The sequence below is a fragment of the Hevea brasiliensis genome, chromosome 5, assembly GCF_030052815.1.
Source record: "Hevea brasiliensis isolate MT/VB/25A 57/8 chromosome 5, ASM3005281v1, whole genome shotgun sequence".
Lineage (NCBI taxonomy): Eukaryota > Viridiplantae > Streptophyta > Magnoliopsida > Malpighiales > Euphorbiaceae > Hevea > Hevea brasiliensis.
In genome coordinates, this window is record NC_079497.1 from 35,396,930 (window position 1) to 35,685,287 (window position 288,358).

The window sequence follows — 288,358 nt, forward strand, 5'->3', positions numbered from 1 at the left end:
TAATTAACTCAAATATTAATAAGAAAAATTTAGTAAAAATTTTAGAAATAAAACACAACCAAGTTAAGCAGTAGGTGCCCAGCGATGGGTAACGAGAGGAAGTTGCGGTTCTATAACGAGGAGCCCTAGACCCGGGGAAAAATTCATAAAATAATTATTGGGACTCCAGAGAAGGGTCATTAAGGTTCCTATGGCATTAGAATGCCAAGAAAATATTTAGAAAATTTTTTCAATCGGTACAGACAATTTTAACCCGTTAAGCCAAACGGAGGGCATTTTGGTCTTTTCGCCTTCAGAGACGATTTTTGGCCGACTTGTCCAGTTGAGTAAATAATTATTATGGTCTAAAATATGAATAAATATTACTAAAAATTAAAGTGAAAATGAGTAGTGATGAAAAGAAAAGAAAAATGAAATAAAAAGCAAATTATGACATGATGATGTCATTTAAAAAGCTACCACCAATCACATTTAAACAAACATTTAATTAACAAATAAAAAGAGATAAATATGGCCAAAAAAATTAAAGAAAGCAGCAGCCCCTTCATTTCATTCCCGCACCAAAGAAAACAAAAAGAGGAAAACCACCATTAAAGCTCCAAATGAGCTTGATTCCATAGCCAACTACACCAAAACCTCACCCTCTCTTCACAAAAAATTTTCCTTATCACTAGAGCTAAATTTGGGCAGCCATTAGAAGAGAAGAAAGTGAAAGAAAGTGAAGTCAAGCTTGGGAAAATTCTGCTCTACAAGAGGTTAGTGCCTATTATGCATACATCTTTCTCTTTCCATGATTAGAGACCTAAAATAAGCAAGAATTTGTGAATTAAATGAATGGAATTTATGCGTATGTATACAAAGAATTTTGGCAGCCCTAGGGAGGAACAAGATTAAGTGTTTTTGATGGACTTAGAGTGGACTAAAGATGATGTTTAAGGTATATATATATATATGTATGATGAGTTGGTGTGCTAACTAAGGTAATTGGTGTAATCCTTGAAAATGAGCTAGGGCTTGGGAGTGAAACTTGGATTTAGCTTATGAAATTGTGAAAGAACATTTTAATGGTCAATTAGTAGCCATTTGAGGCAAGTTCACCATAATTTGAAGAGATTTAGAGTGATGCAAACTGAATTGGTGGGCTGCCTAATGAGTGCAGCAGGGTGGCTATGATTCCAGCCCACTTGGACTGCCATATCTTTGGTTGTGTTGGTCCAATTGGTATTTGGCCAATTGGACATGAAACTAGGCTTATAATGGCACATTTTTCTGAAGAAACCATGCCCAAAAGACTAAAGTGAGAGGACCAAAAGTTGGCCCCAATCCGGATACCCTGCAACAGCACCTGCAGAAATGACCAAATGAACAGTAACTGTTCATTTGGCCATAACTCATTGTAGATATGGTCAATTGACCTAAAAGTTTTACAGCAACAAGATATGATATAGACAAACAACTTTCATGAAGAACATCACCCCAAATTATGCCATTAACCCATTCAAATTATTGAGCAAAGTTAAGTTATCAAACCTACAACTCTGCAGATTTTCACTTGAGCAGTCATGTTTGGATGCTATAACTCTCTCTAGAAAACTCGGATTTAGGCGATTCTTAAACCGATGGAAATCTAAGGTATAGTAGAACATTTCATATAAAGAAAGTTAGACCAAATTATGAACTTAACGTGGTCAAGTTACTGACCAAAGTTGAACCAAAATCTGCCAGAACCCAAAATCTCAGCATGAACAGTGCACGTGAACAGTAAACTTATTTTGCCTATAACTTGAGCTACAAAACTCCGATTGAGGTGATCCGAAAATGAGAATACACTTAAGACAATAAGGAACATTTTCTATGAAGGAAGTTTTGTCAAATTCCAACAGTAAATCGACCAATGGAACAGTGCAACTTCGGAGCACTAAAACCGCAAATTGGCAATTTTGCCAAAATGACCTAAGCTTTGAGAAAGTGACCAAAACCAACAAGTTTTAAATGCAAAATGTGATACATTGGGAGTGTTAAAACCAATGCACCTATTGTCTATGCAAAAGTCAACATTTTAGTTGACTAAGGAAGTGAATAGTGACATGAAAACTTGAAATTCAAAAATGTGAAACTTAAAAATGCAAAATGCCTTAGTAGGCCTAATGTGATTGGTTTGGATAGTTTGGCATGCCAATAGGGTATTGTTTTAGCAGTACTGCGAAAGGCTTTATGCCTGTATTCATGGCTTTATGCCCGTATTCATGGCTTTTATGCCCGATTATGTGATATCATGGCTTTTTAGCCATATTGACTGCATACATGGTTGACGTCCTACGTCCCATGGTATAATGACGAGGCACGCGATGTCGGTGCCAACGACCCGTTATCCAGTCCAGTCGTCTAGTATAGGTTACTTGGGCATGGAAAAGTATAACTATGATTGAACTGATTATTAAAGAAAATACGAAAATTAAGAATCAGGAATGATTACAAAAATACAAAGAAGCTCAAGATCATGAAGAAAATAATTAACAAAATGCATGAAGAAGTTAATATCATAAAACATGATTAGCCCTCGACTAAACAATAAGTTAGTAATTATTCATTTCTTATGAACACAATAGCAAGGAAATTATTATTTTTATTTGCATATTATATTTTCTTGTATTATTTGCACCACTAAGCTTTATGCTTAGCGCGTCGCTTTTGCAACGCGTAGGTACTGAAGATTTGGACAAAGGGCCCGGTAGACCACAGATTGGGTAAGGCCATTCACAGTTCTGCATAGTGTCCGTGTCACCTCACAGACTACAGTGCATTGGTAGGACACTAGGTCCCATTTTGTATTTTGAGATTTTTGTAAATTTGGTAATTAAACTCTTATTTTATCATATGTATTTGAAACAAATGTAATATAATTTTGTATTAATGTAAGTACTTGTAATTTGTGAATTTAAATCACATGTGAGAATTTATTTATGATTTGAGTCTAATGATGATGTGAAATGACAAATAGAGGAATCGTTAAGAAATTGTTGTAACTTGATGTGATACAAAATGTGAATTGTATATGAGTACCATGAGATGAATGATTGAGAAATAAATGAAATTGCTGAAATTATTTTGAGACTTTGTTGATAATTGGAGTTGGGATTGATTGAATATGATCATAGGAAGTGTTTTTCACAGGTTCCGAAGAACTGTTTTCTCCATTTTTAGCCGGTACTCTGCCGGATTTTCTATAAAATTTTCGGAACCTCAAATAAATTACAATTTCAATAAATGAATTATATTTCACAAGTTATTTTCAAAACTATGATAAAAATGAATTAAGATAAAATAGAGTGCTCCAGCACACTGAGTGGCATAACTTGCTCGGCTACACTGTAGTCGGGTAAGGGGTGTCACATAATCAACACTTGATCTTGAATTCCTCCCACTGGTCCCACCAATGCTCTTTACCTCCTTGGCATAGTAATCCTTGGCATACAAAGGCGAATTTACAAGAACCAAATAAATGAAATTACAACAAAAAAAAAAAAAAATATATATATATATATATATATATATATATATATATATATATATATATTACAACCTTTATAACACATGCCACCAAAATAAATTAAAATAAATTAATTAATTTACAACCCAAAGAACATAAAAGAAATAAATCCAATCATATTGGTCTTTTTTTGTCCATGATTATCCATCATGCATATCAGTATTTTACAATTAAATAAAACATACATACTTAAATTAAATTGAATATCTCATATTCAATTTAAAAATTCAGATTTGAATATGATTCAAACAAATTTAAAAATTCAGATTTGAATCATATTCAAGAAAATTTAAAAATTCAGATTTGAATCACATTCATGTTAGTAGTATGCCCTAGAGCATGTCATTTAGTATGTATCTTGTACATATTTTATTAATAAAAGGCATTTCCACTTTTCCGTTTACATAATATATTTATGTGTAATAGAAAAGGTCCATTGATACTTTATTAGAAATATTATTCTTAAGTTGTTAAGAATATGAGTGACAATATTTCTAGCACAAAGTATCATAAATAGGTTCACAATCGAGGATACTTCATAATAAGGGCATGACTTATCCAGAAAGATTGAATTCATATTTGTTCCCAAGTTATTTATATGAGATATAAATAAGATGGAATAGTGAGTCTCATGCCATATAACAAATATGATAGGCACTTATAAATGATAAGTAGGCCGAACCAGTGACACTTATGACAAGCACATGGAGTTTACTCTTGTCCATGTTTTGTCATAAATCATATCAGTGCATATAATCTTTAGACCTGAGATAGCACAGTTATCTTGTATATAGATAGTTTGAGTTTGATACTGCTTTCATACTTGTACTATGTATGGGTATATGGGCATGTGTTGGCTCCTACTAGTTATATGGGGAGGTAGGTGTTGATCAAGATGGAATCTGTTCCTCTAAGTAAATAGAGATAAAATCCTATGTTCATTTAATTGTTCTTGATATTTCAAGTTCCTGGCCAAGACAGATAGATTTATTCAGAAAAGTGTTTCTGATGAGAAAATCTTTTAATCAAGAACTGGAATTAAAAGAGGACATAATATTCATAGCAAATAGAGTTTGACATAAACAATGACTCCAGCTTGAGTTGGGATTTTGTAACAAAGAGATTCTAGTGCATGGTAACATATGATTATAGGTTCATTTAAGGTAAACCTTATTACTAATTGGGTGGCCATGGTATGCTATGCTAGGTGTTAACCATGGTCTATGAGGTGCATAAAATGATTTAGAGAAATCATTTATGGTAAGAAAGAGTTCTGATGATATTAAGTGTTGATATCATGTCTCATTGCCAATTAGTGATGAGCCTAGTAAGTCACACACATACACAAGTTATCACCTATTTAAATATGATTTAATTAATTAATTAAAGAGTTTAATTGATTAATTAAATAGGTTTGGTTTGCAATTAAATTGAAAAGTCCCTAGCATGACTTGAAACCAAATCTAGATTATTGGATGTGTAGTATAAATTAAATTTATATTTAAAGTGTTTAAATATGAATTTAATTAATGAGAAATTAATTAATAGAGTTTAATTAATTAATTTATATTTGATATAAATTAATTAGAAGAAGAAAAATAATTATTTTGGGTTAAGAACTCAAAATTAAGACATAGGGGCATTTTGGTCATTTCACAGTGTGACACGTGGCACCATGAGATGGTGACACATGGGATTACACATAAACTTGCCAAATGTTTTTTTTTAATCATGTAAGATGATTAAAATCAAGATTAAATATAGGTTTGACACTTGGCACAATGTGATTGGGTCACTTAAACCTAGAGCTAATCAAAGGGTGACATGTGGCAAGGGTTTAATGTGTTAACCTAGCTATTTAAGTGTGGTTATGAAAAGAAAAATAACCAGCAGCCACTCCTCTCCTTTGTCACGCCACTTTGAGGCTTTTCATCTATTCTTCTTCATCTCTCATCAATTCAAAGAGATTATCCATCAATCTCTTGAATTAAGAACTCTAGAAATTATTTCTAGTGTCCTGTTTACATCTCTAATCTCTTAAAAGGCAGAACGTGAATTTCTAATTAATAGAAAAAGCTTTAGAAGCTGTTCAAGGGTTGCCATAGGTGTTCTTGGTGTGGACAAGCTAGAGGCACAACATCTGGTGTCCTGAAGACGAATCTCAAAGGCGCAGACATTGCGATTGCATCAAGAGGTTAGTGTAATCGTTCTTGATTTAATCTAGGGTTCTAAAATTAATCTGATTAATTTTAAAATCTTAAATGGCAAATACAGATCCAAAAACATATTAAAAGAGTTTTAATATATTGTTTATCATTGAAATCAAATAGTTAAAGATAAATCTTGCATGATGCGTGTGACTCTAGGTGAAAATTTTTGAATTCAATGGTATAAACTTGTGTTCTTTACGCTTCCGTTCCTTCAATTCAAGCAAATTTAAAAATTCAGATTTGAATCAAAATTTAATTGTGTGATTAAAACTCCTAATTAAACACTTTTATTAGCCATGGGCCTAATTATGGGCCTTGAAACAAAGCCCACATTCAAGCCCAAACAGCCATCCGCACCCTAGGTTTGCACAACCATGGAAGCTGCCACCTATGGTGACTCCAAACAAGCATGCCGCCACCTTTTTTGGTCCAACCAGCAATGAAACAATCATCTCATGATCAAATCACACAATTAAATAATATAATCAACAATCTAAATGGCAAATATAGTGGCTCTGATACCAATTGAAAGAGCGGAAGCATGAAAAACATAAGTTTAAATCATTGAATTCAAAATTTTTCTTCTAGGGTGTCATGCATCATGCAAGATTCATTGTTTATCTATTTGATTTCAATGTTAAACAGCATATTAAAACTCTTTTAATATGTTTTTGGATCTATATTTTCCATTTAAGATTTTAAAATTAACAGATTAATTCATTAGAACCCTAGATTAAATCAAGAACAAGTGCACTAACCTTTTGTTGCATTGTAGTTGTGTTTGGTACCTTTGGGATGAACCTAGGACACCAGATGTTGCCCCTTTAGCTTGTCCACGCCAAGATCACCAATGGCAGCCTCTTGAACAGCTTCTTAAGCCTTTTTAATCAATTAGAAATTCAGGTTTTGCCTTTAGAGAGATTACAGATATATATAGCACACCAGAAACGATTTCTAGTAATCTTAATTCAAGAGAATATTGGAAATTCTCTTTGAATTGATGAGAGATGAAGAAGAAGAGAGGGGAGAGGCTCTTTGGGTGGGGGCTCAAAAGAAAGAGCAGCAGCTTGTTCTTTTGTTCTTTCATCCTTTCCCTTATATAGCTAGGTCATCAATTAAAACTCTTGTCACATGTCACTTTCAGATTGGCTCTTAGTTTAATTGACCCAATCACATTGTGCCAAGTGTCAAACTTAGATTTAATCTTGACTTTGATCATTTTACATGATTAAAAGACAAATGGCAAGCTTATGTATAGTACCACATGTCACTATCTCATGGCACCACATGTCACCCTGTGAAATGACCAAAATACTCTTGTGTCTTAATTTTGAGTTCTCAACCCAAAATAATTATTTCTTTTCTTCTAATCAATTTATATCAAATATAAATTAATTAATTAATCTTTATTAATTAATTTCTCATAATTAAATTCATATTTAAATACTTTAAATATAAATTTAACTTATACTATATATCCAATAACCTAGATTTGGTTTCAAGCCATGCTAGAGACTTTGCAATCTAATTGCAAATCAAACCTATTTAATTAATCAATTTAACTCTTTGATTAATTAATTAAATTATATTTGTAACATCCTCATTTTAGCTAGTCTGTACAGTCTACTGTTCCGGTGACCAGTGTCGGTCCGGACAGCTAGAACGTTCAGAAAAAAATATTTAAACTAAAGTAAGGAACCAAAAAAAAATTAACTCAAATATTAATAAGAAACAAATTTAGAAAAAATTATAAAATAACTTTTGGGACTCCATAGAGGTTCTTATGGCATTAGAATGCCAAGAAAATACTTAGAAAATTTTTTTAATCGGTACAGACAATTTTGGCCTGTTAAGCCAAACGGAGGGCATTTTGGTCATTTTGTCTTCAGAGATGATTTTTAGGCCAACTTGTCCAGTTAAATAAATAATATATAACATAAAATATAAATAAATATTGTCAAAAATTTAATTGCAATTAAATAGATAAGAAATGAAGAGAATAAGGATAGAAAATGGATTTATGACATCACCATGATGTCATTTAAAATTCTCCCAACAAATCTAATGTTGACACATGGCATAAACATATATAAAAGAGACTAAATGGGCTGGAAAAGGAAATAAGAATCAGACCTCCTCTCTCTTCTTCTCCTTAACGTAAAACACTCCCACCATGGCCACCATGAACAAGCTTTCAAAGCTTGATTTTCCCCGACTTTTACCCAACTAAATCCTAACCTAGCAACACAAAAACTTGCTCTTACACCTTGGTGATTATTTTGGGAGCAAAAAGAAGAGGAAAACAAGAGTTTTAGCAAGTGGGAAAATCTCACTCCTTTGAGGTTAGTGACCCAACCATGAATTTTTCTTTAAATTCATGTTAAGAACATTGAATATGTGTAAATTGCAAAGAAAAATTGTTGAATACCATTTGGATGGAAACCCTAGATTTTGGGCAGCCATGGTTAGGGTTTCTTTGTGGTGAATGAATTTAAAAGACCATCATGGCAACTCACAATATATACCCACTAAGTGGATTGATGTAATGCATGATTTGAGATGTTAGGGTTAGGGTTTGGGTATAAAATGGAGACTTTAATCATGTAATGATAAAATTGAGTTTTAATGGTCAATTAGTGACCATTTGGTTATGTGTAAACAAGAAATGAGGTGGTTTGATTAGTGGGAATTGCAGTTGGTGCGGCTGCCCATGGTGACCTGCAAAATTGGACACTAGTCCAGCAGGTTTGGGCAGCCATAACTTGAATTGTAGAGGTTCAATTGGTGCAAGGCCAATTGGACATGAAACTAGACACATAATGGCACAATTTTGGTGAAGAAACTATGCCCATAAAACCAAACCAAGTGGACCAAAAGCTTGCCCTAATTCGGGTGACCTGCAGTCTATTTCTGCAGAATGACTAAATAAACAGTATTTGTTCATTTGGACATAACTAAATTTAGAAAGGTCCAATTGGCCTGAAATTTTACCAACAATAAGCTGAGATATAGGCCAACAACTTTCATGAAGAAACCTAACCCAAATTGTGACCAGAACCTATCCAACAAGTGAGTTGCAGTCACTATTCACTGTACTGTAGATATGGTCAGTCCAGAAAAATTCCAATCCGGCCAGTTGTGGTTTTTGGACCATAACATGAGCTACAAAACTCCAAATGGAGTGAACCAAAAAGAGAAATTCAATTAGACAAAATAAGGAACAACTTTCATGTTGATTATTTTTCCAAATTCCCACTGCAAAATTTACCAATGGAAAAGTAAAAATAAGGTATAAAAATTGAAAATTCTGCTCAATTAACATTAAGCTTATAAATGGTTTTGGCAACCAAAACCAACAAGTTTAAAATGCAAAATGTGGTATGTTGGTGATATTAGAACCAATGTACCTATTGCCTATACAAAAGTCAACATTTTGGTTGACTAATGAAGTGAATAGTAATACCAAAACTTGAAATTAAAAATTGTGAAACTTAAAAGTGTAAAATGGCCTAGTATACCTAACAAGATTGGTTTGGATAGCTTGGCCTGGCAATAGGGTTCTGTTAGCAGTACTGCATATGGCTTCATGCCATTCTGTGTTTCATGGCTTCCCATGCCATTCTGTGACATAATAGCCTTTCGCTACGTTATTTGAATTATTACACTTGGATTTTAACCCCGATAATTATTACAGCTTATTAGCTGTTCTGTTGCACACCGGGAGACACAATATGACCGATGGTGTGATGATCTGAGGTACTTAGTACCCAGTGCCAGTTTACCCGTTTATCCAGTCCAGTCAATTAGTATGGGTTACTCGGGCAATGATAATAAATCTTACCAAATTTTAATCGAATAATAATGCTAATAATATCAGAAGTTAAGTCTACTAAAAAAAATGTAAACATACATTCCGCATACTTTATTTTACTTTATTTTATTTTATTTTATTTTATTTTATATTGTCACCACTAAGCAGAATTGCTTAGCACGTCCTTTTGCCACGCGCAGATATTGAAGACCTAGCTGGGGAGCCCAGCAAACATCAGACAGGGTGAGCCTTCAGAGCTGTATCCGGGGTCCAGAGTCACCTCACATCTGCACAGTATATGGTAGGACATTAGGACTATGGGTGGCCCTTTTGTATTTTGCATTTTGTATTAGTTTGGATTGTAACTATAAACTCCTGTAATTATGTATTAATGTAAATTTATGAAATTTCATATTGTTGAGATTTTCTGCATAATGTATGTTGATAACTGAAATGTTGAGAATTATTTTATGAATATGCTTCAAGTGATGAAGTGAACAGAAAAGTTTTGAAAAAAGTATTGTGATTTGAGATTGAGATTTTGAGATTGACTTGAAATGTGTATAATGGAGTTTAGATTTGGAAATTATATTGGAAGTGTTTTTAAATAGGTTCAGAAGAACTGTTTTTCCAATTGATAGCCGGCACTCTGCCGGATTTTTTATAAAATTTGCGGAAAAATTCAGATTTATCAAAAATTGAAAATAAATTAATTAAAATGGATAAATTGTAATAGAAACATGAATTGGTGCTCCGGCACACTGAGTGGCATAACTTGCTCTGCTACACTGTAGATGGGTAAGGGGTGTCACAATATTTAACTTGGTGATTACTTGTGTATATGTGTGACTTACTAGGCTCATCACTAATTGGCAATGAGATATGTTATCAACTCTTAATATCATCAGAACTCTTTCTTACCATAAATGATTTCTCTAAATCATTTTATGCACCTCATAGACCATAGTTAAAACCTATCATAGCATGCCATGGCTACCTAATCAATAATAAGGTTTAACTTAAATGAACCTATAATCATATGTTAACATGCACTAAAATCTCTTTGTTACAAAATCCCAATTCAAGCTAGAGTCATGGTTTATGTCAAACCCCATTTTCTATGAATATTATGTTCTCTTTTAATTCTAGTTCTTAATTAAAAAGATTTTCTTATCAGAAACTCTTTTCTGATTAAATCTATCTGTCATAGCCAAGAACTTGAAACATGAAGAACAATTAAATAAACATAAGATTTTATCCCTGTTTACTTAGGGTAACAGATTCCATCTTGATCAACACCTACCTCTATATATAACTAGTAGGAGCCAACACATGCCCATATACCCATACTTAATATAAGTATGAAAGCAGTATCAAACTCAAACCACCTATATACAAGATAATTGTGCTATCTCAGGTCTAAAGTGTGACATCTCTTACTTGTCTACAGTGTAGTCGAGCAAGATATGCCACACAGTGTACCGGAACACCATAACTTATCTCATTGATATTTATCAGTTCTTAATTTATTTATTATAGTTATTAAGTGAAATTTATGAAATTTATCTCATTTAGATCATTTATTGAAATTATAAATTAATTTGCGGCTCTGAAAATTTTATAGAAAATACGGCAGAGTGCCGACTAAAAATGGAGAAAACAGTTCTTCAGAACCTGTGAAAAACACTTCCAATAATTTCCAATCATTCTTAAACTCCATTTGTATCACATCAATTTACAACAATTTCTCAACAATTGCTCCATTTGTCATTCATTCATTTCACATCATCATCAGGCTCACATCATATGTGACACCCCTTACCCGTCTATAGTGTAGCCGAGCAAGATATGCCACTCAGTGTGCCAGAGCACCAATTCATGTTTCTATTACAATTTATCACTTTTAATTCATTTATTTTCAATTTTTGACAAATCTGAATTTTTTCACAAATTTTATAAAAAATCCGGCAGAGTGCCGGCTATAAATTTGAAAAACAGTTCTTCTGAACCTGCTTAAAAACACTTCCAATATAATTTCCAAATCCAAACTCCATTATTCATACATATCTCAACTCAATCTCAAAATCTCAATACTATTTTCAGAAATTTTTCTTTTCTATTCACATCATCATTGAAAGTACATTCATATTTCTCAACATTTTATTTATCTATATACATTATACAGAAAATTTCAAAAACATGAAACTTCATATATTTACATTATTACATAATTACAAGAGTTTATAGTTATAATCCAAAACTAATACAAAATGCAAAATACAAAATGCTACCCAAAATCCTAATGTCCTACCATATGCAGTGCAGATGTGAGGTGACTCTGTACCTCGGATGCAGCTCTGAAGGCTCACCCTGTCTGATGTCTGCTGGGCTCCCCAGCTAGATCTCCAGTACCTGCACGTGGAAAAAGCGACGTGCTAAGCAATTCTGCTTAGTGGTGACAATATAAAATAAAATAAAACAAAGTATGCAGAATGTATGTTTACATTTTTTAGTAGACTTAATTTTTGATATTATTTGCAGTATTATTCAATTAAAATTTAGTAAGGTTTATTATCATTGCATGAGTAAACCATACTAGTTGACTGGACTGGATAAACGGGTAAACTGGCCTGGATAAACGGGTAAACTGGCACTGGGTACTAAGTACCTTGGACCATCACACCATCGGTCATATTGTGTCTCTTGTTGTGAAACAGAACAGCTAATAAGCTGTAATAACATTAGGCACAAGGCCAAGTCTCAACACAATGTCAGAATGGCTAAAAGCCATGAAATCACAGAATCACATAATGCCATGTGCAGTATGCTAACAGAACCCTATTGGCATGCCAACCTATCCAAACCAATCTTGCTAGGTATACTAGGGCATTTTACACTTTTAAGTTTCACATTTTTTGCAATTCAAGTTTTGGTGTTACTATTCCATTCATTTGTCAACAAAAATGTTGACTTTTGCATAGGCAATAGGTACATTGGTTTAAATACTCCCAACATACCACATTTTGCATTTTAAACTTATTGGTATTGGTTGCCAATACCATTTCTAAGCTTAATGTTAATTGGACAAAATTTTTAGTTTTCATGCTTTGTCTTTACTGTTTCATTAGTCATTTGTTGCAGTGGGAATTTGGCAGAATAATCAACATGAAAGTTGTTCCTTATTTTGTCTAGTTGCATTTCCTTTTTTGAATCACTCCATTTGGAGTTTTGTAGCCCAAGTTATGGTCCAAAAACCACAGTGTTAGGAATAGTGACTGCAACTCACTTTTTGAATATGTTCTGGTCATAATTTGGGTTAGGTTTCATCATGAAAGTTGTTGGTATATATCTCAGCTTGTTTTTGGTAAAATTTCAGGTCAATTGGACCTTTCTACACTGAGTTATGGCTAAATGACCAAATACTATTCATTTGGTCATTTTGCCCAAGCAGACTGCAGATCACCCGGATTAGGGAAAACTTTTGGTCCACTTGGTTTGGTTTTCTGGGCATGATTTCTTCACCAAAGTTGTGCCATTATGTGTCTAGTTTCATGTACAATTGGCGTTACACCAATTGAACCTCTAAAATGCATGTTATTGCTGCCCAAACCTGTTGGACTCATGTCCAATCTAGCAGGTCACCAAGGGCAGCCACACCAAACCCAAATCCCACTACACAATTCACTTCATTTTTTATTCAAACCAAACCAAATGGTCACTAATTGACCATTAAAACCTACTTCAATCATCACATGGTCAAAGTCTCATTTTCCACCCCAAACCCTAACTCACACATTACAAATCATGCATTATCATTGCATTTCTTCAATCCACTTACAAGATGCTTATTAAGGGCAGCCATAATAACCTTTTAACTTCATTGAACTCATCACAATCAAACCCTAACCATGGTTGCTGAAAATAAGGGATGGCATATGTAACACCCCTATTTGTATAGCCTGGTATATTTCACTGTTCCGGTGACCGGTGTCGGTCCGGACAATTAAGGGGATTAGAACCATATTTAAGTCAATTAGAGAAGCCATAAACACAAATAATTAGTAATGTTCAATTAGTTAAGCATAAATAAGAAAAATAGAACATAAGAGGTTAAACGAGCCGAGAGTCACAGCGATGGGTGACCTCTTCGGGAACGACTGCAAAGTCGTTTTAAACTAAAATTTTGAACCGTAAAATGTGACGCCGCGGTCCTTAGGATCCTTATGAACACAGTGGAAAAGAGACAATCACGAAAAAGAACTGTTAAGCCAGTCAAATAATTAGGTCAGGGAGCCGAAAGAAATATAGAATTATTTGCAAACCGGGATGAACCGACGAGGGGCAATTTGGTCAATTGACACCGAGAGCTGACTCCTGACCTAACTGTCAAATAAAATCGGAGAAAAGAAAATTTCGGAATCGAGAATTAAATTAAAGAACTAGTAAAGAAAAGAAAAGAAACAAAAAAAATTATTTGGTCATCTTCCATCTCCCTTGCCGCCTCACTCTCTCCTTCATTTAACCATTTTTAATCTTCCATTAAAGCTTGCACTCAAGCTTTAATTTGTTCACTTACCCTTCATAAATCCCATAAAAACCTTACTAAAGCTTGTAATCTCAACTTAAGAAGAAGATTGAAAGAAGAAAGGAGAACAAAAGATTGAGATTTGAGGATCTAAGCAAAGTTTAGTCTCTTAACTATTAATTAGTTAATTAAATGCGTCATTAGTTGTTGACATGAGCTTAGAAATTAATGAAATGAAATAAAAATATGGGGTGAGGACCATTACTAAAATTTCGGCCTGTTGAAGGGGAGCATGATTTTGTATGGTTTGATGCATTTGAATGAGTTTAAAAACCTCATTTAGTTGAATGGTTAAGGTTGAAATTCTTAAATGTGATTGAATGCAACAATTTAGTGTGATTAGGGTTTAGAGGCCTAGGGTTTTGAGGCATAATTTTGAGAAATGAGTAAATGATGCGTTTGACCTATTGTGAAGTGAAAAATGGTCAATTGTTACCAAATGAGTTGTGTTTGAATTGTTGGAATTGAAGCTTAATTCGGAGGTTGTATGGTCATGCTGCTGGCAGCATGACCAAGTCAAATTTGAAGGACCAAATCTGAAATTTTACAAGTCCAATTTATATGGCACCAATTGGGGATGAAAATAGACATAAAATGACACAATTTTCATTTAGGAACCATGCCCCAAAACTGAACAAAACCTAGTGAACAAATTAACCAAAGTTGGATAAGTGCACTGCCACTGTACAAACTGACCAAATGAACAGTGTTTGTTCATTTGGTCATAACTCGAGCTAGACAGGTCAAATTGACCTGAAATTTACCAGTGGTTAGATGAGATATAGACCTAAAACTTTCATGGACAACACAAGTCCAAATTCTGCCAGCAACCAAGCCATTTGGCCTCCCCAAGTTGGTGACCCAAATCTGCTAGCACCAAAATTTGCCCAGAAAATCTATGTTGTTTCCAATCCGGCAGTCCTGGTTCAAATGGCCATAACTTGAGCTAAAAAACTCCAATTGGGGTGATCCAAAAATTAGAATAAACTTAAGACAATAAGGAACATTTTCTATGAAGGAAGGTTTGCCAAATTCTAACAGTAGATTGACCAATGAAACAACGAAACTAAGAGCACCAAAACTGAAAATTTGACAATTTTGCTTGAAGGACTTAAGCTTTGAGAAAATGACCAAAACTAACAAATTTAAAGACAAAAATGTGGTATGTGGGTGAAGTTGGAGTCCCCATACCTATTAAGCCTCAAAAAGTCAACAATTTGACTTGAATAGTGTAGTGAATAGTAACCCAAAACACAAAAACTTCGAGAACGTCGAAATTAGCTCATTAAAGCTAGGTAAAAATTGAGTGAAATTTATTTTTGGATTTCTGCTAAGTTATGGTACTGAAACACTGTGAAATTGTGTGTTTCAGCTGAAAAAGACTTGGAAACTCGGAGATACTGAGTCAAGGCCTAGAGGCGACTCACGTCAGGTCTGTGCACAATAATTCTTGTTTAAATATTTTATTCTCAAAAATTTGACTTCTGAGATTAATTATGTTCTGTGTTGCCATTTATGATTGTGAATATGACTTTGAAAATTTACCAGATTTTCAATAAATTATTTGAATAAATTGTTTTGAATTAATTTTGTGTTCACACTTAGCATGACAGTATCACACTATTCCTCCTCCATTTATGGGGTTGAGATCGTTTATTTTCCTCCCTCTCAGGCTTGCCAGTTGAGGTTGAGATCGGATGAGTATTCATTAGCTAGCTAGCCACCTCCCTCATTGATTTCGATTAATGGGGTTGTAGATTGCTTTGTCGTAGTGTACAACACGGCATTGATCAGAAATTTTGTGTCATGGCTTAAGTGTATATGATTTTGGCAACACTGTGTTTAATAAATTATTTGACTAAATGGTGTTATTATGAACTTTGATATTTGTGAAATGTGATTGAGAAGTATTCAAATTGTGTTTCATTAATGAACAATTTATGTATTGCATTTTAAATTTTTATTGTGCACCACTGAGTATTTTTATGCTCAGCGATAGCTTATTTTGCTGTCGCAGATAAGAGCAAGGAGAAAGCAGCAGAGTGAGCTGCTATCGAATTGTGGACCACATCGATCATTTTGTACGGGTATTGTTTTATACCCTTGTAGATAACTTTGATGTAAATATAAAAATGTTGTATGTATCAATGTAAGTTGAGCAGTTGTAAATAAATTGTAATAATATTATTTTGGATTTCCTTCCGTAAATTTAATATTTGTACATATGAATTTCATGTTTTATGCCTTGTGAATGAAGTATTAAATATTTTGAGATGATGAATTTTGGTTTGTATTGTCGAAATTACTTTGAAGTGATTGAATTGAGTTGATTGAGATTTATTGGAGGTTGGGAGATGTAAAAAATTTTTGGAAGTGTTTTTCTCAGGTATTTGAAGAATTGTTTTCTCTAATTACAAACGGAACTCTGTCAAAATTTTTATAAAATTTGCGGTAAAATTAAAATGGACAAAAATTTTTACTAGTATTTAAACTTTGAATAAATGGTTTTAATTCCTACCAAAATGCTCACCACTTCCAAAATGTAAGAAAATTGTTTTAAAATCCCTTGTAGTGTACTTAATGAGTTATCGGTAGGTGAAGTTCGGTAGTTCATTAAGTATTCTACGGGATCATGTTATGCCTTGCAGAGGGGTAAGGTGTGATAGCATACAAGTGCTATTTAATAAATTTCCTTTGTAATTTACACTCATTCAAGTCCTTAAACATGTATTCAAGGTAAAAATTAAGGTTAGGTCACTAACCTTTAGGGAGTGAAGTTTCTCCACTTACTAGATTTCTTTCTTTTCTTTTCTTTTCGCTCCCAAAGGAATCTCCAAGGTGTAAGAACACTTTTTGTGTTGCTAGGTTAGGGTTTGTGGTATGGAAGCTAGGGAAATTCAAGCTTTGAAAAGTTTGCAAATGGGTAACTATGGTGGAGGTTCACGGCAAGGAAGAGATGAGGAAGAAGAGTTCTGACTTTTTTTTTTTGTTTTCCAGCCCATTTGGTCATTTTTAAACAAATTTATGCCATGTGTCAACTTTGGATTGGGTGGGAGAACTTTAATAACATCATTATGATGTCATAAGTCCATTTTCCTTTATTTTCTCTTAATTTTTTGTCTATTTAATTGCAATTAAATTTTTAACAATATTTGTTCATATTTTATGTTATATAAATTATTTATTTAACTGAACAAGTTGGCTAAAAATCATCTTTAAAGACGAAATGACCAAAATGCCCTCCGTTTGGCTTAACGGGCCAAAATTGTCTGTACTGATTGAAAATTTTTTCTAAGCATTTCCTTGGCATTCTAATGCCATAAGAACCTCAATGACCCTTCTCTGGAGTCCCAAAAATTATTTCATAATTTTTTCCCCCTAGTCTAGGGCTCCTAGTTGCGAGAACCGCAACTTCTCACTAGGTTACTGTAACACCCCTCACTCGACTACAGTGTAGCTGAGCAAAGCGTGCTACATTCGGTGCCGGAGCACCCTAACTTATCTTACTTTATTTCTTTAAAAATTTTGTTCTCGTTATATTTAATATCGATTATTTTTCAATGGAGAAACTAACGGAGTTTCCCCTATTTTATTTTCGTTTGATGTGTTTTACTATTCACCTGTTTGAAAATTCACCAATATTTTCTAAGTATAATCTCATCCATACTCATATCATCATTTGAAAAAATCATTATGTAATTCAAATCTATACTCATTTGTACAAATTCATTCATGCTCCATTCTTATAGCAAAATTCCCAAATTTGCATTAATTTATATGATTTGCAATAATTACATAAATCCTTAATTTACATGATATACAAATTAATTACATTTTGCTAATTTACATTACAATATAAGAAATAAATAACATACACAAAAATGCTTAATGTGAGCCCTATCTACATGCATTGTTGAGGAGGTGACAACCTTGAATACTTCAGACACTTCTGCAGATCAGGACTCCAAAATCTTTGTTTAATATTTTTATCTGGGCTTTACCTTCAGTACCTGCACGAGGAAACAATTCCATCGCACTAAGCATTGCTGCTTAGTGGTGCAATAATATAACAAGGAAATAATATACAAATAAAGATAGAAATAAAACATAATTCAAATAATTAATATTTATTTATACTTCACATGCAGTTTCTAAAATTTAATATGTTTTATCCTAATTTAGTCTTATTTGGAAGTGTTTATTTCGCCAATGTGCAGTAATAATGTACATAGAAAAATTATCTAAAAATAATAAATTTATGCTTATACTATTATGTAAGTCACATTTGCAATATTTACGTATGTTATAATTTTCTTTGCTAATCTTTTAGCATTTTCTCAATACTTTCTAGGTTGTCTCAGATTATTTCATAATAAGTAAATTTTAATATCTATCCAATTCATTTCGATTCTTTCTAATAAATAACTATTCTAATTTATTTTAGGTCATCTTACTCATTTATTTAATTTCTAATATTTTTAATTACTAATATTCTTAACATATTTCAATAAATTTCACTGCCCAAGTAACCTATGACAGGCTGACTAAACTGGATAACGAGTCGTTGGCACTGGACGCCGCGGTGCCTCGAGCCGTCATACCATGGGACGCGAAACGTCAACCATGTATGCAGTCAGTATGGCTAAAAAGCCATGAGTGTGGGCATAAAGCCATGAATGCGGGCATAAAGCCATGAATACGGGCATAAAGCCATGAATACGGGCATAAAGCCTTTCGTAGTACTGCTAAAACAATACCCTATTGGCATGCTAATCTATTCAATCTGACACACATGTCTAGGCAATACAAGGGCACATAATACCATTAAGAGTTTATATGTTTCATCATTTTATTATATTTTTCGTTTATATTTTTATAGTATTCTAATTTTATTTATAATGGAAACATAATTTCCAAATTCACATTTCTAGGTAATTTATGCATTCATCGTAATATTCGTACTAATTACAATTCACATTCATTTAATCTCATGTAGCATTCACATTCAAAACATCTTTCCTTTCTCTATTGATGGGAACCTAAATCCCAAATGACACTTTTATCACATTTATTCATTCAACAATCTATTCATGTAATGTAAATTTCATACTTCAAGTTGTATTGCTTATATATTATGAACTCCATTGGTGTTGGGAGTATAAGTCTCCACAATCCATCTAGGTTAATTTCATTTCCTATTCAAGTGGTATCACTCATGTTTTATTAGACCTACTAGTAATGGGAATATAAATCTTAATTTTTATATTCCCACAACTTAAATGTTCATTAAGTCATTTAGGTAAATTACTATTTTTATTCCAAGTAATCCATGAACATTTCATCGATTTCAAATTTATGGCCTTAATTTCCTTTTAATAATTTTGTCTAGGATGCATAGTCCACATTTGTCATAAAATTCTAAGCATTTAAGCTTAGAATTGGTTCTAGGTCTTCATCTTAGTTTGCTGATCATTTTGATTATTATTCACCTTACTAGTCAACCAAAATGTTGACTTTTTCATACTTAATGGATATATTAATTTTAATTATACCAAGATCCCACATTTTGAGTTTTACATTTGCTAGTGTTAATTGCCAAATGCAATTTAAAGTCCCCTAGATGCATTTCTAAATTTTCAATTTTGATTACCCAAGTTTACTGTTCCTTTGGACAATTTTGTAGTGGAAACTGGGCTAACTTTTCTTCATCAAAGTTATTCCTTATTGTGTCTTTTTTAATTCCCTTTTTGAATCACTCCATTTGGAGTTTTGTAGCTCAAGTTATGGTCATTTTACCATAACTGGCCGGAGTGACCTGTACCCAGATTTTCTGGGCAATTTGGTTCTGCCAGATTTGGTGACCTAAGTTTGGTTGGCAATTTGACTAGGTTATGGTCAGAATTTGGATTTGTGTTCTTCTATGTCTATGTCTATGTCTCAGCTCTTGGCTGGTAAAATTTCAAATCAATTGAACTTGCCTACGCTGAGTTATGACCATTTGAACAAATACTGTTCATTTGGTCATTTTCTAGGGACAGCCTATTGGTCACTCAGATTAGGGTAATTTTTAGGTCAACTTTTTTTGGTTTTCTAGGCAGGATTTCTTCACCAAAGTTGTGCCATTATGCCTTGTAAAACTTTTTCCATTGGTTTCATTGCATTTGGATTTTTATAGACCAAGTTATGGCCATTTTGCCAAAACTGGTCGGGTGAGCTTTAGCCCAGGAAATTCTGGGCAGAATGGTTTTGGTCAGTTTGGTGACCTCACTTGGGCCAGTAATTTCATTTGGTTAGAGGCATTTCTTAGCTTGGTGTTCTAAATGAAAGTTGTAGTTCTATTTCTAATCTTTCCAATGACCAAAAATCAGGTCATTTGGACCTGTCTAGAGGAAGTTATGGCCAAATGAACTGGTACCATTTGGTCAATTTTCTGGATTCAGTGTTTGGATTTCCGGATTGGGACAGTAATTTGGTGAAGATTTTGACAGAATTTGAGTATGGTTTCTTCATGAAAAATGGGGCATTTTGTCCTAGATTTCATCTCCAATTAGCCTCATACCAATTGGAGCAACACAACTCCAGTTATAGCTCAAAAAATACATTGGACTCAAAGGTCTGAATTTCCTTCATAAGAATCAACACTCCCAAATTCAATTCTCCCAACTCCACAAACTTCATTTGACATATTTGACACTTCTAATGGTCATTAAATCATTCTCAATTTCGTCAATTTCAAGCAATTTCACCAAATCCCCTAATAGTTAGGTCAAAACCCTAACTCAACATATCCCAAATCATGTAACTCACTTCTAAACATTATGACTATCAAGTATACCTATCAATCATCATCCATAGGCATATTTATCATCAATTAAACTCATTATTTCCTCATGTCTTAAGGCTGCTGAAATTTTGATCACCTCACACATCCACTTTTGTTCTTAAATTTTCATGCAAAAACTACTCATTTTAACTTCAATTCAATGTTTAATGAATGGAGAAAGGAAGAATAAGCACTAACCCTTTTTTAGCAGAATTTTCCCAAACTTAAACTTCACTTTCTCTTCAATTCTTGGTAGCCAAACACTTGTACAAGGTGTGTAACACCCTAGGCAAATCCTACATCGACAAAACACAGGAGAGATGCTGGGTTTATAAGTTGATGGTTCGTAACCCCTATTGACGCGTTTTAAAACCATGAGGGCTTCGACCCAGAGCGGACAATATCACTAGTGGGCCGGGCCATTATATTTGTGGTATCAGAGCCACTCCGCGTGCAACCTTGAACGATGGTGGGGCAAACCTCAGCGAGGACGCTGAGTCCCATAAGGGGGGTGGATTGTAACACCCTAGGCAAATCCCACATCGACAAAACACGGGAGAGATGCTGGGTTTATAAGTTGATGGTTCGTAACCCCTACTGATGCGTTTTAAAACCATGAGGGCTTCGACACAGAGCGGACAATGTCACTAGTGGGCCGGGCCATTACAAGGTGTGGGTGTAATTTTTAGTGAAGGGACCAAAGGGTTTTGGGGTAAGAATAGAGAGAAATTCAAGCTAGAAGGAAAGAAGAAATGGAGAAGTTTCATGGCCATGGTGGTGCGGCTGGTTTTATGGGAGAAGATGGCAGATTGTTGTTTCATTTAATCCCATTTTATCTCTTTTTAATAACTTTAAATATGCTTGTTGTGTTGTGATTGGTGGAGGGCTAGCTAATGACATCATGTGGTGTCATATTTCTCATTTAATTTATTTTCTTTTTCTTTTCTTTTCTACTCATTTTCAATTTAATTTTTAGCAATATTTATTCATATTTTATGTCATAATAATTATTTACTTAACTGGACAAATCGGCCAAAAATCATCTTTGAAGACGAAATGACTAAAATGCCCTCCATTTGGCTTAACAGACAAAAATTGTCGGTACCGATTGAAAAATTTTTCTAAACCTTTTCTTGGCATTCTAATGCCATAGAAACCTCAACAACTCTTCTCTGGAGTCCCAAAAACTATTTTATAAATTTTGCTCCGGGTTTAGGGCTCCTAGTTGCGAGAACTATAACTTTCTATGGGGTTACCCATCGCTAGGGCCCCGGCTCATGTAACTTGGTTGTATTTTATTTCTAAATTTTTTTCTTAAATTTTCTAACACTTATTTGAGTTATTTATGACTCCTCACTCTAGTCTAAATATTTTTTCCAGACGTTCTTACTGTCCAGACAGACACCGGTCACTGGAATAGTAGAATGTGCGGAATTACTATAGCGAGGGTGTTACAGTTACCCATTGCTAGGGCACCGGCTCATTTAACTTGGTTGTATTTTATTTCTAAAATTTTTTCTAAATTTTTCTTATCAATATTTGAGTTAATTATGGTTCCTCACTTTAGTTTAAATTTTTTTCCAGACGTTCTAGCTGTCCGGACCGACATTGGTCACCAGAACAGTAGACTGTATGGACTAGCTAAAGTGAGGATGTTACATCATAAATAAATTCTCATATGTTATTTATAAATTCAAAGTTACAAATACTTACATTAATATGAAATTATATTACATAGGTTTCAAATATACATGATAAAATAAGAGTCTAATTACAAAACTTACAAAAATCACAAAATACAAAATGGGACCTAGTGTCCTACCAATGAACTGTAGTCTGTGAGGTGACATGGACACTATGTAGAACTGTGAATCGCTTTACGCAATCTGTGGTCTACTGGGCTCTCTGTCCAAATCTTTAGTACCTACGCGTTGTAAAAGCGATGCACCAAGCATAAAGCTTTGTAGTGCCAATAATGCAAGAAAATATAATGTGCAAATAAAAGGAAAAAATTTTGTAGTTATTGTTCTTATAAGAAATGAATAATTACTAACTTATTATTTAGTCGAAGGCTAATTATATTTTATGATATTAACTCTTTCTTGCATTTTATTGATCGTTTTCTTGATGATTTTGAGCTTCTTTATTTTATTGTAATCATTTTTCATCTTTATCTTAATATTTAATTTCCGTATTTTCTTTAATAATCAGTTCAATTACAATTATATTTTTCCATGCCCAAGCAACCTATACAAATTGACCGGACTGGATAAACAGATAAACTAGCACTGGGTACTAGGTACCTCGGGCTGTCATACCATTAGTCACAATGTGTCTCCCTGTGTGCAAACAGAATGGCTAATAAGCCATAAAAGCAATAAGGCATAAAGTCATGTTAACGTCATAATCAGTATAGCCATAGGCTATCACATCACAGAATGGCATGAAGCCATAAATCATATGGAGTACTGCTATCAGAACCCTATTGGCATGCCAACCTATCCAAACCAATCACATTAGGCCTACTAGAGCATATTACAAAGTCATTTCGTGAATATTTGTACTTTATATGTAAGGTTACTATTCATTTCATTAGTCAACTAAAATATTGACTTTTTCATAGATAATAGGTATATTGGTTCAAATATCACCAACATACCACATTTTGCATTCCAAATTTGTTGGCATTTGTTGCCAATTCCATTTCAAAGCTTAGTGTTTGTTATTCACAATTTTTAGATTTCAAGTAGTAAGTTTACTGTTCCATTGGTCATTTGTACAGTAGGAATTTGACAAATTTGTCTTCATGAAAGTTGTTCCTTATTGTGTCTAGTTACATTTATTTTTTCGAATCACTCCATTTGGAGTTTTGCACCTCAAGTTATGGCCTAAACACCATAACTGGCCGGATTGCAATTTTTCAGATTTTTCTAGGCAGAACCAATTCTGCAGGTTTTGTGCATTGATTGTAGGTCACTTTTTGAACATGTTATAGTTAAAATTTGGGTTAGATTTCTTCATGAAAGTTGTAGGTCTATATCTCAAATTTCTATTGGCAAAAGTTCAAGTCAATTGGACCTTTCTACACTGAGTTATGACCAAATAAATAGACAATGTTCATTTGGTCATTTTGCCCAGGCCGAATGCAAGTCACCTGGATTAGGGTAATTTTTAGGTCAACTTTGTTTGATTTTCTGGGCAGGATTTCTATACTAAAGTTGTGCCATTATGTATCTAGTTTCATGCCCAATTAGCCTTGCACCAATTGAACCTCTACAACTCCATTTTTAACAGCCCAAACCTGCTGGACTCATACTCAGTCCTGCAGGTCAGCCAAGGCAGCTCACCCATACACAAATGCCAAGCCTCAACTCACTTCATTTCCTCATCATACACATTCAAATGGTCACTAATTAACCATTACAAGGTTAATGAACCATCACATGAACAAACCCTAATGTTGTTCAAGTGTCCACATTTTCAAGGTTCATTCATGCATCACACTTGCATTTCACTTACTCTTACATGTTCAATCACTCATCTCATGCTATGGGAAGCTCATAAACACTTTACTTCAAGTAAATTCATCAAACCCTAACCATCCCTAGGCTGCCCAAATTGTAGGGATGAATATACATTAGTTTTATTTTATTTTTCTTACACTTTCCATTTATTTCATCTTAATAAAAATGCATTAAACAAGAATAGAAGGAGATTGGTCACTAACCTTGTTGGAGCTACTCCCAAGCTTGCCAAAACCTTTCTTTTTCCTCTTCAAATTGCTTTCCAAGACTTGTTCTAGTGGTAAGGGAAATTTTTTGTGAAGAGAGTGAGGTTTTATGGTGATTTTTCAAGAGAATTTCTAGTGAGGAGTTTGGAATAACAATGGTGAAAGGAGAGAAAAGGGAGAAACGACTGAAGAAGAAGATGAATGGCAGAATTTGTTTTCATTTTTTTCTAATTTTATCTCTTTTTAATTGGCTTGTTGAGTTGTGATTGGTGGAGGCCTTCTTAATGACATCATGTGATGTCATATTTCCCATTTGATTCATTTTCTTTTTCTTTTCTTTTCTACTCATTTTCAACTCAATTTTTAACAATATTTATTCATATTTTATGCCATAATAATTATTTACTTAATTGGACAAGTCGGTCAAAAATCATCTCTGAAGACGAAATGACCAAAATGCCCTTCGTTTGGCTTAACAGACAAATATTGTCTGTACCGATTGAAAAACTTTTTTAAACCTTTTCTTGGCATTTTAATGCCACAGAAACCTCAATGACTCTTCTCTGGAGTCTCAAAAATTATTTTATGAATTTTCTCCTAGGTCTAGGGCTCCTAGTTGCGAGGACTGCAACTTCTCACTAGGTTACCCATCGCTGGGGCACTAGCTCATTTAACTTGGTTGTATTTTATTTTTAAAATTTTTCCTACATTTTCTTGTTAATATTTGAGTTAATTATAGTTTCTCACTTTAGTTTAAATATTTTTCCAGACGTTCTAGCTGTCAGGACAGACACCGGTTACTGGAACAGTAGAATGTATGGAATGGATACAGTGAGGGTGTTACATAAAGATTATATGCACTGATATGATTTATGACAATACAATGGCAAGAGTAAACTCTATGTGCTTGTCATTAATGTCACTGGTTCGACCTACTTATCATGCATAAGTGCCTATCATGTATGTTATATGGCATGAGACTCACCATTCCATCTTATTTACATCTCATATATATAACTTGGGAACAAACATAATTGCAATCTTTCTGGATAAGTCGTGTCCTTATTGTGAACCAATTTATGATACTTTGTACTAGAAATACTGTCACTCATATTCTTGACAACTTAAGAATAGAATTTCTAATAAAATATCAATGTACCTTTTCTATTACACATAACTATATTATGTAAACGAAAAAGTGAAAATGCCTTTTATTAATAAAACATGTATAATACATACTAAATGATATGCTCTAGGGCATACTGCTAATATAAAATACCAAGTATACTAAGTTTATTTTATTGATTTTATATGGAGAAGAAGCGCTTTTAGATTTTTTTTATAGTGTCAAGCATGCTTCCATGATACTTATCTTGGGACTTCTTCTTCTCTTTTTTTTTTTTTTTTTTTTTTTTATTTATGTCCCTTTTGTCGTCTCCCCTAAACTCATTGCTTTTGCTGGGTTAGAAACAAAAATTTTTCTTGATTTTAATTGCACACTTGCACTCTTTATTGAGTTCTACATCCTCTCTCCAATTTTTTTTTTTTTTTTGCACTTAATATACTTTTTACTTACACATTTAACCTCCTCAAAATGGTAGGAGGTAGGATAGGTGTTTAGGCTAGGAGCTAGGTAAATAATATGGGTAAGGAATAAATTCTAAGGGATATATATAGGTTTCAAATTGGCTACAAGGGATATATATTTTAATTAAGGGTGGCTAAGGTTTAGTGAGGTTATATCAAAGAATGCCTTAATCATCTCTTCATCAAGCATATTCTAGGATTTCGCCTTGATAGGTCCAAGAGACATGTTCTAGAGTTGGTGAGGCATTTTTAGGTTTGTTTGTATTTTAAAAATTTTCTCCTGATTTTGCATGTTCAATGTGATAGATTAATGGCTATGAAGGATTAACTCCACTTAGGTGATTTAGCTTTTCACAAACAACATATTGAAGCCTTTTTGCCTATCCAGTTACATTCATTCCACTTTCCCAGAGAGTCTAATCATTAGCTCATTAAGGTTTTAGTTACAATTCTAAGTTAAAAACCTTTTGAAAATGTCCAGAATTTTAAAAATTTGCAAAAATTTTCTGGATTTTTGACACATAAATATAACATAGACATAATAAGGTGATAAAATACAATATATGAATGCAATGCATGAAATGCACTCCCAAACTCAAATTTGACATTGTCCTCATTGTTATCAAGATATCATAATCAGGTCAAGAGCAACATCATAAATGTAATAACAAGGAAAAGCTAATGGATATGGAATACTCCCCTTGAAGCGTGCCTTCCCTTGAAGATTTGTGAGTTTGATCTCCATTGCTCCTTTCAAGTGCTTATTGAACCTACAAAGTGAACAAACATTGAAATTGTCACACCCTACTCCTCGTAAGATGTAACATGTTCCTGTAGTACACCTAATGAATTACCGTACTTCACCTACCGGTAACCCATTAAATATACTACAAGGGATTTTAAAACAATTTTTGTTCATTATGGAATTGGTGGGTAAATTTTTTTTTTTCAATTATTAAAAACCTTTATTTAAAGTCCAAACACAAATCAAATTTTTGGATATTTAAAATCTCCGTAATTTTTACAAAAATTTCGGCAGAGTACCGTCTGTATTTTGAGAAAACAGTTTTTCAAAACCTGAAAATAAAAACACTTCCAATATATTACTCAATCACAACTTCATTTGCAATCACCAAACTTCAAATCAACAACCCTGGCAACACTTCAACTCAAAATCCAAATTTCAAATAAAAAATTAATTACTCAAAACATCTCATAAAATCATGCACATTGCATTTTAAATATTTAATTTACATTCACTATTTAATTTACAAACACAAAATCTCAAAAATAATATTATTACAATTTTATCTGTACAACTGCTCAAACTACAGAGATACATATGCATACTATCATATTTACATCAAACTAAACTACCAGGGTATAGACAATACCCATACAGAATTTCTTCAACCGTGCTCCTCTCAGAAAGTGTACTCACTCTTTGCTATGTCCTTTTCTCTCTCTGCGACAGCAAGTTAAAGCTATCGCTGAGTATAAAGATACTCAGTGGTGCACAATAAAACGTAAAATGTATAATTTAAAACATTCATGAACAATTCATAATTCAAATATCTCACAATCATATTTCAAATTTTCAAATCACATTTATAACAAATCGTAATTTTCAAAGCTTAACACAACACAACTTTGATCAAATAATTCAATAAAGATAGTGTTGCCAATCAATAACACAACTTAGACCATGACACAAAATTTCCGAACATGCCGTGTGTACATCACGACAAGGAAAACGCCCTCACTAATCGAAATCAATGAGGGAGGTGGCTAGCTAGCTAATGAGTACTCATCCAAACTCGCCCCTCAGACTGGGAAGCCAGAGAGAGAGGAAACTGATCAAATATCAAACTCACCCCACAAGTGGATGAGGAACATATTAATATTACCATGCCAAGTGTGAATTAAAACAATTTAAATCAAGTTATTCAAATATTTTATGCGAAATACAATTAATTTCTAAAGTCAAATTTTCATTCACAAGTGGCAACACCGTAGTACTTAAAACCCATAATTAACACAAAAATTTCACAATGCAGAAAATTAAACAAGCTTCATTTCAAATCTCCATTGTAAAATAGGTATCACAACATTCTCGAAATTCATAATAAAATAAACATATTCACAATGTATAAGAAATCAATTTTCATTGTGAAAACTATAATTTATAAATTTTTGTGCACAAACCTGATGCGAGTCGCCTATCAGCTTTGACTCAATTCCTCGGGTTCTTTCCCGGTGTTCTTTTCCACTGAAACACACAGTTTCACAGTGTTTCAGTATCATAACTTAGCATAAATCTAATAATTAATTCATAAATACTTAATTCTAGCCCAAATATGCTTAAACTAACGTTCTTGGAAATTTTCATTTCGCAGTTACTATTCATTACACTATTCAAGTAAAATTGTTGACTTTCTAAGGCTTAATAGGTAGGGGAATTCCAACTTCACCCACATGCCACATTTTAGTCACCAAACTTGTTGGTTTTGGTTGTTTACTCAAATTCTAAGTCTTTTAGGCAAATTTGGTAAATTTGAGTTTTGGAGTCCTAAGTTGCACTGTTCCATTGGTCACTTTATTGTTGAAATTTGGCAAAACTTTCTCCATAGAAAATGTTCCTCATTATCTTAAGTTTATTTTCCTTTTTGAATCACCCCAATTGGAGTTTGTAGCTCAAGTTATACCCAAAATACTGTTACTGTTCATGTGTACTATTCATGCTGCAGATTTTGGTTATGGCAGATTATCGACCCAATTTTGTTTCGCAATTTGATCAACTTACGTCCATAATTTGGTCTAATTTTCTTCATACAAAATGTTCTAATATGTCTTAGGTTTCCATCGGTTCAAGAATCACCTAAATCAGAGTTTTCTAGAGAGAGTTATAGCCATTGAAACTTTACTGTTCATATGGCAAATCTGCAGTTCTGCAGATTCAGTGACCCAACTTTGCTCAGTAATTTGATTAGGTTAATGTTATAATTTGGGTTTGTGTCCTTCATGAAAGTTTTAGATCTATATCTCATCTAACAACTGGTAAAAGTTCAGGTCATTTTGACCTGCCTAGCTCGAGTTATGACTAAATGAACAAATACTGTTCATTTGGTCAGTTTATACAGGGACAGACTGAGATTTTCAAACTTTGGTCAATTTGTTCACTAGGTTTCAGTCACTTTTTGGGCATGCTTCCTAAATGAAAATTGTGTCATTTAGTGCCTATTTTCATTCCTAATTGGTCCCATATTAATTGGACTTGTAAAATTTCATTTTTGGTCCCTCAAAGTTGACTTTTGGTCATGCTTCATACCTAATCCGAATTTGGCTTTGATTTAAACACTTCTAACACACTTAATTAGATCACAAATTACCATTTTCACTTCACATTAGGTCAAAGACACCATTTACAAGTTTTTCACATTTTTGGTCTCTAACCCTAATGTCCAAAACCCTAATTCATGTCATTTATTGCATTTAGCTACTTTCAAGGTCTTTAATAATAACCACTCACTAATTTAAGTTTCTAAACCCATTTAAACCATTCAAATCATGCAAATCACCCTCCCCCTTCATGCTGGCCGAATTTCAGTTTAGTCCCTCAATAAATTTTCTTTCCATTTTAAGTTTATTTACAAGTTAATCAAGCTAAAAATGCAACAATTAAACTAACTTCACATCTTAAATCACTAACCTTGTTAGGTGTCTTTGAGCTTTCCTTTTTTCCTCTTTCTTTGATGACCAATCTCCTTCCCAAGTGACTAGAACAAGTTTTTATGAAGTTTCTATGGAAGCTATTGAGGTTTAATGAAGGATTGTAAGCTTTAGTGCAAGCTTTAATGGAGGATATCCATGGGGAAATGAGGGAGAGTGAGGGTGGCAAGGGAAAAAGGAAGAAGAAGACTTTTGGTTTTTTTGTTTTTCTTTTCTTTATTTTGTTTTAATCCTTATGAAAGATCCAAAAATCTAAATAAGTAAATAAATTAATTTTATTCTTTATGGCATCATGCATGAGGTCATGCATGATGTCATCATCTTTTTACTTTTCCATTTTCTTGTTTTTTTTATTTATTTTTCTATTAGTTCTTTAATTTAATTTTTGATTCTAAAATTTTCCTTTCTCCAATTTTATTTGAAAATTAGGTCAGGAGTCAGCTATCGGGGTCAATTGACCAAATTGCCCCTCGCCGGTTCATCCTGGTTTATAAATAATTCAGTATTTCTTCCGGCTTCCTGACCTAATTATTTGACTAGCTTAATAGTTCTTTTTCGTGATTTTCTCTTTTCCATTGGGTTTATAAGGGTCCTAAGGACTACGGCGTCACATTTTACGGTTCTAAATTTGAGTTTAAATCGACTTCGCAGTCATTCCTGAGAAGGTCACCCATCGCTGTGACTCTCGGCTCGTTTAACTTCTTATGTTCAGTTTTTCTTGTTTATACTTAACTAATTGGACATTACTAATTATTTGTGTTTATGGTTTATCTAGTTGTCTTAAGTATGGTTCTAATCCCCTTAATTGTCTGGACCGACTCCGGTCACTGGAATAGTGAAATATACCAGGCTATGCAAATAGGGGTGTTACAAAAATCAAGTTTGGGAGGGTGATAAACAAAAGAAACAAATAAAAAAAAATGCAAAGATTAAATTTAAAACTTGGGTTGCCTCCCAAGAAGCGCTAATTTAAGGTCATTAGCTTGACCCCTTTTAGAATTGATGATCAAAAAGCAGTTTTTGCCCATAGTAGTCGTCATGTAACACCACATATGGGTCTTAATTTGTGGTACCCTCAAGATTGGCAATATTTGGAATAAGATTGCACATAGCATGAGCAACACATGGTTTAGAGTTATATGCTTAGGAAGAGGACTGCTTTAGCTCATGGAGGACATGTGATGATGTAGAAAGTGTACATGATAGAAAAGGGTCTTCTAGTGGTGTATGTGTAAACATCGTTAATGAGCTCAAGTTGATAGTCTTGTCAATTTCTTCATCTACCACCTTCACCTCTGATCTATCTTCATGTAATCACTCTTCTAATGACCCTCCAACAATAAAGGAGTTGTTTTCTTAAACTTCAGGTACAATTTCTTCTTCAAGTAACTCCTGCTCTTGTGGTAACTTTACTGGTAAGTCATCTTCAAAGGAATTTTGTTCTTCAGGCTCAACTTCTTCTATAGGTACAAATTCCCATGAAGCTTCTTCATTTTCCCAACTTTGTTCATTTGTTTCCTCCTTATAGAGTAATAGCTCATTATTCATCATAAGGTTGTCAACATTTCCCAATGGAGCTACCGCCTCTTCAAGTTCCACTCCTTTCTCTAATTGCAGCTCAAATGGTTGGTATGAAATATTAGGTTGATAGATGTCTATAGGGTATCGGTGACTCCAACCCTGCAGTGAAGGATCCCAATGCCAATGGTAATCAAAATCTGCCATGTCATTCAATAAGTGAATTGCATCCCTATGGTTTCTTTGAAGAACATGATCACCGGTAACCCAAGCTCCATAATCTACCCAATTCCTTGTCACTTCATTCAGACCATTGTAGAAATTGAGAGTGAGTTCATAATTTGAAAGGCTATGATTGGCGAATTGCTTTACCAATTCATTGAACCTTCTCCAAGCATTATAAAATGGTTTATTGTGTTGTAATAAAACTTGTGAAGACTTGTTGATGAAACATCTCAATGTACCTCACAAGAAAAACAAGCAAAAATAAAATTAGACAAGAAATAAACTATATATAAAAAAATAAGAATGCCTAAAGTAACCAATCACTAACCATTCAATATCAAGCACTAGTCCCCAACAACGGCGCCGAAAACTTGTTTCGCTAGTTTTACAACCACCGCAAGTGCATAAATCGCTAACAAGTAATAAAGTGATGAGTAGAGTATCGTTCCCACGAGGATCATATTGAGTACCAAACTATAGTGATTTTAATTATCTAGATGATCGAATTGTAGAGAAATAATGATTATATCTAAATTGAAAGAAATAAAATCTACATAATTAGCTAAAATAAAATACTAATGGACAAAGGCATTCTAGAGCTAGGGGTTCACACTTCAATCAATTATAAAATCAATCTAATTCATTCAATAAATGTGAGATTATTACTTTGATGGAAATTAATCCTAAGTCATCTTAAGTCCTCTCTCAAGGCACTCAAGGTGTATTTTAATTAACATAAACCGTACTTTTCGTGGTGATTAAATTAATTAAAACCCTTTAAGATATTTGATTAATTTTGGAACTCCAAAAAGGTCATCAGCCTATCTCTAGGTCAGATTTTCTAGGTTCAAAATCCTAATTTTCTAATATTAATCTTCACCTTTCAGTCCTTCAATTAATATCTGTAATCAATACTTAGTGGGTACCAACACATAGCATGCATTAAGATCACAAGAGATTGAATCAAAGAATAAAATACCCAATGTGTTAAATAAAATCAAACCAGATCCATAATGAAATTGAGTGCTATACCCTGACCCTAGAATAAAGAACCTACTCACCCATGGTGAGTTTTACCATCAAGTTTATAAAAAGGTAAAGAGAAAAAAATGAGAACAAAATAGAGTGAAAGAACCCAGAATGAGAGTTACAGCCTTGGACTTTTGGAACTTCGGCTGAAAATCCCTCCTAGCAATCTTGTAGATCTTGTTTCTCCTTAGCCTCCCTTGAAGTTGATGTGCCTCCTTGAATGTAAATCGGCTCTTGAATGTTAATTATCCTCTTTGGATGTAAAGTCTCTCTTTTTCCCTCAATTCCTGACTTGTTCAATTTATATCTAGTGTAAAAACCCTAATTTTAGAGTCCTAGAAGCATTAGGAGTCCATCCGGGTCGAGTTGGAGCGAAGAAAAGTTGCATCATAATTGCTGTCAAGGGACTTTACACGGGCTGTGTAGTGATACACGCCCTATGTAAATTTCTACATTTTTTTCACTTTAGAGAGTTACACGGGGTCCTGGAAGTTACATGGGGCAAGTTACACGGCCCGTGTAATGTTTTTGGCACTGTATTCTTCATGTTTTGACCTCCAAATCTCTTCCAAACTTATCTTCGATTTTAGACCACATAAAAACACCTGATAAAATATAAAAATCAATGAATTGAGTTGGATTAACGTGTTTTCTAAAATAATAATGAAAACATATAAAAATAAACATAAAAGGATACTAAATGCTAACAAAATGCAATGCATGTTAATATTAAATGTCTATATAATTTGATGCAATCAACATCTCTTGGACCATGGTTGACACTTAGCATAGCATGCCATGACCACCCAATCAGTAACAAGAAATACCTTAAATGAACTTTTAATCATATGTTACCATGCACTAGAATCTCTCTGTTACAAAATCCCAATTCGAGCTGGAGTCATGGTTTATGTCAAATCCCATTTGCTATGAATATTATGTTCTCTTTTAATTGCAGTTCTTGATTAATTAGATTTTCTTGTCAGAAACTCTTTTCTGACTAAATCTATCTTTCCTAGCCAGGAACTTGAAACATTAAGAACAATTAAATGAACATAGGACTTTATCCCTATTTACTTAGAGTAACAGATTCCATCTTAATCGACGCCTACCTCCATATATAACTAGTAGGAGCCAACACATGCCCATATACCCATGCATAGTACAAGTATGAAAGCAGTATCAAACTCAAACAACCTATATACAAGATAATTGTGTTATCTCAGTTCTAAAGATTATATGCGCTGATATGATATATAACAATGCATTGACAAGAGTAAACTCCATGTGCTTGTCATATGCGTCACTGGTTCGGCCTACTTATCATATATAAGTGCCTTTTATGTTTGTTATATGGCATGAGACTCACCATTCCATCTTATTTATATCTCATATAAATACCTTGGGAACAAACATGATTACAATCTTTTTGGATAAGTCATGTCCTTATTATGAAGTATCCTCGATTGTGAACCAATTTATGATACTTTGTGCTAAAAATACTGTCACTCATATTCTTAACAACTTAAGAATAGAATTTCTAACAAAATATTAGTGGACCTTTTCTATTACACATAAATACATTATGTAAACGGAAAAGTGAAATTGCCTTTTATTAATAAAATTTGTACAAGATACATACTAATGATATGCTCTAGGGCATATTACTAACAATCTTCCACTAGCGCTAGAGCCATTCATTACAATATCTTAGACCCATCTTCTCAAGATATCAATCTAACTGAGCTTGTAACATAGGCTTCGTGAATGGATTAGATGGATTTTTAGCTGATGTTATTTTATGCATGGCTACATCAGCTCGCCCAACTATATCTCTGATAATGTGGTAGTACCTTTCTATATGTTTGGATTTCTGGTGAGACTGAGGTTCCTTAGCCTGTATGACTACTCCATTGTTGTCATAATAGAGTGGAACTGCTGACTCAATGGAAGAAACTGCTGATGTAGTAATATACTCAGCTTCTATAGTGGAATCAGCAGTCGAACTCAGTTTAGAACTCTCCCAACTGACTGCACCTCCATTACAAATGAACACAAACCCAGAGGTAGACTTTCTATCATCGATATCTGATTGGAAATCAGAATCAGTATAACCATCCAATTATAAGTCACCACCTCCATAAATCAAGAATAAATCCTTAGTTTTTCTCAAGTACTAAAGGATATTCTTGACAGCTATCCAGTATTCCAAACTTGGATTGGATTGAAACCTGCTAGTCAAACTAACAGCATGTGTGATATCTGGCTTAGTACACATCATTGCATACATTAAACTTCCAATAGCTGAAGCATATGGAATCCTGGCCATTTTATCTCTTTCTTTAGGTGTCTTTGGAGACATCTCTTTAGAAAGGTGGATACCATGTCTCACTGGTAACAATCCTCTCTTAGAATCAAGTATGTTAAACCTCTTTAACACCTTTTCCAAGTATAGACTTTGGGATAAACCAATTATTCTTTTCACTCTATCTCTATAAATGTGAATTCTAAGAATATAGGTTGCCTCCCCTAAGTCTTTCATGGAGAATGTATTTGACAACCATACCTTTACAGCTGTCAACATACCTATGTCATTACCTATCAATAGAATATTATCCACATATAAGACAAGGAAAGTGATAGCACTATCACTAATCTTTTTATATACACATGGCTCATCCACATTTTTATAAAACCAAATGACTTAATGGCTTCATCAAAACGGATGTTCTAACTCCTCGAATAATGTTTCAACCCATAAATGGATCGCTTTAGCTTGTGTACCTTGGAACCATCTTGGGATTCAAAACCCCTAGGTTGTTCCATGAAAATGTTTTCTTCATTGTATCCATTGAGAAAAGCTTTTTTGACATCCAACTGTCAAATCTCATAATCATAGTATGCAGCTATTGCTAATAGAATCCTAATTGATTTAAGCATGGCAACAGGCGAGAAAGTCTCCTTACAGTCGATTCCTTGCCTTTGGTAAAATCCTTTCACTAGTAGCCTTGCTTTATAGGTCTCTACCTTTCTATCATAACCAATTTTCTTCTTGAAAAGCCATTTTTTCCCTATAGGTACAATACCTTCAAGTGGGTCAACAAGATCCAAAACTTGATTCTTATACATGGAATCAATTTCGGATTTCATAGCTTCAATCTATTTTGAAGAGTCTATATCTTATATAGATTCTTCATAGGTAAGTGGATCATCTCCATGATTTACTTCTTCATGAGTAAATAACTCTTATTCATCTTCATGAAGGAAACCATATCTCACTGGTGGGTGAGATATCCTGGTCGATCTGCGAGGAATTACTGTAGATTTTTCATCAATAGGTGTAGGTTGACTAGATGGATCTATATCTATTTGATCTGTTAGTTGGTTAGAATTCTCCAATTCTAATTCTATTTGCCTTCCTTTGCCTCCTTCTTGAATAAATTGTTGTTTAAGAAAAATGGCATCTCTGCTTACCACAACCTTTTGTGATGTAGGCAAATAAAAATAATATCCAAAACTCTCTTTCGGATATCCAACAAATCGAACCTTTTTCTAATCTGGTTTCCAATTTATCGGTGTTCAGCTTTTTGATATAAGCTGGATAATCCAAAATCTTAACATGCTCAAGACTTGGTTTTCTTCCATGCCACATCTCATAAGGTGTGGAAGAAACTAATTTTAATGGAATCCTATTCAGAATATGCAAAGCTGATTCTAATGCAAATCCCAAAGGAGATTGGCATATCAGTATAGCTCATCATACTACGTACCATATCTAATAGGGTACGATTTCTCCTTTCATATACACCGTTCAGCTGTGGCATTCCTAGAGTAGTTAGCTGGGATACACTTCCATGTTCTTTTAAGTATTCATCAAATTCAGTACTTAAGTATTCACCTCCACGATCTGATCGAAGAGTTTTAATACTTTTTCCTATTTGATTTTCTACTTCAGATTTCAATTCTTTGAACTTTTCAAAGGATTCATGTTTGTATTTCATCAAATACAAATACCCAAACCTTAATTTATCATCAGTAAAGGTAATAAAGTAATGAAAACCACCTCTAGCCATTTCCTTAAATGGACCACATATATCACTGTTAGTAGTATGCCCTAGAGCATATCATTTAGTATGTATCTTTTGCATATTTTATTAATAAAAGGAATTTTCTCTTTTTCGTTTACATAATATATTTATGTGTAATAGAAAAGGTCCATTGATATTTTGTTAGAAATTCTATTCCCAAGTTGTTAAGAATATGAGTGGCAGTATTTCTAGCATAAATTATCATCAATAGGTTCACAGTCGAGGATACTTCCCAATAATACATGACTTATCCAGAAAGATTGTAATCATGTTTGTTCCCAGGTTATTTATATGAGACGTAAATAAGATGGAATGGTGAGCCTCATACCATATAACAAACCTGATAGGCACTTATACATGATAAGTAGGCCAAACCAGTGACACTTATGACAAGCACATGGAGTTTATTCTTGTCAATGCATTGTCATAAATTATATCAGTGCATATAATCTTTAGACCTGAGATAGCACAATTATCTTGTATATAGGTGGTTTGAGTTTGATACCGCTTTTATACTTATACTGTGTATGGGTATATGGGCATGTGTTGGCTCCTACTAGTTATATATGGAGGTAGGTGTTGATCAAGATGGAATCTGTTCCTCTAAGTAAATATGGATAAAATCCTATGTTCATTTAATTGTTCTTGATGTTTCAAGTTCCTAGCCAAGACAGATAGATTTATTCAGAAAAGAGTTTCTAATGAGAAAATCTTTTTAATCAAGAACTGGAATTAAAAGAGAACATAATATTCATAGCAAATAGGGTTTGACATAAACCATGACTCCAGCTCGAATTGGGATTTTGTAATAGAGAGATTCTAGTGCATGATAACATATGATTATAGGTTCAATTAAGGTAAATCTTATTACTAATTGGGTGGCAATGGCATGCTATGCTAGGTGTTAACCGTGGTCTATGAAGTGCATAAAATGATTTAGAGAAATCATTTATGGTAAGAAAGAGTTCTGATGATATTAAGAGTTGATATCATGTCTCATTGTCAATTAGTGATGAGCCTATTAACTCACACACATACACAAGTAATCACTAAATTAAATATGATTTAATTAATTAATTAAAAAGTTTAATTGATTAATTAAATAGGTTTGGTTTGCAATATAATTGCAAAGTCCCTGGCATGGCTTGAAACCAAATCTAGGTTATTGGATGTATAGTAAAAGTTAAATTTATATTTAAAGTGTTTAAATGTAAATTTAATTAATGAGAAATTAATTAATAAAGATTAATTAATTAATTTATATTTGATATAAATTGATTAAAAGAAGAGAAATAATTATTTTGGGTTGAGAACTCAAAATTAAGACACAGGGGTATTTTGGTCATTTCACAGGGTGACATGTGGCACCATGAGATGGTGACATATGGCACTAGACATAAGCTTGCCAAATGTCTTTTAATCATATAAAATGATCAAAGTTAATATTAAATATAGGTTTGACACTTGGCACAATGTGATTGGGTCAATTAAACCTAGAACTAATCAAAAGGTGACATGTGGTAAGAGTTTTAAGTGGTGACCTAGCTATTTATGGAACACTCCTCACCCGTCTACAGTATAGCCAAGCAAGGCGTGCTACACGGCATGCCGGAGCACTTAATCTGTGATTATCTCATTTCCTGAACTCAATTTGATTTTAAGAAGTCCTTTATGTAAAATTCATATTACGCTGGTTCTATTTTCATACTTTAATAAAATCAGTGTTTCAAAATTGGTAATAAAAATCCGGTAAGGTGCGGTCTGTATTTCGGACAAACTGTCCTTCCAAACCTGTTAAAAACAATTCAATATGATAATATCAACCTTCCAAAAAATTTTTCAGTCTCAAAATTTCTTAGTTTTAAAATACAATCCATCATAATTTACATTTATCCAAACACTCTCCATAAGCGTTTAATATGTACAAATTATTACAAACCTTAAAGTTTTAGAATATACAAAATTACATAACAAAATGTCAAAATATAACTGATAATCATTACACAAGATCCTAAGTCCTACCATGTATGCAGTGTAGTGTAGATGACTCTAGACTTCTGTGCAGATCTAATGTCTCACACGGTTGTAGGTCTACTGGGCTCCCTAGCTGTGTCTCCAATATCTACGCGTAGCAAAAGCAACGCGCTAAGCAATTCTGCTTAGCGGTGCCAAATATAAAGAAATATACACTAAAATAAAATAAATGAATTATTTATGAATTTATGACATCGACATTCTTTGCAGTTGCTGTTTTTACTTTTATTTGCTAACATTTCAATTTTTTTTTTTTTTAAATTTTGGTAGTGCTGTATGTTAGTAGACTGAATTTAGCTATTTGAATTTAGTAGTACTTAAATTAACGGCCCGTGTAGCCCATACACTGACCAGACTGGATAAATTGTATACTAGCATTGGGTACCTAATATCTTGGGCTATCACACCATGGGTCACAAAGTGTCTCCCGGTGTGCAAACAGTGTGGCTAAAAAGCCATATAATCAATCTGGCGATAAGTCAAGTATAATAATACAATACGTATAGCTGTAGGCTATTATAGTCACAATGCGACATAATATGTCCTAAAAACACATTAAGCCGTAAAGCCATTTACAGAACATCTATCAGAATCCTATTGGCATACCAACCTATCCAAACTAGTCGACTAGGCAAACTAGGGCACATTACAAATTAATTGTTTAATTCTTTATTTTTTTAAGTTTACTAGTTATCATGTAATTCACAAGTCAATGTAAATGTTGACCTTTTTAGGTGCTATGGATAAGTTGATTCTAGCATCAACATGTCATAATTTGTAATTCAATATGCTACCAATATAGTGCAATTTACCATTTTTTACAAGTTGGCATTCATTGCCAAATTACTTCAAGCATCATTGTATGTAAATGTCAAATTTTCAATTTTAATGTGCTAGATTGGTTTAGCTTAATGTCCTATTTCTCTTGGTTGTTAGTTTGTGGTCAAAGAAGTAAAATTGTAGCTCTATGTCTTATTGACTTCTGACATAAATTTCAGATCATTCTGAGTTGTATAGACCAAGATATGGTCAATTTGCTAATGTTGGACAGATTGCACCTTTAGTGAAAAATTTGGTCAATTTTTGGTCACATTTAGTTATGGCAGTTTTGGTACCCGAACTTGTGTAAGAAATTTGACTTGGTTCTGGCCATTTTGGCCTTGGTGTCTTCATAATAATTGTAGCTTTATGTCTAAGTTATCCATGTCAAAAATTTCAGGTCATTTGGACCTATTTTGAGTGAGTTATGGTCATCCTAATGACTACTTTTCATATGGTCAAAAATCTGGGTTTGCAAGGTTGCAATTCCGGATTTGGTCATTTTTAAGGTCAGTTTCTAAGTAGAATCTTGGCAACATTTCTACATAAAAGTTGGCCTATTTTGCGTCTAGTTTCACCTCCCATTGGTCTCATACCAATTGGGTTCACAATTTTGCACTTAAAACTTATTTTAGGTACTGCCAACAACACGCAACCTGCACATTAAAATTTCAATTCCATTTTGATAATCCTCCTCCTCCCAACACTTCAATATTCAATCATGGCACTTCTACATATATTGAACACAATTCCAGCAAAGCATTTTGGGTAGAACACTCAAGTGCTCAATGCACATAATACACCATTTAAGTTCAACCTTTACTTCCACCGAAATTCAATATACCTCAACACCTATATTACACATACACTTCTATGGCAACTACACATGCTGCCCACAATTCAACACCATCATATTTCATCAATAAATTTCATAAACTCACACACAAATTCATGAGATTTAAGGCTGCCAAACATGGCAGTTTACTAAAGCATCAAAGTCCCATTTTTAAACCCTTAATTTAAGCACTAACATACGCATACTTGGACATTAACTTACTACAACTTCCATTTGAGTTAATCAATCTTAATTCCAATCCATTAGAGGTAAGGAAAACTCAAACACATCAAGCTTTCATGGCTGTCGAAAGTGAATAAATTCATAACTCAATATTTTCTTCCATTTTCTTCACAAATTTACTCACCTCAACCTAAACATAAAGTTTATTAAAGCAAGGGAGAGGATTTGGACACTTACCTCTTGGGAGCTTCCTTTAAACTTCACCAAATCTTCTTTTTCTTATTGCCTATTGCTTTCCCAAGTTGAGTATGCAAGGTTTAATGAAGAAACCAAGTGGAAAGGAGCCTTGGAATGGGAGTGCATAGAGCTTGGACAAATTCGGCTATGGGAGCTTCAATAGTGTTTTCCATTCAGCTAGTTCTTATTTTTGAGGTTGAAGATGGCAGTTTCTGTCCACTAAAGCTCAATATAGGTCCCTTAAGATGTCACTAGTGAAGCACTAACTTGAATTAAATAATTCATTAATATTAATTTCCTTAATTTGCTCATTTGCCACTAATCTTTTACTATTTATATTGTGTACCACATTTTTATTTTTCATGATATTTTCAAAGTGTAATACCTTTATTTTTAATGTACATTGAGGTCAAAAGGCAACTCTAGGTGTCAAATTACCAAAATGCCCCTCTTCGGGTTATATTCCCGATTTTTGTCTGTTTCTCGATTTTTTATTTTTCTTTATTCTAATTTATTAATTTTTCTTTGATATTTTTAGTGTCAATTATTTTTCAATAAACCTTTAATTATGTCCCAAAATTTAATTCCGAGGGTTGCCCACAGTCTTGGGGTTGGCAATTGCCTTCACTGTAACTTTCCAGTGCGGTTACCCATTGCTATGGTGTCGGCTCGTTTAACTTAGTTTCATTTTCTCTCTTTTATTTTTCTTTAATTTTTTTTTGTATTTTCTTTTTATTTATTTTATTATTATATGTCTGTTTACTATTACCAAAGTGTAGTTCTAGACATCCTGACTTGCCCGGACTGACATTAGGTCACCGGAGCAACAGAACATACAGAACACATACAGGGAGGATGTTACAATATAAGTGTAAGGATGAAAGAACAAAAACACAAGCTGCTTATTCTCCTTATGCCACCACCCTTGGCTACCATTCCCTTCTCTTCTTCTTCTTCTCTCATCAATTCAAAGAGATTAGCAAATAATCTCTTGAATTAAAAATACTAAAAATTATTTCTAGTGTCCTATTTACATCTGTAATCTCTTAAATGGCAAAACTTGATTTTCTAATTCATAGAAAAAGCTTTAGAAGCTGTTCAAGGGCTGCCATAGGTGATCTTGGAGTGGACAAGCTAGAGGGACAACATCCCAAAGGTGTCAAATACACTGTAGTGCATCAAGAGGTTAGTGCACTTGTTCTTGATCTAATATAGGATTCTAATAATTAATCTGATTAGTTCTAAAATCTTAAATGGCAAATGTAGATCCAAAAATATATTAAAAGATTTTTAATATGCTATTTATCATTGAAATCAAATAGACAAAAATGAATCTTGCATGATGCATATGACCCTAGATGAAAGATTTTGAATTTCAATGATGAAAACCTGTGTTTTTCATGCTTCCGTTCCTTCAATTGGTATCAGAGCCACTATATTTGCCGTTTAGATTGTTGATTATATGATTTAATTGTATGGTTTGATCATGAGATGATTGATTCATTGCAGGTTGGACCAACAAAGGTGGTAGCTTGATGAACTACACCACCATGCGCATGGTTTGATTCATTCAACATGCGCATGGCTATTTGGGTATGTTTGTGGGCTTTGTTCCAAGGCCCATAATTAGGCCTATGACTAATTAAAGTGTTTAATTAGGTGTTTTAATCACACAATTAAATTTTGATTCAGATCTGAATTTTAAAAATTGTTTGAATGTGATTTAAATCTGAATTTTAAAAGTTATTGGAATGTGATTCAAATCTGAATTTTTCAAGTAGTTTAAATTATATTCAAATATGAATTTTTAAAGTTGTTTGAATGTAATTAAAATATGAATTTTAAAAGTTGTTTGAATATGATTCAAATCTGAATTTTTAAATTTGTTTGAATCATATTCCAATCTAGATTTTTAAGTTGAATATGAGATATTCAATTTAATTTAAGTATGTATATTTTATTTAATTGTGAAATAGTGATATGCATGATGGATGATCATGGACTATAAAAGACCAATGAGATTGGATTTATTTCTTTTATGTTTTCTTTGGGTTGTAAATTAATTAATTTATTTTAATTTATTTTTGGGCATGTATTATTAAGGTTGTAATAATTTTTGGTTGTAATTTCATTTATTTAGTTCTTGTAAATTCGCCTTGGTATGCCAAGAATTATTATGTAATTGGATTACAAGAAGATCAAGGAGGTCAAGAGCATTGGTGGGACTAGTGGGAGGAATTCAAGATCAAGTGTTGATTATGTACTCCTACAGTAACTCTTGTAATATGAATGAATGAAATGCACCTAGGAATGCCCTGATTCAATTCTTGGTGGCCCAGAATTGAATCCCTTAGAAAGTCCATGACCATACCATATTTACTATTTATCCATGAATGCATGAGATGTATGGGAATGTATGCAATTATATGATATATGCATGCTAATTGGATAATATGCAAAGTGAGACCATAATAGTAATTAGGACGACCACAAAATCTTCCAAACAAATGATTAAGTTGGATATTCTATAATTAAAGTAATTATAATATGGGCCCTCCATTGGGGCAATTATTTTAAGAAATTTTAAATAGTTGCATATGATGCAATTAATTTAAGAGATTTTCTTAAGAATAATTGTTAAGCATGAGATGTTGTAAATATGTAAATGGTTTGGTGGCTAATAATGGTTGTGCCTGAGGGCATTAAAATTATTTGCATGTTTACTTGCTCAATGGGATCAACTTAACTAATGTAAGATAAGTCAATAATGGATGTGCCTGAGATTTTGAGCATTAGAGGCTAGGTAAAGGATTGAACCTCACATGAGATATGATGGGCAAGGAGTTGCTCACTTATAAGTTATTGTTATTCCAATAATGGATGTGCAAGAGGATGATCAATAGGATTATAAGAATTTAATTACCCACTAGAAATCCATCCAACTAGGATTTTCGTTTTCTATTTTGGACTTCCAAACAAATGATTAAGTTAGTGAGAGGACCAATTTGATTAAAAGACCATAATCATTTTGGTTAATTACATGATACATTTACTAATTAATCTAGTTATTTTCTGCAGATAATTTTCTGATAATAATGAGCATAGAATAACCACCACCATCTAATATCCTTGCAAGCATACTTGATCGTAATAGGTTGACAGGACCTAATTTACCTGATTAGTTAAGAAATTTAAAACTTGTCCTAAACCTTGAACATATAGGATATGTTATAGACTCAAATGTTCCTGGTCCCATACCTCTAGAGGCCACTCAAGAGGAACATGAAACTTTGGATAAGTGGAAGGAGCATGATATGAGAGCTAAATGTTACATGTTTGCTTCCATGAGTAATGAGTTACAGAAGCAGCATGAGAACATGCATAGTGCGAGTGAGATCCTCCTTCACCTACAAGAGTTGTATGGTGAGCATAGCAGGAATGCTAGGTATGAGATATCTAGACAGCTATTCTGCATGAAGATGTCTGAGGGACAGAATGTTAGGGATCATGTCCATAAGATGATTCGGCTGATTGAGCAGCTGGAACATCTTGACTTTAACATGGATTTCCAACTGCAAACGGATTTGATCCTTCAGTCCCTTCCTGAGTCATTTGGTAATTTTGTGACAAATTTTCATATGACGAAACAGGAATGCACCTGGTTTACTCAACATGCTAGTTATTTCCCAAAAGAATATGTCGGATAATAAAGGAAAAGAGGTAGCTCTGATTGCATCTTCTTCTGCTGGAAAGTCCAACAAGAAGGGCAATAAGAAAAAGAAATCTCAGATTCCTGGTCCTTCCAAGAAAATAGCTAAACAGAAAGGGAAGACCAAAGCTGATGGAGGCAAAGGAAAGTGTTTCCACTGCCAGAAGGATGGGCACAGGAATATGAATTGCCCAGAGTATAGCAATCTAAAAGAATGCAATGCCATGATGAAAATCAACTCAAGTTCAAAATATATTTGGCACTTAAAGTTAGGTCATGTTGTAGAAGATAGGATTGTAAAGTTAGGGAAAATGAGGATTTTATCCTCATTAGGTTTTGGACCTACTCCTACTTTTGAATCCTGCCTTCAGGGTAAAATGACTTGATTACCTTCTGTTGGAAAAGGACTAAGAGTTGAAATATTTTGGAGCTTATACATAGTGATGTATGTGGTCCATTTAAAGAAATGGATAGAGGCGGTTTTCATCATTTTATTACCTTTACTAATGATAAATCCAGGTTTGGGTATTTGTATTTGATGAAATACAAATATGAATCCTTTGAAAAGTTCAAAGAATTTAAATCTGAAGTAGAAAATCAAACAGGAAAAAGTATTAAAGCTCTTCGATCAGATCGTGGAGGTGAATACTTGAGTACTAAATTTGATGAATACTTAAGAGAGCATGGCATTGTTTCCAGTTGACTCCTCCAGGAACACCACAGCTGAATGGTGTATCTGAAAGGAGAAATCGTACCCTATTGGATATGGTACGTAGTATGATGAGTTATTATAATACCCCTATTTGTATAGCCTGGTATATTTCAATGTTTCGGTGACTAGTTTTGGTTCGAATAATTAAGGGGATTAGAACCACAACTAAGACAACTAGATAAGCCCTGAAAACATATAATTAGTAATTGTCAAATAGTTAAGTATAAATAAGAAAAATAGAACACAAGAAGTTAAATGAGCCGAGTGTCACAATGATGGGTGACCTTTTCGGGAAGGACTGCGAGGCCAATTTAAACTCAAATTTCAAACCATAAAATGTGACGTCGCGGTCCTTAGTACTATTGGGAACACAACGGAAAAGAGAAAATCATAAAAAAAGAATTGTTAAGCATGTTAAATAATTAGGTCAGGGATCCGGAAGAACTATTGAATTATTTGCAAACCAGATCGAATTAGCGAGGGGCAAATCAGTCAATTTACCCCAACTGACTCCTGACCTAATTGTCCAATAAAATTGGAGAAAATAAAATTTTGGGATCAAGAATTAAATTAAAGAACTAAAGAAAAATAAACGAAAAAAAAGGAGAAAGAGAAAAAAGTTGAAAAAGTTTATTACATCATGCATGACATCATGCATGATGCAATAAACCTAATAATTAAATATTGAAATTTTGTGGGACAATTATATATTAATTAAACTAAAATTCAAAAGAAAAGAAAAAAAAAAAAAACACTCTTCTTCCTCACCATTCAGCCGGCTCACCTCTCATCTCTCTCTCTACACATTTCTTTATCTTTTCACTAGATTTCCCCCAAGTCTTCACCTTAAAACACTTAGTAGTCTTCATAAAAATTCTCCTAACCTCTCGAAGAATCACTTGGAAGCATAAAGAAAAAAGGAATTGGAAGTAACAAGCTTGAAGATTTTCCCTAAGAGAGGTTAGCGCCCATTAATCTATTATTTTCATGTATTCCTTGCAAACTAGCTTAAAGATGATCAAATAAGTAAGAAATTGAAGGAAATTATGGGTGAATTTGAGAAGTATAATTTTTGGCCATCAAGTAGTGAACTAGGGTTTGCTTGAGTTTGATTGAATTAAAGGTGAACATGAGCTTTAATGAGTTGAGTGATTATGTTTATATGTTTTGATTTAGTAAAATGTAACAATTAGTGAGTTAGGGTTTTGGCACCTAGGGTTTTGTGAGAAGTAGCCAAATGATGTGTTCGACCTTGCTTGAGTTCAAAAATGGTCATGTATGACCAATTGTGGTGTGTAGGAAGTGTTGGAATTAAGTTTGAATTCAGATTGGTTATGGTCATTCTGCAGGTAGCATGACTAAGGTCCCTTTCAGGGACCAAAACTGAAAATTTACCAACCCAATTGGTGTGAGACCAATTGAGAATGAAACTAGACACAAAATGGCACATTTTTCACTTATTAATCATGCCCAGAAAGTGACCATAACTTAGTGAACAAATTGCCCAAATCCGGATTAGGCAAACTGACCTGTACAAAAATGATCAAATGAATAGTGTTTGTTCATTTGGCCATAACTTGGGCTAGGCAGGTCCAAATGACCTGAAATTTTACCAATAGAAAGCTGACACATAGACCTACAACTTTCATGAAGAATATAAGTCCAAATTATGCTCTTAACTAAGTCATTTAGCCACCTAAAGTTAGTGACCTAAAACTGCCAGAACCAAATTAAGTGCCCAAAAAATCTGGGTTAGACTAATCCGGCTAGCCATGTTCAAATGCCTATAACTTGGGCTACAAAACTCCAAATATAGTGATTCAAAAAGAGAAATAACATGTGGTATGTGGGTGAAATTAGAATTCCCATACCTATTAAGCATTAGAAAGTCAATAAATTGACTTGAATAGTATCGTGAATAGTAACCCCAAAATACAAATTTTAAAGAATGCCAAGTTTAACATATTAAAGCTAGGTATAAGTAGATTTGAATTTATTTTTAGATTTATGATAAGTTGTGATACTGAAACATTGTGAAACTGTGTGTTTTAGTGGAAAAGAATACCGAAAAAGAACTCGAGGCATCAAGTCAAGGCCAAGAGGAGACTCATATAACGTTTGTGCACAACATCAATATTCTTTAAAATTCATTTACAAAATGCATGTAATGAATTATTTATATTGCAATATGTGTATTATGCTTTTGACTTAAATTGTTGAAAGTTTATTTTTTTGTGTTTGAAATGGCAATAAATGTTTAGTAAATTGTTAAGACAGTTTTTAAACCACAATGTCATGACCATATATTTGAATGCCTCACTAGCATGACTAGTGGGGGAAATCATTTTCAAATTTTGATTCCTTCTCTGGCTAAAGTGTTGAGGTGTGTGCCAGTAGATGAAGAAAATAAATGGGTACCCATATATTTAAGCTAGCTAGCCTTGTGATGTGACTTCTCATAAGCCTCTGGCTATTGAGATGATTATTGTTTCGAATTTCATGATATAACTGTGTGTTTTTATGAAATTTGTTTTGAGATTTTCGAAATGAAATTGTTTGGATTATAAGCTTGTAAATCATGTTTTGTATTTATTTCTCATATTCAGTTCAGTTTTTGAATAAATATGATTCAAATTCTGCATAAATGTTATTTTTGTATGTTGTGCACCACTGAGTCATAGTACTTAGCAATGGCTGTTATTGCTGTTGCAGATATAGAGACTAGAGGAGCAGCAGAGTGAGCTGCTGAGGATTGTGGAGCCACCTTCCCTGAAGTTCTATCGAGTATATTTTATACCCTGATTGTAATAATTATTTTGATGTATGTAAATGTATGTACAAGTAGAACTGGTTATGAGCAGTAGTATAAAGTTTGTAATAATATTAGTTTGGATTTTTCCAATGTAAATTCTGGTTGGATGAATGTAATTTGTTTTAACTTTAGTGAGAAATGAATGAAAGTATTTTGTTTTAATTTGAATGAAATTACTTAGTATTATTTTGGATGATATTGAATTGGAAATTATTGATTTGAATTTTGGAATTTGAGAAATGATGTTGAAATTTGTTGTGGTGCATGTTGAAGTTGTTGAGTTGATGAGATAAATCATTGGAAGTGTCTTTTTCAGGTATTTGAAGAACTATTTTATCAAAATACATACCGAACTCTGCCAGAATTTTTCTAAAATTTGCGAAAAAATAAAAAGGAACAAAAATTTTAACTAGTTTTCAAACTCTAATTAAATGTTTTAATACCTATTAGAAAATGCTCACCACTTCTAAAAAGTAAGAAAATGACTTTAAAATCCCTTGTAGGGTACTTAATGAGTTATCGGTAGGTGAAGTTTGGTAGTTCATTAGGTGTTTTATGGGATCATATTATGCCTTACAGAGGGATAAGGTGTGATATGTTTTAGTGGTATCAGAGCAAATTTTTAAGTATGTTTTAACTTGTGAATTTGTGTCTTTTCTTTGCTAAGTAGAACTGCTCAATGTCCTTATTTGTTACATGCAGTGCATTACATAATAAATATAAACTACTGGAGGTAAATCTCCTTGTGTTATTTATTTAGGAGATATCCTACTCCAGACTGTTATGGAAGAAGGGGATCACTCTGTTGAGCAATCTATTGAAGCTGAGGCACAAGGGGAAGCCCCAGCTCTACAGAATGTCAGTGTGTCAGTAACACCAGTCCTGCAAATGCCACAGTTTCATGTATAGTTCGCACAGCAGGTGGCGACAATGTTTCAACAGATGGCTGGGTGAATGCTTGCTCAAGCTCCACCCCAGACTTCTGTGGTGCAACCTCAAGCTTCAATCAGACAGTATGACAAGCTGTTGAAGTATGGGACTACAAAATTTAAGGGTATAGTAGACCCACTAGAGGCAGAGCAATGGTTGGAAAGAATGGATAGAGTATTCAAGAAATTGCACTGCCAAGATGAATTGAAATTTGAATATTCAGTATCTTTGCTACAAGGGGATGCTTATGATTGGTGGAAGACCATCCCCCACAGCTTGGCTGAACCACCAGTACTGACCTGGGGTGACTTCATCAGAGAGTTCAGACAGAAATACATCCCAGATGCATATGTGGATCAGAAGCTACAAGAATTTTTGAGTTTGAAGCAAGGCAACAGAACAGTGGCAGAATATGAGAGGGAGTTCTCCTACTTAAGCCACTATGCTGGGAGTCTCCTTTCAACTAGCAAAAAAAGGTGCAAGAGATTTGAGATTGGTTTGAAGCCCAGTTTGAGGATGCAAGTAGTGGGATTCAGACACAGTAACTTCACAGAGCTCATCTCTCAAGCACTTGAGTTGGAAAGAATTAAATCAGAAGTGACCCCAGCAAAAGAAAAATCAGAGAAGGCTGAAAAATCAGAGAATGATAAAGGGGAAAAATCGGTAGAGCAAAGTCCAAGTGGCACCTCTAGAAAGAAGAAGAAATTTGGGGGACCTAGTAGAGGTCGAGGTGGAAGGTTTGGAAGGGGCAGATTCTCTCGAAAGAGACCCCCTAGATCTAGTCAGTAGTCAACCAGGGGTTCACAGCCTCCTTGCCCCTGTAAAACTTGCAGCAAGATTTATGGGGGAGAATGCTATTGGGCAACAGAAGCCTGCTTTAACTATGGAGTCAAGGGCCATCTTGCTAAAGACTGCACTAGTGTCCCTAGATTTTGTCCAGCTCCTACTATTGTAGAAGGATCCATTAAGAGTCCTACCCCCAGAGGTTCACAACCAGTTGGCAGAGGAAGAGGCAGAGTTAGAGGCAATGCTTCGGGTAGTCAGGGTACTGTTGGTTAGTAAACACAAAGAAGTGCTTTAGCCAGGGTTTATACAATGAGACAACGAGAAGAGGCTGAGACTTCCGATGTTATAACTGGTACATTCTGTATCTCTAATCAAGATGTATTTATGCTGTTTGATCCAAGTTCAATCCACTCATATGTTAGTGCTAGCATAGTCAGTTCACTTGCTATTCCATATGCTAAAATGGGTTTTAAAGTGCTAGTAACTAGTCCATTAGGACAAGAGGTTCGGGTCAACAGAATCTATAAAGATTGTCCTTTGGTGATCCAAGGACATGTTTTTCTATCAAATTTGATTGAAATGCCCTTCAGAGATTATAATATTATATTGGGCGTGGATTGATTAGCCAGACATCATGCCATGATTTATTGTAGACTGAAGACAGTCACTTTTGGTCTCCCTTTGTATGAAGATGTGGTAATACATGGGGAGAGGCATTTACTACCATCAAACATCATTTCGGCTACACTAACTAGAAGGATGATCAGAAACGAGTGTGAAGCATACTTGGCACATGTGATAGACACCCAAGTGGGGAGTCCAGTACTGAGGGACATCCCTACAGTATGTGACTTTTCGGATGTGTTTCCTGATCAATTGTCAGGATTACCTCTAGAAAGAGAGGTGCAGTTTGAGATTGATATTATGCCTGGTGTGGACCCAATCTCCATAACACCATATAGAATGGCTCTAGCAGATTTGAAAGAGTTGAAAGTGTAGTTGCAAGAGCTGCTTGACAAGGGCTTTATCTGCCCTAATGTGTCACCTTGGGGAGTGTCAGTGTTGTTTGTTAAGAAGAAAGATGGCACTCTTCGTTTATGTATTGACTACCGACAGTTGAATAAGGTGACAATAAAGAATAGATATCCATTACCCCGCATTGATAACTTGTTTCACCAGTTAAGGGGTGCAGCTGTGTTCTCCGAAATTGGCCAGATCATGTTATTATCAGCTGAAAGTACAAGAGCAGAGTATTCCTAAAACTGCCTTTAGAACCCGCTATGGCCATTATGATTTCTTGGTCATGCCATTCGGGTTAACTAATGCTTCAGCTGCTTTTATGGATCTGATGAATACTATCTTCAGACCATACCTCGACCAGTTTGTTGTGGTATTCATAAATGATATATTGGTCTATTCGAAGAGTGCAGAAGAGCATGATAGACATTTACAGATTATACTGCAGACTTTGAGGGAGAACAGCTATATGCTAAATTATCGAAGTGTGAATTTTAGCTGAAGGAAATATCCTTCTTGGGGCACGTAGTATCAGTAGAGGGAATCAAGGTAGATCCAAGTAAGATAGAAGCTGTCCTTAATTGGAGGCCACTCAGAAATATCACGGAGTTTCACAATTTTCTGGGTTTAGTTGGATACTACCATCGATTTGTGAAGGGATTTTCCATGGCAGCATCTCCATTAACCAAATTACTTCGAAAAGATGTGAAATTTTAGTGGATGAATAAATGCCAACAAAGTTTTGATGAATTGAAAAAATATTTGACTAAGGCTCCAGTCCTGACTTTACCTACCCCAGGTAAAGAATACATAGTGTACAGTGATGCTTCTCATAATGGGTTAGCTTGTGTACTGATTCAAGATCGAAATGTCATTGACTATGCATCATGCCAGCTGAAATCGCATGAGAGGAACTATCCGACATATGATTTGGAGCTTCCAGCTATTGTGTTCGCTCTTAAGATCTGGAGACACTATTTGTATGGGGAGAAGTGCTACATCTATACAGATCATAAGAGTTTGAAGTATCTGGGCACTCAGAAGGAGTTGAATTTGAGACAAAGGAGATGGTTAGAGTTAATAAAAGACTATGATTATCTGATAGACTATCAGCCAGGGAAAGCTAATGTTGTGGCTAATGCCTTAAGTCGCAAGACTATGGCAAGTCTACGGGTTACTCCTTTGTCTATGGTACATGAGTTGAGATCATTACATGCTAGCTTAGAGATTAATTATGAGGGGCAGACAGCAGTTGCATAGTATGTACAACCAGTGTTGATTAATCAGATCAGAATGGCTGCTCAGAATGATCAGAAGTATCAAAAGCTGTTGAAAGAAGTCCGGCAGGGCAAGAAGCCAAAATTCTCGATAAGAGATGATGGTCTATTGCTACATGAGGGCAAAATATGTGTTCCTAATGATGTTGATTTGAGGCAGATCATTTTGAAGGAAGCACATGAGTCTCCTTTTGCTATGCACCCTGATGGCACAAAAATGTATAGAGCGCTAGAGGAGCATTACTAGTGGATGGGTATAAAAAGAGATGTGGCAGAATTTGTTTCCAAATGCCTAACTTGTCAGCAAGTGAAGGCAGAGCATCAAGTACCAGCTGATTTGTTACATCCACTACCAGTACCGGAATGGAAATGGGAGAGAATAACTATGGATTTTGTGATGGGACTTCTGAGGACACAGAAGAGTCATGATGCAGTATGGGTCATTGTTGACAGACTAACCAAGTCTGCTCATTTTTTACCAGTACGGATGGACTACAGTTTAGAAAGATTGGCCAAGTTGTACGTTGATGAGATAGTTGAAGGAGCAGAAGCATGAAAAACATAAGTTTATACAATTAAATTCAAAAATTTTCACCTAGGGTCACATGCATCGTGCAAGATTGATTTTTATCTATTTGATTTCAATGATAAATAACATATTGAAACACTTTTAATATGTTTTTGGATCTGTATTTTCCATTTAAGATTTTAAAATTAATCAGATTAATTTTAGAACCCTAGATTAGATGAAGAACAAATACACTAACCTCTTGATGCACTGCAGTGTATTTGTACCTTTCGAATGCGTCTTCAGGACACCAGATGTTGTCCCTCTAGCTTGTCCACACCAAGAACACCTATAGCAGCCCTTGAACAGCTTCTAAAGCTTTTTCTATTAATTAGAAAATCAAGTGTTGCCTTTTAAGAGATTAAAGATGTAAATAGGACACTAGAAACAATTTTTAGTATTTTTAATTCAAGAGATTGTTTGCTAATCTCTTGGAATTGGTGAGAGATAAAGAAGAAGAGAAGGGGAACTTCAAGGTGGTGGCACAAAGGAGGATAACTGCTGGTTATGTTATTTTCTTTTCATAACAACACTTATATAGCTAGGTGAACACATTAAACCCTTGCCACATGTCACCCTCTGATTGGTTCTAGGTTTAATTGACCCAGTCACATTGTGCCAAGTGTCAAACCTATATTTAATCTTAATTTTAATCATCTTACATGATTAAAAGACATTTGGTAAGAATATGTGTAGTGCCATGTGTGACCATCTCATGGTGCCACATGTCACCCTGTGAAATGACCAAAATGCCCCTGTGTCTTAATTTTGAGTTCTCAACCCAAAATAATTATTTCTCTTCTTCTAATCAATTTATATCAAATATAAATCAATTAATTAATCTTTAATAATTAATTTCTCATTAATTAAATTCATATTTAAACACCTTAAATATAAATTTAACTTATATTATACATCCAATAATCTAGATTTGGTTTCAAGCCATGCTAGGGACTTTGCAATCTAATTACAAACCAAACTTATTTAATTAATCAATCAAAATCTTTAATTAATAATTAAATCATATTTAATTAGGTGATAACTTGTGTATGTGTGTGACTTGCTAGGCTCATCACTAATTGGCAATGAGATATGATATCAACTCTTAATGTCATTAGAACTCTTTCTTACCATAAATGATTTCTCTAAATTATTTTACACACCTCATAGACCATGGTTAACACCTAGCATAGCATGCCATGGCCACCCAATCAGTAATAATGTTTACCGTAAATGAACCTATAATCATATGTTACCATGCACTAGAATCTCTCTGTTACAAAATCCCAACTCAAGCTAGAGTCATGGTTTATGTCAAACTCCATTTGCTACGAAAATTATGTTCTCTTTTAATTCCAGTTCTTGATTAAAAAGATTTTATCATCAGAAACTCTTTTTGAATAAATCTATCTGTCCTGGCCAGGAACTTGAAAAATCAAGAACAATTAAATGAACATAGGATTTTATCTCTATTTACTTAGAGGAACAGATTCCATCTTGATCAACACCTACCTCCATATATAACTAATAGGAGCCAACACATGCCCATATACCCATACACAGTATAAGTATGAAAGTAGTATCAAACTCAAACCACCTATATGCAAGATAACTATGCTATCTCAGGTCTAAAGATTATATGCACTCATATGATTTATGACAATGCATTGACAAGAGTAAACTCCATGTGCTTGTCATAAGTGTCACTGGTTCGACCTACTTATCATGTATAAGTGCCTATCATGTTTGTTATATGGCATGAGACTCACCATTCCATCTTATTTATATCTCATATAAATAACTTGGGAAAAATCATGAATACAATCTTTCTGGATAAGTCATGTCGTTATTATGAAGTATCCTCGATTATGAACCTATTTATGATACTTTATACTAGAAATACTGTCACTCATATTCTTAACAACTTAAGAATAGAATTTCTAACAAAATATCAATAGACCTTTTCTATTACACATAAATATATTATATAAATAGAAAAGTGGAAATGCTTTTTATTAATAAAAACATGTACAAGATACATACTAAATAATATGCTCTAGGGCATACTACTAATAATCTCCCACTAGCACTAGAGCCATTCATTACAATATCTTAGACCCATCTTCTCAAGATGTCGTTCTAACTGAGTTTGTGACATAGGCTTAGTGAATGGATCAACTAGATTTTCAGCTGATGCTATTTTCTGCATGGCTACATCGCCTCGTCCAACTATTTCTCTGACAATGTGGTAGCGCCTTTCTATGTGTTTGGATTTCTAGTGAGACCTTGGTTCCTTAGCCTGTATGACTGCTCCATTGTTGTCACAGTATAGAGGAACTACTGACTCAATAGAAGGAACTACTACAAGTTCTGTCACGAACTTCTTTATCCAAACAGCTTCCTTTGCAGCATCTGATGCAACAATATACTCAGCCTCAGTAGTGGAATCTGCAGTCGTGCTTTGTTTGGGACTCTTCCTACTAACTGCACCTCCATTACAAATGAACACATATCCAAATGTAGACTTTCTATCATCGATATCTGATTAGAAAATAGAATCAGTATAACCATCCAATTGCAAGTCTCCACCTAGTTGGATTAATACCTGCTAGTCAAACTAACAGCATATGCGATATCCGGCCTAGTACACAACATTGCATACATTAAACTTCCAATAGCTAAAGCATATGGAATCTTGGCCATCTTATCTCTTTCTTCAAGTGTCTTTGGAGACATCTTTTAGAAAGATAGATACCATGTCTCACTGGTAATAATCCTCTCTTGGAATCAAGCATGTTAAACCTCTTTAACTCCTTTTCGAATTATAGACTTTGGGATAAACCATTTATTCTTTTCGCTCTATCTTTATAGATACGAATCCCAAGAATATAGGTTGCCTCCCTTAAGTCTTTCATGGAGAATGTATTTGACAACCATACCTTTACAGTTGTCAACATACCTTTGTCATTACCCATCAACAGTATATCATCCATATATAAGACAAGGAAAGTGATAGCACTTTCACTAACCTTCTTATATAGACATGGCTCATCCTCATTTTTGATAAAACCAAATGATTTAATGGCTTCATCAAAACAAATGTTCCAACTCCTCGAAGCTTGCTTCAACCCATAAATGGATCGCTTTAGCTTGCATACCTTGGAACCATCTTGGGATTCAAAACCCCTAGGTTGTTCCATGAAAATCTTTTCTTTAATGTATCCATTGAGAAAAGCTGTTTTAACATCCATCTGCCAAATCTCATAATCATAGTATGCAGCTATTGCTAATAGAATCCTAATTGATTTAAGCATGGCAACATGCGAAAAAGTCTCCTCATAGTCGATTCCTTGCCTTGAGCGAAACCCTTTCGCTACTAGCCTTGCCTTATAGGTCCCTACCTTTCCATCAGAACCAGTTTTCTTCTTGAAAACCAATTTGTTCCCTATAGGTACTATACCTTCAGATGGGTCAACAAGATCCCAAACTTAATTCTTATACATGGAATCAATTTTGGATTTCATAGCATCAATCCATTTTGAAGAGTCTATATCTGATATAGCTTCTTCATAGGTAAGTAGATCATCTCCATGATCTACTTCTTCATGAGTAGACAACTCTTGTTCTTCTTTATGAAGGAAACCATATCTCACTGGTGGGTGAGATACCCTGGTTGCTCTAGGAGGAACAGCTTTAGATGTTTCATCAATAAGTGTAGGTTGACTAGATGGATCTATATCCATCTGATCTGTTGGTTGGTCAGAATTCTCCAATTCTAACTCTATTTGCCTTTGCCTCCTTCTTGTACAAACTATTGTTCAAGAAATGTAGCATCTCTACTTATCACAACCTTTTTTGATGTAGGCAAATAAAAATAATATCCAAAACTATCTTTTGGATATCCAACAAATTGACCTTTTTCTGATCGGGCTTCTAATTTATCAGTGTTCAGCTTTTTGATATAAGTTGGACAACCCTAAATCTTAACATGCTTAAGACTTGGTTTTCTTCCATGCCATATCTCATAAGGTGTGGAAGAAACTGATTTTGTTGGAATCCTATTCAGAACATACTATGTAACACCATAGGCAAATCCCACATCGGCAAAACACGGGAGAGATGCTGGGTTTATAAGTTGATGGTTCGTAACCCCTAGCGACGCGTTTTAAAACCGTGAGAGTTTTGACCCAAAGTGGACAATATCACTAGTGGGCTGGGCCATTACATTTGTGGTATCAGAGCTGCTCCGCTGAAGGAACGGAAGCGTGAAAAACACAAGATTATACCATTGAATTCAAAAATTTTCACCTAGGGTCACAAGCACCATGCAAGATTTATTTTTATCTATTTGATTTCAATGATAAACAACATATTAAAACTCTTTTAATATGTTTTTGGATCTGTATTTGCCATTTAAGATTTTAAAATTAATCAGATTAATTTTAGAACCCTAGATTAAATCAAGAACGATTACACTAACCTCTTGATGTGCCGCAATGTCGCGCTTTGAGATTCATCTTCGTGACACCAGATGTTGTCCCTCTAGCTTGTCCACACCAAGAACACCTATGGCAGCCCTTGAACAGCTTCTAAAGCCTTTTCTATTAATTAGAAATTCAAGTTCTGCCTTTTAAGAGATTAGAGATGCAAACAGGACACTTGAAACAATTTCTAGTGTTTTTAATTCAAGAGATTGATGGCTAATCTCTTTGAATTGATGAGAGATGAAGAGAAATAGCTGGAGAGGCTCAAAGTGGCGTGACATATGAGAGGAGAGGCTGCTGGTTGTGTTTTCTTTTCATAACCCCACTTAAATAGCTAGGTTAACACATTAAACCCTAGCCACATGTCACCTTTTGATTAGCTCTAGGTTTAAGTGACCCAATCACATTGTGCCAAGTGTCAAACCTATATTTAATCTTGATTTTAATCATCTTACATGATTAAAAAACATTTGGCAAGCTTATGTGTTATGCCATGTGTCATCATCTCATGGTGCCACGTGTCACACTGCAAAATGACCAAAATGCCCCTGTGTCTTAATTTTGAGTTCTTAACCCAAAATAATTATTTTCTTCTTCTAATTAATTTATATCAAATATAAATTAATTAATTAATCTCTATTAATTAATTTCTCATCAATTAAATTCATATTTAAACACTTTAAATATAAATTTAATTTATACTACACATCCAATAATCTAGATTTGGTTTCAAGTCATGCTAGGGACTTTGCAATTTTATTGCAAACCAAATCTATTTAATTAATCAATTAAACTCTTTAATTAATTAATTAAATCATATTTAAATAGGTGATAGCTTGTGTATGTGTGTGACTTACTAGGCTCATCACTAATTGGCAATGAGACATGATATCAACTCTTAATATCATCAGAACTCTTTCTTACCATAAATGATTTCTCTAAATCATTTTATGAACCTCATAGACCATGGTTAACACCTAGCATAGCATGCCATGGCCACCCAATTAGTAATAAGATTTACCTTAAATGAACCTATAATCATATGTTACCATGCACTAGAATCTCTCTGCATACAAAATCCCAACTCAAGCCGAGTCATGGTTTATGTCAAACTCCATTTGCTATGAATATTATGTTCTCTTTTAATTCCAGTTCTTGATTAAAAGATTTTTCTCATCGTAAACTCTTTTCTCAATAAATCTATCTGTCTGCCAGAACTTGAAACATCAAGAACAATTAAATGAACATAGGATTTTATCTCTATTTACTTAGAGGAACAGATTCCTTCTTGATCAACACCTACCTCCATATATAACTAGCAGAGCCAACACATGCCCATATACCCATACATAGTACAAGTATGAAAGCAGATCAAACTCAAACTACCTATATACAAGATAACTGTGCTATCTCGTGTCTAAAGATTATATGCATCGATATGATTTATGACAAAACATTGACAAGAGTAAACTCCATGTGCTTGTCATAAGTGTCACTGTCTGGCCTACTTATCATTTATAAGTGCCTATCATGTTTGTTATATGGCATGAGACTCACCATTCCATCTTATTTATATCTCATATAAATAACTTGGGAACAAACATGAATACAATCTTTCTGGATAAGTCATGTCCTTATTATGAAGTATCCTCGATTGTGAACCTATTTATGATACTTTGTGCTAGAAATATTGTCACTCATATTCTTAACAACTTAAGAATAATATTTCTAACAAAATATCAATGGACCTTTTCTATTACACATAAATATATTATGTAAACGGAAAAGTGGAAATGCCTTTTATTAATAAAAATATGTACAAGATACATACTAAATGATATGCTCTAGGGCATACTACTAACAATCTCCCACTAGCACTAGAGCCATTCATTACAATACCTTAGGCCCATCTTCTCAAGATGTCAGTCTAATTGAAATTATGACAAAAGCTTAGTGAATGGATCAGCTGGATTTTTCAGCTGATGTTATTTTTCTGCATGGCTATATTGCCTTGCCCAACTATATCTCTGATAATGTGGTAGTGCCTTTCTATGTGTTTGGATTTTGGGTGAGACCTTAGTTCCTTAGCTCAGATGATCGCTCCATTATTGTCACGGTGTAGTGGAACTACCGACTCAATGGAAGGAACTACTGTAAGTTCTCACATGAACTTCTTTATCCAAACTTCTTTTGCAAGATCTCGATGCAAAGAATATACTCAACCTCGAGAGTGGAATCTGCAATGTGCTCGCTTGGAACTCTTCCAACCGATCGCACCTCCATTACAAATGAACACATATCCGAGGTAGACTTTCTATCATCGTTATCTGATTGGAAATCAGAATCAGTATAACCATCCAATTGCAAGTCTCCACCTCCATAAATCAAGAATAAATCCTTAGTTCTTCTCAAGTACTTAAGGATATTCTTGACAGCTATCCAGTGTTCCAAACTTGAATTGGATTGATACCGCTAGTCAAACTAAAAGATATGCGATATCCGCCTAGTATACAACATTGCATACATTAAACTTCCAATAGCCAAGCATATGGAATCCTGCCATCTTATCTCTTTCTTCGTGTGTCTTTGGAGACATCTCTTTAGAAAGGAGGATACCATGTCTCACTGGTAACAATCCTCTCTTGGAATCAAGCATGATAAACCTCTTTAACACCTTTTCCAAGTATAGACTTTGGGATAAACCTATTATTCTATTTGCTCTAACTCTATAGATGCGAATCCCAAGAATATAGGTTGCCTCCCTAAGTCTTTCATGGAGAATGTATTTGACAACCATACCTTTATAGTCGTTAACATACCAGTATCATTACCTATCAACAATATGTCATCCACATATAAGACAAGGAAAGTGATAGCACTGTCATTAACCTTCTTATATACACATGGCTCATCCTCATTTTTGATAAAACCAAAAGATTTAATGGCTTCATCAAAACGGATGTTCCAACTCCTCAAGCTTGTTTCAACCCATAAATGGATCGCTTTAGCTTGCATACCTTGGAACCATCTTGGGATTCAAATCCCTTAGGTTGTTCCATGAAAATGTTTTCTTCAATGTATCCATTGAGAAAGGCTTTTTGACATCCATCCGCCAAATCTCATAATCATAGTATGCACTATTGCTAATAAAATCCTAATTGATTTAAGCATGGCAACAAAGCAGAAAGTCTCCTCATAGTCTATTCCATGCCTTTGGCGAAACCCTTTCGCTACTAGCCTTGCCTTATAGGTCTCTACCTTTCCATCGTAACCAATTTTCTTCTTGAAAACCCATTTGTTCCCTATAGGTACAATACCTTCTGTGGGTCAACAAGATCCCAAACTTGATTCTTATACATGGAATCAATCTCTGATTTCATAGCATCAATCCATTTTGAAGAGTCTATATCCGATATAGCTTCTTCATAGGTAAGTGGATCATCTCCATGATCTACTTCTTCATGAGTAGACAACTCTTGTTCTTCTTCATGAAGAAAACCATATCTCACCGTGGGTGAGATACCCTGTTGTTCTACGAGGAACAAATTGTAGATGTTTCATCAATGGGTATAGGTTGACTAGATGGATCTATATCCATCCTGATCGTTGGTTGGTCGAATTCTCCAATTCTAACTCTATTTGCCTTCCTTTGCCTCCTTCTTGAACAAACCGTTGTTCAAGAAATGTGGCATCTCTACTTATCACAACCTTTTTGTGAAGTAGGCAAATAAAAATAATATCCAAAACTATCTTTTGGATATCCAACAAATCGACCTTTTCTCGATCCGGTCTCCAATTTATCGTTGTTCACTTTTGATATAAGTGGACAACCCCAAATCTTAATATGCTTAAGACTTGGTTTTCTTCCATGCCATATCTCATAAGGTGTGGAAGAAACGATTTTGATGGAATCCTATTCGTAATATATAAAGTCGATTCTAATGCAAATCTCCAAAAGGAGATTGGCATATCAAGATAGCTCATCATACTACGTACCATATCCAATAGGGTACGATTTCTCCTTCGTGATACACCATTCACCGCGGCGTTCTGGAGGAGTCACCGAGAAACAATGCCATGCTCTCTCAAGTATTCATCAAATTCAAGATCAAATATTCACCTCCACGATCCGATCAAGAGCTTTAATATTTTTCCTGCTTGATTTTCTACTTCACTTAAATTCTTTGAACTTTTCAAAGGATTCATGTTTGTATTTCATCAAATACAAATACCCAAACCTTGATTTATCATCAAGAAAGGTAATAAAATAATGAAAGCCCTCTAGCCATTTCTTTAAACGGACCACATACATCACTATGTATTAGTTCCAAAATATTTTCAGCTCTTAGCCCTTGTCCAACAAAGGGTGATCTAGTCATTTTGCCTTGAAGGCAAGATTCACAAGTTGGAGTAGGCTTAGAGCCCAATGAGGATAGAATCCCCATTTTCTCCAATTTTGCAATCCTATCTTCTGCAACATGACATAACCTTAAGTGCCAAATATATTTTGAACTTGAGTTGGTTTTCACCATGGCATTGTATTCTTTTAGATCACTTGCATTCATTTTGTGTTTGTCATTATTATCCAAATAATAAAGACCATCATTCATATAACCCGAACCAACATATTTATTTCCAAAATAAATATTGCAAACATCATCTGGAATCAAATTCATAGCCATTTCTAGTCAAACTAGATGTAGAAATGATGTTCTTAAAAGCATCAGGTACATATAAAATATTATCCAAACACAAAACATGTCCAAACATGTAAAAAGATTTAGATCCTATGGCTAAAGCTTCAACAGTTGAGCCATTGCCAATTCGGACTCTAATATCTTGAGAACGCAAGTCGCCATCGCTTGCTACTTCGCATATCATTAGAAATGTGAGAACTGCACCAAGATCTAAAACACAAGTCGTAGATGAACTATGAGTATCATCGAATCTAAATAACAAGATATGGACATACCTTCCAAAGGTGTATCCTTCTTGTCCTTCAGAGAAGCAAGATACTGCAGGCGTTCCTTTTCCAGTGCCCATCCTTTGGCAGTGGAAACACTTTCCTTGCCTCCATCGACTTTAGTCTTCTTTTTCTGCTTAGCTATTTTCTTGGAAGGACTAGGAATCGAGGTTTCTTTTTCTTATTGCCTTTCTTCTTGTTGGACTTTCCACAGAAGAAGATGCAACCAAAGCTACCTCTTTTCCTTTATTGCCCGGCATATTCTTTTGGGCAATAACCAAAGATGTTGAGTAATTCAACTAAGGTGCATTCCTGTTTAGTCATATGGAAATTTGTCACAAAATTCCCAAAAGACTCGTGAAGGATCAAGGATCAAATCCGTTTGTAGTTGGAAATCCATGTTGAAGTCAAGATGTTCCAACCGCTCAATCACCGAATCATCTTATGGACATGATCCCTAACATTCTCGTCCCTTAGACATCCTCATACGGAATAGCTGTCTAGATATCTCATACCTAGCATTCCCCGCCAGTGCTCACCATACAACTCTTGTAGGTGAAGGAGGATCTCACTCGCACTGCATGTTCTCATGTTGCTTCAGAACTCATTACTCATGGAAGCAAGCATGTAACACTTAGCTCTCATATCATGCTCCTTCCACTTGTCCAAAGTTTTATGTTCCTCTTGAGTGGCCTCTGGAGGTAAGGGACCAGAACATTTGAATCTAGAACATATCCTATATGTTCAAGGTTCAGACAAGTTTCAAATTTCTTAGCCAATCGCATGATTAGGTCCTGTCAACCTATTGTGATCAAGTATGCTTGCAAGGATATTGGATGGTGGTGGTTGTTTTGTGCTCATTTTTATCGTAAAATTAATCGCAGAAAATAACCAGATTAATTAGTAAATGTATCATGTAATTAACCAAAATGATTATGGTCTTTTAATCAAATTGGTCCTCCCACTAACTTAGCGAATCCTACACTTCCAAAGTAGAAAACGGAAATCCTAGTTGGATGGATTTCTAGTGGGTGATTGAATTCTTCTAATTCTATTGATCATCCTCAGGTACATCCATTATTGGAATTACAATAAACTATCAGTGAGCACCTCCTGCCCATCACATCTCATGTGAGGTTCAATCCTTTACCTAGCCCCTAATGCTCAAAATCTGTGTACATCCATTATTGACTTATCTTGCATTAGTTAAGTTGATCCCATTGAGCCAATAATTATGCAAATAATTTTAATGTCCTCAGGTACATCCAATATTGGCCACCAAACCATTTACATATTTACAACATCTCATGCTTAACAATTATTTCTTAAGAAAATCTCTTAAATTAATTGTATCTCATGCAACTATTTAAAATTTCTTAAAATAATTGCCCCAATGGAGGGCTTATGTTATAATTACTTTAATTATAGCATTTCCAACTTAATCATTTGTTTGGAAGATTTTATAGCCATCCTAATTACTATTAAGGTCTCACTTTGCACATTATCCATTTAGCATGCATATATCATATAATTGCATACATTCCCATACATCTCATGCATTCATGGATAAGCAGTAAATATGGTATGATCATGGACTTTCTAAGGGATTCAATTCTGAGCCACCAAGAATTGAATCAGGGCATTCCTAGGTGCATTTCATTCATTCATTTTACAAGAGTTGCTGAAGGAGTACATAATCAACACTTGATATTGAATTCCTCCCACTGGTCCCACCAATGCTCTTGACCTCCTTGAACTTCTTGCAATCCAATATTACATAGTAATCCTTGGCATACCAAGGCGAATTTACAAGAACTTAAATAAATGAAATTACAACCCAAAAAAAAATTACAAACTTAATAATACATGCCCAAAATAAATTAAAATAAATTAATTTACAATCCCAAAGAAACATAAAAGAAATAAATCCAATCACATTGGTCTTTTATAGTCCATGATCATCCATCATGCATATCACTATTTAACAATTAAATAAAACATACATACTTAAATTAAATTGAATATCTCATATTCAACTTAAAATTCCAGATTTGAATATGATTCAAATAAATTTAAAAATTCAGATTTGAACCTCATTCAAACAAATTTAAAAATTCAGATATGAATCACTTTCAAACAACTTCAAAAATTCAGATTTGAATCACATTCAAACATTTTTTAAAAAATCAGATTTGAATCACATTCAAATATTTTTTAAAAAATCAGATCTGAATTTTATTGAATCAATTTTAAAAAATCAGATTTAAATATGATTCAAACAACTTTAAAAATTCAGATTTGAATCTCATTCAAACAACTTTTAAAATTCAGATTTGAATCACATTCAAACATTTTTTAAAATTCTGATTTGAATCATAATTTAATTGTGTGATTAAAACAACTAATTAAACACTTTAATTAGTCAAAGAATAGGCCTTAGATCATACAACAATTGCAGAATTAAAAGCCAAACCTTGAATCACCCATGGAACCATTGTTGCCGCCACCAATGGTGGCTTCTCCATGTGTGACGCCACATCTCATGATCCAACCAGCAATGAATCTCTTGATCTCATGATCAAACACACAATTAAATTATATAATCAACAATCTAAATGGCAAATATAGTGGCTCGGATACCAATTGAAGGAACGGAAGCGTGAAAAACACAAGATTATACCATTGAATTCAAAAATTTTCACCTAGGGTCACAAGCACCATGCAAGATTTATTTTTATCTATTTGATTTCAATGATAAACAACATATTAAAACTCTTTTAATATGTTTTTGGATCTGTATTTGCCATTTAAGATTTTAAAATTAATCAGATTAATTTTAGAACCCTAGATTAAATCAAGAACGATTACACTAACCTCTTGATGTGCTGCAGCGTGTCTGCGCCTTTGAGATTCGTCTTCAGGACACCAGATGTTGTCCCTCTAGCTTGTCCACACCAAGAACACCTATGGCAGCCCTTGAACATCTTCTAAAGCCTTTTCTATTAATTAGAAATTCAAGTTCTGCCTTTTAAGAGATTAGAGATGCAAACAGGACACTAGAAACAATTTCTAGTGTTTTTAATTCAAGAGATTGATGGCTAATCTCTTTGAATTGATGAGAGATGAAGAGAAATAGCTGGAGAGGCTCAAAGTGGCGTGACATATGAGAGGAGAGGCTGCTGGTTGTGTTTTCTTTTCATAACCCCACTTAAATAGCTAGGTTAACACATTAAACCCTAGCCACATGTCACCTTTTTTATTAGCTCTAGGTTAAAGTGACCCAATCACATTGTGCCAAGTGTCAAACCTATATTTAATCTTGATTTTAATCATCTTACATGATTAAAAAACATTTGGCAAGCTTATGTGTTATGCCATGTGTCACCATCTCATGGTGCCACGTGTCACACTGCAAAATGACCAAAATGCCCCTGTGTCTTAATTTTGAGTTCTTAACCCAAAATAATTATTTTCTTCTTCTAATTAATTTATATCAAATATAAATTAATTAATTAATCTCTATTAATTAATTTCTCATCAATTAAATTCATATTTAAACACTTTAAATATAAATTTAATTTATACTACACATCCAATAATCTAGATTTGGTTTCAAGTCATGCTAGGGACTTTGCAATTTTATTGCAAACCAAATCTATTTAATTAATCAATTAAACTCTTTAATTAATTAATTAAATCATATTTAAATAGGTGATAACTTGTGTATGTGTGTGACTTACTAGGCTCATCACTAATTGGCAATGAGACATGATATCAACTCTTAATATCATCAGAACTCTTTCTGACCATAAATGATTTCTCTAAATCATTTTATGAACCTCATAGACCATGGTTAACACCTAGCATAGCATGCCATGGCCACCCAATTAGTAATAAGATTTACCTTAAATGAACCTATAATCATATGTTACCATGCACTAGAATCTCTCTTACAAAATCCCAACTCAAAGCCGAGTCATGGTTTATGTCAAACTCCATTTGCTATGAATATTATGTTCTCTTTTAATTCTAGTTCTTGATTAAAAGATTTTTTCATCGTAAACTCTTTCTCAATAAATCTATCTGTCTGGCCAGAACTTGAAACATCAAGAATAATTAAATGAACATAGGATTTTATCTCTATTTACTTAGAGGAACAGATTCCTTCTTGATCAACACCTACCTCCATATATAACTAGCAGAGCCAACACATGCCCATATACCCATACATAGTACAAGTATGAAAGCGAGATCAAACTCAAACTACCTATATACAAGATAACTGTGCTATCTCAGGTCTAAAGATTATATGCACGATATGATTTATGACAAAACATTGACAAGAGTAAACTCCATGTGCTTGTCATAAGTGTCACGTTCGCCTACTTATCATTTATAAGTGCCTATCATGTTTGTTATATGGCATGAGACTCACCATTCCATCTTATTTATATCTCATATAAATAACTTGGGAACAAACATGAATACAATCTTTCTGGATAAGTCATGTCCTTATTATGAAGTATCCTCGATTGTGAACCTATTTATGATACTTTGTGCTAGAAATATTGTCACTCATATTCTTAACAACTTAAGAATAATATTTCTAACAAAATATCAATGGACCTTTTCTATTACACATAAATATATTATGTAAACGGAAAAGTGGAAATGCCTTTTATTAATAAAAATATGTACAAGATACATACTAAATGATATGCTCTAGGGCATACTACTAACATCCGCATGCAACCTTGAGCGATGGTGGGGCAAACCTCAGCGAGGACACTGAGTCCCATAAGGGGGGTGGATTGTAACACCCTAGGCAAATGCCACATCGGCAAAACACGGGAGAGATGATGGGTTTATAAGTTGGTGGTTCGTAACCCCTAGCGACGCATTTTAAAACCGTGAGGGTTTCGACCCAAAGCGGACAATATCACTAGTGGGCTGGGCCATTACATACAAAGCTGATTCTAATGCAAATCCCCAAAAAAAGATTGGCATATCAGTATAGCTTATCATACTACGTACCATATCTAATAGGGTATGATTTATTCTTTCAGATACACCATTTAGTTGTGGCGTTCTTGGAGGAGTCAACTGGGAAACAATGCCATGCTCTCTCAAGTATTCATCAAATTCAGTACTCAAATATTCACCTCCACGATCTGATCGAAGAGGTTTATTACTCTTTCCTGTTTAATTTTCTACTTCAGATTTAATTCTTTGAACTTTTCAAAGGATTCATGTTTGTATTTCATCAAATACAAATACCCAAACCTTGATTTATCATCAGTAAAGGTAATAAAGTAATGAAAACTGCCTCTAGCCATTTCTTTAAATGGACTAAATACATCACTATGTATTAGCTCCAAAATATTTTTAGCCCTTAGCCCTTATCCAACAAAGGGTAATCTAGTCATTTTGCCCTGAAGGCAAGATTCACAAGTTAGAGTAAGCTCAGAGCCGAATGAGAAAAGAATCCCCATTTTCTCCAGTTTTATAATCCTATCTTCTGCAACATTACATACCTTAAGTGCCAAATAAATTTTGAACTTGAGTTGGTTTTCACCATGGCATTGCATTCATTTAGATCACTTGCATTCATTTTGTGTTTGTCATTATTATCCAAATAATAAAGACCATCATTCATATAACCCGAACCAACATATTTATTTCTAAAATAAATATTGCAAATGTAACACCCCGAACCACCGAGTTATGAATAGTACCATTTTTGGTCCGTGACTAGTACTATTCAAAGACATCTTGAGGACCAAAAATAAAATGAAAATTTATTGAGATAGACACAATAAAAATTCAAATGACCCAAAAATGTAAGGACTCACCGGCTATATTGAAAAAGAGGCATTATGACCCGATGAGGGGCATTTTGGTCAATTCAACTCAAGAGTAGAATTTTGACCAAAATGTTAATTAATTTAAGTGAAATTAATGAATTGAATTATGGAATAATTTTTTTTAGGAAAAGAATTCAAGTATAAAGTGAAACGAAAATAAAAGAAACAAAAATCTAGAATTTTAGGTCCATTTTGACCCAATTAAAATTTCAGGACCAATGGGCTTTGAACAACTCAATTAAAATTAATTAAATAAATCAAAATTTGGGATAAGTATAAAAGGAAGCCATTTTCCTTCCTCCCCCATTTAGTTACCATCAACTCTCTCTCCATCTCTCTTTCTTTCTTTCTTCTTCTTCCTTCTTTTTCCATTGACACCCATTCTCAAAACTCAATTCCTTACTTTTCCTCCATGGGTTTTCCATCTAATTGGTAGAGAGCATCAAATTATTCTTTGAGTTAGAGATTAAAAGCAAGGGGAAACAAGAGATTAGAAGAAAATTGAAAATTTGGGGAGTTGGAAGGAAGTCATCAAGAGGTAAGTTCTTCAATGCTCATTTAGTTACACAAACCTTAAATTAAGTTTGATTATGATGAAATTTCATAAGAAAACGAAAGGAAACATGCATTGAACCTAAACTAGGGTTTTGGCCAAATTAGAGAAAAATTAGGGTTTGATGTATTTCAATGAAAATGATGATGAAATCAAATTTAGTTGAAGTAGTATGCGTTATTAGAGTAAATAAATTGCATGAAATGTGTATAAATTTAAGTATGGATGATTAGGGTGTGACACCCCTTTTCCATCTATAGTGTAGCTGAGTAAGATATGCCACACAGTGTATCGGAACACCCTATTTTAATTCAATCATTTTTATTCTTCCTAATTTATTTTTTTTCATAGTTATAGATTACAATTTGTGAAATATAATTTATTTCAGTCATTTATTGAAATCATAAATTTATTTGAGGTTCCGTAAATTTTATAGAAAATCCGGCAGAGTACCGGCTAAAAATGGAGAAAACAGTTCTTCGGAAACTGTTAAAAACACTTTCAATATTTTCAATCAAACCCAAACTCCATTTCATCAACAAAATCTCAATATTTTTTTTTCAACGACATTTCCATTTCTGAATCATTCATCTCATATGATAATCATGTAAAAGTCATAAATAAATATTCACTTTTTCATTCATAAACACAATTTTCACTATTTACATTAATACCAAAATACATTACATAAGTTTCAATTACATATGAGAAAATAAAAGTTAATTACAAAATACCCAAAATGAAACTTAGTGTCCTACCAATGCACTGACATTGGTGTGGTGACACGGACACTATGCAAAGCTGCAGAAGGTCTCATCCAATGTGTGGTCTACTGGGCTCTCGGTCGGTCTCTCCAGAAGCTACGCGTGGCAAAAGCAACGCGCTAAGCAATAATGCTTAGTGGTGCCAATAATAATAATAAAAAAAAACAGAAAATAAATATGTAGTGAATGTATTGATGTCTCATTGCAAATAAATTTTAAATGAGTATTTGTAATCTTACTTATTTTGTACTTGTTATATTCATTATTTCATTAAATTTATCCACATTCATTTTTGGTTGCCCAAGTAACCTATACTGGACGACTGGACTAGATAAACGGGTAAACTGACACTGGGTATCAAGTACCTCGGGCTGTCACACCATCGGTCACATATGTGTCTCCCAGTGTACAACATAACAGCTAATAAGCTGTAATAACATTAGGCACAAGGCCAAGCTCAACACAATGTCAGAATGGCTAAAAGCTATAAAATCACATAATGGCATAATGCCATGTGCAATACTGCTAACTAAACCCAATTGGCATGCCAACCTATCCAAACCAATATTGCTAAGTGTACTAGGGCATGTTACACTTTTAAATTGTACAATTCTTGAAATTTAAGTTTAGGTGTTACTATTCATTTCATTTGTCAACCAAAATGTTGACTTTTGCATAGACAATAACATTGGTTCTAATACTCCCAACATACTACATTTTACATTCTAAAATTTTTGGTATTGGTTGCCAATACCATTTCTAAGCTTAGTGTTAGTTATTCAAAATTTTTAGATTTCAAGCCTCATATTTAATGTTCCATTGGTCATTTATACAGTAGAAATTTGGAAAAATTGTCTTCATAAAAGTTGTTCGTTATTTTGTCTAGTTATATTTCCTTTTTTGAATCACTAAATTTGGAGTTTTATAGCTCAAGTTATGGCCTAAACACCATAACTGGCCGGATTGGACAGAATCCAAAATTTTAGGCAAAACTGGTTCTACCAAATTTGGTAACCTATGTTTGGTTAGCAATATGACTAGGTTATGATCAGAATTTGGATTTGTGTTCCTTATGAAAGTTGTAGCTATATGTCTCATATTTCTGCTGGTAAAATTTCAGGTCAATTGGACATTTCTACTCTGAGTTATGACCAAATGAATAAACACTGTTCATTCGGTCATTTTGCCCAGGCAGAATGCAAGTCACCCGAATTAGGGCAATTTTTAGGCCAACTTGGTTTGGTTTTCTGGGTAGGGTTTCTTCACCAAAGTTGTGCCATTATGTGTCTAGTTTCATGCCTAATTGGACTTGTACCAATTGAACCAATACAACTCCATTTATGGCTGCCCAAACCTACTGGACTCATGGTCAGTCCTGCAGGTCAGCCAAGGCAGCTTACCAATCTCAAATACAAAGCCACAACTCTCTTCATTTCCTCATCATACATAGCCACATGGTCACTAATTGACCATTTAAACTTTCATTCACCAACACATGAACAAAATTTAAGTTTTATGCCTCAAACCCTAACTCCAACAACTAAAATTTTCATACAAATACAATCCATAGTTTACAACACCAACATCATGTTCAATGGCAGCCATACACAAAATTTTTCGAATAAATTGGAACTAACCTTGACTTAGGCACTTTCCAAGGCTTAAAAACCTCACTTTCTGCCTTTCAAATTGTTGCACAAAGCTTGCTCTAGTGGTAGGGATAATTTTTAATGAAGGTAAGTTAGGGTTTTGAGGTGGTTTAAGGTGGGAATTGAAGCTTTGATAAGCTTTCAATGGTGGTTGGGTATGGAGGAGAGGAAATGGCTGGTTTGGGTGAAGGAGATGAATTTGATTGCTTTTGATTATTTTTGTCTCAAATATCCCTTTTTAATAGGTTAGCTTAATTATGATTGGTGGGGAAAGGGTTGATGACATCATGCGATGTCAAAATTATCATTTAATCTCATTTTCTTTTCTTTTCTTCTCTACTCATTTTCAATTTAATTTTTTGCAATATTCATTCACATTTTATGTCATAATAATTATTTAATTAACTTGACAAGTCAGCCAAAAATCACCTCTGAAGGCGAAATGACCAAAATGCCCTCTGTTTGGCTTAACAGACTAAAATTATCTATACCGATTGAAATTTTTTTCTAAGCATTTTCTTGGCATTTTAATGCCGTAAGAACCTCAATGAACCTTCTCTGGAGTCCTAAAAATTATTTTACGAATTTTCCCCCAGCTCCAGGGCTCCTAGTTGCGAGAACCGCAACTTCCTACTAGGTTACCCACCAGCTCATTTAACTTGGTTGTATTTTATTTCTAAAATTTTTCGTAAATTTTTCTTATTAATATTTGAGTTAATTATGGCTCATCTCTTTATTTTAAATATTTTTTCGGCTGTTCTAGCTGTCTGGACTAACACTAGTCACTGGAACAATAGAATGTACAGAGTTGCTACAGGGAGGGTGTTACAACTCTTCTCCTCTAATTTAAATTTCGTCCTCGAAATTTACCTGATGCAAACAGTTGAGGGAATTGTTGCCTCATCGTCTCTTCACTTTCCCAAGTTGCCTCCTCGTTGTTGTGGCACCTTCAAAGCACTTTCACCAGTAGAATTTGCTTATTTCTCAACTCTTTCACTTCCCGAGCCAGGATCCGTATGGGTTCTTCTTCATATGTCAAATTCGGTTGTACTTCAATTTCTTCCATGGAGATGACATGTGAAGGATCTGAGCAGTATCTTCTTAACATAGATACGTGGAATACATTGTGGATCTTGTCCAGCTCTGATAGTAAAGCTAGCCTATAGGCCACTGGACCCACACATTTAATAACTTCATATAGGCCAATGAACCTAGGGCTTAACTTACCTTTTCTTCCAAACCTCAGTACCTTCTTCTACGGTGACACCTTGAGGAACACTTTATCGCCAACTGTGTATTCTATTTCTTTTCTCTTTAGATCAGCATAGGATTTTTGTCTGTCTGAGGCAACCTTTAGATTGGCTTTGATTATCTTTACCTTTTCCTTTGTCTGTTTCACCAGGTCTAGCCCTACCAGTTTATCTTCGCCTAATTCAGTCCAGCACACTAGAGTTCTACATTTCCTCCCATACAGTGCTTCATACGGGGCCATTTGGATGCTAGCTTGGTAGCTATTGTTGTATGCAAATTCTACCAGTGGAAGGTATCTATCCCAACTTCCCTCAAACTCAATGACACAACTCCTCAGCATATCCTCAAGGACCTGGATTACTCTTTCTGATTGCCCATCCATCTGAGGATGGAAAGCTACGCTGAAGTGGAGTTGTGTACCCAAGGATTCATGCAACTTCTTCCAGAATCTCAATGTAAACCTTGGGTCTCGATCAGCTATGATGGAAAGTGGAATTCCATGCAGTCTAACTATCTCACTGATATACAATTCTGCTAACTTCTCTAGTGAGTAGTCAGTCTTAAGTGGCAGAAAATGTGCTGACTTCGTTAATCTATCTACTATCACCCATACAGCATCATGCTTCTTCTAGGTGAAAGGTAGACCACTTACAAAATCCATGGTGACCCGATCCCATTTCCATTCAGGTATGCGTATAGGCTGTAGCAAACCCGATGGAACTTGATGTTCTGCCTTGACTTGCTGACATGTCAAGCATTTAGTCACATAGTCAGCTATGTCCTTCTTCATACCAGGCCACCAATACTGAAGTTTTAGTTCATGATACATTTTTGTACTTCCTGGGTGCATAGCATAAACACTGGTGTGTGCCTCTTTTAAAATACTGGCTTTTAATTCTCCATCATCTGGTACACATACTCTTCCTTTGTAGTACAGACACCCATCTGTTTTCACTTCATAGTCAGTTTCTTTCCCTTCTAGGATTTTGCTCATAATAGCCTTTAGCTTCTCATCTACCTTCTACCTATCTAAAATCTGTTTTAGCAGGTTTGGCCTCACTTGCAACTCAGCTAAAATAGCTCCATCTCGAGCCAAAGATAGACGGGCATTCGATGATCTCAAAGCTATAATGGATTTTTTGCTCAAAGCATCAGCAACTACATTTGCCTTCCCAAGATGGTAGTCAATCATACAATCATAGTCCTTCAGGAACTCAATCCATCGCCTCTGTCTAAGGTTGAGCTCCTTCTGGGTTAGCAAGTGTTTCAGACTTTTGTGGTCTGTGTAAATGTAGCACTTTTCACCATACAAGTAATGCCTCCATATCTTTAATGCGAAGATAATTGCTGCAAGTTCTAGATCATGGTTAGGGCAATTTTGTTCATGTGGCCTTAGCTGCCTGAAAGCATAAGCGACCACCTTCCCCTCTTGCATCAATACACACCCTAACCCATTATGCGAGGCATCACTATAGACCACCAAGTCCTTTCCCAACACTGGCTGTGTTAACACTAGTTCCTCTGTCAACAAAGCCTTTAACTTCTCAAAACTGGCCTGACACTTGTCATTCCAGTTAAATCTGACATTCTTACGTAACAACTTGGTCATTGGAGCAGCTATTAACGAAAATCCCTTCACAAATCTTTTGTAATACCTTGCTAGCCCCAAGAAACTTCTGACCTCAGTTGTATTCTTAGGAGGCTTCCATTCCATCACTGCTTCTATTTTCTTGGGATCCACTCTAATCCCATCAGCTGACACTATGTGTTCAAGGAATGCAATCTCATTCAACCAAAGTTCACACTTGGACAACTTAGCATACATCTTCTTTTCTCTCAGGGTTTGCAGAACAATTCTCAAATACTCATCATGTTCTTTACTGGTTTTGGAATACACCAAAATATCATCAATAAAGACTACTACGAACCGATCTAGGTATGGATGGAATATACAATTCATAAGGTCCATGAATACTGCTGGTGCATTTGTTAGGCCGAAGGGCATCACCAGGAACTCATAATACCCATACCGGGACCTGAATGCAGTCTTTGGCACATCTGCATTCTTCACCTTCAGCTGATGATACCCTGATCTGAGATCAATTTTGGAAAATACTCCTGCTGCCTTCAACTGATCAAACAAATTATCAATTATAGGCAACGAATATTTGTTCTTCACTGTCACTTTATTCAACTACCGGTAATCAATGCATAGTCTCAAAGTCCCATCCTTCTTCTTTACAAACAGCACTGGAGCTCCCTATGGTGACACACTGGGACGTATGAACCCCTTATCCAGTAACTCCTACAATTGGATTTTCAGTTCCTTCAATTCTGTGGGTGCCATCATATAAGGAGCAATAGAGATTGGTGCTGTACTCGGCAGTATCTCCATAGCAAATTCAACTTCCCTTTCTAGTGGCAAGCTAGGAAATTCTTCAGGGAACACATCTGAGAAGTCTTTTATTGTGGGTATGTCATACAGATCTGCTTAGCCTGCCTAGTATCCACCACATGTGCTAGGTAGGCCTCACAGCCTTTTCTCATCAGTTTTTTTTACAACTGTGGCTGAGATAACATTGGATAAGAAATCTATCCTTTCCCCTGCAACTGTGATCTCATTACCCTCAGGAGTTTTCAAAGAAATCCTCTTCAGTTTACAATCAACCATTGCCTGATGACGTGACAACTAGTCCATTCCCAAAATCATGTCAAACTCATAGAAAGGTAACTCAATCAGGTCTGCCAAGAATTCATACCTCTGAATCCTTAACGGGCAACCCTTGTACACTTTGTTCACCACTAAACTGTGGCCCAATGGATTAGTGATTAGGATGTCTTGGTCACTCTCTCCTACTAGTATCCCCCTTTCCATGGGTAGGTTGATGCAAATATATGAATGAGTGGATCTTGGATCCACCAATGCATGCACAGATGTATTGTAGAGGGAGAACGTACCCCAAATGGCGTCTGGGGCATCTTGCTCCTCCTGAGCTCCAATAGCATAGGCTCTGGCAGGTGGTTTGCCCTCAAGCCTCTCTGCTGTCTCAGATGCAAGCCTCTGTAGTGGTCCCATTGCCTCAGATTTTCCAGATTTCCTACCCCTATATGGTGCAGAAGCAGGTCTTTCTACTTGTGTTAGAGCAGTTGTAGTAGTTCTGCATGGACAGTTCCTCAGCTGATGCTCTGTCGATCCACACCTTAAGCAGGCACAAGCCACTCTCCAAAACTCCCCCTTATGCCACTTCAGGCAATGTGGACATGCAGAAGATGCTGGAGCTGGTCCCCTGAACCCCGTCCCTGGAGAGCTGCCCACTAATGGTGTAGACTGACCTCTCCTAAGGGTGAACTGTGGCCTGGGCCCTTGGGTCTGACCCTGACTTTGTGGTTGACCTAAACTTTGTGCAGGTGGACCCTTAAAATTCTTTCTAGGTGCAGGAGATGAACTAGACTAACCTGAGCCCCTCTTCTGCTATCTCTCTCTTCTAGTCTGCTCACTTATTCTAACCTTTTCAACTTTTATAGCAACTTCCACTAACTTGGTGAAGTCTGTGATTCCTAAGGCAATGATCATGATTTTTATGTTGTCATTTAATCCCTCTTCAAATCTCTTACACTTTTCAGCTTCATTAGGGACTATCTCCCTTCTGTAGTGGCTCAGTCTGACAAATTCCTTTTCATACTCGGCCACTGTTAGCTGTGTAATGGTATATTTTACTTTTCCGGTGATCGGTGTTGGTCCAGACAATTAAGGGGATTAGAACCACACTTAAGACAACTAGATAAGCTATAAACACAAATGATTAGTAATTTCCAATTATTTAAGTATAAATAAGAAGAACAGAACATAAGAAGTTAAATGAGCCGAGAGTCACAGCAATGGGTGACTTTCTAGAAAACGACTGCGAAGTCGATTTAAACTCAAATTTCGAACTGTAAAATGTGACGCCGCGGTCCTTAGGACCATTACGAACACAGTGGAAAAGCAAAATTCACAAAAAAGAATTGTTAATCTAGTCAAATAATTAGGTCAGGGAGCCAGAAGAAATATTGAATTATTTGTAAACCGGGTTGAACCAGCGAGGGGCAATTTAGTCAATTGACCCCGATAGCTGATTCCTGACGTAGCTGTCAAATAAAATTAGAGAAAAGAAAATTGTGAAATATATAATTAAATTGAAGAAGTAATGGGAAAGTAAAAGGAAAAGAAAACAAGTTTAATGAAAGGTTATTACATCATCATGGTGACATCATATATGAGGTCATAATTAATTTTTATTTACTTGATAATTTGACTAAGTCAATTAAAGGATAAATATACAAAATAACGAAATAAAATTCGTTTTCCTTCTTCCCTTCCAAGCTGGCTGAAACTCCTTCTCTCCCTCCTCCATGATTGTCCACCATTAAAGAGTTATTCAACCTTGAATAACTTGATGTTCTTTCACTAAAATTAACCCTAAACCCTAGAAAGCTTGTCAAGAACCCTAGACAAGAAGTATAGAAGAAAGGAGGAGGAAGAAAAATAGGAAATTGAAGTTTTGGGAATCCAAAGCAAAGGTTAGAGTTTTAACTCTCTATTTCCTAAATTTAATTTATGTGTAGTCAGTAAAATAGCTTGTAAATTATGAGAAAGTTGAAACAAATTAAAATTGGAGACTATAAGTGAATTTCGGCCAACATGGGTGTGGGGGCATTATTGCATGATTTGATTGAATTAGAAGGAAATATAAACATCAAGGAGTTGAATGACTATGGTTAAAGGCTTTGAATTAGCTAAATGCAAAGAGTTGGTGAACTAGGGTTTTGGACACTTAGAGTTTAGAGACAAAAATGTGCGAAATTGGTAAATGATGTCTTTAACCTAGTTTGAAGTGAGAAATGGTCATTTGTGACCAAATGAAGTGTGTTAGAAGTGTTTGAACCAAAAGCAAATTCGGATTCAATGTGGTCATGCTGTAGGTAGCTGGACCAAGGTCCCTTTGAGGGACCAAAACTAAAAATTTACAAGTCCAATTGGTATGAGACCAATTGGGAATGGAAATAGACACCAAATGACATAATTTTCATTTAGGAAGCATGCCCAAAAAGTGACCAAAACCTAGTGAATAAATTGACCAAATCCGGAAATTCTCAGTCTGCCCTGTACAAACTGACCAAATGGACAGTGTTTGTTCATTTGGCCATAACTTGAGCTAGGCAGGTCTAAATGACCTAAAATGTTACTAGTGGACAGATGAGATATAGACCTAAAACTTTCATGATGAACACAAACCCAAATTATGCCATTAACCAAGTCATTTAGCCACCCAAATTGGTGACCTAAAACTGCCAGAACCAAAATTTGCCCAAAAATCTGGGTTAAGTCTAATCCGGCAGCCATGGTTCAAATAGCTATAACTTGAGCTACAAAACTCCAATTGGAGTGATTCAAAAAGGAGAATAAACTTAAGACAATAAGGAACATTTTCTATGAAGAAAGTTTTGCCAAATTCTAACAGTAAAATGACCAATGGAACAATGTAACTTAAGACACAAAAACTGAAAATTTACAAATTTGCCTAAAAGACTTAGAATTTGAGTAAACAACCAAAACCAACAAATTTAGTGACCAAAATGTGGTATGTGGGTGAAGTTGGAATTCCCATACCTATTAAGCCTTAGAAAGTCAACAATTTGACTTGAATAATGCAGTGAATAGTAACCCCGAAACAAAAAAATTTAAAGAACGTCGAGTTTAGCACATTAGAGCTAGGTAAAAGTGAAGTTCAATTTATTTTTGGATTTATGTTAAGTTATGGTACTGAAACACTGTAAAATTATGTGTTTCAGTTGAAAAGAACACTGGGAAAGAACCTGAGGAATCGAGTTAAGGCCAAGAGGCGACTCATTTAAGGTTTGGGCACAACGTATAATTTTTGTAAATTATCTTCTGCATATTGTTTTGAATAATGTGAAATATTGAATTATGATATTCTTATGATGCTTTTGATTTAAATTGTTGAAAGTTAATTATATATATTTGAAATGGCAATGTTTAGCAAATTGTTAAGATAAGTTTTGAAACCACAATGTCATGATCATATATTTGAACGCCTCACTCGCATGACTAGTGGGGGTAATCAGTTTCGAATTTTGATTCCTTCTTTGGCTGAAGGGTTGAGGTGTGTGCCAGTAGGAGAAGAAATTGAATGAATATCCATATATTTGAGCTAGCTAGCCTTGTGATGTGACTTCTCCTTAGCCTCTAGCTATTGAGATTATATTTGTTTTGAATGGCATAATATAACTATGGGTTTTATGAAATGTGTTTTGGGACTTCAAAATGAACTTGTTTGGATTAAAATCTCATAATTCATGTTTTATATTTAATTCTCATGTTCAGTTCAATTTTTGAATAAATATGATTTAAATTCTGCATAAAGATTGTTTTAGTATGTTGTGCACCACTGAGTCCTAGTACTCAGCGATAGCTGTTATTGCTGTCGCAGATTTAGAGATTAGAGGAGCAGCAGAGTGAGCTGTTGAGGATTATGGAGCGACTTACCCTGAAGTTATATCGGGTATAATTTATACCCCGACTGTACATATTTATTTTGATGTTTGTGATGCACATAAATGTATGGACATGTAAAATGGGTCTTGAGTAACTTGTACAAAGTTTGTATAAAGTTTGTAATAAAATTTAGTTTGAATTTCTTTTAATATAAATTTTTGCAATGATGTATATAAATTACTTTGTCATTAATAAAATATGAATGGTAGTATTTTATTTTGAATTGAATGAAATTCATTAATGGTATTTGATGATTGTTGGACATTGGAAATGGTGGATTTGAATTTTGGAAGTTGATAATGTGTTGAAATTGATTGAGATGATTGTGAATTTGAAGAAGTTGTTGAGAAAAATTATTGGAAGTGCCTTTTTTTTAGGTATTTGAAGAACTATTTTCTCAAAATACAGACGAAACTTTGCCAAAATTTTTATAAAATTTGCGGAAAATAAAATGGGCCAAAAATTTCAACTAGCTTTCAACTTTAATTAAATGTTTTGATACCAATTAGAAAATGCTCACCACTTATCAAAAGTAAGAAAATTGTTTTAAAATCCCTTGTAGGGTACTTAATGAGTTATCGGTATGTGAAGTTTGGTAGTTCATTAGGTATTCTACGGGATCATGTTATGCCTTATAGAGGGGTAAGGTGTGACAAGCTGTCTCTACCTCAGGTTAATGAATTCTCTTCTTCTCTCTTCCAGGTATACACTACCCACATACTTTTTCTTGAATTATGAGAGAAAGGAGTCCCAAGTTATTACTTCTGGCTGTACTTCACTGGACACCGTATCCCACCATTCATATGCATCATCTTGCAACAGAGATACAACAGCTTCTAAATTTTGTTATGGAGTGTAGTGGAGTTGTTTTAAAACCCTTCATATTCTGTTCAACCAATTTCAGCTGCAATAGAATCATCTTCTCTCTTGCCAAAGAAATCCACTGCTCCAAATTTTATCAGTCTTTCCAGGTGTGATTTCTGTTGTGGAGGTGGTGGTGGTGGTGGCATTACCCTAGCCATTTGTCTGAAGAATTCAGCCATTTGTTTAAAGAATTTGGCCATTTGCTGAAACATGGCATGTGGAGGCTGAGCAGGCTTTGCTGGAGCTGGCGGAGTAGGTTCTCCCCTACCCCAGTCTCAGCTACTGCAAGTGGAGCATGACTCTCCACTTCCTCCTCAACTGCCCTCTGAGATGTAGGGTCCATATCCTATTTAACAAAGACAAACAGATCTACATTAGTGTCACCTCGACTCTAACAAATGCAAAGGTGGTATGCACTCAATCTAGGCCCAAAAATGCCTAAACCATGCTCTGATACCATAAATGTGACACCACTTACCCGTCTACAATGTAGCCAAGCAAGATATGCCACACAGTGTACCGGAACACCCTATTTTAATTCAATCATTTTTATTATTCCTAATTTTTTTTTTCATAGTTATGGAGTACAATTTGTGAAATATAATTCATTTCAGTCATTTATTGAAATCATAAATTTATTTAAGGTTTTCATAGTTATGGAGTACAATTTGTGAAATATAATTCATTTTAGTCATTTATTGAAATCATAAATTTATTTGAGGATCCGTAAATTTTATAGAAAATTCGGCAGAGTACCAGGTAAAAATGGAGAAAATAGTTCTTCAGAACCTGTGAAAAACACTTCCAATATTTTCAATCAATCCCAAACTCCATTTCATCAACAAAATCTCAATATTTTTTTCAACAGCATTTCCATTTCTCAATCATTCATCTCATATGATAATCATGTAAAAGTCATAAATAAATATTCACTTTTTCATTCATAAAAACAATTTCCACTATTTACATTAATACCAAAATACATTACATAAGTTTGAATTACATATGAGAAAATAAAAGTTAATTACAAAATACCCAAAATGAAACCTAGTGTCCTACCAGTGCACTGACGTCGGTGAGGTGACACGGACACTATGCAGAATTGCAGAAGGTCTCATCTAGTCTGTGGTCTATTGGGCTCTCGGTGGGTCTCTCCAGAACCTACGCATGGCAAAAGCAACGCGCTAAGCAATAATGCTTAGTGTTGCCAATAATAAAATAAAAAGAAATAAGAGAAAATAAATATGTAGTGAATGTATTGATGTCTCATTGCAAATAAATTTTTAATGAGTATTTATAGTTTTACTTATTTTGTACTTGTTATATTCATTATTTCATTAAATTTATCCACTTTCATTTTTGGTTGCCCAAGTAACCTATACTGGACAACTAGACTGGATAAACGGGTAAACTGGCACTGGGTATCAAGTACCTCGGGCCGTCACACCATCGGTCACATATGTGTCTCTCGGTGTGCAACAGAACAGCTAATAAGCTGTAATAACATTAGGCTCAAGGCCAAGTCTCAACACAATGTCAGAATGGCTAAAAGCCATAAAATCACAGAATGGCGTAATGCCATGTGCAGTACTGCAAACTGAACCCAATTGGCATGCCAACCTATCCAAACCAATCTTGCTAGGTGTATTAGGGCATGTTACACTTTTAAATTGTACAATTCTTAAAATTTAAGTTTAAGTGTTACTATTCATTTCATTAGTCAGCTAAAATGTTGACTTTTGCATAGACAATAGGTACATTGGTTCTAATACTCCCAACATGCCGCATTTTGCATTCTTAAATTTTTGGTATTGGTTGCTAATACCATTTCTAATCTTAGTGTTAGTTATTCAAAATTTTCATATTTCAAGCATCATATTTATTATTCCATTGGTCATTTATACAGTAGGAATTTGGCAAAATTGTCTTCATGAAAGTTGTTCCTTATTTTATCTACTTACATTTCCTTTTTTAAATCACTCCATTTGGAGTTTTGTGGCTCAAGTTATGGCCTAAACATCATAACTGGCCGGATTGGACAGAATCTAAAATTCTAGGCAAAACTGGTTCTGCTAGATTTGGTAACCTAAGTTTGGTTGGCAATATGACTATGTTATGATCAGAATTTGGATTTGTGTTCTTCATGAAAGTTGTAGGTATATGTCTCATATTTCTGTTGGTAAAATTTCAGGTCAATTGGACCTTTCTACACTGAGTTATGACTAAATGAATAAACACTGTTCATTCGGTCATTTTTCCCAGGCAGAATGAAAGTCACCCGAATTAGGGCAATTTTTAGGCCAACTTGGTTTGGTTTTCTGGGTAGGGTTTCTTCACCAAAGTTGTGCCATTATGTGTCTAGTTTCATGCCCAATTGTACTTGTACCAATTGAACCTGTACAACTCCATTTATGGCTGCCCAAACCTACTGGACTCATGGTTAGTCCTACAGGTCAGCCAAGGCAGCTTACCAATCTCAAATACCAAGCCACAACTCTCTTCATTTCCTCATCATACACAGCCAAATGGTCACTAATTGGAGATTTAAACTTTCATTCACCAACACATGAGCAAAATTTAAGTTTTATGCCTCAAACCCTAACTCCAACAACTAAAATTTTCATACACATACAATCCATAGTTTACAACACCAACATCATGTTCAATGGCAGCCATGCACAAAATTTTTAGAATAAATTGGCACTAACCTTGACTTAGGCACTTTCCAAGGCTTAAAAACTTCACTTTCTTCCTTTCAAATTGTTGCCCAAAGCTTGCTCTAGTGGTAGGGATAATTTTTAATGAAGGCAAGTTAGGGTTTTGAGGTGGGAATTGAAGCTTTGATAAGCTTTCAATGGTGGTTAGGTATGGAGGAGAGGAAACGGCTGGTTTGTGTGAAGGAGATGAATCTGATTGCTTTTGATTATTTTTGTCTCAATTATCCCTTTTTAATAGGTTAGCTTAATTGTGATTGGTGGGGAAATGGTTGATGATATCATGTGATGTCAAAATTGTCATTTAATCTCATTTTCTTTCCTTTTCTTCTCTACTCATTTTCAATTTAATTTTTAGCAATATTTATTCATATTTTATGTCATAATAATTATTTACTTAACTAGACAAGTCGGCCAAAAATCACCTCTGAAGGCGAAATGACCAAAATGCCCTCCGTTTGGCTTTACAGACAAAAATTGCCTGTACCAATTTAATTTTTTTTTCTAAGCATTTTATTGGCATTCTAATGCCATAAGAACCTCAATGACCCTTCTCTGGAGCCCCAAAAATTATTTTATGAATTTTCCCCCAGGTCCAGGGCTCCTAGTTGCGACAACCGTAACTTCCTACTAGGTTGCCTATCACTTGGGCACCTGCTCATTTAACTTGATTGTATTTTATTTCTAAAATTTTTCCTAAATTTTTCTTACTAATATTTGAATTAATTATGGCTCCTCTCTTTAGTTTAAATATTTTTTCGGACGTTCTAGCTGTCCGGATCGACATTGATCACCAGAATAGTAGAATGTATGGAGTTGCTACACGGAGGGTGTTACATAGGGTTCATGGGAAATTTGGAGCTTTGGTACTAGAGAGTGAAATTGGTGTGTGTAGTGTTAAATTATAATCATTTGAGGTGTATTTAGTTTGAATTGACATTGGGTTGATGAATGGAAGTAATGAAATGGTAGGATTAGGAAAAATTGTAAATTTGGTGTTTGAAAATTGTAGGTATTGTGCTAGGAAGTGCCATTGATGTGTTAATGCTAAATTATAGTCATTTTGGTTGAATTAAATGTGAATTGAGATTGGTTAGTAGAAGTAATTGAAGAAATGAAAATTTTAACTTAGGGCAGAATTTTGCACACTAAACTCAGTGTATTTGGAAGCCCATAACTTGAGCTATACAACTCCAATTGGTGTGAAACCAATTGAAAACAAACTTAAGACATAGGGCTAGAATTTTCGTAAAGATACCCTGCCCCGAAAATAACTTTAAGCTATCCAAAATAAGCCTTAAACTTGGAGACAGAAATCTAGAACCTGCAGAATTTGACCATATGAACAGTAAATTTTGCATGGCCATAACTCTCTCTAGAAAACTCTGATTTAGGTGATTCTTGAACTGATGGAAACCTAAGACATAGTAGAACATTTCATATGAAGGACTTGAGGCCAAATTATGGACTTAACCCAATCAAATTACTGAGCAAATTTGAATTACCGAATATGTAGAACTGTAGATTTACCATATAAATAGTAAAATTTACATGGCGATAACTCTCTCTAGAAAACTCCGATTTAGCCAATTCTTGAACCGATGGAAACCTAAAACATAGTATAACATTTTTTATGAAGAATATTAGACTAAATTATGGACTTAACTAGATCAAATTGCTCAATGAATTTGGATCGATAAATCGGCCAGAATTGAATCTGCAGGATGAACAGTGACATGAACAATAACAATGTTTTAGTCATAACTTGAGCTACACAACTCCTAATTAGGCGATTCAAAAAGGAAAATAAAGTTAAGACCTAGATGAACAGTTTTCATGAAGAACACCTCACCATGTTATGATCGAAACTAAGTAAAAATTGGGTTCAAAGATTAAGGCACCAAGTTGTCCAAAACCAAAACTCTCTAAAATTTGCAAAGCTAATTTGGGATGCCTTAGACATTCATGTAATGAGTTCTTAGTAGCAATTGAGATGTGTATTGAGACATTCTATATGTGTATTTTTAGTAGAGAAAGAGTTTGGGAAAAATAAGGAATAGTGAGTAAAGAGAAAGGAGAGCATTAAAGGTTTGTGCACAACTAACCTTTTCTTCGTTTTTAAACTTGTAAATTGCTTGGAATGTGTTAAATTGAATGAGTTTGCTTTGAACAAGTTTACTTAGACAGAAATATGATTTTACCTCCTGGGAAGTTTCTCATTCCACCTATGGGACAAAACTGCGAGGCTTATGGCCAAAGCGGATAATTCCTCTAGTGGTGGGAGCCCGATCATTACAATTGGTATCAGAGACGCTCGCGTGTCCTGTTGGGCGATGGTGGGGCAAACCTCAATGAGGACGCTGAGTTTTGAAAGGTGGGGAGAAAGGTCCCTTAGGCAAATCCCATATCGGCAAAGCACGGAGATGGTATTGGGTTCAAAAAGTAATGATATATAAAATGGGCAAACTAATCACTAGAGGCACCTTTTGGTGGAATGGCCTGGAGAGTCGGAAGAACTCTAGGGTTAAGCGTACTCGCTTGAGAGAAATCCTAGGATGGGTGACCTCCTAGGAAGTTCTCCATTCCACCTATGGGACAAAACCGTGAGGCTTATGGCCAAAACGGACAATTCCTCTAGTGGTTGGAGCCCGATCGTTACAATTTGTAGCAAAAGGGTCCCTTAGGCAAATCCCATATTGGCAAAGCACAGAGATGGTCTTGGATTCAAAAAGTAATGATATATAAAATGGGAGAACTAATCACTAAAGGCGCCTTTTGGTGGAATGGCCTAGAGAGTTGGAAGAACTCCAGGGTTAAGCGTGCTCGCTTAAGAGAAATCCTAGGATGGGTGACCTCCTAGGAAGTTCCCCATTCCACCTATGGGACAAACCCGTGAGGCTTATGGCCAAAGCGGACAATTCCTCTAGTGGTGGGAGCCTGATCATTATAATTGGTATCAGAGCCACTCACATGTCCTTTTAAGCGATGGTGGGGCAAACCTAAGCGAGGACGCTGAGTCCCGAAAGGGGGGGAGAAAGATCCCTTGGGCAAATCCCACATCGGCAAAGCATAGAGATGGTCTTGGGCTCAAAAAGTAATGATATATAAAATGGGGGAACTAATCACTAGTGGTGCCTTTTGGTGGAATGGCATGGAGAGTTGGAAGAACTCCAGGGTTAAGCGTGCTCGCTTGAGAGAAACCCTAGGATGGGTGACCTCCTGGGAAGTTTCCCATTCCACCTATGGGACAAAATCGTGAGGCTTATGGCCAAAATGGACAATTCCTTTAGTGGTGGGAGCCCGATCGTTACAATTGGTATTAGAGTCGCTCGCGTGTCCTTTTGGGCAATGGTGGGGCAAACTTAAGCGAGGACGCTGAGTCCCGAAAGGGGGGGAGAAAGATCCCTTAGGCAAATCCCATATCCGCAAAGCACGGAGATGGTCTTGGGTTCAAAAAGCAATGATATATAAAATGGGAGAACTAATCACTAGAAGCGTCTTTTGGTGGAATGGTCTGGAGAGTTGGAAGAACTCTAGAGTTAAGCGTGCTCACTTGAGAGAAATCCTAGGATGGGTGACCTGCTAGGAAGTTCTCCATTCCACCTATGGGATAAAACCGTGAGGCTTATGGCCAAAGTGGATAATTCCTTTAGTGGTGGGAGCCCGATCATTGCAGCAAACATCATCTGTGAACTGAAATTCATAGCCATTTCTAGTCAAACTAGATATAGAAAATGATATTTTTAAAAGCATCAGGTACATATAAAAATATTATCCAAACACAAAATATGTCCATACATGTAAAAAGATTTAGATCTTATGGCTAAAGCTTCCATAGTTGAGCCATTGCCAATCCGGAGTCTAACATCTCGAGAATACAAGCTGCTACTATTTGTTAGTTCCTGCATATCATTAGAAATGTGAGAACTGACACCAATATCTAAAACCCAAGCTGTAGATGAACTATAAGTATCATCAGAATCTAAATAACAAGATATGGACATACCTTATGAAGATGTATCCTTCTTGTCCTTCAGAGAAGCAAGATACTCTGGGCAGTTCCTTTTCCAGTGCCCATCCTTCTGGCAGTGGAAACACTTTCCTTTGCTTCCATCAGCTTTAGTCTTCCATTTCTATTTAGCTATTTTCTTGGAAGGACCAAGAATCTGAGATTTCTTTTTCTTATTGTCCTTCTTCTTGTTGGACTTTCCAGTAGAAGAAGATGCAATCAAAGCTACCTCTTTTCCTTTATTGCCCAGCATATTCTTTTGGGCAATAACCAGTATGTTGAGTAAACCAGCTAAGGTGCATTCCTATTTAGTCATATGGAAATTTGTCACAAAATTCTCAAAACACTCAGGAAGGGACTGAAGGATCAAATCTGTTTGTAGTTGGAAATCCATGTTGAAGTCAAGATGTTCCAACTGCTCAATCAGCTGAATCATCTTGTGGACATGATCCCCAACATTCTGTCCCTCAGACATCCTCATGCTAAACAACTGCCTAAATATCTCATACCTTGTATTCCTGTTATGCTCACCATACAACTCTTGTAGGTTAAGGAGGATCTCACTCGCACTCTGCATGTTCTCATGCTGCTTTTGTAACCCATTACTCATGGAAGCAAGCATGTAACACTTAGCTCTCATATCATGCTCCTTCCACTTGTCCAAAGTTTCATGTTCCTCTTGAGTGGCCTCTGAAGGTAAAAGACTAGGAACATTTGAATCTAGAACATATCCTATACGTTCAAGGTTCAGGACAAGTTTCAAATTTCTTAGCCAATCAGAGAGATTAGGTCATGTCAACCTATTGCAATCAAGTATGCTTGCAAGGATATTGGATGGTGATGGTTGTTCTGTGCTCATTATTATCAGAAAATTAACTGCAGAAAATAATCATATTAATTAGTAAATGTATCATGTAATTAACCAGAATGATTATGGTCTTTTAATCAAATTGGTCCTCCCACTAACTTAGCGAATCCTGTACTTCCAAAGTAAAAAACGGAAATCCTAGTTGGATGAATTTCTAGTTGGTGATTGAATTCTTATAATTCTACTCATCATCCTTAGGTACATCCATTATTGGAATTACAATAAACTATAAGTGAGCAACTCCTTGCCCATCACATCTCAAGTGAGGTCCAATCCTTTACCTTGCCCCTAATGCTCAAAATCTCAGGAACATCCATTATTGACTTATCTTGCATTAGTTAAGTTATTCCCATTGAGCCAGTAATTATGCAAATAATTTTAATTTCCTCAGGTACATCCAATATTGGCCACCAAACCATTTACATATTCACAACATCTCATGCTTAACAATTATTCTTAAGAAAATCTCTTAAATTAATTGCATCTCATGCAACTATTTAAAATTTCTTAAAATAATTGCCCCAATGGAGGACCCATGTTATAATTGCTTTAATTATAGCTTTTTCAACTTAATCATTTGTTTGGAAGATTTTATGGTCATCCTAATTACTATTAAGGTCTCACTTTGCACATTATCCATTTAGTATGCATATATCATATAATTGCATACATTCCCTTACATCTCACGCATTCATGGATAAGCAGTAAATATGGTATGATCATGGACTTTCTAAGGGATTCAATTCTGAGCAACCAAGAATTGAATCAGGGCATTCCTAGGTGCATTTCATTCATTCATTTTACAAGAGTTGCTGAAGGAGTACATAATCAGCACTTGATCTTGAATTCCTCCCATTGGTCCCACCAATGCTCTCGACCTCCTTGAACTTCTTGCAATCCAATATTACATAGTAATCCTTGGCATATCAAAGCGAATTTACAAGAATTATGTTAGTAGTATGCCCTAGAGCATATCATTTAGTATGTATCTTGTACATATTTTTATTAATAAAAGGCATTTCCACTTTTCCGTTTACATAATATATTTATGTGTAATAGAAAAGGTCCATTGATATTTTGTTAGAAATATTATTCTTAAGTTGTTAAGAATATGAGTGACAATATTTCTAGCACGAAGTATCATAAATAGGTTCACAATCGAGGATACTTCATAATAAGGACATGACTTATCCAGAAAGATTGTATTCATGTTTGTTCCCAAGTTATTTATATGAGATATAAATAAGATGGAATGGTGAGTCTCATGCCATATAACAAACATGATAGGCACTTATAAATGATAAGTAGGCCGAACCAGTGACACTTATGACAAGCACATGGAGTTTATTCTTGTCAATGTTTTGTCATAAATCATATCAGTGCATATAATCTTTAGACCTGAGATAGCACAGTTATCTTGTATATAGGTAGTTTGAGTTTGATACTGCTTTCATACTTATACTGTGTATGGGTATATGGGCATGTGTTGGCTCCTACTAGTTATATATGGAGGTAGGTGTTGATCAAGATGGAATCTGTTCCTCTAAGTAAATAGAGATAAAATCCTATGTTCATTTAATTGTTCTTGATGTTTCAAGTTCTGGCCAGACAGATAGATTTATTCGAAAAGAGTTTCGATGAGAAAATCTTTTAATCAAGAACTAGAATTAAAAGAGAACATAATATTCATAGCAAATGGAGTTTGACATAAACCATGACTCCAGCTTGAGTTGGGATTTTGTAACAGAGAGATTCTAGTGCATGGTAACATATGATTATAGGTTCATTTAACATATAATTGGGTGGCTATGGCATGCTATGCTAGGTGTTAACCATGGTCTATGAGGTTCATAAAATGATTTAGAGAAATCATTTATGGTAAGAAAGAGTTCTGATGATATTAAGAGTTGATATCATGTCTCATTGCCAATTAGTGATGAGCCTAGTAAGTCACACACATACACAAGTTATCACCTAATTAAATATGATTTAATTAATTAATTAAAGAGTTTAAATTGATTAATTAAATAGGTTTGGTTTGCAATTAGATTGCAAAGTCCCTAGCATGACTTGAAACCAAATCTAGATTATTGGATGTATAATATAAGTTAAATTTATATTTAAAGTGTTTAAATATGAATTTAATTAATGAGAAATTAATTAATAGAGATTAATTAATTAATTTATATTTGATATAAATTAATTAGAAGAAGAAAATAATTATTTGGGGTTAAGAACTCAAAATTAAGACACAGGGGCATTTTGGTCATTTCACAGTGTGACACGTGGCACCATGAGATGGTGACACATGGGATTACACATAAGCTTGCCAAATGTTTTTTAATCATGTAACATGATTAAAATCAAGATTAAATATAGGTTTGACACTTGGCACAATGTGATTGGGTCACTTAAACCTAGAGCTAATCAAAAGGTGACATGTGGCTAGGGTTTAATGTGTTAACCTAGCTATTTAAGTGTGGTTATGAAAAGAAAAAATAACTAGCAGCCACACTGCTTTGTCACGCCACTTTGAGGGTTTTTATCTCTTCTTCTTCATCTCTTATCAATTCAAAGAGATTAGCCATTAATCTCTTGAATTAAGAACACTAGGAATTGTTTCTAGTGTCCTGTTTACATCTCTAATCTCTTAAAAGGCAGAACTTGAATTTCTAATTAATAGAAAAGGCTTTAGAAGCTGTTCAAGGGCTGCCATAGGTGTTCTTGGTGTGGACAAGCTAGAGGGACAACATCTGGTGTCCTGAAGACGAATCTCAAAGGCGTAGACACGCTGCAGTGCATCAAGAGGTTAGTGTAATCGTTCTTGATTTAATCTAGGGTTCTAAAATTAATCTGATTAATTTTAAAATCTTAAATGGCAAATACAGATCCAAAAACATATTAAAAGAGTTTTAATATGTTGTTTATCATTGAAATCAAATAGATAAAAATAAATCTTGCATGATGCATGTGACCCTAGGTGAAAATTTTTGAATTCAATGGTATAAACTTGTGTTTTTCACGGTTCCGTTCCTTCAACTGGTATCAGAGCCACTATATTTGCCATTTAGATTGTTGATTATATGATTTAATTGTGTGTTTGATCATGAGATCAAAAGTTCATTGCTGGTTGCAAAGCAAGTTGGCGGCATACTTAAAAAAAACACCATCAATGGTGCGCATGGTTTGGCTTCCATGGGTGGTTTAAGGTTTGGCTTTTAATTCTGCAATTGTTGTATGATCTAAGGCCTATTCTTTGACTAATTAAAGTGTTTAATTAGTAGTTTTTATCACACAATTAAATTATGATTCAAATCAGAATTTTAAAAACTGTTTGAATGTGATTCAAATCTGAATTTTAAAAGTTGTTTGAATGTGATTCAAATCTGAATTTTTAAAGTTGTTTGAATCATATTTAAATCTGATTTTTTAAAATTGATTGAATAAAATTCAGATCTGATTTTTAAAAAATGTTTGAATGTGATTCAAATCTGATTTTTTTAAAAATGTTTGAATGTGATTCAAATCTGAATTTTTGAAGTTGTTTGAATGTGATTCAAATCTGAATTTTTAAATTTGTTTGAATGAGATTCAAATCTGAATTTTTAAATTTATTTGAATCATATTCAAATCTGTATTTTTAAGTTGAATATGAGATATTCAATTTAATTTAAGTATGTATGTTTTATTTAATTGTTAAATAGTGATATGCATGATGGATGATCATGGACTATAAAATACCAATGTGATTGGATTTATTTCTTTTATGTTTCTTTGGGATTGTAAATTAATTTATTTATTTTAATTTATTTTGGGCATGTATTATTAAGTTTGTAATAATTTTTGGATTGTAATTTCATTTATTTAAGTTCTTGTAAATTCGCCTTGGTATGCCAAGGATTACTATGTAATATTGGATTGCAAGAAGTTCAAGGAGGTCAAGAGCATTGGTGAGACCAGTGGGAGGAATTCAAGATCAAGTGTTGATTATGTACTCCTTCAGCAACTCTTGTAAAATGAATGAATGAATGAAATGCACCTAGGAATACCCTGATTCAATTCTTGGTGGCTCAGAATTGAATCCCTTAGAAAGTCCATGATCATACCGTATTTACTGCTTATCCATGAATGCATGAGATGTATGGGAATGTATGCAATTATATGATATATGCATGCTAAATGGATAATGTGCAAAGTGAGACCTTAATAGTAAATAGAATGACCATAAAATCTTCCAAACAAATGATTAAGTTGGAAATGCTATAATTAAAGTAATTATAACATAGGCCCTCCATTGGGGCAATTATTTTAAGAAATTTTAAATAGATTGCATAAGATGCAATTTATTTAAGAGATTTTCTTAAGAATAATTATTAAGCATGAGATGTTGTAAATATGTAAATGGTTTAGTGGCCAATATTGGATGTACCTGAGGACATTAAAATTATTTACATAATTACTGGCTCAATGGGATCAACTTAACTAATGCAAGATAAGTCAATAATGGATGTACCTGAGATTTTGAGCATTAGAGGCTAGGTAAAGGATTAAACCTCACATGAGATGTGATGGGCAAAGAGTTGCTCACTTATAGTTTATTGTAATTCCAATAATGGATGTACCTGAGGATGATCAATAGAATTATAAGAATTCAATCACCCACTAGAAATCCATCCAACTAGGATTTCCGTTTTCTACTTTGGAAGTGTAGGATTCGTTAAGTTAGTGGGAGGACCAATTTGATTAAAAGACCATAATCATTTTGGTTAATTACATGATACATTTACTAATTAATCTAGTTATTTTCTGCAGTTAATTTTTCTGATAAAAATGAGCACAAAACAACCACCACCATCCAATATCCTTGCAAGCATACTTGATCACAATAGGTTGACAGGACCTAATCTGTCTGATTGGCTAAGAAATTTGAAACTTGTCCTGAACCTTGAACATATAGGATATGTTCTAGATTCAAATGTTCCTGGTCCCTTACCTCCAGAGGCCACACAAGAGGAACATGAAACTTTGGACAAGTGGAAGGAGCATGATATGAGAGCTAAGTGTTACATGCTTGCTTCCATGAGTAATGAGTTACAGAAGCAACATGAGAACATGCAGAGTGTGAGTGAGATCCTCCTTCACCTACAAGAGTTGTATGGTGAGCACAGCAGGAATGCTAGGTATGAGATATCTAGACGGCTATTCCGTATGAGGATGTCTGGGGGACAGAATGGTGGGGATCATGTCCACAAGATGATTCGGCTGATTGAGCAGTTGGAACATCTTAACTTTAACATGGATTTCCAACTACAGACGGATTTGATCCTTCAGTCCCTTCCTGAGTCTTTTGGGAATTTTGTGACAAATTTCCATATGACTAAACAGGAATGCACCTTAGCTGGTTTACTCAACATGCTGGTTATTGCCCAAAAGAATATGCCAGGCAATAAAGGAAAAGAGGTAGCTTTGGTTGCATCTTCTTCTACTGGAAAGTCCAACAAGAAGAAGGGCAATAAGAAAAAGAAACCTCAGATTCCTGGTCCTTCCAAGAAAATAGCTAAACAGAAAAGGAAGACTAAAGCTGATGGAGGCAAAGGAAAGTGTTTCCACTGCCAAAAGGATGGGCACTAGAAAAGGAACTGCCCAGAGTATCTTGCTTCTCTGAAGGACAAGAAGGATACACCTTCGGAAGGTATGTCCATATCTTGTTATTTAGATTCTGATGATACTCATAGTTCATCTACAGATTGGGTTTTAGATACTGGTGCCAGTTCTTACATTTCTAATGATAAGCAGGAACTAGCAAATAGTAGCAGCTTACGTTCTCAAGATGTTAGAGTCCGGATTGGCAATGGCTCAACTGTTGAAGCTTTAGCCATAGGATCTAAATCTTTTTACATGTTTGGACATGTTTTGTGTTTGGATAATATTTTATATGTACCTGATGCTTTTAAGAATATCATTTCTATATCTAGTTTGACTAGAAATGGCTATAAATTTCAGTTCACTGATGATGTTTGCAATATTTATTTTGGAAATAAATATGTTGGTTCGGGTTATATGAATGATGGTCTTTATTATTTGGATAATAATGACAAACACAAATTGAATGCAAGTGATCTAAAAGAATGCACTGCAATGGTGAAAACCAACTCAAGTTCAAAATATATTTGGCACTTAAGGTTATGTCATGTTGCAGAAGATATGATTGCAAAACTGGAGAAAATGGGGACTCTATCCTCATTGGGCTCTGAGCCTACTCCAACTTGTGAATCTTGTCTTCAGGGCAAAATGACTAGATCACCCTTTATTGGACAAGGGCTAAGAGCTGAAAATATTTTGGAGCTAATACATAGTGATGTATGTGGTCCATTTAAAGAAATGGCTAGAGGGGGTTTTCATTATTTTATTACCTTTACTGATAATAAATCAAGGTTTGGGTATTTGTATTTGATGAAATACAAACATGAATCTTTTGAAAAGTTCAAAGAATTTAAATCTGAAGTAGAAAATCAAACAGGAAAGAATATTAAAGCTCTTCGATCAGATCGTGGAGGTGAATATTTGAGTACTGAATTTGATGAATACTTAAGAGAGCATGGCATTGTTTCTCAGCTGACTCCTCCAGAAAACAACATAAGTGTTGTTATGAAAAGAAAACAACATAACCAGCAGCTATCCTCCTTTGTGCCACCAACTTAAAGTTCTCCTTCTCTTCTTCTTCGTTTCTCACCAATTCCAAGAGATTAGCAAACAATCACTTGAATTAAAAATACTAGAAATTCTTTCTAATGTCCTGTTTACATCTTTAATCTCTTAAAAGGCAAAAATTGATTTTCTAATTAATAGAAAAAGCTTTAGAAGCTATTCAAGAGCTACCATAGGTGTTCTTGGTATGGACAAGCTAGAGAGACAACATTTGGTGTCCTGAAGACGCATCCGAAAGGTACAAATGCACTGCAGTGCATCAAGAGGTTAGTGTACTGGTTCTTGATCTAATCTAGGGTTCTAAAATTAATGTGATTAATTTTAAAATCTTAAATGGAAAATACAGATCCAAAAACATATTAAAAGTGTTTTAATATGTTGTTTATCATTGAAATCAAATAGATAAAAATAAATCTTGCATGATGCATGTGACCCTAGGTGAAAATTTTTGAATTCAATGGTATAAACTTGTGTTTTTCACGCTTCCGTTACTTCAAATTAAATAAATGAAATTACAACCCAAAAATTATTACAACCTTAATAATACATGCCCAAAATAAATTAAAATAAATTAATTAATTTACAACCCCAAATAAACATAAAAGAATAAATCCAATCACATTGGTCTTTTATAGTCCATGATCATCCATCATGCATATCACTACTTAACAATTAAATAAAACACACATAATTAAATCAAATTGAATATCTCATATTCAACTTAAAAATCCAGATTCGAATATAATTCAAATAAATTTAAAAATTAGTATTTGAATCTCATTCAAATAAATTTAAAAATTCATAATTGAATCACATTCAAACAACGTTAAAAATTCAGAATTAAATCACATTCAAACAATTTTTAAAAAAATCAGATTTGAATCACATTTAAATAATTTTTAAAAATTCAAATCTAAATATTATTCAAACAACTTTAAAAAATTAAATTTAAATATGATTCACACAACTTTAAAATTTAGATTTGAATAACATTCAAACAACTTTTAAAATTCAGATTTGAATTACATTCAAACAATTTTTAAAATTTTGATTTGAATCAAAATTTAATTGTGTGATTAAAATTCAAATTAAATAATTTAATTAGACATAGAATGAGCTTTTAGATCATACAACAATTGCAAATTAAAAAGCCAAACCTTGAGCCACCCATGGAAGCCAAAATCGGCGCACCAAAGATGGTGTTCTTCAATCATGCCGCCACACATCCATTGCAACCAGCAATGGATAAATTATCTCATGATCAAAACACACAATTAAATCATATAATCAACAATCTAAATGGCAAATATAGTAGCTCTGATACCAATTGAAGGAGCGGAAGCATAAAAAACAAAAGTTTATACCATTGAATTCAAAAATTTTCACCTAGGGTCACATTCATCATGCAAGATTTATTTTTATCTATTTGATTTCAATGATAAACAAGATATTAAAACACTTTTAATATGTTTTTGGATCTGTATTTTCCATTTAAGATTTTAAAATTAATCAGATTAATTTTAGAACCCTAGATTAGATCAAGAACCAGTACACTAACCTCTTGATGCACTGCAGTGCATTTGTACCTTTCGGATGCGTCTTCAGGACACCAAATGTTGTCTCTCTAGCTTTTCCATACCAAGAACACCTATGGTAGCTCTTGAATAGCTTCTAAAGCTTTTTCTATTAATTAGAAAATCAATTTTTTCCTTTTAAGAGATTAAAGATGTAAACAGGACATTAGAAAGAATTTCTAGTATTTTTAATTCAAGTGATTGTTTGCTAATCTCTTGGAATTGGTGAGAAACGAAGAAGAGGAGAAGGAGAACTTTAAGTTGGTGGCACAAAGGAGGATAGCTGCTGGTTATGTTGTTTTCTTTTCATAACAACACTTATATAGCTAGGTCAACACATTAAACCCTTGCCACATGTCACCCTCTGATTGGTTCTAGGTTTAATTGACCCAATCACATTATGCCAAGTGTCAAACCTATATTTAATCTTAATTTTAATCATGTTATATGATTAAAAGACATTTGGCAAGCTTATGTATAGTGCCATATGTCACCATCTCATGGTGCCACATGTCACCCTGTGAAATGACCAAAATGCCCCTGTGTCTTAATTTTGAGTTCTCAACCCAAAATAATTATTTCTCTTCTTTTAATCAATTTATATCAAATATAAATCAATTAATTAATCTTTATTAATTAATTTCTCGTTAATTAAATTCATATTTAAACACTTTAAATATAAATTTAACTTATACTATACATCCAATAATCTAGATTTGGTTTCAAGCCATGCTAGGGACTTTGCAATCTAATTGCAAACCAAACCTATTTAATTAATCAATTAAACTAATTAATTAATTAATTAAATCATATTTAATTAGGTAATAACTTGTGTATGTGTGTGACTTACTAGGCTCATCACTAATTGGCAATGAGACATGATATCAACTCTTAACATCATCAGAACTCTTTCTTACCATAAATAATTTCTCTAAATCATTTTATGCACCTCAAAGACCATGGTTAACACCTAGAGTAGCATGCCATGGCCACCCAATCAGTAATAAGGTTTACCTTAAATGAACCTATAATCATATGTTCCCATGCACTAGAATCTCTCTGTTACAAAATCCCAACTCAAGCTGGAGTCATGGTTTATGTCAAACTCCATTTGCTATGAATATTATGTTCTCTTTTAATTCTAGTTCTTGATTAAAATGATTTTCTCAACAGAAACTCTTTCTGAATAAATCTATCTGTCTTGACAAGGAACTTGAAATATCAAGAACAATTAAATGAACATAGGATTTTATCTCTATTTACTTAGAGGAACAGATTCCAACTTTACCATCACTTACCTCCATATATAACTAGTAGGAGCCAACACATGCCCATATACCTATACACAGTATAAGTATGAAAGTAATAACAAACTCAAACCACCTATATACAAGATAACTGTGCTATCTCAGGTCTAAAGATTATATGCACTGATACGATTTATGACAATACATTAACAAGAGTAAACTCCATCTGCTTATCATAAGTGTCACTAGTTCGGCCTACTTATCATGTATAAGTGCCTATCATGTTTGTTATATGGTATGAGACTCACCATTCCATCTTATTTATATCTCATATAAATAACTTGGGAACAATCATGAATACAATCTTTCTGAATAAGTCATGTCCTTATTATGAAGTATCCTCGATTGTGAACCTATATATGATACTTTGCACTAGAAATACTGTCACTCATATTCTTAGTAACTTAAGAATAAAATTTTTAACAAAATATCAATGGACCTTTTCTATTACACATAAATATATTATGTAAACGAAAAAGTGGAAATGCCTTTTATTAATAAAAACAAGTATAAGATACATACTAAATGATATGCTTTAGGGCATACTGCTAACAATAGTAAGTCTGCATGGAGTGCCAGTATCCATTGTTTCTGACAGAGATCCTAGGTTCACTTTTAGATTCTGGAGTAGTCTTTAGAAAGCCCTAGGAACTAGATTGAACTTCAATACGGCATTCCACCCATAGACAGATAGCTAGTCTGAGAGAGTAATTTAGATATTGGAGAACATACCACGGGCTTGTGTGATTGAATTTGTGGGCAGTTGGGATACACACTTGCCTTTGATTGAGTTTGTTTACAACAACAACTACCAATTAAGCATTGGGATGCCTCCATATGAATCTTTGTATGGCAGAAAGTGCAGAACTCCCCTGTGTTGCGATGAAGTAGGTGAAAGGAAGATGATTGGGCCCAAAATTGTTCAGCAAACCGAGGAAAAGATCAGGTTGATCAGAGATCGACTTAATGCTGCATCAGACCATCAGAAGTCCTACATTGATTTAAAGAGAAGGGATATTAAGTATGCAGTGGGTGAGAAAGTATTCCTCAAGGTTTCCCCTTAGAAGAGAATTATGAGATTCGACAGAAAGGAGAAACTAAGTCCTCGTTTCATTGGGCCATATGAGGTTCTAAAAAGGGTGGGTCCTTTGGCGTATCGTTTGGCACTACCTCCAGAGTTAGAAAATATACATAATGTCTTCTATGTGTCTATGTTGAGGAGGTATCGATCAGACCCATCTCATGTACTACCAGTAGAAGAAATTGAAGTGAATCCAGACCTCACATATAAGGAAGAACCCATAGAGATTCTAGCTTATGAGGTGAAGCAGCTATGGAACAAGAAGATACCGTTAGTAAAAGTGTTGTGGAACCATCATTCGGGCCAAGAAGCTACTTGGGAATGAGAGGAGGATATGAGGAGACAGCACCCACAAAAGTTTAGAGACTGATACCAGGTAAAATTACGAGACGAAATTTATTTTAAGGGGGGGAAGAATTGTAATACCCCTATTTGTATAGCTTAGTATATTTCACTATTTTGGTGACCGGTGTCAGTCCGGATAATTAAGGGTATTAGAACCACATTTAAGACAACTAGATAAGCCTTGAAAATAAATAATTAGTAATTGTCAAATAGTTAAGTATAAATAAGAAAAATAGAACACAAGAAGTTAAATGAGCTGAGAGTCACAACGATGGGTAACCTTCTCGGGAAGGACTGCGAGGTCGATTTAAACTCAAATTTCGAATTGTAAAATGTGACGCTGTGGTCCTTAGGACTATTGCGAGCATAGCGGAAAAGATAAAATCACAAAAATGAATTGTTAAGCAAGTCAAATAATTAGGTTAGGGATCCGGAAGAACTATTGAATTATTTACAAACTGAATCAAACCGGCGAGGGGCAAATTGGTCAATTTACTCCTATAGCTGACTCTTGACCTAACTGTCCAATAAAATCGGAGAAAATAAAATTTGGGAAACAAGAATTAAATTAAAGAACTAAAGAAAAATAAATGAAAAAAAAAAGAAAGAGAAAAAAGTTGAAAAAGTTTATTACATCATGCATGATGCAATAAACCTAATAATTAAATATTGAAAATTTGTGAGATGATTATGTATTAATTAAGCTAAAAATAAAAAGAAAAGAAAAAGAAAAAAACACTCTTCTTCCTCACCATTCAACCGGCTCACCTCTCATCTCTCTCTATACACATTTCTTCATCTTCTCACTAGATTTCCCCCAAGTTTCAGCTTAAAACACTTAGTAGTCTTCATAAAATATTCTCCTAACCTCTTGAGGAATCACTTGGAAGCATAAAGAAGAAAGGAATTGGAAGTAACAAGCTTGAAGATTTTCCCTAAGAGAGGTTAGTGCCCATTAGTCTATTATTTTCATATATTCCTTATAAACTAGCTTAAAGATGATCAAATAAGTAAGAAATTAAAGGAAATTATGGGTGAATTTGAGAAGTATAATTTTTGACCATCAAGTAGTGAACTAGGGTTTACTTGAGTTTGATTGAATTAAAGGTGAACATGAGCTTTAATGAGTTGAGAGATTATGTTTATATGCTTTTGATTTAGTAAAATGTAACAATTAGTGAGTTAGGGTTTTGGCATTTAGGATTTTGGGATGAAAAATGTGAGAAGTAGCCAAATGATGTGTTTGACCTTGCTTAAGTTGAAAAATGGTCATGTATGACCAATTTTGATATGTAGGAAGTGTTGGAATTAAGTTTGAATTTGGATTGGTTATGGTCATTCTGCAAACAACATGACCAAGGTCCTTTTCAGGGACCAAAATTGAAAATTTACCAACCCAATTGGTGTGAGGCCAATTTTAAATGAAACTAGACACAAAATGACATATTTTTCATTAAGGAATCATGCAAGAAAGTGACTAGAACTTAGTGAACAAATTGGCCAAATCCGGAATAGGCAAACTGACCTATACAAAAATGACCAAATGAACAGTGCTAGTTCATTTGGCCATAACTTGGGCTAGGTAGGTGCAAATGACCTAAAATGTTATCAGTAGAAAGATGAGACATAGCCCTACAACTTTCATGAAGAACACAAGTCCAAATTATGCCCTTAACCAAGTCATTTAGCCAACCAAAATTAGTGACCTAAAACTGCCAGAACCAAATTAAGTGCCCAGAAAATCTGGGTTAGACCAATCCGGCCAGCCATGTTCACATGGCTATAACTTGGGCTACAAAACTCCAAATGGAGTGATTCAAAAAGGGAAATAAACTTAAGGCAATAAGGAACAATTTCAGTGAAGAAAAATTTGCCAAATTCTAACAGCAACATGACCAATAGAATAGTGCAAAATAGGACACTAAAATTGAAATTTTGCCTAAAAAGTTAAAATTTGAGAAAACAAATGAAACCAACAAATTAGGTAACCAAAATGTGGTAAGTGGGTGAAATTAGAATTCCCATACCTATTAAGCAATAAAAAGTCAACAAATTGACTTGAATAGTATAGTAAATAGTAATCCCAAAATACAAATTTTAAAAAACATCAAGTTTAGCATATTAAAACTAGGTATAAATAGATTTGAATTTATTTTTGGATTTATGATAAGTTGTGATACTGAAACACTGTGAAACTATGTATTTCAGTGGAAAAGAATACAAGGAAAGAACCCGAGGCATCGAGTCAAGGCCAAGAGTGACTCGTATAAGGTTTGTGCACAACATCAATATTCTTTAAAATTCATTTACAAAATGCATGTTATGAATTACTTATATTGCAATATGTGTATTATGCTTTTGACTTAAATTGTTGAAAGTTTATTTATTTGTGTTTGAAATGGCAATAAATATTTAGTAAATTGCTAAGACAGTTTTGAAACTACAGTGTCATGACCATATATTTGAATGCCTCACTAGCATGACTAGTGGCAGAAATCAGTTTCGAATTTTGATTCCTTCTCTGGCTGAAGTGTTAAGGTGTGTGCCAGTAGAAAAAGAAAATGAATGGGCACCCATATATTTGAGTTAGCTAGTCTTGTGATGTGACTTCTCATAAGTGTAATGATTGGGCTCCAACCACTAGAGGAATTGTCCGCTTTGGCCATAAGCCTCACGGTTTTGTCCCATAGGTGGAATGGAGAACTTTCCAGGAGGTCACCCATCCTAGGATTTCTCTCAAGTGAGCACGCTTAACCCTGGATTTCTTCCAACTCTCCAGGCCATTCCACCAAAAGGTGCCTCTAGTGATTAGTTCCCCCATTTTATATATCAATACTTTTTGAACCCAAGACTATCTCCGTGCTTTGCAGATGTGGGATTTGCCTAAAGGACCTTTCTCCCCCCCTTTCGGGACTCAGTGTCCTCGCTGAGGTTTGCCCCACCATCGCCCAAGAGGACACGCGAGCGGCTCTGATACCAATTATAATGATCGGGCTCTAACCACTAGAGGAATTGTCCGCTTTAGCCATAAGCCTCACGGTTTTGTCCCATAGGTGGAACGGAGAACTTCTCAGGAGGTCACCCATCCTAGGATTTCTCTCAAGTGAGCACGTTTAACCCTGGATTTCTTCCAACTCTCCAGGCCATTCCACCAAAAGGCGCCTCTAGTGATTAGTTCCCCCATTTTATATATCATTACTTTTTGAACCCAAGACCATCTCCGTGCTTTGCCGTTGTGGGATTTGCCTAAAGGACCTTTAATTGTATAAAATTGGGGAAATCCCACATCGGCAAAGCATGGAGATGGTCTTGGGTTCAAAAAGTAATGATATACAAAATGGGGGAACTAATCACTAGAGACGCCTTTTGGTGGAATGGCCTGGAGAGTTGGAAGAAATCCAGGGTTAAGCGTGCTCACTTGAGAGAAATCCTAGGATGGATGACCTCTTGGGAAGTTCTCCATTCCACCTATGGGACAAAACCGTGAGGCTTATGGCCAAAGCGGACAATTCCTCTAGTGGTTGGAGCCCGATCGTTATAATAAGCCTCTGGCTATTGAGATGATTATTGTTTTGAATGGCATGATATAACTATGTGTTTTTATGAAATTTGTTTTGAGACTTTCAAAATGAAATTGTTTGGATTATAAGTTTATAAATCATGTTTTGTATTTATTTCTCATATTCAGTTCAGTTTTTGAATAAATATGATTTAAATTCTGCATAAATGTTATTTTAGCATGTTGTGCACCACTGAGTCGTAGTACTCAGCGATGGCTGTTATTGCTATCGCAGATATAGAGACTAGAGGAGCAGTAGAGTGAGCTGCTGAGGATTGTGGAGCCACTTTCCCTGAAGTTCTATCGGGTATATTTTATACCCTGATTGTAATAACTATTTTGATGTATGTAAATGTATGTACAAGTAGAACTGGTTATGAGCAATTGTATAAAGTTTGTAATAATATTAGTTTGGATTTTTCCAATGTAAATTCTGGTTGGATGAATGTAATTTGTTTTAACTTTAGTGAAAAATGAATGAAAGTATTTTGTTTTAATTTGAATGAAATTACTTAGTATTGTTTTGGATGATATTGAATTGGAAATTATTTTTTTGAATTTTGAAATTTGAGAAATGATGTTGAAATTTGTTGTGGTGGATGTTAAAGTTGTTGAGTTAATGAGATAAATCATTGGAAGTGTCTTTTTCAAGTATTGGAAGAGTTGTTTTATCAAAATACAGATGGCACTCTACCAAAATTTTTCTAAAATTTGCGAAAAAATAAAAAGGGATAAAAATTTTAACTAGCTTTCAAACTCTAATTAAATGTTTTAATACCAATTTGAAAATGCTCACCACTTCTAAAGAGTAAGAAAATGACCTCAAAATCCTTTGTAGGGTACTTAATGAGTTATCAGTAGGTGATGTAACACCCCTATGTTCGGTAGTGCGTTCTACTGTTCTAATGACCAGTGTGGTCCGGACAGCTAAAATGCCTAAAAATACAATTCGATATGAGTGAGGAGACATAAAATAATGAAATACAAGAAAAGAAAATACAACGAAAATAAAGGAAAAATAATAGCAAAGAAATGTAACCAAGTTAAGCGAGCCGGGAACCCTAGCGATGGGTGACCGCACCGGGAAGTCACGACGTAGACCATTGACTAGCCTTGGACCGCGGGGAACCCTGGAAAATATTTTTTAGGACTTAAAGAGACATCAATTGAAGTATAAATATCATTAGAAATATCAAAGAAAAATTAAATAATTAGTACAAAGAAAAGTGAGAAATCGAAAAACGGACAAAACTCGGTGTTACCGAAAAATTGGGAATGCAACCCGAACAGGGGCATTATGGTCATTTGACATCCCGAGTTGTCTTTTGACCTAAATTTCTATTAAAAATAAATAATATTACACTTGGAAAATATAATGAAAAATTAATTTAAGGGTACCTAATGTAAATAGCAAAAATGGAGGGTAAATGGAGTAATTATCAATTAAAACATAGAATATGATTTAATTTATGTGAGTGGACCACTAAGGATTATAATATGCATTAAGTGGGCAGATTACTCCACTCACACTTCATCTTTAACCTTTAAAACCACCATTGCCGTAGTGAAGAGCTCCCAAATCCTCCATTGCCATATGTGACTCAAACTCCCACATCTCCTCCATTCCACCTCCAAACATCAAGGTTGCTTCATTAAAGTTTACCCCACATCACAAGGAAGAGTTTGATAGCAATTTTAAGAAGTTTTGGTGAGGTTTCGAAGAATTTCTAAAGTGGTAAGTTTGTGTTTTTTATTATTGTTTAATTAAAGTTTGTGAGGATGTTATGGGTGTTTGATTTATGGAGAAATTTTTGAGGTTTGATGTTGAATGGGGATGTGTACTTTTGGCAGCCATGGAAACACTTTGAAGGCAGTTTATTTTTGCTTGTAAATGGTGAATTAAATGATTGATTAAATATATATTGTGTAGAAAATTGTTTGGGTGATGTATACTTAGTATATGTAAATGTGAATTGAAATTTGAAGCTTGGAAATTTATGGAATGTAAAGGCACCATTGCGGCAGGTTGTTAACTCTTGAAGAATGCTGGAATTCATGCTTGGTTTATGGTATATTAATGTTGAATTATGTTGGATGTTATGGCAGTTTGAGTGTATATATGATGGTGTGGAATTGGACATGAAAAAAGTATTATGGTAAGGTGCTTGAATTGTTGTAAATTGAGTTGAAAAATTCTGCACTTTATGGTGTATGTTGAATGTAATTGTAAGCTGCCAAAATGACCTATAATGTGTTGTGAGTTATGTTTAGGTCATGATACAACCAGAATTGACTTGAGTATTGAGTTTGGTAAGTGTTAGGAGTGATCCTTGATGTGTATGAAAGAAATGCAATAAGGCAGTTTGTGTTTTAGGCCTATAACTTTAAGTGTGTGGCTCCAATTGGTATGAGACCAATTGGAGGTAAAACTAGGCACAAAATGTGCCAACTTTTATGAAGGAAGCTTGCCAAAATTCTGCTTGCAAGGTAGCTTGAAAAATGACCAAATCCGGATTAAGTGCAATTGAGGCCTGAAAATTGACCATTTGGGCAGCAGTTAGTGTTTAGGCCATAACTCTCTCAAAACAAGTCCAATAGACCTGAAATTTTGACCATGAATAGCTAAGACCCATATCTACAAGTCTTATGAAGACACCAAAACCAATAAATGACCATAAGAAAGTCAAACAGCTTGCAAAAGTTCGGGTCCAAAAACTGGCCGAACCTAAAATGACCTAAAGTGACCTAAAGTGACCAATTTTGATGCAATTTGACCAGCAATAGTAAAATGATCATAACTTGGTTTACATAACTCAGAATGACCTGAAATTTTGCACCGTGTTCCATAAGACATAGATCTACAAGTTTGTAGTTTTGACCGAAACCCGAAAACCGAAGGAACTAGGTCGTCCGGCTAGGTCAAACTAGTATCCTGGAATCCAGCAAATTGCAAGAAAATGCATTATGCACGGAAATGAACTTGGTAACATGTACCAACTCTAAAATACTATCGAATGTGACATATTAATAACATTAAAACCTAATTTACCTGGAATGCATCGAGGGTCGACATCTTAGATTGACTAAGCAAATATTAGAATTTAGTGAATTAATTATCAAGCATTATCGTTAGAGACAATTTAAATGAGTACTGAAACACTTCAAATTGTGTTTCTCAGTTAGCAAAGACTCAGGGAAAGGGAAGGAAACACTAAGTCAAGGCTAGGAGACAGTTATCAGAGGTTTGTTCACAACAGTTATTTCTTTTGAATTTTTCAATTGAAATAAATTATGACTATTTGTATATTATTGTTTTCAATTATGGAAATGTGTTTGAATGGATACTTATTGCTTGAAAAGCATTGTAAACAGTTTGAAACTGTGGAAAAATTGATTTAGTGTGATTTGTGAAAATTTGAAGTTACTTATGAATTGTTTGCCATTTTGTGAATGAATTTATAACTTTAGAAATTTATTGGATTCTCACGAATCATTTGAATAAAATGTTTGGAATTGATTTTGTGTTCACACTTAGCATGACAGTATCATATCATTCCTTCTCCAATTATGGGGTTGTGATCATTTATTTTGCTTCTCCATTTATGGAGTCATGATTGTTTATTTTTCTCCCTCTCTGGTTTACCAGTTGAGGTGATCGGATGAGTACTCATTATATAGCTAGCTCCCTTCCTCATTGATTTTGATTAGTGGGATTGTGTTTGCTTTGTCGTGGTACAACGCGGCATTGATCAGAAATTTTGTGTCATGGCTTAAGTTGTGTATGAATTGGCAACACTGTGTATATACATTGTATGTATATAATGTTTTTGGTTTTGAGCAGTTGTAAATTAAAATTGTACATTGAAGTTGTAAAGTAAATTATGAGTTATTTTGACTTGTAAAAATTGTATTATATTTCTTGTATCTCAGTCTTTGAAAAATCACTGTAGATTTGAGTTGAGAAATATGTTGTGTTGAGAAATATGTTGGAGTTGAGATTTGGAAATATATTGAAGTGCTTTTTACAGGTTTTCTGAAGAACTGTTTTATCCAAAATACAGATGGCACTCTGCCAAAATTTTTACAGAAATTCCAAATAATTTAAATGTGTTAGTTCTATCACTTCAGTTCAAAAAAGGTTTTTAACACCTGTAAATAGTGCTCACCACTGTAAAAATAAGTAAGAAAAGTTTTAAAATCCCTTGTAGTGTATTTAATGGGTTATCAGTAGACGAAGTTGGTAATTCATTAGGTATACTATGGGATCATGTTATGCCTTACAGAGGGGTAGGGTGTGACATGTTTTGGTGGTATCAGAGCAAAGTTTTTAAATTTTGTTTTCACCTATTACTTGAATATTCTTTCTTCGTAGTACAACTGCTCAATATCATTGTTTGATACATACAGTACATTACATTATAAAAATGCACTAACGAGAGGAAATCTCCTTGTGTTATTTGTTCAGGAGATCTAAAATCCTCGCATTGACTATGGAAGAGGGTGATCGTTCAGTCGATCAATCTATTGAGGCTGAGGTGCAAGGGGATGCCCCAGGCCTACACAATGTCATTGGTTCAAAGACCAGCCCTACTGATCTGCAGCTTCCCTGCTCAGTTCGCTCAGCAGATGGCTGCAATGTTCCAACAAATGGCTGGTAATGTGCCTACTCAAGTCCCAATACAGACACCAATGGTACAACCACAGTCTCCTGCTAGGTAGTATGACAAATTGATGAAATATGGGGCTACAGAGTTCAAGGGGACAGTAGATCCTCTAGAGGCTGAACAGTGGTTAGAGAGGATGGATAGGGTATTCAAGAAATTGCACTGCACAGAGGAGCTTAGATTTGAATACTCAGTATCTTTGCTACAGGGGGATGCTTATGACTGGTGGAAAACCATTCCCACATGCAGTAGAACTGCAGTGCTAACATGGAATGACTTTCTCAAGGAATTCAGACAGAAATATGTCCCCAATGCTTATGTAGACCAGAAGCTACAAGAATTCCTAAGTCTGAAACAGGGGAGTAGATTAGTGGCTGAGTATGAAAGGGAATTTTCCTGCCTGAGCCATTATGCAGTAAGTTTACTTGCTACCAGTGGGGAGAGATGCAAGAGGTTTGAAACCGGCTTGAAGCCCAGTATCAGATTACAAGTGGTCGGATTCAAACACACTAACTTCTCTTAACTTGTTTCTCAAGCCCTAGAGTTGGAAAGAATTGAGTCTGAAGCAGCTCTTGAGAAAAATAAATCAGAGAAGACAGAGAAAGAGGGAAAATCAGTAGAACAGAGTTCCAGTGGTCCTACTGGAAAGAGGAAGAATCATGGGGGAAATGGCAGAGGTGGCAAGAAGTCGGGTAGGGGAAGATATTCAGGACAGAAACCTCCTCTATCTGGTCAGCAGAGTACCAGAGGTTCCTACCCTTCCCGCCAATGTGAAACTTGTGGAAGATATCATGGTGGGATATGCTATAAGGCCATTGGAGCCTGTTATAACTGTGGAGGCACAAGACACTTTGCCAAGGACTGCACCAGTAGTCGCAGAGTTGGACCACCTCCTACTACTGCAGAACGGTCAGTTCAGAGCCCTGTCACCAGAAGTTCACAACCACCCAGCAGAGGTAGAGGCAAGTGTAGAGGTAGCCCGTGAGTGCCAAGGCACGATGAAACAATCAGAGCAAGATAGTGCTCCAGTCAGAGTCTATGCCATGAGACAGAGAGAAGAGGCAGAGACATCTGATGTTGTGGCTGGTACCTTCTCAACTTTTAACCAAAATGTGTTTGTGTTATTTGATCCGGGTTCTACCCATTCTTATGTGAGTGCTAGCATCATTGATTGCATTGCTGTTCCATGTGCAAAAATGGACTTTGAGGTGCTAGTAACAAGTCCGCTAGGACAGGAGGTCAGGGTTAATAAAATGTATAGGGATTGTCCTTTGGTGATCCAAGGACACACTTTTTTATCTAATTTCATTGAAATGCCCTTTAGAGATTATGATATCATCTTGGGCATGGATTGGTTAGCTAGGTATCATGCTATGATTGACTGTAGAGGTCAAGATACCACTTTTGGCCTCCTCAAGATGCTGATATGGTAATACATGGGGAGAGGCAGTTATTGCCATCAAACATCATTTCGGCTGCACTAGCCAGAAAAATGATCAGAAAGGGGTGTGAAGCATACTTGGCACATGTGGTAGACACCCAAGTGGGGAGTCTAGCATTGAAGGACATCCCTATAGTATATGACTTTCCAGATGTGTTTCCTGATGAATTGCCAGGATTACCTCCAGAAAGAGAAGTTCAGTTTGAAATTAATGTTATGCCTGGTGTGGATCCAATCTCCATAACGCCATACAGAATGGCACCAGCAGAATTGAAGGAGTTGAAGATACAGTTGCAAGAACTACTTGAAAAGGGCTTTATCCGCCCTAGTGTGTCACCTTAGGGAGCGCCAGTATTATTTGTTAAGAAGAAAGATGGCACTCTTCGCTTGTGTATTGACTACCGGCAGTTGAATAAGGTGACAATAAAGAACAGATATCCATTACCTCGCATTGATGATCTGTTTGATCAGTTGAAGGGTGCAGCTGTATTCTCCAAAATTGATTTGCGATCTGGTTATTATCAGTTGAAGGTGCAAGAGCAGAATATTCCAAAAACCGCTTTCAGAACTCAGCATGGCCACTATGAGTTTCTAGTAATGCCATTCAGGTTAACAAATGCTCCAGCTGCTTTTATGGATCTGATGAACACTATCTTCAGACCATATCTCGACCAATTTGTGGTGGTGTTTATTGATGACATTTTGATATACTCGAGGAATGTAGAGGAGCATCACAGACATCTGCGGATTGTACTGCAGACTTTAAGGGAGAAACAGCTATACGCCAAATTGTCGAAGTGTGAATTTTGGCTGAAAGAAATCTCCTTTTTGGGACATATTGTGTCAGCTGAAGGGATCAAGGTAGATTCCAGCAAGGTAGAAGCTATCCTTAATTGGAAACCGCCAGGAATATCACAGAAATTTGCAGTTTTCTGGGTTTAGCTGGATATTACCGTCGGTTTGTGAAGGGGTTTTCTATGTTATCTTCTCCACTGACCAAATTGTTTCGGAAAGATGTAAAATTTCAGTGGACAGATAAATGTCAGCAAAGTTTTGATGAGTTGAAGAAGTGTTTAACTGAAGCTCCAGTCCTCACTTTACCTACTCCGGGTAAAGAATACACAGTTTATAGTGATGCTTCTCACAATGGGTTAGGCTGTGTACTGATGCAAAATCGGAATGTCATTGCTTATGCATCACGTCAGCTGAAACCGCATGAGATGAACTACCCAACAAATGATCTGGGGCTAGCAGCTATTGTTTTTGCTCTGAAGATCTGGAGACACTACTTGTATGGGGAGAAATGCTACATTTATACAGATAACAAGAGCTTGAAGTATTTGGGCACCCAGAAGGAATTGAATTTGAGGCAGAGGAGATGGTTAGAACTCATTAAAGATTATGATTGCTTAATAGACTATAAGCCAAGGAAAGCAAATGTGGTGGCTGACGCCTTAAGTCGCAAGACTATGGCAAGTCTCAGTGTTTCTCCTTTATCCATGGTATATGAATTGAAAGCACAGCATGCCAGTTTAGAGATTGATGATGAGGGACAGACAGTAGTTGCATGGCATGTACAGCCAGTGTTGATTGATCAGATCAGAATGGCTGCTCAGAGTGATGTTAAATATCAGAAGCTACTGAAAGAAGTCCAGCAGGGCAAGAAACTTGAATTTTCTATGAGAGATGATGGTTTATTGCTACATCAGGGCAGAATGTGTGTTCCTAGTGATGTGGAATTGAGACAGATCATTATGAAGGAAGCACATGAGTCTCCATTTGCTATGCACCATGGTGGAAATAAAATGTACAGAGGGCTGAAAGAGCATTACTGGTGGATGGGTATAAAGAGAGATATAGTTGAATTTGTTTCCAAATGCCTAACTTGTCAGCAAGTAAAGGCAGAACATCAAGTTCCAGCTGGTTTGTTACATCCTTTATCAGTACCAAAGTGGAAATGGGAACGAATAACTATGGATTTTGTTACAGGACTTCCAAGGACACAGAGTAGTCATGATGCAATATGGGTTATAGTTGACAGATTGACCAAGTCTGCTCACTTTTTGCCAATTCGGATGGACTATAGCCTGGAAAGATTGGCCAGATTGTACATATATGAGATTGTAAAACTGCATGGAGTGCCAGTATCAATTGTGTCTGACAGAGATCCTAGGTTCACTTCTAGATTCTGGGGTAGTCTTCAGAGAGCCCTAGGAACTAGATTGAACGTCAGCACAGCATTCCACCCACGCATGATGGCCACCGAGAGGGTTATTCAGATATTGGAGGATATGCTACAGGCTTGTGTGATTGAATTTGAAGGTAGTTGGGATACACACTTGCCATTGATTGAGTTTGCTTATAACAACAGCTACCAATCAAGCATTAGGATGCCTCGATATGAAGCTTTGTATGGCAGAAAGTGCAGAACTCCCTTATGTTGGGATGAAGTAGGTGAAAGGAAGATGATTGGGCCAGAGATTGTTCAGCAGACAGAGGAAAAGATCAGATTGATCAAAGATAGACTTGAGGCTGCATCAGACGGTCAAAAGTCCTATGTTGATCTGAAGAGAAGAGATATTGAGTATGCAGTGGGTGATAAAGTATTCCTCAAAGTTTCTCCTTGGAAGAGGATTATGAGATTTGGCAGAAAGGGGAAACTGAGTCCCCGTTTCATCGGACCATATGAAGTTCTGGTAAGAGTGGGTCCTTTGGCATATCGGTTGGCATTACCTCCGGAGTTAGCAAGGATACACAGTGTCTTCCATGTGTCCATGTTAAGGAGGTACAGATCAGACCCATCTCATCTACTATCAGTTGAAGAGATTGAAGTAAATCCAGACCTCTCATATGAGGAAGAACCCATAAAAATTCTGGCTTATGAGGTGAAGCAGCTGAGGAATAAACAGATACACCTGGTTAAAGTGCTGTGGAACCATCATTCAGGTCGGGAAGCTACTTGGGAACGTGAAGAGGATGTGAGGAGACAACACCCATAGCTGTTCAAAGACTAATGCCAGGTAAAAATTTCGAGACAAAATTTATTTTAAGTGGGGGAGAATTGTAACACCCCTATGTTCGGTAGTGCGTTCTACTATTCCAATGACCAGTGTGGTATGGATAGCTAGAATGCCTAGAACTACACTTTGATATGAGTTAGGAGAGATAAAATAATGAAATACAAGAAAAGAAAATACAAAAAAAACAAAGAAAAAATAATAGCAAAGAAATGTAACCAAGTTAAGCGAGCCGAGAACCCTAGCGATGGGTGACCGCACCGGGAAGTCACGGCGTGGATCGTTGACTAGCCCTGGACCGCAGGGAACCCTGGAAAATATTTTTTGGGACTTAAAGAGACATCAATTGAAGTATAAATATCATTAGAAATATCAAATAAAAATTAAATAATTAGTACAAAGAAAAGTGAGAAATCAAAAAACGGACAAAACCCGGTGTTACCGAAAAATCGGGAATGCAACCCGAACAGGGGCATTGTGGTCATTTGACATCCCGAGTTGTCTTTTGACCTAAATTTTCATTAAAAATAAATAATATTACACTTGGAAAATATAATGAAAAATTAATTTAGGGGTACCTAATGTAAATAGCAAAAATAGAGGGTAAATGGAGTAATTATCTATTAAAACATATAATATGATTTAATTTATGTGAGTGGACCACTAAGGATTATAATATGCATTAAGTGGGTAGATTACTCCACTCACACTTCATTTTCAACCTTCAAAACCACCATTGCCGTAGTGAAGAGCTCCCAAATCCTCCATTGCCGCATGTGATTCAAGCTCCCACATCTCCTCCATTCCACCTCCAAACACCAAGGCTTCATTAAAGTTTATCCCCACATCACAAGGAAGAGTTTGATAGCAATTTTAAGAAGTTTTGGTGAGGTTTTGAAGAATTTCAAAAGTGGTAAGTTTGTGTTTTTTATTATTGTTTAATTAAAGTTTGTAAGAATGTTATGGGTGTTTGATTTGTGGAGAAATTTTTGAGGTTTGATGTTGAATGGGGATGTGTACTTTTGGCAGCCATGTAAAAACTTTGAAGGCAGCTTATTTTTGCTTGTAAATGGTGAATTAAATGATTGATTAAATATATATTGTGTAGGAAATTGTTTGGGTGATGTATACTTAGTATATGTAAATGTGAATTGAAATTTGAAGCTTGGAAATTTATGGAATGTAAAGGCACCATTGCGGTAGGTTGTTAACTCTTGAAGAATGCTGGAATTCATGCTTGGTTTATGGTATATTAATGTTGAATTATGTTGGATGTTATGGCAGTTTGAGTGTATATATGATGGTGTGGAATTGGACATGAAAAAAGTGTTATTATTAGGTGCTTGAATTGTTGTAAATTGAGTTGAAAAATTCTGCACTTTATGGTGTATGTTGAATGTAATTGTAAGCTGCCAAAATGACCTATAATGTGTTGTGAGTTATGTTTAGGTCATGATACGACCAGAATTGACTTGAATATTGAGTTTAGTAAGTGTTAGGAGTGATCCTTGATGTGTATGAAAGAAATGCAATAAGGCAGTTTGTGTTTTAGACCTATAACTTTAAGTGTGTGGCTCCAATTGGTATGAGACCAATTGGAGGTGAAACTAGGCACAAAATGTGCCAACTTTCATGAAGGAAGATTGCCAAAATTCTGCTTTCAAGGTAGCTTGAAAAATGACCAAATCCGGATTAAGTGCAATTGAGGCCTGAAAATTGACCATTTGGGCAGCAGTTAGTTCTTAGGCCATAACTCACTCAAAACAGGTCTAATTGATCTGAAATTTTGACCATGAATAGTTAAGACCCATATCTACATGTCTTATGAAGACACAAAAACCCAGAAATGACCATAAGAAAGTCAAACAGCTTGCACAAGTTCGGGTCCAAAAACTGGCCGAACCTAAAATGACCTAAAGTGACCAATTTTGATGCAATTTAACCAGCAATAGTAAAATGACCATAACTTGGTCTACATAACTCAGAATGACCTGAAATTTTGCCCCGCGTTCCATAAGACATAGATCTAAAAGTTTGTAGTTTTGACCAAAACCCAAAAACTGAGAGAACTTGGTCGTCCAGCTAGGTCAAACTAGTATCCTGGAATCCAGCAAATTGCAAGAAAATGCAGTATACACGGAAATGAACTTGGTAACATGTACCAACTCTAAAATACTATCGAATGTGACATATAAATAACATTAAAACTTAATTTACCTAGAATGCATCGAGGGTCGACATCTTAGGTTGACTAAGCAAATATTAGAATTCAGTGAATTAATTATCAAGCATTATCGTTAAAGACAGTTTAAATGAGTACTGAAACACTTCAAATTGTGTTTCTCAGTTAGCAAAGACTCAAGGAAAGGGAAGGAAACACTGAGTCAAGGCCAGGAGACAGTTATCAGAGGTTTGTGCACAATAATTATTTCTTTTGAAATTTTCAATTGAAATAAATTATGACTATTTGTATATTATTGTTTTCAATTATGGAAATGTGTTTGAATGGATACTTATTGCTTGAAAAGCATTGTAAATAGTTTGAAATTGTGGAAAAATTGATTTAGTGTGATTTGTGAAAATTTGAAGTTAATTATGAATTGTGTTGCCATTTTGTGAATGAATTTATGACTTTAGAAATTTATTGGATTCTCACGAATCATTTGAATAAAATGTTTGGAATTGATTTTGTGTTCACACTTAGCATGACAGTATCATATCATTCCTTCTCCAATTATGGGGTTGTGATCGTTTATTTTTCTTCTCCATTTATGGAGTCATGATCGTTTATTTTTCTCCCTCTCTGGTTTACCAGTTGAGGTGATCGGATGAGTACTCATTATATAGCTAGCTCCCTTCCTCATTGATTTTGATTAGTGGGATTGTGTTTGCTTTGTCGTGGTACAACGCGGCATTGATCAGAAATTTTGTGTCATGGCTTAAGTTGTGTATGAATTGGCAACACTGTGTTCGTGAATTATTTGACTAAATTGTGTTATTATGAGCTTTGATAATTTGTGAAATGGAGTTTAAATTCTTATTGACATTCACTGTCTTTTGAATTTAACTACGTTTTGATTACTGAGATTTATTGTGATATTGTGTTAAATTCCTTATGACATCCATTGTCTTGAATTTAACTATGGTTTTACGTATCTATCATTTATATGATTTATGAACTGTGATTTAAAGTTGTATTTGGTTATGTTGTGCACCAATGAGACATTGTCTCAGCGATAGCTTTTCATTGCTATCGCAGGTAGACAGACGGACAGGACAGCAGACTAGGCTGCTAGTACATCCAGCGAGAGATTATCGGGTATAATGAGTATACCATATTTTGCATTTTGTACTATAATGTATATACACCATATGTATATATTGTTTTTGGTTTTGAGCAGTTGTAAAGTAAATTATGAGTTATTTTGATTTGTAAAAATTGTATTATATTTCTTGTATCTCAGTCTTTGAAAAATCGCTGTGGATTTGAGTTGAGAAATATGTTGTGTTGAGAAATATGTTGGAGTTGAGATTTGGAAATATATTGAAGTGCTTTTCACAGGTTTTCTGAAGAACTGTTTTATCCAAAATATAGATGGCACTCTGCCAAAATTTTTATAGAAATTCCAAATAATTTAAATGTGTTAGTTCTATCACTTCAGTTCAAAAAGGTTTTTAACACCTGTAAATAGTGCTCACCACTGTAAAAATAAGTAAGAAAAGTTTTAAAATCCCTTGAAGTGTATTTAATGGGTTATCAGTAAACGAAGTTGGTAATTCATTAGGTATACTACGGGATCATGTTATGCCTTACAGAGGGGTAGGGTGTGATAGGTGAAGTTTGGTAGTTCATTAGGTATTCTACGGAATCATGTTATGCCTTATAGAGGGATAAGGTGTGGCAGCTATACTGATATGCGAATCTCCTATTGGGGATTTGCATTAGAATTAGCTTTGTATATTCTGAATAGGATTCCATCAAAATCAATATCTTTCACACCTTATGAGATGTGGCATGGAAGGAAACCAAGTCTTAAGCATGTTAAGATTTGTGGTTTTCTAGCTTATATCAAAAAGCTGAACACTGATAAATTAGAAATCAGATCAGAAAAAAGGTCGATTTGTTGGATATCAAGAACAATTAAATGAACATAGGATCTTATCCCTATTTACTTAGGGTAACAGATTCCATCTTAATCAAACCCCTACCTCCATATATAGCTTGTAGGAGCCAACACTGAAGGAACGGAAGCGTGAAAAACATAAGTTTATGCCATTGAATTCAAAATTTTCACATAGGGTCACATGCATCATGCAAGATTTATTTTTATCTATTTGATTTCAATGATAAACAACATATTAAAACTCTTTTAATATATTTTTGGATCTGTATTTGCCATTTAAGATTTTAAAATTAATCAGATTAATTTGAGAACCCCAGATTAAATCAAGAACAAATGCACTTAACCTCTTGATGCACTGCAGTATATTTGCGACTTTGAGATGCATCTTCAGGACACCAGATATTGTCCCTTTGAGATGAATAAATCTATCTTCTTCTAATTAATTTATATCAAATATAAATTAATTAATTAATCTCTATTAATTAATTTCTCATTAATTAAATTCATATTTAAACACTTTAAATATAAATTTAATTTATACTACACATCCAATAATCTAGCTTTGGTTTCAAGTCATGCTAGGGACTTTGCAATCTAATTGCAAACCAAACCTATTTAATTAATCAATTAAACTCTTTAATTAATTAATTAAATCATACCTAATTAGGTGATAACTTGTGTATGTGTGTAACTTACTAGGCTTATCACTAATTGGCAATGAGATATGATATCAACTCCTAATATCATCAGAACTCTTTCTTACCATAAATGATTTCTCTAAATCATTTTATGCACCTCATAACCATGGTTAACACCTAGCATAGCATGCCATGGCCATCCAATCAGTAATAAGGTTTACCTTAAATGAACCTATAATCATATGTTACCATGCACTGGAATCTCTCTATTACAAAATCCCAACTCAAGCTGGAGTCATGGTTTATGTCAAACTCCATTTGCTATGAATATTATGTTCTCTTTTAATTCTAGTTTCTGATTAAAAAGATTTTTCTCATTAGAAACTCTTTTCTGAATAAATCTATCTGTCCTGGCTAGGAATTTGAAACATCAAGAATAATTAAATGAACATAGGATTTTATCTCTATTTATTTAGAGGAATAGATTCCATCTTGATCGACACCTACCTCCATGTATAACCAGTAGGAGCCAACACATGCCCATATACCCATACACAGTACAAGTATGAAAGCAGTATCAAACTCAAACTACCTATATACAAGATAACTGTGCTATCTCAGGTCTAAATATTATATGCACTAATATGATTTATGACAAAACATTGACAAGAGTACACTCGATGTGCTTGTCATAAGTGTCAGTGGTTCGGCCTACTTATCATTTATAAGTGCCTATCATGTTTGCTATATGGCACGAGACTCACCATTCCATCTTATTTATATCTCATATAAATAACTTGGTAAGAAACATAAATATAATCTTTCTGGATAAGTCATGTCCTTATTATGTAGTATCCTCGATTGTGAACCTATTTATGATACTTTGTACTAGAAATACTGTTACTCATATTCTTAACAACTTAAGAATAGAATTTCTAACAAAATATCAACGGACATTTTCCATTACACATAAATATATTATGTAAACGAAAAAGTGGAAATGCCTTTTATTAATAAAAATATGTACAAGATACATACTAAATGATATGCTCTAGGGCATACTACTAACAAACACATGCCCATATACCCATACACAGTACAAGTATGAAAGTAGTATTAAACTCAAACCACCTATATACAAGATAACTGTGTTTTCTTAGGTTTAAAGATTATATGCACTGATATGATTTATGACAATACATTGACAAGAGTAAACTCCATGTGCTTGTCATAAATGTCACTGGTTCGGCTACTTATCATGTAAAAGTGCCTATCATATTTGTTGTATGGCATGATACTCATCATTCCATCTTATTTATATCTCATATAAATACATTGGGAAAAAACATGAATATAATTTTTTTGAATAAGTCATGTCCTGTGTGAAGTATCCTCGATTGTGAACCAATTTATGATACTTTGTGCTAGAAATACTGTCACTCATATTCTTAATAACTTAAGAATTGAATTTCTAACAAAATATCAATGGACCTTTTCTATTACACATAAATATATTATGTAAACGGAAAAGTGGAATTGCCTTTTATTGATAAATAGGTAAAAAATACATACTAAATGATATGCTCTAGGGCATACTACTAACAGATATCTCATACCTAACATTCCTGCTATGCTCCCCATACAACTCTTGTAGGTGAAGGAGGATCTCACTTGCACTCTGCATGTTCTCATGTTGCTTTTGTAACTCTTTACTCATAGAAGCAAGCATGTAATACTTGGCTCTCATATTATGCTCCTTCCCCTTGTCCAAAGTGTCGTGTTCCTCTTGAGTGGCCTCTGGAGGTAAAGGACAGGGAACTTTTGGGTCCATAACATATCCAATATGTTCTAGGTTCAGGACAAGTTTTAAATTTCTTAGCCAATCAGAAATATTAGGTCCTGTCAACCTATTGTGATCAAGTATGCTTGCAAGGATATTGGATGGTGGTGGTTGTTGAGTGCTCATTATTATCAGAAGAATAACTGCAGAAAATAACTAGATTAATTAGTACATGTGTCAAGTAATTAACCAGAATGATTATGGTTTTTTAATCAAATTGGTCCTTCCACTAACTTGGTGAATCCTACACTTCCAAAGTAGGAAACGAAAATCCTAGTTGGGTGGATTTCTAGTGGGTGATTGAATTCTTATAGTATTATTGATCATCCTCAGGCACATCAATTATTCAAATTTTAATAAACTATAAGTGAGCAACTCCTTGCCCATCACATCTAATGTGAGGTTCAATCCTTTATCTAGCCCCTAATGCTCAAAATATCTGGCACATCCATTATTGATTCATCTTGCATTAGTTAAGTTAATCCCATTAAGCTAGTAAACATGCAAATAACTTTAATGTCCTCAGGCGCATCCATTATTGGGCATCAACTTATTTATATATTTACAACATCTCATGCTCAACAATTATTCTTAAGAAAATCTCTTAAATTAAATGCATCAAATGCAAGTATTTAAAATTTTTTAAAATAATTGCCTTAATGGAGGGCCCATGATATAATTTAATTATACCATTTCTAACTTAATCATTTGTTTGGAAGATTTAGTGGTCGGCTTAATTACTATTATGGTCTCACTTTGCACATTATCCAATTAGCTTGCATATATCATATACTTGCATACATTCCCATACATCTCATGCATATATGGATAAACAATAAATATGGTATGATCATGGACTTTCTAAGGGATTCATTTATGAGCCACCAAGAATTGAATCAGGGCATTCCTAGGTGTATTTTATTCATTCATTTTACAAGAGTTGCTGAAGAAGTACATAATCAACACTTAATATTGATTTCCTCCCACTGGTCCCACCAATGCTCTTGACCTTCTTGATTTTCTTGCAATCCAATTACATTGTAATCCTTGGCATACCAAGGCGAATTTACAATAATATGGACTTTAAAATCCTTAAATAAATGAAATTACAACCCAAATTATTATAACACTTATAATAAATGCCACCAAAAATAAAATTAATTATTTTACAACCCAAAGAAAAATAAAAGAAATAAATCCAATCACATTGGTATTTTATTGTCCATGATCATCCATCATGCATATTACCATTTAACAATTAAATAAAACATACATACTAAAATTAAATTGAATATCTCATATTCAACTAAAAAAATTCAGATTTGAATCTCATTCAAACAAATTTAAAAATTCATATTTGAATCTTATTCAAATAAATTTAACTCATTCAAACAAATTTAAAAATTTAAATTTGAATATCATTTAAACAATTGAATTAAAATTTAACTGTGTGATTAAAACTCTTAATTAAACAATCTAATTAGATGTTGGCCTTAATTTATATACAATAATTGCATAAAGAACCATCAAACCATGCGCACACTTTCATTGATATAATACCATGCCGCCACATTTATGAATCCAACCAGCAATGAATCAATTAAAATTGATTAAATCACACAATTAAATCTCACATTAAACAAACTAAATGGCAAATATAGTGGTTCTGATACCAATTGAGGGAGCGGAAGCACGTTGATTAGTTCATTAGAGCATTGAATTTCAAAAATTTTCTTTTAGGGTTACAAGTATCATACCACATCTGTTATGTGCCTAATTAATTTCAATGTTTAATTGCATATTTAAACACTTTTAATATGTATTAGGATCTATGTTTGCCATTCAAGATTGTGGATTAATAAATTAATTCATTTAAACCCTAGTTTAAAAGAGGAGTTAGAGCACTAACCTCTTTAATGCACTATAGATGTGATTGGTACCTTTAAGAAGTACCTAGTGTTAGTAGTATACCCCAGAGCATATCATTTAGTTTGTATCTTGTACATATTTTATTAATAAAAGGCTTTTCCACTTTTCCGTTTGCATAATATATTTATGTGTAATAGAAAAGGTCCATTGATATTTTGTTAGAAATATTATTCTTAAGTTGTTAAGAATATGGGTGACATTATTTCTAGCACAAAGTATCATAAATAGGTTCACAATCGAGGATACTTCATAATAAGGACATGATTTATCCAGAATGATTGTATTCATGTTTGTTTCCAAGTTATTTATATGAGATATAAATAAGATGGAATGGTGAGTCTCATGCCATATGACAAACATGATAGGCACTTATAAATTATAAGTAGGCCGAACCAGTGACACTTATGGCAAGCACATGGAGTTTACTCTTGTCAATGTTTTGTCATAAATCATATCAGTGCATATAATCTTTAGGCCTGAGATAGCACAGTTATCTTGTATATAGGTAGTTTGAGTTTGATACTGCTTTCATACTTGTACTATGTATAGGTATATGGGCATGTGTTGGCTCCTACTAGTTATATATGGAGGTAGGTGTTGATCAAGATGGAATCTATTCCTCTAAGTAAATAGAGATAAAATCCTTTGTTCATTTAATTGTTCCTGATGTTTTAAGTTCCTGGCCAGGACAGATAAATTTATTCAGAAAAGAGTTTCTAATGAGAAAAATCTTTTTAATCAAGAACTAGAATTAAAAGAGAACATAATATTCATAGCAAATGGAGTTTGACATAAATCATGACTCCAGCTTGAGTTGGGATTTTGTAACAGAGAGATTCCAGTGCATGGTAACATATGATTATAGGTTCATTTAAGGTAAACATTATTACTAATTGGGTGGCCATGGCATGCTATGCAAGGTGTTAACCATGGTTTATGAGGTGCATAAAATGATTTAGAGAAATCATTTATGGTAAGAAAGAGTTCTGATGATATTAAGAGTTGATATCATATCTCATTGCCAATTAGTGATGAGCCTAGTAAGTCACACACATACACAAGTTATCACCTAATTAAATATGATTTAATTAATTAATTAAAGATTTTAATTGATTAATTAAATAGGTTTGGTTTGCAATTAGATTTCAAAGTCCCTAGCATGACTTGAAACCAAATATAGATTATTGGATGTATAGTATAAGTTAAATTTATATTTAAAGTTTTTAAATTGAATTTAATTAATGAGAAATTAATTAATAGAGATTAATTAATTAATTTATATTTGATATAAATTAATTAGAAGAAGAGAAATAATTATTTTGGGTTAAGAACTCAAAATTAAGACACAGGGGCATTTTGGTAATTTCGCAGTGTGACACTTGGCACCATGAGATGGTGACACATGGCATTATACATAAGCTTGACAAATGTTTTTAATCATGTAAGATGATTAAAATTAAGATTAAATATAGGTTTGACACTTGGCACAATGTGATTGGGTCACTTAAACCTAGAGCTAATCAAAGGGTGACATGTGGCAAGGGTTTAATGTGTTGACCTAGCTATATAAGTGTTGTTATGAATTAAAAATACAACCAGCAGCCACTCCTCCTTTATCACCCCATTTTGAGGCTCTCCATCTTTTCTTCTTCATCTCTCATCAATTCAAAGATATTAGCCATCAATCTCTTGAATTAAAAATACTAGAAATCGTTTCTAGTGTCCTGTTTACATCTCTAATCTTTTAAAAGGTAGAACTTGATTTTCTAATTAATAGAAAAAGCTTTAGAAGCTATTCAAGGGCTGCCATAGGTGTTCTTAGTGTGGACAAGCTAAATAGACAACATTTGGTGTCCTGAAGATGAATCTCAAAGGCGCAAATGCACTGCAGTGCATCAAGAGGTTAGTGTGTTTGTTCTTGATTTAATCTAGGGTTCTAAAATTAATTTGATTAATTTTAAAATCTTAAGTGGCAAATATAGATCCAAAAGCATATTAAAAGAGTTTTAATATGTTGTTTATCATTGAAATCAAATAGATAAAAATAAATCTTGCATGATGCATGTGACCCTAGGTGAAAATTTTTGAATTCATTGGTATAAACTTGTATTTTTCACGCTTCCGTTCTTTCACCTAGGACCCCAAGTGTTGTCCCTCTAGCTTGTCCACACCATGATCACCAATGGATAGCCCCCAATTTGCTTCTCAAGCCTTTTCCAACCAATTATAAATTGGGTTCTTACCTTTAGAGAGGTTGTATGTGTGTATAGCACACTAGAAATAATTTCTAACAATTTTAATTTAAAGGGAATTGAGTGATTCTCTTTGAATTAATGAGAAAAGATGAAGAGAGGAGAGGGAGGAAGAGGTGCCGCCACACATAAGAGAGAATAAGAGTGAGTGTTTCTTCTTTTCTTTTCCCTTTTATAATTAGGTCATCACTTAAACCCTATGCCACATGTCACCTCCACATTGCATCTTATTTTTAATTGACCTAATCACATTAAGCTAAGTGTCAAAGCTAGACTTAATCTTGACTTTGATCATCTTACATGATAGGAAGACAAATGGCAAGCTAATATGGTGCCATGTGTCACAATCTCATGGCGCCACATGTCACCATATGAAATGACCAAATTACCCTTATGTTGTAATTTTGAGTTCTCAACCCAAAATCATTATTTCTCCTCTTCAAACCAATTTATATCAACTATAAATTAATTGATTAATTTCTCATAATTAAATTCATATTTAAACACTTTAAATATAAATTTAACTTATACTATACATCTAATAACCCAGATTTGGTTTCAAGTCATCCTAGGGACTTTGCAATCTTATTGCAAACCAAACCTATTTAATTAATCAATTAAACTCTTTAATTAATCAATTAAATCACATTTTACTTGGTGATTATCTTGTGTATATGTGTGACTCACTAGGCTCATCACTAATTGGCAATGAGATATGATATTAACTCTTAATATCATCAGAACTCTTTCTTACCATAAATGATTTCTCTAAATCATTTTAGGCATCTCATAGACCATGGTTGACACCTAGCATAGCGTGCCATGGCCACCCAATCACTAAGAAGGAATACCTTAAATAAACCTTTAATCATATATTACCATGCACTAGAATCTCTGTTACAAAATCCCAATTCGAGCTAGAGTCATGGTTTATGTTAAACCCTATTTGCTATGAATATTATGTTCTCTTTTAATTTCAGTTCTTGATTAATTAGATTTTCTTGTCAGAAACTTTTTTCTAACTAAATCTATCTATCTTGACTAGGAACTTGAAACATCAAGAATAATAAATGAACGTAGGACTTTATCCCTATTTACTTAGGGTAACATCCATTCTGATCAACACCTACCTCCATATATAACTAGTAGGAGCCAACACATGCCCATATACCCATTCACAGTACAAGTATAAAAGTAGTATCAAACTCAAACTACCTATATACAAGATAACTGTGTTATCTCAGGTTTAAGGATTATATGCACTGATATGATATATGACAATGCATTAACAAGAGTAAACTCCATGTGCTTGTCATATGCATCACTGGTTCAGCCTACTTATCATATATAAGTGCCTATCATGTTTGTTATATAGCATGAGACTCACCATTCCATCTTATTTATATCTCATACAAATACCTTGGGAACAAACATGATTACAATCTTTCTGGATAAGTCATGTCCTTATTGTGAAGTATCCTCGATTATGAACCAATTTATGATATTTTGTGCTAGAAATACTGTTACTCATATTCTTAATAACTAAAGAATAGAATTTCTAATAAAATATCAATGGATCTATTATATTACACATAAATACATTATGTAAGCAAAAAATTTAAATTGCCTTTTATTAATAAAATATTTACAAGATACATACTAATGATATGCTCTAGGGCATACTACTAACATTGACAAGAGTAAACTCCATGTGCTTGTCATAAGCATCACTAGTTCGGCCTGCTTATCATGTATAAGTGCCTATCATGTTTGTTATATGGCATGAGACTCACTACTCTAACTTATTTATATCTCATATAAATACCAAGGGAAAAAACATGATTATAATCTTTCTAGATAAGTCATGCCCTTTGTGAAGTATCCTCAATTGTGAAGCAATTTATGATACTTTGTGTTAGAATTACTGTCACTCATATTCTTAACAACTTAAGAAGATAATTTCTAACAAAATATCAATGGACCTTTTCTATTACACATAAATATATTATGCAAACGGAAAAGTAAAATTGCCTTTTATTAATAAAATATGTATAAGATACATAGAAAATGATATGCTCTAGGGCATACTACTAGCAATCTCTCACTATCACTAGAGCCATTCATTACAATATCTTAGGCCCATCTTCTAAAGATGTCGGTCTAACTGAGTTTGTGAAATGGGCTTTGTGAATGGATCAGCTGGATTTTCAGCTATTGCTATCTTTTACATGGCTACATCGCCTCGCCCAACTATCTCTCTAATAATGTGGTAGCGCCTTTCTATGCATTTGGATTTCTAGTGAGACTGGGGTTCCTTAGCTTGTATGATCTCTCCATTGTTCTCACAGTGGAGAGGAACTATTGACTCAATGGAAGGAACTACTACAAATTCTGTCACAAACTTCTTTATCCAAACAGCCTCTTTTACAGCATTTGATGCAGCCATATACTCGATCTCTGTAGTGGAATCAGTAATTGTACTCTATTTGAAACTCTTCCAACTGACTGCACCTCCATTACAAATGAACACAAATCCATAGGTAGACTTTCTATCATCAATATCTGATTGAAAATCAGAATCAGTATAACCTTCCAATTGCAAGTCACCACCTGCATAAATCAGGAATAAATCCTTAGTTTTTCTTAAGTACTTAAGGATATTCTTGACAGCTATCCAGTGTTTCAAACCTAGATTGGATTGAAATCTGTTAGTCAAACTAATAGCATACTTGATGTCCAGCCTAGTACATATCATTGCAGACATCAAACTTCCAATAGCCAAAGCATATGGAATCCTGGCCATTTTATCTCTTTCTTCAGGTGTCTTTGGAGACATCTCTTTAGAAAGGTGGATACCATGTCTTACTGGTAACAATCCTCTCTTAGAATCAAGCATGTTAAACCTCTTTAACACCTTTTTTCCAAGCATAGACCTTAGGATAAACCAATTATTCTTTTTTGCTCTATCTTTATAGATGCGAATTCCAAGAATATAGGTTGCCTCCCCTAAGTCTTTCATGGAGAATGTATTTGACAACCATACCTTGACAGTTGTCAACATACCTATGTCATTACCTATCAACAGAATGACATGCACATATAAGACAAGGAAAGTGACAGCACTATCACTTACCTTCTTATAGACACATGGTTCATCCACATTTTTGATAGAACCAAATGACTTAATGGCTTCATCAAAATGGATGTTCCAACTCCTTGAAGCTTATTTTAACCCATAAATGGATTGCTTTAGCTTGTACACCTTGGAACTATCTTGGGATTCAAAACCCCTAGGTTATTCCATGAAAAAGTTTTCATCAATGTATCCATTGAGAAAAGTTGTTTTGACATCCATCTACCAAATCTCATAGTCATAGTATACAGCTATTGCTAATAGAATCCTAATTGATTTAAGCATGGCAATAGGCGAGAAAGTCTCCTCATAGTCGATTCCTTGCCTTTGGAGAAACCCTTTCGCTACTAGCCTTGCTTTATAGGTCTCTACCTTTCCATCAAAACCAATTTACTTCTTGAAAACCCATTTATTCCCTATAGGTACAATACCTTCAGGTGGGTCAACAAGGTCCCAAAGTTGGTTCTTATGCATGGAACCAATTTCGGATTTCATAGCTTCAATCCATTTTGAAGAATCTATATCTGATATAGCTTCTTCACAGGTAAGAGGATCATCTCCATGATCTATTTCTTCATGAGTAAATAACTCTTGCTCATCTTCATGAAGAAAACCATATCTCACTGGTGGATGAGATATCCTGGTCGATCTGCGAGGAATTACTGTAGATGTTTCATTAATAGGTGTAGGTTGACTAAATGGATCTATATCCATTTGAACTGTTGGTTGGTCAAAATTCTCCAATTCTAACTTTATTTGCCTTCCATTGCCACTTTCTTGAATAAACTGTTGTTTAAGAAATATGGCATCTCTGCTGACCACAACCTTTTGTGATGTAGGCAACTAAAAATAATATCCAAAACTTTCATTTGGATATCCAACAAATCGACTTTTTCTAATCTAGTTTCCAATTTATCAGTGTTCAGCTTTTTAACATAAGCTAGGCAACCCCAAATCTTAACATGCTTAAAACTCGATTTTCTTCAATGCCATATCTCATTAGGTATGGAAGAGACTGATTTTGATGGAATCCTATTCAGAATATGTAAGGCTGATTCTAATGCAAATCCGTAAAAGGAGATTGGCATATCAGTATAGCTCATCATACTGCGTACCATATCTAATAGGGTACGATTTCTCCTTTCAGATACATCATTCAGTTGTGGTGTTCCTGGAGGAGTTAGTTGGGAGACAATGCCATGCTCTTTCAAGTATTCATCAAACTCAGTACTTAAGTATTCACCTTCACGATCTGATCGAACAGTTTTAATACTTTTTCTGTTTGATTTTCTACTTCATATTTAAATTCTTTGAACTTTTTAAAGGATTCATATTTGTATTTCATCAAATACAAATACTCAAACCTTGATTTATCATCAGTAAAAGTAATAAAGTAATGAAAACCGCCTCTAGCCATTTCCTTAAATAGACCACATATATCACTATGTATCAATTCCAAAACATTTTCATCTCTTAACTCTTGTCCAACAAAAGGTGATCTAGTCTTTTTGTCTTAAAGGCTGCATTCACAAGTTGGAGTAGGTTCAGAACCCAATGAGGATAAAATCCCCATTTTCTCCAACTTTGCAATCCTATCTTCTTAAAAGCGTCAGGTACATGCATACATTATTTAAATACAAAACATGTCCATACATGTGTTAGTAGTATGCCCTAGAGCATATAATTTAGTATGTATCTTGTACATCTTTTATTAATAAAAGGCATTTTCACTTTTCTGTTTACATCTTTTCCTCTAAGTAAATAGAGATAAAATCTTAGGTTCATTTAATTGTTCTTGATGTTTCAAGTTCCTGGCCAGGACAGATAGATTTAATCAGAAAAGAGTTTCAGATAAGAAAAATCTTTTAATCAAGAATTGGAATTAAAAGAGAACATAATATTCATAGCAAATGGGGTTTGACATAAACCATGACTCTAGCTCAAATTGGGATTTTGTAATAGAAAGATTCTAGTGCATGGTAACATATAATTATAGGTTCATTTAAGGTAAACCTTATTACTAATTGAGTGGCCATGGCATGCTATGCTAGGTGTCAGCCATGGTCTATAAGGTGCATAAAATGATTTAGAGAAATCATTTATGGTAAGAAAGAGTTCTGATGATATTAAGAGTTGATATCATGTCTCATTGGAAATTAGTGATGAGCCTAATAAATCACACACATACACAAGTAATCACTAAATTAAATATGATTTAATTAATTAATTAAAGAGTTTAATTGATTAATTAAATAGGTTTGGTTTGCAATTAGATTGCAAAGTCCCTAGCATGGCTTGAAACTAAATTTATGTTATTGCATGTATAGTATAAGTTAAATTTATATTCAAAGTATTTAAATATGAATTTAATTAATGAGAAATCAATTAATAGAGATTAATTAATTAATTTATTTTTGATATAAATTGATTAGACGAAGGGAAATAATTATTTTCGATTGAGAACTCAAAATTAAAACACATGGGTATTTTAGTCATTTCACAGGGTGACATGTGGCACCATGAGATGGTGACACATGGCACTACACATAAGCTTGCCAAATGTATTTTAATCATGTAAGATGATTAAAATTAAGATTAAATATAGGTTTGACACTTGGCACAATGTGATTGGGTCAATTAAACCTAGAGCCAATCAGAAGGTGACATGTGGCAAGGGTTTTAAGTGGCGACCTAGCTATATAAGTGTAAGGATGAAAGAACAAACACAACAAGCTGCCATTCTTCTCTTTGTGCTGCCATCCTTGGCTACTCTCCCTTCTCTTCTTCCTCATCTCTCATCTATTCCAAGAGATTAGCAAACAATCTCTTGAATTAAAAATACTATAAATTGTTTCTAATGTCCGGTTTACATCTGTAATCTCTTAAAAGGAAAAACTTGATTTTCTAATTGATAGAAAAAGCTTTAGAAGCTGTTCAAGGGCTGCCGTAGGTGATCTTGGTATGCACAAGCTAGAGGGACAGCATCTGCTGTCCTAGACGCATCCCAAAGGTGTCAAATACACTGTAGTGCATCAGGAGGTTAGTGCACTTGTTCTTAATCTAATCTAGGGTTCTAATAATTAATCTGATTAATTCTAAAATCTTAATTGGCAAATGTAGATCCAAAAATATATTAAAAGAGTTTTAATATGCTATTTATCATTGAAATCAAATAGATAAAAATGAATCTTGCATGATGCATGTGGCCCTAGATGAAAAATTTTTGAATTTCAATGATCTAAACTTGTATTTTTCATGATTTCGCTTCTTTCAATTGGTATCAGAGCCACTATATTTGCTATTTAGATTGTTGATTATATGATTTAATTGTGTGGTTTGATCATGAGATGATAGATTCATTACAGGTTGGACCAACAAAGGTGGCGGCTTGATGAACTACACAACCAAGCGCATGGCTTGATTCATTCAACCATGCGCATAGCTGTTTGGGTATGTTTGTGGGCTTTGTTTCAAGGCTCATAATTAGGCCCATGACTAATTAAAGTATTTAATTAGGTGTTTTGATCACACAATTAAATTTTGATTCAGATCTGAATTTTAAAAATTGTTTGAATATGATTCAAATATGAATTTTTAAAGTTGTTTGAATGTGATTCAAATCTGAATTTTTAAAGTTGTTTAAGTCATATTCAAATTTGAATTTTTAAAGTTGTTTAAATGTGATTCAAATCTGAATTTTAAAGTTGTTTGAATGTGATTCAAATATGAATTTTTAAATTTGTTTGAATCATATTCAAATCTAGATTTTTAAGTTGAATATGAGATATTCAATTTAATTTAAGTATGTATGTTTTATTTAATTATTAAATAGTGATATGCATGATGGATGATCATGGACTATAAAAGACTAATGTGATTGGATTTATTTCTTTCATGTTTCCTTTGGGTTGTAAATTAATTAATTTATTTTAATTTATTTTTGGGCATGTGTCATTAAGGTTGTAATAATTTTGGGTTGTAATTTCATTTTTTTAGTTCTTGTAAATTCACCTTGGTATGCCAAGGATTACTATGTAATTGGATTGCAAGAAGATCAAGGAGGTCAAGAGCATTGGTGGGACCAGTGGGAGGAATTCAATATCAAGTGTTGATTATGTACTTCTTCAGTAACTCTTGCAAAATGAATGAATGAAATGCACCTAGGAATACCCTGATTCAATTCTTGGTGGCTCAGAATTGAATCTCTTAGAAAGTCCATGATCATACCATATTTATTATTATCCATGAATGCATGAGATGTATGGGAATGTATGCAATTATATGATATATGCATGCTAATTGGATAATGTGCAAAGTTAGACCATAATAATAATTAGAACGACCACAAAATCTTCCAAACAAATGATTAAGTTGGATATGCTATAATTAAAGTAATTATAATATGGGCCCTCCATTGGGGCAATTATTTTAAGAAATTTTATATAGTTACATATGATGCAATTAATTTAAGAGATTTTCTTAAGAATAATTGTCAAGCATGAGATGTTGTAAATATGTAAATGGTTTGTTGGCCAATAATGGATGTGCTTGAGGACATTAAAATTTTTTGCATGTTTACTAGCTCAATGGGATCAACGTAACTAATGCAAGATAAGTCAATAGTGGATGTGCTTGAGATTTTGAGCATTAGGGGCTAGGTAAAGGATTGAACCTCACATGAGATATGATGGGCAAGGAGTTGCTCACTTATAATTTATTGTTATTCCAATAATGGATGTGCTTGAGGATGATCAATAGGATTATAAGAATTCAATCACCCACTAGAAATCCATCCAATTAGGATTTCCGTTTTCTACTTTGGAAGTATAGGATTCGCTAAGTTGGTGGGAGGACCAATTTGATTAAAAGACCATAATCATTTTGGTCAATTACATGATATATTTACAATTAATTTGATTATTTTCTGCAGTTAATTTTCTGATAATAATGAGAACAGAATAACCACCACCATCCAATATCCTTGCAAGCATACTTGATCGCAATAGGTTGACAGGACCTAATTTATTTGATTGGCTAAGAAATTTGAAACTTGTCCTGAACCTTGAACATATAGGATATGTTCTAGACTCAAATGTTCCCGGTCCCTTACCTCCAGAGGCCACTCAAAAGGAACATGAAACTTTGGACAAGTGGAAGGAGCATGATATGAGAGCTAAGTGTTACATGCTTGCTTCCATGAGTAATGAGTTATCTAGACAGCTATTCCATATGAGAATGTCTGAGGGACAGAATGTTGGGGATCATGTCCACAAGATGATTTGGCTAATTAAGCAACTAGAACATCTTGACTTTAAAATGGAATTCCAACTGCAAACAGATTTGATCCTTCAGTCCCTTCCTGAGTCATTTGGTAATTTTGTGATAAATTTTCATATGACTAAAGAGGAATGCTCTTGGCTGGTTTACTCAACATGCTGGTTATTGCCCAAAAGAATATGCCGGGCAACTTTGATTACATCTTTTTCTGTTGGAAAGTCTAATAAGAAGAAGGGCAATAAGAAAAAAAAAAATCTCAGATTCTTGGTCCTTCCAAGAAAAAAGCTAAACAGAAAGGGAAGACTAAAGTTGATGGAGGCAAAGGAAAGTGTTTCCACTGCCAGAAGGATGGGCACTGGAAAAGGAACTGCCCAAAGTATCTTGCTTCTCTGAAGGTCAAGAAGGATACACCTTTGGCAGGTATGTCCATATCTTGTTATTTAGATTCTGATGATACTCATAGTTCAGTTATAGCTTGGGTTTTAGATACTAGTGCCAGTTCTCACATTTCTTATGATATGCAGGAACTAGCAAATAATAGTAGCTTACGTTCTCGAGATGTTAGACTCCTGATTGGTGATGGCTCAACTGTTGAAGCTTTAGCCATAGGATCTAAATCTTTTTACATGCCTGGACATGTTTTGTGTTTGGATAATATTTTATATGTACCTGATGCTTTTAAGAACATTTCTATATCTAGTTTGACTAGAAATGGCTATGAATTTCAATTCACATATGATGTTTGCAATATTTATTTTTGAAATAAATATGTTGGTTCAGGTTATATGAATGATGGCGTTTATTATTTGGATAATAATGACAAACACAAAATGAATGCAAGTGATCTAAATGAATGCAATGCCATGGTGAAAATCAACTCAAGTTCAAAATATATTTGACACTTAAGGTTAGGTCATGTTACTGAAGATAGGATTACAAAACTGGAGAAAATGGAGATTTTATCTTCATTGGGTTCTGAGCCTACTCTAACTTGTGAATCTTGCCTTCAGGGCAAAATGTCTAGATCACCCTTTGTAGGACAAGGGCTAAGATCTAAAAATATTTTGGAGCTAATACATAGTGATATATGTGGTCCATTTAAAGAAAAGGCTAGAGGTGGTTTTCATTACTTTTTTACCTTTACTGATGATAAATCAAGGTTTGGGTATTTGTATTTGATGAATACAGACATGAATCTTTTGAAAAGTTTAAAGAATTGGAATTTGATGTAGAAAATGAAACAGGAAAGAGTATTAAAGCTCTTTGATCAGATCGTGGAGGTAAATACTTGAGTACTGAATTTGATGAATACTTGAGAGAGCATGGCATTGTTTTCCAGCTGACTCCTCCAGGAACACCACAACTGAATGGTGTATCTAAAAGGATAAATCATACCCTATTGGATATGGTACGTAATATAATGAGCTATACTGATGTGCTAATCTCATTTTGGGGATTTGCATTAAAATCAGCTTTGCATATTCTGAATAGGATTCCATCAAAATTAGTATCTTCCACACCTTATGAGATATGGCATGGAAGAAAACCAAGTCTTAAGCATTTTAAGATTTGGGCTTGTCCATCTTATATCAAAAAACTGAACACTAATAAATTGGAAACCAAATCAGAAAAGGGTCGATTTGTTGGATATCCAAAAGATAGTTTGGGATATTATTTTTATTTGCCTACATCACAAAAGATTGTGGTAAGTATAGATGCCACATTTTTTGAACAACAGTTTGTTCAAAAAGGAGGCAAAGGAAGGCAAACAGAGTTAGAATTGGAGAATTCTGACCAACCAAAAGACCAGATGGAAATAGATCCATCTAGTCAACCTACACCTATTAATGAAACATCTACAGCTGTTCCTCGTAGAACAACCAGGGTATGTCACCCACCAGTGAGATATTATTTCCTTCATGAAGAAGAACAAAAGTTGTCCACTCATGAATAAGTTGGTCATGGAGATGATCCACTTACCTATGAAGAAGCTATATCAGATATAGACTCTTCCAAATGGATTGATGCTATCAAATCTGAGATTGATTCCATGTATAAGAATCAAGTTTGGGATCTTGTTGACCCACCTAAAGATATTGTACCTGTATGGAACAAATGGGTTTTCAAGAAGAAAATTGGTTATGATGGAAAGATAGAGACCTATAAGGCAAAGTTAGTAGCGAAAGGGTTTCACCAAAGGCAAGGAATCGACTGTGAGGAGACTTTCTCGCCTGTTGCTATGCTTAAATCAATTAGGATTCTATTAGCAATAGCTGCATACTATGATTATGAGATTTGGCGGATGGATGTCAAAACAGCTTTTCTCAATGGATACATTGAAGAAAACATTTTTATGAAACAACCTTGGGGTTTTGAATCCCAAGATGGTTCCAAAGTATGCAAGCTAAAGCCATCCATTTATGGGTTGAAACAAGCTTCGAGGAGTTGGAACATCCATTTTGATGAAGCCATTAAGTCATTTGGTTTTATCAAAAATGAGGATGAGCCATGTGTATATAAGAAGGTTAGTGACAGCGCTATCACTTTCCATATCTTATATGTGGATGACATACTGTTGATGGGTAATGACACAGGCATGTTGATAACTGTGAAGGTATGGTTGTCAAATACATTCTCCATGAAAGACTTAGGGGAGGTAACCTATATTCTTGGGATTTGCATCTATAGAGATAGAGCGAAAAGAATAATTGGTTTATCCCAAAGTCTACACTTGGAAAAGGTGTTAAAGAGGTTTAACATGCTTGATTCCAAGAGAAAATTGTTACTAGTGAGACATAGTATCCACCTTTCTAAAGAGATGTCTCCAAAGACACCTGAAGAAAGAGATAAAATGGCCAGGAATCCATAGGCTTCAGCAATTGGAAGTTTGATGTATGCAATGTTGTGTACTGGGCCAGATATCGCATAAGCTATTTGTTTGACTAGCAGGTACCAATCCAATCCAAGTTTGGAACACTGGATAGCTGTCAAGAATATCCTTAAGTACTTGAGAAGAATTAAGGATTTATTCTTGATATATAGAGGTGGAGACTTGCAATTAGATGGTTATATTGATTCTGATTTTTAATCAGATATCGATGATAAAAAGTCTACCTCTAGATATGAAGGAACGGAAGCGTGAAAAACACAAGATTATACCATTGAATTCAAAAATTTTCACCTAGGGTCACATGCATCATGCAAGATTTATTTTTATCTATTTGATTTCAATGATAAACAACATATTAAAACTCTTTTAATATGTTTTTGGATCTGTATTTGCCATTTAAGATTTTAAAATTAATCAGATTAATTTTAGAACCCTAGATTAAATCAAGAACAATTACACTAACCTCTTGATGTGCTGCAGCGTGTCTTCGCCTTTGAGATTTGTCTTCAGGACACCAGATGTTGTCCCTCTAGCTTGTCCACACCAAGAACACCTATGGCAGCCCTTGAACAGCTTCTAAAGCCTTTTCTATTAATTAGAAATTCAAGTTCTGCCTTTTAAGAGATTAGAGATGCAAACAGGACACTAGAAACAATTTCTAGTGTTCTTAATTCAAGAGATTGATGGCTAATCTCTTTGAATTGATGAGAGATGAAGAAGAATGGCTGGAGAGGCTCAAAGTGGCGTGACAATTGAGAGGAGAGGCTGCTGGTTATGTTTTCCATTTATAACCACACTTAAATAGCTAGGTTAACACATTAAACCCTAGCCACATGTCACCTTTTGATTAGCTCTAGGTTTAAGTGACCCAATCACATTGTGCCAAGTGTCAAACCTATATTTAATCTTGATTTTAATCATCTTACATGATTAAAATTATTTGGCAAGCTTATGTGTTATGCCATGTGTCACCATCTCATGGTGCCACGTGTCACACTGCAAAATGACCAAAATGCCCCTGTGTCTTAATTTTGAGTTCTTAACCCAAAATAATTATTTTCTTCTTCTAATTAATTTATATCAAATATAAATTAATTAATTAATCTCTATTAATTAATTTCTCATCAATTAAATTCATATTTAAACACTTTAAATATAAATTTAATTTATACTACACATCCAATAATCTAGATTTGGTTTCAAGTCATGCTAGGGACTTTGCAATTTTATTGCAAACCAAATCTATTTAATTAATCAATTAAACTCTTTAATTAATTAATTAAATCATATTTAAATAGGTGATAACTTGTGTATGTGTGTGACTTACTAGGCTCATCACTAATTGGCAATGAGACATGATATCAACTCTTAATATCATAACTCTTTCTTACCATAAATGATTTCTCTAAATCATTTTATGAACCTCATAGACCATGGTTAACACCTAGCATAGCATGCCATGGCCACCCAATTAGTAATAAGATTTACCTTAAATGAACCTATAATCATATGTTACCATGCACTAGAATCTCTCTGCTACAAAATCCCAACTCAAGCCGAGTCATGGTTTATGTCAAACTCCATTTGCTATGAATATTATGTTCTCTTTTAATTCCAGTTCTTGATTAAAAGATTTTTCATCGTAAACTCTTTCGAATAAATCTATCTGTCTCTGGCCAGAACTTGAAACATCAAGAACAATTAAATGAACATAGGATTTTATCTCTATTTACTTAGAGGAACAGATTCCTTCTTGATCAACACCTACCTCCATATATAACTAGCAGAGCCAACACATGCCCATATACCCATACATAGTACAAGTATGAAAGCAGATCAAACTCAAACTACCTATATACAAGATAACTGTGCTATCTCAGTCTAAAGATTATATGCATCGATATGATTTATGACAAAACATTGACAAGAGTAAACTCCATGTGCTTGTCATAAGTGTCACCGGTTCCCTACTTATCATTTATAAGTGCCTATCATGTTTGTTATATGGCATGAGACTCACCATTCCATCTTATTTATATCTCATATAAATAACTTGGGAACAAACATGAATACAATCTTTCTGGATAAGTCATGTCCTTATTATGAAGTATCCTCGATTGTGAACCTATTTATGATACTTTGTGCTAGAAATATTGTCACTCATATTCTTAACAACTTAAGAATAATATTTCTAACAAAATATCAATGGACATTTTCTATTACACATAAATATATTATGTAAACGGAAAAGTGGAAATGCCTTTTATTATTAAAAATATGTACAAGATACATACTAAATGATATGCTCTAGGGCATACTACTAACAATCTCCCACTAGCACTAGAGCCATTCATAACAATACCTTAGACCCATCTTCTCAAGATGTCAGTCTAACTGAGCTTATGACAAAGGCTTAGTGAATGAATCAGCCGGATTTTCAGCTGATGCTATTTTCTGCATGGCTACATCGCCTCGCCCAACTATTTCTCTGATAATGTGGTAGCGCCTTTCTATGTGTTTGGATTTCTGGTGAGACCTTGGTTCCTTAGCTCAGATGATCGCTCCATTATTGTCACAAAGGTAATGGAACCGCGACTCAATGGAAGGAACTACCGTAAGTTCTCACACGAACTTCTTTATCCCAACATTTCCTTTGCGATCTCGATGCAATATACTCACTCGAGAGTGGAATCGCAATGTGCTCGCTTGGAACTCTTCCAACCGATCGCACCTCCATTACAAATGAACACATATCCAGAGGTAGACTTTCTATCATCGATATCCGATTGGAAATCGTAATCGATAACCATCCAATTGCAAGTCTCCACTTCCATAAATCAAGAATAAATCCTTAGTTCTTCTCAAGTACTTAAGGATATTCTTGTGACTATCCGATGTTCCAAACCCGATTGGATTGATACCGCTAGTCAAACTAACAAAGATATGCGATATCCGCCTAGTACACAACATTGCATACATTAAACTTCCAATAGCCAAGCATATGGAATCTGGCTATCTTATCTCTTTCTTCGTGTCTTTGGAGACATCTCTTTAGAAAGGTGGATACCATTTCTCACTTGTAACAATCCTCTCTTTGAATCAAGCATGTAAAACCTTATTAACACCTTTACCAAGTATAGACTTTGGGATAAACCAATTATTCTTTTCGCTCTATCTATATAGATGCGAATCCCAAGAATATAGATTGCCTCCCTAAGTCTTTCATGGAGAATGTATTTGACAACCATACCTTTATAGTCGTCAGCATACCGTATCATTACCCATCAACAGATGTCATCCACATATAAGATAAGGAAAGTGATAGCACTCACTAACCTTCTTATATACACATGGCTCATCCTCATTTTTGATAAAACCAAAAGATTTAATGGCTTCATCAAAACGGATGTTCCAACTCCTCAAGCTTGTTTCAACCCATAAATGGATCGCTTTAGCTTGCATACTTTGGAACCATCTTGGGATTCAAATCACAGGTTGTTCCATGAAAATGTTTTCTTCAATGTATCCATTGAGAAAACTATTTTGACATCCATCCGCCAAATCTCATAATCATAGTATGCACTATTGCTAATAAAATCCTAATTGATTTAAGCATGGCAACAAAGAGAAAGTCTCCTCATAGTCTATTCTTGCCTTTGGCGAAACCCTTCGCTACTAGCCTTGCCTTATAGGTCTCTACCTTTCCATCGTAACCAATTTTCTTCTTGAAAACCCATTTGTTCCCTATAGGTACAATACCTTCGTGGGTCAACAAGATCCCAAACTTGATTCTTATACATGGAATCAATCTCGGATTTCATAGCATCAATCCATTTTGAAGAGTCTATATCTGATATAGCTTCTTCATAGGTAAGTGGATCATCTCCATGATCTACTTCTTCATGAGTAGACAACTCTTATTCTTCTTCATGAAGAAAACCATATCTCACTGGTGGGTGAGATACCCTGGTTGTTCTACGAGGAACAGCTGTAGATGTTTCATCAATGGGTATAGGTTGACTAGATGGATCTATATCCATCTGATCTGTTGGTTGGTCAGAATTCCCCAATTCTAACTCTATTTGCCTTCCTTTGCCTCCTTCTTGAACAAACTGTTGTTCAAGAAATGTGGCATGTCTACTTATCACAACCTTTTGTGAAGTAGGCAAATAAAAATAATATCCAAAACTATCTTTTGGATATCCAACAAATCGACCTTTTTCTGATCTGGTCTCTAATTTATCAGTGTTCAGCTTTTTGATATAAGCTGGACAACCCCAAATCTTAACATGCTTAAGACTTGGTTTTCTTCCATGCCAAATCTCATAAGGTGTGGAAGAAACTGATTTTGATGGAATCCTATTCAGAATATACAAAGCTGATTCTAATGCAAATCCCCAAAAGGAGATTGGCATATCAGTATAGCTCATCATACTACGTACCATATCCAATAGGGTACGATTTCTCCTTTCAGATACACCATTCAGCTGTGGTGTTCCTGGAGGAGTCAGCTGAGAAACAATGCCATGCTCTCTCAAGTATTCATCAAATTCAGTACTCAAATATTCACCTCCACGATCTGATCGAAGAGCTTTAATATTTTTTCCTGTTTGATTTTCTACTTAAGATTTAAATTCTTTGAACTTTTCAAAGGATTCATGTTTGTATTTCATCAAATACAAATACCCAAACCTTGATTTATCATCAGTAAAGGTAATAAAATAATGAAAGCCCCCTCTAGCCATTTCATTAAACGGACCACATACATCACTATGTATTAGTTCCAAAATATTTTCAGCTCTTAGCCCTTGTCCAACAAAGGGTGATCTAGTCATTTTGCCTTGAAGGCAAGATTCACAAGTTGGAGTAGGCTCAGAGCCCAATGAGGATAGAATCCCCATTTTCTCCAATTTTGCAATCCTATCTTATGCAACATGACATAACCTTAAGTGCCAAATATATTTTGAACTTGAGTTGGTTTTCACCATGGCATTGTATTCTTTTAGATCACTTGCATTCATTTTGTGTTTGTCATTATTATCCAAATAATAAAGACCATCATTCATATAACCCGAACCAACATATTTATTTCCAAAATAAATATTGCAAACATCATCTGTGAATTGAAATTCATAGCCATTTCTAGTCAAACTAGATATAGAAATGATGTTCTTAAAAGCATCAGGTACATATAAAATATTATCCAAACACAAAACATGTCCAAACATGTAAAAGATTTAGATCCTATGGCTAAAGCTTCAGTTGAGCCATTGCCAATCAGGACTCTAATATCTTGAGAATGCAAGTCGCTCGTTTGCTAGTTCTGCATATCATTAGAAATGTGAGAACTGCACGATATCTAAAACCCAAGTGTAGATGAACTATAAGTATCATCGAATCTAAATAACAAGATATGGACATACCTTCCGAAGGTGTATCCTTCTTGTCCTTCAGAGAAGCAAGATACTCCAGGCGGTTCCTTTTCCAAAGGCCCATCCTTTTGGCGATGGAAACACTTTCCTTTGCCTTCATCGACTTTAGTCTTCCTTTCTACTTAGCTATTTTCTTGGAAGGACCAGAATCGAGGTTTCTTTTTCTTATTGCCTTTCTTCTTGTTGGACTTTCCAGTAAGAAGATGCAACAAAGCTACCTCTTTTCCTTTATTGCACAGCATATTCTTTTGGGCAATAACCAGCATGTTGAGTAATTCACTAAGGTGCATTCTGTTTAGTCATATGGAAATTTGTCACAAAATTCCCAAAAGACTCGGAAGGGATGAAGGATCAAATCCGTTTGTAGTTGGAAATCCATGTTGAAGTCAAGATGTTCCAACCGCTCAATCACCGAATCATCTTGTGGACATGATCCCCAACATTCATCCCTCGGACATCCTCATACGGAATAAGCTGTTTAGATATCTCATACCTAGCATTCTCTTTGTGCTCACCATACAACTCTTGTAGGTGAAGGAGGATCTCACTAGCACTCTGCATGTTCTCATGTTGCTTCGTAACTCATTACTCATGGAAGCAAGCATGTAACACTTAGCTCTCATATCATGCTCCTTCCACTTGTCCAAAGTATCATGTTCCTCTTGTGTGGCCTCCGGAGGTAAGGGACCAGAACATTTGAATATAGAACATATCCTATATGTTCAAGGTTCAGACAAGTTTCAAATTTCTTAGCCAATCGCATGATTAGGTCCTCAACTGTTGTGATCAAGTATGCTTGCAAGGATATTGGATGGTGGTGGTTGTTTTGTGCTCATTTTTATCAGAAAATTAACTGCAGAAAATAACCAGATTAATTAGTAAATGTATCATGTAATTAACCAAAATGATTATGGTCTTTTAATCAAATTGGTCCTCCCACTAACTTAGCGAATCCTACACTTCCAAAGTAGAAAACGGAAATCCTAGTTGGATGGATTTCTAGTGGGTGATTGAATTCTTATAATTCTATTGATCATCCTCAGGTACATCCATTGTTGGAATTACAATAAACTATAAGTGAGCAACTCCTTGCCCATCACATCTCATGTGAGGTTCAATCCTTTACCTAGCCCCTAATGCTCAAAATCTCGGTACATCCATTATTGACTTATCTTGCATTAGTTAAGTTGATCCCATTGAGCGATAATTATGCAAATAATTTTAATGTCCTCAGGTACATCCAATATTGGCCACTAAACCATTTACATATTTACAACATCTCATGCTTAACAATTATTCTTAAGAAAATCTCTTAAATAAATTGCATCTTATGCAACTATTTAAAATTTCTTAAAATAATTGCCCCAATGGAGGGCCTATGTTATAATTACTTTAATTATAGCATTTCCAACTTAATCATTTGTTTGGAAGATTTTATGGTCATTCTAATTACTATTAAGGTCTCACTTTGCACATTATCCATTTAGCATGCATATATCATATAATTGCATACATTCCCATACATCTCATGCATTCATGGATAAGCAGTAAATATGATATGATCATGGACTTTCTAAGTGATTCAATGTTGCGCCACCAAGAATTGAATCAGGGCATTCCTAGGTGCATTTCATTCATTCATTTTACAAGAGTTGCTGAAGGAGTACATAATCAACACTTGATCTTGAATTCCTCCCACTGGTCCCACCAATGCTCTTGACCTCTTTGAACTTCTTGCAATCCAATATTACATAGTAATCCTTGGCATACCAAGGCGAATTTACAAGAACTTAAATAAATGAAATTACAACCCAAAAATATTATAAACTTAATAATACATGCCCAAAATAAATTAAAATAAATTAATTAATTTACAATCCCAAAGAAACATAAAAGAAATAAATCCAATCACATTGGTCTTTTATAGTCCATGATCATCCATCATGCATATCACTATTTAACAATTAAATAAAACATACATACTTAAATTAAATTGAATATCTCATATTCAACTTAAAAATCCAGATTTGAATATGATTGAAATAAATTTAAAAACTCAGATTTGAATCTCATTCAAACAAATTTAAAAATTCAGATTTGAATCACATTCAAACAACTTCAAAAATTCAGATTTGAATCACATTCAAACATTTTTTAAAAAATCAGATTTGAATCACATTCAAATATTTTTAAAAAAATCAGATCTGAATTTTATTGATTCAATTTTAAAAAATCAGATTTAAATATGATTCAAACAACTTTAAAAATTCAGATTTGAATCACATTCAAACAACTTTTAAAATTCAGATTTGAATCACATTCAAATAATTTTTTAAAATTCTGATTTGAATCATAATTTAATTGTGTGATTAAAACAACTAATTAAACATTTTAATTAGTCAAAGAATAGGCCTTAGATCATACAACAATTGCAGAATTAAAAGCCAAACCTTGAACCACCCATGAAACCATTGTTGCCGCCACCAATGGTGGCTCCACCATGTGTGCCGCCACACCTCATGATCCAACCAGCAATGAATCTCTTGATCTCATGATCAAACACACAATTAAATTATATAATCAACAATCTAAATGGAAAATATAGTGGCTCGATACCAATTGAAGGAACAGGCGTGAAAAACACAAGATTATACCATTGAATTCAAAAATTTTCACCTAGGGTCACATGCATCATGCAAGATTTATTTTTATCTATTTGATTTCAATGATAAACAACATATTAAAACTCTTTTAATATGTTTTTGGATCTGTATTTGCCATTTAAGATTTTAAAATTAATCAGATTAATTTTAGAACCCTAGATTAAATCAAGAACAATTACACTAACCTCTTGATGTCTTTGCAGCGTGTGCCTTTGAGATCGTCTTGAGGACACGGATGTTGTCCCTCTAGCTTGTCCACACCAAGAACACCTATGGCAGCCCTTGAACAGCTTTTAAAGCCTTTTCTATTAATTAGAAATTCAAGTTCTGCCTTTTAAGAGATTAGAGATGCAAGCAGACGCTAGAAACAATTTCAAGTGTTCTTAATTCAAGAGATTGATGGCTAATCTCTTTGAATTGATGAGAGATGAAGAAGAATGGCTGGAGAGGCTCAAAGTGGCGTGACAATTGAGAGGAGAGGCTGCTGGTTATGTTTTCCATTTATAACCACACTTAAATAGCTAGGTTAACACATTAAACCCTAGCCACATGTCACCTTTTGATTAGCTCTAGGTTTAAGTGACCCAATCACATTGTGCCAAGTGTCAAACCTATATTTAATCTTGATTTTAATCATCTTACATGATTAAAATTATTTTGCAAGCTTATGTGTTATGCCATGTGTCACCATCTCATGGTGCCACGTGTCACACTGCAAAATGACCAAAATGCCCCTGTGTCTTAATTTTGAGTTCTTAACCCAAAATAATTATTTTCTTCTTCTAATTAATTTATATCAAATATAAATTAATTAATTAATCTCTATTAATTAATTTCTCATCAATTAAATTCATATTTAAACACTTTAAATATAAATTTAATTTATACTACACAGCCAATAATCTAGATTTGGTTTCAAGTCATGCTAGGGACTTTGCAATTTTATTGCAAACCAAATCTATTTAATTAATCAATTAAACTCTTTAATTAATTAATTAAATCATATTTAAATAGGTGATAACTTGTGTATGTGTGTGACTTACTAGGCTCATCACTAATTGGCAATGAGACATGATATCAACTCTTAATATCATCAGAACTCTTTCTTACCATAAATGATTTCTCTAAATCATTTTATGAACCTCATAGACCATGGTTAACACCTAGCATAGCATGCCATGGCCACCCAATTAGTAATAAGATTTACCTTAAATGAACCTATAATCATATGTTACCATGCACTAGAATCTCTGCATTACAAAATCCCAACTCAAGCTGGAGTCATGGTTTATGTCAAACTCCATTTGCTATGAATATTATGTTCTCTTTTAATTCCAGTTCTTGATTAAAAAGATTTTCTCATCAGAAACTCTTTTCTGAATAAATCTATCTGTCCTGGCCAGGAACTTGAAACATCAAGAACAATTAAATGAACATAGGATTTTATCTCTATTTACTTAGAGAAACAGATTCCTTCTTGATCAACACCTACCTCCATATATAACTAGCAGGAGCCAACACATGCCCATATACCCATACATAGTACAAGTATGAAAGCGAGATCAAACTCAAACTACCTATATATAAGATAACCATGCTATCTCAGGTCTAAAGATTATATGCACTGATATGATTTATGACAAAACATTGACAAGAGTAAACTCCATGTGCTTGTCATAAGTGTCACTGGTTCGGCCTACTTATCATTTATAAGTGCCTATCATGTTTGTTATATGGCATGAAACTCACCATTCCATCTTATTTATATCTCATATAAATAACTTGGGAACAAACATGAATACAATCTTTCTGGATAAGTCATGTCCTTATTATGAAGTATCCTCGATTGTGAACCTATTTATGATACTTTGTGCTAGAAATATTGTCACTCATATTCTTAACAACTTAAGAATAATATTTCTAACAAAATATCAATGGACCTTTTCTATTACACATAAATATATTATGTAAACGGAAAAGTGGAAATGCCTTTTATTATTAAAAATATGTACAAGATACATACTAAATGATATGCTCTAGGGCATACTACTAACAAGATATGTATTCATTTGTAATGGAGTTACAGTCAGTTGGAAGAGTTCCAAACAGAGTACGACTACAGATTACACTACCAAGGCTAAGTATGTTGCTGCATCAAATGTTGCAAAGGAAGCTATTTGGATAAAGAAGTTCGTGTTAGAATTTGCAGTAGTTCCTTCAATTGAGTCAGCAGTTCCAATTCACTGTGACAATAATAGAGCAGTCATACAGGCTAAGGAACCTCGGTCTCGCAAGAAATCCAAACACATAGAAAGGTGCTACCACATTATCAGAGAAATAGTTGGATGAGGTGATGTAGCCATACTGAAAATAGTATCAGCTGAAAATCCAGCTGATCCATTCACTAAGCCTATGTCACAAACTCAGCTAGACCGACATCTTGAAAAGATGGGTCTAAGATATTGTAATGAATGGCTCTAATGCTAGTGGGAGATTATTAGTAGTATGCCCTAGAGCATATCATTTAGTATGTATCTTGTACATGTTTTATTAATAAAAGGCATTTTCACTTTTCCATTTACATAATATATTTATGTGTAATAGAAAAGGTCCATTGATATTTTGTTAGAAATTCTATTCTTAAGTTGTTAAGAATATGAGTGACAACATTTCTAGTACAAAGTATCATAAATAGGTTCACAATCGAGGATACTTCACAATAAGGACATGACTTATCCAGAAAGATTGTAATCATGTTTGTTCCCTAGTTATTTATGTGAGGTGTAAATAAGATGAAATGGTGAGTCACATGCCATATAACAAACATGATAGGCAGTTATACATGATAAATAGGCTGAACAAGTGACATTTATGACAAACACATGGAGTTTAATCTTGTTAATGTATTGTCATAAATCATATCAATGCATATAATCTTTAGACCTGAGATAGCATAGTCATCTTGTATATAGGTGGTTTAAGTTTGATACTGCTTTCATACTTACACTATGTATGGAGATATGGGCATGTGTTGGCTCCTACTAGTTATATATTGAGGTAAGTGTTGATAAAGATGGAATTTATTCCCTCCTATGTTCATTTAATTATTCTTGATGTTTCAAGTTTCTGGCCAGGATAGATAGATTTAATCAGAAAAGAATTGCTGATGATAAAATCCTTTTAATCAAGAACTGGAATTAAAATAAAACATAATATTCATAGCAAATGGGGTTTGACATAAGCTATGACTCCAGCACGAATTGGGAATTTGTAACAGAGAGATTCTAGTGCATGGTAACATATGATTATAGGTTCATTTAAGGTAAACCTTATTACTGATTGGGTGGCCATGACATGCTATGCTAGGTGTTAACCATGGTCTACGAGGTGCATAAAATGATTTAGAGAAATCATTTATGGTAAGAAAGAGTTTTGATGACATTAAGAGTTGATATCATATCTCATTGCCAATTAGTGATGAGCCTAGTAAGTCACACACATACACAGGTAATCACTAAATTAAATATGATTTAATTAATTAATGAAAGAGTTTTAATTGATTAATTAAATAGGTTTGGTTTGCAATTATATTGCAAAGTCCCTAGCATGGCTGGAAACCAAATCTAGGTTATTGGATGTATTGTATAAGTTAAATTTATATTTAAAGTGTTTAAATATGAATTTAATTAATGATAAATTAATTAATAGAGATTAATTAATTAATTTATATTTGATATAAACTGATTAAAATAAGAGAAATAATTATTTTGGGTTGAGAACTCAAAATTAAGGCACAGGGTTATTTTAGTCATTTCACAGGGTGACATGTGGCACCATGAGATGGTGACATATGGCACTACACATAAGCTTGCCATATGTCTTTTAATGATGTAAGATGATTAAAGTCAAGATTAAATATAGGTTTGACACTTGGCATAATGTGATTGGGTTAATTAAACCTACAGCCAATCGGAAGGTGACATGTGGCAAGGGTTTTAAGTGGTGACCTAGCTATATAAGTGTAAGGATGAAAGAACAAACACAAAATGCTGCCATTCTTCTCTTTGTGCTGCCACCCTTGGCTACTCTCCCTTCTCTTCTTCTTCATCTCTCATCTATTCCAAGAGATTAACAAACAATCTCTTGAAGTAAAAATACTAGAAATTGTTTCTAGTGTCCTGTTTACATCTGTAATCTCTTAAAAGGCAAAACTTGATTTTCTAATTGATAGAAAAAGCTTTAAAAGCTGTTCAAGGGCTGCCATAGGTGATCTTGGTATGCACAAGCTAGAGGGACAACATCTGGTGTCCTAGACGCATCCCAAAGGTGTCAAATACACTGCAGTGCATCAAGAGGTTAGTGCACTTGTTCTTAATCTAATCTAGGGTTCTAATAATGAATTTGATTAATTCTAAAATCTTAAATGGCAAATATAGACCCAAATATATATTAAAAGAGTTTTAATATGTTATTTATCATTGAAATCAAATAGATAAAAATGAATCGTGCATGATGCATGTGGCCCTAGATGAAAAGTTTTTGAATTTCAATGACCTAAACTTGTGTTTTTCATACTTCCACTCCTTTCAACATGTATAAAGATTTAGATCCTATGGCTAAAGCTTCAACAATTGAGCCATTACCAACCTAGAATCTAATATCTCATGACTGCAAGTTGCTATTGTTAGTAGTATGCCCCAGAGCATATCATTTAGTATGTATCTTGTACATATTTTCATTAATAAAAGGCATTTTCACTTTTCCGTTTACATTATATATTTATATGTAATAGAAAAAGGTCCATTGATATTTTCTTAGAAATTTTAATTTTAAGCTGTTAAGAATATCAGTGACAGTATTTCTAGCATAAAATATCATAAATTGGTTCACAATCGAGGATATTTCACACATGATATAACTTGTCCAAAAAGATTGTATTCATGTTTGTTCCCAATGTATTTATGTGAGATATAAATAAGATGGAATGGTGAGTCTCATGCCATATAACAAGCATTAAAGGCACTTATGCATGATAAGTAGGCTGAACTAGTGACATTTATGACAAGCACGTGGAGTTTACTCTTTTTAATGCATTGTCATAAATCATATAAGTGCATATAATCTTTAGACCTAAGATAGCATAGTTATCTTATATATAGGTGGTTTGAGTTTGATACTGCTTTCATACTTGTACTGTGTATGGGTATATGGGTACGTGTTGGCTCCTACTAGTTATATATGGAGGTAGGTGTTGATCAAGATGGAATCAGTTACCCTAAGTAAATAGGGATAAAATCCTATGTTCATTTAATTGTTCTTGATGTTTCAAGTTTCTGGCTAGGATGGATAGATTTAATCAAAAAAGAGTTTCTGATAAGAAAATCTTTTTAATCAAGAACTGGAATTAAAAGAGAATATAATATTCATAGCAAATCGGGTTTGACATAAACCATGACTCCAGCTCGAATTGGTATTTTGTAACAGAAAGATTCAAGTGCATGGTAACATATGATTATAGGTTCATTTAAGGTAAACCTTATTACTAATTGGGTGGCTATGGCATGCTATGCTAGGTGTTAACCATAGTCTATGAGGTGCCCAAAATGATTTAGAGAAATCATTTATGATAAGAAAGAGTTCTGATGATATTAAGAGTTGATATTATATTTCATTGCCAATTGGTGATGAGCCTAGTGAGTCACACACATACACAAGTAATCACCAAGTTAAATGTAATTTAATTAATTAGTTAAAGAGTTTAATTGATTAATTGAATAGGTTTGGTTTGCAATTAGATTGCAGAGTCTCTAACATTGCTTGAAACCAAATCTAGGTTATTGAATGTATAGTATAAGTTAAATTTATATTTAAAGTGTTTAAAAATGAATTTAATTATGAGAAATTAATTAATAGAGATTAATTAATTAATTTATATTTGATATAAATTGATTAGAAGAAGAGAAATAATTATTTTGAGTTGAGAACTCAAAATTACGACACAAGGGTATTTTGGTCATTTCATAGGGTGACATGTGGCACCATGAGATGGAGACACATGGTGTTAGTAGTATGCTATAGTGCATATCATTTAGTATGTATCTTGTACATGTTTTATTAAGAAATGGCATTTTTACTTTTCCGTTTACATAATATATTTATGTTAAAAGGAATAGGTCCATTGATATTTTGTTAGAAATTCTATTCTTAAGTTGTTAAGAATATGAGTAACAGTATTTCTAGCACAAAGTATCATAAATAGGTTCACAATCAAGGATACTTCATAATAAGGACATGACTTATCCAAAAAGATTGTAATCATGTTTGTTCCCAAGTTATTTATATGAGATGTAAATAAGATGGAATAGTGAGTCTCATGCCATATAACAAACATAATAGGCACTTATACACGATAAGTAGGTCGAACCAGTGACATTTATGACAACCACATGGAGTTTACTCTTGTCAACGTATTTCCATAAATCATATCGGTGCATATAATTTTCAAACCTGAAATGACAGTTATATTGTATATAGGTAGTTTGAGTTTGATACTGCTTTCATACTTGTACTATGTATGGGTATATGGGCATGTGTTGGCTCCTACTAGTTATATATGGAGATAGGTGTTGATCAAGATGCAATCTGTTCCTCTATGTAAATAGGGATAAAATCCTATGTTCATTTAATTATTATTGATGTTTCAAGTTCCTAGTTAGTATAGATAGATTTAATCAGAAAAGAGTTGCTAATGAGAAAATCCTTTTAATCAAGAACTGGAATTAAAAGACAACATAATATTTATAGCAAATGGGGTTTGACATAAACCATGACTCCAGCTCGAATTGGGATTTTGTAATAGAGAGTTTCTAGTGCATGGTAACATATGATTATAGGTTCATTTAAGGTAAACCTTATTACTGATTGGGTGGGCATGACATGCTATGCTAGGTGTTAACCATGGTCTATGAGGTGCATAAAATGATTTAGAGAAATCATTTATGGTAAGAAAGAGTTCTGATGATATTAAGAGTTGATATCATGTCTCATTGCCAATTAGTGATGAGCCTAGTAAGTCACACACATACACAAGTAATCACCAAATTAAATATGATTTAATTAATTAATTAATTAAAGAGTTTAATTGATTAATTAAATAGGTTTGGTTTGCAATTAGATTGCAAAGTCCCTAGCATGGCTTGAAACCAAATCTAGGTTATTGGATGTATTGTATAAGTTAAATTTATATTTAAAGTGTTAAATATGAATTTAATTAATGAGAAATTAATTAATAGAGATTAATTAATTAATTTATATTTGATATAAATTGATTAGAAGAAGAGAAATAATTATTTTGGGTTGAAAATTCAAAATTAAGACACAGGGGTATTTTAGTTATTTCACAGGGTAACATGTGGCACCATGAGATGGTGACATATGGCACTATACATACGCTTGCCATATGTCTTTTAATGATGTAAGATGATTAAAATCAAGATTAAATATAGGTTTGACACTTGGCACAATTTGATTTGGTTAATTAAACCTACAGCCAATCAGAAGGTGACATGTGGCAAGGGTTTTAAGTGATGACCTAGCTATATAAGTGTTGTTTTGAAAGAGTAAAATGTGTGGGCTGCTATTCTCTCTTTGTGCCACCACCCTTGGCTACCCTCTCCCCTCTTCTTCTTCATCTGTCATCAATTCAAATGGATTAGCAAACAATCTCTTGAATTAAAAATCCTAGAAATTGTTTATAGTGTCCTATTTATATCTGTAATCTCTCAAAAGGCAAAGCTTGATTTTCTAATTCATAGAAAAAAGCTTTAGGAGCTGTTCAAGGGCTTCCATAGGTGATCTTGGTGTGGACAAGCTAGAGGGACAACATCTGGTGTCCTAAAGACGAATTCCAAATGTGCCAAACACACTGTAGTGCATCAAAAGGTTAGTGCACTTGTTCTTGATCTAATATAGGGTTCTTAAAATTAATCTGATTAATTCTAAAATTTTAAATGGAAAATGTAAATCCAAAAACATATTAAAAGTATGCTATTTATCATTGAAATCAAATAGATAAAAATAAATCTTGCATGATGCATGTGACCTTAGGTGAAAATTTTTTGAATTCAATGGTATAAACTTGTGTTTTTCATGCTCCTGCTCCTTCAATTGGTATCAGAGCCACTACATTTGCCATTTAGATTGTTGATTATATGATTTAATTGTGTGGTATGATCATGAGATGATAGATCTATCGCTGGCTGCAAAGAAAGGTGGCGGCTTGGTGATGAACACCATTGTGTGCGCAAGGTTTGTTCATCCCTTATGGTGCGCATGGTTTTGGGCAATATTTGTGCAATTATTGTAGGATCTAATGCTCATAATTATGTCCATTTTATGTCTAACTAAATTGTTTAATTAGAGTTTTAATCACACAATTAAATTTTGATTCAAATATGAATTTAAAAAATTGTTTGAATGTGATTCAAATCTAAATTTTTAAAGTTGTTTGAATGTGATTCAAATTTGAATTTTAAAAGTTATTTAAATGTGATTCAAATCTGAATTTTTAAAATTTTTTGAATGTGATTCAAGTATGATTTTTTGAATTTGTTTGAATGTGATTCAAGTATGATTTTTTGAATTTGTTAGAATGTAATTCAAATCTGAATTTTTAAATTTGTTTGAATACTCAAATCTGAATTTTTAAATTTGTTTGAATTATATTCAAATCTGGATTTTTAAGTTGAATATGAGATATTCAATTTAATTTAAGTACGTATGTTTTATTTAGTTGTTAAATAGTGATATGCATGATGGATGATCATGGACTATAAAAAACCAATGTGATTGGATTTATTTCTTTTATGCTTCTTTGGGTTATAATTTAAATTAATTTATTTTAATTTATTTTTGGGCACATATTATTAAGGTTGTAATAATTTTTGGGTTCTAATTTTATTTATTTAGTTCTTGTAAATTCGCCTTGGTATGCCAAGGATTACTATGTAATTGGATTGCAAGAAGATCAAGGAGGTCAAGAGCATTGGTGGGATCAGTGGAAGGAATTCAAGTTCAAGTGTTGATTATGTACTCCTTCAGCAACTCTTGTAATATGAATGAATGAAATGCACCTAGGAATGTCCTGATTCAATTCTTGGTGGCTTAAAATTGAATCCCTTAGAAAGTCCATGATCATACAATATTTACTATTTATTGTCCATGAATGCATGAGATGTATGGGAATGTATGCAAGTATATGATATATGTATGCTAATTGGATAATGTGCAAAGTGAGACCTTAATAGTAATTAGGATGACCATAAAATATTCCAAACAAATGATTAAGTTGGAAATGCTATAATTAAAGTAATTATAACATGAGCCTTCCATTGAGGCAATTATTTTAATAAATTTAAAATACTTGCATAAGATGCGATTAATTTAAGAGATTTTCTTAAGAATAATTGCTAAGCATGAGATGTTGTAAATATGTAAATGGTTTAGTGGCTAATATTGGATGTACCTGAGGACATTAAAATTATTGGCTCAATGGGATCAACTTAACTAATACAAGATAAGTCAATAATGGATGTACCTGAGATTTTGAGCATTAGGGGCTTGGTAAAGGATTGAACCTCACATAAAATGTGATGGGCAAGGAGTTGCTTCTGTCACCAGAAGTTCACAACCACCTAGCAAAGGTAGAGGCAGGGGTAGAGGTAGCCCAGCAGGCAGCCAAGGCACAGTAAAACAATCAGAGCAAGATAGTGCTCCAGTCAGAGTCTATGCCATGAGACAGAGAGAAGAGGCAGAGACATCTGATGTTGTGGCTGGTACCTTCTCAACTTTTAACCAAAATGTGTTTGTGTTATTTGATCCGGGTTCTACCCATTCTTATGTGAGTGCTAGCATCATTGATTGCATTGCTGTTCCATGTACAAAAATGGACTTTGAGGTGCTAGTAACGAGTCCACTAGGACAGGAAGTCAGGGTTAATAGAATGTATAGAGATTGTCCTTTGGTGATCCAAGGACACACTTTTCTGTCCGATCTCATTGAAATGCCCTTCAGAGATTATGATATCATCTTGGGCATGGATTGGTTAGCTAGGAATCATGCCATGATTGACTGTAGGCTGAAGACAGTCACTTTTGGTCTTCCTCAGTACAGTGATGTGGTGATAAAGGGGAGAGGCAGTTATTGCCATCAAACATCATTTCGGCTGCACTAGCCAGAAAAATGATCAGAAAGGGGAATGAAGCCTACTTGGCACATGTGATAGACACCCAAGTGGGGAGTCCAGCGTTGAAGGACATCCCTACAGTACATAACTTTCCAGATGTGTTTCCTGATGAATTTCCAGGATTACCTCCGGAAAGAGAAGTGCAGTTTGAAATTAATGTTATGCCTAGTGTGGATCCAATCTCCATAACGCCATACAGAATGGCACCAGCAGAGTTGAAGGAGTTGAAGATACAATTGCAAGAACTACTTGAAAAAGGGCTTCATCTGCCCTAGTGTGTCACCTTGGGGAGCACCAGTGTTGTTTGTTAAGAAGAAGGAAGGTACTCTCCGCTTATGCATTGACTACCGGCAGTTGAATAAGGTGACAATAAAGAACAGATATCCATTGCCTCACATTGATGATCTGTTTGATCAGTTGAAGGGTGCAGCTGTATTCTCCAAAATTGATTTGCGATCTGGTTATTATCAGTTGAAGGTGCAAGAGCAGAGTATTCCAAAAACTGCTTTCAGAACTCGATATGGCCACTATGAGTTTCTAGTAATGCCATTCGGGTTAACAAATGCTCCAGCTGCTTTTATGGATCTGATGAACACTATCTTCAGACCATATCTTGATCAATTTGTGGTGGTGTTTATTGATGACATTTTGATATATTCAAGGAATGCAGAGGAGCATGACAGACATCTGCGGATTGTACTGCAGACTTTAAGGGAGAAATAACTATACGCCAAATTGTCGAAATGTGAATTTTGGCTGAAAGAAATCTCCTTTTTGGGACATGTTGTGTCAGCTGAAGGGATCAAGGTAGATTCCAGCAAGGTAGAAGCTATCCTTAATTGGAAGCCGCCCAGGAACATCACAGAAATTCGCAGTTTTCTGGGTCTAGCTGGATATTACCGTCGGTTTGTGAAGGGGTTTTCTATGTTATCTTCTCCACTGACCAAACTGCTTCGGAAAGATGTAAAATTTCAGTGGACAGATAAATGTCAACAAAGTTTTGATGAGTTGAAGAGGTGTTTGACTGAAGCTCCAGTCCTCACTTTACCTACTCCGGGTAAAGAATACACAGTTTATAGTGATGCTTCTCACAATGGGTTAGGCTGTGTACTGATGCAAGATCGGAATGTCATTGCTTATGCATCACGCCAGCTGAAACCGCATGAGAGGAACTACCCAACACATGATCTGGAGTTAGCAGCTATTGTTTTTGCTCTGAAGATCTGGAGACACTATTTGTATGGGGAGAAATGCTACATTTACACAGATCACAAGAGCTTGAAGTACTTAGGCACCCAGAAGGAATTGAATTTGAGGCAGAGGAGATGGTTAGAACTCATCAAAGATTATGATTGCTTAATAGACTATCAGCCAGGGAAAGAAAATGTGGGGGCTGACGCCTTAAGTCGCAAGACTATGGCAAGTCTCAGAGTTTGTCCTTTGTCCATAGTATATGAATTGAAAGCACAGCATGCCAGTTTAGAGATTGATGATGAGGGACAGACAGTAGTTGCATGGCATGTACAGCCAGTGTTGATTGATCAGATTAGAATGGCTACACAGAGTGATGAAAAATATCAGAAGCTACTGAAAGAAGTCCAGCAGGGCAAGAAACCTGAATTCTCTGTGAGAGATGATGGTTTATTGCTACATCATGGTAGAATGTGTGTTCCTAGCGATGGGGAATTGAGACAAATCATTATGAAGGAAGCACATGAGTCTCCATTTGCTATGCACCCTGGTGGAACTAAAATGTACAGAGGGCTGAAAGAGCATTACTGGTGGATGGGCATGAAAAGAGATATAGTTGAATTCGTTTCCAAATGCCTAACTTGTCAGCAAGTAAAGGCAGAACATCAAGTTCCAGCTGGTTTGTTACATCCTTTGTCGATGCAGTGGAAATGGGAGCGAATAACTATGGATTTTGTTACAGACTCCCAAGGACACAGAGTAGTCATGATGCGGTATGGGTTATAGTTGATGATTGACCAAGTCTGCTCACTTTTTGCCGATTCGGATGGACTATAGCACGGAAAGATTGGCGGATTGTACATATATGAGATTGTAAACCGCATGGAGTGCCGGTATCAATTGTGCTCGACAGAGATCCTAGGTTCACTTCTAGATTCAGGGTAGTCTTCAGAGAGCCCTAGGAACTAGATTGAACTTCAAAGACAAAGATTCCACCCACAGATGGATGGCCGATCGAGAGGGTTATTCAGATATTAGAGGATATGCTACGGGCTTGTGTGATTGAATTTGAAGGTAGTTGGGATACACACTTGCCTTTGATTGAGTTTGCTTATAACAACAGCTACCAATCAAGCATTGGGATGCCTCCATATGAAGCATTGTATGGCGGGAAGTGCGTAACTCCCTATGTTGGGATGAGGTAGGTGAAAGGAAGATGATTGGGCGAGAAATTGTTCAGTGACAGAGGAAAAGATCAGTTGATTAGAGATAGACTCAAGGCTGCATCGGACCGTCGAAGTCCTATGTTGATATGAAAAGAAGAGATATTGAGTACGCAGTGGGTGATAAGGTATTCCTCAAAGTTTCTCCTTGGAAGAGAATTATGAGATTTGGCAGAAAGGGGAAACTGAGTCCTCGTTTCATCGGACCATATGAAGTTCTGGAAAGAGTGGGTCCTTTGGCATATCGGTTGGCATTACCTCCAGAGCTAGCAAGGATACACAGTGTCTTCCATGTGTCCATGTTAAGGAGGCAGATCGACCCATCTCATGTACTATCGATTGAAGAGATTGAAGTAAATCCAGACCTCTCATATGAGGAAGAACCCATAAAAATTCTGGCTTATGAGGTGAAACAATTGAGGAACAACAGATACACTGGTTAAAGTCTTTGTGGAACCATCATTCAGGCCAGGAAGCTACTTGGGAACGTGAAGAGGATATGAGGAGACAGCACCCACAGCTATTCAGAGACTAATGCCAGGTAAAATTTCGAGACGAAATTTATTTAAGGGGGGGAGAATTGTAACACCCCAAAGTTCGGTAGTGCGTTCTACTGCTCCGGTGACCAGTGTTATCCGGACAGCTAGGATGCCTAGAACTACACTTTGACATGAGGGAGGAGACATAAAATAATGAAATACAAGAAAAGAAAATACAAGAAAAACAAAGGAAAAATAATAGCAAAGAAATGTGATCAAGTTAAGTGAGCCGGGAAACCTAGCGATGGGTGACCGCACCGGGAAGTCACGGTGTGGACCGTTGACTAGCTACAGATCGGGGAACCCTGGAAAACATTTTTAGGACTTAAATAGAACCTTATTGAAGAATAAATATCATTAGAAAGATCAAAGAAAAATTAAATAATTAGTACAAAGAAAAGTGAGAAATCGAAAAATGGACAAAACCCGGTGATACTAAAAAATCGGGAATGCCACCTGAACAGGGGCATTATGGTCATTTGACATCCCAAATTGTCTTTTGACCTAAATGTCCATTAAAAATAAATAGTATTACACTTAGAAAATAAAATGAAAAATTAATTTGGTGGTACCTAAAGTAAATAGCTAAAATCATGGGTTAATGTGGAATAAATGAACAATTAGCTTATTATATGATTATTTGGAGTTAGTGGACCATTAATGGATTAATATATACTAAGTGGGGCAGGTGTACATCCATTATCCAAGGCAGAAACTTCATCTTCCCTAAGTCCTCCCAACATAGCCGAATTGAAGGAGAAAGAAACCTCCATTGGCGTGTTCATGCAAGCTTGGTCCACTCTCCCATTTCATCTCCAATCCCTTAAGTAGCTTCATGAAAGTTTGTCTACTCATCACAAGGAAGAGTTTGATACCAAATTTGAGAAGTTTAAGCAAGGTTTAACAAGCTCCAACTATAAGGTGAGTTAGCATTTTTTAAGATTTCTTTGATAAACTTTGTATACATGTTATGGGTGTTGGTTTTGTGAAGGAAATTTTTAAGTTTGAAGAGTATTGAGATATCCATTTTTGGGCAGCCATATAATCATGTATTGATGAAGTATTTGTACATATAATTTATGAGAATTATGTTGGTTGTGATGATTTAATAACCTAGTGAATTACTTCATATTTATATGGTGATTTTTGGCACTTGGATGGGAATTGATGAATTGTAGGACAATTTGGTGTTGAAGAAGATTTTCGGCAACTTGGGGACACTTGAATAAATGTATGTATTCATGGAAGTGTTGGCAGAATATTGACATAGAAGGATTGATGGATATGTATATGAACTTGTTGTGTAAAGAGTATGTAAAAACTAGTAATGTTATGTGTAATTGTGTTTGGACTTTGGGAATTAGAGTTATATTTGGTGTATTGAAGATAATTGTAATCTGCCCAAAGTGATGTTAATGTAAAGTAATATATAGTTTTGGTAATGTACCAAAACAGATTTGGTAGGGAAGTAAACATATTGCAAGGTAAATGTGTGTTAAGCAAAGTAACCAAGGGCAGTGTACATTTTAGCCAATAAGTTTAAATGTGTAACCTCAATTGGTATGAGACCAATTGGAGGTGGAACTAGGCACAAAATGTGCCAACTTTCATTGAGAAAACATACCAAAATTCTGCTTGCAAGGTGACCTAAAAAAATGACCAATTCGGATTAGGTACAATTAGGACCTGAAAAATGACCAATTGGGCAGCAGTGAGTGTTTAGACCATAACTCACTCAAAACAGGTCCAATTGACCTGAAATTTTAACCATGAATATTTAAGACCCACACCTACAAGTCTTATGAAGACACCAAAACTCATAAATGACCAGAAGCAAGTCAAAAAGCTTGCACAAGTTCGGGTCCAAAAACTGGTCGAACCAAAGTTGACTAAATTGACCTAAAATTGACCTAATTTGATGCCATTTGACCAGTAATAGTATAATGACCATAACTTGGTCTACTTAACTCGGATTGACCAGAAATTTTGCCCCGCGTGCAATAAGACATAGATCTACAAGTTTATAGTTTTGACCGAAACCCGAAAACCGAGGAAAATAGATCGTCCGGCTAGGTCAAACTAGTATCCCGAAATCCAGCAATTTGCAATGAAATGCAAGAAAACGCAATATACATAGAATTGAGTTTGGTAACACGTACCAACCCTAAAACCCTATCGAATGTGACATATAAAGGACACTAAAACCTAATTTACCTAGAAAACATCGAGGGTCGGTATATTAGGTGATTAAGCAAATAAAGGTATTCAGTGAATTGTTTATCGAACATTATCGTTAGAGGCAAATTAATTTAGCACTGAAACACTTCAAATTGTGTTTCTCAGTTAACAAGGACTCAGCAAAAGGGAAAGAAATACTGAGTCAAGACCAGGAGACAAATATCAGAGGTTTGTGCACAACAACTATTTCTTTTGAATTATTTTCAATTGAAATAAATATTGACTATTTGTATATTATTGTTTTAAATTGTGGAAATGTATTTGAATGAATATTTATTGCTTGAAAAGCATTGTAAATGATTTGAAACTATGAGAAATTGTTTGAATGACATTGATGGATACTTATTGATTTAAAAGCATTGGAAATGGTTTGAAACCACAGCTATCATGTATATTGATTGTATTCCTCATTAGCTTGTCTAGTGGGACGAATTGAATTCCCTCTCTGGCTGAAGTGTTGAGGTGTGTGCCTATTGAGGACGAATTGGATGAGTACTCATATTGTTGCTAGCTAGCCATGTTATTCCTCATTAGTCATCGACTTTTGGGATGAATTGAATACCTCATTAGCCATCGGCTTTTGGGATGAATTGAACTATGGATCATGATTAAGCTGTGTGTGATTTATTGATATGTATTGTGAGATTGTGAAATGGATTTAAACTCTCATTGACATATACTGTCTTTTGAATTCAAATATGATCTAACTTATGAAAATTATTGTGATATTGACAAATGGAGTTTAAATTCTTGTTGACAATTACTGTCTTAAAATTGACTATGGTTTTAAGTATCCACTATTGGTATGATTTATGAATTGTGATTTAAATTGTATTTGGTTAATGTTGTGCACCACTGAGACATTGTCTCAAAGAATAGCTTTATTCTTTGTCGCAGTAGAGAGGCAGACAGGCGTGAGACTAGGCTGCATATACATCCAATGAGGATTACAGTATAATGAGTATACCAATATTTTGCATTTTGTACTGTAATGTATGACACTGTATGTACATTTTGTTTTTAGTTTTGAGCAGTTGTAAATTCAAATTGTACCTTGAAGTTGTAAATTAATTATGAGTTATTTGACTTGTGAAAATTGTATTATATTTCCTTATCTCAGACTTTGAAAAATTTCTATGGAATTGAGTTGATAAATTGTTGTGTTGAGAAATGTATTGGAGTTGAGATTTGGAAAATTATTGAAGTACTTTTTACAGGTTTTCTGAAGAACTGTTTTGTCCAAAATACAGATGGCACTCTGCCAAAATTTTTACAGAAATTCCAAATAAATCAAATGAGTTAATTGTTTCACTTCAGTTCACCAAAGTCTTTAACACCTGTAAATAGTGCTCACCACTGTAAAAGAAGTAAGAAAAGTTTTTAAAATCCCTTGTAGTGTACTTAATGGGTTATCAGTAGACGGAATTGGTAATTCATTAGGTATACTACGGGATCATGTTATGCCTTACAGAGGGGTAGGGTGTGACATGAGAGCCACGTGTTACATGTTTGCTTGTATAAGTAATGAGTTACAGAAGCAGCATGAGAACATGCAGAGTGAGAGTGAGATCCTCCTTCACCTACAAGAGTTGTATGGTGAGCACATCAGGAATGCTAGGTATGGGATATCTAGGTAGCTATTCTACATGTGGTGTCTGAGGGACAGAATGTTGGGGATCATGTCCATAAGATGATTCAGCTGATTGAGCAGCTGGAACATCTTGACTTTAACATGGATTTTCAACTGCAGACGAATTTGATCCTTCAGTCCCTTACTGAGTCATTTGGGAATTTTGTGACAAATTTCTATATGACTAAATAGGAATGTACCTTGGCTGGTTTACTCATTATGCTAGTTATTGCCCAAAAGAATAAGCTGGGTAATAAAGGAAAAAAAATAGCTTTGACTGAATCTTCTTTTGCTGGAAAGTCCAACAAGAAGAAGGGCAATAAGAAAAAGAAACCTCGGATTCCTGGTCCTTCCAAGTAGATAGCTAAACAGATAGGGAAGACCAAAGCTAACAAAGGCAAAAGGAAAGTGTTTTCACTACCATAATGTTGGGCATAGGAATAGGAACTGCCCAGAGTATAGCTAATAATAGAAGCTTCCAGTAATGAGATGCTAGATTCCGAATTGTTAATGGCTCAACTGTTGAAGCCTTAACCATAGGATCTAAATCTTTATACATGTGTAGACATGTTTTGTATTTAAATAAGGTTATGCATGTACCTAATGCCTTTTAAAAACATCATTTCTATATCTAGTTTGACTAGAGATGGTTATGAACTTTAGTTCATAAATGATGTTTGCAATATTTATTTTGGAAATAAATATGTTGGTTTGGGTTATATGCATGATGGACTTTATTATCTATATGATAATGTTAAATACAAATCTAATGCAAGCAATCTAAAAGAATGCAATGGAATGATGAAAATCAACTCAAGTTCAAAATATATTCGGCACTTCAGGTTAGGTCATGTTACAGAAGATAAGATTGCAAAGTTGGGGAAAATGAGGATTTTATCCTCATTGGGTTTCGGACCTACTTCAACTTGTGAATCCTGTATTCAGAGCAAAATGACTAGATCGCTCTTTGTTGGATATGTTAGTAGTATGCCCTAGAGCATATCATTTAGTATGTATCTTGTACATAATTTTATTAATAAAAGTCATTTCCACTTTTCCGTTTACATAATATATTTATGTGTAATAGAAAAGGTCCATTGATATTTTGTTAGAAATATTATTCTTAAGTTGTTAAGAATATGAGTGACAATATTTCTAGCACAAAGTATCATAAATAGGTTCACAATCGAGGATACTTCATAATAAGGACATGACTTATCCAGAAAGATTGTATTCATGTTTGTTCCCAAGTTATTTATATGAGATATAAATAAGATGGAATGGTGAGTCTCATGCCATATAATAAACATGATAGGCACTTATAAATGACAAGTAGGCCAAACCAGTCACACTTATGACAAGCACATGGAGTTTACTCTTGTCAATGTTTTGTCATAAATCATATCAGTGCATATAATCTTTAGACCTGAGATAGCACAGTTATCTTGTATATAGGTAGTTTGAGTTTGATACTGCTTTCATACTTGTACTATGTATGGGTATATGGGCATGTGTTGGCTCCTGCTAGTTATATATGGAGGTAGGTGTTGATCAAGATGGAATCTGTTCCTCTAAGTAAATAGAGATAAAATCCTATGTTCATTTAATTGTTCTTGATGTTTCAAGTTCCTGGCCAGGACAGATAGATTTATTCAAAAAAGGGTTTCTGATGAGAAAAATCTTTTTAATCAAGAAATGGAATTAAAAGAGAACATAATATTCATAGCAATTGGAGTTTGACATAAACCATGACTCCAGCTTGAGGTGGGATTTTGTAACAGAGAGATTCTAGTGCATGGTAACATATGATTATAGGTTCATTTAAGATAAATCTTATTACCAATTGGGTGGCCATGGCATGCTGTGCTAGGTGTTAACCATGGTCTATGAGGTTCATAAAATGATTTAGAGAAATCATTTATGGTAAGAAAGAGTTCTGATGATATTAAGAGTTGATATCATGTCTCATTGCCAATTAGTGATGAGCCTAGTAAGTCACACACATACACAGGTTATCACCTATTTAAATATGATTTAATTAATTAATTAAAGAATTTAATTGATTAATTAAATAGATTTGGTTTGCAATTAAATTGCAAAGTCCCTAGCATGACTTGAAACTAAATCTAGATTATTGGATGTGTAGTATAAATTAAATTTATATTTAAATTGTTTAAATATGAATTTAATTGATGAGAAATTAATTAATAGAGATTAATTAATTAATTTATATTTGATATAAATTAATTAGAAGAAGAAATAATTATTTTGGGTTAAGAACTCAAAATTAAGACACAGGGGCATTTTGGTCATTTCACAGTGTGACACGTGGCACCATGAGATGGTGACACATGGGATTACACATAAGCTTGCCAAATGTTTTTTAATCATGTAAGATGATTAAAATCAAGATTAAATATAGGTTTGACACTTGGCACAATGTGATTGGGTCACTTAAACTTAGAGCTAATCAAAAGGTGACATGTGGCTAGGGTTTAATGTGTTAACCTAGCTATTTAAGTGTGGTTATGAAAAGAAAAAATAACTAGCAGCCTCTCCTTTCATTTGTCACGCCACTTTGAGCCTCTCCAGCTATTTCTCTTCATCTCTCATCAATTCAAAGAGATTAGCCATCAATCTCTTGAATTAAGAACACTAGAAATTATTTCTAGTGTCCTGTTTACATCTCTAATCTCTTAAAAGGCAGAACTTGAATTTCTAATTAATAGAAAAAGCTTTAGAGGCTGTTCAAGTGCTGCCATAGGTGTTCTTGGTGTGGACAAGCTAGAGGGACAACATTTGGTGTCCTGAAGATGAATCTCAAAGGCGCAGACACGCTGCAGTGCCTCAAGAGGTTAGTGTAATCGTTCTTGATTTAATCTAGGGTTCTAAAATTAATCTGATTAATTTTAAAATCTTAAATGGCAAATACAGATCCAAAAAACATATTAAAAGAGTTTTAATATGTAGTTTATCATTGAAATCAAATAGATAAAAATAAATCTTGCATGGTGCATGTGACCCTAGGTGAAAATTTTTGAATTCAATGGTATAATCTTGTGTTTTTCACGCTTCCGTTCCATCAATTGGTATCAGAGCCACTATATTTGCCATTTAGATTGTTGATTATATGATTTAATTGTGTGATTTGATCATGAGATGATTGATTCATTGCTGGTTGGATCAAGAGGTGTGGCGGCACACATGGTGAAGCCACCATTGGTGGCGGCAACATTGGTTCCATGGGTGGTTCAAGGTTTGGCTTTTAATTCTGCAATTGTTGTATGATCTAAGGCCTATTCTTTGACTAATTAAAGTGTTTAATTAGTAGTTTTAATCACACAATTAAATTATGATTCAAATCAGAATTTTAAAAATTGTTTGAATGTGATTCAAATCTGAATTTTAAAAGTTGTTTGAATGTGATTCAAATCTGAATTTTTAAAGTTCTTTGAATCATATTTAAATCTGATTTTTTAAAATTGATTTAAAATTGATTCAATAAAATTCAGATCTTATTTTTTAAAAAATATTTGAATGTGATTCAAATCTGATTTTTAAAAAAATGTTTGAATGTGATTCAAATCTGAATTTTTGAAGTTGTTTGAATGTGATTCAAATCTGAATTTTTAAATTTGTTTGAATGAGATTCAAATCTGAATTTTTAAATTTATTTGAATCATATTCAAATTTGGATTTTTAATTTGAATATGAAATATTCAATTTAATTTAAGTATGTATGTTTTATTTATTTGTTAAATAGTGATATGCATGATGGATGATCATGGACTATAAAAGACCAATGTGATTGGATTTATTTCTTTTATGTTTCTTTGGGATTGTAAATTAATTAATTTATTTTAATTTATTTTGGGCATGTATTATTAAGTTTGTAATATTTTTGGGTTGTAATTTCATTTATTTAAGTTTTTGTAAATTCGCCTTGGTATGCCAAGGATTACTATGTAATATTGGATTGCAAGAAGTTCAAGAGCATTGGTGGGACTAGTGGGAGGAATTCAATATCAAGTGTTGATTATGTACTCCTTCAGCAACTCTTGTAAAATGAATGAATGAAATGCACCTAGGAATGCCCTGATTCAATTCTTGGTGGCTCAGAATTGAATCCCTTAGAAAGTCCATGATCATACCATATTTACTGCTTATCCATGAATGCATGAGATGTATGGGAATGTTTGCAATTATATGATATATGCATGCTAAATGGATAATGTGCAAAGTGAGACCTTAATAGTAATAAGGATGGCTATAAAATCTTCCAAACAAATGATTAAGTTGGAAATGTTATAATTAAAGTAATTATAACATAAGCCCTCCATTGGGGCAATTATTTTAAGAAATTTTAAATAGTTGCATGAGATGCAATTAATTTAAGAGATTTTCTTAAGAATAATTGTTAAGCATGAGATGTTGTAAATATGTAAATGGTTTGGTGGCCAATATTGGATGTACCTGAGGACATTAAAATTATTTGCATAATTACTGACTCAATGGGATCAACTTAACTAATGCAAGATAAGTCAATAATGGATGTACCTGAGATTTTGAGCATTAGGGGCTAGGTAAAGGATTGAACCTCACATGAGATGTGATGGGCAAGGAGTTGCTCACTTATAGTTTATTGTAATTCCAATAATGGATGTACCTGAGGATGATTAATAGAATTATAAGAATTCAATCACCCACTAGAAATCCATCCAACTAGGATTTCCGTTTTCTACTCTAGAAGTGTAGGATTCGCTAAGTTAGTGGGAGGACCAATTTGATTAAAAGACCATAATCATTTTGGTTAATTACATGATACATTTACTAATTAATCTGGTTATTTTCTCAGCTAATTTTCTCGATAAAAATGAGCACAAAACAACCACCACCATCCAATATCCTTGCAAGCATACTTGATCACAACAGTTGACAGACCTAATCTGTCTGATTGGCTAAGAAATTTGAAACTTGTCCTGAACCTTGAACATATAGGATATGTTCTAGATTCAAATGTTCCTGGTCCCTTACATCCAGAGGCCACACAAGAGGAACATGAAACTTTGGACAAGTGGAAGGAGTATGATATGAGAGCTAAGTGTTACATGCTTGCTTCCATGAGTAATGAGTTACAGAAGCAACATGAGAACATGCAGAGTGCGAGTGAGATACTCATTCACCTACAAGAGTTATATGGTGAGCAAAGAGAATGCTAGGTATGAGATATCTAGACAGCTATTCCGTATGAGGATGTCTGAGGGACAGAATGTTGGGTATCATGTCCACAAGATGATTCGGCTGATTGAGCAGTTGGAACATCTTGACTTCAACATGGATTTCCAACTACAAACGGATTTGATCCTTCATCCTTCCCCGAGTCTTTTGGGAATTTTGTGACAAATTTCCGTATGACTAAACAGAATGCACCTTAGCCGGTTTACTCAACATGCTGGTTATTGCCCAAAAGAATATGCCGTGCAATAAAGGAAAAGAGGTAGCTTTGTTGCATCTTCTTCCACTGGAAAGTCCAACAAGAAGAAGGGCAATAAGAAAAAGAAACCTCGATTCCTGGTCCTTCCAAGAAAATAGCTAAACAGAAAGGAAGACTAAAGTCGATGGAGGCAAAGGAAAGTGTTTCCACCAAAAGGATGGGCACTGAAAAGGAACCGCCTGCAGTATCTTGCTTCTCTGAAGGACAAGAAGGATACACCTTCGGAAGGTATGTCCATATCTTGTTATTTAGATTATGATGATACTCATAGTTCATCTACAGCTTGGGTTTTAGATACTGGTGCCAGTTCTCACATTTCTAATGATATGCAGGAACTAGCAAATAGTAGCAGCTTGCGTGTGACACGTGGGGCATTTTGGTCATTTCACAGTGTGACACGTGGCACCATGAGATGGTGACACATGGGATTACACATAAGCTTGCCAAATGTTTTTTATTCATGTAAGATGATTAAAATCAATATTAAATATAGGTTTGACACTTGGCACAATGTGATTGGGTCACTTAAACTTAGAGCTAATCAAAAGGTGACATGTGGCTAGGGTTTAATGTGTTAACCTAGCTATTGAAGTGTGGTTATGAAAAGAAAAAATAACCAGCAGCCTCTCCTTTCATTTGTCACGCCACTTTGAGCCTCTCCAGCTATTTCTCTTCATCTCTCATCAATTCAAAGAAATTAGCCATCAATCTCTTGAATTAAGAACACTAGAAATTGTTTCTAGTGTCCTGTTTACATCTCTAATCTCTTAAAAGGCAGAACTTGAATTTCTAATTAATAGAAAAAGCTTTAGAGGCTGTTCAAGGGCTGCCATAGGTGTTCTTGGTGTGGACAAGCTAGAGGGACAACATTTGGTGTCACAAGACGAATCTCAAAGCGCGACACACTGCGATTGCATCAAGAGGTTAGTGTAATCGTTCTTGATTTAATCTAGGGTTCTAAAATTAATCTGATTAATTTTAAAATCTTAAATGGCAAATACAGATCCAAAAAACATATGAAAAGAGTTTTAATATGTTGTTTATCATTGAAATCAAATAGATAAAAATAAATCTTGCATGGTGCATGTGACCCTAGGTGAAAATTTTTGAATTCAATAGTATAATCTTGTGTTTTTCACGCTTCCGTTCCATCAGGATAAAGACTAAGAGCTGAAAATATTTTGGAGCTAATACATAGTGATGTATGTAGTCCATTTAAAGAAATGGATAGAGGCAGTTTTTGTTATTTTATTACCTTTACTGATGATAAATCAAGGTTTCAGTATTTGTATTTGATGAAATACAAACATGAATCATTTAAAAAGTTCAAAGAATTTAAATCTGAAGTTGAAAATCAAATAGGAAAAAGTATTAAAGCTCTTCGATCAGATCGTGAAGGTGAATACTTGAGTACTGAATTTGATGAATACTTGAGAGAGCATGGAATTGTTTCCCAGGTGACTCCTCTAGGAACACCACAGCTCAATGGTGTATCTGAAAGGAGAAATCGTACCTTATTGGATATAGTACATAGCATGATGAGCTATACTGATATGCCAATCTCCTTTAGGGGATTTACATTAGAATCAGCTTTGTATATTCTGAATAGAATTCCATTAAAATCAGTATCTTCCAAACCTTATGAGGTATGGCATAGAGGAAAACTAAGTCTTAAGCTTGTTAAGATTTGGGGTTGTCCAACTTATATCAAAAAGCTGAACACTGATAAATTGGAAACCATATCAGAAAAAGGTCGATTTGTTGGATATCCAAAAGATAGCTTTGAATATTATTTTTATTTGCCTGCATCACAAAACGTTGTGATCAGTAGAGATGCCATATTTCTTGAACAACAGTTTGTTCACGAAGGAAGCAAAGGAAGCCAAATAGAGTTAGAATTGGAGAATTCTGATCAATCAATGGATCAGATGGATATAGATCCCTCTAGTCAACCTACACCTATTGATGAAACATCTACAGGCTTTCCTCGTAGAACAACCAGGGTATCTCACCCACTAGCGAGATATGGTTTCCTTCATGAAGAAGAACAAGAGTTGTCCACTCATGAAGAAGTGAATCATGGAGATGATCCACTTACCTATGAAGAAGCTATATCAGATATAGATTCTTCAAAATGGATTGATGCTATGAAATCCAAAATTGATTCCATGTATAAGAATCAAGTTTGGGATCTTGTTGACCCACTTGAAGGTATTGTACCTATAGGGAACAAATGGCTTTTTCAAGAAGAAAATTGGTTCTGATGGGAAGGTAGAGACCTATAAGGCAAGGCTAGTAGTGAAAGGGTTTCGCCAAAGGCAAGGAATTGGCTATGAGGAGACTTTCTTGCCTATTGCCATGCTTAAATCAATTACGATTCTATTAGTAATAACTGCATATTATGTATCCCAAGATGGTTCCAAAGTGCGCAAGTTAATTTATAGGTTAAAACAATCTTCGAGGAGTTGGAACATCTGTTTTGATGAAGCCATTAAGTTATTTGGTTTTATCAAAAATGAGGATGAGCCATGCGTATATAAGAAGGTTAGTGACAGTGTTATGACTTTCCTTGTCTTATATGTGGATGATATTCTGTTAATGGTATGACACAGGTATGTTGACAACTATAAAGGTATGGTTGTCAAATACATTCTCCATGAAAGACTTAGGGGAGACAACCTATATTCTTGGGATTCGCATCTATAGAGATAGAGCGAAAAGAATAAATGGTTTATCCCAGAGTCTATACTTGGAAAAGGTGTTAAAGAGGTTTAACATGCTTGATTCCAAGAGAGGATTGTTACCAATTAGACATGGTATCCATCTTTCTAAAGAGATGTCTCCAAAGACACATGAAGTAAGAGATAAAATGGCCAGGATTCCATATACTTCGGCTATTGGAAGTTTGATGTATTCAATGTTATGTACTAGGCCGGATATCGCATATGCTGTTAGTTTGACTAACAGGTATCAATCCAATCCAATCCAGGTTCGGAACACTGGATTGCTATCAAGAATATCCTTAAATACTTGAGAAGAACTAAGGATTTATTCTTGATATATGGAGGTGGAGACTTATAATTGGATGGTTATATTATTTCTAATTTCCAATCAGATATCGATGATAGAAAGTCTATCTCTAGGTTTGTGTTCATTTGCGATAGAGGTGCAGTCAGTTGGAAGAGTTCTAAACAGAGTACGACTGCAGATTCCACTACTGATGCTGAGTATATTGCTGCATCAGATGCTGCAAAAGAAGTTGTTTAGATATAAGGAACCTCGATCTCATTAGAAACCCAAACACATAGAAAGGCCCTATCATATTATCAGAGAAATAGTTGGGCAAAGCGACATAGCCATGCTGAAAATAGCATCAGCTGAAATATCTAGTTGATTCATTCACTAAGCCTTAGTCACAAGCTCAGTTAGACCAACATCTTGAAAAGATGGGTCTAAAGTAATGTAATGAATGGCTCTAGTGCTAGTGGGAGATTGTTAGTAGTATGCCCTAGAGTATATCATTTAGTATGTATCTTGTACATCTTTTATTAATAAAAGGCATTTTCACTTTTCCATTTACATAATATATTTATGTGTAATAGAAAAGGTCCATTGATATTTTGTTAGAAATTTTATTCTTAAGTTGTTAAGAATATGAGTGACAGTATTTCTAGTACAAAGTATCATAAGTAGGTTCACAATCGAGGATACTTCACAATAAGGACATGACTTATCCAGAAAGATTGTAATCATGTTTGTTCCCAAGTTATTTATATGAGATGTAAATAAGATGGAATGGGGAGTCTCATGCCATATAACAAACATGATAGGCACTTATACATGATAAGTAGGTCGAACTAGTGACATTTATGACAAGCACATGGAGTTTACTCTTGTCAATGTATTGTCATAAATCATGTCAATGCATATATTTAGACCTGAGAGCACAGTTATCTTGTATATAGGAGGTTTGAGTTTGATACTGCTTTTATACTTATACTGTGTATGGGTATATGGGCATGTGTTGGCTCTTACTAGTTATATATGGAGGTAGGTGTTGATCACGATAGAATCTGTTCCTCTAAGTAAATAGGGATAAAATCCTATGTTCATTTAATTGTTCTTGATGTTTCAGGTTCCTGGCCAGGATAGATAGATTTAATCAGAAAAGAGTTTCTGATGAGAAAATCCTTTTAATCAAGAACTGAAATTAAAAGAGAACATAATATTCATAGCAAATGGGGTTTAACATAAATCATGACTCCAGCTCGAATTCGGATTTTGTAACAGAGAGATTCTAGTGCATGGTAATATATGATTATAGGTTCATTTAAAGTAAACCTTATTACTGATTGGGTGGCCATGACATGCTATGCTAGGTGTTAACCATGGTCTATGAGGTGCATAAAATAATTTAGAGAAATCATTTATGGTAAGAAAGAGTTCTGGTGATATTAAGAGTTGATATCATGTCTTATTGCCAATTAGTGATGAGCCTAGTAAGTCACACACATACATAAGTAATCACCGAATGAAATATGATTTAATTAATTAATTAATTAAAGAGTTTAATTCATTAATTAAATAGGTTTGGTTTGCAATTAGATTGTAAAGTCCCATGCATGGCTTGAAACCAAATCTAGGTTATTGGATGTATAGTATAAGTTAAATTTATATTTAAAGTGTTTAAATATGAATTTAATTAATAAGAAATTAATTAATAAGAAATTAATTAATATAGATTAATTAATTAATTTATATTTAATATAAATTGATTAGAAGAAGAGAAATAATTATTTTGGATTGAGACTCAAAATTAAGACACAGGGGTATTTTAGTTATTTCACAGGGTGACATGTGGCACAATGAGATGGTGATGACCTAGCTATATAAGTGTTGTTATGAAAGAGTAAAACGTGTGGGCTGCTATTCTCTCTTTGTGCTGCCACCCTTGGCTGCCCTCTCTCCTCTTGTTCTTCATCTCTCATCAATTTAAAGAGATTAGCAAACAATCTCTTGAATTAAAAGTACTAGAAATTGTTTCTAGTTTCTTGTTTACATCTGTAATATCTCAAAAGGAAAAACTTAATTTTCTAATTGATAGAAAAAGCTTTAAAAGCTGTTCAAGGGCTGCCATAGGTGATCTTGGCGTGGACAACCTAGAGGGACAACATCTCATGTCCTAAAGATGCATCCCAAAGGTGCTAAACACACTGCAGTGCATCAAAAGGTTAGTGCACTTGTTCTTGATCGAATCTAGGGTTCTTAAAATTAATCTGATTAATTCTAAAATCTTAAATGGCAAATGTAGATCCAAAAACATATTAAAAGAGTTTTAATATGCTGTTTATCATTGAAATTAAATAGATAAAAATAAATCTTGCATGATGCATGTGACCCTAGGTAAAAAATTTTTGAATTCAATGGTATAAACTTGTGTTTTTCATGCTTCCGCTCTTTCACATGGCACTACATATAAGCTTGCTATTTGTCTTTTAATCATGTAAGATGATCAAAGTCAAGATTAAATCTAGGTTTGACACTTGGCATAATGTGATTGGGTCAATTAAACTAAGAGCCAATCAGAAGTTGACATGTGGCAAGGGTTTAAGTGGTAACCTAGCTATATAAGGGAAAGGATGAAATAACAAAATATGAGCTGCTATTTTTTCATAGGCGCCGCCACCCTTAGAGTGCTCTTCCTTTCTTCTTCTTCATCTCCCATCAATTTAAAGAGAATTGCCAACATTCTCTTGAATTAAAATTGCTATAAATCATTTCTTGTAACACCCTCCCAGTAGCAACTCCGTACATTATACTGTTCCGGTGACCAGTGTCGGTCCGAATAGCTAGAATGTCCGGAAAAATATTTAAACTAAAGTGAAGAATCATAATTAACTCAAATATTGATAAGAAAAAATTAGAAAAAATTTTAGAAATAAAATACAACTAAGTTAAACGAGCTGGAGCCCTAGCGATGGGTAACCCAGTGGGAAGTTGCGGTTCTCGCAACTAGGAGCCCTAGACCGGGGGAAAAATTATAAAATAATTTTTGGGACTCCAGAGAAGGGTCACTGAGGTTCCCATGGCATTAGAATGCCAAGAAAATATCTAGAAAATTTTTTCAATCGGTACAGACAATTTTGACCCGTTAAGCCAAACGGAGGGCATTTTGGTCATTTCGCCTTCAGAGGTGATTTTTGACCGACTTGTCCAGTTGAGTAAATAATTATTATGACATAAAATATGAATTAATATTTATGAGAAAATAATTAAAAATGAGTGAAAGAAATAAAGAAAAGAAAAGGAATAAGATTAATATATATATATGATGTCATGATGACCTCAATTAAAATTTCTAAACCAATGGGGGATTAACAAATTTTATTAAGGAATAAGAAGGATATAAAATATGACCAAAAAATAGAAAAAAAAATTACATCTTCTTCCTTGTTCCCATGGCCGGCACCCTTCCCCTACTTCCTTCCTCCATTGATGCTCAAATTGAGCTTTAAATCTTCCAACATCCAACCTTAAAATCCTAGGTCACCTTCACTAAAATTAATCTACACATCCTAAGGAAGCTCTAGGCAGCCACAAAGAGGAGAAATTCTAAGGAAAATACAAGTCCAAGAAGTGCCACTTAAAGGTTAGTGCATCTATATACCTAAACCTCTTTACTTTCATGATTAAGGACTTGAATTTAGTAAGAAATTGTAATTTAAATGGACAAAAACTCATGTGTATGTGTACATGGATTTCGGCAGCCCTATTGCAGGAATAGGAATGACTGTTTTATTGGACTTAGAGTGGTCTAGAAATGATGTTTAAGGTATGTATATGCATGGATGATGAACTAGTATGCTAACTAAGGTGTATGGGTAAATTGAAATGGACACTAGGGTTTTGAGAAGTGAAAATTTGGCTTGGCTTAGGAAATTATTAGAGAACATTTTAATGGTCAATTAGTGACCATTTTAGGTAAGTTGACCATAATTTGGACTGAAATATAGCATGGCAAAGTGAATGAGTATGCTGCCTAGGGACAGCAGCAAGGGTGGCTGAGATTCCAGCCCACTTACACAGCCATAACTTTGGCTGTGTAGGTCCAATTGGTGTTTGGCCAATTGAACATGAAAGTAGGCCTATAATGGCACATTTTTGCTGAAGAAACCATGCCCAAAAGACCAAAGCAAGAGGACCAAAAGTTGGCCCCAATCCGGATACCCTGCAACAGCACCTGCAGAAATGACCAAATGAATAGTAACTGTTCATTTGGCCATAACTCACTGTAGATATGGTCAATTGATCTGAAATTTTTACAGCAACAAGCTAAGACATAGACAAACAACTTTCATGAAGAAACCTACCCCAAATTATGACCAGAACCTAACCCAAATGGCAGTCACAGTCACTGTTCATGGTAATGTAGATTTGGTAACTTTGCAGTTTTGGCTATCCGGCCAGCTATGGTTTTTGGACCATATCTAGAGCTACAAAACTCCAAATGGAGTGATTCAAAAAAGGAAATTCAAATAGACAAAATAAGGAACAACTTTCATGTTTGCCATTTCTTCAAATTACCACTGCAACAGTGCTTAATGGAATAGTAAACTTAGGCTTCAAAAACTGAAATTTCTGCCCTCTTGGTTTTAAGTTAGAAATGGTAATGGTGACCAATTCCAACAAGTTTTAAATGCAAAATGTGGTATGTTGGGAGTGCCAAAACCAATGTACCTAATTTCTACCTAAAAGTCAACATTTTTATTGACCAAAGAGGTGAATAGTGACACCGAAACTTGAAATTCAAAGATTGAAGAATTTTAAAGTATCAAATGCCCTAGTATACCTAACAAGATTGGTTTGGATAGTTTGGCATGCCAATAGGGTTCAGTTAGCAGTACTGCACATGGCAATATGCCATTCTGTGATTTTATGGCTTTTAGCCATTCTGACCTTGTATTGAGATTTGGCCTTGTGCTCGATGTATTTACTGACTTGTTAGTACATTACATGCACCGGGAGATGCATATGTGACCGATGGTGTGACGGTCCGAGGTACTAGATACCCAGTGCCAGTTTACCCGTTATCCAGTCCAGTCGTTCAGTATAGGTTACTTGGGCAACCAAATGAATGAAAGTGAACAAAATTAATGAATATAATGGATATACTAATACCAAACAAATAAAACATATACATTCACTACATATTCATTTTCTGCTATTTTCTTTTATTTTATTATTGCACCACTAAGCATTTTTGCTTAGCGCGTTGCTTTTGCTACGCGTAGGTACTGGAGATACAGATCGTGAGCCCGATGAGACCGCAGATAGGTTAGTTCATCTGCGATTACGCACGATGTCCTTGTCACCTCAACTTCTGCAGTGCATTGGTAGGACACTAGGTGTCATTTTGGTATTCTGTAATTAATTTTGATTTTCTCATATGTAATTAAACTTGTGTAATGTATATTGATGTTCATGTAAATTATGAAAATTGTATTTGTGAATGGAAAAGTAAATATCTATTTGTGATTTATACTTGATCATCACATGTGATGGATGATTGATAACTGAAATTGAGAAATGTTGTTGAGATCTTGATATTGAGACTTTGTTGATGAATTGAAGTTGGGATTGTTTGGAAATTATTTGGAAGTGTTTTTAACAGGTTCCGAAGAACTGTTTTCTCCATTTTTAGCCGGTATTCTGCCGGATTTTCTATAAAATTTCCGGAACCTCAAATAAATTATAATTTCAATAAATGAACTATATTTCACAAACTATATTCAAAACTATGACAAAAAAATTAATTAAGGTAAAATAGAGTGTGCCGGTACACCGTGTGACATAACTTACTTGGATACACTGTAGCCGGGTAAGGGGTGTCACATTTAGTGGTATCAGAGCACGGTTTAGGCGTTTCTGGGCCTAGATTGAGTCCATACCATGCATTGCATTTGTAAGAGTCGAGGTGACACTAATGCAGATCTGTTTGTCTTTGTTAAATAGGATATGGACCCTTCATCTCAAAGAGCAGTCGAGGAGGAAGTGGAGAGTCATGCTCCACCTGCAGCAGATAAGACTAGGGGTAGGGTAGAACCTATTCCACCAGCTCAAGCAGAGCCTGCTCAGCCTCCACAGGCCATGTTTCAGCAAATGGCCGATTTCTTTAGACAAATGGCCGGAGTAATGCCAGCACCACCAACACCTCCACCTCCACAGCAGAAATCACACCTGGAATGGCTAAGAAGGTTTGGAGCAATGGACTTTTTCGGTAAGAGAGAAGATGACTCTGTTGCAGTCGAGAATTGGTTGAACAGAACGGGCAGAGTTTTAAAACAACTCCACTGCATCCCAGAGCAAAACCTAGAGGCTGCCATATCCCTGTTGCAAGATGATGCCTACGAATGGTGGGATACTGTGTCCAGTGAAGTGCAGCCAGAAGCTATAACTTGGGACTTCTTTCTCTCAAAATTCAAGAAGAAATATGTGGGTACTGTATACCTGGAAGAGAGAAGAAGAGAGTTCATTAATCTGAGGCAGAGACAGCTATCAGTGGCCGAGTATGAGAAGGAATTCGTTCGATTAAGCAGCTATGGAAAGGAAATAGTCCCTAATGAAGCTGAAAGATGTAAGAGATTTGAAGAGGGACTAAATGACAACATAAAGATCCAGCTCACTGCCTTGGGAATCACAGAATTTAGCAAGTTAGTGAAAGCTGCAATAAGGGTTGAAAAAGTGAGAATCAGTGAGCAGACCAGAAGGGATAGACAGCAGAAGAGGGGCGGTCGGTCTAGCTCATCTCCTGGCCCGGGAGGAAGTTCGAGGTCCATCTGCACGCAGTTCGGTCAGCTATAAGGTCGTGGTCGATCTCGGGGCCCGAGCCACGATTCACCCCTAGGAGAGGTCGGTCCACACCATCGGTGGGCGGCTCTCCGAGGATGGGGTTCGAGGACCAGTCCCAACATCTTACGCATGTCCACACATGCGAAATGGCACAAGGGGAATGTTGGAGAGTAACTAGTGCTGCTTAAGATGTGGGTCGACAGAGCATCACGAGGAGGAACGCCCCTTGCAGAACTACTACAATCTGCTCCAACACAAGCGCATGCACTGCTCTGCACCATAGAGGGTAGAAAATCTGCAAGTCTGAGGTAAGACCATCATAGAGGCTCAGCATCTGAGCCAGAGAGAGGCTGGCGAACCACCTGCAAGAGCTTATGCTATTAGAGCTCGGGAGGAGCAAGATGCCCGGGCGTCATCGAGTGCGTTCTCCTCTACAATACACCTGTGCATGCATTGGTGGATCCAGGATCCAGTCATTCATATATCTGCATCAACTTACCCGTAGAAAGGGGGATACTAGTAGGGGAGAGTGACCAAGACATTCTGGTCACTAATCCATTGGGCCACAGTGTAGTGGTGAACAAAGTATATAAGGGTTGCCCGTTAAGGATTCAAGGGTGTGAATTCTTGGCAGACTTGATTGAGTTGCCCTTCCATGAGTTTGACGTGATTTTGGGAATGGACTGGTTGTCACGTCATCAGGCAATAGTTGATTGCAAATTGAAGAGAATTTCTCTAAAAACTTCAGAGGGTAATGAGATCACTGTTGTGGGTGAAAGGGCAGATTTCTTGTCCAATGTCATCTCAGCCATAGTTGCAAGAAAACTGATGAGAAAAGGCTGTGAAGCCTACCTAGCACATGTTGTGGATACTAGGCAGGCTAAGCCAAACCTGAGTGGTATACCCACAGTAAGAGACTTCCCAGAAGTATTTCCTGAAGAATTGCCTGGTTTGCCACCAGAAAGGGAAGTCGAATTTGCTATTGAGACACTGCCGGGTACAACACCCATTTCCATTGCTCCTTATAGGATGGCACCCACGGAATTGAGGGAGTTGAAAACTTAGTTGCAAGAGTTGCTTGATAAGGGGTTCATACGCCCCAGTGTGCCACCATGGGGAGCTCCAGTGCTGTTTGTAAAGAAGAAGGATGGGACTTTGAGGCTATGCATCTATTACCAGCAGTTGAATAAAGTGAATGTGAAGAACAAATATCCGTTGCCTAGAATTGATGATCTATTTGATCAGTTGAAGGGAGCAGGAGTATTTTCTAAGATTGATCTCAGATCAGGGTATCATCAGTTGAGGGTGAAGGATGTAGATGTGCCCAAGACTGCATTCAGGACCCGGTATGGGCATTATGAGTTTCTGGTGATGCCCTTTGGCTTAACAAATGCACCAGCAGCATTTATGGACCTTATGAACCGTATCTTCCATCCATGCCTAGATCAGTTTGTAGTGGTCTTTATTGACGATATTTTGGTGTATTCCAAGACCAATGAAGAACATGATGAGCATTTGAGGATTGTTCTGCAAACCCTGAGAGAAAAGAAGCTGTATGCTAAGTTGTCCAAATGTGACTTTTGGCTAAATGAGATTGCATTCCTTGGACACATAGTGTCAGCTGATGGGATTAGGGTGTATCCCAAGAAAATAGAAGCAGTAATGGAATGGAAGCCTCCCAGGAATACAACTGAGGTCAGAAGCTTCTTGGGGCTAGCTGGGTATTACAGGAGATTTGTGAAGGGATTTTCCTTAATAGCTACTCCAATGACCAAGTTGTTACACAAGAATGTCAGATTTGACTAGAATGATAAGTGTCAGACCAGTTTTGAGAAGTTGAAAGCTATGTTGACAGAGGCACCAGTGTTAACACAGCCAGTGTCAGGAAAGGACTTCGTGGTCTACAGCGATGCCTCACATAATGGGTTAGGGTGTGTATTGATGCAAGAGGGGAAGGTGGTCTCCTATGCTTCCAGACAGCTAAGGCCACATGAACAAAATTACCCTACACATGATCTAGAGCTTGCAGCAATTATCTTCGCACTGAAGATATGGAGGCATTACTTGTATGGTGAAAAGTACTGCATTTACAGGGACCACAAAAGCCTAAAATACTTGCCAACCCAGAAGGAGCTCAACCTTAGACAGAGACGATGGATTGAGTTCCTGAAGGATTATGATTGTGTGATTGACTACCATCCTAGGAAGGCAAATGTAGTTGCTGATGTTTTGAGCAGAAAATCCATGACAGCTTTGAGATCATTGAATGCCCGTCTATCTTTGATTCGAGATGGAGCTATTTTGGCTGAGTTGCAATTGAGGCCAAACCTGTTACAACAAATTTTAAATGGGAAGAAGGTAGATGAGAAGCTAATGGCTATTATGAGTAAAATCCCATAAGGAAAAGCAACTGACTATGAGGCGAAGGCAGATGGGTGGCTGTATTACAAAGGAAGACTGTGTGTACCAGATGATGGGGAATTGAAGGCCAGTATTCTAAAAGAGGCACACACCAGTGCATATACTATGCACCCAGGAAGTACAAAAATGTATCATGATTTGAAGCTTGATATTGGTGGCACAGTATGAAAAAGGACATAGCTGACTACGTGACTAAATGCTTGACATGTCAGCAAGTCAAGGCAGAACATCAAGTTCCATCAGGTTTGCTACAGCCTATATGCATACCTGAATGGAAATGGGATCGGGTCACCATGGATTTTGTAAGTGGTATACCTCTCACCCGAAAGAAACATGATGCAGTATGGGTGATAGTTGATAGATTGACAAAGTCAAGACACTTTACGCGATTAGGGTGACTACTTACTGGAGAAATTAGCAGAATTGTATAGCAGTGAGATAGTTAGACTGCATGGAATTCTACTTTCCATCATATCTGATCGAGACCCAAGGTTTACATCGAGGTTTTGGAAGAAGTTGCATGAGTCGTTGGGTACACAACTCCACTTCAACACAGCTTTCCATCCTCAAACGGATGGGCAATCAGAAAGAGTAATCCAGGTAAATAATTGAACCAATTGAATTAATACAAATATTGAACTGAAATGATAACAATAACATGAAATATATGTCAGGTCCTTGAGGATATCTTTGAGGAGTTGTGTCATTGAGTTTGAGGAAGTTGGGATAGATACCTCCCAGCGCGAGAATTTGCATACAACAATAGCTACCAAGCTAGCATCCAAATGGCCCCATATGAAGCCTTTGTATGGGAGAAAATGTAGAACTCAGGTGTCTTTGGACTGAATTGGGTGAAGACAAGCGGTGGGGCGGACACAGTGAAACAGGCGAGGAGAAAGTGAAACTAATCAAAGCTAATCAAGGTTGCCTCGCATGCAGAGTAAATCTTATGCCGACCTGAAGAGAAAAGAAATAGAATATGCGGTTGGCGACAAAGTATTCCTCAAGGTGTCACCGTGGAAGAAGGTATTGAGGTTTGGAAGAAAAGGTAAGTTAAGCCCTAGGTTCATTGGCCCATATGAAGTCATTGAACGTGTGGGTCCAGTGGCCTATAGGCTAGCTTTACCACCAGAGCTGGACAAGATCCACAATGTGTTCCACGTGTCTATGCTAAGAAGATACCGCTCAGATCCTTCACATGTCATCTCCAGGGAAGAAATTGAAATACAACCGAATTTGACATATGAAGAAGAACCTCTACGGATCCTGGCTCGGGAAGTAAAAGAATTGAGGAACAAACAGATTCCACTGGTGAAAGTGCTTTGGAGGCACCACAACACCGAGGAGGCAACTTGGGAAAGTGAAGAGACGATGAGGCAACAGTTCCCTCAACTGTTTCCATCAGGTAAATTTCGAGGTCGAAATTTAAATTAGAGGGGAAGAGTTGTAACACCCTCCCGGTAGTAACTCCGTACATTCTACTGTTCCGGTGACCACTGTCGGTCCGGACAGCTAGAATGTCCGGAAAAATATTTAAACTAAAGTGAAGAATCATAATCAACTCAAATATTGATAAGAAAAATTTAGAAAAAATTTTAGAAATAAAATACAACTAAGTTAAACGAGCCGGAGCCCTAGCGATGGGTAACTCAGTGGGAAGTTGCGGTTCTTGCAACTAGGAACCCTAGACCGGGGGGAAAATTATAAAATAATTTTTGGGACTCCAGAGAAGGGTCACTGAGGTTCCCATGGCATTAGAATGCCAAGAAAATATCTAGAAAAATTTTTCAATCGGTATAGACAATTTTGACCCGTTAAGCCAAACAGAGGGCATTTTGGTCATTTCGCCTTCAGAGGTGATTTTTGACCGACTTGTCCAGTTGAGTAAATAATTATTATGACATAAAATATGAATTAATATTTATGAGAAAATAATTAAAAATGAGTGAAAGAAATAAAGAAAAGAAAAGGAATAAGATTAATATATATATATGATGTCATGATGACCTCAATTAAAATTTCTAAACCAATGGGGGATTAACAAATTTTATTAAGGGATAAGAAGGATATAAAATATGACCAAATAATAGAAAAAAAAATTACATCTTCTTCCTTGTTCCCATGGCCGGCACCCTTCCCCTACTTCCTTCCTCCATTGATGCTCAAATTGAGCTTTAAATCTTCCAACATCCAACCTTAAAATCCTAGGTCACCTTCACTAAAATTAATCTACACATCCTAAGGAAGCTCTAGGCAACCACAAAGAGGAGAAATTCTAAGGAAAATACAAGTCCAAGAAGTGCCACTTAAAGGTTAGTGCATCTATATACCTAAACCTCTTTACTTTCATGACTAAGGACTTGAATTTAGTAAGAAATTGTAATTTAAATGGACAAAAACTCATGTGTATGTGTACATGGATTTCGGCAGCCCTTTTGTAGGAATAGGAATGAGTGTTTTATTGGACTTAGAGTGGTCTAGAAATGATGTTTAAGGTATGTATATGCATGGATAATGAACTAGTATGCTAACTAAGGTGTATGGGTAAATTAAAATGGACACTAGGGTTTTAAGAAGTGAAAATTTGGCTTGGCTTAGGAAATTATTAGAGAACATTTTAATGGTCAATTAGTAGCCATTTTAGGTAAGTTGACCATAATTTGGACTGAAATATAGCATGGCAAAGTGAATGAGTATGCTGCCTAGGGACAGTAGCAAGGGTGGCTGAGATTCCAGCCCACTTACACAGCCATAACTTTGGCTGTGTAGGTCCAATTGGTGTTTGGCCAATTGAACATGAAACTAGGCCTATAATGGCACATTTTTTCTGAAGAAATTATGCCCAAAAGACCAAAGTAAGAGGACCAAAAGTTGGCCCCAATCCGGATACCCTGCAACAGCACCTGCAGAAATGACCAAATGAACAGTAACTGTTCATTTGGCCATAACTCATTGTAGATATGGTCAATTGACCTGAAAGTTTTACAGCCACAATTTAAGACATAGACAAACAACTTTCATGAAGAAACCTACCCCAAATTATGACCAGAACCTAACCCAAATGGCAGTCACAATCACTGTTCATGGTACTGTACATTTGGTAACTCTGCAGTTTTGGCAATCCGGCCAGCTATGGTTTTTGGACCATATCTGGAGCTACAAAACTCCAAATGGAGTGATTTAAAAAAGGAAATTCAACTAGACAAAATAAGGAACAACTTTCATGTTTGCCATTTCTTCAAATTCTCACTGCAACAGTGCTTAATGGAACATTAAACTTAGGCTTCAAAAACTGAAATTTCTGCCCTCTTGGTTTTAAGTTAGAAATGGTAATGGTGACTAATTCCAACAAGTTTTAAATGCAAAATGTGGTATGTTGGGAGTGCCAAAACCAATGTACCTAATTTCTACCTAAAAGTCAACATTTTTGTTGACCAAAGAGGTGAATAGTGACACCGAAACTTGAAATTCAAAGATTGAAGAATTTTAAAGTATCAAATGCCCTAGTATACCTAACAAGATTGGTTTGGATAGTTTGGCATGCCAATAGGGTTCAGTTAGCAGTACTGCACATGGCAATATGCCATTTTGTGATTTTATGGCTTTTAGCCATTCTGACCTTGTATTGAGATTTGGCCTTGTGCTTGATGTATTTACAGCTTGTTAATTGTTCTGTTGCACACCGGGAGATGCATATGTGACCGATGGTGTGATGGCCAGAGGTACTAGATATCCGGTGCTAGTTTCCCCGTTATCCAGTCCAGTCGTTCAGTATAGGTTACTTGGGCAACCAAATGAATGAAAGTGAACAAAATTAATGAATATAATGGATATACCAATACCAAACAAATAAAACATATACATTCACTACATATTCATTTTCTGCTATTTTCTTTTATTTTATTATTGCACCACTAAGCATTATTGCTTAGAGCGTTGCTTTTGCCACACGTAGGTACTGGAGATACAGATCGTGAGCCCAGTAGACCGCAGACTAGGTGAGTTCATCCTGCAGTTCTGCACAGTGTCCTTGTCACCTCAACTTCTGCAGTGCATTGGTAGGACACTAGGTGTCATTTTGGCATTCTGTAATTAATTTTGATTTTCTCATATGTAATTAAACTTGTGTAATGTATATTGATGTTCATGTAAATTATGAAAATTGTATTTGTGAATGGAAAAGTAAATATCTATTTGTGATTTATACTTGATCATCACATGTGATGGATGATTGAGAACTGAAATTGAGAAATGTTGTTGAGATCTTGATATTGAGACTTTGTTGATGAATTGAAGTTGGGATTGTTTGGAAATTATTTGGAAGTGTTTTTAACAGGTTCCAAAGAACTGTTTTCTCCATTTTTAGCCGGTATTCTGCCGGATTTTCTATAAAATTTCCGGAACCTCAAATAAATTATAATTTCAATAAATGAACTATATTTCACAAACTATATTCAAAACTATGACAAAAAAATTAATTAAGGTAAAATAGAGTGTGCCGGTACACCGTGTGACATAACTTACTCGGATACACTGTAGCCGGGTAAGGGGTGTCACATTTCTAGTGTCCTATATACATCTGTAATATCTCTAAAGGCAAAACCTGAATTTATAATTGATTGGAAAGGTTTGAGAAGTTGTTCAAGGGGCTATCATTGGTGATCTTGGTGTGGACAAGCTAGAGGGACAACATCTGGTGTCCTAGGTGCATCCCAAAGGTACCGAACACAACTACAGTGCATCAAAAGGTTAGTGTACTTGTTCTTGATTTAATCTAGGGTTCTAATGAATTAATCTATTAATTCTAAAATCTTAAATGGCAAATGTAGATCCAAAAACATATTAAAAGAGTTTTAATATGCTGTTTAATATTGAAATCAAATAGATAAATAATGAATCTTGCATAATGCATGATACCCTAAAAGAAAAATTTTTTGAATTCAATAATCTAAACTTATGTTTTTCATACTTCTGCTCCTTCATTTGATATCAGAGCCACTATATTTGCCATTTAGATTGTTGAATATATGATTTAATTGTGTGATTTAATCATAAGATGATTGACTCATTACTGGTTGCAAAGCAAAGGTGGCGATATGTTGATAGACACCATTGGTGCGCATGGTTTGGTGCGTCCAACCATGCGCATGGCTGTTTGGGGTTGAATGTGGGCTTTGTTTCAAGGCTCATAATTCGGCCCATTACTAATTTGAAGGAACGGAAGCGTAAAAAACACAATTTTATACCATTGAATTCAAAAATTTTCACCTAGGGTCACATACATCATGCAAGATTTATTTTTATTTATTTAATTTCAATGATAAACAATATATTAAAACTCTTTTAATATGTTTTTAGATCTGTATTTCCCATTTAAGATTTTTAAATTAATCAGATTAATTTTAGAACCCTAGATTAAATCAAGAACGATTACACTAACCTCTTGATGCACTGCAGCGTGTCTGTGCCTTTGAGATTCATCTTCAGGACACCAGATGTTGTCTCTCTAGCTTGTCCACACCAAGAACACCTATGGCAGCCCTTGAACAGCTTCTAAAGCTTTTTCTATTAATTAGAAATTCAAGTTCTGCCTTTTAAGAGATTAGAAATGTAAACAGGACACTATAAACAATTTCTAGTGTTCTTAATTCAAGAGATTGATAGCTAATCTCTTTGAATTGATGAGAGATGAAGAAGAATAGATGGAGAGCCTCAAAAATGGCATCACAAAGGAGGAGTGGCTACTGGTTGTATTTTTTTTTTTTTTTCATAACAATACTTATATAGCTAGGTTGACACATTAAACCCTTGCCACATGTCACCCTTTGATTAGCTCTAGGTTTAAGTGACCCAATCACATCGTGCCAAGTGTCAAACATATATTTAATCTTGATTTTAATCATCTTACATGATTAAAAAACATTTGGCAAGCTTATGTGTAATCGCATGTGTCACCATCTCATGGTGCCACGTGTCATACTGTGAAATGACCAAAATGCCCCTGTGTCTTAATTTTGAGTTCTCAACCCAAAGTAATTATTTTTCTTCTTCTAATTAATTTATATCAAATATAAATTAATTAATTAATTAATCTCTATTAATTAATTTCTCATTAATTAAATTCATATTTAAACAATTTAAATATAAATTTAACTTATACTATACATCCAATAATCTAGATTTGGTTTCAAGTCATGCTAGGGACTTTGCAATCTAATTGCAAACCAAACCTATTTAATTAATCACTTAAACTCTTTAATTAATTAATTAAATCATATTTAAATAGTTGACAACTTGTGTATGTTTGTGACTTACTAGGCTCATCACTAATTGGCAATGACACATGATATTAACTCTTAATATCATAAGAACTCTTTCTTACCATAAATAATTTCTCTAAATCATTTTATGCAATTCATAGACCATGGCTAACACCTAGCATAGCATGCCATGGACACCCAATTAGTAATAAGGTTTGCCTCAAACGAACCTATAATCATATGTTACCATGCACTAGAATCTCTCTGTTACAAAATCCCAACTCAAGCTGGAGTCATGGTTTATGTCAAACCCCATTTGCTATGAATATTATGTTCTCCTTTAATTCTAGTTCTTGATTAAAAGGATTTTCTTATCAGAAACTCTTTTCTGAATAAATCTATCTGTCCTGGCCAGGAACTTGAAACATCAAGAACAATTAAATGAACATAGGATTTTATCTCTATTTACTTAGAGGAACAGATTCCATCTTGATTAACACCTACCTTCATATATAACTAGTAGGAGCCAACACATGCCCATATATCCATACACGATACAAGTATGAAAGCAGTATCAAACTCAAACTACCTATATACAAGATAACTATGCTATCTTAGGTCTAAAGATTATATGCACTGATATGATTTATGACAAAACATTGACAAGAATAAACTCCATGTGCTTATCATAAGTGTCACTGGTTCGGCCTACTTATCGTTTATAAGTGCCTATCATGTTTGTTATATGGCATGAGACTCACCATTCCATCTTATTTATATCTCATGTAAATAACTTGGGAATAAACATGAATACAATCTTTCTGGATAAGTCATGTCCTTATTATGAAGTATCATCGATTGTGAACCTATTTATGATACTTTGTGCTAGAAATACTATCACTCATATTCTTAACAACTTAAGAATAATATTTCTAATAAAATATCAATGGACATTTTCTATTACACATAAATATATTATGTAAATGGAAAAGTGGAAATTCCTTTTATTAATAAAAATATGTACAAGATACATACTAAATGATATGCTCTAGGGCATACTACTAACAATCTCCCACTAGCACTAGAGCCATTCATTACAATATCTTAGACCCATCTTCTCAAGATGTCTGTCTAACTGAGCTTGTGAAAAAGGCTTAGTGAATGGATCATCTGGATTTTTTAGCTAATGTTATTTTTCTGCATGGCTATATCGCCTTGCCCAACTATATCTCTGATAATGTGGTAGTGCCTTTCCATGTGTTTGGATTTTTGGTGAGACCTTAGTTCCTTAGCCTATATGACTGCTCCATTATTGTCACAGTGTAGTGGGACTGCTGACTCAATGGAAGGAACTACTGTAAGTTCTGTCACGAACTTTTTTATCCAAATAGCTTCCTGTGTAGCATCTGATGCAGTAATATACTCAGCCTCGGTAGTGGAATCTGCAGCCTTGCCCTGTTTGGAACTCTTCCAACTGACTGCACGTCCATTACAAATGAATACATGTCCAGAGGTAGACTTTCTATCATTGATATTTGATTTGAAATTAGAATCAGTATAACCATCTAATTGCAAGTCTCCACCTCCATAGATCAAGAACAAATCCTTAGTTCTTCTCAAGTACTTAAGGATATTCTTAACAGCTATCCAGTGTTCCAAACCTGGATTGGATTGATACTTGCTAGTCAAACTAACAGCATATGCGATATTCAGCCTAGTACACAACATTGCATGCATTAAACTTCCAATAGCCGAAGCATATGGAATCCTGGTCATCTTATCTCTTTCTTCAGGTGTCTTTGGAGACATCTCTTTAGAAAGATGGATACCATGTCTCACTGGTAACAATCCTCTCTTGGAATCAAGCATGTTAAACCTCTTTAACACCTTTTTCAAAGTATAGACTTTGGGATAAACCAATTATTCTTTTCGCTCTATCTCTATAGATGCAAATCCCAAGAATATAGGTTGCCTCCCCTAAGTCTTTCATGGAGAATGTATTTGACAACCATACCTTTACAGTTGTCAACATACCTGTGTTATTACCCATCAACAGTATGTCATCCACATATAAGACTAGGAAAGTGATAGCACTGTCACTAACCTTCTTATATACACATGGCTCATCCTCATTTTTTGATAAAACCAAAGGATTTAATGGCTTCATCAAAACGGATGTTCCAACTCCTCGAAGCTTGTTTCAACTCATAAATGGATCGCTTTAGCTTGCATACCTTGGAACCATCTTGGGATTCAAAACCCCTAGGTTATTCCATGAAAATGTTTTCATCAATGTATCCATTGAGAAAAGCTGTTTTGACATCCATCTGCCAAATCTCATAATCATAGTATGCAGCTATTGCTAATAAAATCCTAATTGATTTAAGCATGGCAACAGGTGAGAAAGTCTCCTCATAGTCGATTCCTTGCCTATTACGAAACCCATTCGCTACTAGCCTTGCCTTATAGGTCTCTACCTTTCCATCAGAACCAATTTTCTTCTTGAAAACCCATTTGTTCCCTATAGGTACAGTACCTTCAGTTGGGTCAATAAGTCCCAAACTTGATTCTTATACATGGAATCAATCTCGGATTTCATAGCATCAGTCCATTTTGAAGAGTCTATATCTGATATAGCTTCTTCATAGGTAAGTGGATCATCTCTAAGATAGACTTCTATATGAGTAGACAACTCTTGTTCTTCTTCATGAAGGAAACCATATCTCACTGGTGGGTGAGATACCCTGGTTGTTCTACGAGGAACAGTTGCAGATGTTTCATCAACGGGTATAGGTTGACTAGATAGATCTATATCCATCTAATCTGTTGGTTGATCAGAATTCTCCAGTTCCAACTCTATCTGCCTTCCTTTGCCTCCTTCTTGAAAAAAGTGTTGTTCAAGAAATGTGGCATCTCTACTTATCACAACCTTTTGTGAAATAGGCAAATAAAAATAACATCCAAACCTATCTTTTAGATATCCAAAAAATCGACCCTTTTCTGATCTAGTCTCCAATTTATTAGTGTTCAGTTTTTGATATAAGCTGGACAACCCCAAATCTTAACGTGCTTAAGACTTGGTTTTCTTCCATGCCATATCTCATAAGGTGTGGAAGAAACTGATTTTGATGGAATCCTATTCAGAATTTACAAAGCCGATTCTAATGCAAATCCTCAAAAAGAGATTGGCATATCAGTATAGCTCATCATACTACGTACCATATCCAATAGGGTACGATTTCTCCTTTCAGATACACCATTCAGCTGTGGCATTCCTGGAGGAGTCAGCTGGGAAACAATGTCATGCTCTCTCTGTTAGTAGTATGCCCTAGAGCATATCATTTAGTATGTATCTTGTACATATTTTAAATAATAAAAGGCATTTCCACTTTTCCGTTTACATAATATATTTATGTGTAATAGAAAAGGTCCATTGATATTTTGTTAGAAATATTATTCTTAAGTTGTTAAGAATATGAGTGACAATATTTCTAGCACAAAGTATCATAAATAGGTTCACAATCGAGGATACTTCATAATAAGGACATGACTTATCCAGAAAGATTGTATTCATGTTTGTTCCCAAGTTATTTATATGAGATATAAATAAGATGGAATGGTGAGTCTCATGCCATATAACAAACATGATAGGCACTTATAAATGATAAGTAGGCCGAACCAGTGACGCTTATGACAAGCACATGGAGTTTACTCTTGTCAATGTTTTGTCATAAATCATATCAGTGCATATAATCTTTAGACTGAGATAGCACGTTATCTTGTATATAGGTAGTTTGAGTTTGATATCGCTTTCATACTTGTACTATGTATGGGTATATGGGCATGTGTTGGCTCGCTAGTTATATATGGAGGTAGGTGTTGATCAAGATGGAATCTGTTCCTCTAAGTAAATAGAGATAAAATCCTATGTTCATTTAATTGTTCTTGATGTTTCAAGTTCCTGGCCAGGACAGATAGATTTATTCAGAAAAGAGTTTCTGATGAGAAAAATCTTTTAATCAAGAACTGGAATTAAAAGAGAACATAATATTCATAGCAAATGGAGTTTGACATAAACCATGACTCCAGCTTGAGTTGGGATTTTGTAACAGAGAGATTCTAGTGCATGGTAACATATGATTATAGGTTCATTTAAGGTAAATCTTATTACTAATTGGGTGGCCATGGCATGCTATGCTAGGTGTTAACCATGGTCTATGAGGTTCATAAAATGATTTAGAGAACTCATTTATGGTAAGAATGAGTTCGGATGATATTAAGAGTTGATATCATGTCTCATTGCCAATTAGTGATGAGCCTAGTAAGTCACACACATACACAAGTTATCACCTATTTAAATATGATTTAATTAATTAATTAAAGAGTTTAATTGATTAATTAAATAGATTTGGTTTGCAATTAAATTGCAAAGTCCCTAGCATGACTTGAAACCAAATCTAGATTATTGGATGTGTAGTATAAATTAAATTTATATTTAAAGTATTTAAATATGAATTTAATTGATGAGAAATTAATTAATAGAGATTAATTAATTAATTTATATTTGATATAAATTAATTAGAAGAAGAAAATAATTATTTTGGGTTAAGAACTCAAAATTAAGACACAGGGGCATTTTGGTCATTTTGCAGTGTGACACGTGGCACCATGAGATGGTGACACATGGCATAACACATAAGCTTGCCAAATATTTTTAATCATGTAAGATGATTAGAATCAAGATTAAATATAGGTTTGACACTTGGCACAATGTGATTGGGTCACTTAAACCTAGAGCTAATCAAAAGGTGACATGTGGCTAGGGTTTAATGTGTTAACCTAGCTATTTAAGTGGGGTTATGAAAAGAAAACATAACCAGCAGCCTCTCCTCTCATATGTCACGCCACTTTGAGCCTCTCCAGCTATTTCTCTTCATCTCTCATCAATTCAAAGAGATTAGCCATCAATCTCTTGAATTAAGAACACTAGAAATTGTTTCTAGTGTCCTGTTTGCATCTCTAATCTCTTAAAAGGCAGAACTTGAATTTCTAATTAATAGAAAAGGCTTTAGAAGCTGTTCAAGGGCTGCCCTAGGTGTTCTTGGTGTGGACAAGCTAGAGGGACAACATCCGTGTCCTGAAGACGAATCTCAAAGGCGCAGACACGCTGCATCAAATCAAGAGGTTAGTGTAATCGTTCTTGATTTAATCTAGGGTTCTAAAATTAATCTGATTAATTTTAAAATCTTAAATGGCAAATACAGATCCAAAAACATATTAAAAGAGTTTTAATATGTTGTTTATTATTGAAATCAAATAGATAAAAATAAATCTTGCATGGTGCATGTGACCCTAGGTGAAAATTTTTGAATTCAATGGTATAATCTTGTGTTTTTCACGCTTCCGTTCCTTCAATTGGTATCAGAGCCACTATATTTGCCATTTAGATTGTTGATTATATAATTTAATTGTGTGTTTGATCATGAGATCAAGAGATTCATTGCTGGTTGGATCATGAGATGTGGCGTCACACAATGAGAAGCCACCATTGGTGGCGGCAACAATGGTTCCATGGGTGGTTCAAGGTTTGGCTTTTAATTCTGCAATTGTTGTATGATCTAAGGCCTATTCTTTGACTAATTAAAGTGTTTAATTAGTCGTTTTAATCACACAATTAAATTATGATTCAAATCAGAATTTTAAAAAATGTTTGAATGTGATTCAAATCTGAATTTTAAAAGTTGTTTGAATGAGATTCAAATCTGAATTTTTAAAGTTGTTTGAATCATATTTAAATCTGATTTTTTAAAATTGATTCAATAAAATTCTGATCTGATTTTTTAAAAAATATTTGAATGTGATTCAAATCTGATTTTTTAAAAAATGTTTGAATGTGATTCAAATCTGAATTTTTGAAGTTGTTTGAATGTGATTCAAATCTGAATTTTTAAATTTGTTTGAATGAGATTCAAATCTGAATTTTTAAATTTATTTGAATGAGATTCAAATCTGAATTTTAAGTTGAATATGAGATATTCAATTTAATTTAAGAATGTATGTTTTATTTAATTGTTAAATAGTGATATGCATGATGGATGATCATGGACTATAAAAGACCAATGTGATTGGATTTATTTCTTTTATGTTTCTTTGGGATTGTAAATTAATTAATTTATTTTAATTTATTTTGGGCATGTATTATTAAGTTTGTTATATTTTTGGGTTGTAATTTCATTTATTTAAGTTCTTGTAAATTCGCCTTGGTATGCCAAGGATTACTATGTAATATTAGATTGCAAGAAGTTCAAGGAGGTCAAGAGCATTGGTGGGACCAGTGGGAGGAATTCAATATCAAGTGTTGATTATGTACTCCTTCAGCAACTCTTGTAAAATGAATGAATGAAATGCACCTAGGAATGCCCTGATTCAATTCTTGGTGGCTCAGAATTGAATCCCTTAGAAAGTCCATGATCATACCATATTTACTGCTTATCCATGAATGCATGAGATGTATGGGAATGTATGCAATTATATGATATATGCATGCTAAATGGATAATGTGCAAAGTGAGACCTTAATAGTAAATAGAATGACCATAAAATCTTCCAAACAAATGATTAAGTTGGAAATGCTATAATTAAAGTAATTATAACATAAGCCCTCCATTGGGGCAATTATTTTAAGAAATTTTAAATAGTTGCATGAGATGCAATTAATTTAAGAGATTTTCTTAAGAATAATTGTTAAGCATGAGATGTTGTAAATATGTAAATGTTTTGGTGGCCAATATTGGATGTACCTGAGGACATTAAAATTATTTGCATAATTACTGGCTCAATGGGATCAACTTAACTAATGCAAGATAAGTCAATAATGGATGTACCTGAGATTTTGAGCATTAGGGGATAGGTAAAGGATTGAACCTCACATGAGATGTGATGGGCAAGGAGTTGCTCACTTATAGTTTATTGTAATTCCAATAATGGATGTACCTGAGGATGATCAATACAATTATAAGAATTCAATCACCCACTAGAAATCCATCCAACTAGGATTTCCGTTTTCTACTTTGGAAGTGTAGGATTCGCTAAGTTAGTGGGAGGACCAATTTGATTAAAAGACCATAATCATTTTGGTTAATTACATGATACATTTACTAATTAATCTGGTTATTTTCTGCAGTTAATTTTCTGATAAAAATGAGCAAAAAACCACCACCACCAGCCAATATCCTTTCATGCATCCTTGATCACAACAGTTGACAGACCTAACTGTCTGATTGGCTAAGTAATTTTTAAACTTGTCCTGAACCTTGAACATATAGGATATGTTCTATTTTCAAATGTTCCTGGTCCCTTACCTCCAGAGGCCACACAAGAGGAACATGATACTTTGGACAAGTGGAAGGAGCATGATATGAGAGCTAAGTGTTACATGCTTGCTTCCATGAGTAATGAGTTACAGAAGCAACATGAGAACATGCAGAGTGCTAGTGAGATCCTCCTTCACCTACAAGAGTTGTATGGTGAGCACAAAGCAGAATGCTAGGTATGAGATATCTAAACAGCTTATTCCGTATGAGGATGTCCGAGGGATGTAATGTTGGGGATCATGTCCACAAGATGATTCGGTGATTGAGCAGCTTGGAACATCTTGACTTCAACATGGATTTCCAACTACAAACGGATTTGATCCTTCATCCCTTCCACGAGTCTTTTGGGAATTTTGTGACAAATTTCCATATGACTAAACAGAATGCACCTTAGCTGAATTACTCAACATGCTGGTTATTGCCCAAAAGAATATGCCGGCAATAAAGGAAAAGAGGTAGCTTTGTTGCATCTTCTTCACTGGAAAGTCCAACAAGAAGAAAGGCAATAAGAAAAAGAAACCTCGATTCTGGTCCTTCCAAGAAAATAGCTAAATGTAAAAGGAAGACTAAAGTCGATGAAGGCAAAGGAAAGTGTTTCACCGCCAAAAGGATGGGCACCGGAAAAGGAACCGCCTGCAGTATCTTGTTTCTCTCAAGGACAAGAAGGATACACCTTCTAAGGTATGTCCATATCTTGTTATTTAGATTCGATGATACTTATAGTTCATCTACTTGGGTTTTAGATATCAGTGCCGGTTCTCACATTTCTAATGATATGCAGGAACTAGCAAACAAGAGCGACTTGCATTCTCAAGATATTAGAGTCCGGATTGGCAATGGCTCAACCGTTGAAGCTTTAGCCATAGGATCTAAATCTTTTACATGTTTGGACATGTTTTGTGTTTGGATAATATTTTATATGTACTGATGCTTTTAAGAACATCATTTCTATATCTAGTTTGACTAGAAATGGCTATGAATTTCAATTCACAGATGATGTTTGCAATATTTATTTTGGAAATAAATATGTTGGTTCAAGTTATATGAATGATGGTCTTTATTATTTGGATAATAATGACAAACACAAAATGAATGCAAGTGATCTAAAAGAATACAATGCCATGGTGAAAACCAACTCAAGTTCAAAATATATTTGGCACTTAAGGTTATGTCATGTTGCGTAAGATAGGATTGCAAAATTGGAGAAAATGGGGATTCTATCCTCATTGGGCTCGAGCCTACTCCAACTTGTGAATCTTGCCTTCAAGGCAAAATGACTAGATCACCCTTTGTTGGACAAGGGCTAAGAGTGAAAATATTTTGGAACTAATACATAGTGATGTATGTGGTCCGTTTAAAGAAATGGCTAGAGGGGCTTTCATTATTTTATTACCTTTATCGATGATAAATCAAGGTTTGGGTATTTGTATTTGATGAAATACAAACATGAATCCTTTGAAAAGTTCAAAGAATTTAAATCAAGTAGAAAATCAAACAGAAAAATATTAAAGCTCTTCGATCGATCGTGGAGGTGAATATTTGAGTAATCGAATTTGATGAATACTTGAGAGAGCATGGCATTGTTTCTCACCGACTCCTCCAGAACGCCACAACCGAATGGTGTATCTGAAGGAGAAATCGTACCCTATTGGATATGGTACGTAGTATGATGAGCTATCTTGATATGCCAATCTCCTTTTGGGGATTTGCATTAGAATCGACTTTGTATATTCTGAATAGGATTCCATCAAAATCATTTTCTTCCACACCTTATGAGATATGGCATGGAAGAAAACCAAGTCTTAAGCATGTTAAGATTTGGGGTTGTCCAGCTTATATCAAAAAAAAAAAAAAAAAACTGAACACTGATAAATTGGAGACCAGATCAGAAAAAGGTCGATTTGTTGGATATCCAAAAGATAGTTTTGGATATTATTTTTATTTGCCTACTTCACAAAAGGTTGTGAGACGTACAGATGCCATATTTCTTGAACAAATGTTTGTTAAAGAAGGAGGCAAAGGAAGGCAAATAGAGTTAGAATTGGAGAATTCGACCAACCAATGCATCGGATGGATATAGATCCATCTAGTCAACCTATACCCATTGATGAAACATCTACACTGTTCCTCGTAGAACAACTGTGTTATCTCACCCACCGGTGAGATATTGTTTTCTTAATGAAGAAGAACAAGAGTTGTCTACTCATGAAGAAGTAGATCATGGAGATGATCCACTTACCTATGAAGAAGCTATATCAGATATAGACTCTTCAAAATGGATTGATGCTATGAAATCCGAGATTGATTCCATGTATAAGAATCAAGTTTGGGATCTTGTTGACCCACCTGAAGGTATTGTACCTATAGGGAACAAATGGGTTTTCAAGAAGAAAATTGGTTTTGATGGAAAGGTAGAGACCTATAAGGCAAGGCTAGTAGCGAAAGGGTTTCGCCAAAGGCAAGGAATAGACTATGAGGAGACTTTCTACTGTTGCAATCCTTAAATAAATTACGATTTAATTATCAAAAGCTGCATACAATTAATATGAGATAAGGCAGATGGATGTCAAAATAGCATTTCTCAATGGATACATTGAAGAAAACATTTTCATGGAACAACCTAAGGGATTTGAATCCCAAGATGGTTCCAAGGTATGCAAGCTAAAGCGATCCATTTATGGGTTGAAACAAGCTTCGAGGAGTTGGAACATCCGTTTTGATGAAGCCATTAAATCTTTTGGTTTTATCAAAAATGAGGATGAGCCATGTGTATATAAGAAGGTTAGTGACAGTGCTATCACTTTCCTTGTCTTATATGTGGATGACATAATGTTGATGGTTAATGATAAAGGTATGTTGACGACTATAAAGGTATGGTTGTCAAATACATTCTCCATGAAAGACTTAGGGGAGGCAACCTATATTCTTGGGATTCGCATCTATAGAGATAGAGCGAAAAGAATAATTGGTTTATCCCAAAGTCTATACTTGGAAAAGGTGTTAAAGAGGTTTAACATGCTTGATTCCAAGAGAGGATTGTTACCAGTGAGACATGGTATCCACCTTTCTAAAGAGATGTCTCCAAAGACACCTGAAGAAAGAGATAAGATGGCCAGGATTCCATATGCTTCGGCTATTGGAAGTTTAATGTATGCAATGTTGTGTACTAGGCCGGATATCGCATATGCTGTTAGTTTGACTAGCAGGTATCAATCCAATCCAGGTTTGGAACACTGGATAGCTGTCAAGAATATTCTTAAGTACTTAAGAAGAACTAAGGATTTATTCTTGATTTATGGAGGTGGAGACTTGCAATTGGATGGTTATACTGATTCTGATTTCCAATCAGATATCGATGATAGAAAGTCTACCTCTGGATATGTGTTCATTTGTAATGGAGATGCAGTCAGTTGGAAGAGTTCCAAATAGAGCACGACTGCAGATTCCACTCATCGAGGTCGAGTATATTGCTGCATCAGATGCTGCAAAGGAAGCTGTTTGGATAAAGAAGTTCGTGACAGAACTTACAGTAGTTCCTTCCATTGAGTCAGCAGTTCCACTACACTGTGACAATAATGGAGCAGTCATACAGGCTAAGGAACTAAGGTCTCACCCAAAATCCAAACACATAGAAAGGCACTACCACATTATCAGAGAAATAGTTGGGCGAGGCGATGTAGCCATGCAGAAAATAGCATCAGCTGAAAATCCAGCTGATCCATTCACTAAGCCTATGTCACAGACTCAGTTAGACCGACATCTTGAAAAGATAGGTCTAAGATATTGTAATGAATGGCTCTAGTGCTAGTGGGAGATTGTTAGTAGTATGCCCTAGAGCATATCATTTAGTATGTATCTTGTACATATTTTAAATAATAAAAGGCATTTCCACTTTTCCGTTTACATAATATATTTATGTGTAATAGAAAAGGTCCATTGATATTTTGTTAGAAATATTATTCTTAAGTTGTTAAGAATATGAGTGACAATATTTCTAGCACAAAGTATCATAAATAGGTTCACAATCGAGGATACTTCATAATAAGGACATGACTTATCCAGAAAGATTGTATTCATGTTTGTTCCCAAGTTATTTATATGAGATATAAATAAGATGGAATGGTGAGTCTCATGCCATATAACAAACATGATAGGCACTTATAAATGATAAGTAGGCCGAACCAGTGACGCTTATGACAAGCACATGGAGTTTACTCTTGTCAATGTTTTGTCATAAATCATATCAGTGCATATAATCTTTAGACTGAGATAGCACAGATTATCTTGTATATAGTTAGTTTGATTTTGATAATTTTTTCATACTTGTTCTATGTATGGGTATATGGGCATGTGTTGGCTCCTGCTAGTTATATATGGAGGTAGGTGTTGATCAAGATGGAATCTGTTCCTCTAAGTAAATAGAGATAAAATCCTATGTTCATTTAATTGTTCTTGATGTTTCAAGTTCCTGGCCAGGACAGATAGATTTATTCAGAAAAGAGTTTCTGATGTGAAAAATCTTTTAATCAAGAACTGGAATAAAAACAGAAAATAATATTCATATAAAATCGAGTTTGACATAAACCATGACTCGGCTTGAGTTGGGATTTTGTAACAGAGATTCTAGTGCATGGTAACATATGATTATAGGTTCATTTAAGGTAAATCTTATTACTAATTGGGTGGCCATGGCATGCTATGCTAGGTGTTAACCATGGTCTATGAGGTTCATAAAATGATTTAGAGAAATCATTTATGGTAAGAAAGAGTTCTGATGATATTAAGAGTTGATATCATGTCTCATTGCCAATTAGTGATGAGCCTAGTAAGTCACACACATACACAAGTTATCACCTATTTAAATATGATTTAATTAATTAATTAAAGAGTTTAATTGATTAATTAAATAGATTTGGTTTGCAATTAAATTGCAAAGTCCCTAGCATGACTTGAAACCAAATCTAGATTATTGGATGTAGTATAAATTAAATTTATATTTAAAGTGTTTAAATATGAATTTAATTGATGAGAAATTAATTAATAGAGATTAATTAATTAATTTATATTTGATATAAATTAATTAGAAGAAGAAAATAATTATTTTGGGTTAAGAACTCAAAATTAAGACACAGGGGCATTTTGGTCATTTTGCAGTGTGACACGTGGCACCATGAGATGGTGACACATGGCATAACACATAAGCTTGCCAAATATTTTTAATCATGTAAGATGATTAGAATCAAGATTAAATATAGGTTTGACACTTGGCACAATGTGATTGGGTCACTTAAACCTAGAGCTAATCAAAAGGTGACATGTGGCTAGGGTTTAATGTGTTAACCTAGCTATTTAAGTGGGGTTATGAAAAGAAAACATAACCAGCAGCCTCTCCTCTCATATGTCACGCCACTTTGAGCCTCTCCAGCTATTTCTCTTCATCTCTCATCAATTCAAAGAGATTAGCCATCAATCTCTTGAATTAAGAACACTAGAAATTGTTTCTAGTGTCCTGTTTGCATCTCTAATCTCTTAAAAGGCAGAACTTGAATTTCTAATTAATAGAAAAGGCTTTAGAAGCTGTTCAAGGGCTGCCATAGGTGTTCTTGGTGTGGACAAGCTAGAGGGACAACATCTGGTGTCCTGAAGACGAATCTCAAAGGCGCAGACACGCTGCAGCACATCAAGAGGTTAGTGTAATCGTTCTTGATTTAATCTAGGGTTCTAAAATTAATCTGATTAATTTTAAAATCTTAAATGGCAAATACAGATCCAAAAACATATTAAAAGAGTTTTAATATGTTGTTTATTATTGAAATCAAATAGATAAAAATAAATCTTGCATGGTGCATGTGACCCTAGGTGAAAATTTTTGAATTCAATGGTATAATCTTGTGTTTTTCACGCTTCCGTTCCTTCACTCTCAAGTATTCATCAAATTCAGTACTCAAATATTCACCTCCACGATCTGATCGAAGAGCTTTTAATACTGTTTCCTGTTTGATTTTCTACTTCAGATTTAAATTCTTTGAACTTTTCAAAGGATTGATATTTGTATTTCATCAAATACAAATACCCAGACCTTAATTTATCATTAGTAAAGGTAATAAAATAATGAAAACTACCTTTAGTCATTTCCTTAAATGGACCACATACATCACTATGTATTAGCTCCAAAATATTTTCAGCCCTTAGCCCTTGTTCAACAAAGGGTGATCTAGTCATTTTGCACTGAAGGCAAGATTCACAAGTTGGAGTAGGCTCAGAGCCCAATGAGGATAGAATCCCATTTTCTCCAATTTTGTAATCCTATCTTCTACAACATGACATAACCTTAAGTGCCAAATATATTTTGAACTTGAGTTGGTTTTCATCATGGCATTGCATTCATTTAGATTGCTATACTCTGGCCAGTGGAAACACTTTCTTACTGGCAATGGAAACACTTTCCTATTGGCAATGGAAACACTTTCCTGTAGGCGGTGGAAACACTTTCCTTTGCCTTTGTCAGCTTTGGTTTTCCTTTTCTGTTTAGCTATTTTCTTAGAAGGACCACGAATCTGAGATTTCTTTTTCTTATTGCCGTTTTTCTTGTTGGACTTTCCAGCAGAAGAAGCAATCAAGGCTACCTCTTTTCCTTTATTGCCCGGCATATTCTTTTGGGCAATAACCAGCATGTTGAGTAAACCAGCTAAGGTGTATTCCTGTTTAGTCATATGAAAATTGGTCACAAAATTCCCAAAAGACTCAGGAAGGGACTGAAGGATCAAAGCCGTCTGTATTTGGAAATCTATGTTGAAGTCAAGATGTTCCAACTGCTCAATCAGCCGAATCATCTTGTGGACACGATCCCCAAAATTCTGTCCCTCAGACATTCTCATGCGGAATAGCTGCTTAGATATCTCATACCTAGCATTCCTACTGTGCTCACCATATAACTCTTGTAGGTGAAGGAGAATCTCACTTGCACTCTGCACGTTTTGATGCTGATTCTGGAACTCATTACTCATGGATGCAAGCATGTAACACTTAGCTCTCATATCATGCTCCTTCCACTTGTCCAAAGTTTCATGTTCCTCTTATGTGGCCTCTGGAGGTAAGGGACCAGGAACATTTGAATCTAGAACATATCCTATATATTCAAGGTTCAGGACAAGTTTCAAATTTCTTAGCCAATCATACAGATTAGGTCCTGTCAACCTATTGCGATCAAGTATGCTTGCAAGGATATTGGATGGTGGTGGTTGTTCTGTGCTCATTTTTATCAGAAAATTAACTGCAGAAAATAACCAAATTAATTAGTAAATGTATCATATAATTAACCAAAATGATTATGGTCTTTTAATCAAATTGGTCCTCCCACAAACTTAGCGAATCCTACACTTCCAAAGTAGAAAACGGAAATCCTAGTTGGATGGATTTCTAGTGGGTGATTGAATTCTTATAATTCTATTGATTATCCTCAGGTACATCCATTATTGGAATTACAATAGACTATAAGTGAGCAACTCCTTGCCCATCACATCTCATGTGAGGTTCAATCCTTTACCTAGCCCCTAATGCTCAAAATCTCAGGTACATCCATTATTGACTTATCTTGCATTAGTTAAGTTGATCCCATTGAGCTAGTAATTATGCAAATAATTTTAATGTCCTCAGATATATCCAATATTGGCCACCAAACTATTTACATATTTACAACATCTCATGCTTAATAATTATTCTTAAGAAAATCTCTTAAATTAATTGTATCTCACGCAACTATTTAAAATTTGTTAAAATAATTGCCCCAATGGAGGGCCTACGTTATAATTACTTTAATTATAGCATTTCCAACTTAATCATTTGTTTGGAAGATTTTATGGTCATCCTAATTACTATTTAGGTCTCACTTTGCACATTATCCATTTAGCATGCATATATCATATAATTGCATACATTCCCATATATCTCATGCATTCATGGATAAGCAGTAAATATGGTATGATCATGGACTTTCTAAGGGATTCAATTCTGAGCCACCAAGAATTGAATCAGGGCATTCCTAGGTGCATTTCATTCATTCATTTTACAAGCGTTGCTGAAGGAGTACATAATCAACACTTGATCTTGAATTCCTCCTACTGGTCTCACCAATGCTCTTGACCTCCTTGAACTTCTTACAATCCAATATTACATAGTAATCCTTGGCATACGAAGGCGAATTTACAAGAACTTAAATAAATGAAATTACAACCCAAAAATTATTACAAACTTAATAATACGTGCCCAAAATAAATTACAATGAATTAATTAATTTACAATCCCAAAGAAACATAAAAGAAATAAATCCAATCACATTGGTTTTTTATAGTCCATGATCATCCATCATGCATGTCACTATTTAACAATTAAATAAAATATACATACTTAAATTAAATTGAATATCTCATATTCAACTTAAAAATTCAGATTTGAATATGATTCAAATAAATTTAAAAATTCAGATTTGAATCTCATTCAAACAAATTTAAAAATTCAGGTTTGAATCACATTCAAACTTTTTTAAAAAATCAAATTTGAATCACATTCAAACATTTTTTAAAAAATCAAATTTGAATCACATTCAAACATTTTTAAAAAAAATCAGATCTGAATATTATTCAGTCAACTTTAAAAAATCAGATTTAAATATGATTCAAACAACTTTAAAAATTCATATTTGAATCACATTCAAACAACTTTTAAAATTCAGATTTGAATTACATTCAAATAATTTTTAAAATTCTGATTTGAATCATAATTTAATTGTGTGATTAAAACTACTAATTAAACACTTTAATTAGTCAAAGAATAGGCCTTAGATCATACAACAATTGCAGAATTAAAAGCCAAACCTTGAACCTCCCATGGAAGCCAAACCATGCGCACCATTGAGGGTGTTTTTCAAGCATGCCGCCAAACCTCCATTGCAACCAGCAATGGATAAATCATCTCATGATCATAACACACAATTAAATCATATAATCAACAATCTAAATGGCAAATATAGTGGCTCTGATACCATTTGAAGGAACGGAAGCGTGAAAAACACAAGTTTATACCATTGAATTCAAAAATTTTCACCTAGGGTCACATACATCATGCAAGATTTATTTTTATCTATTTGATTTCAATGATAAAAAACATATTAAAACTCTTTTAATATATTTTTGGATATGTATTTTCCAATTAAGATTTTTAAATTAATCAGATTAATTTTAGAACCCTAGATTAAATCAAGAATGATTACACTAACCTCTTGATGCACTGCAGCGTGTCTGTGCCCTTAAGATTCATCTTCAGGACACCAGATGTTGTCTCTCTAGCTTGTCCATACCAAGAACACCTATGGCAACCCTTGAATAGCTTCTAAAGCTTTTTCTATTAATTAGAAATTCAAGTTCTGCCTTTTAAGAGGTTTGAGATGTAAACAGGACACTATAAACAATTTATAGTGTTCTTAATTCAACTGATTGATGGCTAATCTCTTTGAATTAATGAGAGATGAAGAAGAATAGATGGAGAACCTAAAAAATGGCATGAAAAAGGAGGAGCGGCTGCTGGTTGTATTTTTCTTTTTCATAACAACACTTATATAGCTAGGTTAACACATTAAACCCTTGCCACATGTCACCCTTTGATTAGCTCTAGGTTTAAGTGACCAAATCACATTATGCCAAGTGTCAAACCTATATTTAATCTTGATTTTAATCATCTTAAATGATTAAAAAACATTTGGCAAGTTTATGTGTAATCCCATGTGTCACCATCTCATGGTGCCACGTGTCACACTATGAAATGACCAAAATGCCCCTGTGTCTTAATTTTGAGTTCTTAACCCAAAATAATTATTTTTCTTCTTCTAATTAATTTACATCAAATATAAATTAATTAATTAATCTCTATTAATTAATTTCTCATTAATTAAATTCATATTTAAACACTTTAAATATAAATTTAATTTATACTACACATCCAATAATCTAGATTTGGTTTCAAGTCATGCTAGGGACTTTGCAATTTAATTGCAAACCAAACCTATTTAATTAATCAATTAAACTCTTTAATTAATTAATTAAATCATATTTAAATAGGTGATAACTTGTGTGTGTGTGTGACTTACTAGGCTCATCACTAATTGGCAATGAGACATGATATCAACTCTTAATATCATCAGAACTCTTTCTTACCATAAATGATTTCTCTAAATCATTTTATGCAACTCATAGACCATGGTTAACACCTAGCATAGCATCCCATGGACACCCAATTAGTAATAAGGTTTACCTCAAATGAACCTATAATCATATGTTACCATGCACTAGAATCTCTCTGTTACAAAATCCCAACTCAAGCTGGAGTCATGGATTATGTCAAACCCCATTTGCTATGAATATTATGTTCTCTTTTAATTCCAGTTCTTGATTAAAAAGATTTTCTCATTGGAAACTCTTTTCTGAATAAATCTATCTGTCCTAGCTAGGAACTTGAAACATCAAGAACAATTAAATGAACATAGGATTTTATCTCTATTTACTTAGAGGAACAGATTCCATCTTGATCAACACCTACCTCCATATATAACTAGTAGGAGCCAACACATGCCCATATACCCATACACAGTACAAGTATGAAAGCAGTATCAAACTCAAACTACCTATATACAAGATAACTGTGCTATCTCATGTCTACAGATTATGTGCACTGATATGATTTATGACAAAACATTGACAAGAGTAAACTCCATGTGCTTGTCATAAGTGTCACTGGTTCGGCCTACTTATCATTAATAAGTGCCTCTCATGTTTGTTATATGGCATGAGACTCACCATTCCATCTTATTTACATTTCAAAAAAATAACTTGGGAAAAAACATGAATACAATCTTTCTGGATAAGTCATGTCCTTATTATGAAGTATCCTCGATTGTGAACCTATTTATGATACTTTGTGCTAGAAATATTGTCACTCATATTCGTAATAACTTAAGAATAATATTTGTAACAAAATATCGATGGACCTTTTCTATTACACATAAATATATTATGTAAGCTGAAAAGTGGAAATGTCTTTTATTAATAAAAATATGTACAAGACACATACTAAATGATATGCTCTAGGGCATACTACTAACATAATTAAAGTGTTTAATTAGGAGTTTTAGTTGCACAATTAAATTTTGATTCAAATGTGAATTTTTAAATTTGTTTGAATATAATTCAAACTTGAATTTTTAAATTTGTTTGAATCATATTCAAATATGGATTTTTAAGTTGAATATGAGATATTTAATTTAATTTAAGTATGTGTATTATATTTAATTATTAAATAGTGATGTGTATGATGGATGATCATGGACAATATGTTAGTAGTATGCCCTAGAGCATATCATTTAGTATGTATCATGTACATATTTTTATTAATAAATGGCATTTCCACTTTTCCGTTTACATAATATATTTATGTGTAATAGAAAAGGTCCATCGATATTTTGTTAGAAATATTATTCTTAAGTTGTTAAGAATATGAGTGACAATATTTCTAGCACAAAGTATCATAAATAGGTTCACAATCGAGGATACTTCATAATAAGGACATGACTTATCCAAAAAGATTGTATTCATGTTTGTTCCCAAGTTATTTATATGAGATATAAATAAGATGGAATGGTGAGTCTCATGCCATATAACAAACATGATAGGCACTTATAAATGATAAGTAGGCGAACTGTGACACTTATGACAAGCACATGGAGTTTACTCTTGTCAATGTTTTGTCATAAATCATATCGATGCATATAATCTTTAGACTGAGATAACTGCGATTATCTTGTATATAGGTAGTTTGAGTTTGATACTGCTTTCATACTTGTACTATGTATGGGTATATGGGCATGTGTTGGATCCTACTAGTTATATATGGAGGTAGGTGTTGATCAAGATGGAATCTGTTCCTCTAAGTAAATAGAGATAAAATCCTATGTTCATTTAATTATTCTTGATGTTTCAAGTTCCTGGCCATGACAGATAGATTTATTCAGAAAAGAGTTTCTGATGAGAAAATCTTTTTAATCAAGAACTGGAATTAAAAGAGGACATAATATTCATAGCAAATGGAGTTTGACATAAACCATGACTCCAGCTTGAGTTGGGATTTTGTAACAGAGAGATTCTAGTGCATGGTAACATATGATTATAGGTTCATTTAAGGTAAACCTTATTACTAATTGGGTGGCCATGGCATGCTATGCTAGGTGTTAACCATGGTCTATGAGGTTCATAAAATGATTTAGAGAAATCATTTATGGTAAGAAAGAGTTCTGATGATATTAAGAGTTGATATCATGTCTCGTTGCCAATTAGTGATGAGCCTAGTAAGTCACACACACACACAAGTTATCACCTATTTAAATATGATTTAATTAATTAATTAAAGAGTTTAATTGATTAATTAAATAGGTTTGGTTTGCAATTAAATTGCAAAGTCCCTAGCATGACTTGAAACCAAATCTAGATTATTGGATGTGTAGTATAAATTAAATTTATATTTAAAGTGTTTAAATATGAATTTAATTAATGAGAAATTAATTAATAGAGATTAATTAATTAATTTATATTTGATGTAAATTAATTAGAAGAAGAAAAATAATTATTTTGGGTTAAGAACTCAAAATTAAGACACAGGGGCATTTTGGTCATTTCATAGTGTGACACGTGGCACCATGAGATGGTGACACATGGGATTACACATAAACTTGCCAAATGTTTTTTAATCATTTAAGATGATTAAAATCAAGATTAAATATAGGTTTGACACTTGGCATAATGTGATTTGGTCACTTAAACCTAGAGCTAATCAAAGGGTGACATGTGGCAAGGGTTTAATGTGTTAACCTAGCTATTTAAGTGTGGTTATGAAAAGAAAAAATAACCAGCAGCCACTCCTCTCCTTTGTCATGCCACTTTGAGGCTTTTCATATATTCTTCTTCATCTCTCATCAATTCAAAGAGATTAGCCATCAATCTCTTGAATTAAGAACACTAGAAATTGTTTCTAGTGCCCTATTTACATCTCTAATCTCTTAAAAGGCAGAACTTCAATTTCTAATTAATAGAAAAAGCTTTAGAAGCTGTTCAAGGGCTGCCATAGGTGTTCTTGGTGTGGACAAGCTAGAGGGACAACATTTGGTGTCCTGAAGACGAATCTCAAAGGCGCAGACACGCTGCAGTACATCAAGAGGGTAGTGTAATCGTTCTTTATTTAATCTAGGTTCTAAAATTAATCTGATTAAATTTAAAATCTTAAATGGCAAATACAGATCCAAAAAACATATTAAAAAAGTTTTAATATGTTGTTTATCATTGAAATCAAATAGATAAAAATAAATCTTGCATGATGCATGTGACCCTAGGTGAAAATTTTTGAATTCAAAGGTATAAACTTGTGTTTTTCACGCTTCCGTTCCTTCAATTGGTATCAGAGCCACTATAATTGCCATTTAGATTTTTGATTTTATGATTTAATTGTGTGATTTGATCATGAGATGATTAATCCATTGCTGGTTGCAATGGATGTGTGGCGGCACACATGGTGAAACCACCATTGGTAGCGGCGACAAAGGTTCTTCAAGGTGGTGCAAGGTTTGCTTTTTAATTTACAATTGTTGTATGATCTAAAAGCTCATCCTATGTCTAGTTAAATTGTTTAATTAGAATTTTAATCACACAATTAAATTATGATTCAAATCAGAATTTTAAAAATTGTTTGAATGTGATTCAAATCTGAATTTTAAAAGTCGTTTGAATGTGATCAAATCTGAATTTTTAAAGTTGTTTGAATCATATTTAAATCTGATTTTTTAAAATTGATTGAATAAAATTCAGATCTGATTTTTTAAAAAATGTTTGAATGTGATTCAAATATGAATTTTTAAAGTTGTTTGAATGTGATTCAAATCGGAATTTTTAAATTTGTTTGAATGAGATTCAAATCTGAATTTTTAAATTTATTTGAATCATATTCAAATCTGGTTTTTTAAGTTGAATATGAGATATTGAATTTAATTTAAGTATGTATGTTTTATTTAATTGTTAAATAGTGATATGCATGATGGATGATCATGGACTATAAAAGACCAATGTGATTGGATTTATTTCTTTTTATGTTTCTTTGGGATTGTAAATTAGTTAATTTATTTTAATTTATTTTGAGCATGTATTATTAAGTTTGTAATAATTTTTGCATTGTAATTTCATTTATTTTAGTTCTTGTAAATTCGCCTTGGTATGCCAAGGATTACCATGTAATATTGGATTGCAATAAGTTCAAGGAGGTCAAGGGCATTGGTGGGACCAGTGGGAGGAATTCAAGATCAAATATTGATTATGTACTCCTTCAGCAACTATTGTAAAATGAATGAATGAATGAAATGCACCTAGGAATGCCCTGATTCAATTCTTGGTGGCTCAGAATTGAATCCCTTAGAAAGTCCATGATCATACCATATTTACTGCTTATCCATGAATGCATGAGATGCATGGGAATGTATGCAATTTTTGTTAGTAGTATGCCCTAGAGCATATCATTTAGTATGTATCTTGTAAATATTTTTATTAATAAAAGGCATTTCCACTTTTCTGTTTACATAATATATTTATGTGTAATAGAAAAGGTCCATTGATATTTTGTTAGAAATATTATTCTTAAGTTGTTAAGAATATGAGTGACAATATTTCGAGCACAAAGCATCATAAATAGGTACGCAAACGAGGATACTTCATAATAAAGACATGACTTATCCAAAAAGATTGTATTCATGTTTGTTCCCAAGTTATTTATATGAGATATAAATAAGATGGAATGGTGAGTCTCATGCCATATAACAAACATGATAGGCACTTATAAATGATAAGTAGGCCGAACCAGTGACACTTATGACAAGCACATGGAGTTTACTGTTGTTAATGTTTTGTCATAAATCATATCAGTGCATATAATCTTTAGACCTGAGATAGCATAGTTATCTTGTATATAGGTAGTTTGAGTTTGATATTGCTTTCATACTTGTACTGTGTATGGGTATATGGGCATCTGTTGGCTCCTACTAGTTATATATGGAGGTAGGTGTTGATCAAGATGGAATCTGTTGCTCTAAGTAAATAGAGATAAAATCCTATGTTCATTTAATTATTCTTGATGTTTCAAGTTCCTGGCCAGGACAGATAGATTTATTTAGAAAAGAGTTTCTGATGAGAAAATCTTTTTAATCAAGAACTGGAATTAAAAGAGAACATAATATTCATAGCAAATGGAGTTTGACATAAACCATGACTCCAGCTTGAGTTGGGATTTTTATGTGAGAGAGATTCTAGTGCATGGTAACATATGATTATAGGTTCATTTAAGGTAAACCTTATTACTAATTGAGTGGCCATGGCATGCTATGCTAAGTGTTAACCATGGTCTATGAGGTTCATAAAATGATTTAGAGAAATCATTTATGGTAAGAAAGAGTTCTAATGATATTAAGAGTTGATATCATGTCTCATTGCCAATTGGTGATGAGCCTAGTAAGTCACACACATACACAAGTTATCACCTATTTAAATATGATTTAATTAATTATTTAAAGAGATTATTTGATTAATTAAATAGATTTGGTTTGCAATTAAATTGCAAAGTCCCTAGCATGACTTGAAACCAAATCTAGATTATTGGATGTGTTGTATAAATTAAATTTATATTTAAAGTGTTTAAATATGAATTTAATTAATGAGAAATTAATTAATAGAGATTAATTAATTAATTTGTATTTGATATAAATTAATTAGAAGAAGAAAAATAATTATTTTGGGTTAAGAACTCAAAATTAAGACATAGGGGCATTTTAGTCATTTCACAGTGTGACACGAGGCACCATGAGATGGTGACACATGGGATTACACATAAGCTTGCCAAATGTTTTTTAATCATGAAAGATGATTAAAATCAAGATTAAATATAGGTTTGACACCTGCCACTACTCTCCTTTGTCACGCCACTTTGAGGCTTTTTATCTATTCTTCTTCATCTCTCATCAATTCAAGGAGATTAGCCATCAATCTCTTGAATTAAGAACACTAGAAATTGTTTCTAGTGTCATATTTACATCTCTAATCTCTTAAAAGGCAGAACTTGAATTTCTAATTAATAGAAAAAGCTTTAAAAGCTGTTCAAGGGCTGCCATAGGTGTTCTTGGCGTGGACAAGCTAGAGGGACAACATCTGGTGTCCTAAAGATGAATCTCAAAGGCGCAGACACGCTGCAGTGTATCAAGAGGTTAGTGTAATCGTTCTTGATTTAATCTAGGGTTCTAAAATTAATCTGATCAATTTTAAAATCTTAAATGGCAAATACATATCCAATAACATATTAAAAGAGTTTTAATATGTTGTTTATCATTGAAATCAAATAGATAAAAATAAATCTTGCATGATGCATGTGACCATAGGTAAAAAATTTTTAATTCAATGGTATAAACTTGTGTTTTTTCATGCTTCCGTTCCTTCAATTATATGATATATGCATGCTAAATGGATAATGTGCTAAGTGAGACCTTAATAGTAATTAGATCCCGTAGTATATCTGATGAATTACCAACTCCATCTACTGATAACCCATTAAATACACTACAAGGGATTTTAAAAACTTTTCTTACTTCTTTTACATTGGTGAGCACTATTTACAGGTGTTAAAAAAACTTTTTGAACTGAAGCGATAAAACTAACACATTTGAATTATTTGGAATTTCTGTAAAAATTTTGGCAGAGTGCCATCTGTATTTTGGATAAAACAGTTCTTCAGAAAACCTGTAAAAAGCACTTCAATATATTTCCAAATCTCAACTCCAACATATTTCTCAACATAACATATTTCTCAACTCAAAACCACAGTGATTTTTCAAAGACTAAGATACAAGAAATATAATACAATTTTTACAAGTCAAAATAACTCATAATTATTTTACAACTTCAATGTACAATTTGAATTTACAACTGCTTAAAACCAAGAACAATATGTACATACAGTGGTCATACATTACAGTACAAAATGCAAAATGTGGAATACTCATTATACCCGATAATCTCTCGCTTGATGTACTAGCAGCCTAGTCTGCTGCCCTGTCCGTCTGTCTACCTGCAACAACAATGAAAAGCTATCGCTGAGACAATGTCTCAGTGGTGCACACATTAACCAATAAAATTTTAAATCACAATTGATAATTCATATAAAGAGTGGATACTCAAAACCATATTTAAATTCAAGGCAATAAATGTCAACAAGAATTTAAACTCCATTTCTCAATATCACAATAATTTCAATAAATCAAATCATGATTAAATTCAAAAGACAGTGAAGGTCAATAAGAATTTAACTCCATTTCACAATCTCATAATAAAAATCAATAAATCACACACAGCTTAATCATGTTCCAAAGTTCAATTCATCCCAAAAGTCGATGACTAATGAGGAATAACATAGCTAGCTAGGAAAAATATGAGTACTCATTCGATTCGTCCTCAACAGGCACACACCTCAACACTTCAGCCAGAGAGGGAATTCAATTCATCCCACTAGACAAGCTAGCGAGGAATACAATCAATATACATGATAGCTGTGGTTTCAAATCATTTCCAATGCTTTTAAATCAATAAGTATCCATCAATATCATTCAAACAATTTTTCACAGTTTCACAATTCAAAACAATAATATACAAATAGTCATAATTTACTTCAATTGAAAATAATTCAAAAGAAATAGCAGTTGTGCACAAACCTCTGATAACTGTCTCCTGGTCTTGACTCAGTGTTTCCTTCCCTTTCCCTGAGTCTTTGCTAACTGAGAAACACAATTTGAAGTGTTTCAGTACTTAATTAAACTGTCTCTAACGATAATGTTTGATAAGTAATTCACTGAATGCTATTATTTGCTTAATCAACCTAATATATCGATTCTCGGTGCATTCTAGGTAAATTAGGTTTTAATGTTATTAATATGTCACATTCGATAGTATTTTAGGGTTGGTACATGTTACCAAGTTCATTTCCGTGTATACTGCATTTTCTTGCAATTTGCTGGATTTCGGGATACTAGTTTGACCTAGCCGGACGACCTAGTTCCCTCAGTTTTCGGGTTTCAGTCAAAACCACAAACTTGTAGATCTATGTCTTATGGAACGCGGGGCAAAATTTCAGGTCATTCTGAGTTATGTAGACCAAGTTATGGTCATTTAACTATTGCTTGTCAAATTGCACTAAAATTGGTCACTTTAGGTCATTTTAGGTTCGGCCAGTTTTTGGACCCAAATTTGTGCAAGCTGTTTGACTTGCTTATGGTAATTTCTGGGCTTTGGTGTCTTCATAAGACTTGTAGATATGGGTCTTAACTATTCATGGATAAAATTTTAGGTCAATTGGACCTATTTTGAGTGAGTTATGGCCTAAACACTAACTGCTGCCCAAATGGTCAATTTCCAAGCCTCATTTGCACTTAATCCGGATTTGGTCATTTTTCAAGTTACCTTGCAAGCAGAATTTTTGCAAGATTCCTTCATGAAAGTTGGCACATTTTGTGCCTAGTTTCACATCCGATTGGTCTCATACCAATTGGAGCCAGAAAATTAAAGTTATAGGCCTAAAACTCAAACTGCCTTATTGCAATTATTGCATACACATCAAGCATCACTTTTAATACTCACCAAACTTAACATTCAAACCAATTCTGGTTGTACCACAACCTAAACATAATTTACAACATATTATAGGTCATTTTGGCAGCTTACAATTACATTCAATGTGCACCAACAAGTGCAGAATTTGTCCAACTCAATTTACAACAATTCAATCACTAATTCATGCCCATTTACATGTCCCACTTCACACCACTATACATACACTCAAACTGCCATAACTGTTAGTAGTATGCCCTAGAGCATATCATTTAGTATGTATCTTGTACATAATTTTATTAATAAAAGGCATTTCCACCTTTCCGTTTACATAATATATTTATGTGTAATAGAAAAGGCCCATTGATATTTTGTTAGAAATATTATTCTTAAGTTGTTAAGAAAATGAGTGACAATATTTCTAGCACAAAGTATCATAAATAGGTTCACAATCGAGGATACTTCATAATAAGGACATGACTTATCTAGAAAGATTGTATTCATGTTTGTTCCCAAGTTATTTATATGAGATATAAATAAGATGGAATGGTGAGTCTCATGCCATATAACAAACATGATAGACACTTATAAATGATAAGTAGGCCGAACCAGTGACACTTATGACAAGCACATGGAGTTTACTCTTGTCAATGTTTTGTCATAAATCATATCAGTGCATATAATCTTTAGACCTGAGATAGCACAGTTATCTTGTATATAGGTAGTTTGAGTTTGATACTGCTTTCATACTTGTACTACGTATGGGTATATGGGCATGTGTTGGCTCCTGCTAGTTCTATATGGAGGTAGGTGTTGATCAAGATGGAATCTGTTCCTCTAAGTAAATAGAGATAAAATCCTATGTTCATTTAATTGTTCTTGATGTTTCAAGTTCCTGGCCAGGACAGATAGATTTATTCAGAAAAGAGTTTCTGATGAGAAAAATCTTTTAATCAAGAACTGGAATTAAAAGAGAACATAATATTCATAGCAAATGGAGTTTGACATAAACCATGACTCAAGATTTAGTTGGGAATTTGTAATAGAGAGATTCTAGTGCATGGTAACATATGATTATAGGTTCATTTAAGGTAAACCTTATTACTAATTGGGTGGCCATGGCATGCTATGCTAGGTGTTAACCATGGTCTATGAGGTTCATAAAATGATTTAGAGAAATCATTTATGGTAAGAAAGAGTTCTGATGATATTAAGAGTTGATATCATGTCTCATTGCCAATTAGTGATGAGCCTAGTAAGTCACACACATACACAAGTTATCACCTATTTAAATATGATTTTAATTAATTAATTAAAGAGTTTAATTGATTAATTAAATAGGTTTGGTTTGCAATTAAATTGCAAAGTCCCTAGCGTGACTTGAAACCAAATCTTGATTATTGGATGTGTAGTATAAATTAAATTTATATTTAAAGTGTTTAAATATGAATTTAATTGATGAGAAATTAATTAATAGAGATTAATTAATTAATTTATATTTGATATAAATTAATTAGAAGAAGAAAATAATTATTTTGGGTTAAGAACTCAAAATTAAGACACAGGGGCATTTTGGTCATTTCACAGTGTGACACGTGGCACCATGAGATGGTGACACATGGGATTACACATAAACTTGCCAAATGTTTTTTAATCATGTAAGATGACTAAAATCAAGATTAAATATAGGTTTGACACTTGGCACTTTTGTATTGGGTCACTTAAACCTAGAGCTAATCAAAAGGTGACATGTGGCTAGGGTTTAATGTGTTAACCTAGCTATTTAAGTGTGGTTATAAAAAGAAAAAATAACCAGCAGCCTCTCCTCTCATTTGTCACGCCACTTTGAGCCTCTCCAGCTATTCTTCTTCATCTCTCATCAATTCAAAGAGATTAGCCATCAATCTCTTGAATTAAGAACACTAGAAATTGTTTCTAGTGTCCTGTTTACATCTCTAATCTCTTAAAAGGCAGAACTTGAATTTCTAATTAATAGAAAAGGCTTTAGAAGCTGTTCAAGGGCTGCCATAGGTGTTCTTGGTGTGGACAAGCTAGAGGGACAACATCTGGTGTCCTGAAGACGAATCTCAAAGGCGCAGACACGCTGCAGTACATCAAGAGGTTAGTGTAATCGTTCTTGATATAATCTAGGGTTCTAAAATTAATCTGATTAATTTTAAAATCTTAAATGGCAAATATAGATCCAAAAACATATTAAAAGAGTTTTAATATGTTGTTTATTATTGAAATCAAATAGATAAAAATAAATCTTGCATGATGCATGTGACCCTAGGTGAAAATTTTTGAATTCAATGGTATAAACTTGTGTTTTTCACGCTTCCGTGCCTTGAATTGGTATCAGAGCCACTATATTTGCCATTTAGATTGTTGATTATATAATTTAATTTTGTGTTTGATCATGAGATCAAGAGATTCATTGCTGGTTGGATCAAGAGGTGTGGCGACACACATGGTGAAGCCACCATTGGTGGCGGCAACAATGGTTCCATGGGTGGTTCAAGGTTTGGCTTTTAATTATGCAATTGTTGTATGATCTAAGGCCTATTCTTTGACTAATTAAAGTGTTTAATTAGTTCTTTTAATCACACAATTAAATTATGATTCAAATCAGAATTTTAAAAATTGTTTGAATGTGATTCAAATCTGAATTTTAAAAGTTGTTTGAATGTGATTGAAATCTGAATTTTTAAAGTTGTTTGAATCATATTTAAATCTGATTTTTTAAAATTGATTCAATAAAATTCAGATCTGATTTTTAAAAAAATATTTGAAAGTGATTCAAATCTGATTTTTTAAAAAATGTTTGAATGTGATTCAAATCTGAATTTTTGAAGTTGTTTGAATGTGATTCAAATCTGAATTTTTAAATTTGTTTGAATGAGATTCAAATCTGAAATTTTAAATTTATTTGAATCATATTCAAATCTGGATTTTTAAGTTGAATATGAGATATTCAATTTAATTTAAGTATGTATGTTTTATTTAATTGTTAAGTAGTGATATGCATGATGGATGATCATGGACTATAAAAGACCAATGTGATTGGATTTATTTCTTTTATGTTTCTTTAGGATTGTAAATTAATTAATTTATTTTGGGCATGTATTATTAAGTTTGTAATAATTTTTGGGTTGTAATTTCATTTATTTAAGTTCTTGTAAATTCGCCTTGGTATGCCAAGGATTACTTTGTAATATTGGATTGCAAGAAGTTCAAGGAGGTCAAGAGTATTGGTGGGACAAGTGGGAGGAATTCAAGATCAAGTGTTGATTATGTACTCCTTCAGCAACTCTTGTAAAATGAATGAACGAAATGCACCTAGTAATGCCCTGATTCAATTCTTGGTGGCTCAGAATTGAATCCCTTAGAAAGTCCATGATCATACCATATTTACTGCTTATCCATGAATGCATGAGATGTATGGGAATGTATGCAATTATATGATATATGCATGATAAATGGATAATGTGCAAAGTGAGACCTTAATAGTAATTAGGATGGCTATAAAATCTTCCAAACAAATGATTAAGTTGGAAATGCTATAATTAAAGTAATTATAACATAAGCCCTCCGTTGGGGCAATTATTTTAAGAAATTTTAAATAGTTGCATGAGATGCAATTAATTTAAGAGATTTTCTTAAGAATAATTGTTAAGCATGAGATGTTGTAAATATGTAAATGGTTTGGTGGCCAATAGAGGATGTACCTGAGGATGATCAATAGAATTATAAGAATTCAATCACCCACTACAAATCCATCCAACTAGATTTTCCGTTTTCTATTCTGGAAGTGTGGGATTCGCTAAGTTAGTGGGAGGACCAATTTGATTAAAAGACCATAATCATTTTGGTTAATTACATGATACATTTACTAATTAATCTGGTTATTTTCTGCAGTTAATTTTCTGATAAAAATGAGTACAAAACAACCACCACCATCCAATATCCTTGCAAGTATACTTGATCACAACAGGTTGACAGGACCTAATCATGCGATTGGCTAAGCAATTTGAAACTTGGCCTGCACCTTGTACATATAGGTTATGTTCTAGATTCAAATGTTCCTGGTCCCTTACCTCCAGAGGCCACACAAGAGGAACATGAAACTTTGGACAAGTGGAAGGAGCATGATATGAGAGCTAAGTGTTACATGCTTGCTTCCATGAGTAATGAGTTACAGAAGCAACATGAGAACATGCAGAGTGCGAGTGAGATCCTCCTTCACCTACAAGAGTTGTATGGTGAGCACAGCAGGAATGCTAGGTATGAGATATCTAGACAGCTATTCCGTATGAGGATGTCTGAGGGACAGAATGTTGGGGATCATGTCCACAAGATGATTCGGCTGATTGAGCAGTTAGAACATCTTGACTTCAAGATGGATTTCCAACTACAGACGGATTTGATCCTTCAGTCCCTTCCTGAGTCTTTTGGGAATTTTGTGACAAATTTCCATATGACTAAACAGGAATTCACCTTAGCTGGTTTACTCAACATGCTGGTTATTGCCCAAAAGAATATTCCAGGCAATAAAGGAAAAGAGGTAACTTTGGTTGCATCTTCTTCTGCTGGAAAGTCCAACAAGAAGAAGGGCAATAAGAAAAAGAAACCTCAGATTCCTGGTCCTTCCAAGAAAATAGCTAAACAGAAAGGGAAAACCAAAGCTGACAAAGGCAAAGGAAAGTGTTTCCACTGCCAACAGGAAAGTGTTTCCACTGCTAACAGGAAAGTGTTTCCATTGCCAGTAAGAAAGTGTTTCCACTGGCCAGAGTATAGCAATCTAAATGAATACAATGCCATGGTGAAAACCAACTCAAGTTCAAAATATATTTGGCACTTAAGGTTATGTCATGTTACAGAAGATAGGATTGCAAAATTGGAGAGAATGGGGATTCTATCCTCATTGGGCTCTGAGCCTACTCCAACTTGTGAATCTTGCCTTCAGGGTAAAATGACTAGATCACCCTTTGTTGGACAAGGGCTAAGAGCTGAAAAATATTTTGGAGCTAATACATAGTGATGTATGTGCTCCATTTAAAGAAATGGCTAGAGGGGGTTTTCATTATTTTATTACCTTTACTGATGATAAATCAAGGTTTGGGTATTTGTATTTGATGAAATACAAACATGAATCTTTTGAAAAGTTCAAAGAATTTAAATCTAAAGTAGAAAATCAAACAGGAAAGAGTATTAAAGCTCTTCGATCAGATCATGGAGGTGAATATTTGAGTACTGAATTTGATGAATACTTGAGAGAGCATGGCATTGTTTCTCGGTGACTCCTCCAGAACGCCACAACCGAATGGTGTATCCTGAAGGATAAATCGTACCCTATTGGATATGGTACGTAGTATGATGAGCTATCTGATATGCCAATCTCCTTTTGGGGATTTACATTAGAATCAGCTTTGTATATTCTGAATAGGATTCCATCAAAATCAGTTTCTTCCACACCTTATGAGATATGGCATGGAAGAAAACCAAGTCTTAAGCATGTTAAGATTTGGGGTTGTCCAGCTTATATAAAAAGTGAACAACGATAAATTGGAGACTAGATCGTAAAAGGTCGATTTGTTGGATATCCAAAAGATAGTTTTGGATATTATTTTTATTTGCCTACTTCACAAAAGGTTGTGATAAGTAGAGATGCCACATTTCTTGAACAACAGTTTGTTCAAGAAGGAGGCAAAGGAAGGCAAATAGAGTTAGAATTGGAGAATTCTGACCAACCAACAGATCAGATTGATATAAATCCATCTAGTCAACCTATACCCATTGATGAAACATCTACAGCTGTTCCTCGTAGAACAACCAGGGTATCTCACCCACCAGTGAGATATGGTTTTCTTCATGAAGAAGAACAAGAGTTGTCTACTCATGAAGAAGTAGATCATGGAGATGATCCACTTACCTATGAAGAAGCTATATCAGATATAGACTTTTCAAAATGGATTGATGCTATGAAATCCGAGATTGATTCCATGTATAAGAATCAAGTTTGGGATCTTGTTGACCCACCTGAAGGTATTGTACCTATAGGGAACAAATGGGTTTTCAAGAAGAAAATTGGTTCTGATGGAAAGGTAGAGATCTATAAGGCAAGGCTAGTAGCGAAAGGGTTTCGCCAAAGGCAAGGAATAGACTATGAGGAGACTTTCTCGCCTGTTGCCATGCTTAAATCAATTAGGATTTTATTAGCAATAGCTGCATACTATGATTATGAGATTTGGCATATGGATGTCAAAACAGCTTTTCTCAATGGATACATTGAAGAAAACATTTTCATGGAACAACCTAGGGGATTTGAATCCCAAAATGGTTCCAAGGTATGCAAGCTAAAGCGATCCATTTATGGGGTGAAACAAGCTTCGAGGAGTTGGAACATCTGTTTTGATGAAGCCATTAAATCCTTTGGTTTTATCAAAAATGAGGATGAGCCATGTGTATATAAGAAGGTCAGTGACAGTGCTATCACTTTCCTTGTCTTATATATGGATGACATACTTTTGATGGGTAATGACATAGGTATGTTGACGACTATAAAGGTATGGTTGTCAAATACATTCTCCATGAAAGACTTAGGGGAGGCAACCTATATTCTTGGGATTCGCATCTATAGAGATAGAGCGAAAAGAATAATAGGTTTATCCCAAAGTCTATACTTGGAAAAGGTGTTAAAGAGGTTTAACATGTTGATTCCAAGAGAGGATTGTTACCAGTGAGACATGGTATCCATCTTTCTAAAGAGATGTCTCCAAAGACACCTGAAGAAAGAGATAAGATGGCCAGGATTCCATATGCTTCGGCTATTGGAAGTTTAATGCATGCAATGTTATGTACTAGGCCGGATATCGCATATGCTGTTAGTTTGACTAGCAGGTATCAATCCAATCCAGGTTTGGAACACTGGATAGCTGTCAAGAATATCCTTAAGTACTTGAGAAGAACTAAGGATTTATTCTTGATTTATGGAGGTGGAGACTTGCAATTGGATGGTTATCACGATTACGATTTCCAATCGGATATCGATGATAGAAAGTCTACCTCTGGATATGTGTTCATTTGTAATGGAGGTGCGATCGGTTGGAAGAGTTCCAAGCAGAGCACTACGCATTCCACTCATGAGGTGAGTATATATTCTTTGAGATCTTTGCAAAAGAAGCTGTTTGGATAAAGAAGTTCATGACAGAACTTACAGTAGTTCCTTCCATTGAGTCAGCAGTTCCACTACACTATGACAAAAATGGAGCAGTCATACAGGCTAAGGAACCAAGGTCTCACCAGAAATCCAAACACATAGAAAGGCGCTACCACATTATCAGAGAAATAGTTGGGCGAGGCGATGTAGCCATGCAGAAAATAGCATCAGCTGAAAATCCAGCTGATCCATTCACTAAGCCTATGTCACAAACTTAGTTAGACCGATATCTTGAGAAGATAGGTCTAAGATATTGTAATGAATGGCTCTAGTGCTAGTGGGAGATTGTTAGTAGTATGCCCTAGAGCATATCATTTAGTATGTATCTTGTACATAATTTTATTAATAAAAGGCATTTCCACTTTTCCGTTTACATAATATATTTATGTGTAATAGAAAAGTTCCATTGATATTTTGTTAGAAATATTATTCTTAAGTTGTTAAGAATATGAGTGACAATATTTCTAGTACAAAGTATCATAAATAGGTTCACAATCGAGGATACTTCATAATAAGGACATGACTTATCCAGAAAGATTGTATTCATGTTTGTTCCCAAGTTATTTATATGAGATATAAATAAGATGGAATGGTGAGTCTCATGCCATATAACAAACATGATAGGCACTTATAAATGATAAGTAGGCCGAACCAGTGACACTTATGACAAGCACATGGAGTTTACTCTTGTCAATGTTTTATCATAAATCATATAAGTGCATATAATCTTTAGACCTGAGATAGCACAGTTATCTTGTATATAGGTAGTTTGAGTTTGATACTGCTTTCATACTTGTACTATGTATGGGTATATGGGCATGTGTTGGCTCACGCTAGTTATATATGGAGCTATGTGTAGAACAAGATGGAATCTGATCCTCAAAGTAAATAGACAAAAAATCCTATGTACATATAATTGTTCTTTATGTTTCAAGTTCTGGCAGACAGATAGATTTATTCGTAAAAGAGTTTACGATGAGAAAAATCTTTTTAATCAAGAACTGGAATTAAAAGAGAACATAATATTCATAGCAAATGGAGTTTGACATAAACCATGACTCCAGCTTGAGTTGGGATTTTGTAACAGGGAGATTCTAGTGCATGGTAACATATGATTATAGGTTCATTTAAGGTATACCTTATTACTAATTGGGTGGCCATGGCATGCTATGCTAGGTATTAACCATGGTCTATGAGGTTCATAAAATGATTTAGAGAAATCATTTATGGTAAGAAAGAGTTCTGATGATATTAAGAGTTGATATCATGTCTCATTGCCAATTAGTGATGAGCCTAGTAAGTCACACACATACACAAGTTATCACCTATTTAAATATGATTTAATTAATTAATTAAAGATTTTAATTGATTAATGAAATAGGTTTGGTTTGCAATTAAATTGCAAAGTCCCTATCATGACTTGAAACCAAATCTAGATTATTGGATGTGTAGTATAAATTAAATTTATATTTAAAGTGTTTAAATATGAATTTAATTGATGAGAAATTAATTAATAGAGATTAATTAATTAATTTATATTTGATATAAATTAATTAGAAGAAGAAAATAATTATTTTGGGTTAAGAACTCAAAATTAAGACACAGGGGCATTTTGATCATTTCACAGTGTGACACGTGGCACCATGAGATGGTGACACATGGGATTACACATAAGCTTGCCAAATGTTTTTTTTTAATCATGTAAGATGATTAAAATCAAGATTAAATATAGGTTTGACACTTGGCACAATGTGATTGGGTCACTTAAACCTAGAGCTAATCAAAAGGTGACATGTGGCTAGGGTTTAATGTGTTAACCTAGCTATTTAAGTGTGGTTATAAAAAGAAAAAATAACCAGCAGCCTCTCCTCTCATTTGTCATGCCACTTTGAGCCTCTCCAGCTATTCTTCTTCATCTCTCATCAATTCAAAGAGATTAGCCATCAATCTCTTGAATTAAGAACACTAGAAATTGTTTCTAGTGTCCTGTTTACATCTCTAATCTCTTAAAAGGCAGAACTTGAATTTCTAACTAATAGAAAAGGCTTTAGAAGCTGTTCAAGGGCTGCCATAGGTGTTCTTGGTGTGGACAAGCTAGAGGGACAACATCTGGTGTCCTGAAGACGAATCTCAAAGGCGCAGACACGCTGCAGTACATTAAGAGGTTAGTGTAATCGTTCTTCATAAAATCTAGGGTTCTAAAATTAATCTGATTAATTTTAAAATCTTAAATGGCAAATACAGATCCAAAAACATATTAAAAGAGTTTTAATATGTTGTTTATCATTGAAATCAAATAGATAAAAATAAATCTTGCATGATGCATGTGACCCTAGGTGAAAATTTTTGAATTCAATGGTATAAACTTGTGTTTTTCACGCTTCCGTTCCTTTAATAACAACCAACACATTTTAACATCATTATTCCATAAACCAAGCATGAATTCCAGCATTCCTTAAGAGTTAGCAAACTGCCACAATGGTACACTTACATTCCATTACTTTCGAAGCATTAAATCTCATTTTACATTTATATATACTAAGTATACATCACCCAAACAATTTCCTACACAATATATATTTAATAAATTATTTAATTCACCATTTATAAGCACAAATAAACTGCCTTCAAGTGTTTCCATGGCTGCCAAAAGTACACATTCGCATTCAACATCAAACCTCAAAAATTTCTTCATAAATCAAACACCCATAACATCCTTACAAACTTTAACAAAGCAACAATAAAAAACTCAAACTTATCTATTATTGGGACTTGCTAAATCTTCACTAAAACTTCTTAATATTGGTATCTACTTCTTCCTTGTGAAGTGGGGATCAAGATTAGTGAGGGAACTTTAGTGTTTGAGGGTGAAAATGGAGGAGCTTTGAAGCTTCACTCAAGTTTCAGCTATGGAGGTTTCCTAAGGTTTCATTTCGGTTTGGATGAAAGAAATGGAGAAGATGATGTTTAGTGGAAGTACACCTGCCCATAAGATGTTCAATTAATTCCCATAGTGGTCCACTCACCTTAATTAAATCATATTATATGTTTTAATTGATAATTACTCCATTTACCCTCCATTTTTGCTATTTACATTAGGTACCCCTAAATTAATTTTTCATTATATTTTCCAAGTGTAATATTATTTATTTTGAATAGACATTTAGGTCAAAAGACAACTCTGTGTGTGAAATGACCACAATGCCCCCGTTCGGGTTACATTCCTGATTTTTCGGTAACACTAGGTTTTGTCCGTTTTTCGATTTCTCACTTTTCTTTGTACTAATTATTTAATTTTTCTTTGATATTTTTAATGATATTTATACTTCAATTGATGTCTCTTTAAGTCCTAAAAATATTTTTCAGGGTTCCCCGCGGTCCAGGGCTAGTCAACGGTCCACGCCGTGACTTCCAGGTGCAGTCACCCATCGTTAGGGTTCTCAGCTCGTTTAACTTGGTTACATTTCTTTGCTATTATTTTTCCTTTGTTTTTCTTGTATTTTCTCTACTTGTATTTCATTATTTTATGTCTCCTCACTCATATCGAAGTGTAGTTCTAAGCATCCTCGCTGTCCGGACAACACTGGTCATCGGAACAGTAGAACCCACTACTGAACATAGGGGTGTTACAATTCTCCCCCCCCCCCCTTAAATAAATTTTGTCTCAAAATTTTACCTGGCATTAGTCTCTGAACAGCTGTGGGTGCTGTCTCCTCATATCCTCTTCACGTTCCCAAGTAGCTTCCTAGCCTGAATGATGGTTCCACATCACTTTAACCAGGTGTATCTATTTATTCCTCAGCTGCTTCACCTCATATGCCAGAATTTTTTATAGGTTATTCCTCATATGAGAGGTCTGGATTTACCTCAATCTCTTCAACCGATAGTACATGAGATGGGTATGATCTGTACCTCCTTAACATGGACACATGGAAGACATTGTGTATCCTTGCTAACTCTGGAGGTAATGCCAACTGATATGCCAAAGGACCCACTCTTTCCAGAACCTCATATGGTCCGATGAAACGAGGACTCAGTTTCCCCTTTCTGCCAAATCTCATAATCCTCTTCCAAGGAGAAACTTTGAGGAATACCTTATCACCCACTGCATATTCAATATCTCTTCTCTTCAGATCAATAGAGGACTTATGACGGTCTGATGCAGCCTTGAGTCTATCTCTTATCAATATGATCTTTTCCTCTATCTGCTGAACAATTTCTAGCCCAATCATCTTCCTTTCACCTACTTCATCCCAACATAAGGGAGTTCCGCACTTTCTACCATACAAAGCTTCATATGGAGGCATCACAATGCTTGATTGGTAGATGTTGTTATAAGCAAACTCAATCAAAGGCAAGTGTGTATCCCAACTACCTTAAAACTCAATCACACAAGCCCGTAGCATATCCTCTAATATCTGAATTACCCTTTCAGACTGGCCATCTGTCTATGGGTGGAATGCTGTGCTGAAGTTCAATCTAGTTCCTAGGGCTCTCTGAAGACTACCCCAGAATCTAGAAGTGAACCTAGGATCTCTGTCAGATACAATTGATACTGGCACTCTATGCAATTTTACAATCTCATATATGTACAATCTGGCCAATCTTTCCAGGCTATAGTCCATCCGAACTGGCAAAAAGTGAGCAGACTTTGTCAATCTGTCAACTACAACCCATATTGCATCATGACTACTCTATGTCCTTGGAAGTCCTGTAACAAAATCCATAGTTATTCGTTCCCATTTCAACTCTAGTACAGACAAAGGATGTAACAAACTAGCTGGAACTTGATGTTATGCCTTTACTTACTGACAAGTTAGGCGTTTGGAAACAAATTCAGCTATATCTCTCTTCATACCCATCCACCAGTAATGCTCTTTCAGCCCTCTATACATTTTAGTTCCACCAGGGTGCATAGCAAAAGGAGACTCATGTGCTTCCTTCATAATGATCTGTCTCAATTCCACATCACTAGGAATGCACATTCTGCCCTGATGTAGCAATAAACCATCATCTCTCACAGAAAATTCAGGTTTCTTGCCCTGCTGGACTTCTTTCAGTAGCTTCTGATATTTATCATCACTCTGAGCAGCCATTCTGATATGATCAATCAACACTGGCTGTACATGCCATGCAACTGCTATCTGTCCCTCATCATCAATCTCTAAACTAGCATGCTGTGCTTTCAATTCATATACCATGGACAAAGGAGAAACTCTGAGACTTGACGTAGTCTTGCGACTTAAGGCGTCAGCCACCACATTTGCTTTCCCTGGCTGATAGTCTATTAAGCAATCATAATCTTTAATGAGTTCTAACCATCTCCTCTGCCTCAAATTTAATTCCTTCTGGGTGCCCAAATACTTTAAGCTCTTGTGATCTGTGTAAATGTAGCATTTCTCCCCATACAAATAGTGTCTCCAGATCTTCAGAGCAAGAACAATAGCTGCTAGCTCCAGATCATGTGTTGGGTAGTTCCTCTCATGCGGTTTCAGCTGGCGTGATGCATAAGCAATGACATTCCGATCTTGCATCAGTACACAGCCTAACCCATTGTGAGAAGCATCACTATAAACTATGTATTCTTTACCCGGAGTAGGTAAAGTAAGGACTGGAGCTTCAGTCAAACACCTCTTCAACTCATCAAAACTCTGCTGACATTTATCTGTCCACTGAAATTTTACATCTTTCCGAAGTAGCTTGGTCAGTGGAGAAGATAACATAGAAAACCCCTTCACAAACCGACGGTAATATCCAGCTAAACCCAGAAAACTGCAAATTTCTGTGATATTCCTGGGCGGCTTCCAATTAAGGATAGATTCTACCTCGCTAGAATCTACCTTGATCCCTTCAGCTGACACAACATGTTCCAAAAAAGATTTCTTTCAGCCAAAATTCACATTTCGACAAATTGGAGTATAGCTGTTTCTCCCTTAAAGTCTGCAGTACAATCCGCAAATGTCTGTCATGCTCCTCTGCATTCCTCGAATATATCAAAATGTTATCAATAAACACCACCACAAATTGATCGAGATATGGTCTGAAGATAGTGTTCATCAGATCCATAAAAGCAGCTGGAGCATTCGTTAACCCGAATGGCATTACTAGAAACTCATACTGGCCATACCGAGTTCTGAAAGCAGTTTTTGGAATACTCTGCTCTTGCACCTTCAACTGATAATAACCAGATCGCAAATCAATTTTGGAGATTACAGCTGCACCCTTCAATTGGTCAAACAGATCATCAATGCGAGGCAATGGATATATGTTCTTTATTGTCACCTTATTCAACTGTCGATAATCTATACATAAGCAGAGAGTACCATCCTTCTTCTTAACAAACAACACTGGTGCTCCCCAAGGTGACACACTAGGGCGGATGAAGCCCTTTTCAAGTAATTCTTGCAATTGTATCTTCAACTCCTTCAACTCTGCTGGTGCCATTCTGTATGGCGTCATGGAGATTGGATCCGCACCAGGCATAACATTAATTTCAAACTGCACTTCTCTTTCCGGAGGTAATCCTGGCAATTCATCAAGAAACACATCTGGAAAGTCATGTACTATAGGGATGTCCTTCAATGCTGGACTACCCACTTGGGCGTCTACCAAATGTGCCAAGTATGCTTCACACCCCTTTCTGATCATTTTTCTGGCTAGTGCAGCCGAAATGATGTTTGATGGCAATAGCTGCCTCTCCCCATGTATTACCACATCACTGTACTGAGGGAGACCAAAAGTGACTGTCTTCAACCTACAGTCAATCATGGCATGATGCCTAGCTAACCAATCCATGCCCAAGATGATATCATAATCTCTGAAGGGCATTTCAATGAAATCATACAGAAAGTGTGTCCTTGGATCACCAAAGGACAATCCCTATACATTTTATTAACCCTGACCTCCTGTCCTAGTGGACTTGTTACTAGCACCTCAAAGTCCATCTTTGTACATGGAACAGCAATGCAATCAATGATGCTAGCACTCACATAAGAATGGGTAGAACCCGGATCAAATAACACAAACACATCTTGATTAAAAGTTGAGAAGGTACCAGCCACAACATCAGATGTCTCGGCCTCTTCTCTCTGTCTCATTGCATAGATTATGACTGGAGCACTGTCTTGCTCTAAATGTTTCACTGTGCCTTGGCTGCCTGCTAGGCTACCTCTACCCCTGCCTCTACCTCTGCTGGGTGGTTGTGAACTTCTGGTGACTGGGCTCTGAACTGACCCTTCTGCAGTAGTAGGAGGTGGTCCAACTCTGTGACTACTGGTGCAGTCCTTGGCAAAGTGTCCTGTGCCTCCACAGTTATAACAGGCTCCAATAGCCTTGTAGCATATCCCACCATGATTTCTTCCACAAGTTTCACATTGGCGGGGAGGGTAGGAACCTCTGGTACTCTGCTGACCAGATAGGGGAGGCTTCTGTCCTGAATATCTTCCCCTACCAGACTTCTTGCCACCTCTGCCATGTCCCCCATGATTCTTCCTCTTTCGGTGGGACTCTTTGGAACTCGTTTCTCTGATTTTCCCTCTTTCTCTGTCTTCTCTGATTTCTTTTTCTCAGGAGCTGCTTCAGACTCGATTCTTTCCAATTCTAGGGCTTGAAAAACAAGTTCAGAGAAGTTAGTGTGTTTGAACCCGATTACTTGTAATCTGATACTGGGCTTCAAGCCAGTTTCAAACCTCTTGCATCTCTCCCTACTGGTAGAGAGTAGACTTGCTGCATAATGGCTCAGGCGGGAAAATTCTCTTTCATACTTAGCCACTGATCTGCTCACCTGTTTCAGACTTAGGAACTCTTGTAGCTTCTGGTCTACATAAGCATCGGGGACATATTTTTGTCTGAATTCCCTAAGAAAGTCATTCCATGTTAGCACTGCAAGTTTTACCAGACTTTGGGGAATGGTTTTCCACCAGTCATAAGCATCACCCTATAATAAAGATACTGAGTATTCAAATCTGAGCTCCTCTGTACAATGTAGCTTCTTGAATACCCTATCCATCCTCTCTAACCATTGTTCTGCCTCTAGAGGATCTACTGTCCCCTTGAACTCTGTAGCCCCATATTTCATCAATTTGTCATACTGCCTAGTAGGAGACTGTGGTTGTGCCACTGGTGTCTGTATTGGGACTTGAGTAGGCACATTACCAACCATTTGTTGGAACATTGTAGCCATCTGCTGAGCGAACTGAGCAGGAAACTACGATACTGCAGGGGCTGGTGCTGCTGAACCATTGACATTGTGTAGGCCTAGGGCATCCCCTTGCACCTCAGCCTCAATAGATTGATCGACTGAACGATCACCCTCGTCCATAGTCAACGCGAGGATTTTAGATCTCCTGAACAAATGACATAAGGAGATTTCCTCCCGTTAGTGTATATTTAAAATGTAACGTACTGTATGTATCAAACAATGATATTGAGCAGTTGTACTATGAAGAAAGAATATTCAAATAACAGGTGAAAACAAAATTTAAAAACTAGCTCTGATACCACTTAAAAATGTCACACCCTACCCCTCTGTAAGGCATAACATTATCCTGTAGTATATCTAATGAATTACCAACTCCGTCTACTGATAACCCATTAAATACACTACAAGGGATTTCAAAAACTTTTCTTACTTCTTTGACAGTGGTGAGCACTATTTACAGGTGTTAAAAAAACTTTTTGAACTGAAGCGATAAAACTAACACATTTGAATTATTTGGAATTTCTGTAAAAATTTTGGCAGAGTGCCATCTATATTTTGGATAAAACAGTTCTTCAAAAAACCTGTAAAAAGCACTTCAATATATTTCAAAATCTCAACTCCAACATATTTCTCAACACAACATATTTCTCAACTCAAAACCATAGTGATTTTTCAAAGACTAAGATACAAGAAATATAATACAATTTTTACAAGTCAAAATAACTCATAATTATTTTACAACTTCAATGTACAATTTGAATTTACAACTGCTCAAAACCAAGAACAATATGTACATACAGTGGTCATACATTATAGTACAAAATGCAAAATGTGGTATACTCATTATACCCGATAATCTCTCGCTGGATGTACTACCAGCCTAGTCTGCTGCCCTGTCCGTCTGTCTACCTGCGACAGCAATGAAAAGCTATTGCTGAGACAATGTCTCAGTGGTGCACACATTAACCAATAAAATGTTAAATCACAATTGATAATTCATATAAAGAGTGGATACTCAAAACCATAGTTAAATTCAAGACAATAAATGTCAACAAGAATTTAAACTCCATTTCTCAATATCACAATAATTTCAATAAATCAAATCATGATTAAATTCAAAAGACAGTGAAGGTCAATAAGAATTTAACTCCATTTCACAATCTCATAATACAAATCAATAAATCACACACAGCTTAATCATGTTCCAAAGTTCAATTCGTCCCAAAAGTTGATGACTAATGAGGAATAACATAGCTAGCTAGCAAAAATATGAGTACTCATTCGATTCGTCCTCAACAGGCACACACCTCAATACTTCAGCTAGAGAGGGAATTCAATTCGTCCCACTAGACAAGCTAGCGAGGAATACAATCAATATACATAATAGCTGTGGTTTCAAATCATTTCCAATGCTTTTCAATCAATAAGTATCCATCAATATCATTCAAATAATTTTTCACAGTTTCATAATTCAAAACAATAATATACAAATAGTCATAATTTATTTCAATTGAAAATAATTCAAAAGAAATAGCTGTTGTGCACAAACCTCTGATAACTGTCTCCTGGTCTTGACTCAGTGTTTCCTTCCCTTTCCCTGAGTCTTTGCTGAAGGAACGGAAGCGTGAAAAACACAAGTTTATACCATTGAATTCAAAAATTTTCACCTAGGGTCACATGCATCATGCAAGATTTATTTTTATCTATTTGATTTCAATGATAAACAACATATTAAAACTCTTTTAATATGTTTTTGGATCTGTATCTGCCATTTAAGATTTTAAAATTAATCAGATTAATTTTAGAACCCTAGATTAAATCAAGAACGATTACATTAACCTCTTGATGCACTGCAGCGTGTCTGCGCCCTTGAGATTCGTCTTCAGGACACCAGATGTTGTCCCTCTAGCTTGTCCACACAAAGAACACCTATGGCAGCCCTTGAACAGCTTCTAAAGCCTTTTCTATTAATTAGAAATTCAAGTTCTGCCTTTTAAGAGATTAGAGATGTAAACAGGACACTAGAAACAATTTCTAGTGTTCTTAATTCAAGAGATTGATGGCTAATCTGTTTGAATTGATGAGAGATGAAGAAGAATAGAGGGAGGGCTACAAAATGGCGTGACCAAGGAGTGTGGCTGCTGGTTGTATTTTATTTTCTCATAACAACACTTAAATAGCTAGGTTAACACATTAAACCCTTGCGACATGTCACCCTTTGATTAGCTCTAGGTTTAAGTGACCCAATCACATTGTGCCAAGTGTCAAACCTATATGTAATCTTGATTTTAATCATCTTACATGATTAAAAAACATTTGGCAAGCTTATGTGTTAGCCATGTGTCACCATCTCATGGTGCCACGTGTCACACTGCAAAATGACCAAAATGCCCTTGTGTCTTAATTTTGAGTTCTTCAACCCAAAATAATTATCTTTTTTTCTTCTAATTAATTTATATCAAATATAAATTAATTAATTAATCTCTATTAATTAATTTCTCATTAATTAAACTCATATTTAAACACTTTAAATATAAATTTAACTTATATTATACATCCAATAATCTAGATTTGGTTTCAAGTCATGCTAGGGACTTTGCAAACTAATTGCAAACCAAACCTATTTAATTAATCAATTAAACTCTTTAATTAATTAATTAAATCATATTTAATTAGGTGATAACTTATGTATGTGTGTGACTTACTAGGCTCATCACTAATTGGCAATGAGACATGATATCAACTCTTAATATCATCAGAACTCTTTCTTACCATAAATGATTTCTCTAAATCATTTTATGAACCTCATAGACCATGGTTAACACCTAGCATAGCATTCCATGGCCACCTAATTAGTAATAAGGTTTACCTTAAATGAACCTATAATCATATATTACCATGCACTAGAATCTCTCTGTTACAAAATCCCAACTCAAGCTGGAGTCATGGTTTATGTCAAACTCCATTTGCTATGAATATTATGTTCTCTTTTAATTCCAGTTCTTGATTAAAAAGATTTTCTCATCAGAAACTCTTTTCTGAATAAATCTATCTGTCCTGGCCAGGAACATGAAACATCAAGAACAATTAAATGAACATAGGACTTTATCTCTATTTACTTAGAGGAACAGATTCCATCTTGATCAACACCTACCTCCATATATAACTAGTAGGAGCCAACACATGCCCATATACCCATACACAGTACAAGTATGAGAGCAGTATCAAACTCAAACTACCTATATACAAGATAACTGTGCTATCTCAGGTCTAAAGATTATATGCACTGATATGATTTATGACAAAGCATTGACAAGAGTAAGCTCCATGTGCTTGTCATAAGTGTCACTGGGTCGACCTACTTATCATTTATAAGTGCCTATCATGTTTGTTATATGGCATGAGACTCACCATTCCATCTTATTTATATCTCATATAAATAACTTGGGAACAAACATGAATACAATCTTTCTGGATAAGTCATGTCCTTATTATGAAGTATCCTCGATTGTGAACCTATTTATGATACTTCGTGCTAGAAATATTGTCACTCATATTCTTAACAACTTAAGAATAATATTTCTAACAAAATATCAATGGACCTTTTCTATTACACATAAATATATTATGTAAACGGAAAAGTTGAAATGCCATTTATTAATAAAAATATGTACAAGATACATACTAAATGATATGCTCTAGGGCATACTACTAACAATTGCTAACTGAGAAACACAATTTGAAGTGTTTCAGTACTTAATTAAACTGTCTCTAACGATAATGTTTGATAAGTAATTCACTGAATGCTATTATTTGCTTAATCAACCTAATATATCGATTCTCAGTGCATTCTAGGTAAATTAGGTTTTAATGTTATTAATATGCCGCATTCGATAGTATTTTAGGGTTGGTACATGTTACCAAGTTCATTTCCGTGTATACTGCATTTTCTTGCATTTTGCTGGATTCCGAGATACTAGTTTGACCTAGCCGGACGACCTAGTTTTCTCAGTTTTCGGGTTTCGGTCAAAACCACAAACTTGTAGATCTATGTCTTATGGAACGTGGGGCAAAATTTCAGGTCATTCTGAGTTATGTAGACCAAGCTATGGTCATTTTACTATTGCTTGTCAAATTGCACCAAAATTGGTCACTTTAGGCCATTTTAGGTTCGGCCAGTTTTTGGACCCGAACTTGTACAAGCTGTTTGACTTGCTTATGGTCATTTCTGGGCTTTGGTGTCTTCATAAGACTTGTAGATATGGGTCTTAACTATTCCTGGTTAAAATTTTAGGTCAATTGGACCTATATTGAGTGAGTTATGGCCTAAATACTAACTACTTCCCAAATGGTCAATTTTCAGGCCTCATTTGCACTTAATCCGGATTTGGTCATTTTTCAAGCTACCTTGCAAGCAGAATTTTGGCAAGCTTCCTTCATGAAAGTTGGCACATTTTGTGCCTAGTTTCACATGCAATTGGTCTCATACCAATTGGAGTCACACAATTAAAGTTATAGGCCTAAAACTCAAATTGCCTTATTGCAATTCTTGCATACACATCAAGCATCACTTTTAATACTCACCAAACCTAACATTCAAACCAATTCTGGTTGTACCACAACCTAAACATAATTTACAACATATTATAGGTCATTTTGGCAGCTTACAATTACATTCAATGTGCACCAACAAGTGCAGAATTTGTCCAACTCAATTTACAACAATTCAATCACCAATTCATGCCCATTTACATGTCCCACTTCACACCACTATACATACACTCAAACTACCATAACAACCAACACATTTTAACATCATTATTCCATAAACCAAGCATGAATTCTAGTATTCCTCAAGAGTTAGCAAACTGCCACAATGGTACACTTACATTCCATTACTTTCCAAGCATTAAATCTCATTTTACATTTACATATACTAAGTATACATCACCCAAACAATTTCCTACACAATATATATTTAATCAATCATTTAATTCACCATTTACAAGCACAAATAAACTGCCTTCAAGTGTTTCCATGGCTGCCAAAAGTACACATTCACATTCAACATCAAACCTCAAAAATTTCTTCATAAATCAAACACCCATAACATCCTTACAAACTTTAACAAAGCAACAATCAAAAACTCAAACTTACCTATTGTTGGGACTTGCTAAATCTTCACTAAAACTTCTTAATATTGGTATCTACTTCTTCCTTGTGAAGTGGGGATCAAGATTAGTGAAGGAACTTTAGTGTTTGGAGGTGAAAATGGAGGAGGTTTGAAGCTTCACTCAAGTTTCGGCTATGGAGGTTTCCTAAGGTTTCATTTCGGTTTGGATGAAAGAAATGGAGAAGATGATGTTTAGTGGAAGTACACCTGCCCATAAGATGTTAAATTAATTCCCATAGTGGTCCACTCACCTTAATTAAATCATATTATATGTTTTAATTGATAATTACTCCATTTACCCTCCATTTTTGCTATTTACATTAGGTAACCCTAAATTAATTTTTCATTATATTTTCCAAGTGTAATATTATTTATTATTAATGGACATTTAGGTCAAAAGACAACTCGAGGTGTCAAATGACCACAATGCCCCTGTTTAGGTTGCATTCCCGATTTTTTTGTAACACTGGGTTTTGTCCGTTTTTCGATTTCTCACTTTTCTTTGTACTAATTATTTAATTTTTCTTTGATATTTCTAATGATATTTATACTTCAATTGATGTCTCTTTAAGTCCTAAAAATATTTTTCAGGGTTCCCCGGGGTCCAGGGCTAGTCAACGGTCCACGCCGTGACTTCCCGGTGCGGTCACCCATCGCTAGGGTTCTCGGCTCGTTCAACTTGGTTACATTTCTTTGCTATTATTTTTCCTTTGTTTTTCTTGTATTTTCTCTACATGTATTTCATTATTTTAAGTCTCCTCACTCATATCGAAGTGTAGTTCTAGGCATCCTAGCTGTCTGGACAACACTGGTCATCGGAACAGTATAACGCACTACCGAACATAGGGGTGTTACACTGGTTATTTTCCACAGTTATTTTTCTGATAAAAATGAGCACAAAGCAACCACCACCATCCAATATCCTTGCAAGCATACTTGATCACAATAGGTTGACAGGACCTAATCTGTCTGATTGGCTAAGAAATTTGAAACTTGTCCTAAACCTTGAACATATGGGATATGTTCTAGATTCAAATGTTCCTAGTCCCTTACCTCCAGAGGCCACACAAGAGGAACATGAAACTTTGGACAAGTGGAAGGAGCATGATATGAGAGCTAAGTGTTACATGCTTGCTTCCATGAGTAATGAGTTACAGAAGCAACATGAGAACATACAGAGTGCGAGTGAGATCCTCCTTCACCTACAAGAGTTGTATGGTGAGCACAGCAGGAATGCTAGGTATGAGATATCTAGACAGCTATTCTGTATGAGGATGTCTGAGGGACAGAATGTTGGGGATCAGGCTAATTGAGCAGTTGGAACATCTTGACTTCAACATGGATTTCCAACTACAGATGGATTTGATCCTTCAGTCCCTTCCTAAGTCTTCTGGGAATTTTGTGACAAATTTCCATATGACTAAACAGGAATGCACCTTAGCTGGTTTACTCAACATGCTGGTTATTGCCCAAAAGAATATGCCAGGCAATAAAGGAAAAGAGGTAGCTTTGGTTGCATCTTCTTCTGCTGGAAAGTCCAACAAGAAGAAGGGCAATAAGAAAAAGAAACCTCAGATTCCTAGTCCTTCCAAGAAAATAGCTAAACAGAAAAAGAAGACTAAAGCTAATGGAGGCAAAGGAAAGTGTTTCCACTGCCAAAAGGATGGGCACTGGAAAAGGAATTGCCCAGAGTATCTTGCTTCTCTAAAGGACAAGAAGGATACACCTTTGGAAGGTATGTCCATATCTTGTTATTTAGATTCTGATGATACTCATAGTTCATCTACAGCTTGGGTTTTAGATACTGGTGCCAGTTCTCACATTTCTAATGATATGCAGGAACTAGCAAACAGTAGTAGCTTGCGTTCTCAAGATATTAGAGTCCGGATTGGCAATGGCTCAACTATTAAAGCTTTAGCCATAGGATCTAAATCTTTTTACATGTCTGGACGTGTTTTGTGTTTGGATAATATTTTATATGTACCTGATGCTTTTAAGAACATCATTTCTATATCTAGTTTGACTAGAAATGGCTATGAATTTCAGTTCACAGATGATGTTTACAATATTTATTTTGGAAATAAATATGTTAGTTCAGGTTATATGAATGATGGTCTTTATTATTTGGATAATAATGACAAACACAAATTGAATGCAAGTGATCTAAAAGAATGCAATGCCATGGTGAAAACCAACTCAAGTTCAAAATATATTTGGCACTTAAGGTTATGTCATGTTGCAGAAGATAGGATTGCAAAACTGGAGAAAATGGGGATTCTATCCTCATTGGGCTCTGAGCCTACTCCAACCTGTGAATCTTGCCTTCAGGGCAAAATGACTAGATCACCCTTTGTTGGACAAGGGCTAAGAGCTGAAAATATTTTGGAGCTAATATATAGTGATGTATGTGGTCCATTTAAAGAAATGGCTAGAGGGGGTTTTCATTATTTTATTACCTTTACTAATGATAAATCAAGGTTTGGGTATTTGTATTTGATGAAATACAAACATGAATCTTTTGAAAAGTTCAAAGAATATAAATCTGAAGTAGAAAATCAAACAGGAAAGAGTATTAAAGCTCTTCGATCAGATCGTGGAGGTGAATATTTGAGTACTGAATTTGACGAATACTTGAGAGAGCATGGCATTGTTTCTCAGCTGACTCCTCCAGGAACGCCACAACTGAATGGTGTATCTGAAAGGAGAAATCGTACGCTATTGGATATGGTACGTAGTATGATGAGCTATACTGATATGCCAATCTTCTTTTGGGGATTTGCATTAGAATCAGCTTTGTATATTCTGAATAGGATTCCATCAAAATCAATTTCTTCCACACCTTATGAGATATGGCATGGAAGAAAACCAAGTCTTAAGCATGTTAAGATTTGGGGTTGTCCAGCTTATATCAAAAAGTCAACAACGATAAATTGCGGACAGTCGGAAAAAGGTCGATTTGTTGGATATCCAAAAGATAGTTTTGGATATTATTTTTATTTGCCTACTTCACAAAAGGTTGTGATAAGTAGAGATGCCACATTTCTTGAACAACAGTTTGTTCAAGAAGGAGGCAAAGGAAGGCAAATAGAGTTAGAATTGGAGAATTCTGACCAACCAACAGATCAGATGGATATAGATCCATCTAGTCAACCTATACCCGTTGATGAAACATCTACAGCTGTTCCTCATAGAACAACCAGGGTATCTCACCCACCAGTGAGATATGGTTTTCTTCATGAAGAAGAACAAGAGTTGTCTACTCATGGAGAAGTAGATCATGGAGATGATCCACTTACTTATGAAGAAGCTATATCAAATATAGACTCTTCAAAATGGATTGATGCTATGAAATCCGAGATTGATTCCATGTATAAGAATAAAGTTTGGGATCTTGTTGACCCACCTAAAGGTATTGTACCAATAGGGAACAAATGGGTTTTCAAGAAGAAAATTGGTTCTGATGGAAAGGTAGAGATCTATAAGGCTTTCTCGCCTATTGCCATGCTTAAATCAATTAGGATTTTATTAGCAATAGCTGCATACTATGATTATGAGATTTGGCAGATGGATGTCAAAATAGCTTTTCTCAATGGATACATTGAAGAAAACATTTTCATGAAACAACCTAGGGGTTTTGAATCCCAAGATGGTTCCAAGGTATGCAAGCTAAAGCGATCCATTTATGGGTTGAAACAAGCTTCGAGGAGTTGGAACATCCGTTTTGTTGAAGCCATTAAATCCTTTGCTTTTATCAAAAATAAGGATGAGCCATGTGTATATAAGAAGGTTAGTAACAGTGCTATCACTTTCCTTGTCTTATATGTGGATGACATATTGTTGATGGGTAATGACACAGGTATGTTGACAACTATAAAGGTATGGTTGTCAAATACATTCTCCATGAAAGACTTAGGGGAGGCAACCTATATTCTTGGGATTTGCATCTATAGAGATAGAGAGAAAAGAATAATTGATTTATCCCAAAGTCTATACCTAGAAAAGGTGTTAAAGAGGTTTAACATGCTTGATTCCAAGAGAGGATTGTTACCAGTGAGACATGGTATCCACCTTTCTAAAGAGATGTCTCCAAAGACACCTGAAGAAAGAGATAAGATGGCCAGGATTCCATATGCTTCGGCTATTGGAAGTTTAATGTATGCAATGTTGTGTCCTAGGCCGGATATCGAATATGCTGTTAGTTTGACTAGCAGCTATCAATCCAATCCAGGTTTGGAACACTGGATAGCTGTCAAGAATATCCTTAAGTACTTGAGAAGAACTAAGGATTTATTCTTGATTTATGGAGGTGGAGACTTGCAATTGGATGGTTATATTGATTCTGATTTCCAATCAGATATCGATGATAGAAAGTCTACCCCTGGATATGTGTTCATTTGTAATGGAGGTGCAGTCAGTTGGAAGAGTTCCAAGCGAGCACGCATTGCGATTCCACTACGTAGGTCGAGTATATTCGCATCGAGATCTTTGCAAAGGAAGCTTTTTGGATAAAGAAGTTCGTGACAGAACTTACAGTAGTTCCTTTCATTGAGTCAACAGTTCCACTACACTGTGACAATAATAGAGCAGTCATACAGGCTAAGGAACCAAGGTCTCACCAGAAATCCAAACACATAGAAAGGCGCTACCACATTATCAGAGAAATAGTTGGGCGAGGCGACGTAGCCATGCAGAAAATAGCATCAGCTGAAAATCCAGCTGATCCATTCACTAAGCCTATGTCACAGACTTAGTTAGACCGACATCTTGAGAAGATAGGTCTAAGTTATTGTAATGAATGGCTCTAGTGCTAGTGGGAGATTGTTAGTAGTATGCCCTAGAGCATATCATTTAGTATGTATCTCGTACATATTTTTATTAATAAATGGCATTTCCACTTTTCTGTTTACATAATATATTTATGTGTAATAGAAAAGGTCCATTGATATTTTGTTAGAAATATTATTCTTAAGTTGTTAAGAATATGAGTGACAATATTTCTAGCACAAAGTATCATAAATAGGTTCACAATCGAGGATACTTCATAATAAGGACATGACTTATCCAGAAAGATTGTATTCATGTTTGTTCCCAAGTTATTTGTATGAGATATAAATAAGATGGAATGGTGAGTCTCATGCCATATATCAAGCATGATAGGCACTTATAAATGATAAGTAGGCCGAACCAATGACACTTATGACAAGCACATGGAGTTTACTCTTGTCAATGTTTTGTCATAAATCATATCAGTGCATATAATCTTTAGACCTGAGATAGCACAGTTATCTTGTATACAGGTAGTTTGAGTTTGATACTGCTTTCATACTTGTACTGTGTATGGGTATATGGGCATGTGTTGGCTCCTACTAGTTATATATGGAGGTAGGTGTTGATCAAGATGGAATCTGTTCCTCTAAGTAAATAGAGATAAAATCCTATGTTCATTTAATTGTTCTTGATGTTTCAAGTTCCTGGCTAGGACAGATCGATTTATTCAGAAAAGTGTTTCTGATGAGAAAATCTTTTTAATCAAGAACTGGAATTAAAAGAGAACATAATATTCATAGCAAATGGAGTTTGACATAAACCATGACTCCAGCTTGAGTTGGGATTTTATAACAGAGAGATTCTAGTGCATGGTAACATATGATTAAAGGTTCATTTAAGGTAAACCTTATTACTAATTGCGTGGACATGGCATGCTATGCTAGGTGTTAACCATGGTCTATGAGGTTCGTAAAATGATTTAGAGAAATCATTTATGGTAAGAAAGAGTTCTAATGATATTAAGAGTTGATATCATGTCTTGTTGCCAATTAGCGATGAGCCTAGTAAGTCACACACATACACAAATTATCACCTATTTAAATATGATTTAATTAATTAATTAAAAAGTTTAATTGATTAATTAAATAGGTTTGGTTTGCAATTAAATTGCAAAGTCCCTAGCATGACTTGAAACCAAATCTAGATTATTGGATGTGTAGTATAAATTAAATTTATATTTAAAGTGTTTAAATATGAATTTAATTAATGAGAAATTAATTAATAGAGATTAATTAATTAATTTATATTTGATATAAATTAATTAGAAGAAGATAAATAATTATTTTGGATTAAGAACTCAAAATTAAGACACAGGGGCATTTTGGTCATTTCACAGTGTGACACGTGGCACCATGAGATGGTGACACATGGGATTACACATAAAATTGCCAAATATTTTTTAATCATGTAAGATGATTAAAATCAAGATTAAATATAGGTTTGACACTTGGCACAATGTGATTGGGTCACTTAAACCTAGAGCTAATCAAAGGGTGACATGTGGCAAGGGTTTAATGTGTTAACCTAGCTATTTAAGTGTGGTTATGAAAAGAAAAAATAACCAGCAGCCACTCCTCTCCTTTGTCACACCACTTTGAGGCTTTTCACCTATTCTTCTTCATCTCTCATCAATTCAAAGAGATTAGCCATCAATCTCTTGAATTAAGAACACTAGAAATTGTTTCTAGTGTCTTGTTCACATCTCTAATCTGTTAAAAGGCAGAACTTCAATTTCTAATTAATAGAAAAAGCTTTAGAAGCTGTTCAAGGGCTGCCATAGGTGTTCTTGGTGTGGAGAAGCTAGAGGGACAACATCTGGTGTCCTGAAGACGAATCTCAAAGGCACAGACATGCTGCAGTGCATCAAGAGGTTAGTGTAATCGTTCTTGATTTAATCTAGGGTTCTAAAATTAATATGATTAATTTTAAAATCTTAAATGGCAAATACAGATCCAAAAAAAATATTAAAAGAGTTTTAATATGTTGTTTATCATTGAAATCAAATAGATAAAAATAAATCTTGCATGATGCATGTGACCCTAGGTGAAAATTTTTGAATTTAATGTTATAAACTTGTGTTTTTCACGCTTCCGTTCCTTCACAATAAATGACCAATGTGATTAGATTTATTTCTTTTATGTTCCTTTGGATTGTAAATTAATAAATTTATTTTAATTTATTTTGGGCATGTATTATAAAAGTTGTAATATTTTTTGGGTAGTAATTTCATTTATTTAGCTCTTGTAAATTCGCATTGGTATGCCAAAGATTTCTATGTAATTGGATTGCAAGAAGATCAAGGAGGTCAAGAGCATTGGTGGGACCAGTGGGAGGAATTCAAGATCAAGTGTTGATTATGTACTCCTTCACCAACTCTTGTAATATGAATGAATGAAATGCACCTAGGAATGCCCTGATTCAATTCTTGGTAGCTCAAAATTGAATCCCTTAGAAAGTCCATGATCATACCATGTTTATTTATTATCCATGAATGCATGAGATGTATGGGAATGTATGCAAGTATATGATATATGCATGCTAATTGGATAATGTGCAAAGTGAGACCATAATAGTAATTAGGACGAGCACAAAATCTTCCAAACAAATGATTAAATAGGAAATGGTATAATTAAAGTAATTACAACATGGGCCCTCCATTGAGGCAATTATTTTAAGAAATTTTAAATACTTGCATATAATGCAATTAATTTAAGTGATTTTCTTAAGAATAATTGTTAAGCATGAGATGTTGTGTAACACCCCTTTGTTCGGTAGTGCGTTCTACTGTTCCGATGACCAGTGTCTGTCCGTACAGCTAGGATGCCTAGAGCTACACTTAAATATTGGTGAGGAGACATAAATTAATGAAATACAAGAAAAAAAAATACAAGAAAAACAAAGAAAAAATAATAGCAATGAAATGTAATGAAGTTAAACGAGCCGAGAACCCTAGCGATGGGTGACGGCACCGGGAAATATGGCGTGGACCGTTGACTAGCCCTCGACTGCGGGGAACCCTGGAAAATATTTTTAAGACATAATTAAAGACCTATTGAAGTATAAATATCATTAGAAATATCAAAGAAAAATTAATTAATTTGTACAAAGAAAAACGAGAAATCAAGAAAACGACAAAACTCGGTGTTATCGAAAAATCGAGAATGCAACCCTAACAGGGGTATTGTGGTCATTTGACACCCCGAGTTGTCTTTAGACCTAAATGTCCATTAAAAATAAATGATGTTACACTTGGAAAATATCATGAAAAATTAAATTGGTGGTACATATTTTAAATAGCAAAAGATAGGATTTAAATGTGGGAATTTGGAAATTGAGAATGAAACAAATATTACATCCTTACTTAGTGCTCCACTGACACCCCTAAAGTGGACATTTAATCACCATGTGGACAGCAGATCACTCATCTTCCTCACCTTGCCAAAACCAGCCGAAATTTCCCTTCAAAGAAAACCTCCATGGCCACATTTTACAAGCTCCATGCAAGCTTCATTCTTCCATGGTCTATGCCAATTTCCTTGCATTTTCCTTCACTAAAATTGTTCCACACAACTTGGGTAGTAGATAGGCAACAAGAAAATCAAGTTTTGGTGAGGTTTTGAAGAATTTCAAAAGTGGTAAGTATGTATTTTTTATTCTTGTTTCATTAAACCTTGAATGGATGTTATGGGTAGTTGATTTGTGGTAGGATTTTTGATGTTTGATGAGTTAAGGGAAAGGTACATTTTTGGCAGCCATTGTAACACCCCTAACCCGACTACAGTGTAGCCAAGCAAAATGTGTCACACTCGGTGCTGGAGCACCCTATCTTATCTTACTTTATTATTTTAATAATTTGATCTCGTTATATTTTTAATATCAATTATTTTTCCAGAGAGAAACCAGTAGAGTTTCCCCTGTTTTTATTACCATTTGGCATATTTCACTATTCACCTGTTTGAAAATTTCAACAATAATTTCCAATGATAATCTCATCCATACTCATATCATCATTTCAAAAATCATTATGTAATTCAAATCCATACTCATTTGGACAAATTTATTCATACTCTATTCTTATAGCAAAATTATCAAATTTGCATTAATCTACATAATTTGCAACTAATTACATAAATCTGTAATTTACACAATTTATAAAATAATTACATAATTTACATGATCTACAAATTAATTACAGCTCCATAATTTATATTTCGGCATACAAATCATAGTTTATATTACAAATAATAACTAATTATAATGTACAAAATACATAATAAGATCTATATGGGCCCTATCTACATACATTGCTGAGGAGGTGACAACCTTGAACACTCTGCAGATCAGAACTCGAAAATCGCTGTTTAGTATTCACTGGGCTTTAACTTCAGCACCTGCGCGAGGAAACAAATCCATCGCGCTAAGCATTGCTGCAATAATATAACAAGAAATAATGTATACAAATAAAAATAATTGGAGCATATTTTCTATACTCAAAAATTTTACTGGATTCATATGAAATTTACCATTCAGTATATTTTTCATCATTTATGTTGCTCTCTAGAATATCTTATGTCATAAGTTTACAATAATCATTTATATAATGTACAAATAAATCTAAATATTTAGTTTATGTTTATATTATTATGGTGGATGTTTTTCTAATAATTATTTATGTTATGCTTATTTTGCTAGTCTTTCATTTATTCTCTTAATATTTTCTAGGTATTGTGGATAATTTCCTAATAATTAAATTCTTAAAACTAGTTTAATGCCTTTCTGATTTTTCTCACTGATTTATTTATTTTCTAATATTTTTAACTTATGTAATACCCAGCTAGCCCTAAGAAGCTTCTGACCTCAGTTGTATTCCTGGGAGGCTTCCATTCCATCACTGCTTCTATTTTCTTGGGATCCACCCTAATCCCATCAGCTGACACTATGTATCCAAGGAATGCAATCTCATTCAGCCAAAAGTCACACTTGGACAACTTAGCATAGAGCTTCTTTTCTTTCAGGGTTTGCAGAACAATCCTCAAATGCTCATCATGTTCTTCCCTGGTCTTGGAATACACCAAAATATCATCAATAAAGACCACTACGAACCGATCCAGGTATGGATGGAAGATACGGTTCATAAGGTCTATGAATGCCGCTGGTGCATTTGTTAGGCCAAAGGGCATCACCAGGAACTCATAATGCCCATACTGGGTCCTGAATGCAGTCTTGGGCACATCTACATCCTTCACCCTCAACTGATGATACCCTGATCTGAGATCAATCTTAGAAAATACTCCTGCTCCCTTCAACTGATCAAACAGATCATCAATTCTAGGTAACGGATATTTGTTCTTCACAGTCACTTTATTCAACTGCCGGTAATCAATACATAGCCTCAAAGTCCCATCCTTCTTTTTCACAAACAGCACTGGAGCCCCCATGGTGACACACTGGGGCGTATGAACCCCTTATCTAACAACTCTTGCAACTGAGTTTTCATTTCTCTCAATTCAGTGGGTGCCATCCTATAAGGAGCAATGGAAATGGGTCTTTGTGCCGGCAGATGTCTCAATAGCAAATTCGACTTCCCTTTCTCGGTGGCAAACCGGGCAACTCTTCAGAAATACTTAGGAAGTCTCTCACTGTGGGTATGTCACTCAAGTTTGGCTTAGCACGCCTAGTATCCACCACATGTGCTAGGTAGGCTTCACACCTTTTCTCATCATTCTTCTTGCAAATGATGGTGAGATGACATTAGACAGAAAATCTGTCCTTTCACCCACAACTGTAATTTCTTTACCCTCGTGGGTTTTCAAAGAAATTCTCTTCAATTTGCAATCAACTATTGCACGATGACGTGACAACCACCCATTCCCAAAATCACGTCAAACTCATGGAAAGGCAACTCAATCAAGTCCGCCAAGAATTCATACCCTGAATCCTTAAAGGAAACCCTTGTATACCTTGTTCACTACCACCTTTGTGACCCAATGGATTAGTGACCAGAATGTCTTGGTCACTCTCCCTACCGATATCCCCTTTCTACGGGTAGATTGATGCAGATGTATGAATGAGTGGATCCTGGATCCACAAATGCATGCACAGGAGTATTGTATAGGGAGAAAGTACCCATGATGACGTCCTGGGCATCTTGCTCCTCCTGAGCTCTCAAGGAATAATTTACGGCGGGTGGTACATTATCCGGCCTCTCTGGCTCGGATCTGAGCCTCGAGATGGTCCCACGGCTTGGATTTGCGATTTTCTACCCCTCGTGGTGTAGGAGCGGTGCTGCGCTTGTGTTGGAGCAACAGTAGTAGTTACGTGTGGACAGTTTCTCAGCGATGCTCACGACCCACACCTCAAGCAAGCACCGCCACTCTCCAACACTCCCCCTTATGCCATTTCTCGACGGTGTGGACACGCGAGAAGATGCCGGGCTGGTCCCTGAACCCCATCCTTGGAGAGCGCCCACCGATGGTGTGGGTGACCTCTCCTAGGGGTGAGCGTGGCACAGGCCCCGAGACCCGACTGCCCTGTGGCTGACCCGAACTCTGTGCAGGAGGACCCTTAAACTTCTTCCCAAATCCAGGAGCGGAACTAGACTGACCTGGTCCCCTCTTCTGCTATCTATCCCTTCTGGTCTGTTCACTAATTCTTACTTTTTCCACCTTTATTGCAGCTTCCACTAACTTGGTAAATTCTGTGATTCCCAAGGCAGTGAGCTGGATCTTGATGTTGTCATTTAGTCCCTCTTCAAATCTCTTGCATCTTTCAGCTTCATTTGGGACTATCTCCCTTCCATAGCGGCTGAATCGGACGAATTCTTTCTCATACTCAGCCACTGACAATTGTCTCTGCCTCAGGTTAATAAATTCTCTTCTTCTCTCTTCTAGGTATACAGTACCCACATACTTCTTCTTGAACTCAGAGAGAAAGAAGTCCCAAGTTACAGCTTCTGGCTGCACTTCACTGGACACGGTGTCCCACCACTCATATGCATCATCTTGCAGTAAAGAGATGGAGCTTCCAGGTTTTGCTCTGGAGTGCAGTGGAGTTGTTTTAGTACTCTGCCTGTTCAACCAATTCTACCGCATGCAGTCATCTTCTCTCTTGCCATAGAAGTCCACAGCTCCAAACTTCCTTAGCCTTTCAAGGTGTGATTTCTGCTGTGGAGCTGGTGGTGGTGGTGGTGCTGGCATTACCCCGGCCATTTGTCTAAAGAAGTTGGCCATTTGTTGGAACATGGCCTGTGGAGGCTGAGCAGGCTCTGCTTGAGCTGGCGGAGCAGATTCTCTCATGCCCCCAGTCTCAGCTGCTGCAGGTGGAGCATGACTCTCCACGTCCTCCTCAACGGCTCTCTGAGATGAAGGATCCATATCCTATTCAAAATAAGAAAGATAAACAGATCTGCCTTAGTGTCACCTCGACTCTTACAAATGCAATGCATGGTATAGACTCAATCTAGGCCCAGAAACGCCTAAATCGTGCTCTGATACCACTAAATGTGACACCCCTTACCCGTGTACAGTATACCCGAGTAAGTAATGCCACACGGTGTACCGGCACACTCTAATATTCCTCAATTAATTTATACAATGCTTTTACATATAATTTATGAAATACAATTTATTTAAACCATTTATCAAAAGTATCATTCATTTAAGGTTCCGAAAATTTTAAAGAAAATCCGGCGGAGTACCGGCTAAAAATAGAGAAAACCGTTCTTCGGAACCTGTTAAAAACACTTCCAATATTTTTATTCCATCATCTCAAACTCCAATATCCAAAATCTCAACAATATTTCTCAATAGCAAATTCTCAATAATCTTTTCATTTCACAAACATCCATTTCTCATATACAAGTGATAACTACATGCTCAAATTTTGCATTCATAGTCATAACTTTCATTATTTACATGGACATCAAAATATATTACACGAGTTCAAATACATATGAAAAAGTAAAAATCTGCTACAAAATATCAAAATGACAAAATGACACCTAGTGCCCTACCAATGCACTGCAGGTAGTGAGGTGACACGGACACTGTGCAGATCTACAGGATGAATTCACCCAGTCTGTGGTCTACTGGGCTCAAAAATCAGGATCTCCAGTACCTACGCGTGGCAAAAGCAACGCGCTAAGCAATAATGCTTAGTGGTGCAATAATAAAATAACAAGAAATAACAGATATAAATATGTATTGCATGTACATGTTTTGTTTGTCATGTATTTGTATATCCATTCATTTATTTCTTTTACATTGCTCATTTTCATTCATTTGGTTGCCCAAGTAACCTACACTAGACGACTGGACTGGATAACGGGTAAACTGGCACTGGGTACCTAGTACCTCGGGCCGTCGCACCATCGGTCACATATGTATCTCCGGCAGGCAAATGTAATGCTAACAAGTCAGAATAATATCAGGCACAAGGCCAAGTCTCAATATAAAGTCAGAATGGCTAAAAGCCATGAAATCACGGAATGGCATATTGCCATGTGCAGTACTGCTAACTGAACCCTATTGGCATGCCAAACTATCCAAACCAATCTTGTTAGGTATACTAGGGCATTTGAAATTTTTAAATTCTTCAATCTTTGAATTTTAAGTTTTGGTGTTACTATTCACCTCTATGGTCAACTAAAATGTTGAATTTTTGATAGCAAATATGTACATTGACTTTGGCACTCCCAATATACCACATTTAGTGTTTAAAACTTGTTGGCATTAAGTGTTAATACCATTTCAAAGTGTAACTCAACACAAGCAGAATTTTCAGTTTTGGTGAGTCAACTTCACTGTTCCATTGGACACTGTTACTGTAGGAATTTGAAGAAATGTAAAATATGAAAGTTGCTCCTTATTTTGTCTAGTTGAATTTCCTTTTTTGAATCACTCCATTTGGAGTTTTGTAGCTCCAGATATGGTCCAAAGACCCAAGCTGGCCGAATGTGCATTCTGCAGAAAATTACCATATCTACAGTGCATGAATAGTAACTAGAGTCACTTGGTTGGATGGGTTCTGGCCATAATTTGGGGTAGGTTCCTTCATGAAAGTTGTTTGTCTATGTCTTAACTTGTTGTTGTAAAAATTTCAGGTCAATTGACCAAACCTACAGTGAGTTATGGCCAAATGAATAGTTACTGTTCATTTGGCCAATTCTGCAGAATCAGTTTCAGGGTTCCGGATTGGAGCCAAGTTTTGGTCCTCTTGCTTTGGTCTTTTGGGCATGGTTTCTTCAGTAAAAATGTGCCATTATAAGCCTAGTTTCATGTCCAATTGGCCAAACTTCAATTGGACTAACACAGCCCAAGTTATGGCAGTGCAAAGGACTGAATTTTCAGTCCCTATACTATTGTCCTAGGGCAGTTTATACCTTGACTTTACCATACCATTTTTCAGTCCAAATTGTATTCAACATACCTCAAATGGTCACTTATTGACCATTAGATTGTTCTTTAACAGTTTAGTAAGTCAAGTCAATTTTTCATGCCTCAAAACCCTAATATCCAATGCAATTTAGACATAAACCTCAACTAGCACCCTAGTTCAACATCTATATAGGTATATAGCTTAAACATAACCTCCAATTCATGCTAAGTCCATTAAAAACATCCAAAACCATTCCTCTATTAGGGCTGCTGAAATTCAAGTGTTCATACCCATAGGTTTTTTGTTCATTTAAACTACAAATCTTACTAAGTTCAAGTCCAAAATCATGGAAATAAAGAGTTTAATGGGTATAAGTGCACTAACCTTGTTTGGGCAGAATTTCCAAAGCCCTAAACTTCAATTTCCTTCCTCTTGTTGGCTGCCAAGAGCTTTAGCAAGGTGCTAGGGCAAATTTTTGTGAAGATAACTTAAGGTTTTAAGGTTGGATGTTGGAAGATTTAAAGCTAAACTTGAGCATCAATGGAGGAAAGGGGTATAGGGATTTCGGCTGGTCTTTTGGGGAAGGATGGCTGCTGGTTTTTCTTTCTTATTTTGGTCTTATTTTATGTCTTTTAATAGTTAGTCAAAGGATTGCTTAAGTGTGATTGGTGGAAGTTTTTAAGTGACCTCACATTATGTCATAAATGGGCATTTTATTGCATTTTCTTTTCTTTCCTCCACTACTCATTTTCAATTTGATTTCTAGTAATGTTTATTCATATTTTATGTCATATTAATTATTTACTCAACTGGACAAGTCGGCCAAAAATCACCTCGGAAGGCAAAATAACCAAAATGCCCTCCGTTTGGCTTAACGGGTCAAAATCGTTTGTACCGATTGAAAAATTTTTCTAGGTATTTTCTTGGCATTCTAATGCCATGGGAACCTCAATTACCCTTCTCTGGAGTCCCAAAAATTATTTTATAATTTTTCTCCCTGGTCTAGGGCTCCTCGTTGCGAGAACCGCAACTTCCCTCTAGTTACCCATCGCTTGGGCACCGGCTCGTTTAACTTGGTTGTATTTTATTTCTAAAATTTTTACTAAATTTTTCTTATTAATATTTGAGTTAATTATGGTTCCGGACTTTAGTTTAAATATTTTTCCGAATGTTCTAGCTGTCCGGACCGACACCGGTCACCGGAACAGTAGGATGTACGGAGTGGTTACCGGGAGGGTGTTACAACTCTTCCCCTCTAATTTAAATTTCGTCCTCGAAATTTACCTGATGCAAACAGTTGAGGGAACTGTTGCCTCATCGTTTCTTCACTTTCCCAAGTTGCCTCCTCGGTGTTGTGGTGCCTCCAAAGCACTTTCACCAATGGAATCTGTTTGTTCCTCAACTCTTTCACTTCCCGAGCCAAGATCCGTAGAGGTTCTTCTTCGTATGTCAAATCCGGCTGTATTTCAATTTCTTCTCTGGAGATGACATGTGAAGGATCTGAGCGGTATCTTCTGAGCATGGACACGTGGAACACATTGTGGATCTTGTCCAGCTCTGGTGGTAAAGCTAGCCTATAGGCCAATGGACCCACACGTTCAATGACTTCATATGGGCCAATGAACCTAGGGCTCAACTTACCTTTTCTTCCAAACCTCAACACTTTCTTCCATGGTGACACCTTGAGGAACACTTTGTCGCCAACCACATATTCTATTTCTTTTCTCTTCAGGTCGGCATAAGATTTACATGCATCGAGGCAACCTTCAAGTTGGCTTTGATTAGTTTCACTTTCTCCTCGTCTGTTTCACCGTGTCCGCCTTACCAGTTTGTCTTCGCCCAATTCAGTCCAGCACACTGGAGTTCTACATTTTCTCCCATACAGTGCTTCATACGGGGCCATTTGAATACTAGCTTGGTAGCTATTGTTGTATGCAAATTCTGCCAGTGGGAGGTATCTATCCCAACTTCCCTCAAACTCAATGACACAACTCCTCAGCATATCCTCAAGGACCTGACATATATTTCATGTTATTATTATCATTTCAGTTCTATATTTGTATCAATTTCATGGGTTTCAATTGTTTACCTGGATTACTCTTTCAGATTGCCCATCCGTCTGAGGATGGAAAGCTGTGCTGAAATGGAGTTGTGTACCCAAGGATTCATGCAACTTCTTCCAAAATCTCGATGTAAACCTTGGGTCTCGATCAGATATGATGGAAAGTGGAATTCCATGCAGTCTAACTATCTCACTGATATACAATTCTGCTAACTTCTCCAGCGAGTAGTCAGTCCTAACTGGCAGAAAGTGTGCTGACTTTGTCAATATATCAACTATGACCCACACTGCATCATGTCTCTTCCGGGTGAAAGGTAGACCACTTACAAAATCCATGGTGACCCGATCCCATTTCCATTCAGGTATGCGTATAGGCTGTAGCAAACCTGATGGAACTTGATGTTCTGCCTTGACTTGCTGACATGTCAAGCATTTAGTCACATAGTCACCTATATCCCTCTTCATACCAGGCCACCAATACTGGAGTTTCAGATCATGGTACATCTTTGTACTTCCTGGATGCATAGCATATACACTAGTGTGTGCCTCTTTTAGAATACTAGCTTTCAATTCCCCATCATTTGGTACACACAGTCTTTCTTTGTAATACAGACACCCATCTGCTTTCACCCCATAGTCAGTTGCTTTTCCCTCTGAGATTTTACTCATAATAGCCATTAGCTTCTCATCTACCTTCTGCCCATCTAGTATCTGCTGTAGCAGGTTTGGCCTCACTTGCAACTCAGCCAAAATAGCTCCATCTCGAACCCAAGATAGACGGGCATTCAATGATCTCAAAGCTGTCATGGATTTTCTGCTCAAAGCATCAGCAACTACATTTGCCTTCCCAGGATGGTAGTCAATTACACAGTCATAATCCTTTAGGAACTCAATCCATCGCCTCTGTCTAAGGTTGAGCTCCTTCTGGGTTGGCAAATATTTCAGGCTTTTGTGGTCTGTGTAAACGTAGCACCTTTCACCATACAAGTAATGCCTCCATATCTTCAGTGCGAAGATAATTGCTGCAAGTTCTAGATCATGGGTAGGGTAGTTCTGTTCATGTGGCCTTAACTGCCTGGAAGCATAGGCAATCACTTTCCCCTCTTGCATCAATACACACCCTAACCCATTATGTGAGGCATCACTATAGACCACAAAGTCCTTTCCGGACACTGGCTGTGTTAACACTGGTGCCTCTGTCAACATAGCCTTCAATTTCTCAAAATTGGTCTGACACTTGTCATTCCAGTCAAATCTGGCATTCTTGTGTAACAACTTGGTCATTGGAGCAGCTATTAGGGAAAATCCCTTCACAAATCTTCTGTAATACCCAGCTAGCTCCAAGAAGCTTCTGACCTCAGTTGTATTCCTGGGAGGCTTCCATTCCATCACTGCTTCTATTTTCTTGGGATCCACCCTAATCCCATCAGCTGACACTATGTGTCCAAGGAATGCAACCTCATTCAGCCAAAAGTCACACTTGGACAACTTAGCATATAGCTTATTTTCTTTCAGGGTTTGCAGAACAATCCTCAAATGCTCATCATGTTCTTCCCTGGTCTTGGAATACACCAAAATATCATCAATAAAGACCACTACGAACCGATCCAGGTATGGATGAAAGATACGGTTCATAAGGTCCATTAATGCCGCTGGTGCATTTGTTAGGCCAAAGGGCATCACCAGGAACTCATAATGCCCATACCGGGTCCTGAATGCAGTCTTGGGCACATCTACATCCTTCACCCTCAACTGATGATACCCTGATCTGAGATCAATCTTAGAAAATACTCCTGCTCCCTTCAACTGATCAAACAGATCATCAATTCTAAGCAACGGATATTTGTTCTTCACAGTCACTTTATTCAACTGTCGGTAATCAATACATAGCTTGGGCACCGGCTCGTTTAACTTGGTTGTATTTTATTTCTAAAATTTTTACTAAATTTTTCTTATTAATATTTGAGTTAATTATGGTTCCTGACTTTAGCTTAAATATTTTTCCGGACGTTCTAGCTGTCCGGACCGACACCGGTCACCGGAACAGTAGGATGTACGGAGTGGTTACCGGGAGGGTGTTACACATTAAGTCATTTAGGTAAATTACTATTTCTATTCCAAGTAATCCATGAACATTTCATGGATTCCAAATTTTATACCATAATTTCCTCTACCAATTTAGTTCTTACACTTTGTGTCTTTGTAATACTATTCACTCCAATTGTTGACTTTTTAATACATAATAAATTTATTGAACCTAAGTTCACCAAGATACCACATTTTGAATTTTATTTTTGTTGGTATTGATTTCCAATACAATTTCAAAGCTTATCTTATGTTATTCAAAATTTTCAGATTTCATACCCTAGGTTTACTGTTCCATTGGTCATTTGTACAACAGGAATTTGACAAAATTGTCTTCATAAAAGTTGTTCCTTATTGTGTCTAGTTACATTTCTTTTTTTGAATCACTCCATTTGGAGTTTTTTAGCTCAAGTTATGGTCATTTTACCATAACTGGCCGGATTGACCTGTACCTAGATTTTCTGGGCAATTTGGTTCTGCCAGATTTGGTGACCTAAGTTTGGTTGGTAATTTGACTAGGTTATGGTCAGAATTTGGATTTGTGTTCTTCATTAAGTTGTAGGGCTATGTCCCAGCTATCGGCTGGTAAAATTTCATGTCAATTGGACCTTTTGACATTGAGTTATGAATAAACAATGTGCATTTAGTCATTTTGCCCAGGCAGAATGCAAGTCACCCGGATTAGGGCAATTTTTAGGTCAATTAGGTTTGGTTTTCTGGGCAGGGTTTCTACAACAAAGTTGTGCCATTATGTGTCTAGTTTCATCTCCAATTAGCCTTGCATTAATTGAACCTACACAGCCCAAGTTATGGCCAAATAACCATAACTGGTTCATTTCTTAATTATATCTCTTTAATTAGGCAGATTTTGGCATTACCTTTTTCCAATTTAATTGGACATGTTGTAATTACTTTTAGGCTTAGCGTTCTTCATATAATTCATTTCCCTATGTCTTATAGTCATCAAAAATTTTAATTACAATTTTCTAAGTTTTGTAGAATTAATTATACTAATTTAATTGGCCTAGACTCCCGTACCCTGTGTCTTCCAGGTCCAGGTTCAAGTCAGTGACTGCAAGTGGATTTTTAAGGTTCGTACGTTCACAATTTGAGGAACGTTTCTAAAAAAAAGTTGGGGCCTGCATCTTATGTTTCTAGAAAGGTATGGCTCATCCCAAATGAAGTTGTCTAGTGAAAGATATGCTATAAGCACTAATCTGGGGTCAGATGAAATTGAGCAAATTTCTAGGTTTGGATGTACCAAGTTCTTTTAAGCATTTGACCTAATTCGTTGGGGTTCTGGATTTTGGACAAAAGACCAATATTGTAGTCCTATGTCTTATAAAATGTTTTCCATTAGTTGCATTGCATTTAGATTTTTATAGACCAAGTTATGGCCATTTTGCCAAAACTGGTCGGGTGAGCTTTAGTCCAGGAAATTCTGGGCAGAATGGTTATGATTAGTTTGGTGACCTCACTTGGGCCAACAATTTCATTTGGTTTGAGGCATTTCTGGGCTTGGTGTTCTGAATGAAAGTTGTAGTCCTATGTCTCATCTTTCCAATGACACAAAAATCAGGTCATTTGGACTTGTCTAGAGGAAGTTATGGCCAAATGAACATATATAGTTTATTTGGTCAATTTTCTAGGTTCAGTGTTTGGATTTCCAGATTGGGACAGTAGATTGGTCAAGATTTGGACAGAATTTGGGCATGGTTTCTTCATGAAAAATGGGGTATTTTGAGTCTATTTTCACCTCTAATTGGTCTCACACCAATTAGAGTTACACAACTTTAATTATAACTCAAACAGTACACTAGACTCATAGGTCCAAATTTCCTGCAAGAAGCATACACTCCCAATATTCATTCTTCCAACTCCCCAAACTACACATGGCATTCATATTACTTCTAAATCTCATCAATCAGTCTCAATTTGATTAATTTCAAAAAATTTTACAAAATTCTCAAATAGTTAGGTCAAAACCCTAACTCAAGGTCTCAATTTATGCAACACACTTCATTCAACTTCTAATACACTTAGTATCCTTAATCATCATCACTAAACAAAGTAAAGTCTATCAAAATGATCAAGACCTTATGGTAACCAAGGCTGCTGAAAATTTCAGCCCCCACATTCTCCAAATTTTCTTTTAATTTCATAAAATTTATACTTAATTTAGCATGCTTCAACTAGTTAAGAAAGAAAGGAATAAGGTTTAGAACACTAACCTCTTTGGAGCTTCACTTATAAGCTTGGTAAACCTCACTTTTTCTTCTTCTAATTACTGCTCTAAGCTTGTTCTAGTGGTGATGACAAGTTTTTGTGAAGGGAAGATGGGCTTTTGAGGTGATTTGGTAGGTGAGATGAAGCTTGGGTGAAGTTTGTTAATGGTGGAAGATAGTGTGAAGTGGTTCTCAACTAAAGGAAGAAGAAAGAAGGGAGCAGAATTTTCTTTTGATTTTTCAGCCTATTTTTCTGTGTTTTAAGTGTATTTAGTGAATGGTGATTGGTGGAGGCATTGTAATGACATAAGCATGAGGTCGTAAATCCAAATTTCCTTCATTTTCTTTTCTTTTCTTTTCTTTTCTACTCATTTTCAATTTAATTTTTAGCAAAATTTATTCATATTTTATATCATAATAATTATTTACTTAACTGAACGAGTTGGCCAAAAATCACCTCTGAAGGCAAAATGACCAAAATGCCCTCCGTTTGGCTTAACATATCAAAATTGTCTATACCAATTGAAAAATCTTTCTAAGCATTTTCATGGCATTCTAATGCCATAGGAACCTCAATGACCCTTCTCTGGAGTCCCAAAAATTATTTTATGAATTTTCCCTTGGCCATAGGGCTCCTAGTTGCGAGAACCGCAACTTCCCACTAGGTTACCCATCGCTAGGGCACCGACTTATTTAACTTGGTTGTATTTTATTTCTAAAATTTTTCCTTAACTTTTTTTACACTTATTTGAGTTATTTATGACTCTTCACTCTAGTCTAAATATTTTTTCGGGCGTTCTAGCCGTCCGGACTGAGACCGGTCACCGAAACAGTAGAATGTACGGAATTGCTACAGGTAGGGTGTTACAACTCTTCCCCTCTAATTTAAATTTCATCCTCGAAATTTTCCTGACAAAAGCAGTTGATGAACTGCTACCTCCTTACTTTTACACTTTTCCATGTTATCATACTTCACTTTCTCCTTAGTCTCAATCCTATCCTCAAATAGTTATGTACTCATCCTTTTTCATCTTAAATACAGTCTCCTTCTCATCTCCATTCGCTATCTCATTGTCTCTTCACTCTCTTATTTCATACCTTAATCGAAAATAAATGGGAAATTCATATCTGCAATAGTGTCACCTCGACTCTTATGAATGCAATGCATGATATGCAGTCTATCTAGGTCCAGAAATGACTAAACCGCACTCTGATACCAATAAATGTAACACCCCAAACTCGACTACAGTGTAGCCGAGCGAAGTGTGCCACACTCGGTGCCGGAGCACCCTATCTTATCTTACTTTATTATTTTAATAATTTGATCTCGTTATACTTTTAATATCAATTATTTTTCCAGAGAGAAACTAGCAGAGTTTCCCCTGTTTCTATTACCATTTGGCATATTTCACTATTTACCTGTTTGAAAATTTCAACAATAATTTCCAATAATAATCTCATCCATACTCATATCGTCATTTCAAAAATCATTATGTAATTCAAATCCATACTCATTTGTACAAATTCATTCGTACTCTATTCTTATAGCAAAATTCTCAAATTTGCATTAATTTACATAATTTGCAACTAATTACATAAATCCTTAATTTACATAATTTACAAAATAAGTATATAATTTACAAATTTACATTATCTACAAATTAATTACAGTTCCATAATCTATATTTCAACATACAATTCATAGTTTATATTACAAATAATAACTAATTATAATGTACAAAATACATAATATGATCTATATGGGCTCTATCTACATGCATTGCTGATGAGGTGACAACCTTGAACACTCTGCAGATCAGAACTCCAAAATATCTGTTTAGTATTCGCTGGGCTTTAACTTCAGTACCTGTGCGAGGAAACAAATCCATCGCGCTAAGCATTGCTGCTTAGTGGTGCAATAATATAACAAGAAATTATGTATACAAATAAAAATAATTAGAGCATATTTTCTATACTCAAGAATTTTACTGGGTTCATATGAAATTTGCCATACAGTATATTTTTCGTCATTTATGTTGCTCTCTAGAATATCTTATGTCATAAGTTTACAATAACATTTACATAATGTACAAATAAATCTAAATATTTAGTTTATGTTTATATTATTATGGAGGATGCTTTTCTAATAATTATTTACGTTATGCTTATTTTGCTATTTTTTCATTTACTCTCTTAATTTTTTTTATGTGTTATGGATCATTTCGTAATAATTAAATTCTTAATACTAGTTGAATACCTTTCGGATTTTTCTCATTGATTTATTTAGTTTCTAATTTTTTTAACTTATTTCAATAAATTTCTCTGCCAGGTAACCTATGACAAGCTGACTAAACTGGATAACGGGTTGTTGGCACTAGACACAGGGGTGCCTCGGGCCATCATACCATGGGACGCAGAACGTCAACCATGTATGCAGTCAGTATGGCTAAAAAGCCATGATAACACATAATCGGGCATGAAAGCCATGAGTGCAGGCATAAAGCCATGAATGCGGGCATAAAGCCATGAGTGCGGGCATAAAGCCATGAATACAGGCATAAAGCCTTTCGCAGTACTGCTAAAACAATACCCTATTGGCATGCCAATCTATCCAATCTGACACACGTGTCTAGGCTGTAACACCCCTAATTGCATAGCCTAATATATTTCACTGTTCTGGTGATCAGTGTCGGTCCGGATAATTAAGGGGATTAGAACCACACTTAAGACAACTAGATAAGCCATAAACATAAATAATTAGTAATTTCCAATTAGTTAAATAAAAATAAGAAAAACAGAACATAAGAAGTTAAATGAGCCGAGAGTCACAGCGATGGGTGACCTTCTCGGGAAGGATTGTGAAGTCATTTTAAACTCAAATTTTGAACCGTAAAATGTCACGCTATGGTCCTTAGGACCATTATGAACACAGTGGAAAAGAGAAAATCACGAAAAAAGAATTATTAAGTCAGTGGAAGAAATATTGAATTATTTGCAAACCGGGTTGAACCGGCGAGGTGCAATTTGGTCAATTGACCCCGAGAGCTGACTCCTGACCCAACAGTCAAATAAAATTGGAGAAAAGAAAATTTCGGAATCGAGAATTAAATTAAAGAATTAATAGAAAAAAAAGAAAGAAAATGAAAAAGGTTAAAATGGTGATGACATCATGCATGATGCCATAAAAATAAGAAATTGTGATTTTAATTAATTAGAATTTTGGTCTTCCTAAAGACATAAAAACAAAAGGAAAAGAATAAAAAAATCATTGTCTTCCTTATCCCAAACCAGCAGCCCCACCTCTCTCTCTTAGTTCTCTCTCTCAAACCTCCATTGAAGCTCCAAAACTAAGCTTCATAAACCTTCAATTCCACCATAGAAACCTTACTCTCCATCATTAAATCTTGTAGTTAGACCTAGATAAGGAGCTTGACAACAAAAAAAAAATAATAAAGAAAGGAAGAAGTTTTGAAGAAAAAGAAATTCTGCATAAAAGGTTAGTAATCAAATTTGATAATTTGAGTTTAATTCTTACATTTCTAACTTATTGAGCTTGTAAATAAACTTAAAATGGAAAGAAAATTTGTTGAGGGACCAAACTGAAATTCGGCCAGCATGAAGGGAAAGGTGATTTGCATGATTTGAATGGGTTAGAAACTTTAGTTAGTTGAATGGTTAGGATTAAAAGCTTTGAAGGTAGTTAAATGCATGAGGTTGGTGAATTAGGGTTTTGAACATTAGGGTTTAAAGACAAAAAATGTGAGGAAGTGGTAAATGGTGTCTTTGACCTAATGCGAAGTGAAAAATGGTCATATGTGACCTAATTAAGTGTGTTAGAAGTGTTGGAATTAAAGCCAAATTCGGAGGGAGTGTAGTCATGCTGCTGGCAACTTGACCAAATTTACTTTGAAGGACCAAAAATGAAATTTTACAAGTCTAATTGGTATGGGACCAATTGGGAATGAAAATAGACACTAAATGACACAATTTTCATCCAGGAAGCATGCCCAAAAAGTGACCAAAACCTAATGAACAAATTGACCAAAGTTGGAAAATTGTAGGCTGCCTGTACAAACTGATCAAATGAATAGTGTTTGTTCATTTGGTCATAACTTGAGCTAGGCAGGTCAAAATGGCCTAAAATTTTACCAATGGTTAGATGGGATATAGACCTAAAACTTTCATGAAGAACACCAACCCAAATTATGCCATTAACCCAATCAAATCACTGAGCAAATTTGAATCACTGAATCTGCAGGACTGCAGATTTACCATATGAACAGTAAAGTTTCAATGGCTATAACTCTCTCTAGAAAACTCCGATTTAAGCGATTCTTGAACCGATGGAAACCTTAGACATAATAGAACATCTCGTATGAAGAAAATTAGACCAAATTATGGACTTAACTTAATCAAATTGCTGAACGAATTTGGATTAATAATTCTGCCAGAACTAAAATCTGCAGCATGAATAGTAACCATATGTTAGACATAACTTGAGCTACAAAACTCCAATTGGAGTGATTCAAAAATGAGAATAAACTTAAGATAATAGGGAACATTTTCTATGAAGGAAGTTTTGCCAAATTCTAACAGAAAAGTGACCAATGGAACAGTGAAACTAGGGACACCAAAACTGAAAATTTAGCAATTTTGCCTAAAAGACCTAAGTTTTGAGAAAATGACCAAAACCAACAAGTTTAGTGACCAAAATGTGGTATGTGGGTGATGTTGGAATTTCCATACCTATTAACCTTAGAAAGTCAACAATTTGACTTGAATAGTATAGTGAATAGTAACCCAAAAGACAAAAATTTCAAGAACGTCGAGTTTAACACGTTAGAGCTAGGTAAAAGTGAAGTTAAATTTATTTTTGGATTTATGCTAAGTTATGATACTGAAACACTGTAAAATTGTGTGTTTCAGTTGAAAAGAATATCGGGAAAGAACCGAAGGAACCGAGTCAAGGCCAAGAGGCAACTCGCTTGAGGTTTGTGCACAACATCACTATGCTTTAAAATTCATTGATAAAGTGAATGAAATATGCATTTTACTGTTTCTTTGAATTGTTGAAAGTTTATTGTGACCTTATTTATGATGTTTTGGTTTAAACTGTGAAAGTTATTGTACATATTTGAAATGACAATGTTTAGCAAATTGTTAAGATAAGTTTTGAAACCACAGTGTCATGACCATATATTTAAACACCTCACTAACACGACTAGTGGGGGTAATTAGTTTCGAATTTTGATTCCTTCTCTGGAGAAGTGTTGAGGTGTGCCAGTAGAAGAGGATGTGAATGGATATCCATATATTTGAGCTAGCTGGCCTTGTGATGTGATTTCTCTTTAGCCTCTGGCTATTGAGATTCTATTTGTTTCGAATGACATGATCTAACTGTGGGTTTTATGAAATGTGATTTGATACTTCAAAATGAAATTGTTTGGGATTAAAATCTCATAAATTATGATTTGTGTTTAACTCGCATGCTCAGTTCAAATGTTGAATAAATGTGATTTTATTTCTGCATAAAGATTATTTTAGTATGTTGTACACCACTGAGTCCTAGTACTCAGCGAAAGCTTTTATTGCTTTCACAGATATAGAGACTAGAGGAGTAGCAGACTGAGCTGCTGAGGATTAAGGATCTATTAGCTTGAAGTTATCGGGTATAATTTATACCCTGACTATAAATATTTCTTTTGATGTATGTATTGCACATAAATGTATGGACATGAAAATTTGGTCTTGAGCAGCTTGTACGAAGCTTGTGTAAAGTTTGTAATAAATTTTAGATGAATTTCTCTTAATGTAAATTTTGAAAGGATGTATATAAATTGCTTTGTCCTTAATGAATTATGAATGGAACTATTTTATTTAATTTGAATGAAATGGATTGCTAGTATTTTGATGATCATTGGATAATGGATCTGAAATTTGAAAGTTGATAAATGTATTGAGAAATTGGTTGAGATTGAGTATGATTTTGAAGCAGTGGTTGAAAAATTATTAGAAGTGCTTTCTTTTCAGGTACTTGAACAACTGATTTCTCAAAATACAGACGGAACTCTGGAAAAAATTTTATAAAATTTGCGGAGAAATAAAATGGACCAAAAATATTAAGTAGTTTTAATTTTAATTAAATGTTTTAAATACCTATTAGAAAATGCTCACCACTTAACAAAAGTAAGAAAAGTGTTTTAAAATCCCTTGTAGGGTACTTAATGAGTTATCGGTAGGTGAAGTGCGGTAGTTCATTAGGTAGTCTACGGGATCATGTTATCCCTTATAGAGGGGTATGGTGTGACATGTTTTAGTGATATCAGAGCAAAATTTTTGAAGTATGTTTTAACTTGAGAATTTGTGTCTTTCTTTATTAAGTACAACTGCTCAATGTCCATATTTGTTACATATAGTGCATTACATCATGAATATGAACTAACGGAGGAAAACCTCCTTGTGTTACTTGTTCAGGAGAAATCCGAACTTCAGATTGAAATGGAAGAAGGAGATTGCTCAGTTGAGTAATCTGTTGAAGCTGAGACACAAGGGGAAGCCCCAGCTTTACAGAATGTCAGTGGATCAGTATCACCAGCCCTGCAAATGTTGCAGTTTCCTGCACAGTTTGCACAGCAGATGGCGGCAATGTTTCAACAAATGGATGGGGGTATGCCTGCTAAAGCTCCACCTCAGACACCTGTGGCACAATCACTGCCTCCAGCCAGACAGTATGATAAATTATTAAAGTATAGGGCTGCAGAATTTAAGGGTACAGTGGACCCTTTAGAGGCAGAGCAATGGCTTGAAAGAATGGACAAAGTATTTAAGAAGCTGCACTGCTAAGAGGAATTGAAGTTTGAATACTCTGCGTCGCTACTGCAAGGAGATGCATATGATTGGTGAAAGACCATCCCCCACAGCTTGGTAGAACCACGGTCTTGACACAGGATGACTTCATCGGAGAATTGATGCAATACATCCTGATGCATATGTTGATCAGAAACTGCAAGAATTTTTGAGTTTGAAACAAGGGAATAGATCAGTGGTAGAGTATAAGAGGGAGTTCTCCCGCTTAAGTCATTATGCTAGGAGTCTCCTTTCCACAGCAAGGCAAGGTGCAAGAGATTTGAGACGGGTTTGAAGCCTAGCATAAGGATACAAGTTGTGGGATTTCGACACAGCAACTTCTTAAAGCTCATGTCTCAAGCACTTAAGTTGGAAAGAATAGAATCAGAAGCAACCCCAGTGAAAGAAAAATCATAGAAAGCTGAGAAATCAGAGAAAGAAAAAGGGGAAAAATCAGTTGAACCAAGTTCTGGTGGTACTTATGGGAAGAAGAAGAAATTTAGTGGACCCATAGGGGTCGAGGTGGAAGATTTGCTAGGGCAGATTTTCCGGACAGAGACCCCCTAGGTCTGGTCAGCAGTCCAGCAGGGGTTCACATTCTGCCCCCCCTGTGAGACTTGTGGCAAGATTCATGGGGGGGAATGCTATTGGGCCACTGGAGCCTGCTTTAACTGTGGAGGCAAGGGCCATATAGCTAAATACTGCACTACTGCTCCATTTTCAAGATATGGTGTCACACCCTACCCCTCTGTAAGGCATAACATGATCCCGTAGTATACCTAATGAATTACCAACTCCGTCTACTGATAATCCATTAAATACACTACAAGGGATTTTAAAAACTTTTCTTACTTCTTTTTACAAAGGTGAGCACTATTTACAGTGTGAAAGACTTTGGTGAATCAAGTGAAACAACTAACTCATTTGATTTATTTGGAATATCTCAGAAAATTTTGGCAAGGTGCCATTTGTATTTTGGACAAAACAGTTCTTGAAAACTCAAAAAGCACTTCAATATATTTTCAAATCTCAACTCCAACATTTTTATCAACACAACACATTTCTCAAGTCAAATCCACAGTGATTTTCAAAGACTAAGATACAAAGATATAACACAATTTTTACAAGCCAAATAACTCATAATTATTTTACAACTTTCTCAGACAACTTAAATTTACAATCGCTCAAAACCAAGAACAAAATATACATACAGTGAATATACATTACAGTACAAAATGCCACATGTGGTATACTCACTATACCCAAAAATCTCTCGCTGGCGATACTAGTAGCCTAGCCTGCTGCCCTGTCTGTCTCTCTACCTGCGACAGCAATAAAAGCTATCGCTAAGACAATGTCTCAATGGTGCACAACATTAACCAAATACAAATTTTAAATCACAATTCATAAATCATATCAATAGTGGATACTTAAAACCATAGTTAAATTCAAGACAATAAATGTCAACAAGAATTTAAACTCCATTTGTTAATATCACAATAATTTTCAATAAGTCAGATCATGGTTGAATTCAATAGACAGTATATGTCAATAAGAGTTTAAATCAATTTCACAATCTCACAATACATAATAACACAATTCGATCAAATAATCAAGAATACAAGTTGCCAATCTATAACACAATTTAGGCCATGACACAATTTTTCCATATATGCCGTGTTGTACACCACGACAAGACATGCTCACCCCAATAATCGAAATCAATGAGGGAGGAAGCTAGCTATATAATGAGAACTCATCCATACTCACCTCAGACTGGGAAGTCAAAGAGGGAGGAACATAATCATACTCACCCCAGACTGATAAGTCAAAGAGGGAGGAATAATCACACTCACCCCATTAATGGAGGAGGAACATAGTATCAGTGTCATGCCAATTATGAGTCAAAACAATTCCAAACATTTTATTCAAATGATCCGTAAGAATCCAATAAATTTCCAAAGTTATAATTTCATTCACAAAATGGCAACACAATTCGTAATTCACTTCAATTTCCACAAAAACCATTTGCAGTGCTTTTCAATCAATAAGTATCCATCAATATCATTGAAACAATTTTTCACAGTTTCAAACCATTCACAATGTTTTTCAATCAATAAGTGTCCATCAAACACATTTCCACAATTTAAAACAATAATATACAAATAGTCAATATTTATTTCAATTGAAAAATTCAAGAGAAATAGTTGTTGTGCACAAACCTCTGATGATCGTCCCTCGATCCGACTCGGTGTTTCCTTCCCTTTTCCTGAGTCTTTGGTAACTGAGAAACACAATTTGAAGTGTTTCAGTACTAATTTAAACTGTCTCTATCGATGGTGTTTGGTAAATAATGCACTAAACTCAATTATTCACTTAATCACCTAATATACCAACCCTCGTTGCGTTTTAGGTAAATTAGGTTTTAGTGGTGTTAATATGTCACATTTGATAGGGTTTTAGGTTTGGTATGTTTTACCAAAGTCATTTCCTTGCTTAGTGCATTTTAATGCAAATTCTTTGGATTCCGACACCGTTTGACCTAACCGGACGATCTAGTTCCCTCGGTTTTCGGGTCTCGGTCGAAACTACAAACTTGTAGATTTAGGTCTTATGGACCGCGGTGCAAAATTTCAGGTCAATCCGAGTTAAGTAGACCGAGTTATGGTCATTACACTCTTGCTGGTCAAATGGTACCATTTTAGGTCAATTTTAGGTCAAATTGGTCAATTCTGGTTCGGCCAGTTTTTGGACCCGAACTTGTGCAAGTTGTTTGACTTGCTTATGGTCATTTCTGGGCTTTGGTGTCTTCATAAGACTTGTAGGTATGGGTCTTAACTATTCTTGGTTAAAATTTCAGGTCAATTGGACCTGGTTTGAGTGAGTTATGGCCTAAACACTCACTGCTGCCCAATTGGTCATTTTTCAGGTCCTAATTGCACCTAATCCGAATTGGTCATTTTTTAGGTCACCTTGCAAGCAGAATTTTGGCATGGTTTCTCAATGAAAGTTGGCACATTTTGTGCCTAGTTTCACCTCAAATTGGTCTCATACCAATTGAGGTTACACATTTAAGGTTATAGGCTAAAATGTGTACTGCCCTCAATATGCTTTTCACACCCCATTCAAAACACATATTTACCTTGCAAAGTTTACTTCCATACCCTACCAAATCAGTTTTGGTACATTACCAAAAGCACTTTCTACTTTACATTAACATTATTTTGGGCAGATTCCAATCAGCCTCAACACACCAATATCATTCACAATTACAATTTCTAAGTACTATTACAAACACACCTAACCATTACAAATTTTACACACACTTTACAAGATCAATCTACATACATATCATCAATCCTTCTAGGTTAATATTCTGCATACATTTCCTTCAATATATACCATTACTCAAGTGTCCCCAAGCTGCCACAAACCATTCTTCAACATCAAAGTGCCGTCCATTTTACAATTTCCCATCCAAGTGCATAAATCACCACATAAACATGAAATAATTCACTAGGTTACTAATTCATCATGATCAACACCATTTCTCATCAATTATATGCACAAATATCTCATCAAAAACGTGACTCATGGCTGTCCAAAATGAAAACAACAATAACCCTTCAAACTCAAAATTTTCTTTCACCAAACTAACACCCATAACATGAACATAAACTTTAACAAAGAAATTCTCAAAAATGCAAACTTACCTTTAATTGTAACTTGCTAAACCTTCATCAAACTTCTCAAAATTAGTATCAATATCTTCCTTGTGATGTGTAGACAAAGTTTAATGAAGAACACTAAGAGGTTGGAGTTGAAAATGGAGACTTAAGAAAGCTTGCATGAAAAATGGCTATGGAGTTTCCTTCACTCTTCAATTCGGCAATTTTAATGCAAATGAGGAAGATGACTTATTCAGCTGCATTTTAAGTGTACACATGTCCCACTATTTATTTAATTAATCCCCTTAGTGGTCCACTTAGTCACTTAATCATATAATAAAGTAATTATTCATTTATTCCACATTTAACCCATAATTTCCACTATTTATTTTAGGTACCACCAATTTAATTTTTCATTTTATTTTCTAAGTGTAATACTATTTATTTTTAATGGACATTTAGGTCAAAAGACACTTCGGATGTCAAATGACCATAATGCCCTGTTCGTGGCATTCCCGATTTTTCAGACACGGTTTTGTCTGCTTTTTCGATTTCTCACTTTTCTTTGTACTAATTATTTAATTTTTCTTTGATATTTCTAATGATATTTATTCTTCAACAAGGGTCTATTTATGTCCCAAAAATGTTTTCCGTGGTTCCTCGATCCAGGCGACCAACGGTCCACGCCGTGACTTCCGCCACCCATCGTTAGGTTTCCTACTGCTTAACTTGATCACATTTCTTTGCAATCATTTTTAATTTGTTTTTCTTGTACTTTCTTTTATTTTATTTCATTATTTTATGATTCCTCACTCTCATTGACGTGAGGTTCTATGCATCCTAGCTCCCGACAACACTAGTCACCGGAGCAAACAGAACGCACTACCGAACTTAGGGTGTTACAATTCTCCCCCTTAAATAAATTTCGTCCACGAAATTTTACCCAGTAATCATCTTACAATAGTCATACGTTTATTTTCTCCTTTCTATATGATCGTAAGACTTTTAACAATCTAATACAATGTTTACTTTGTTTGGATAACACCAATCTCCTCTTACTATTATGTTGTCTAATATTTCACCACGTTCCTTCTTGAATGACCCTTGAGGTCATATTAGAATCATTCATCGTGCATTGGTCCTCGACCATTCTAGTCCATAGTCTTCCTCACATTCGAATATTTCTTTGTTACATATGAATCAACTGCTCAAGTCTCTACTTCCATAACTCTTTTATCTGTCAATGTTCTATAACTTACTTCCTTTTGTACCGAACTATAACCTTTCGATATTTTAACTTTTGAGTTTTAGATCCCTAAGTAGGATTTTCAAACTTATTTCTAACAATTAAATTCTGTCCTGGCATAACTATGCCAAAACAGATGCCGTTGGCAACTATTCTCATCTAGGTGTACTATCGGTTAGTACGTAGCTCTACACAATAATCTCAAGTTAGTACTGTAATCTGACTACAAGATAAACATCAAGAACATTGCATAGTTACTACGATACATCCCAATAGATCAAACTTTGTTATCTTTTATTCTTTTGAATTCACCGATATTCGAATCTTATTCGATTACAATATCCATTAGCAATTTCTAACAAGAACCTCCTTGCCCTTATCAAGAGCAATTCCATTATCGCATCTTACTTTTACGTCCTCTTGCCTTACATTGCGTGCTCACTAATTAGCTTTATAATTTATGGTGTGTTAGAAAATACTTTTCACGATAAACTCTTTCAAAACTAATTTCACTTATTATCACAATCCTTATCTTAAGGGCTAATCACTAATGCGTTAAAATTTATTCCTCTGTAAACGAATAACAACAGAACATATAGTTCTAACACTAATGTAAAAATATGAAAATTCCAGTCAAACAATACATATATATATCTCATTGCTAATTGAGAAAGTACCAGAATGATGTCAAAAGTCTCTCTTTTCTGTCAGATAGCGTATACTCGTTGAAGCATCACCTGCTTTGGGTGATTCACAAGAGTCCGACTTCTAGGTGTACTACCCCTACCTCTACCTTTGCCTCTACTAACCGATGGTGAACTCTTTGGGGTAGAAACTTGGGTTGATCCCTTTGGTGTAGTAAATGATCCGTAACGACTGGATTTACACAATCCTTAGCAAAATGACCAGTCTCTCCACAATTAAAGCATGCTCCTACGGCTCTATAACATACCCCACTATGTGGTTTACCACAAGTTTCACAAAGTCGATCCGACTCATTTACTGGTTTCGTTGAGTTGGTGATCGGATCGAGGTGGTTTCTGTCAAAAGATCTATCTCTACCTGACTTCTTACTATCTCCGTCAGATCCCCAAAGTTTTTCCTCTTCCAAGAGGGACCACTAGAACTCGCTCACGACTTTCCTCTTTTTCGCCTTCTCCGATTTCTTTTTCTCAAGAGCCGCCTGATTCAATTCTTTCTAATTCTAGTGCTTGAGAAATAAGTTCAGAGAAGTTGTTATGTTTGAATCCGACCACTTGTAACTGATACTAGGCTTCAAGCCGGTTTCAAACCTCTTACATCTCTCCTCGCTGGTAGAAAGTAGACTTATCGCATAATGGCTTAGGCGGAGAATTCCCTTTCATACTCACCACCGATCCGCCTGCTTTGGACTTAGGAATTCTTGCGCCTTCCGGTCTACATAAGCATCGGGACATATTTTTGCCCGAATTCTCGAGGAAGTCATTCCATGTTAGCACCGCAGTTCTATCGATCGTGGGGATGGTTTTCCACTACCATAAGCATCCCCTCGTAGCAAAGATACCGAGTACTCAAATCTAAGCTCCTCTGCAATGCGGTTTCTTGAATACCCTATCCATCCTCTCTAACCATTGTTCGCCTCTAGAGGATCTATCGTCCCCTTGAACTCTGAGCCCCATACTTCATCAATTTGTCATATTGTCTAGCGTAAGATCGTGGTTGTACCACTGGTGTCCGTATTGGGACTTGAGTAGGCACATTACCATCCATTTGTTGGAACATTGCAGCCGTCTGCTGAGCGAACTGAGCAGAGAACTGCGGTACTGCAGGGGCTGGTGCTACTGAACCACTGACATTATGTAGGCATGGGGCATCCCTTTGCACCTCAGCCTCAATAGATTGATCGACTGAACGATAACCCTCTTCCATAGTCAATGCGAGGATTTTAGATCTCCTAAACCAATAACACAAGGAGATTTCCTCCCGTTAGTGCATATTTATAATGTAATGTACTGTATGTATCAAACAATGATATTGAGCAGTTGTAATGTGAAGAAAGAATATTCAAATGACAGTGAAAATGTAATTTAAAAACTTTGCTCGATACCACTAAAACATGTCACACCCTACCCTCTCAGAAGGCATAACATGATCCCGTAGTATACCTAATGAATTACCAACTCCGTCATCGATAATCCATTAAATACACTACAAGGGATTTTAAAACTTTTCTTACTTCTTTTACAATGGTGAGCACTATTTACAGTGTGAAAGACTTTGGTGAATCAAGTGAAACAACTAACTCATTTGATTTATTTGGAATATCTGTAAAAATTTTGGCAAGGTGCCATTTGTATTTTGGACAAAAGCTTCTTCAGAAACCTATAAAAAGCACTTCAATATATTTTCAAATCTCAACTCCAATATTTTTATCAACACAACACATTTCTCAAGTCAAATCCACAGTGATTTTCAAAGACTAAGATACAAAGAAATAACACAATTTTTACAAGCCAAATAACTCATAATTATTTTACAACTTTATCAGACAACTTAAATTTACAACCGCTCAAAACCAAGAACAAAATATACATACAGTGAATATACATTACAAGACAAAATGCCACATGTGGTATACTCACTATACCCAAAAATCTCTCATTGGCGATACTAGCGACCTAGCTCGCTCGTCTGTCTCTCTACCGCGACAAAGAATAAAGCTATCACGAGACAATGTCTCAGTGGTGCACAACATTAACCAAATACAAATTTTAAATCACAATTCATAAATCATATCAATAGTGGATACTTAAAACCATAGTTAAATTCAAGACAATAAATGTCAACAAGAATTTAAACTCCATTTGTTAATATCACAATAATTTTCAATAAGTCAGATCATGGTTGAATTCAATAGACAGTATATGTCAATAAGAGTTTAAATCAATTTCACAATCTCACAATACATAATAACACAATTCGATCAAATAACTGAAGAATACAGTGTTGCCAATCTATAACACAATTTAGGCCATGACACAATTTTTCCATATATGCCGTGTTGTACACCACGACAAGACATGCTCACCCCAATAATCGAAATCAATGAGGGAGGAAGCTAGCTATATAATGAGAACTCATCCATACTCACCTCGGTCGAAGTCAAAGAGGGAGGAACATAATCATACTCACCCCAGACTGATAAGTCAAAGAGGGAGGAATAATCACACTCACCCCATTAATGGAGGAGGAACATAGTATCAGTGTCATGCCAATTATGAGTTAAAACAATTCCAAACATTTTATTCAAATGATCCGTAAGAATCCAATAAATTTCCAAAGTTATAATTTCATTCACAAAATGGCAACACAATTCGTAATTCACTTCAATTTCCACAAAAACCATTTGCAGTGCTTTTCAATCAATAAGTATCCATCAATATCATTGAAACAATTTTTCACAGTTTCAAACCATTCACAATGTTTTTCAATCAATAAGTGTCCATCAAACACATTTCCACAATTTAAAACAATAATATACAAATAGTCAATATTTATTTCAATTGAAAAATTCAAGAGAAATAGTTGTTGTGCACAAACCTCTGATGACTGTCCCCCTGATCTGGACTCAGTGTTTCCTTCCCTTTTCCTGAGTCTTTGGTAACTGAGAAACACAATTTGAAGTGTTTCAGTACTAATTTAAACTGTCTCTATCGATGGTGTTTGGTAAATAATGCACTGAACTCAATTATTCACTTAATCACCTAATATACCGACTCGCTATGCGTTTTAGGTAAATTAGGTTTTAGTGTCGTTAATAAGTCACAATTGATAGGGTTTTAGGTTTGGTATGTTTTACCAAAGTCATTTCCTTGCTTAGTGCATTTTAATGCAAATTGCTGGATTCCGGGACACTGGTTTGACCTAACCGGACGATCTAGTTTCCTCGGTTTTCGGGTCTTGGTCGAAACTACAAACTTGTAGATTTAGGTCTTATGGACCGCGGTGCAAAATTTCAGGTCAATCCGAGTTAAGTAGACCGAGTTATGGTCATTACACTCTTGCTGGTCAAATGGTACCATTTTAGGTCAATTTTAGGTCAAATTGGTCAATTCTGGTTCGGCCAGTTTTTCGACCCGAACTTGTGCAAGTTGTTTGACTTGCTTATGGTCATTTCTGGGCTTTGGTGTCTTCATAAGACTTGTAGGTATGGGTCTTAACTATTCTTGGTTAAAATTTCAGGTCAATTGGACCTGTTTTGAGTGAGTTATGGCCTAAACACTCACTGCTGCCCAATTAGTCATTTTTCAGGTCCTAATTGCACCTAATCCGAATTGGTCATTTTTTTAGGTCACCTTGCAAGCAGAATTTTGGCATGGTTTCTCAATGAAAGTTGGCACATTTTGTGCCTAGTTTCACCTCAAATTGGTCTCATATCAATTGAGGTTACACATTTAAGGTTATAGGCTAAAATGTGTACTGCCCTCAATATGCTTTTCACACCCCATTCAAAACACATATTTACCTTGCAAAGTTTACTTCCATACCCTACCAAATCAGTTTTGGTACATTACCAAAAGCACTTTCTACTTTACATTAACATTATTTTGGGCAGATTCCAATCAGCCTCAACACACCAATATCATTCACAATTACAATTTCTAAGTACTATTACAAACACACCTAACCATTACAAATTTTACACACACTTTACAAGATCAATCTACATACATATCATCAATCCTTCTAGGTTAATATTCTGCATACATTTCCTTCAATATATACCATTACTCAAGTGTCCCCAAGCTGCCACAAACCATTCTTCAACATCAAAGTGCCGTCCATTTTACAATTTCCCATCCAAGTGCATAAATCACCACATAAACATGAAATAATTCACTAGGTTACTAATTCATCATGATCAACACCATTTCTCATCAATTATATGCACAAATATCTCATCAAAAACGTGACTCATGGCTGTCCAAAATGAAAACAACAATAACCCTTCAAACTCAAAATTTTCTTTCACCAAACTAACACCCATAACATGAACATAAACTTTAACAAAGAAATTCTCAAAAATGCAAACTTACCTTTAATTGTAACTTGCTAAACCTTCATCAAACTTCTCAAAATTAGTATCAATATCTTCCTTGTGATGTGTAGACAAAGTTTAATGAAGAACACTAAGAGGTTGGAGTTGAAAATGGAGACTTAAGAAAGCTTGCATGAAAAATGGCTATGGAGTTTCCTTCACTCTTCAATTCGGCAATTTGAATGCAAATGAGGAAGATGACTTATTCAGCTGCATTTTAAGTGTACACATGTCCCACTATGTATTTAATTAATCCTTAGTGGTCCACTTAGTCACTTAATCATATAATAAAGTAATTATTCATTTATTCCACATTTAACCCATAATTTCCACTATTTATTTTAGGTACCACCAATTTAATTTTTCATTTTATTTTCTAAGTGTAATACTATTTATTTTTAATGGACATTTAGGTCAAAAGACACTTCGGATGTCAAATGACCATAATGCCCTGTTCGTGGCATTCTGATTTTTCAGATACTGGTTTTGTCTGCTTTTTGTTTTCTCAATTTTCTTTGTAATTATTATTTTATTTTTCTTTGATATTTCTAATGATATTTATTCTTCAACAAGGGTCTATTTATGTCCCAAAAATGTTTTCCGTGGTTCCCCGCATCCAGCGATCAACGGTCCACGCCGTGACTTCCAGTCTGTCACCCATCGTTAGGTTTCCTATTGCTTAACTTGATCACATTTCTTTGCAATCATTTTTCCTTTGTTTTTCTTGTACTTTCTTTTCTTTTATTTCATTATTTTATGTCTCCTCACTCTCATTGAAGTGTGGTTCTAGGCATCCTAGCTGTCCAGGACAACACCAGTCACTGGAGCAAACGAGCACTCTAGAACTTAGGGTGTTACATATGGTCAGCTCCTACTGCCGAGGGATCTATTCAGAGTCTTGCTCCCAGAGGTTCACAGTCAGTTAGCAGAGGAAGAGGCAGAGGTAGAGGCTTTGCCGAGCGATCAAAAGTCTGATTGGTCGATCGCACAAGGAAGTGCTTCAGCCAGAGTGTACACGATGAGACAGCGAGAAGAGGCTGAGACTTCTGATGTTGTAACTGGTACATTCTCTATCTCTGATCAAGAAGTATTTGTATTGTTTGATCCGAGTTCTACCCATTCATATGTTAGTGCTAGCATAGTTAGTTCACTTGCTGTTCCATGTGTGCAAATGGGTTTTGAAGTGCTAGTAACTAGTCCGTTAGGACAAGAGGTCTGGGTCAACAGAATTTACAGGGACTGTCCTTTGGTGATCCAAGGACATGTTTTTCTATCAGACTTGATTGAAACGCCCTTCAGAGAGTGTGATATCATCTTGGGCATGGATTGGTTAGCCAAGCATCATGCCATGATTGACTGTAGACTGAAGACAGTCACTTTTGGTCTCCCTTTGTTCAGTGATGTGGTAATACATGGGGAGAGGCATTTACTGCCATCAAACATCATTTCGGCTGCACTAGCTTAAAGGATGATCAAAAAGGGGTGTGAAGCATACTTAGCACATGTGATAGACACCCAAGTGGGCAATCCAGCACTAAGGGACATCCCTACTGTATGTGACTTTCTGGATGTGTTTCCTGATGAATTGCCAGGATTACCTCCAGAAAGAGAGGTGTAGTTTGAGATTGATGTTATGCCTGGCGTGGACCCAATCTCTGCAATGCCATATAGAATAGCACCAGTAGAATTGAAAGAGTTGAAAGTGCAGTTGCAAGAGTTGCTTGACAAGGGCTTTATCTGCCCCAGTGTGTCACCTTGGGGACCGCCAGTGTTGTTTGTTAAGAAGAAAGATGGCACTTTCCGCTTGTGTATTGATTATCGACAGTTGAATAAGGTGACAATAAAGAATAGATATCCATTGCCCCGCATTGATGACTTATTTGATCAGTTGAGGGGTGCAGTTGTGTTCTCCAAAATTGACCTGAGATTAGGTTATTATCAGCTAAAAGTACAAGAGCAGAGTATTCATAAAACTACCTTTAGAACCCGCTATGGCCATTATGAGTTCTTGGTCATGCCATTCGGGTTAACTAATGCTCCGGCTGCTTTTATGGATCTGATGAACACTATCTTCAGACCATACCTCAACCAATTTGTTGTGGTATTCATAGATGATATATTGGTTTATTCGAGGAATGCAGAAGAGCATGATAGACATCTGCGGATTGTACTGCAAACTTTGAGGGAGAAACAACTATATGCCAAATTGTCGAAGTGTGAATTTTGGCTGAAGGAAATATACTTTTTGGGGCATGTAGTATCAGAAGAGGGCATCAAGGTAGATCCAAGTAAGATTGAAGTTGTCCTTAATTGGAGGCCACCTAAAAATGTCACAGAGATTCATAGTTTTCTGGGTTTAGTTGGATACTACCGTAGATTTGTAAAGGGATTCTCCATGTTGGCATCTCCATTGACCAAGCTGCTTAGAAAAGATGTAAAATTTCAGTGGACGGATAAATGCCAACAGAGTTTTGATGAATTGAAGAAATATTTGACTGAAGCTCCAGTCCTGACTTTACCTATACCGGGTACAGAATACACTATTTACAGTGATGCTTCTCATAGTGGGTTAGGTTGTGTATTGATGCAAGATCGAAATGTCATTGCCTATGCATCACGCCAGCTAAAACCGCATGAGAGGAACTATCCGACACATGATTTGGAGCTTGCAGCTATAGTGTTTTCTCTTAAGATCTGGATACACTATTTATATGGGGAGAAGTGTTACATCTATATAGATCATAAGAGTTTGAAGTATTTGGGCACCCAAAAAGAGTTGAATTTGAGACAGAGGGGATGGTTAGAGTTGATAAAAGACTATGATTGTCTGATAGACTATCAGCCAGGGAAAGCTAATATTATGGCTGATGCCTTAAGTCGCAAGACTATGGTAAGTCTACGGGTTACTCCTTTGTCTTTGGTACATGAGTTAAGATCATTGCATGCCAGCTTAGAGATTAATGATGATGGGCAGACAGCAGTTGCATGGCAGGTATAGCCAGTGTTGATTGATCAGATTAGAATGGCTGCTCAGATTGATCAGAAGTATCAGAAGCTGTAGGAAAAAGTCCGGCAGGGCAAGAAACCAGAATTCTCAATCAGAGATGATGGTCTGCTACTACACTAGGGTAGAATATGTATTCCTAATGATTTTGATTTGAGGCAGATCATTTTGAAGAAAGCATATGAGTCTCCTTTTGCCATGCACCTTGGTGGCACAAAAAATGTATAGAGGGCTAAAGGAGCATTACTAGTGGATGGGTATGAAAAAAGATGTGGCAGAGTTTGTATCCAAATGCCTAACTTGTTAGCAAGTAAAGGCAGAGCATCAAGTACCCGCCGAGTTGTTACATCCATTACCAGTACCAGAGTGAAAATGGGAGAGAATAACGATGGATTTTGTGATGGGACTTCCGAGGACACAAAAGAGTCATGATGCAGTATGGGTTATTGTTGACAGACTAACCAAGTCTGCTCATTTTCTATCAGTTCGAATCGACTACAATTTAGAAAGATTGGCCAAGTTGTATATAGATGAGATTGTTAGACTGCATGGAGTGCCAGTATCCATCGTATCAGACAGAGATCCTAGGTTCACTTCTAGATTCTAGGGTAGTCTTTAGAGAGCCCTAGGAACTAGATTAAACTTCAATACTGCATTCCACCCATAGATAGATGGCCAGTCTGAGAGGGTAATTCAGATCTTGGAGGACATGCTACGGGCTTGTGTGATTGAATTTGAGGGTAGTTGGGACACACACTTGCCTTTGATTGAGTTTGCTTACAACAACAGCTATCAATCAAGCATTGGGATGCCTCCATATAAAGCTTTGTATGGTAGAAAATGTAGAACCCCGTTGTGTTGGGATGACGTGGGTGAAAGAAAGATGATTGGACCTAAAATTATTCAGCAAACTGAAGAAAAAATCAGGGTGATCAGAGATCGACTTAAGACTGCATTAGACCGTCAGAAGTCCTACATTGATTTGAAAAGAAGGGATATTGAGTATGTAGTGGGTGAGAAAGTATTCCTCAAGGTTTCCCCATGGAAGAGGATTATGAGATTCGACAGAAAGGGGAAACTGAGTGCTTGTTTCGTTAGACCATATGAGGTTCTGAAAAGAGTGGGTCCTTTGGCATATCGTTTGGCACTACCTCCAGAGTTGGAGAAGATACATAATGTCTTCCATGTGTCTATGTTGAGGAGGTATCAATAAGACCCATCCCATGTACTACCAGTGGAAGAAATTAAAGTGAATCCAGACCTCACATATAAGGAAGAACCCATAGAGATTCTGGCTTATGAGGTGAAGCGACTCTGGAACAAGCGAATCTGCAGTTAGTAAAAGTGCTGTGGAACCATCATTCAGGCCAGGAGGCTACTTAGGAACGAGAGGAGGACATGAGGAGACAACACCCACAGCTATTCAGAGATTAATACCAGGTAAAATTTTGAGATGAAATTTATTTTAAGGGGGGGGAGAATTGTAACACCCCTAATTGCATAGCCTGGTATATTTCACTGTTCCAGTGATCGGTGTCGGTCCGGACAATTAAGGGGATTAGAACCGCACTTAAGACAACTAGATAAGCCATAAACATAAATAATTAGTAATGTCCAATTAGTTAAGTATAAATAAGAAAAACAGAACATAAGAAGTTAAACAAGCCGAGAGTCACAGCGATGGGTGACCTTCTCGGGAAGGAGTGCAAAGTCATTTTAAACTCAAATTTCGAACTGTAAAATGTGACGCTGCTGTCCTTAGGACCATTATGAACACAGTGGAAAAGAGAAAATCATGAAAAAGAGCTGTTAAGACAGTCAAATAATTAGGTCAAGGAGCCGGAAGAAATATTGAATTATTTGCAAACCGGGTTAAACCGGCGAGGGGTAATTTAGTCAATTGACCCCGAGAGCTGACTCCTAACCCAACAGTCACATAAAATTGGAGAAAGGAAAATTTCAGAATCGAGAATTAAATTAAAGAATTAATAGAAAAAAAAAAGAAAGAAAATAGAAATGTTAAAAAGGTGATGACATCATGCATGATGCCATAAAAATAAGAAATTGTGAGTTTAATTAATTAGATTTTTGGCCTTCCTAAAGACATAAAAACAAAAGGAAAAGAAAAAAAAATCAATGTCTTCCTTATCCCAAACCAGTCGCCCCAACTCTCTCTCTTAGTTCTCTCTCTCAAACATCCATTGAAGCTCCAAAACTAAGCTTCATAAACCTTCAATTTCACCATAGAAACCTTACTCTCCAACATTAAATCTTGTAGTTAGACCTAGATAAGGAGCTTGACAACAAAAAAAAAAAAAAAATTAATAAAGAAAGGAATAAGTTTTGAAGAAAAAGAAATTATGTATAAAAGGTTAATAATCAAATTTGATAATTTGAGTTTAATTCTTACATTTCTAACTTATTGAGCTTGTAAAAAAACTTAAAATGGGAAGAAAATTTGTTGAGGGACTAAACTGAAATTCGACCAGCATGAAGGGAAAGGTGATTTGCATGATTTGAATGGGTTTAGGAACTTTAGTTAGTTGAATGGTTAGGATTAAAAGCTTTGAAGGTAGTTAAATGCATGAGGTTTGTGAATTAGGGTTTTAAACATTAGGGCTTGGAGACAAAAAATGTGAGGAAGTGGTAAATGGTGTCTTTGACCTAATGTGAAGTGAAAAATGGTCATTTGTGACCTAATTAAGTGTGTTAGAAGTGTTGGAATTAAAGCCAAATTCGGAGGGAGTGTGGTCATGCTGCTGGCAGCATGATCGAATTTCCTTTGAAGGACCAAAAATGAAATTTTACATGTCTGATTGGTATAGGACCAATTGGGAATGCAAATAGATGCTAAATGACACAATTTTCAATCAGGAAGCATGCCCAAAAAGTGACCAAAACCTAATGAATAAATTGGCCAAAGTTGGAAAATTGCAGGCTGCCCTGTACAAACTGACCAAATGAATAATGTTTGTTCATTTAGTCATAACTTGAGCTAGGCAGGTCCAAATGACCTGAAATTTTACCAGTAGTTAGATGGGATATATTCCTAAAACTTTCATGAACAATACCAGCCCAAATTATTCCATTAACCCAATCAAATCACTGAATCTGCAGGACTGCAGATTTACTATATGAACAGTAAAGTTTCAATGGCTATAACTCTCTCTAGAAAACTCCGATTTAAGCGATTCTTGAACTGATGGAAACCTAAGACATGCTAGAACATTTCATATGAAGAAAATTAGATTGAATTATGGACTTAACTTAATCAAATTGCATAACGAAGTTGGATCAATAAATCTACCATAACTAAAGTCTGCACATGAACAGTAACCGTATGTTGGACATGACTTGAGCTACAAAACTCCAATTGGAGTGATTCAAAAAGGAAAATAAACTTAAGACAATAGGGAACATTTTCTATGAAGGTATTTTTGCCAAATTCTAACAGAAAAGTGACTAATGGAACAGTGCAACTAGGAACACCAAAACTGAAAATTTGGCAATTTTGCCTAAAAGACCTAAGTTTTGAGAAAATGACCAAAACCAACAAGTTTAGTGACCAAAATGTGGTATGTGGGTGAAGTTGGAATTCCCATACCTATTAAGCCTTAGAAAGTCAACAATTTGACTTGAATAATGTAGTGAATAGTAACCCAAAACACAAAAATTTCAAGAACGTCGAGTTTAATATGTTAGAGCTAGGTAAAAGTGAAGTTAAATTTATTTTTGGATTTATGCTAAGTTATGATACTGAAACACTGTAAAATTGTGTGTTTCAGTTGAAAAGAATACTGGGAAAGAACCCAAGGAACCGAGTCAAGGCCAAGAGGCGACTCACTTGAGGTTTGTGCACAACATCACTATGCTTTAAAATTCATTGATAAAGTGAATGAAATATGCATTTTACTGTTGCTTTGAATTGTTGAAAGTTTATTGTGACCTTATTTATGATATTCTAATTTAAACTATGAAAGTTATTGTGTATATTTGAAATGACAATGTTTAGCAAATTGTTAAGATAAGTTTTGAAACCACAATGTCATGACCATATATTTAAACACCTCACCAGCGCGACTAGTGGGGGTAATTAGTTTCGAATTTTTATTCCTTCTCTGGATAAGTGTTGAGGTGTGCCAGTGGAAGAGGATGTGAATGGATATCCATATATTTGAGCTTGCTAGCCTTGTGACGTGATTTCTCTTGGGGCTCTGGCTATTGAGATTCTATTTGTTTCGAATGGCATGATCTAATTGTCGATTTTATGAAATGTGATTTGATACTTCAAAATGAAATTGTTTGGGATTAAAATCTCATAAATTATGTTTTGTGTGTTAACTCGCATGCTCAGTTCAAATTTTGAATAAATGTGATTTTATTTCTGCATAAAGATTATTGTAGTATGTTGTGCACCACTAAGTCCTAGTACTCAGTGATAGCTTTTGTTGCTGTCGCAGATATAGAGACTAGAGGAGCAGCAGACTGAGCTGTTGAGGATTGAGGATCTATAAGCTTGAAGTTATCGGGTATAATTTATACCTTGACTGTAAATATTTCTTTTGATGTATGTATTGCACATAAATGTATGGACATGAAAATTTGGTCTTGAGCAGCTTGTACAAAGCTTATATAAAGTTTGTAATAAATTTTAGTTGAATTTCTCTTAATGTAAATTTTGAAAGGATGTATATAAATTGTTTTGTCTTTAATGAATTATGAATGGAACTATTTTATTTAATTTGAGTGAAATGGATTGCTAGTATTTTGATGATTATTGGATAATGGATCTGAAATTTGAAAGTTGATAAATGTGTTGAGAAATTGGTTGAGATTGAGTATGATTTTGAAGCAGTGGTTGAAAAATTATTAGAAGTGCTTTTTTTTCAGGTATTTGAAGAACTGTTTTCTCAAAATACAGACAAAACTCTGGTAAAATATTTATAAAATTTGTAGAGAAATAAAATGGACCAAAAATATTAACTAGTTTTAATTTTAATTAAATGTTTTAAATACCTATTAGAAAATGCTCACCACTTAACAAAAGTAAGAAAATTGTTTTAAAATCCCTTGTTGGGTACTTAATGAGTTATCGGTAGGTGAAGTGCGGTAGTTCATTAGGTATTCTACGGGATCATGTTATGCCTTACAGAGGGGTAAGGTGTGACATAGGCAATACATGGGCACATAGTACCATTAAGAGTCTATATGTTTCATCATTTCATTATATTTTTCATTTATATTTTTATGGCATTCTAATTTTATTTATAGTGGAAGCATAATTTCCAAATTTATATTTCAAGGTAATTTATGGATTCATCGTAATATTCATACTAATTTCAATTTAGATTCATTTGACTTCACGTACCATTTACATTCAAACATCTTACTCTCATGATGGGAACCTAAATCCCAAATTACACTTTTATCTCATTTATACATTTAACAATCTATTCATGTAAAGTACATTTCATATTCAAGTGGTATCACTTATGTTTTATTAGGCCTACTAGTAATGGGAATACAAATCTTAATTATATATTCACATAACTTAAATGTTCATTAAGTCATTTAGGTAAATTACTATTTCTATTCCAAGTAATCCATGAACATTTCATGGATTCCAAATTTTATACCTTAATTTCCTCTACCAATTTAGTTCTTAAACTTTGTGTCTTTGTAATACTATTCACATTACTATTCACTCCAATTGTTGACTTTTTAATACATAATAAATTTATTGAACCTAAGTTCACCAATATACCACATTTTTCATTTTATTTTTGTTGCTATTGATTTCCAATACCATTTCAAAGCTTATCTTATGTTATTCAAAATTTTTCAGATTTCATACCCTAGGTTTATTGCTCCATTGGTCATTTGTACAGTAGAAATTTGACAAAATTGTCTCCATGAAAGTTGTTCCTTATTGTGTCTAGTTACCTTTTTTTTATTTGAATCACTCCATTTGGAGTTTTGTAACTCAAGTTATAATCATTTTACCATAATTGGCTGGATTAACCTGTACCCAGATTTTCTGGGCAATTTGGTTCTGCCTGATTTGGTGACCTAAGTTTGGTTGGTAATTTGACTTGGTTATGGTCAGAATTTGGATTTGTGTTCTTCATGAAAATTGTAGGACTATGTCCCAGCTACTGTCTGGTAAAATTTCAGGTCAATTGGAAGTTTCTACACTGAGTTAAGACCAAATGAATATACACTGTTCATTTGGTCATTTTGCCCAGGCAGAATGCAAGTCACCAGGATTAGGGCAATTTTTAGGTCAACTTGGTTTGGTTTTCTTGGCAAGGTTTCTACACCAAAGTTGTGCCATTATGTGTCTAGTTTCATGTCCAATTGGTCTTGAACCAATTGAACCTACACAGCCCAAGTTATGGCCAAATAACCATAACTGATTCATTTCCTAATTCTATCTCTTTAATTAGGCAGATTTTGGTATTACCTTTTTCCAATTTAATTGGACATGTTGTAATTACTTTTAGGCCTAGCATTCTTCATATAATTTGTTTCCCTATGTCTTATAGTCACTCAAAAATTTTAATTATAATTTTCTAAGTTTTGTAGAATTAATTATACTAATTTATTTGGCCTAGACTCCTGTACCCTGTGTCTTCTGGGTCCAGGTTCAAGTCAGTGACTACAAGTGGATTTTTAAGGTTTGTACGTTCATAGTTGGAGAAAGTTTCTAAAACAAAGTTGGGACCCTGCATCTTATGTTTCTGGAAAGGTATGGCTCATCCGAAATGGAGTTGTCTAGTGAAAGATATGCTATAAACACTAATCCGGGGTCAGATGAAATTGAGCAAATTTCTAGGTTTGGATGTACCAAGTTCTTTTAAGCATTTGACCTAATTCCTTGGGGTTATGGGTTTTGGACAAAAGACCAATATTGTAGGCCTATGTCTTATAAAATGTTTTCCATTGGTTTCATTGCATTTGGATTTTTATAGACCACGTTATGGCCATTTTTCCAAAACTGGTATGGTGAGCTTTAGTCCAAGAAATTCTAGGCAGAATGGTTCTACTTGGTTTGGTGACCTCACTTGGGCCAACAATTTCATTTGGTTTGAGGCATTTCTGGGCTTGGTATTCTGAATGAAAGTTGTAGTCCTATGTCTCGTCTTTCCAATGACACAAAAATTAGGTCATTTGGACCTGTCTAGAGGAAGTTATGGCCAAATGAACAAGTACTGTTTATTTAGTCAATTTTCTGGGTTCAGTGTTTGGATTTCCGGATTGGGACAGTAAATTGGTCAAGATTTGGATAGAATTTAGGCATAGTTTCTTCATGAAAAATGGGGCATTTTGAGTATATTTTCACCTCCAATTAATCTCATACCAATTAGAGTTACACAACTTTAATTGTAACTTAAATAGTACACTGGACTCATAGGTCCGAATTTCCTGCAAGAAGCATACACTCCCAATATTCATTCTTCCAACTCCCCAAACCGCACATGGCATTCATATCACTTCTAAATCTCATCAATTAGTCTCAATTTGATCAATTTCAAACAATTTTACAAAATCCTCAAATAGTTAGGTCAAAACCCTAACTCAAGGTCTCAATTTATGGAACACACTTCATTCAACTTCTAATACACTTAGTATCCTCAATCATCATCACTAAACAAAATAAAGTCAATCAAAATGATCAAGACCTTATGGTCACCAAGGCTGCTGAAAATTTTAGTCCCCACGTACTCCAAATTTTCTTTTAATTTCATAAAATTTATACTTAATTTGGCTTGCTTCAAATAGTAAACAAAGAAAGGAATAAGGTTTAAAGCACTAACCTCTTTGGAGCTTCACTTCTAAGCTTGGTAATGTTAGTAGTATGCCCTAGAGCATATCATTTAGTATGTATCTTGTACATAATTTTATTAATAAAAGGCATTTCCACTTTTTCGTTTACATAATATATTTATGTGTAATAGAAAAGGTCCATTGATATTTTGTTAGAAATATTATTCTTAAGTTGTTAAGAATATGAGTAACAATATTTCTAGCACAAAGTATCATAAATAGGTTCACAATCGAGGATACTTCATAATAAGGACATGACTTATCCAGAAAGATTGTATTCATGTTTGTTCCCAAGTTATTTATATGACATATAAATAAGATGGAATGGTGAGTCTCATGCCATATAACAAACATGATAGGCACTTATAAATGATAAGTAGGCCGAACCAGCGACACTTATGACAAGCACATGGAGTTTACTCTTGTCAATGTTTTGTCATAAATCATATCAGTGCATATAATCTTTAGACCTAAGATAGCACAGTTATCTTGTATATAGGTAGTTTGAGTTTGATACTGCTTTCATACTTGTACTGTGTATGAGTATATGGGCATGTGTTGGCTCCTACTAGTTATATATGGAGGTAGGTGTTGATCAAGATGGAATCTGTTCCTCTAAGTAAATAGAGATAAAATCCTATGTTCATTTAATTGTTCTTGATGTTTCAAGTTCCTGGCCAGGACAGATAGATTTATTCAGAAAATAGTTTCTGATGAGAAAAATCTTTTTAATCAAGAACTGGAATTAAAAGTGAACATAATATTCATAGCAAATGGAGTTTGACATAAACCATGACTCCAGCTTGAGTTGGGATTTTGTAAAAGAGAGATTCTAGTGCATGGTAACATATGATTATAGGTTCATTTAAGGTAAATCTTATTACTAATTGGGTGGCCATGGCATGCTATGCTAGGTGTTAACCATGGTCTATGAGGTTCATAAAATGATTTAGAGAAATCATTTATGGTAAGAAAGAGTTCTGATGATATTAAGAGTTCATATCATGTCTCACTGCCAATTAGTGATGAGCCTAGTAAGTCACACACATACACAAGTTATCACCTATTTAAATATGATTTAATTAATTAATTAAAGAGTTTAATTGATTAATTAAATAGGTTTGGTTTACAATTAAATTGCAAAGTCCCTAGCATGACTTGAAACCAAATCTAGATTATTGGATGTGTAGTATAAATTAAATTTATATTTAAAGTGTTTAAATATGAATTTAATTGATGAGAAATTAATTAATAGAGATTAATTAATTAATTTATATTTGATATAAATTAATTAGAAGAAGAAAATAATTATTTTGGGTTAAGAACTCAAAATTAAGACACAGGGGCATTTTGGTCATTTCACAGTGTGACACGTGGCACCATGAGATGGTGACACATGGGATTACACATAAGCTTGCCAAAATGTTTTTTTTTTTAATCATGTAAGATGATTAAAATCAAGATTAAATATAGGTTTGACACTTGGCACAATGTGATTGGGTCACTTAAACCTAGAGCTAATCAAAAGGTGACATGTGGCTAGGGTTTAATGTGTTAACCTAGCTATTTAAGTGTGGTTATGAAAAGAAAAAATAACCAGCAGCCTCTTCTCTCATTTGTCACGCCACTTTGAGCCTCTCCGGCTATTTCTCTTCATCTCTCATCAATTCAAAGAGATTAGCCATCAATCTCTTGAATTAAGAACACTAGAAATTGTTTCTATTGTCCTGTTTACATCTCTAATCTCTTAAAAGGCAGAACTTGAATTTCTAATTAATAGAAAAAGCTTTAGAAGCTGTTCAAGGGCTGTCATAGGTGTTCTTGGTGTGGACAAGCTAGAGGGACAACATCTGGTGTCCTGAAGATGAATCTCAAAGGCGCAGAGACATTGCGAAGGCATCAAGAGGTTAGTGTAATCGTTCTTGATTTAATCTAGGGTTCTAAAATTAATCTGATTAATTTTAAAATCTTAAATGGAAAATACAGATCCAAAAACATATTAAAAGAGTTTTAATATGTTGTTTATCATTGAAATCAAATAGATAAAAATAAATCTTGCATGGTGCATGTGACCCTAGGCGAAATTTTTTTGAATTTAATGGTATAATCTTGTGTTTTTCACGCTTCCGTTCCTTCAATTGGTATCAGAGCCACTATATTTGCCATTTAGATTGTTGATTATATGATTTAATTGTGTGATTTGATCGTGAGATGATTGATTCATTGCTGGTTGGATCAAGAGGTGTGGCGGCATACATGGTGAAGCCACCATTGGTGGCGGCAACTATGGTTCCATGGGTGGTTCAAGGTTTGGCTTTTAATTCTGCAATTGTTGTATGATCTAAGGCCTATTCTTTGACTAATTAAAGTGTTTAATTAGTAGTTTTAATCACACAATTAAATTATGATTCAAATCAGAATTTTAAAAATTGTTTGAATGTGATTCAAATATGAATTTTAAAAGTTGTTTGAATGTGATTCAAATCTGAATTTTTAAAGTTGTTTGAATCATATTTAAATCTGATTTTTTAAAATTGATTCAATAAAATTCAGATCTGATTTTTTAAAAAATATTTGAATGTGATTCAAATCTGATTTTTTAAAAAATGTTTGAATGTGATTCAAATCTGAATTTTTAAATTTGTTTGAATGAGATTCAAATCTGAATTTTTAAATTTATTTGAATCATATTCAAATCTGGATTTTTAAGTTGAATATGAGATATTCAATTTAATATAAGAATGTATGTTTTATTTAATTGTTAAATAGTGATATGCATGATGGATGATCATGGACTATAAAAGACCAATGTGATTGGATTTATTTCTTTTATGTTTCTTTGGGATTGTAAATTAATTAATTTATTTTAATTTATTTTGGGCATATATTATTAAGTTTGTAATATTTTTGGGTTGTAATTTCATTTATTTAAGTTCTTGTAAATTCGCCTTGGTATGCCAAGGATTACTATGTAATATTGGATTGCAAGAAGTTCAAGGAGGTCAAGAGCATTGGTGGGACCAATGGGAGGAATTCAATATCAAGTGTTGATTATGTACTCCTTCAGCAACTCTTGTAAAATGAATGAATGAAATGCACCTAGGAATGCCCTGATTCAATTCTTGGTGGCTCAGAATTGAATCCAGTAGAAAGTCCATGATCATACAATATTTACTGCTTATCCATGAATGCATGAGATGTATGGGAATGTATGCAATTATATGATATATGCATGCTAAATGGATAATGTGCAAAGTGAGACCTTAATAGTAATAAGGATGGCTATAAAATCTTCCAAACAAATGATTAAGTTGGAAATGCTATAATTAAAGTAATTATAACATAAGCCCTCCATTGGGGCAATTATTTTAAGAAATTTTAAATAGTTGCATGAGATGTAATTAATTTAAGAGATTTTCTTAAGAATAATTGTTAAGCATGAGATGTTGTAAATATGTAAATGGTTTGGTGGCCAATATTGGATGTACCTGAGGACATAAAAATTATTTGCATAATTACTGACTCAATGGGATCAACTTAACTAATGCAAGATAAGTCAATAATGGATGTACCTGAGATTTTGAGCATTAGGGGCTAGGTAAAGGATTGAACCTCACATGAGATGTGATGGGCAAGGAGTTGCTCACTTATAGTTTATTGTAATTCCAATAATGGATGTACCTGAGGATGATTAATAAAATTATAAGAATTCAATCACCCACTAGAAATCCAACCAACTAGGATTTCCGTTTTCTACTTTGGAAGTGTAGGATTAGCTAAGTTAGTGGGAGGACCAATTTGATTAAAAGACCATAATCATTTTGGTTAATTACATGATACATTTACTAATTAATCTGGTTATTTTCTGCAGTTAATTTTCTAATAAAAATGAGCACAAAACAACCACCACCATCCAATATCCTTGCAAGCATACTTGATCACAACAGGTTGACAGGACCTAATCATGCGATTGGCTAAGAAATTTGAAACTTGTCCTGAACCTTGAACATATAGGATATGTTCTAGATTCAAATGTTCCTGGTCCCTTACCTCCAGAGGCCACACAAGAGGAACATGAAACTTTGGACAAGTGGAAGGAGCATGATATGAGAGCTAAGTGTTACATGCTTGCTTCCATGAGTAATGAGTTACAGAAGCAACATGAGAACATGCAGAGTGCGAGTGAGATCCTCCTTCACCTACAAGAGTTGTATGGTGAGCACAGCAGGAATGCTAGGTATGAGATATCTAGACAGCTATTCCGTATGAGGATGTCTGAGGGACATAATGTTGGGGATCATGTCCACAAGATGATTCGGCTGATTGAGCAGTTGGAACATCTTGACTTCAACATGGATTTCCAACTACAAACGGATTTGATCCTTCAGTCCCTTCCTGAGTCTTTTGGGAATTTTGTGACAAATTTCAATATGATTAAACAGGAATGCACCTTAGCTGGTTTACTCAACATGCTAGTTATTGCCCAAAATAATATGCCAGGCAATAAAGGAAAAGAGGTAGCTTTGGTTGCATCTTCTTCTACTGGAAAGTCCAACAAGAAGAAGGGCAATAAGAAAAAGAAACCTCAGATTCCTGGTCCTTCTAAGAAAATAGCTAAACAGAAAAGGAAGACTAAAGCTGATGAAGGCAAAGGAAAGTGTTTCCATTGCCAATAGGAAAGTGTTTCCATTGCCAATAAGAAAGTGTTTCCACTGGCCAGAGTATACCAATCTAAATGAAAGCAATGCCGTGGTAAAAAACAACTCAAGTTCAAAATATATTTGGCACTTAAGGATTATGTCATGTTGGAGAAGATAGGATTACAAAATTGGAGAAAATGGGGATTCTATCCTTATTGGGCTCTGAGCCTACTCCAATTTGTGAATCTTGCCTTCAAGGCAAAATGACTAGATCACCCTTTGTTGGACAAGGGCTAAGAGCTGAAAATATTTTGGAGCTAATACATAGTGATGTATGTGGTCCATTTAAAGAAATAGCTAGAGGGGGTTTTCATTATTTTATTACCTTTACTGATGATAAATCAAGGTTTGGGTATTTGTATTTGATGAAATACAAACATGAATCTTTTGAAAAGTTCAAAGAATTTAAATCTGAAGTAGAAAATCAAACAGGAAAGAATATTAAAGCTCTTTGATCAGATCGTGGAGGTGAATATTTGAGTACTGAATTTGATGAATACTTGAGAGAGCATGGCATTGTTTCTCGGTGACTCCTCCGAGGCATACGGTTGAATGGTGTATCGAAGGAGAAATCGTACCCTATTGGATATGGTACGTAGTATGATGAGCTATACTGATATGCCAATCTTCTTTTGGGGATTTGCATTAGAATCAGCTTTGTATATTCTGAATAGGATTCCATCAAAATCAGTTTCCTCCACACCTTATGAGATATGGCATGGAAGAAAACCAAGTCTTAAGCATATTAAGATTTGGGGTTGTCCAGCTTATATCAAAAAGCTGAACACTGATAAATTGGAGACCAGATCAGAAAAAGGTCAATTTGTTGGATATCCAAAAGATAGTTTTGGATATTATTTTTATTTGCCTACTTCACAAAAGGTTGTGATAAGTAGAGATGCCACATTTCTTGAACAACAGTTTGTTCAAGAAGGAGGCAAAGGAAGGCAAATAGAGTTAGAATTGGAGAATTCTGAACAACCAACAGATCAGATGGATATAAATCCATCTAGTCAACCTATACCCATTGATGAAACATCTACAGCTGTTCCTCGTAGAACAACCAGGGTATCTCACCCACCAGTGAGATATGGTTTTCTTCATGAAGAATAACAAGAGTTGTCTACTCATGAAGAAGTAGATCATGGAGATGATCCACTTACCTATGAAGAAGCTATATCAGATATAGACTCTTCAAAATGGATTGATGCTATGAAATCCGAGATTGATTCCATGTATAAGAATCAAGTTTGGGATCTTGTTGACCCACCTGAAGGTATTGTACCTATAGGGAACAAATGGGTTTTCAAGAAGAAAATTGGTTCTGATGGAAAGGTGGAGACCTATAAGGCAAGGCTAGTAGCGAAAGGGTTTCGCCAAAGGCAAGGAATAGACTATGAGGAGACTTTCTTGCCTGTTGCCATGCTTAAATCAATTAGGATTTTATTAGCAATAGCTGCATACTATGATTATGAGATTTGGCAGATGGATGTCAAAACAACTTTTCTCAATGGATACATTAAAGAAAACATTTTCATGGAATAACCTAGGGGATTTGAATCCCAAGATGGTTCCAAGGTATGCAAGCTAAAGCGATCCATTTATGGGTTGAAACAAGCTTCGAGGAGTTGGAACATCCGTTTTGATGAAGCCATTAAATCCTTTGGTTTTATAAAAAAAAAAATGAGGATGAGCCATGTGTATATGAGAAGGTTAGTGACAGAGCTATCACTTTCCTTGTCTTTTATGTGGATGACATACTGTTGATAGGTAATGACACAGGTATGTTGACAACTATAAAGGTATGGTTGTCAAATACATTCTCCATGAAAGACTTAGGGGAGGCAACCTATATTCTTGGGATTCGCATCTATAGAGATAGAGCGAAAAGAATAATAGGTTTATCCCAAAGTCTATACTTGGAAAAGGTGTTAAAGAGGTTTAACATGCTTGATTCCAAGAGAGGATTGTTACCAGTGAGACATGGTATCCATCTTTCTAAAGAGATGTCTCCAAAGACACCTGAAGAAAGAGATAAGATGGCCAGGATTCCATATGCTTCTGCTATTGGAAGTTTAATGTATGCAATGTTGTGTACTAGGCCGGATATCGCATATCTTTATTAGTTTGACTAGCGGTATCAATCCAATCCAGTTTGGAACATCGATAGTCACAAGAATATTCTTAAGTACTTGAGAAGAACTAAGGATTTATTCTTGATTTATGGAGGTGGAGACTTGCAATTAGATGGTTATCTTGATTCGACTTCCAATCGGATATCGATGATAGAAAGTCTACCTCTGGATATGTGTTCATTTGTAATGGAGGTGCGATCGGTTGGAAGAGTTCCAAGCGAGCACGATCGCAGATTCCACTCATCGAGGCCGAGTATATTCTTTGTATCGATCTTTGCAAAAGAAGTCGCTTGGATAAAGAAGTTCGTGTGAGAACTTACAGTAGTTCCTTCCATTGAGTCGGCGGTTCCATTACACTCGTGACAACAATGGAGTAGTCATACTGAGCTAAGGAACTAAGGTCTCACCCAAAATCCAAACACATAGAAAGGCACTACCACATTATCTGAGATAAATTTGGGCAAGGCGATTAAGCCATGCATAAAATAGCATCAGCTGAAAATCCAGCTGATCCATTAACTAATACTATGTCACAGACAAGGTAAGACCGACATCTTGAGAAGATAGGTCTAAGATATTGTAATGAATGGCTCTAGTGCTAGTGGGAGATTGTTAGTAGTATGCCCTAGAACATATCATTTAGTATGTATCTTGTACATAATTTTATTAATAAAAGGCATTTCCACTTTTCCGTTTACATAATATATTTATGTGTAATAGAAAAGGTCCATTGATATTTTGTTAAAAATATTATTCTTAAGTTGTTAAGAATATGAGTGACAATATTTCTAGCACAAAGTATCATAAATAGGTTCACAATCGAGGATACTTCATAATAAGGACATAACTTATCCAGAAAGATTGTATTCATGTTTGTTCCCAAGTTATTTATATGAGATATAAATAAGATGGAATGGTGAGTCTCATGCCATATAACAAACATGATAGGCACTTATAAATGATAAGTAGGCCGAACCAGTGACACTTATGACAAGCACATGGAGTTTACTCTTGTCAATGTTTTGTCATAAATCATATCAGTGCATATAATCTTTAGACCTGAGATAGCACAGTTATCTTGTATATAGGTAGTTTGAGTTTGATACTGCTTTCATACTTGTACTGTGTATGAGTATATGGGCATGTGTTGGCTCCTACTAGTTATATGTGGAGGTAGGTGTTGATCAAGATGGAATCTGTTCCTCTAAGTAAATAGCGATAAAATCCTATGTTCATTTAATTGTTCTTGATGTTTCAAGTTCCTGGCCAGGACAGATAGATTTATTCAGAAAAGAGTTTCTAATGAGAAAAATCTTTTTAATCAAGAACTGGAATTAAAAGTGAACATAATATTCATAGCAAATGGAGTTTCACATAAACCATGACTCCAGCTTGAGTTGGGATTTTGTAACAGAGAGATTCTAGTGCATGGTAACATATGATTATAGGTTCATTTAAGGTAAATCTTATTACTAATTGGGTGGCCATGGCATGCTATGCTAGGTGTTAACCATGGTCTATGAGGTTCATAAAATGATTTAGAGAAATCATTTATGGTAAGAAAGAGTTCTGATGATATTAAGAGTTGATATAATGTCTCATTGCAAATTAGTGATGAGCCTAGTAAGTCACACACATACACAAGTTATCACCTATTTAAATATGATTTAATTAATTAATTAAAGAGTTTAATTGATTAATTAAATAGGTTTGGTTTGCAATTAAATTGAAAAGTCCCTAGCATGACTTGAAACCAAATCTAGATTATTGGATGTGTAGTATAAATTAAATTTATATTTAAAGTGTTTAAATATGAATTTAATTGATGAGAAATTAATTAATAGAGATTAATTAATTAATTTATATTTGATATAAATTAATTAGAAGAAGAAAATAATTATTTTGGGTTAAGAACTCAAAATTAAGACACAGGGGCATTTTGGTCATTTCACAGTGTGACACGTGGCACCATGAGATGGTGACACATGGGATTACACATAAGCTTGCCAAATGTTTTTTTTTAATCATGTAAGATGATTAAAATCAAGATTAAATATAGGTTTGACACTTGGCACAATGTGATTGGGTCACTTAAACCTAGAGCTAATCAAAAGGTGACATGTGGCTAGGGTTTAATGTGTTAACCTAGCTATTTAAGTGTGGTTATGAAAAGAAAAAATAACCAGCAGCCTCTTCTCTCATTTTTCACGCCACTTTGAGCCTCTCCGGCTATTTCTCTTCATCTCTCATCAATTCAAAGAGATTAGCCATCAATCTCTTGAATTAAGAACACTAGAAATTGTTTCTAGTGTCCTGTTTACATCTCTAATCTCTTAAAAGACAGAACTTAAATTTCTAATTAATAGAAAAAGCTTTAGAAGCTGTTCAAGGGCTGCCATAGGTGTTCTTGGTGTGGACAAGCGAGAGGGACAACATCCGTGTCTCAAGACAATTTCAAAGCGCGAACATTTGCAGTGCATCAAGAGGTTAGTGTAATTGTTCTTGATTTAATCTAGGGTTCTAAAATTAATCTGATTAATTTTAAAATCTTAAATGGCAAATACAGATCCAAAAACATATTAAAAGAGTTTTAATATGTTGTTTATCATTGAAATCAAATAGATAAAAATAAATCTTGCATGGTGCATGTGACCCTAGGCAAAATTTTTTTGAATTCAATGGTATAATCTTGTGTTTTTCACGCTTTCGTTCCTTCAGGTAAACCTCACTTTTTCTTCTTCTAATTGTGCCCTAAGCTTGTTCTAGTGGTGATGACAAGTTTTTGTGAAGGGAAGATGGGCTTTTGAGGTGATTTCGTAGGTGAGATGAAGCTTGGGTGAAGTTTGTTAATGGTGGAAGAGAGTGTGAATTGGTTCTCTGCTAAAGGAAGAAGAAAGAAGGGAGCAGAATTTTCTTTTGATTTTTCAGCATATTTTTGTGTTTTAAGTGTATTTAGTGAATGGTGATTGGTGGAGGCAGTGTAATGACATAAGCATGAAGTCATAATTCCAAATTTCCTTCATTTTCTTTTCTTTTCTTTTCTACTCATTTTCAATTTAATTTTTAGCAATATTTATTCATATTTTATATCATAATAATTATTTACTTAACTGGACAAGTCGGCTAAAAATCACCTCTGAAGGCGAAATGACCAAAATGCCATCTATTTGGCTTAACTGATCAATATTGTCTGTACCGATTGAAAATTTTTTCTAAGCATTTTCTTGGCATTCTAATGCCATAGGAACCTCAATGACCCTTCTCTGGAGTCCGAAAAATTATTTTATGAATTTTCCCTCTACTCTAGGGCTCCTAGTTGTGAGAACCGCAACTTCCCACCAGGTTACCCATTGCTAGGGCACCGACTCATTTAACTTGGTTGTATTTTATTTCTAAAATTTTTTCATAATTTTTTTTACACTTATTTGAGTTATTTATGACTCCTCACTCTAGTCTAAATATTTTTCTGGGCTTTCTAGCCATCCGGACTGACACCGGTCATCGAAACAGTAGAATGTACGGAATTGCTATAGGGAGGGTGTTACAACTCTTTTCCTCTAATTTAAATTTCGTCCTCGAAATTTTCCTAACATAAGCAGTAGACAAACTGCTACCTCCTTACTTCAACACTTTTCCGTGTTATCATACTTCACTTTCTCCATAGTCTTAATCCTATCCTCAAACAGTTCTGTACTCATCCTTTTTCATCTTAAAGATAGTCTCCTTCTCATCTCCATTCGCTATCTCATTGTCTCTTCACTCTCTTATTCCATATCTTAACCTAAAATAAACCGGAAATTCAGATCTGCAATAGTGTCACCTCGACTCTTATGAATGCAATACATGATATGCAGCCTATCTAGGTCCAGAAATGCCTAAACCGCGCTCTAATACCAATAAATGTAACACCCCTAACCCGACTACAGTGTAGCCAAGCGAAGTGTGTCACACTCGGTACCAGAGCACCCTATCTTATCTTACTTTATTATTTTAATAATTTGATCTCGTTTTATTGTTAATATCAATTATTTTTTCAGAGAGAAACTAGCAGAGTTTCCCCTGTTTCTATTACCATTTGGCGTATTTCACTATTTACCTGTTTGAAAATTTCAATAATAATTTCCAATAATAATCTCATCCATACTCATATCATCATTTAAAAAATCATTATGTAATTCAAATCCATACTCATTTGTACAAATTCATGCATACTCTATTCTTATAGCAAAATTCTCAAATTTGCATTAATTTACATAATTTGCAACTAATTACATAAATCCTTAATTT